The 238,619-nt window shown below is 48.2% G+C and overlaps 5 protein-coding genes, 2 long non-coding RNA genes and 1 pseudogene across 16 annotated transcripts; 4 read left to right on the top strand and 4 right to left on the bottom strand.

The window, feature by feature from the left end:
* The first annotated feature begins 11,783 nt into the window (after positions 1–11,783).
* USP42 (ubiquitin specific peptidase 42) lies at positions 11,784–51,003 on the top strand. Of its 4 annotated transcripts, XM_043915334.1 has the most exons (18): positions 11,784–11,916; positions 15,930–16,179; positions 18,121–18,321; positions 31,558–31,668; positions 33,373–33,475; positions 34,184–34,251; positions 34,932–35,002; positions 35,997–36,079; positions 37,546–37,657; positions 38,375–38,515; positions 38,703–38,803; positions 39,854–40,007; positions 41,720–42,436; positions 42,569–42,663; positions 44,224–45,690; positions 46,949–47,250; positions 49,137–49,184; positions 49,980–51,003. In XM_043915334.1, exons 2-17 carry the CDS (start codon positions 15,939–15,941, stop codon positions 49,142–49,144), a joined length of 3,975 nt encoding a protein of 1,324 aa, XP_043771269.1. In that variant the 5' UTR covers positions 11,784–11,916; positions 15,930–15,938; the 3' UTR covers positions 49,145–49,184; positions 49,980–51,003. The 4 variants fall into 4 exon arrangements, 1 of the variants encoding a protein (XP_043771269.1); XR_006343142.1 differs by having other exon boundaries at positions 46,949–49,184; XR_006343143.1 differs by lacking the exon at positions 11,784–11,916 and adding an exon at positions 12,647–12,802 and having other exon boundaries at positions 46,949–49,184.
* A 187-nt stretch (positions 51,004–51,190) lies between these two features.
* On the bottom strand, positions 51,191–117,915 carry CYTH3 (cytohesin 3). Of its 5 annotated transcripts, XM_043915336.1 has the most exons (14): positions 105,470–105,491; positions 67,530–67,612; positions 65,964–66,028; positions 65,487–65,553; positions 62,296–62,414; positions 60,240–60,320; positions 59,388–59,500; positions 59,146–59,294; positions 58,793–58,904; positions 54,943–55,019; positions 54,768–54,839; positions 54,536–54,690; positions 54,123–54,218; positions 51,191–54,023 (listed from the first exon to the last, which is right to left on the bottom strand). In XM_043915336.1, the coding sequence occupies exons 1-13, from the start codon at positions 105,474–105,476 to the stop codon at positions 54,146–54,148; spliced, it is 1,173 nt and encodes a 390-aa protein (XP_043771271.1). In that variant the 5' UTR covers positions 105,477–105,491; the 3' UTR covers positions 51,191–54,023; positions 54,123–54,145. The 5 variants fall into 5 exon arrangements, with proteins under 5 accessions (XP_043771271.1, XP_043771274.1, XP_043771273.1 ...); XM_043915339.1 differs by lacking the exon at positions 105,470–105,491 and adding an exon at positions 117,478–117,915 and having other exon boundaries at positions 51,191–54,218; XM_043915338.1 differs by lacking the exon at positions 105,470–105,491 and adding an exon at positions 108,583–108,603 and having other exon boundaries at positions 51,191–54,218.
* A 10,225-nt stretch (positions 117,916–128,140) lies between these two features.
* Positions 128,141–129,141, top strand: LOC122702039 (annotated as a pseudogene).
* Positions 129,142–132,060: 2,919 nt separating this feature from the next.
* LOC122701904 lies at positions 132,061–140,970 on the bottom strand. The gene is made up of 5 exons (XR_006343145.1): positions 140,511–140,970; positions 139,947–140,042; positions 139,203–139,310; positions 138,798–138,868; positions 132,061–138,109 (listed from the first exon to the last, which is right to left on the bottom strand). It is a non-coding gene; the product is annotated as an uncharacterized LOC122701904 (long non-coding RNA).
* Positions 140,971–157,513: 16,543 nt separating this feature from the next.
* On the bottom strand, positions 157,514–169,679 carry LOC122701906 (small integral membrane protein 10-like protein 2A). Its single transcript, XM_043915340.1, has 2 exons — positions 169,229–169,679; positions 157,514–159,307 (listed from the first exon to the last, which is right to left on the bottom strand). The coding sequence occupies exons 1-2, from the start codon at positions 169,412–169,414 to the stop codon at positions 159,287–159,289; spliced, it is 207 nt and encodes a 68-aa protein (XP_043771275.1). The 5' UTR covers positions 169,415–169,679; the 3' UTR covers positions 157,514–159,286.
* LOC122701907 lies at positions 162,680–163,635 on the top strand. Its single transcript, XR_006343146.1, has 3 exons — positions 162,680–162,723; positions 163,068–163,249; positions 163,521–163,635. It is a non-coding gene; the product is annotated as an uncharacterized LOC122701907 (long non-coding RNA).
* A 23,153-nt stretch (positions 169,680–192,832) lies between the features above and the next one.
* RAC1 (Rac family small GTPase 1) lies at positions 192,833–211,790 on the top strand. Of its 2 annotated transcripts, XM_043915345.1 has the most exons (7): positions 192,833–193,095; positions 201,753–201,824; positions 203,272–203,332; positions 204,189–204,306; positions 209,073–209,135; positions 209,840–209,999; positions 210,184–211,790. In XM_043915345.1, exons 2-7 carry the CDS (start codon positions 201,794–201,796, stop codon positions 210,312–210,314), a joined length of 564 nt encoding a protein of 187 aa, XP_043771280.1. In that variant the 5' UTR covers positions 192,833–193,095; positions 201,753–201,793; the 3' UTR covers positions 210,315–211,790. The 2 variants fall into 2 exon arrangements, with proteins under 2 accessions (XP_043771280.1, XP_043771279.1); XM_043915344.1 differs by lacking the exon at positions 203,272–203,332 and having other exon boundaries at positions 192,835–193,095.
* A 1,332-nt stretch (positions 211,791–213,122) lies between these two features.
* On the bottom strand, positions 213,123–236,497 carry DAGLB (diacylglycerol lipase beta). Of its 2 annotated transcripts, XM_043915341.1 has the most exons (15): positions 236,301–236,496; positions 234,250–234,401; positions 228,780–228,951; positions 227,409–227,667; positions 226,628–226,750; positions 225,408–225,535; positions 224,122–224,248; positions 223,002–223,085; positions 222,461–222,538; positions 219,657–219,737; positions 219,443–219,570; positions 216,921–216,989; positions 216,764–216,836; positions 215,386–215,627; positions 213,123–215,160 (listed from the first exon to the last, which is right to left on the bottom strand). In XM_043915341.1, exons 1-15 carry the CDS (start codon positions 236,393–236,395, stop codon positions 214,962–214,964), a joined length of 2,010 nt encoding a protein of 669 aa, XP_043771276.1. In that variant the 5' UTR covers positions 236,396–236,496; the 3' UTR covers positions 213,123–214,961. The 2 variants fall into 2 exon arrangements, with proteins under 2 accessions (XP_043771276.1, XP_043771277.1); XM_043915342.1 differs by lacking the exons at positions 225,408–225,535; positions 227,409–227,667 and having other exon boundaries at positions 236,301–236,497.
* Between the last annotated feature and the right edge of the window lie 2,122 nt (positions 236,498–238,619).

Here is a 238,619-nt window from a genome sequence, read left to right on the forward strand (position 1 = left end):
TGACTGACTTAGGTGAAAATATTTTCAGATTCTCCAGCAAGAGTGGATTTGTACTCCTGTGCAATATGATTGCCCACGAGGCCCCCTTTCTGACCACCATTGCCACCTTTTTATGCTAGTGTGCCCCACACTCCATTTATTTGCCTAGTAGATCTTTCACACTTCTGTTTGTTAGCCATTCCCTTGTATTTGTTGGAACCTGTAAAATGCAAATCTAATTATCCTTTCCTCATAGTGTTGCTGAATGTAATAAATAAGTTAACATATAATTCAGACATACAGAAGATGTACTGGGCATATAATACCATGATAACAAGTATTAGTATTATTTTATTATCTCTGATGTATGTATTACCTTATTGCCCTAGAAGCAACTCTTCTAAGAGACTTCATTCTGCCACAGACACTTACAACACCAAGATCAGAGACAGCACCCTAGTGGTAGCAAAACTTCCTTAATCCTCCTTTATTGTAGTAAGCTGGGATATTTTTCAGAAAGAGTTGTGAATTTTCTCCAGCAGCGCTTTAAGACAATCTACACACTGAGATCTCCCTCCTTCTCTTTTACTGCTGCTTTTGCCCACGCTACCCCATCTGCCTAGGAAATCCCATGTCCCTAGCCTTTTCTGGTCTTGCAGTAAATCCATGTATATACAGTTTAATGCTGGGGAATATATGTTCTGACACTTAACTGTGAGATCACAAGCGACATAGTTAACTTCTTCTAATCTGTAAAATGGAAATATTAATTGTACCTACTTCATAGTCCTGTTGTAAATAGTGAATGAGTTAATGTTTTTAAACCATTTAGAAGAGGTTCCTGGGGTCATAGGGACCTCTCAGCTATTAGCTGGTAGCTGGAATTAATGCTACCAGCAAAGGCTCAGGGACTCCCCCGGTGATCCAGTGGCTAAGACTTCACCCTCCAATGCAGGGGGTATGGGTTTGATACCTGGTCAGGGAGCTGAGATCCCACATACCTCAAGGCCAAAAAACCAAAACATAAAAAAAATCGATAATATTGTAACAAATTTAATAATGATTTTTAAAATGATCCACATCAGAAAAAAAAAAAAACTTAAAAAAATAACCTTGCTTAATGCTCATCCTTCCTCTTTGCTCCTAGGAGGCTGATATTCCTCCCAGCTCTGACGGACATCACTCAGGTCAGACACTCTGATCCTGCTGGGAGTGTCGGTTCCTTAGCCTTTGACCATTAGAACCTCCCTAACAGGAAGATTTCTTCTAAAAGTATATAATTTGTCTCTTCAACACTCACTGAGGTGAGTTGGACATTCTTCCTCCTTTCTCCCCATTTCTTCCCCTTGTCCCTCTCCTTCAAGCCTGCAGTGTCCTAAGAATATAAATGTTGGGTACGTATGGTAAAGTTGGTGCAGCCACAGAAGGAAACGAGAACAAGACGAAAGAAAGTTGATTATACTCACAGGTCCCAGAGCAGGGTCACCGCATGCCATGCAGGGGCAAAGGAAAGCATCAGGTTTTAGTTAAGTGGCACAAGACAGGAGTGAGGGGAAAGCCTGAGCCAGACCTTGATTGAGGTTTTAATGGGAGAAGCAAGATACAGCAGAGTGAGCGGTTTAGGATTGGCTTGTTGGAATAATTCTGGAAGACTTTGCCATAGGGGTATCTCAAGGTTTCCCTGGTGGCTCAGACGGTAAAGCATCTGCTTGCAATGCGGGAGACCTGGGTTCAATCCCTGGTTCAGGAAGATCCCCTGGAGAAGGAAATGGCAACCCACTCCAGTACTCTTGCCTGGAAAATCCTGTGGACAGAGGAGCCTGGTGGGCTACATTCCATGGAGTTGCAAAGAGTCTGACTGAGTGACTTCACTATCTCAAGTTGCCTGGTAGCTGGCCCTGGGGTGATTTAGGGGACAGGAAATACTGACTCCTGTGTGAGAGTGAGATAAGGAAGAGGTGAGGTCTTTAAGCTTGGGACGGGTTGGTTTGCATGGGTTAATTGAACTCTTTGCTATCTCTATGAATTGGGTAGCTCTGGGACAGTCTCTCCTGGACAGCAAGCTTTTTAAGAGGTCAAAGCATCATAAAATACAGAAAATAAGAGCACGTGATCCATCAATGCAGATCTGGTTGCTTCTGCCCAGAACGCTGCCCAGCCCAAGCCTCCACTTCAGCCGACTTCCAGTTACTATCCCTCAGGTCTGTAACGAAATGTTGACTCGTTGCATTTGTACATGTCCTAGGACCTCCCACCCTTTGTTAGTTTGTTTGAGCCCCACCATAACAAAGCGCCAAGAGTGGGTGGCTTAAACAACAAATGAGCGTTCTCATAGTTCAGGAGGCTGAACGACCAAGGTCATGGACCACAGGGAAAAAAAACAAAAGATATCCATAATAACCTAAGCTGTTAAAGAATCCGCCTGCAGTATGGGAGACCTGGGTTCGATCCCTGGGTTGGGAAGATCCCCTGGAGAAGGGAATGGTGACCCACTCCAGTATTCTGGCCTGGAGAATTCCATGGACTGTATAGTCTGTCAGGTTACAAAGAGATGGACACAGCTGAGAGACTTTAACTTTCACATCTGGGATCTTAATTGCCTGACCAGGGACTGAACCTGCTCCCCCTGCATTGAAAGTGTGGAGTCTTAACCACTGGACCGCCAAGGGAGTCCCCACACTGCCCCATTTTATAAGGATGACTGTTCCTGGATTACAGTCCAATTCAAGGATCTTACACTAACTAGATTACCTTTACAGAGACCCTATCTCCAAATAAGGTCATATTCTCAGGTGGTGGGAATGAGAACATGAATGTGTTGGAGGAAGGGGGACCCCTTCCAGGGCCCAAAACTGGGCTCTTTTCTAACACTCGGAAATGAATTGTCTGAGGAGACACATCTGCTGACAAAGCAAGAGATTTTATTGGGAAAGAGCGCCTGGGTGGAGAGCAGGGGGGTAAGGGAACCCAGGAGAACTGCTCTGTCTCATGGCTTGCAGTCTCGGTTTTATGGTGATGGGATTAGTTTCCGGGTTGTCCTTAGCCAATCACTCTGACTCAGAGTGCTTCCTGGTGGTGCACGCCTTGTTCAGCCAAGATGGATGCCAGAGAGAAGGATTCTGGGAGGTGGTCGGACAGGTGGTGTCTCCTTTTGACCTTTCCTGAACTCTTCTGGTTGGGGGAGGTTCATTAGTTCCCTGTTCCTTACCAGGACCACCTGTCCTAACACAACTCATGCAAATGGTTACTATGTTGCCTGGCTAGGGTGGGTGGTTTCAATCAGTGTGCTTCCTATAACAAATGTATCTACTGTGTGTTGGGGGGGAACACACTTTAACCTAAAACACTCCCCTCACAGCTTTCTCTTCATCCTACTATGTTAGTGCCTCCCACTGGGCACTTCATAGCACTTTATCCATCTCCCACGCAGGCTACATCCATCTCCCGTGTGTGCTAAGTCACTTCAGTCATGTCCAACTCTTTGCAACCCTATGATCTGTAGCCAGCCAGGCTCCTCTGTCCATAGGACTCTCCAGGCAAGAATACTGGAGTGGGTTGCCATGCCCTCTTCCAAGGGATCTTCCCGACTCAGGGATTGAACCCATGTCTCTTACATCTACCACTAGCAGCATCTGGCAAATGCCTCCATCTCCCATAGCATTTAGCATACCTTCATTCTAGATATTGCATTTTTGAAGCCAATTTCCCTTTCTCCCTCCAAGTCCCCTCCCCATAAAAGCACAGTGAAAACCGCATCAACACAAGCACTGTTTATGTGTCTCTTAGTCATTTTTCTCTGTATGATGTACACCCTATGATGCTCAGTGGGTACTCAATGGAAAATTGATGAATGAATGAAAGTGTGAACTGTTTGGAGGGGAAGGTGGCCCATGTAAATAACTATACTCATAAATTAATGTGTTTGTTGCCTGGAGAACATTTAAATCATTTTTACTAATTTCCAGAAGTAATCCTCTTGGGATGCATGACATTATGCTTGTAACTTAATTAAAAGGATGTATACATTTGCCCTGTAAGCAATTTATTATGTTCCAGAAAGAATCCCCTTGGAATCAATTTCATCACAGTTGCAATCTAATTTGAGATACATGATACTTAATCAATATTGTATTATAACTGCATTCAGCAAGTATCACTCAGTTATGTTTGATCATGTTCTTCATATAAGCACTAAAGTTATTTATTATTATTTGCTATTTTGTTTCCTCTACTGTGATGAAAGTCACTGCTTCAAGCATTTCTTTTTTTTTTTTTTTTTTTTAAAACATTTATTTTTATTCATTTGGCTGCATAGAGTCTTAGTTGTGGCATGTGGGATCTAGTTCCCTGACCAGGGATCGAACCCAGCCCCCCTGTATCAGGAGCGCAGAGTCTTAGCCACTGGACCACCAGGGAATTCCCTGCTTCAAGCATTTCTAAGTTGTTACTGTTAAGACTTAGAGACCAATTGACTTTACATACCTATCTTTTTTAATCAGCCAACCTTTTATATTCTAATTGGGTTTCCATTGATTGTATTGACTCTTCTCTCTCATCTTATTTTTATTCTTGTTTTTGTTTTACATTGGTCCAAAAAAAAAAAAAAAACAAGAACTATATTAATCATCATGGTAATAATACACACTGTGGTTTTGTTCAAACATAAGATGTTGTTAACATATCTTTGTTGACCAGCCAACCAGCTCCACCCTTATTTCATAGTAAACATGTTTTCACAACTATTTCTCCTCCCTCATTTGAAACCTGAGGTCATTACATCACAGTCCTTTTCTCTGTCTTCATCTTCTGACTTTTGTGTCATTCCTTTATGTTCATGGAAGGCTGTAGTCCCCGACTCTGTTTCAGCCATCCTTCTCCTCAGTCAGAATTATTACTCCCAACTTCACCATCTGTATGGATGACAAAGTCACCTTGATATATAGTTTGCACCATTTTTCAAAGAGAAGGGGGGGGAAATGGAATAATAGAAGAACCAAGAGACTGGTGAACTCTCTGAAGAATTCCCTCCTCTGTTCCCCTGATCGTGTTTCCTGTATTTCCCACATGTAACATCACTTCTATATTATGCCCAAACAAAATTGGCATTTAAAAAAGAAACTCTTAAGAGTGACGTCAGCAAAAATGGTAGAGTATGAACCTCAAGGGGCCGACTCTAACACTGAAAATCCTGCCAAAAAACTGTCAGAATCACCCTTATCAAAGCTCCAGAAGACAGTCAAAGGTTTTCAACAACTAAACAAATGCTTAGTGGTGGTCCAGAGACCAAGACTCCAGGTTCCCAATGCAGAGGGGCCAGGTTCTAGTCGTGGCGAGGGGGCCACTCTAGCTGCAGTGCACAGGTTTCTCACTGCAGTGGTTTCTCTTGTTGCTGAGCGTGGGCTGGAGGGCTCCCCGGGCTCTAGATCACAGGCTCAATAGTTGTGACGAGCACCGGATTAGTTGCTCCGAGGCATGTGGGATCTTCCCAGATCAGAGAAAAGCCCATGTAGCCACAGAGACCCAACACAGCCAAAAATAAATAAAATTACTTAAAACAAATACTAGTATGATCATTGGTAAACTCCCCTGAGACTTGAGTCTACTGTCAGCGTTGACTATCATTCTTCTTAAAAAAAAAAAAAAGTAGTTATTATTTATCTTGGCTGCTCCAGGTCTTCATTGGGGCATGCAGGATGTTTAGTTGGAGCATATGAACTCTTCGTTGCGGCATTCAGGAACTAGTTCCCTGACCAGGGATTGAACCCCAGCCCTCTACATTGGGAGCACAGTCTTGGCCACTGGACCACCAAGGAGGTTCCCTGATTGTCATTCTTCAAGTCAGAAAAATGCTGAGCCTGGTGGTAGCCTCTTCCTTTGACATCCTCCACTTTGTTCAGCTGTGAATTGTTTCTTTCAAATGCATATCAAGGTGAATTACACATTCCATCTTCCTTTCCTCGCTTGATTTTCTTTACCATCTCTGTCTTGGCGTCTCTGTGTCCAAGTCTTCAAGTCACCTTGCTTATTGCCACTCAGCCCTCAGGCTTCAATCTCTCTGTACTTTCTGCGGGAAAACTGAAAGTTGCCCAGTCATGTCCGACTCTTTGCAACCCCATGGACTATACAATCCATGGAATTCTCTAGGCCAGAATACTGGAGTGGGTAGCCTGTCCCTTCTCCAGGGGATCTTCCCAACCCAGGAATCAAAGCGAGGTCTCCTGTGTTGCAGGCAGATTCTTTACCAACTGAGCCCCAGGGGTGCCCACTCTGAACTCCGCCTCCCATTTACCCATGCCCTTCCTCCGAGCTGTTATTTTCTCCCACTCTTCTCTTCTGGAAAATTGTCCTTAATTGCTTAGCTGTTTCATATAAACATCCTGAAAGCTACTGAAGGCAGGGACAGTTTGGACTAACTCATCATTTCTCTTTCCCTGACTTCCAAAATAGATACCTTTATCTTTGGTTACTTAGGTGGATATTTGCTGAATGAATGCAATTATCAACTGTCTCAGGAGAAAGGAGCTAGACACAGCTAGGTGTTGAATGTGTGAACCAATGGCTTTATTGCCCAGGTGAACATTCAGAACGTTATAGTGCGTGCCATGGGAGTCCTTTCAGAAGGCACTGCATTTGTACACTTATTTTATTTTTTTGTACATTTATTTTAACCTTTATATTACAGGCACTTTATTAAGTTCTGGAGAAAAATCTCGTTGGATCAATTGTTTGTTTAGTTGCTAAGTTGTGTCCAACTCTTTTGCGACCCCATCGGACTGTAGCCCACCAGGCTCTTCTCTCCATGGGATTTCCCTGGCAAGAATATTGGAGTGGGTTGCCATTTCTTTCTGCAAGGGATCCTCCGACCCAAGGATTGAACCGGAATCTCTTGCATTGGTATGCAGGTTCTTTCCCACTGAGCCCCCAGGGAAGCCCTATTTTTAAAATTTTTACAAACTGAAGTATGTCTCTTCATTTAGATAGTCTTCCTTTGGGTCTTGCATGTTTTTCAAGCTTATTATTTATTCTTTAGTATTTTGTTTGGCTCTTGAGATTTTTTTCTATTTTCCTAATTTGGATATTGCTATATATAGATTTCAGGCTCCCCAGGTGGCACTGGTGATAAAGAACCTGCCTGCCAATGCTGGAGACGAAGAGACGCAGGTTCGATCCCTGGGTCAGGAAGATCCCCTAGAGGAGGGCCACCCCCTCCAGTATTCTCACCTGGAGAATCCCATGGACAGAGGAGCCTGGCGGGCTACAGTCCATTTGGTGCAGAGTCAGACATGACTGAAGCCACTTGGCATGCACACACGCATATATAGATTTCAGTTGACTTTTTTATTGTGGTAAAATATAAGATTTATCATTTTAACCATTTTCAAGTGTATAGTTCAATGGCATTAAGAAAATGCACATGCAATTGACTTTTTAAATAGTCATATTAATCAGTCACTTTTCTGAAAACTCTTCAATGGGTCGTATGTATTTTCTCTTTTTCCCTAAAGAGAAGTATAACATGCTAATGAGAATAAGGTAGTCTCCACTTGAATACAAATATCTTGCTTTGATGGTGGGGAGGGGCAGACTTCCAGAACCATGTTTAATCATTGTTTAGGATAGTATGCATTCTTTTTTAAAAAAATGTCTTAATATTTTTGGCTGTGTTGCGTCTTACAGTTGTGGCGCATGGGCTTAGTTGGCCCGAGGCATGTGGGATGGAACCTGAGTCCTCTGCACTGGAAGTCTGTCTTAACCACTGGACCAGGGAAGTGCCAGTGAGGCCCAATTTTAGTGATGGGTCTAGCAGCCAGGTGGGGCTTTGGGGCAGAGCCTGGAGAGCTCATGGTCCTGTGGGGTGCCTGTCTCCTTCTAGGCTTCCGCATGGTCTTCAGGTTGTGGGGTGGGATGGGAGCGGGGCCTCTCCTACAGGCCCCAGAGCTTCAGACGAGTCTGAGGTTCTACTGCTCTTAGGGTTTCATCCTTAGTCTCGGGGTCCCACCTCTTCCTTATCAGAGCCCTGACTGTGGCGTTGGTGAGTAACCATGACTAAGGAGTTGACCATTTCTAAAGTTCGGCTCCTTTTTAAAAAAATTATTTTTAATTTATTTATGGCTGTGCTGGGTCTTCGTTGCTGTGTGAAGGCTTTCTCTAGCTGCGGTGCCCCAGCTCCTCATTGCAGTGGCTTCTCTTGTCGCAGAGCAGGGCTTTAGAGCGCGGGCCTCAGTAGCTGGGGAACACGGGCGTAGCTGTCCTGCAGCACGTGGAGTCTGCCCGGACCAGGGATCGAACCCATGTCTCCTGTTCTGGCAGGCAGATCCTCAACCACTGGACCACCAGGGAAGTCCCAAAGTTTTAGCTCCTTTTCAGTGAGCCTGAGCTTGGTCCTCAGAACTGTCTGCCCTTCTGGTTTTGCTGCATATTGATAAGAGATTGCCTGGAGGCAGTGGTTTTGCCTCTTTGAAGCATCAGTGGCCACCTAATTTCAGCTTTAAAAAATTTCCCCCACGTCCTCAAACACCAGAGAGATTGAATAAGCCAATGCACCCCCATCTACCACTCCCCCATCCAGCTCCCCCAAGATAATGGTCATCACATAGCTGTCAGCATCATAGCAAGCACCTGAAATCCTATCCTTAGGCTCTGCTTCTTAGGACCATTCCGGGTACCAACTCTCTTAAGCTGGGCCACTGGGAAGCAAGGCTTGAGACAGAATTCCAATGCCTGCGTTACATGGAGAGAGTGTTCTGGGGAGAAAAGGAATGGCAGAAGGAGAGTCAGGAAAAGGAGTTAGGTAAGGATGCAGCCTCAGAGGGAGATGAGCTTGCTTCTGATTTCATTGGCTCCAGAATGTCAACTGCATCATCAGGGCTGGTCACAAGGTCAAGGTCTTTCTGAAGCCACAGGAGGTGAGCTATCGGAGTAGACTGAAAGGGGGAGGTGTGTGGGCTTAACGTGCCCAGGAGACAGCCCCGCATCAGCCAGGAACAGCTGTCAGAACTGGCTAGCTCTGCGTTCGTAGCGGCCGACACACAGAGCAGCTAGGCGCCTCGGCCAGGCAAGGGGATCGAGATGGGGCATTGGCAGTGCCCGCCACAGGCTCCCTCGGTGTCCAGAGGTCCTTGGAAAACCTAGTTGATCCCTTTCGGGCACCATTTGCTCTTTGATCACGTGATCACCTGGACTCGGAGGCAGAGCACTTGGTGTCACTTTCTGTGTGTGCGCTCAGTCATATCCGGCTCTTTGCGACCCCATGGACTGTAGCCCACCAGGCTCCTCTATCCATGGGATTCTCCAGGCAAGAGTACTGGAGTGGGCTGCCATTTCCTACTCTAGGGGATCTTCCTGACACAGGAATTGAACTCAAGTCTCCTGCACTGGCAGGCAGAGATGTTAACCACTGAGCCACCTGGGAAGCCCCTGGTGTCAGTTCACCTCTGGCGTAAAGACAGCGTTGGTCGAGGCAACTAGCTGAGTAATTTGTGTAGGTCCCACAGCTTGTAAGAACGGAGGCAGAGTCAAATTTTCTTCTAGCAGTATTCACTTTGGGTTGAACTCTGGCCTGGAGGAAAATGAGTTTCTGTGGCAAAAGCCAAAGACCCGGCTGTTTGAAGGCAGGGACTTCCTAACATCCTTTGTCAACTTCTGCACTTATGTCATAGGTTTGCTACAGTAAGTGGCCCTGAAATTCTTTAGAGGAAGAGGGCCTCTGTGTTTGTTTTCAAGGCAATGGAGGAAGGAGGAGGTAGGAGAGGGCCATGGGACAACCCCGCCTCTCAAAAAAATTCTGTTCTAGATAGAGAATGCCAAGGGATTGAAAAAAAAAAATCCCTGGGGTGAAAGAGGATAAGATGGTTGGATGGCATCACCGACTCAATAGACATGAGTTTGAGCAAACTCCTGGAGATAGTGAAGGACAGGGAAGCCTGGCATGCTGCAGTCCATGGGGTCACAAAGAGTCAGACACGACTGAACGACTGAACAATTCTACTATATTAAGAGGTTTGTGGCAGGGGCAGTTTGTCAATAGGATGTGAAATGGAAGATGAAAGTCGAACCCAGACTTCTCATGTGGCTTCCAAAGAAAGCATTTCGAAATAATCACAAAGCTCAGGTGACTATTAGGCACTTGACTCCTTAATTCCTTTTCCTTCTGTATTTAATCACCTGAAAGTCATTTGGAAAAGGCAAGCAAATTACTGGCTCCATCCCTATGGCTGTTCTGTTCTTACAAATCTCTTAATAGTGTTGCCAGGACTGTGCAGGTGAAATTTCATAACCATTCTTCATCAGGAAGCAAATTGTGGTGTTAATAATCCCCAAGTAAAGTCGCTCAGTCGTGTCCAACTCTTTGCGACCCCATGAACTGTAGCCCACCAGGCTCCTCCATCCATGGGATTTTCCAGGCAAGAATACTGGAATGGGTTGCCATTTCCTTCTCCAGATCTTCCCGATCAAAATCCAGGTCTCCCGCGTTGCAAGTGGATTCTTTACTGTCTGAGCCACCAGAAAGATCTTTAACCCCCAAAGTGGGTCCTGAATTTTGGAGGCTTGAAATTCACCTTTTCCTTTCTTGTTTCCTCAGACTTCAGTGTTCAGATCCAAATGCACAGCTGATCACTTGAGTGACTTCTTAACAGTAAAATTAGAGCTACTTATAGGGGGAGCAGTAAGATTCTGATGGGGGGGGTGGCTAATGGAAGAAGAGGCATGGAGTGGGATGTTTGTAGACAGTATCGGCTGGGCCCTAAGAGGAAAGGGAACTGGAGGCCTTCCGTGCCAGGAAGAGCAGAGACTTTTATGTGGGTCAAGAAAGTAGCTAAAGGCTCTTAGGAAGGGAGCGACATCTGACCTGTCTTGTTTTAAAAAGAAGATCCTGGCCACAAGTGTGAAGATTGAAAGGGCAGCAGAGTGAGTGGAAGGCAGGCAAGTGACCAGGCTAGGAAGGGACGAGAGCCCCCCTGGGTAGGTTCAGGTGGGAGTGACTTGATGTAGTAGGGTCGGGAGAAGGAGAGACAGAGGAAGCACTCAGGTTAGTGCAGGAGAGGGCCGCGTCCGCTCATCAAAGCAGGGGGCCACAAGGCAAGGAGCAGGCTGGTGGTGGTGGAAGGGAGATGCCACAATCAATTCTGTTCGCTGCTCGGCCTCGCGGTGGAGACATCCAATAAGCGGCTGGATCTGGCCCTCGGGAACAAGAGCCGGTCTACCTGCCCCCAAAGAAGGCGCCCGGCTCGGATCTGAGATGATCCCATGGCGGGATGGGCCGGGCCAGGGTGGTGGTTGGGGGTCTGCCTCATCTGGAGCCCGGGTGGAAAACTCTCCGCTTGCAGGAACACGGCTGGCGAAGTCCGAAGGTCCCCCGCTGGCTCCGGCGTCCTTAAATGCCGGGTTGCTAGGCTGAGGAGAATCTCTCCTGGAGACCTGCCGTTTTAGGGTGGGGGGGAACCCAGGTGTCCCCGCGCGGTCGCGTGCCCCCGGCGCGGGCCAGACCGAGCGCACGCTGGGCAGAGGCGGGGGGCGCTCTCGGGCCTCCTCTCGCGCCCCGCGGCAGCTGGGGAAGGACCTCAGTGCGCCCGCGCCGCCGCCAATCAGCGCGTCGCTCCCGCGGCCGCCCCGGCGCTCCAGTGACGCGCGCGCCAGCCCGCGCCCGCGGCGCTTCGGACGACGGCCCCTCCCGCGCCCGGCCGGCCCGTTAGCTGCGCGCCGCGCCTCTTGTGCGACGGCCCCTGGGCGGCGGCGGCGGCGCGTGCGGGGCGCGGCCTTGGCGCGCCCCCTGGCGGCCCGGCGGGGCGCTGCGGGCGCGGCGCTGACCCGGAGGCGGCGGCGGCGGTGCCCGGATGGAGGCACGTCATTGTCCCCCGCCGGGCGGCTGGGCTGTGTGCGGCGGCGGCGGCGGCGGCGGCGGCCGAGGGGGATGGAGCGAGCGCCGAGCCGGGTCAGGTAAGCTCCCGCCTCCTCCCCGCCCGCCGCCGGCCGGCGTGGGCCCGGCGGATCGCTCGGCTCACCCCGGCTGCCGCCGGCCGGGCCGCCCCTCAGCCGGCGCGGCCCGCCGGGGGGCTGGCGCGGCCCCTCGCCCGCCGGCCCCGCTCCGCAGCGGGCCGGGCCGCCAGGGACCCAGCCGCGCGGGTGGCAGCGCCGCCGCCGCCGGCCGGTCCGGGCCAGGCCCGCCGGGGAGGGGGGCGGCGGCCGCGGCGCCGCGGGAGCCGGGCTGCGCGGGGGAGGCCGGGCTGCCCCCCGGTTGCCATGGACACTGCCCTCCCGGCGCCCCGGCCCGGCCCAGTCCGCCCCCTCGGGCTGTGGGCCGGGTCCGGGGCGGCTGGGCCGGCACCGGTCTGTCCTGGGTGGGCGTGTGCCGGCCGCCGCCCCCCCCCCACCCCGCGTGGCTGCCACCTCCCGCCCCCCGCCCCGGGCGCCCCCCGGGGCCCCGGGCTCGCCTCCCCGCCCCCCAAAGAGACAAACTTTCCCACCGGGTCGGCCCGCCGCGCCAGCGCCGGTCCGCTCCGCCCTCGCGGGGCCGGCCACCTGGCCGGGTCCCCGCCGGGCGTCCCGAGTCGCGCATGCCGGCTGCTGGGCGGAGCGGGCACCCACTCGCCGGGAGAGGAGGGGGCCGGCGTGGCGTCGCGGTCCCCACCCCCCGCACTCCCCAAAAGCGCGTGTGCCGGGGTCCTAGTCTTTTATCTTCGGGGCAGGAAGAGCCAGCTTACCTGGAGAGGGGGTGGCGGGAGAAGGCGATCAGGTGTTTGAGAAGATTTGGCGGAACCCGAAGTTTTTACCGTCTTAGGACTTTAACCTCGCTTTACGACGAATGCAATCGGGATCGCTTTTGGTGAATAGCTCTTTTATGTTCCGGGAGGCCTTAAGGAGGGCTGACTTGTTGATGGGAAAAGCACGTTGTTGGTTGTTTAAAGTAAACAACACTCAAATAACAGGAAAACTGGTTGAGAAACTACTTAGTTAGCACCTGTTTTTCAAAGTGAGCCCCACTGTTTTAGGTTCTTCCACGTGTTAGTGGAGTCTCAAATCTTAACTTGTATATTTGAAACATCATCCTCTTTTGACTATATTTATTCATTCAAAATGGATTGGTGATAATCATCTGTCTCACTTGTTTGTATTTAGAACCAGTTTCACTTTCTTTTCTGTGTCATTGAATTAAGTCTACAGAGTTTGGTTTGTAGAAGTTTAAAGGTAGTCGATGTGTTTACCTACAAGTAATTAAAATCCAGGTTGTGTCTTTTTAAAGCGTATGCGTTTGAAAATGGAAATACAGCCAGAAGGTGGATTACATTATTAATATATTAAAAAGCAGAATATAACAGTTTCTTTTTGCATGTATTGATATGATTACCACAATGTCTGAGGAATGCCATAATGTTTAGAGAGATGTTTATTCTTCTAAAAATGAAAAACATATATTCTAGCCCCTTGTCACCACAAGGGAGAAGAAATACCATAGGAGGGACAGCATTTTAAGACTTTCCAGTAAAACATTGTGCTTAGAGCAAGTTACACTTAAAGGAAACACTTGTGAAGTCACTTTGTCTCATTCCTCCACACACCATCTAACCTTGATTCTTGTACCCAGTTTTTTTCAAACATGCTTTTGTAATTTTTTGTTTATCTGTCATCAGAAGATGTTGAGAAAAGTTTAAACTGTTCATTGAAGTAGTTGCTTAAAAGTCCTGAGATTTATAACAGTAATGTTTAAAAGCTTTACTGAGAGTAAAGAACACGTAACATCTGAATCCTACACAGCGTAGTTTGGCTTCCAGAAAGGTTTCTCCATAGCAGATGGAGTTTAGTTTAATGCCTGATGGTTTCAGGGTAAGAATTCCTTGGCTGAATACACATAATGAAGGAGAATGGACTGTTTTGGTTTTCCCAAGTTATAATGCTATTTGGTTGTCAGTGACTGAGTTGTATGTTTTACTTAATTTTTTTTTTTTAAGAGTTGTCCCCCCCCCCAAAAAAAAAGGCAACTGTAGAAAGTAAAATAGTTTTATTAGGTCGTTAGTGAATGATTGTCCTGAAAGGGATGTTCACCCCAGAAAATTAAGGTTTTTGCTATTTAACGTTATTGTAAATAAGGCTAGGTTAATTTGCTTCTTCCTTTTCTTCCTCCTCTACTCCTTCCTCTCTTGTTTTCTTAGTCTTGCCTCTTGTTTTGTAGTTTCTTTTGAGTGTCAGATGAGGAAAGTGTAATTTTTATTTGGATAATATGGCTCCAGCTTTCTTCCTAAGTAAGGGTCCTGTACTATATTTTACTTAGATTGTCTTAGCACTTCAATTCAGTTTTTCTTTTTGTTAAGATCCAATTAACATCTTTTCTATTTCTACGAAAAATTCCAAAATTTTTTCTTTAAGGTTGTACTTTTAAGGGAGGTGATAATCTTGCTTTCATGTAAAATCACAACAAAATCAAGGCTTAAAAATTTCCCTTGTTGTGAGTAGACAGTGCATCATAACATTTGTTAAGGTGTCATATACATGGGTATTTATTTCACTGTTTTGAGTATTTTTTGAAATAAGTTTTAATCCTACTTCAGAGTCCTTAAGGATTAAATGAGATACTTTATACAAATCAGTCACCCGCAGCCTGGTGCTAAGAGCAGACACTAGTTCCATCCTCTCTTCACAGCTCATTCATCTGTTCAGCACGTGTGGGGAGTTTTCCCTGTGCCAGGTCAGGGCGTACAGACAGGAGTCTGGCAGGCAGGACAGCTCCCCTGGAAACCAACTGGAGGGTGCCCTGGGTGCTGGGGAGCTTCCAGGAGGGGTTCTCAGCCCGCCTTGGGGGAGGGGGCTGTCCAGGCAAGGGTCTAAAGGGAGCCGGGGGAGTGTTCACTGGCTGGAGGTGGAAGGGTGGGAGAGGCCTGGGGGAAGAAGACCGGCCCGTGCCCAGCGGCGAGAGAGCGGGTAGGATGGGGAGAGGGCCGAGCGTGCCTGGGGAGGTTTCTGGGGCTGGCAGGGCGGGTCCAGGTGTTGGGGAGCTGTGAGGGGGCAGGCTCAGCTGGAGGGGCACCTGCTGGACGGTGGCCTGCTTGAGCGTTCCTGGGGTGCTGTGCCCTGGGCCTTGGTGGAGCCCGAAGGAGGCCCGCCGGGAATGTGGGGCCTGGCGCCTGTTCCCGGCGGAGACTAGTTTGGGTTAGGGTTGCCCCGTTTCATAGGCCCGGTTGATTCTGTCCAGTCTCTCACAGGTCCTTAGGAATATTAGGTTAGTGACTAACACATGCCTAGGACGTAGAAAATGCTCAATTAGTGGTGGTCCCAAGATTTTAGAAGGGTTCAGAGAGAAAATTACAGTGAAGTACTTCTATAACGTGTGTTTGTTTTCCAGTTTGATGTCAGAAATGCCTTAACAGGCTTCATTTTAAAAAGTCACGTATACCAAATGAATGAGCCTTTTCAGAAAATGTGTTTCAAGAGTGAGACTTCCTATTTTTTTTCTAAAGTAGTATAGTTCAAACAATGTCATTTTGAACTTGAAGCTTAAAGCTCGGTTTTCTTTTCAGGTAGCTGAGCCTTTTCCCTGGGGAATTACATATGAATTGAAAATTAAGCCAAAGGTATTAGTGCATTTCACATTCCAGGTTTAAGCACAAGAGAGAAAAAGAGATACTTCATGAATGTAGAGAATTGGAAATTGAGGTACTTGATTGTAAATCAAAATATTAGATTTTCAGAGGGCATGAAATAGAATGACACAATCTAATCAAATACTTCACTGAAGATTTTATGGTGAAAAATCATTGGCATGTTCAGATTAGCACAGTGGTAAATATCCCAAGAAAATTATTACAGAGCTAAAAAAAATACTGTTGCTTTTATATTGGAGTGATTTATTGGAAAATTAGCCTAACTGCTTTTAATTATTTTCCAAGATTTAATGGTAGAATAAGTAGATGACTTTTCTTGACCTTATGAAGCAAACATATGCTTTTCGTCTTTTACAGAGTTGAACAATGACCATAGTTGACAAAGCTTCTGAATCTTCAGACCCATCAACCTATCAGAACCAGCCTGGCAGTTCTGAGGCCGTCTCACCTGGAGACATGGATGCAGGTTCTGCCAGCTGGGGTGCTGTGTCTTCGTTAAATGATGTTTCAAATCACACACTTTCTTTAGGACCAGTAGCTGGTGCTGTAGTTTATTCAAGTTCATCTGTACCTGAAAAATCAAAACCATCACCACAAAAGGATCAAGGTATTACTTTTTAAGAGACGGAATCGCTACAGGAAACTCCTGTATAAATGCTGTCCATAAGTTGGTAGTTTCAGAGAGGGGCTTATTTTGCAAGATAAATTATTGCCACCTGAGTGGCCAGCAGAGTTACGTTATTTGACGGGCTTCATTTTCCTCTGCTTCTGCTTCAGGATTAACATACGTATCATAACAGGGTTAGATTATTCTTAGTTACTGTGAATTTCTTTAACTCCTAGTTTTTGAAGGACAAACTTTATTCTGGTGAGAACCGAGATGCACGAGCGTCTCATTAGCGTCATTAACTATCACACCCTGAGTAATCGTCTGCCTCCTAAAGATTTAAAAACTGGTGACTTTTGACAAATGAGCTCTGCCCAACTTTGTTTTCAATTTTTTGTTTGTTTTTGCCCAGTTAAAGTCATCTGTGGTTATAAAGCTCTTTGAAAGATAGCAGATCACGTAAATATTACATTATGTATCCAACCATATGAATGTGGTTACATGTGTTAAAAGTCATCCAGAGAAGTAAGACGTGGATACTTTAGCTAGCGCTCCTAAAACTTGGGGATTTGAAAGCTTTGAAATTGTGAGAAAAGATTGATTCCCACTCAGGACATTGTTCACGTAGGATGGCTTGGCCCTCGGATTGTTTGAGTCCTCTCAGTACATGTGATGCTGTGATGTGGGGTGGGGGGTGCGATTTGCTGAAGGTGTTTGGGGGAGTTTGTCTTACAGAACAGTTTTACGGAGAGGTTTGGAGACCTTTACAGGCAGGACTTTGCCCCAGGACGCCTTCCCGCAGACCCGGCCTCCTCTCGCCTTGCGGGGCTCCTCTCTGCCCCAAGGTGGAGTGGGTGTCACCCCCGGCCCTTTTTTGGGGCGCTTGTCACACGTTTTAAAGACTCACGTCTCTGTTCCTGATTTGGCTCTGCCTTCTTCACAAGCTGAAGCCTGCCTTTTTGCCTACCGAAATGCTCAATATCGCTGTTGCAAGCTGAGAACCATCTAGCGGGCGTCTTAGTCTTTGGTGGCACTGAGGAACTGGCAGACTTGTGAAGAAACACTCTGGCTGCGGATGATTTTGGCCTCTCCTAAATAAGTTGTTTTTGAGCTTCACCTGAGTTTTATTAGCATAGTTGTCAATTAGCCATTTAAGTCTTAAAAATAGATAAATTCTTAGTGAATAGTGTCTTTCTGAGTATGTTATCATGGTGCCTAAAATCCCATCTCCTTACTGGTGAAGCTGGGATGACGTCACTGCCACCCTTCAGAATCGTGAGGACCCGGTCGGCGGAGGGGGCGGCGCGGGCCGGGCGGTCCGCAGCGCCGCGGGGGCCGACCCCGGGTGCTGGTGTTAGCTAAGGAGGCAGGACGACTGTGGCGGAGCCTCAGGTGGCCTCCGGGCAGCCTTGTCTGTCGGCTCCTGGCCACTCGTACCTCCACCCACTAACTCCTCGCCTCACTTCCCAACTGTTTAAAGCAAATCTCGGACTTTCTATTTCATCTGTAAATATTTTAATGTGTCTATCTAAATGATTCTTTTCTGAAAATTAAAATGTTTTCCTATTAAAAATCCAGTCAGTATTCAGATGTCCCCAGTCGTCGTAGAATGGTTTTTAACAGTTGGTCATTGAAACCAACTTCCAAACAAGGTGTACCCTTTGCATTTGGTGAATGTCTCTTTTAAGTTTTTTTAAATCTGTTAAATACTGTCCCCCCTCTCACACACACACTTTTGTCCTTGAAATTTATTTATCAAAAAAAACAAATCATTTAGAATTTCCTGCATTCTGGACTCTTTTCTTTTAAAATGTCCCTTTCTCCCCTGTGTTTCTGGTTAGCTGGTCATAAGAATCTTGGTCAAGTTCAGATGTGATGTGTTGTTATTTATTGAGCTTCAGAAGTGTACAAAGCTTTCGCTTTAACTGTTTATTTTTCTAGCCCTAGGTGATGGCATTGCTCCTCCACAAAAAGTTCTCTTCCCATCTGAGAAGATTTGTCTTAAATGGCAACAGACTCATAGAGTAGGAGCCGGGCTCCAGAATTTGGGCAATACCTGTTTTGCAAACGCAGCACTGCAGTGTTTAACTTACACGCCACCTCTCGCCAACTACATGCTTTCACACGAGCACTCCAAGACATGTAAGTGTCCTGACGCGTGCAGTGTTGTGGTATGCTAACCTACTTTCATTGTTTTCTCTGAAATGAAAGTGAAGAATTAAGTCAAGAATTTGGTCATCACTAAGTTGGTTTCTTTGAGAAACCACGGAGGAAGACTCAAAGGTTTGCATTCAGGTTGCATAAAAAACATTGTGCATGTAATTTAATCTGTGAAATTATTTAAAAGAAACGTGTTTGTTCAGCATTTGGTGTTTCTGAATACACTGCTGACTTCCTACACTTGCTGAAAATCGTGCCATAAATATCTACTGCCAACAGCTGGGGACAAGCAGGGTTGAGTCCTGCCTCTCCTGGCGTCCATCCTGTGTCGAAGGCTTGATTCATTTACAGACTTTAAGCGTGAGAGGAGCCTGTGGTCACAGCTCCTAACCCCTGGAAATTTGTGCCGGACTGTCCCTTTGGTGTGTGAGAGCTCAGTTTCCAACCTAGAGGGCAGGAAATTAGTTAAAACATGTTATGTCTTTAAAAACATGTTATGTCTTTCAAAGAGCATGTTTTACTTTAACTAGGGGAGAGCCAACTCAGTGGTCAACAAGCGAAATTCAGAATTTAGAACGTATCTGTTTTTTGTCGAGGTTTTGAACGTCTACATATAGTAGTATAAATGCCCTTCACCTTTTATAAATGAAAACTCCCTGTTCTTTGATCTACGTGAATGTGTATGTGTATGTTCAGGTGCTAGTCCTTCATTATTAGGGTGAAAAAAAAAAAAAGCCCTTGATTTCTTTCTGAACAGTTCTTTACTTTTTTTTTGGTGGCTTGTGGGATCTTAGTTCTCCCACCCGGGATTGAACCCGGGCTCTCGGGAGTGAAAGTGCTCAGTCCTAACCACTGGAGCATCAGGAAATTCCTGAATAGTCCTCTACTTGATGGAGAATTTAGACACATTCTTTTAAAACTTTTCCCCCCAAAGAGCAAAATTATGGCTGTGTAAAGAATTTGGAAAGTACAGAAAAATTTAAAGTAACCAAAGGAAAATCACTGAGACTGTCAACCAGGGGGTTCAGATTACAGAAAGAAGATTCTCTTTGCCCTCATTTTTTCCTTTTCCAAGTCCATAGTTGGTAATTATGTTAATATCTAATAATTGACATATTAACACAGACAGTTTTCCGATCATTTTTACACTTAATAAAACTGGGGTGTGAGAGTCCAGCCGTGGCACCTGGGCATCGAGAGAGAGGGGTGGAGACAGAGGTGCAGCTGCCTGGGGTTCCAGAGTCAGGTGCCCGTCTGCTACAGGCCGTTGGTAGTTTTCCCTCGTTATCAATAAACAGTAAACTGCGCATACTTAAAATACACAGTTTGATGCATCTTGACGTTTGTGCGCACCCATGAAACCACCACGATGAACTCTTTCATTGCCCCGGAAAGTCTCAGTGTGGCTTTGAAATCAGCCCTTCCAGCCCTTCCTGCCCCGCATCCCTTCCAGACCATGCAGCCACTGATGGGCTTTCTGTTTTACTGCAGATGAGTTTGTGTTTCCTAGAATGCCAACTATGGGGGATTACGCAGTATTTATAATGCCTGGCTTTTTCACTCAGCACAGTTATTTCAGTATCACTCATTCCGTGTTGCTGCTGGATCAGCGGTTACTTTTTATTGCTGACTAGTACTCCATTGTATGGATGGATGTACCACAGTCTGTTTCTCCATTCACCTGTTGACGGACCTGTGGGTTATTTCCCTTTCGAGGCGGTCACAAGTGAAGCTGCTGTGAGGCTTTTGTAAGGACGTGTGTTCATTTCTTGTGGGTAAGCATCTAGGAGAGGAATGGTTTGGTCCTATAATATGGGTACGCTTGACTTTAAGATACTTCCAAACTGGGAAGAGGAGTATGAGATTTTACATTCCCACCAGCTATGAATGAAAGTTTCATTCGCTCCCCATCTTCCCTTATCCTTGGTGTGGTCAGTCTTTCTAATTATAGCAACTCTTAACAGGTGTGTAGACAGTATCTTACCGTGGTTTGAATTTGCATTTCTGTAGTGAATAATGGTGTTGAACATCCCTCCATATCGTTCTTCAGCAGCTGTGTATTTGCTTTGCCCAAGTGCTTGCTCCTATCTTTGGCCTGATTTAAAATTGGGTAATTCTCTTCTTGTTGAGTTTTGAGACTTTTTTTATGTATTCTGGATAGAGTCCTTTATCTAGTACATGATTTGCAAACCTTATTTCTCAACCTGGAGAAAGTAGTCTCTTCACGCTGTCTTTCAAAGAGCATGTTTTATTTACGTCAGTATTTTTCTCTCTTTGTCCGTTGTGCTCTCAGTATTTAACAAATCTTTGCCTAACCAGAGGTCGCAAAGATTTCCTCTATTTTTTTTAAGCAGTCTTTTTTTTTTTTTTAAGCAGTCTTATAGTTTTAGTTTTTATGTTTAGGTCAGTGATCCATTTTGAGTTAATTTTTGTCTGTGGTGTAGAGTTCATGTTTTTCAATATGAATATCCAATTGTTCCAGCATTGTTTATTCAAAAGATAGCCCTTTCTCCACTGAATTGTTTTTGTACCATTGCAAAAATCAATCGATGGTATCCATATGGGTCTGTTTCTGACCTGTTTTGTTACACTGATCCACATCTGTCTTGACTCCATAACACAATGTCTTTTTAGAAAATTATTTCTTTTATTTATTATTTGCCTTTTTGACTGCACTGGGTCTTCATTGCTGCACCGGCTTTCTTTATTTGCCACAGGTGGGAACTGCTCTCTTGTTGGGGTGCTGGGGCTGCTTATGAGGTGGCTTCTTGTTGCAGGACACAGCTCTAGGGCACTGGCTTAGTTGCAGCACAGCCTGATAACAGCAGTGTCTGGTTACTGTGTATTTAAAAGTTTTGAAACTAGGTAACATTTCCAACTTTGCTCTCCTTTTTCAAAGCTGTTTGGGCTGTTCTTGGTCTTCTGCATTTCCAAATTAACTTTGAAATCAGTTTGTCAATTTCTACAAAAAAGCCTCCTGAGAGTTTGCCTAGGATTGTGTTGAATCTGTAAATCAGTTTGAGATGTATGACATCTAAACAGTATTGCCTTCTGACCCACAGGCAAGATGTAAGTCTCCATTTATTTAGGTTTTGTTTGGCTTTTCTTAGTGCTGTTGCATAGTTTTCAGTATACAAGTGTAATGTGCACATTTTAAAATCCGATTTATTGCTAAGTATTTCATATTTTTGAAAGCTATTATAAATGGTAATATATATTTTGACCTTCAAGTTTTGATTGTTTATTGCTAGACTGTAGAAATGCAGTTGACTCTTGTTTATTGATTTCATATCCTACAATTTTGCTAGCTCCTTAATTCTAGTATTTTTTTTTTTAATAGTTACCTGATTGGTTACCCATGTGATTGCTTAGAGGCATGTTTTTCAGTTGCCAGATGTTTGGGGATTTTTCAGAAATTGTCCTGCTACTGATTACTAATTTAATTACATTGTGGTCAGAGAAGATACTTTTATTGTTTGAATCCTTTGAAACTTGAGACTTGTTTTATGCACTAGAATGTGGTTTAGTTTGTTAAATATTCCATGTGTACTTAATAAGGATGTATATTCTGCATTGGTTGGAGTTTCTATAAATGCTGATTATGTTTAGTTAGTTGATAATGTTAAGATAGTCTTTTATGTTCTTACTGCTTTTCTGCCTACTTGTTCTATCAAATTTTGGGAGAGATACATTGAAATAAAATACACTGAATAAAATTCTTTTTTTTTTAAATAAAATTCTTATAAATAGCCTATAGTTCTTATTTTTTAATCCAGTCTTACAGTCTCTACCTTTTATTTTAGAGTGTAAATCATTTATATTTAATGAGAGTATTGATATGATTGGGTTTTTTATTTACCATTTGCTATTTGTCTTCTGTTTGTCCTGTATTCTTTGTTCCCTTTTTCATCTGTTTCTGCCTTCTTTTGGAATGAGTGATTATATGATATTTCCTCTACTTTATTGGCATATCTTCTCAACTTTGTTTTCTCCTTTTAGTGGTTGCTTTAGGGTTTAACATACATCTTTAACTTACCATCTTTAGCTTACATCTTTAGCTTCCTTTAAAATACTGTTCCGGGGGGTGGGGGAAAAAAAATAAAATACTATTCCATTTCTTATGTGTTGTAAGGACTTTATGACAATATACTTTCATGACCTCTCCCTAGGCATTTGTGCTATTGTTGTCATACATTTTATTTTTACTTATTTTGCCACCACGTAATACGTTGTGTTATTTTGCTTTAAATAAAATTGAAAATTTTAAGTGGTTTGTTAAGGTTTCTTTACAAATATTTTCTATTTCTTACTCTTATCATTTCTACTGCTTTTAATTCCTCTGTGTAGATCCAGGTACCATCTGGTATTTTTCTTATGCCTGGAGGAATTCTCTTAACTATTTTTGCTGATTTTTTTTTTCCCTTGGTCTGAAATGTCTTTATTTTGCCTTTTTTGAAGTTAAACTTTTTATTTTGAGGTAGGTTTAGATTTCCGTGCAGTTATAAGAAATCACACAGAGACATCCCGTGTACCCTTACCCAGTTTCCCCGAGTGGTGACTCCGCAGTTCAGTCTTGCAACCAGGATATTGATCCCGAAACAGTCAAGGTATGGAACGTTTCCGTTCCTAAGGAAGTTTCCCTTTAAAGCCAAGCCCACTTCCCTCATGCCCCTACATCCTCCTTAATCCCTGGCGAACCACCCTGGTTTTCAGTTATGTTATTTTGTTATTTCAAGAATGTTGCATCTATTGAATTATATAATAGGGAATTGGCTTCTTCACTTAAGCCTGAGTCTTTGGATGTTTCTTCACTTTGTTGTATATATTAATAATTTGTTCCTTTTTGTTGCTGAGTCGTATTCCATGGTATGGATGAACCACAACGTCTGGGTTGTTTCTAGTTTTGGATATCATGAATAGAGCCGCTGTAAACATTACTGTGTAGCTCCAATACTCTGGCCACCTGATGCAGAGAGCTGACTCATTGGAAAACACCCTGATGCTGGGAAAGATTGAGGGCAGGAGGAGAAGGGGACGACAGAGGATGAGATGGTTGGATGGCATCAGCGACACAATGGACATGGGTTTGGGTGGACTCCGGGAGTTGGTGATGGACAGGGAGGCCTGGCGTGCTGCGGTTCATGGGGCCACAAAGAGTCGGACACGACTGAGCGATTGAACTAAACTGAACTGAGAGCATATGTGTGATCACAAGTCTTTATTTCTCTGGAATAAGTGCCCAGGCTGCCGTTGCTGGGTCATGAGGTAGTTGCGTATTTGGTTTTATAAGAAATTGCCTTAGTTTCTTGGCTGACCATTTTGCATTTCCACCATCAATGTATGAAGAGTTCCAATTGCTCTTCATTGTTGCCAACATTTGATGTTGTCACTATTTTTCATTTTAGCCATGCTTTAATTATGCATATAATGATATCTCAGGTTTTAATTTGGATTTCCCTAATGCCTAAAGGTCTTGAACTTCTCTCCATGTGTTTGTTTATCATCTGTTTACCCTCTTTGGTAAAATGTCTCTATGTCTTCTGTTCATTTTCTATTGTGTTCTTTTGTTTTTGTATTGTTTTGTTCTTTATGTATTAGATATTAGGTCTTTTGGATATATATTTCCAATGTTTTCTGCCAGTTTGAAGCTTGTCTTTTTATCCCCTTACCCTTAGCAGGATCTTTCACAGAACAAGAGTTTTCAATTTTGGTGAAGTTGAGTTTTTCCTTTTATGGATTATGTTTTTGCTGTTGAGTATAAGACCTCTTTGCATAGCCCTTGACCCTAAAGATTTTGTCCAGTTTTTTTTTTTTCTGAAAAGTTTTATAGTTTTATATTTTACGTTTAGATATAGGATCCTTTTTATGTCAGTTTTTATATAGCGTGAAGTTTGTTTTGTTTTTTTGTTTGTACGTTTGTGGTTGTTCAGTTGCTCTAGCACCATTTGTTGAAAAGGCTAGCTTTGCTTTACTGAACAGTTTTCATACTTTTGTAAAAAATCCCTTGGGTATGTTTGTGCGGGTCTGTCTCTGGGTCCCCCTTCTGTTCTGTTAAGATGTGTATCTGACCCTCAGCACGGTCTTTTGTTACTGTGTCTGTGCAGCAAATCTTGATATCAGAGTGATTCCATCCACTTACTCTTTTTCAAAATTGTTTTTCTCTATTCTAGTTCCCTTGTTTGTCTATATAAATTATAGAATAATCTTGTCTGTATTTACAAAGAAATCTTACTGGGATTTTGATAGGAGTTTTGTTAAACCTGTATCTCAGTTTGGGGAGAAGGGACATCTTTACTGTGCTGACATTTCCAGTCTGTGGATGTGGTGTGTCTCTGCATTTCCTTAGATCTCTGTGTTATTTCACCAGTGTTGCATAGTTATCAGCATGTTTTGTTTTGTTAGTTAAACATCTAATTATTTTATTTTTTGAGGAATCAGAGGCATCATTATATTTTTAATTTTGGTGTTAATGAGTTTATTGCTGGTATATAAAAATAACATTTCATTTTTGTATATTGACCTTGCTGACTTCACGTAACAGTTCTGGGCTTTTTTTTTTTTTTTTTTTTGTGGAGTCCTTGTATTTTTCTATCTAGAGAGTCATGCCATATGTAAATAGGGGCATTTTTACTTACTTTTTATTTATCTGTATCCTTTTTTCCCTTTTCTTGCCTTATTTCACTGGCTAGAACTTCTAGCACTATGTTGAATCAGTGATCAGAGGTGACATCCTTGCCTCATTTCTGATCTTAGGGGAAAAGCATTCAGTTTGACATTAGCTGTAGGTTTTTGGTGTATCCTGTTTATCAAGACAGGGAAGTTCTGCTCTGTTTCTTTTTTTCCCCCTGTTTACCAGTTCCTGCTTTTTATCATGAAATAGTGTTGATTTTTGTCAATAGCTTTTTCTATATCAAATTGATATGATCATGTGAATTTCTTCTTTAGCTTATTATGGTGGAATATTCTGGTAGATTTTCCAGTATTGAGTCAGCTTTGTATCTCAGGAATAAACTACATTTGGTCATGATGTTTAATTATTTTTATATTTTGCTGAATTTTTATTAAGGGTTTTTACATCTGTTCATGAGATGTATCGGTCTGTAATCTTTTGTTTTTGTACCACCTTTGTTTGGTTTTGGTATTAGGATAATACTAGCTTTATAAAATGTGTTTGGGATATGTTAACTCCTATTTTTTGGAAGAGATTGTATAGAACATTGATGTAAATTCTTATATAAACATTCAGTGTAGAATCCATCAGTGAAAATATTTTGACCTGGAGATTTCTTTTTTGGGGGGAGTTTTAAACTTGCAATTTAATTTCCTTAGTAGGTATAGGGCTATTCAGATTATTTTCGATGGGTTATGGTAGTCCACTTTTTTGAGGAGTTGGTCCGTTTCTAAGTTGTCAAATTTACATGTGTCAAGTTAATCACAGGATATATTTATGTATGTTCTCTTGTTTTTCCTTTGATGTCTGCAGGGTCTGTGTTGATTTCCTTGTTTTTGTTTCTGATATTGTTACAACTGTGAATCCCCCTTTGGACTCCGCTTTAACTGTGTCTCCAAACTTCTGATATGTTGTCTTCTCAATGTTTATTTTAACCCTTTGAACCACGGGTTGTTCAGGGATGTTACTCAGTTTCCAGGTATTTATAGACTTTCCTGTGTTCTCTCTCTCTCTCACACTGATTTTTAGGAGTTTCCATTCTGTACTTTTTATGATTTCTGTTGTTTTATTTTTTGAGGTTTGTTTGTGGCCCAGGACATAGTCTATCTTGGTGTATGTTCTGTGAGCCCTTGAAACACATGTGTATTCTGTTGTTGGGTGGGGTATTCTATAAATGTTGATGGAATCTCATTAGCTCTTGGTGTTGTTGAGTTCTTCTATATCCTTGCTGGTTTTCTGATTAATTGTTCAATTGTTGACAGAAGGATGTTGAGGTTTCCAGCTCTAATTGTGGATTTCTATATATCCATTTTCAGTCCTGTCAGAGTTTGATTCATGTGTTTGACAGCTCTGTTGTTTGGTACAAACACATTTAGGATTGCTTTGTCTTTCTGATGGATTGATCCTTTATATAACGTCCTTTTCTCTGATAGCTTTCTTTGCTCTAAAGTCTGCTCTGTCTGCTGTTAATATAGCCATTCCTGCTTTCTTTGGGTTAGTGTTTGCATGACATATTTTTCCATCTTTCTTCTTTGAGCCTGTTTGTATCATTACATTTGAAGTGAGTTTCTTACAGGCACAGTAGTTGAATCATGTTTTTAAATCTGCTTTGTTAATTCAGATCTTTTCATTAGTGTATTTATTAATATTTAAGGTAGTCGTTTATACTTGATGACTCAAGTTTACCATTTTGTATTTTGTTTTCTGTTGAGTTATTCAGTTGTCTTATCTCTGCCTACTTGTGGGTTACTTGAGTATTTTAAACTTTTGTTTAAAATTTATTTTTGTGCTTATGTTTTTGAGTGTATCTCTTTATATACTCTTTTTAGAGGTTCCTCTAGGTTTACATTATTTATGTGTAGCTTTTCATGGTTTACTAATGTCATTTTACCAATTCAAGGGAAATGTAGAAACTTTACCTTTTGTCTCCTTTATTCTTCCCTAGTAACCATGTAATTAAATATTTCCTTTACGTACAGTTAGTACCACATTTATAGACAGTGTTATAATTCTTATTTCAACTGTCACATAATTTAGAAAAAAACCCAAGAGAAGGAAAATGTATTTGTCTACATTTTTGATTACCATGTTTTTATTCTTCCTTCTTGATGTTCCAGGGTTGCTTTAAAAAAAAACAAACACAACAACCAAAAACCCAAATCACTTCCTTTTTGTTTAGAGAGCTTCTGACTTAAAGAAGTCACTCTTTAAGTCATTCCTTGAGTCATTCTTTTAGGGTAAGTCTACTGGTGACAGATTCTCCTAGTTTTGCTTCACTTGAAAGTGCCTTAATTCCATCTTATTCCTGAAGGACATTCCCCCTGGGCATAGGACTCTGGGTTTGTCGCCCCTTTCTTCCAGCACTTGACAGTTTTTGTGCTACTTCCTGCCCTCCATGGTTTTTGGTGTGAAATCCGTTTCTGTTCAAGTGTTCTCTCATAGGTAAGGTGGTGTTTTCCCATCACTACTTCCAAGGTGGTTTTCTCTGTCTTTAGTTTTCACAGGTTTGACGTGATGTGTCTTGGTGTCTGTTTCTCTGTTCTTTTTCCTGTCTGGTGTTTGCAGTGAGTTACATCTTTTGCCAAATTTGGGGAAATTTCCGCCTCCGTTTTTTATACGTTGAACCCAGTCTTCTCTCCCCTCTCCTTCTGAGGCTCTGATAACGTGTGTCAGACCTTCTGCCAGAGTCCCACGGGTCCCTAGGCTCTGCTCACCTCTCCTGTCCAGCCTGCTCTTTCTCTGTTGTTTAGAGGACGTAAGTTCTGTTCCTCTGTGTGCATGTTTACGGATTCTTTCCTCGGTCAGTTCCATTCTTCTACTTAGCTCATCCACAGAGCTGCTTACTTCGGTTATTGTGTTTCTCATTTCTAAAATTTCCATTCGGTTCTTTATATCTTTTATTTCTTTGTTGAGTCTTTCTATATTGTTTTACTTGTTTCTAGTATATTCATAACTTCCTTATTCACTTCTCCAGCACTCAGAAATTCTTGGTTCTTAGTCTGACGAGTGATTTTCAGTTGAAACCTGAACATTTTTGTGTTACGCTATAAAATATTGGATCTTACCTGATCTGTGTTTTGACTGACTTTCTCTTGACACCATTCTGGCAAAGGAAGAAATAGGTGGAGATAGAAGTCCAGATTCCACACTCAGCCTCTGTTGACATCCGAGGTGGGGGTTGGGCTCCACGTTCTTGCTGGATGGGAGTGGGGGTTTCCGCTCCCCCCCTAGTCCCCAGGGAGACTGCAGTGGCTTTTTACCACCGGGTGATGGCGAGAGTCCTGATTCTGACACTACCCAGTGGGGAGCTGGACAGACGCTTCTCTCTCTCTCTCTGTTTCTTGAGGTAGAATTCATTACAATACTATGTGTTGTTGTTGTTATTCAGCCACTAAGTTGTGTCCAACTCTTTGCAGCCGCGCGGGCTGCGGCACACCGGACTCCTGTCCTTCACTGTCTCCCGGAGCTTGCTCAGATTCACGTCCTCTGATTTGGTGATGCCATTCAGCCATCTCATCCTCTGTTGTCCCCTTCTCCCACTGCCCTCAGTCTTTCCTAGCGTCAGGGTCTTTGCTAATGAGCCAGCTCTTCGCATCAGGTGGCCAAAGTGGTAGAGCTGCAGCTTCAGTTCAGTCGTTCCGCTGAAGGTTGAGGGTTGCTTTGCTTTAGGATTGGCTGGTTTGATGCCGTCCAAGGGACTCGCAAGAGTCTTCTGCAGCGCCACAGTTGGAAAGCGTCAGTTCTCCACTGCTCAGCCTTCTTTGCCAGGCTCTTTTTTCAGTATAGTGATTCCCAGTTTTTAAAGGTCATGCTCCGTTTATAAGCACATTTCTAAGACACTGGCTCTATTTCCTGTGTTGTACACTATCCTTGTAGCTTATTTTCTATACAATAGTTTGTACTTCTTACTCTCTTCCTGCTGTCACACCCTCCCCTTCTTTCTCCCCGCAGGTAACCGCTAACTTGTTCTCTGTATCGGAGTATGCTACTTTTTTGTTGTGTTCGTTGTACTTTTTTGACTCGACACATCAGTGTTACCTTGACAGCATTTGTCTTTCTGTGTCTGACTTATTTAAATTAGCATAATACGGAGGGATGCTTCTTTACTGCTGGGTTTGGGGGTAGAAGTCCAGGCTCCTCCTCTGATCTTCGCTGACGTTGTGAGGTGGGGGTGTGGCTTGTTATCACTTAGCATGGATGGAAGTTGCCATTCTTTACCCCCCGTTTTTTGACACCATGCCGGAAGCTTTCACTGTGGCTTTGTTCCCTGGTTTTATTGGTGTTTTCAGGTTGGTGGCAGCTGCTGCTCCAAGTCTGAAATACCCAAAGCAGAAAGCAAACCAGAACACTCCCTGCCATGTGGTTCCTTGGGCTCTGAAACTGTTACTGTGTCTCTCTCTAGCCTTCACAGCTCGCTTAGGTCTGTTTCATGCGTGTCAGAGGGCTTGTTGCTGCTGTTGTCCTTAGTGGGAGGGACAGGGAAAAGAAACACTAGTCCATCTGAGGAGTGGAGCCGCTCATCTTTGTTTCTGAAAGATGTTTTCCCGGGGTGTGGAAATCCCGGGCTGACATTTTCCTCTTCACACTTTGGAGTTGTGGCTCTCCTGTCTTCTCTTGGCGTTGTTTCCAACAAGTCTTGTCAGTTTTACCTTTGTTCTTATATACATAATTTATTCCCACCTGCTTTAACTTTTTTATTTTTAATCACTGTTATAAGTAGCCTTCTGTTTGGGTTTTGTTGAAGTTGTTAGATGTGTAAATTTACTCTTTACGTTTGTGTGCTTTTCAGTCATTTTTTAAAAATGTTTATTATAATTGTGCCCAACTCTTTGCGACCCTGTGGACTGTAGCCCACCAGGCTCCTCTGCCCATGGGATTCTTCAGGCAATAGTGGAGTGGGTTGCCATGCCCTCCTCCAGAGGATATCCCCAACCCAAGGATCGAACCCCTGTGTCTTACATTTCCTGCATTGGCAGGACAGGTTCTTTACCACTCGCATCACTTGGGAAGCCCCCAATATTTATAAGCATTAATAAATTAATGTTTATAACAATTATTATAATTATTATATGGTTAACTTTTTTTTATGTTTATTTTTTTTGGTTAACTTCTTTACAGTTCTATTAATTTGGGGGGGTCAGTTTTATGAATTTTAATACGGGTATAGGTTCATGTAGACCACCATCTCAGTCAGAATGCACAACTATTCTGCCACTCTTAAAAAAAAACTTGCTCGTGCTATCCCTTTGAAAACAATCATTTCTTAAAATATTTGTCCCATCTCTTCTCCTTCGGACTCGTTACAAGTACACTGGGGACACCTGGGCCTGCTCCCATAGCTCACTGGTACGCTTTTTTCTTGTTCTTTTGAGAGGTTTTTTTTTAAATTTTTATTTTAGGTTTGTGTTTCATAATAGATAACTTCTGTTGCTAAGTCTTCAAGTTTGCTAATCTTTCCTTCTTTTGTTTCTAATCTGTTATTAACTCTACTTGTGTTTTTCATCTCAGAAATCCTACCTTTCATCTGTAAAGTAGATTTGGTTTTATTTCCTTGTCTCTCCTTAACATGCCTTTGCTTTTTTCTACATCCTTGAGCATAGAAATATATGTATACACACATAAAATGTCTTTTTTAATCATCCTTGTTTTTGAGGACATTTCCAGGTCTATTTCAGTGTCATTTCCAGATCTATTTCTGCTTATCTGCTCCCTATTATTGGTCTTTTTTGCATCTTTGCATGCCTTGTACTCTTCAGTTACAATTTTATGTTGCTGGGTGCCAGATTTTCTTTTTACATCTGTAAATATTTTTTAGCTTTACTCCGGGACACAGTAACATTAACTGGAAATAGTTTGGACCTTTTGAGACTTGAAAAACTTTGTTAGGCAGGACTGAGCCACCTTTAGTTTTAGGTGTTTCTTGAATTCAGTGTAATTGACTTTTGGGGCCACATAATGCTTAATTGTAGAGGCTGATTACTGTAGGATGTTGACCAGCATTTATGGTCTCTATCCACTAGATGCCATTAGCACCACTTAGTATGAGCTGAGGTGGTTTTCCTATTTTTTAAAAGCTGTTAAGAAAATACAACAGAGACCTTTGTATGTGAAAAAGCTAGAACACTTGAGATTTTGAACCCTTGCACAGGAGACATTCCTTTACTGTTTGAGACAAATGGTAGCATAAGAAAAAAAATTCTTATTTCTCCAGTATAGACAATAGTTAAGAGCACAGGCTTCGAAATTAGAAGGGTATGATTTGAGCCCAATTATGTGCCTGCCTCTTAATGACTATTTGGCATTGAGCAAATTTTTAACTCTCTGAGCCTCAGTTTCCTTTCTTGTAAAATAGAGCCAGTATATATTTATCTCTTAGGTTTGTTGGAGAACTAAGTGGAAATGAGTAAAAGTATACAGCTCAATAACAGGACACACAGTCACTGTTACCCTTGTTTCAGGAGTGTGCTTGTGTTACTTATAACACCCCTTGATGTACATATGGTGTCATGTTTTGCTAACTTGGAGGATTGTCATCTGTTATCTTTCAGGTCATGCAGAAGGATTTTGCATGATGTGTACAATGCAAGCACATATCACCCAGGCACTCAGTAATCCTGGGGATGTTATTAAACCGATGTTTGTCATTAATGAGATGCGGCGTAAGTATCCTCTCTAGTAGTTTATATGAATATTTGTTAGCCAGTTGGTCTTAATGATCTGACTGGTAAATGATGAGCTCCTTGGGTATTGCAGCAAACAGTTTATTGTATATAAATATGTCTTTAACGAATAACAGTTTTTTAGCAAACCAGTTACTATGTAAACATTTTGAAACCTAAAGCAAAAGATAACAATATAGTAAAGAAGATGGTATTCAGTTTGATATATAAGCAAATTAAAAATGATAAAACCCTCAAATTTGTTAATGAAATTGATAACTTTTGCAGCATTTTTCCTAGATATTTGGATTTCTATGCTCAGTAATACTAACTCTAAATATTGTCCCAGCGGTTTCTTTAAATAGTTTCAGTTAGCTTTAATTCAATGAATGAGTATTACACTATAATAGTGACAGGAATTATCAAAATAAAGTTAATTATATTCTTAAAGAACATTTTATACTCAGAACTTAGCAGATTTGTGGATAAATTTCACAAGTTTCTATATAATTTTTAATGACTTTAAAATCTCCTCTTGAATTATAATGATTCTGATAGGTTCCATGAAATTTTTTATGCACTTTCTGCATGTTTTTTGCAGTAAGCTTTTGTATTATCTTAATTAACTGAGTTGGAATAAAAAATGCTTACAAATAAAACAAAAACCTGACTCTTAATCTGATATCTAGCTGGGTAATTATAGGGATGGATAATTACACAGTGACAATTTATAATCCTTTTGCCTAAAAAGCTGCTGAAGATAAAGAAGTGTTATCTTGGCCCTTGGTACTATTAACAGGCTGGAGGAGACCATGAAAATTATTTTTTCAACATTGCTGAATCTTAACAAAATTTAGCCAGGGGTGATTTTGTTTGTTGAATTACATGTGTATATTATATATACTGATATGCACATATATACACACGCACACATATATGGCAGACATAATCAATTTTTTTAAACCTAGTTCTTTAAGAGAATGCTATTGGTGTGTATATGTACATACATCTACGGATGTACATATATGGTTAAATATATGGTTATATGGTTAAATAATGAAATTGTTAACATATGGTTAAATGGTTATAGATGTATATGGTTAAATAATGAAATTGTCATTTTTGTAGGTCAGAACTTGTGGAGTGTGCTCAATTTCATATGATTCAAGTTAATATATATCTATATATTCATTCACATAAAATTATATGTATATTTATACTTCTGTATTGTTTTTCATTATCATTTTGGCTTGTGGCTATTTAGTCAATTAGAAATAGGACTGAAATGTTATTGTGCAGTGAAGAATGTATGTTCTCTAGGCTATTGGGATAGAATTAGATAGGTTCACACTTGTCTCTTATATAGATTCTCTTAGGGAATTCTAGCGCCCAAGTTAAGAGGTGTGCACTAACATAACATTTGAGACAAAATTTTGAAACAATAACAGCTAAAGTTGAGTTTATTCAAGAATCATTTTATTGCTAAAGACAGAGTCTCTGGGCTCTCAGAAACTCCAGCCCATGTGGGCTTTTAGTGGTCTGAAGGGCTCATCCTGAGTGTTCTCAGGGGAAACTTATTAATGCTATTTCCTCATAAAATAGTTATCTCACCAGTATACTGTCATAAAATACAACCTCGGGGGGAGTACAGCCTGGGCGTATGATAGGGGATGATAAGGCTTTGTCTTTCATCAAACTCTACAGGTATAGCCAGGCACTTCCGCTTTGGAAACCAAGAAGACGCCCACGAATTCCTTCAGTACACTGTTGATGCTATGCAAAAAGCATGCTTGAACGGCAGCAATAAGTGAGTCCACACAGCATCGGTCACCCCCGCCCCAGCCCGGCTGCCCGCGGGCACTCCGCGCAGAGCTCCCTGTCCGCTGCACCTTTTGACTTTGTGCTGCCTCTTCCTCGAGTGGTTTGCATTATTTTAAAATGGTTGAAGTTTTGAAAGGTGTGCTTCCTATCTCTAGTCTTTGAAATCTGTGTGTGTTCCCTTTGTCACTGGGGTCAGTTACCAATCCCTGCAGTCTCTTCTTTAAAATCTAAACATGGGCTCAGGGGAAGGTTGGAGAAACAGACAAGTCGTCGCCTACTTGCTGTTGCCTTGACACCCCTGCAGGCCTGCATTCCCTTCCCGCCGCCCCCGGCCCTGCGGCCCCCCGGCCCTGCTTCGGCCGGGCGCTCAGCATCTGGTTGGTGCTGGGCTGCAGGGCAGAGTGCTCACACTGGTGTCCCAGTCCTGCTGAGGGCGACTGCCTCTTGCTGCCTGCTTCGGGGCCAGAGTCCTGCCCTGATTTCCGGATCGCTTCTTAATATTGTCCGACCGCTTCTCCTCACCCCAGACGTGTCTTTGATTGGGCAAGGCTGCTCTCTGGCTGTCACCATACTGTGCGGCTCTCTTGCGTGAATTCTCATTCTTTTATGGATGTACATGGTTTTAGCATCAGTTACAGCACCTCTTATTTTTGCAGAATGCTTCTCTCATCTCACTCTTTCATTTTTTTTTTAGATTGGACAGACACACCCAGGCCACCACACTCGTCTGTCAGATATTTGGAGGCTACCTAAGATCTAGAGGTAAACTCTTGGTTTTAAAGGTTGATAATTGTGATCTGGCTTGTGGTGTAAAAGGATGCAAGGGCTCGGAAGGGGTTAAGAAGGGCCCGTGTGTCTCCCTGCGCCCAGACTCCCATCCCTGTCAGCCCCTGGCCCAGCTTGTGGTTGTCCTCCCGGTAGCTTCCTGTGCGTGAACAGCCTGGGTTCTTTTCACACTGGAAACTTTCTGACATTTTCAGCACATATAGGTCTCATACAGCCTTTCACAGTTGCAGTAGTATTCCAATTATTTTAGTTCCCCACCAGTGAATTTTTAGGTTGTTTCTAATTTTTGTTGTTATTACCACTAGCGCTTTATTGAGCATCCTTGTATACACATACCTTTATGTCCATGTAAAAATGTATATACATACGATAATTAGTTAGAATTTCTGTATCAAAGGATATGTGTTTTCAAATTCTGATTTTGCCATATTGTTCTTCCAAGAGGTTATACCAGTTTGCACTCCAGCCAGCAGTGTACATGGACCAAATTAGTGACTCCCACTATGTCATAACATGTTTTGCCTAGTCTTATAGACGAAAAAAGTACCTTATGGTTTTTGTTTTGTAAATGTATGTGTGTGTTCTGTCATTTCAGTAGTTGGTATTGCCATACTGATTATACTTTGCTTATCCTTTGTGTTTTATTTTTATTTCAGTCAAATGTTTAAATTGCAAAGGTGTTTCAGATACTTTTGATCCATATCTCGATATAACTTTGGAGATAAAGGTAAGTTTGGTAGTTGTGGTAGTAGTCAAGTTAAACAAAAGTTAGTCATACTTTATATAACTTTATTTATAGTTCTCTTACAATTTAGACTACACTTGTTAGAGAATATGAATTGAAAACTTTAATATGCTAAGACTTCATTAGAGGAACTTATTGAAACTTTGTATTAGGCATCATAAAAAACTTAAAACATTTAATAATTTTATTACCCGTTGACCTTAATAAACCTGTTGATCTTAATAAAACCAGATTATGATGCCTATATCAGCTGAATTTACGTGGTGGTTATTCTTTAGAAACTGTTTTTTGCTTCTTGCATTCTCTGAACTCTCCCATTTTTTGTTGTCTGTAGCTTTTGTTTTTCTCATCTCAAGTGTGATACATGCTAACGATAAAAATGAGAAACACTGCGGAGACATGTGGGAGCCTGTCCCCAGAATGAACACTTGTTAACAGTTTGATATAAACTATTCCAGAGTGTCTGTTTACTGTTTACACTGACGGGTTTACACCTTCAGTCTTTTGGGCCACTTGCTGTTTTCATTCCATTTTGCTTGGGCCTGCTGTGTGTCATGCTTCAGTCGATTTACATGCCTGTTTCCTTCCTGGTAGATACTTTGATTTTGTTCCTGTTTTATGCTACTGTAAATAATGCTGTAGAGGACAACCTCTATTTTTTTGCTTTGGCCACACTGTGCGGCTTGTGGGATCTTAGTTCCCCGACCAGGGATTGAACCCAGGCCCTTGGCAGTGAAAGCACGGAGTCCTAATCACTGGACCACCAGGGAATCCCCTGCCTTTTTTTTTTTTTTTTAAACTGGGGGTGGGGAGGGCAATAGCTTGGAAGTACATGTGTAAAACTGAACACCATAATGAGAAAGTTTCTTTTTACATAAAATTTGCACTTGGCTTTACACTTTGGGGCCATCTTTCTTGTTTTTGCTGACAAGCGGCAGTGAGTGGTCACGTGCTGTTGGTGCTCTTCTGTCCCCAGGCCGCTCAGAGTGTCAACAAGGCATTGGAGCAGTTTGTAAAGCCGGAACAGCTCGACGGGGAAAACTCATACAAATGCAGCAAGTACGATGGCGGTGCCGGCGGGCGGGGAGCGGGGAGGCTTGGGCTGAAAGGGTTTGGCGGGTCTGCGTGACCAGCAAGGTTCCTGGTAGCTTCCGGGACCGCCTGGGAATACCCTGGCTCTCTGTTCGCCGAGGGCCAGGGCATCTGAGTCTCAGTGTTGACACTCCTTAGACCCAGGGGAGGCGGGTCCTCACTCCTGGGGAGCTGGGTGGAGGCGAGGGGTAAGACCAGCCACACGTTAGTGCCCCTGCGTGTGAAGGTGCTGGCTGGGGTGGGGCGTGTGTGTCAGGCAGCATCTCCAGTGACCCCGGTGTGAAGGGTTGGGGTGGGTGGAGCATCGCTTTCTCCCAGAGCAGTCAAGGATCTCTCTTTTTCATGGTCGTTTCCCAGGATTTGGGGCAGTGCCTGCCAGAATCCTCAAGTTTGAATCATTCTGTAATGTTTCCCCATGAAGTCAAGAGGGCCTATTTTAAGAAAGCCCTGTTTCTTATGGTTTAAGTAGATGTTCATTTTAAGTCAGGTAATATGGGTAAGAGTTGTTACTGAGTAGAGCCAGACCTTGGGGATAACCGTGGGTTTGGTTCCAGACCAGCACAATAAAGTGAATCTTGCAATAAAGCAAGTTGCATGAATTTTTTTGTTTCCCAGTTTATAGAAAAGTTACTTCTACATTATACCATAGTTTTTTTGTTTTTTGTTTTTTTTACATTATACCATAGTTTTTAAGTGCAATAGCATTATCTCTAAGAAACAGTATACAAACCTTAATTTAAAAATACTTGTTTAAAAATGCCAAAATAACTACAAGAGTAACATCAAAGGTCACTGATCATCACAACAGATACAATAATACTGAAAAAGCTTGAAATATTGCAGGAATTACCAAAATGTGGCACAGAGACCTGAAGTGAGCAAATGCTTTTAGAAGGATGGCCCAGTAGACTTGCTCCACGCAAGGTTGCCGCAAACCTTCAACTTGTGAAAAATACAGTATCTTCAAAGGGCAGTAAAATGTGGTGCCTGGGTTCATTTTTTTGGGGAGAAGTCCCCTTTTCCTCCTAAGACCAGAGGGATGTTTCGTTTTAAACTCATGGACGTTTCTAGTCTGTACTTCCTTGCTTTTGTATCTGGGCTTTGTTTTCACAGGGTTCTTCTACCAGCCAGTTTTTCAGTTTGTTTTGAACTGAGACTAACTTACATAAATCTGGTTTCTAAAGTATCAGTGATCTATATAGGACCTGACATTTCAGAGCTGTCCTGTGTTTTTCATTCATGTTAATTTAGGCATCTCCCATACTTCAGATTTTCATATTTTCACTGTTGGATGAAAAGGGTGGTATTTCTCATCCAGTACCCTTCTTTTGGAAACTTAGACTGTTTCAGAGAAATAACAAGGGTAAGATGAAAAAACAACAACCAACCCATATTAATCTTCTTAAACATCTGTTTTTGTTTTTTTTCCCAAGGTGTAAAAAGATGGTTCCAGCTTCAAAGAGATTCACTATACATAGATCTTCTAATGTTCTTACACTTTCTCTGAAACGTTTTGCAAATTTTACTGGTGGAAAAATTGCTAAGGTGGGTAGATAATATTATTAACAACTGTTTATGCTGAGCCTTTCAAGGCTTAACTGTCAGCAGCTACATGGAAGTTTTATTACCTGATTTTCTAAGTTCTTCCAGCACTTGTTAGTGGAATAAAATGTCAAAGAACTGAGCTCAAAGTTTGGTGTGTGTGTTTACAGGGTGTGTGTTTTTGTCTGTATCCTTTAGCTGGCTAGACTTTCTGAAGGTCACAACCTGTGCTTATTACCTGCGTTTGGGCATCCAAGTCAGTGAAGGTGCTGAGTGGGTTCAGGGAACGCTTATGGCATTTCAAGTCCAAAGATTTCCCAGCCACACCTTGCCATTCTTTCACCAGAACTTGTTTTCTTGTTTATTCATTTGTTTTCTGATTGATAGTATACTGACTTTTCCCATTTTCTTCTCACTTTCTGAAATTGAAAGTGGTCAGAAATCCAGTAACACACGGAAGAAATAACCTGCTCCTGAATTGTTAAAAATAAGCGATGACTTCAGGTCCAGACCTGTGATTGTTAACTGTCTGCTTTGATGGGTTTGCGTAAAGGAGATGAAGAATACAGTGGGATTGCACTAAACTCACTTAGAGTCAGGCGTGCTCCGGGTTAGTTCTGTCTTCTGAAACGAGGCTCGTAAGGCTCCATGCTCTGTGAGTCTCCTGCTCTGCCTCCTTCAGAAATGATGTTCCTTTTTTCTCTCCTCATTCTTGTGTAGGATGTGAAATACCCTGAGTATCTTGATATTCGACCGTACATGTCTCAACCAAACGGAGAGCCGATCATTTATGTTTTGTATGCAGTCCTGGTACACACTGGTTTTAATTGCCATGCTGGCCATTACTTCTGCTACATAAAAGTAAGTTGTGTGGATTTTGTTAATAACTCTTTCTACAGTAAACTGTAAGATAACACTGGCATTCTTGGGAGGGAAGGGGGGCTTTTCCAGTTGACGTGTGGTAGCCCCTTTTTCTTACAGGTCTCTGAATTGGGGTTCCCCGCATACCTGATCAAATCTGATATCACTTTTGTTGGTTGTCTCACAGGCTAGCAACGGCCTCTGGTACCAAATGAACGACTCCATCGTGTCTACTAGTGATATCAGATCGGTACTGAGCCAGCAAGCTTACGTCCTCTTTTATATCAGGTATTTTCAGGAAAGCGCATTTCCACCTTTTCTGTTAACTCAGAAAGAGCGCTTCACTTCATCAGCATGCTTAAATTCCATTGTTTGCTTAAACAGCATCTCGACTGTGGGGGGAGTAAGGAAGGTGTATTTGAGAGTGGGCCATGTGTTTACTGTAGCTCCCAGCTCTTTGGCAGGTTAAAGAAACACACAGAAGAAGGGAAGGGAGTAGCCAGAGGGCTTCTGCTGCTGGCAGCAAACCAGGTGGACTGGTGGGCCAGGGAGGCAGTGAGTGGAGGCTCCATAAGGGGACTCCTGAGTACCCAGTGTGGTCACCTCTCAGCCCCTGGGCACCGGCAGCCAGCCACGTCCCCGGCCAGGCCCAGGCCAGCACCCGCCTGCTGCTGCATGTTACTGATTCGATAATTCCTTCTGGAGATGTAGGGCCTTGGAACAATCCAATGAGTGCTCCAAGGTATATCCATTGGTAGTAGCTGGAAATTCAGAACATCCTGAAACTGCCAACGATAGCAGATCACATAAATGGTAGCATGTGCATGTGACGAAATACAATGCAACTGTTAAAAGTTTTTATGTTTTTTAAAATGCAATGAGAAAGTGCTCTATATGTGGAGGAAAAGCAGTTTGAAATTTTACACGCTGATGTTGAGGAGATCAGTCCAGGCTAAAGCCTACAAAATCTGGATGGCAGGTGCCTTGAAGGGGTGAGGGGGGGCACAGTGTCTTTGTTTCTTTCTAACTTTTCAGGACAGCACAGATCTTTCTACAGTGATACGTGTTTAGAATTAGAAAACTGGAAAACAAAAGAAAAATAGCTTTAAAAATTTAAAAAAAAAAAAAACCTTTCAGCTAGAATACACAGATATCAGATCAGAATACACAGTGACCCTCTTTGTCTGCTGACCTGAGCTCCCAGTGCCAGCCTGGGCCGGACTGGGACTCTATGCACTTCCCCAGGTCGCGTCTCCTGTTGACTCAGGGTGGAGTGTACGTGAGCTCTTTGGGGAGGTGTCCCATGTTATCCTGAGTACTGTCACTCTCTGTCCCCAGGTCCCATGATGTGAAAAACGGAGGTGAACTTCCTCATTCCGCCCACAGCCCCGGCCAGTCCTCACCCCGACCGGTCATCAGTCAGCGGGTTGTCAGCAGCAAACAGGCAGCCTCGGGATTCATTGGCCCACAGCTCCCCTCTCACATGATGAAGGTAACCCTCCCGAGCAGAGCGTCCAGCCCTCTGCTTACTGCTGCAGTGGTGGCCCTAACCTCATCCACAGCTGAGTTTCGTGTCCACAAAAATGGATTCAGGCCGTTTATTATACTTTAAACACAGGGGAAATCTGAGGATGAACAGTGTGATCCAGAAGGAAGTCGGGGTGTGAGTGTCTAAACACTGGGAACTTGATCTCCCCCCGGACTCTGTTCACTTCACGGAGTAAATATGAGGGGTTCTCGATTCATGCTGGCCCCCAGGAGAGAGATGCTTGTAGCGGAAGAACACTTCCGTTGCCTCCGTTTAGCCCTTTCAGGGGTGTGACGTTTTCTGCCTGCCATCTGGCTGGGCCCGATCACACCCCTGAGGGCTGCTCAGAGCGAGCAGAGGGCGTGCTCTCTGGTTCCTGTGACACCGGCGTCCTCGGTGGAGGCCTGGCTTTTGCTTGACGTAAATGTTGAGACTGCGGACGTGTTGGAATAGCCTGTACACACCGTGGAATAATCCTGTCACCTGTGCCATAGTGTCGTAACAGCCTTTCAGTCTGACAGGGAGTCACAGCCTCAGTGCTGCAGGGAGCTGGACAGCACTGGACAAGTCCTGTGCTGGGCTTGGCCTGAGGGACGTGGGACACACCAACTGCCCTGAGTGGAGGGGCCGCTGCTGTTGATTTGTCAGGAGGTGTTTTTGTTTAACTATGAAGCCTTCCCTTGTAGCTTAGTCGGTAAAGAATCTGCCTGCAGTGCAGGAGACCTGGGTTCAATCCCTGGGTCGGGAAGATCCCCTGGAGAAAGAAGTGGCAACCCACTCTAGTACCCTTGCCTGGAAAATCTCATGGACAGAGGAGCCTGGTGGGCTGCAGTCCATGGGGTCGCAAAGAGTCGGGCACAACTGAGCGACTAAGACTTCTGGTGTGAAAGTGAAAGTCACTCAGTTGTGTCTGACACTTTGAGACCCCCATGGACTATACAGTCCATGGAATTCTCCAGGCCCAGAATACTGGAGTGGGTAGGCTTTCCCTTCTCCATGGGATCTTCCCAACCCAGGGATCGAACCCAGGTCTCCCACACTTTAAGCAGACGCTTTATCAGCTGAGCCATTATCCAGTGGTAAGTTAGCAACTAGTTCAGATACTTAAGAAAACATTTTGAAGGCCAGAGTTCCTCTATGAGGCAGAATTCACTCGTGACCACCAGTGTGCAGCTTCTGGGTTTTAGCAGCAAAAGCTGGGATGTGGAGTGAAATAACTACTCAAGTCAGAGCGGAGGTCACAGAGGCAGGGATGGCTAAGCGAGCGTGTCCGTCCATGTGACTGTCACCGCATTCCTGGGGCCCTGGGAAGTCCCTGTGGCTGGCCTGCTCCTGCCTGAACTGCCAGGGGCTCCCAGGAAACCACGAAGCAGAACCTGTGTGACTCCATGCCCAAGAGGACCTGCTGCTTTCTGCCAGACTGGAGCAGGAAGAGTTTGGCCTGGGGGTTGTTCTCTGACAAAAGCAGTTGTCCCTGTTTGTCAGAAATTAATTCCCAGAAAACTGGGACCTGTGAAAAGTCTGTGGCGGGCAGGCCCACGTGAGAGGGGGAGGTGTTTCTCATTCCTCATAGAAAGAGAAAAGATGGCCAAAGTGGAAAAGGCCCACCGCCTCAGGTCTCTGAGTCTGTGGCGGTTTCTGGAGCTCTCACCTGGCCGTGGTCTGCTTGTCTCCAGAACCCCCCTCACCTGAACGGGACGGGACCGCTGAAGGAAACGCCGAGCAGCCCCCTGTCAGGTCCCAGCGGAAATTCCAGTGTCAGCAGGACTGGTCCTGTGAACGCCTCCCCGTCTGTTCAGAACTGGTCAGTTAACAGGCCCTCAGTTATTCCAGAACACCCCAAGAAACAGAAAATCACGATCAGTATTCACAACAAGTTACCTGTGCGCCAAGGTCAGTCTCAGTCTAACCTTCACAGCAATTCTTTGGAGCACCCCAACAAGCCCGCCCCCTCTTCTACCATTACCACTTCTTCTGCAATACAGTCTACCTCGAGTGCCCCCACGCCGCCCGCCTCTAGTAAGGTCCCAAAGCAGATGGCCCCGAGGGAGGCCTGCTCCAGGCCCGTGATGAACGGCAGGTCCAGGCTGAGCGCTGGCGTGCTGGTCCCCTACGGCGCCGAGTCCTCCGAGGAGTCTGATGAGGAGGCCAAGGGCCTCGGTCAGGAGAATGGCCTCAGCCTGACCGAGAGCGCGTGCTCCCCTGCTCCAGACGCCGAAGATAGCGAGGCCTCCCTGCACGAGCTCCGAGAGCCCGTGGCTCTAAATGGTGCTACTGGTCCGGACAGCGACCCGGCGGAAAACGGCCTGCCGTCGGACGGGGCCCCTTGCCCAGGCCAGCCCGCGCTGCACTCAGAACACCCCTTTCCCAAGGCAAACGGCCTCGCTGGGAAGGTGAGCGGCTGTAGGGTGGCGGGCAGGCGGGCTTCCCTTCTTCCCTCATGTCCGGCGGGTCGCGTGGCTGGGTTTCAGGAGGGACGGACGTGGCACTCGCAGCTGAAAAACATCCTTCTTTTTTAATCCTAGTTGATGCCTGCTCCTTTGCCACCTCTTCCAGAAGACAAAATCTTAGAGACCTTCAAACTCGGCAGCAAAGCCAAAGGCTTGGCAGAGGAGACGAGGTAAGACGGCTGTCCCAGGGCAACGGGATACGGGACCGGGCTGCGTCCGCTTGCGGAAGGCCTAGGATGAGCCTTCTGGATCTTGAAATGACGTGACTAATCATCTGTAGAACTCGTTGATTTTCCTGGTGGGAAAGTCAAGTACACGGTTTGCAGGGCCTGTTGGCCCGGCGCCCTCCGCCTCTCCGCAGCGCCTCCCTCTGTGCTGGGGCATTGTCAGTACATGTCTGACCAGCCAGCACGCCCCTCAGCGCCCCAACAGGCACCCAAGGGTGTGCAGGGGGGCTGGGCAGGGAGTCCTCCTCTGTCCAGGAGCAAAGGCTTTGCTATGCTCTCTCTAGAGCGCTGAGATTAAATTAATGGTCAGTGTGGTGTAAACACACCTCAGTGTCCTGACCTTGGTGCACATGCCGCGATGGGAGTAAAGGCAGGGCCGTGAGGCGACGGCCGCGGTCACCAGGTGAGCAGCCCGGGAGCCGGCACCTCGCACAGGTCAGGTCACGTCACCGCACGTCAGCGCCATGACGTCCTCCTGGAGGGCAGCTCTCGGCCAAGGTGTGACCGTCTTTAGATGGACACCTGGGGGTCTCCGTGAACCGGCCAGTAACAGAGCTGAGGTGTTCTCCACGTGAACCTTGGGCCGTGCGCGCCTGGCTTGTTCTGCGGAACTGCCTGCCTCAGCCGCTCCCTACTGGTGCTCTGGTCTCCCCCATCACAGGGACAACCCCCAAATGCACCCCATGGCAGAAGGGCCCTTGCGGGGGACGTGCCCTCACCAAGAACCCCAGTCAGGAATGTTCCCAGGCCAGCCTAAGAGGGGGCAGCTGAGCACTCAGGCCCTGGCGCCACGGCCGTCCTCATGTCTCCCCTCATCTGGCTCAGCTTGTCTTCAGGTGGAACGTGCGTGAGCACCATGATAGATGGCCTGTGACGGCCACACCCCAGCCACGCACACCCCAGCTGCACGTGTGACCTTGAGCCTCTATAATGACCTTGCGTGTCTTCTCTCTCCCAGACCAAAAAGGGGGCCCCCTTTAGGGTTTTTCTTGTTTTCTGGCAGCTTTCCTTAACTTGAGGAGTCCGTCAAAAGCATGGCAGAATTTGTTTACTGCAGCAGTGGTTCCTCACAGTTTGTTGGTAATTCAGGGAGCTCTTGGCTCTGTTGGGAGGTAACTACTCTGCCTCTGAGGCTCCAGGAAAATTGGGAGAAAAGGGATCCAGAGAAAAAGTAAGCGCCCTGTCATTATTTGACTTTTTCGATGGTCTGGACTTAGTTACTGAGAAGAATTAGAAAAATATCTTGAAAACCAGAGGCACCTAGAACTGCAGTTATTGCTGAAAAATGAAGTAGGCTTGATAGAAATTTTTACATTTGTGTATAATAAGAAAACTTGAAGTTTCCAAAAATGATAAGCCCAGCTTTAGGTTTCAGCCAGATACAGTAAAGCCATAAAATATTCAGTAAATGAATGAAGTGTTTGTCCGTCCCTGTAGTCCATTGACAACCCAGAGAGAAAACAAGTAAATGACCCCTGTCCTTCTCTCTCTGCGGGACTGCAGGACACCTGGCTCAGAGGAGAGGCCTCTGGAGCATCCGGAGGCAGAGCTGGAGGCCAGCCACTCCCCTCCCGACGACGCCCGGGACAACCTGGAGTCTGTCTCGAGTCTCAGCAGCAAATTCAAGAAGGCTTTGCCGCCCTCGGACCCCAGCATCAAACCTACCAAAGAAGAAGTCTCTGAACGTGTTTTGGCAGAACCCGAGGAGGCCGTGCCGAGTGTCAGCACCTTTTGTAACCCCGACAAGGATGCCCTCGGGGACGATCAGCTTCCAGCACCCTGTGACCCTGGGAACTTAACAGACGATCAGAGCAAACCGTCCCCGGACGTGGCAGGGATGTTACCAGAGCGGCCCCAGGACCCGGTGGCTACGGAAGCCATGGGGAGGCTGAGCCCGGGTCCCTCTGTGCCTTCCGAGGGCGACCGTGAGCCCGAGCCCTTGGGTCACAGCGGTCGGGACAGAGGCTCGGATGCGGAGGGTCCCGCTAAGAGCACAGGGGTGTCTACAGACGAGGTGCCCTCTCCGCAGCTAGACACGATCACAGAAAACCATCCCGAGGGGCCCCCTGAGCGCAGCAGCGGTGAGAGAGGGGAAGACAGTAAGGCTGGGCAGAAGGCCCCGGAGCCGTGTCCGGTCCAGGAGAAGGTCAGCAGCCTCAGAAAGGTCGACCGAGGACATTACCGCAGCCGAAGAGACCGCTCATCCAGCGGCGAGCGTGCACGGGAGAGCCGGAGCAGGACTGAGGTGCAACATCGGCGGAAGCGGCCCCACCGGGAGCACGAGCGGCCGCGGCCCGAGCGGCCCCGACTGGAGCCCTGCGCCCCAGCCCCACAGCCCCCCTGCCTCAGCTCCCTGGCCAGGTCGGGCCACCACCACTCCCGGAGCAGGGGCGCCCCCGACCAGGAGTGGGGCCGCTACCACCACGCTGAGGGCGAGCACACCTGGGCCCGGGAGAAGTACTACCCGGACAGGCTGCGCTGGGAGCGCTGCCGGTACCACCACGACAGGTCCCCCCTGTACCCCAGCCGGGAGCCCCGGGACTGGCGGCCCTTCCACGCTGAGCGAGAGTATGAGCGGGCCGGGCCCTACGGTGGCCGGCCCTACAAGGACCACTACAGAGGCCGCAAGGGCTACGAGCTCACGGCCAAAGAGAGGGACCGGCACCGCTTCAGCAGCCCCCGGGCAGGCATGGCCCATGCGCCCCCTCCACACCCCGCCGCCAAGTACGCCCACGACAGGCTCAGCTTCGGGGCTGAAGACGGCAGCTGCGACCTGGCCGGGCGGTTTCATGAACACAACATTAAGTCACGGAAACGGAGATATGATAGCCTAGAGAATGACAGTCATGTAGAAAAGAAAGCCTGGAGAAGCTTACAGAAGGACCCTTTAGAGGAGCCCAAAGTAAAGAAGCACAAAAAATCAAAGAAAAAGAAGAAATCCAAAGACAAACACCGGGACCGAGACTCCAGGTGAGGGGGCGGCTGCACGTGGGGGGCGGCGCTCGCCCTCTGCACCCAGCCTGGGGACAGGTGAGGGCTGTGTCGTGGGTAGTTTTCATCTTGGTGGGTTTGGGACTTCCCTGTTTTTATCGATTCCTAAAACTTAACTCTATTTTAAGACGTTATCTTATTACGTGGTTTTATAAAACACCTGAAAACCTGGTCTTTCAAGATGTTGCCGTGTTCGGTTGGTACTTTGTAACTCTTGAGTACACGTGCGGCATTCGGGAGGTAAAGCTTGGGATTTTCCGACTTCACAGTGGCGGTGGTGTTTAGTTGCCCAGTCATGTCCGACTCTTTGTGACCCCCATTGACTGCAGTCCTCCAGGCTTTCCTGTCCTTCACCAACTTCCAGAGTTTGCTCAAACTCATGTCCATTGAGTCTGTGATGCCATCCAACCATCTCATCCTCTGTTGCTCCCTTCTCCTTTCCCAGCATCAGGGTCTTTTTCAATGAGTCCGCTCCTCACATCAGGTGGCCAAAGTATTGGAGCTATAGTTTTAGCCTTTCCAATGATTATTCAGGGTTGATTTTCTTTAGGATTGACTGTTAACGTGTTTATTCACAGATGTAGTTATAGTTCTACGTCTGTTAATAATCTCCAACAAATTGTTCAATGAGGTTTCAAACTGAGTTTCCATTTCTCCATTTCACAGTTTGAAATCTCATTGGGAAGTTTGTTCTTGTATTTTTTAAAAGCTAAATTGGTCAGCCGTTTTCTTGAAAATGACTTCTCCATGACAAGAGGACTGAGCACAGATACAGTTACTATACGGTGGTATCTCTTAAGATCGAAACCAAAAAAAAAAAAAAAAAAAGATCGATACCCTGTGAAGAGGTTACCAGAAGCCACAGGTGAAGAGTGGTTACTTGAAGGAAAAAGAAATCAAATCTCCTTGCTTCTGTGTGCCTGAGACACCCAGCAGATACTTTTCCCTTCAGCCACTAGTTTCAGGAAAAGTTGATGGAGTCCTTCCTTTCTCTGGTGTTTTGGCCAGAGCTCCTCTCCCGAAAGTTGAAGGCCACGGTGGGGACAGGTTGAAACTGGTGAGTTTATGACCCTGGACTTAAATTATTACAGTGAAAACTGCATGTTTAATTAGGAAAGAGTCTCACCTGTGTGTGCATAGTGAGTGTCCACAGAAGTGGGTGTGAGTCAGAGGGAGGGCCAGCTCTCCGGGTGGTTTGCTTTCCTAGTGGTCCTACTCCTGGCTTTGTCTTCGGCAGGCATCAGCAGGATTCAGACCTTTCCGTAGCGCACTCTGACGCTGACCTCCACAGACACAAGAAGAAGAAGAAGAAAAAGAAGAGACACTCGAGGAAATCAGAGGACTTTGGGCGAGATTCAGAACCACGCTTGCCCAAGGCAGCCAGCTGTGAGACTGTGGACCATTTCCGGAGAGCCGAGGGCACCTTCCCCCTTGCAGACGGCCTGCCGCTGGAGGGCGCGGCACCTTTCTGTGAGAAAACCAAACACTTCAGGATGGAGAGCCGGGAGGTCAGGTGTCGTCTGTCCGAGTGCGGCCAGGGTAAGGGGGCGCGCTGGGCGTGGCGGCCCGCCCTTGGGAGGAGGCGGTCGCTCGGGGAAGGAGCCTCACAGGGCGGAGCAGCTGTCAGTCTCGCTGAGCCCCGCCCCGCGTCCTCACCCAGCTCCCGGGAGGCCTCCGCGCGGCGCCTCGAGGCTTGTGGGAGCGCTGAGTGAGGTAGAGCCAGGAACCTGTGCGCTGTGTGGCTCTGAGCGTCTGACTGTGGACAGAACTTCTGTTTTTACGCCATGTTTGACAGAGATATTGTTGTGGTACCTCCTTTCTCTCCCGGGTCCTGAACCTCTGCCCGTTGTGAGGAGACGCTGGAAGTCTGTCTGGTGACCGGTGCGCAGGCGTCACGCCTCGGGCCCGGGTCTGGGGCGCCGGCTCCCGGTGGGGGTCTGGGTCATCCCAGGCTGCCGGGCGCAGGGATTCTTGTCTGCCCTGCAGGGCTTGGTCCATTTATAACTTCCTAGCCTCTCCTGCTCTGACCGCTCTGTACGCAGCCCTTCTGGCTTTCTCAGCTGTTCCCCTGACCTTCGACCCTAGGAGGAGTGCCGAGCGTTGGAAGGGGCCGGCCGAGGGCGGGGCGCCACCTTCAGGTGGCCTGCCGGTTAGGAAGGATTTGACATTTTTAAATGGTTGGAAGAGTCCAAAGAAGACTTTCATTTCACATGAAAATTTTGTGAAATTGATGTGTCAGTAAAGCTGCGCTGCAGCCCAGTCCCCGTCCATAGCCCCGCGGAGCTGGCAGAGCCTGGCCTGGGCCTTCCATGGACCAGCTTGCTGACCCCCCACCCCGACACCCGAGGTGCCGGCTTGTGACCCTGCCTGAGCCCCAGAGCCCATAGGTTCTCTACCATGTCCTGGACCCACTGAGGTGTCATGGTGGTTGGGGGAGTACCCCCTCCCATGGCCCACAGTCACGTGATGGTTGGTGGAGGAGGGACAGATGGCCGCCCAGCGCACTGGCGTTTGGGAGCAGCAGAGAACATGAGAGAGGTGGGGTGTCTGGGGAGGGGTGGATGCTGGGCGTGCTTGGAGCGAATGAGGAGACTGTGGGGCCCCTAGGGAAGCTACGTGTTCTCTGTTCTGTTTGTTAAGATGGGAACAATGTGCATTTCCACCTTGGTTTCCACGAACATCTCAGCGTTTGGGGCAGGGGCTTGGTGAGATGAGTCCCTTCTGACCGCGTGGGGTGAAGTGGTCCGGGCAGGTCCTCGGGAATTCTGCGCGTCTGCCTGAATCTTCCCCTTTAGGCTGCAGGTCTAAGGTGAGGACCACAGCTGGAGGCCACCAGCCCACCACGGGCACGGCTCACCCACAGAGCTGGCTCGGGGGCCACTAGGTGGCAGGCGAAGCCCAGTAGTGGACATGTGGTGGCCCACATGCAGGTCTCCAGGGGCTGCAGGCGGGAGACCCTTTCCTGTCCTCAATCTGATGGCATCTGATGATGCTCGGACGCCCATCCTGTCCTGACCTCCTGGGAAGGGCCACCCCCAAAGGCCCAGCACCGCTGTCAGCTTTCAGAGGATGGACCTCTTTGCCTGCCTGTCTCTCCTGGCGCCTTGACCACTCTTTCCTCCAGACTCCTCCTGTTCTCTGGCGCCATCAGGCTCTGGATTTCTTTGGCCCAACGTTGAAATGCTGTTGGGTTTGCTGGGATCAGATTGGGCTCTTCCCACGGGGACATGGCCCTCAGTCACCATGTAAACGCGTCTTTTCAGTGAAACCCTTGGAAGCACAGCTCGTGTAGGACTGATTTCAGGCAACAAACCTAAGTTTCTGAGAACTGCTTCTAAGTTAATGATGTGATACACACAGAGCACAGGCACTAAAATTTTTGCAAAAAAACATCATTAAAATGTTTTCTAACCTTTGCTTTCTAGGTGATTGAAAACTTGGCCTCAAAAAAAAAAAAAAATTCACTGGTTACGGTAAGCTCTTTTCCTCTCTGCATGTTTTTCCTGACCATTTGTGGAGCCGCTGAGGGGCCTGAGGAGGGAGCTTGGGGCTGCAGGGGAGCAGGTGGGGAGTCAGCCCTTGAGGGGGGTGAGGTTCGGCCCCTTAGACACGCCCTCCCTCACTGTAGAACATGAGGGCAGGTCAGAAGCTTAAGTCACTTGAAAGATGGAGAAGCCATTTCTTCACACAGCCCTACCTGAGGGCCTGAGGGAGGGGGCCCTTCCCAAGACCCCTGTCCTTGAGATTTGCCCACCCTGCACTTGTTTCAGACAAGTGCTTGACCTGAATGAGGTTTGGGTGCTTTTTTACAGCAAATCAAAGCCTCGAGCATCATCTCTAGGCCTGGTGCTCAGTGGCCCTGGTGGGGATGGGGTGGGGGGAGTGGTCGCTCTCCAGAGGGACTTTTCGTCCAAATGTGTGACTTCTCCTCAGCAAGGTGAGGTTTGAGTGAACTGTCTACAGAAGACGACCGTGCGGTCAGTTAACACTTAGCAGCATGTCCTCAAGGGGAAGCGCTGAGCCACCTTAAGGAATTCAGACTTTCTTCCTAGGGCGGCGGCTCTGAGTGCCCAGCGGAGGGCGCCCTCCCCACTGGCCTCCCACCTACTGCCCTGGGGGAGGCCAGGGGGCTTTCCCAGAGACCTGGGGCACCTGCAAAGGGGTGGGGGGAGTGAATGGAAAAGCGCCAGCCCACCTGGGGCTCACCAGGCCCTGGGCTCCACTTCCTGCCTCCGGACCACTGACGCCAGCTGCCTCTTGTCTTTCAGATTCACGTGTTCAACAGAAGCCATCCCCAACCCAGCTTAAATTATAAATAGAGAAAATAACTTTGTTCAAATCTGCGTGGTGCTTCTTTAGTAAATACTGTACAGATTTTACCATGGAGGACTTTTTTTTTTAGTTTTTACCTTTTCTTAATTACCCTTATTCCAAACGGATGAACACTTTCTACAACTGCTGACCATTGTAAAATACTGTGTATATATATCACATTGAAAATAACGCCCTGGACTAGAACATCTCAAATGCTGCTTAATCACAGACTCAGGTTGATCACTCGTATTCCATGCAATGCTCCTCCAAGTTAGATATCCGGTGCAAGACCAACCGGGAAACCATGGAATTATTAAAAGTACAAACTGACAGCGTGTATATTTAATTTAAAGACTTATTTAAAGATTCACAAGCTCTCAACTAGACTTTTGAGAGCAGTCTGTTTTCTGTAATGTCTGATACTAGAAACTAATTTGCTTCATATTTTAGTTGTATTCAAGATTTGAAGATGTATTTTATAGACAAGTTCTGTTTTTGAACTTTGTGGAACTATTCCAATCAATTTACCAGTTATGATGAGTATTTACATTATGAATGTATAATCCAAACATTATTTGTAAGGCCTACAGTATGTTTTTATTACATAACACTTTTTTATACAGTGTCTCGTCTTGACTATGATATTGGAGTCTGAGTTGTCAGCTTGGTCCCTTCAAGTTTCTAGTTACAGACAAAATCATACTGTGATTTTATTTTTAATATGGATATGTTATCAAACTGTGATACACTTATAATTCACTGGTCCTGCATCAGGAGATGGAGTGGGGAAAACTGTATTTAATACAGTTTGTATCTGAATAATCTGTATGGTTTATACAGTTTGTGTTGTTCAGAGATGTCTAAAGTTTGATCTTTGTTTTTTTAAAGATTAAAAAAGCACTTGCCCCACTGTAAATATACAGCATGTAAAATTTATATAGTATATAAATGGCAGCAAATTAAACCTTTTGTGTCTTATTTTTTTTTTTTACTGCTGTTTCCGCATTTGCTTGCAGACACTTCTCACAGACTTCTTTCTCTGCATTTACTTTCTTAAAACTTGTAAAGCTCCAGCCACGGGCTCTCGGCCCCACCAGTCAGAGTCAGGCGTGGGCTGCTTCACCCGACAGTCCCCCTATTTTAAAGAACCCAGCTGTAAGCAATCTTATTTTAACAATGTGTTTTTATTTAATGAACACAGTACTTGCCATCTGACAGCCATACACTCTCCAGGTTTACCATTCACTTTACAACAAAATTATCAATAGATAAAGGATATTTCTTCATGCACGTTGTAGGAGTATATACATTGAATAACAAACACTCCAGAAGTCAACATATATGTACATTATTTACATATTAACTATTTACCGTAAATAGAAATGTTTTCTAAGAAAAAATAAAACAAGAAATCACAATGTGTGGTTTCTGGTCTACAACAGACCTAACTTCTCAGCAAAGCACATCTATGTAGATATATGCATTTTAGCTTGAAAAATATGCATTGCTTTATATGCAGCATTAAATGCTGCTTCATCTATAAATAGCTCCTATTTGGACTTCGTTTGGTACCACATTAAACTGCTCAAGGATGTTCTGTGATCCTGAAGACGCCTGCCTGTCTGGGCACAGGGTCACCCACTTAAACCCCACGTGTCAGCGGGGGCGAGTGGGGCTGCGGGAGCCATGCCTCCCACCCAGCGGACCTTCTCTGCCTCCTGCCCTCTCTCTCTGCAGGTAAGTTCTTTGGCCAGAGTAGGGACAAGACGAGTAATTCAAGCACTGAACGCAGACGGGAGGGTAGCAGGGGGGTGAACAGGATCACACTGAAGTCCAGGCAACCAGGCCCGCCGGCCACAGACCTGTCCCCGCACAGCCCTGACCCCGCGGGGCTTCTGGACTAGGCCATCTGAGGGCTTAGTGCGGGGAGGACACCTTAAGCCTGTCAGGTTAATACTGTCACACAAAACCTGGAATTCCATGACTTCACGTAACACTCCTAGAGCAAGGGACAGATCCTGAGCACCATGGCCTTCTGCATCATTCCGGGCAAACAGCCGTCTGGTAAGGCTCCTTCACAAGTGGTCAGAGAAAGATTTTACAGAGGTTTCCTTCTGCTCACTTCTCTCAACCCCACCCTGATGCAAACCCAAAAGACAGACAGTCCTGTATCCCCAGGGTCCTACCTGGATCAGACAAAGGAGAGAGAGATCGGTTGTCCCACGCAAAATACTGATGGAGCCGGCGGCCCAGGCAACCCGGGAGTGGGGCCGGCCCGAGGGGAGGGCGCTGCCGGTCGTCGTCAGCAGTGTTTGGTCGGGTGGTCTAGGCAGCGTCTTTTCACGGAAGACGGGCCGGAGTTGCATATATGCCAGTCAGGCGTTTCAAGAATGCTGACTTGCCTTTCTCAGAACTAGAGGTTTGAATCTGAGGTATCGGTACAGGAGCAGAGCCTAAACACTTGGGAATGAACCGAAAAAGTCAGTTTGATGCCTGGTGGAGAGTCCTGTGCGTGGCCCCCTTTGCAGTCTGGTGTAACTTTAAGCTGCACGAGGCTGAGGGCCCACAGCCATTCAGTCTCAGCCTCAAGGCAACTCCTAGGAAACGTCTTCTCTGTTTTACCTCTCCACGCATAGACTGAGGTGGTTTTTCTTGAACTTGGCCTTTGCACAGGAGAGGTGATGACCTCTCAAATGTGCAAAATGAACAGGGTGGGTGCCTTTGCGGTGGGGCAGGGAAAGTAGGTCCCCCAGGGAAGGGACCCTCCACCGAAACAAGCCCATGTGGGCGAGGGAGTCCGTATAACATGCGGAGGTCCTGGTGGTGGAAATGAAACTTACAATAAAAAGCATGTCACTGGCCCCGCCCTGAATGTCCCACCTGTGCACCCTTGGGCCATCTCTGTGGCGTGATGGACCCAGCTCCTCACTGCATGCTTGAGCACCTCTCATTCAGCCAGCAGCACCTGACAACCACCTGGTCAGGGATCTTCTCCAGTCCGACCACCAGTGCGTGTTTGGGGTTTTAAACTATTTACAGAAAAGCCTATGTGCTATATGCCTTCATCCGCCAGCCTGCTCTTTCCCTTCCTGTAATAGATCAAATCTCTCGAAACATGGAGGAAGATTATCTCCACTTCCTTACATGTCTACACATTACATTAATACATCTGATTGAATCATTATAACCATTCGTTTGGCCAACAGGCCTTAAGTAGTGAAGACAGTGGTCACAGCTGGCCTGAACCATGGGTTTGGTTGGACCACGTGACGCTGCTATTTGTGGGTGTCAGAAATGGGTCAAATGTGAGCAGTTTCATGTGGTTCAACACATACACTGTCCGTCCTGGGATTCAGCAGTTACAGGATAAACACCCCAAACCAAAATTTAATGATTTGTGTCTTTAGAAAAGTTATCTGTGGGGCCATGAAGACTGAGTTGGATGACTCAGAAGACTGGAGCCCTGGGGTCCAGGACCCACTGGACCCCACTGGACCCCTACCCAGTGCGTGTCCTCAAGGACACGGGCGTCTCCGTCCGCCAGGGGGCGCCCTCGGGTTCCCCTTGAGCACGGCCCCCAACTCCCCATTGCTGCATGTGTGTGTATGTAACTTGTTCTCAGTGCACAGTATATACGTGTGTCCAGAAGTTAAATTTATAGCTGCCATTCTAAAAATACTACTGTTAGAAAGTATCTTTCATTATAATTTCAGAATATAAAAAGGCGTATAAAAGCTATAATCCTATATATCTGAGAAAAAAACTCAATAAAAAAGTGGTAGCTTTTCCTTTCCTGTTATGATACAAAACAGCGGCTTCCAGAACGGCCAACACCGCCACTGCCACCAAGGAGCACATGTGGCCTCTTGTCTGCCCCGCGGATATTCAAGGCTGGACCACCAGGCGCAGCTGCTGGCCGGGCCTTCGAGAAGAATGTCCTCGGAGCCGGGAGGGTGGCGGCGGAAAGGGGCGACAAGGCCTCTTGAGATCAGCAGGGGCTGCGGTCCCGGAAGAGACAGGGCAGGCCGTTGGGGTGGTCCAGGGTGTCGCGGGGAGCCCCCCAGTCACTCTGCTGTGGGGTTTCAGTTTCCTTTTACCTGCTGCTCAGACCAGGAAAGCACTATTTCTTATTGGCAATCCTCCTTTTCCTCGTGGCCAACATGTCATAGAAAGGATCCCTGCTGATACTCGCTCTGGGAGAGAGAGGATAAAAAAACTGGATTAGGGGGGGCGCAAAAAAAAAAAAAAAAAAAACTGGATTAGGATGGGGGGGGCAGTCCCTACACACAAGGCCCCATCCCTCAAAAGCGACCCCCCACCCCAGGCCCCGCCCTTCGGGCCCGCCCACAGCCCCAGGCCCCGCCCCTGCCCCCTGGCAGCCCCAGCTCAGGCCTCACTAGCCCGACCCCGCCCCTGACACGCCCACAAACTAGAGCCCGCCCCCTTTGGCCTACCTAGCGCGCAGGCCCCGCCCCGACACGCCCACAGCCCAGGCCCCGCCTCGGCGCACCTGATGGACTTCATCCACTCCTCCTTCTCCTCCGGGCTGGGCGCCGAGATGCGGTACACCACGTGGTTGCCCTCCACTACCCGGCCGTCCGCCTCTGTCTTACAGGCTTTGATGACCTGCCCTTTGTGGCTGGGGTTGTACAGCTCGAAACAGTTCTGGTGGAGACAGACAGGGCTGTCACAGGCGCTGGGGGAGCGGGAGAGAAAGGAGGGCGGCAGGGAAGCCAGCTTACGGGTTTCCGCGGGTCCTCCACCTCCCTGATGCTCAGGTTCTCCAGCGGGATGATTCCCCGGGGCTCCTTATCCTGCGGGACAAGAGTGCTCAGCCAGTCTCCCCCCCACCCACCGAGGGTCCCGCGACCTGGAGGACCGTCCCGCGACCTGGAGGACCCGCAGCCCCGCGCTTACCGTCGTGTATTCAAAGTAATAGAGGCAGTTGTCGGTGAGGATGAACCAGCGCCGCTTCCAGGTCTTCACACGCCCCCCTAAGAGCAGAGGGACCCCGTGAGTCTGGGCAACCCAGGCCCCACACGAGCTACTGTGCTTTTCAGAAATGCCACTGGGGCCGAGCTGGGTTTTAGGCTTCCTCCTTAGTGAAAACGTTTCACGTTCTGCCCCAGATCCTGGCCACGGTGTGCAGCCTGGCCCCCCGTGGCTGCCGGAGCCCGCATGCACCCCCGCCCGCCTGCAGGGCACCCAGATGACCCAAGCGTTTCCCAAGTCTGCTTCCTGCAAGAGTTAGTCGTGATGAATGGTCTTAATTTCCCCACATGGAAATGACAACAGGATGAAGTCAGCGCCGCTGCCGGTCTGTCCAGGACTTAATCCCGTTACGTCAGGGCTGTCATCGCATTACTGAGGACTTGGGGCAGCCCTGGGATGCATCAAAATCGATTATGGCGTTGGCCCAGGGAATTATTAGATTGAATTAATCTCTTAACAAGATCTGGGACACACATGCATATACACACACATACACACACAGCTCATCTGCACCTACTCTCCTTATACTACAGAAAAGAAAATCTTTTACCCTCAAATATTCAGCAGAAACCAACTGGCTTCCATGTCTATTTCTAGTCTCTGCTTCCGACATGAAGAGTAAAAACAAAAGTTGAAAGAGAGAACATGCCCCTGGTGACAGGAGTCTGCAATCCACCGGCAGGAGGCAAGCAGCGGCTGCCCCGCCCCCTGGCTCCCCTGGCGCAGGCAGGTGAGACCCTCATGGCTGAGGGTCACGGACCTGGTCCCTGCTGTGGGGAGCCTGAGGAGCGCAGACGGGGACAGGGGGGGACATGAAGGCTGTCCGGGAATCAAGGCACAAGGGCTGACATTTGGGGAGATCTGCGGGGAGGAGACACATGCGGACACCCAGCCGCAGGGAGAGAGCCCCGCCTGCGGTGTCAGTGCCACTGAGGGGTCCTTGGAGACTGGGACCCTCACCCTTGGGTCACTGATGAGACATCTGTCCTCATGATGGCCACAGGCTGGCTGGGCAGGCAGGGCAGGCATGTGGGGCAGCAGCCTCAGTCATGCTGTGAAGAGGGTCCCCAGGTTCCCCTGCTCCCCTAAATCTCACTTTCCATCCCTGTCAGAAGCATCTGTCCCATCCGCTGTCCTTGGGGGCCCTCAGACCCTGAGGCCCCTTCATGCCTCCAACCCCCAAGGCCTCCATCCCCTCGAGGTGTTGTCCTGAACCGTGGGCAAGTCTCTCTGTTCTCCTGGAAGGCCTCTCAGCTCTTCTGCACCTAGAATCCTGCCCTGCTACACCCAAGTTCAGTGGCACGTCTGGAGGAGCCCAACCCCTGGTCCAGCTCGAGACCAGGTGAGCCTCTTGGGCCGGGGGCAGTGGGCATTGAGACAGAGGTGTGGGGTCAGGTGGACCCCTGAGCCTGGCCCAGCCCCAGGCCCCCCTTTCAGGGTGGCGGCAGTGATACTCGTGGTCTCTGAGCTCCAGCAGGTTTTGCTGCAGGAGACGGAGCAGCCCTGCTCATGCATGTATTTGTGGCTGGGCTTCGGAACAAGGGGATACACACACACACAGACACACACACACCCCTGCAGGAAGCAGCCTGGCTGCTCCTGACTAGTATGGGTAGAAGCAGCCCTTTTCTCTTTGTAAACGCCTGCTGCCTGCATGGTTGTTAGCAGACACAGGCTCTCGTGCATACCACGCAAGCCTCTTCTCCATGCCAGCTCTGCGCCAACCACACTCCTGTCTGTATTAACACAACTGACTCACTCTCAAAACACAGTGACTACATGGTATTTACAGGACCATCATTAAGCACCATCACCAGGCTCTGCTCTGGTGGGGCACCTCTAAGCACCGTCTCCTCTAAGATTAACTTACGACAACAAACCCCCAAGCAAGGTCACGCTGGGACTGCCAGTTCCTAACCTAGCACATGCGTGGCCACAGTTCTGACTTCTCTGCCTGCCTGTGCAGGCCGTTCAGGGACCCAGGAATGTGTGTCCTCACCAAGTACAGGTGTGCACCCAGGCCCAGTCTAACACTCCCTCAGCACCCACCTCCTGGGTCCCTAGGGGACCGACACCCCGGGACCCTTCGTGGGGTCAGAACCACAGGCAGGAATCTGGCGCGCTGACCAGTCGGCCGTGTGCTGGACACCCAGGGGGATGCTAACAGCTCAGAGCAGAGCGGCCCCGGGGGCTGAGGCTCCGGGTTGCAGGTGAGACCTGTGCCATCAACCAGCTCTGTGGCCCTCAGCCTTGGGCCTGAGGACACAGCGGAGGGCACGGTAATGGGGGACAGCAGACCCCAGGCCCCTGGGCACCAACCGGCCCTGTGCCTCATGTTGGGGCTCTCCCCCAACGCTGCAGTCCGGTTATCTGCACGACCAGATGACAGGCTGGAACACAAGCCCTGGTGTCAGACATCTGGTTGTCTTCAGAGCCACCCAGCTGGCACTGGGGGCACCCTGGCTGCCAGGAGGGCCTGTGCTGTCACCATCCTGGGGGGCACCTGCTGGCAACACACAACAGGAAAGGCCCAAGTGCAGCTGCTGCTCTTCTGGGCACCTTCCTTGTGCCCTCCTCCCGGGCCCCCAGGCTGGGTGGGATCTCAAAGCCTGGTGCATCTGGAAGGTCACTCGGGCATTACTCAGGGCCATTGCTACGGTTCTGGCTTTTTAGGCAAAGATCCAGAAGTCTTCCAAACCCTGGCACAGCCAGAGAAAGATCAGAGCTGGATCCCAAATTAGGACAGCCGCCCCGTGCTACACACCCTTACACCGGCCACACTGTCACCAGAGCCATGTTCATCCTCTCTCGGTTAAAGACTCAAACCACCAGCATTCCTGTAGGCCCCAGTGTCCAACACACTGTCTGCAGAGTGCCTGCGTCATCTGCCTCATCTCACAGGCTCTAATGTCACCAGAAGGAGGAATCTCAACCCCCACCAGAATGAAAGCTCCCTACCGATCCCTAAGATGGCCCAGAAAATATAAATGCTCTTCTGCTTATTTGTCAATAGTCAAGAAGTTCTTAACACGTGTCTCCCATCCAAGTACTAACCAGACCTGGCCCTGCTTAGCTTCCGAGGTCAGACGAGAGCACCCGCGTTCTAACACACGCGCCTGGACTCTGCACAGGTGGTGCAAACACGCACCGCCTGGTTAGCGGGATGGGCGGCGGGCGATGCGCTCAGGCCCAAGGACGCGGAGGGGCGAGCTGGTCTCCGCTCGGCATCTCCACGCGCCTCGGTCCCTCACTCCTCGCCCAGCCGCGGAGGGGCGACGCGGCCGCGGCACCTGGCCCTGCGTGGAGGATGAAGTGAGCCCGGCACGTCGGAAGCCACGAGGGCCAGATGGATGGCAGGCAAGTCGGAGCTTCACACGAACCGACAGAGAGAGAGAGGAGAGGGCAGCTGGCAAGGAGCAAGAAGCCGCTGGGTACGTACCTCCTAACGCAGGACAAGCAGGGACAGCCCGTCACAGAACAGAAAGGTGGGAGCCACAGGCAGAAGGAAAACAACAAGAAGGCACATTTAAACCACGCATCAAAAGTCAGCCACACCGAACCAAGAGAGGCGGCCGGCGCCCGGGGGGGCGGCGCTGCCGCGGAGCAGACCCCACTGCGGGCGCGCCTGGCCGCTAGGGGGCGGTGTGCGGGGACCTCGGGGAGCCGCCGCCTCTGGCCGCGCGGGGAGGCGCTCCGGGCACCGCAGGGGCTGCGGCGCGGGCGGGCGCAGGCAGAGGGGCTACGGCGGGGTCCCGCCCCAGGCACCGCTGCTCACCCAGCTTCAGGAGCCAGCCCTCGCGGTCGGGGTTGAAGAACGTGTGCGTCAGGTCGTTGCCGTCGTCCTCGGGGATCTTGAACGGCTCGTTCTTGATGCTCTCGTACAGGTTCTGCGCAGGGAGGGGGCGGTGGGGGCTCAGGCCGAGCGCGACCAGCCACCCCGCGAAGCCCCCAGGGGCGCGCCCGGGGACTCTCTAAAGGCCGTCAACTTGGGCGCAAGGGCAGGGCCTGACGCTCCTGAGCCACAGAGGTGGGGACGGGACGAGGGGGACACGGGGGGCATGGGGGGGCTACCTGGGGGTACACGGGGAGGGCGCACGGGGAGGAGGGGGACACGGCGGGGCGGCTCACCCGCAGCAGCTCCTCGGGGAGGTCCCCGCCCTCGTTGATGCCACGGTTCATGGTGACAAAGCGCTCGGCGGTGGGCTTGTCGCGCACGTTGTGATTGTGGAGGCTGGTGTTGAGCATGATGATGGCGAAGGACAGCACGTAGCATGTGTCTGGGGGGTCAGCGCCGCGGGCCGTCAGCGCCGGCCCAGCCTGGGCAACCCCACACATCATCCACCCACCGTGCTCCCACCGCGCGCACTCACCCGTGGACTGGAAGACGCCGGGGTTGCACAGGCAGTAGCGAGCAGCGAAGGCCTCCATCATGCGGTCGATCTTCTGCGCCTCGCCCGGCAGCCTGAAGCTCCAGAGGAACTGCCTGCAGAGGCGAGAACCCGGGGAGAGGGGTGGTGGGGGCGGGGTGGGCATCTCCAAGACCAGAGGCCCCGTCCAGGCAGCAGAAGCCGCTGACCCCCTGGACACTGAGGCGCCCCTGCTGTCTGCACTCCCCACCCATACGCGGGAGCCCCCGCAGCTGATGGAGAGAACAGGGTCCTCGTGGCCGCACCCCAGACTTGCCAGGCCTGCCCCTCCCCGAGACACAGTTTTCAAAACACGGAATCTAAAACTGGACCCGCCAGAGCGGCCTTCAGCCAAGGCCAGGGGCCGAGCCCACAGCAAGGCAGCGGCCACCGCGGTCCACGGCTGGGGGAGCAGTCACCAGGAGGGGGCGCTGCGGCAGAGGACACGGGAGACCGGCTGAGGGCAGCACCCGACCCCGAGGCTGGGAGCACGGGCCAGGGCGGCCTGCCGGGCACACGCTGGGCCTCCAGGCGGTTAGTGGGCAGAGCCGAATGTGGCGTCGTGGGCCCAGGCCTGGTGGCACTGAGGCTGCACCCAGAAGTGGGAGGGGGGCACCCACAGCTGCCAGAGACCAGGCAGAGAGCGAAGGTGGAGCGACCGGGAGCGGGGCCAGAACCTGGGCCACGAGGAGGCAGGGGAGGCCCGGCCCCCGTTCCTCCCTCTGGCAGCGGACTTACCCGGAGGGTCACCGCCCGGCACTGCCGGGCCACTCGCCCACCCAGCCTCCCTTCACTGCGCAGGGGATGAACGCTCACCTTAAGGCTTGTACGAGGTTGAGATCAGCAAACTCATGGAGTTCCACAAAAGCCTGAAGAACTTTAATGTTAAATTCATCCCTAGAAAAGAAAATGGACTTTACAGCCTCACTGCATGTCATTTCAGTCGTCTTACTAGACATTTCCTAAAGCAAGTGCTCAAGAGATTTTAATGTCATATGACTAAAAGACAAGTTATTTTTCACGGTGCGTTTGTTTTCAGGCTGAGCACAAAGGAGACCCAGTAGGATGTGGCGTTTACGTCACAATCAGTACGAGTCAGGAGAAGACCCCAAATATGAGCCCGACTACCAAGGTTCAGAGTCCCCTGTGCGGAGCGCTAAGGCGCCCACCCAGGTGCGTGGTGCAGAGTCTCAAGCTCAGGGCCACCACGAAGCAGGCGCTAGTCCCGTTCCCGCCTCCCAGGTGGGATTCTGAGGCTCAGAGCCAGGAAACGGCTCCTCCAGGGTCACGAGCCAGAAGGCGAGGTCCTGGGCTCAGAGAGGAAGACGGTTTGGAGGTGATGCCTGCCATTAATAACGAGCTCTTACAAACTAAACCGAGCAGAGTTTAGTAGAGTATCAGTAGAGTTACTCGGTCACATGGTAAGTTCACTATTTGGAAGAACTGCCAATGACTTTCCAAAATGGTTGTACCATTGTTTTTTTTATAGCCACATGAGGGTTCCAATTTCTCCACATCCTCACCAACATTTATGATCTTCTGTAATGACGGCCATTCCTAGTGGATGTCAACGGCTACCTCACCATGGTTTTGAATGCATTTCGCTGATGACTCATGATGTTGAGCATCTCCCCATGTGCTTACTGGCCACTGTGCCTGTGGCCTTGTCACACGCCTGTGTGTTCTGGCTGCACGGGCGCTTTGCTACAGTGCTCGAGGAACAAGCTTAGTTGCCCCATGGCACGTGGGATCTCTGTTCCCCAACGAGGGACTGAACCTGCGTCCCCTGCGCTGGACCGCCAGGAAGTCCCCATCATACACCTATGCATGTATATCCTCTCTGGATGAATGTCTATTCAGACCCTTTGCCCATCTGACGACTCTTTATGACCGAGTTGTAAGAATTCTTTTTATAATATACCGGATACAAGTCCTGATTAGATTTATTTCTGATCTACAAATACTTCCTCCTATCCTGTGGGTTGTCTTCTCCCTCTCTTGATGATGTCCTACGAAGCAACTGATGTTTTGGAATTTAATGATTCTGTTTCTCTCTTTTGCTGTCATATCTAAGAAACCTTTTCCTCATCGAAGGTCACAGAGATTCATCACTAGGTTTTCTTCTTACAGTTTCAGTGCTTGTGTCTAGGTCTTTGGTGAGCGATCCAGTGCCGTTTTTCTGCGTGTGGATTATCCAGCAGTCTCAGCACCATGTGCTTGAGGGACTATCTCCCCCACCCAAACAGACTTGGCACCTCCTTTGATGGTCTATGTGAGGATCTATTTCTGGATTCTCAACTCTGTTCCATGACCTATATGTCTGTTCTTACACCAGCACACCAGACTTTCTTCGTTAGTGGAGCTTTTAGTCTGTTTTCTAATTGGGAAGTGTACGTTTTCCAACTTTGTTCTTCTTTTCCAAGATGGCTATGGCTATTCTGGGTTCCTTGAATTTCTGTATGAATTATGGGATGAGCTTGTCAACTTCTACAAAGAAATTAGCTTGGATTTTTGCTAGGGAGTATGTTAAATTTGTTTATCAAGGTGTAGGCAGTTGCCATTTTTGCAACATTAAGTCTTCCTCATACCCCCAGCTAATGGGGGCAAGACAACCGCTGAGAGAGCCGAGGCTTCTGTGCCAAACATCCCAAGAAGGTCACGATGCTTTCTGGGTTGAGCAGCAGCCTCCTCGGTTCTGCCCCAGTCCCCGGGGTGAGCAGAGTGCCCCAGAGGAGCAGACCCCACCTGGCCCCAGGACTGCCCCCTGGCCACAAGGACACGGGGAGCACAGGCACCCCCGGGGGCCCACGTGACAGACCCTGATGCAAGGGTTGCCCTGGGCAGGCGGGTGGCCCTCTGCCCTTGAACTCACCTCTCACCCAGGTAGTCCCCGATGACGGTCTTATTCAGGCCTTCCCCTTTATACAGGAACTGGGCCACATCCTCCGGGGAGCTCTGCAGCAGGTCGTTCTCTATTAGAAACTGGATTCCCTGGAGAGGAGTGTGAAGGAAGCAGCGCTGAGGAAGGTCCAGAGACCACTGGTTCAGACACAGCCGAACTGACATGAGAGCACGGGGGGGTGCTCCCATCGCCGAAGTCATCTCGGCCGTCACAGCAAAGTGCTTCCAGGCCTCCTGGCGAGCGGCTGGGCTAAGGACACACAGGCTGAGGAGCAAGCCCTCCCAAGTGTCACCAGACATTATTAAGGCAGAAGGAGCCACGACACAGAACCTCCCCAGCTCAGGAAAAGGGCCTGTGCTGCGTGTGAGAGGAGCTTGTCGTACGCGGCTGGCCAACCCAACGCCGGTCCCAAGCACCCCTCCCTATCCTCCCCTCCAACTTGAAATGACCTCGTGAACAGATCAGGTCAAAGAGACGGATGAAGTCTGTGAGAGGGACCCGGGAGAGCTGCTCGTTTTCTGATAAAAGGGGACTCCTGAGCAGCGCGGCTCCTTCCTCCTGCTTCCTGCCGTGAGTGCAGACGTGATGGCAGGAGCCGTGGCAGCCGGCACGTAGGCAAATGGCAGGAAGAGCACAGAACCCGGGGCTGCCACCTGGGCGCCACTCGATGCCTGAGGCCACCTCTGCCGTGAGAAGACAGCCTGTGGTGTGAGCCGTCTTCATGGACGTCCTGCCACCTGTGGCTGAACACACAATCAGTCACCACGCCACTGAGCTCAGGCAGTCAAATGCACACCCACGGGGACCGGCCCACAGTCTCTACGAGTGCCTGCTGGGCCCAAGCTAGCAGTGCTCCGGCTCGCGGGAAGCCCAGCGAGAGCAAAAGTCTACCTCCAACACAGCTTCTGAGCTGCTTTCAAAACACACATCAGAAAGCTTTTAAAGGAAGAGGGAATTCTGCTGTCTATTTGCCCCAGAGGTTGTTTCTACAAATGCAGAGATGGCCTTCCAGCTAAAAGTCTAAAGGCCCAAGGCCAGGGCTCCCTCGCACAATCCATCTGAAAAGTCTATTAATTTTTTAAACCCATGAACGTCCCCAACAGCCTTATTTGGAATTTTTAAAAACTGGCAACAACCCAGCAGTCAATCAGAGAACCATCAAGTACATTCTAGCACATTCACATGATGGAAGACCACAGAACCCGATGGAGTAAACACGGGCACGGATAAAACCCACAGACGTGACACGGGGTAAGAAGACTCAGTATACTGTAATTCCACCTATGTAAACTTTTAAAAAGCCAACACTCAGGTGCCCTGCGTCTTGGTCTGGGTTGTAGTTACACATGTATTTGGCATTTGTTAAAATTCTTCAAGCTGTACATTTAAAATCTGTGCACCATGTTATTCTTCAAAAGAAAAAAAAAAGTTTACTTTAGAAACCCAGTAAGTCTGACAGTCTTAAATTAACTGCCCTATATTTCTGGTGGGAGCTTAAGTGGGTGCAGCCACCTGGGTATCATTTTCAGAGTGTGAAGACACACACCGGGACAGAGTGTTCTGATGAGAGGTGAGCCCTGTCCTCACCCAGATTCCTGGAAAACAACGCTGGAGACGAGGGCGGTGCCCGGGTGAGGGACGGAGGGAGGCAGGGGAGGCTGGGCAGAGGCTGTCTGACCTCAAATCCATGCCACGGGGTCAGAGGCAGGGCCGCCCCTCACGGCCTCACTGGTTCCTCGTCGTGAGGACTCGACGGGCTGTGGGCGAGACTGTAGACTCTGTGCCCCCCACACTGCAGGGAGCTGGGGAGAGGGCCCCCTGAGGTCCCGGACACAGACCGGCGGGAGCTCCCTGGGGCGCAGGTCCCTGTGACCACCATGGCTGTGATACCAGCGAGGGTGGTGCCCAGCGGCCACCCGTCCCAGCCCCCCAGGCAGCCCCCCGCAGCGGCGGCCTCCCTGCTGGGGGTGTTCGTGGCCGGGGGCCCGTGGTGAGGCCGTGGCTGCGAGACTTTACTGTGAGCGCTGGTTTCTTTGCTATTTTTTTTTTGGCTGTGCTGCTGGGTATGATCTTAGTTCCCTGACAGAGATTGAACCCTCGCGCCCCGCCACCACCACCCCCCACCCACAGTGAAAGCATGGAGTCTTAACCACTGGACCACCTGGGAAAAGGCCTTTTTAATCCAGCATCTCGCCCATGGGTTCTGGCTTAGACATGTACTATCCCAATGACTCCGTTTCTGAAGACCAGAGAAGGTCTTAGTGGTGAATGTAAATCACTTTTCCAGAGACTGTGGAAAACGTTATTTCATCCTTGATTCAGTGACGCTGAGGACAAGGTGGCCGTGATCTTCATTTCTTCTTAGAGAGGCTGGTCTCTCCCTGGAAATTTCGTGAGCTTCTCTTTATACACAAGTTTCCTGATATTTCACTTGATACAGCGACGTGTGCAGGTCTTTTAAAACCGTATATCCCACTTGGCATTTGGTGAGCCCTTTCAGTCTGAGGAGCTGATCTTCCTCCAGTTCTGAAATGTTCCAGTAGTTCTCTGGAACCAGAAGGGCGCTGGAGGGACTAAGTGCTTCCTCCACACAGCTCCTGACAGTTACTTCTCAGTAAACCTTAGTCCTCCTTATTGCAGGCGTGATGCGGAGTGCATCGGATTCCTAGGCCCTGACAGCAAGCATCTCAGGCCAAGCAGGGACACCACCCTCAGCTGTCTGTTCTAAGAGAAAACCTGACTCTCTCCACGAACTGGACGGCCTCCCCTGAGCTGCACCTAAACTTAAGGCTTGGTTTTTAAAACTTCCACCTGTTAGATCATCTCCCTCCAGTGCTTGTCACATCTACTCTGTAAACTCAACTTCCAAAGAGAAGGAAAAAAAAAAAACCTCTTGTTACAAATCCCAAATATCAGGTCATCACCAAGTTCACAAAACTGTTCCCCTGACGATCTGGAGTTGACTCACAGCTTGTCAGCAGAGAATCAGGAAGCAGCGGGCAAACTCTCACGGCGGCCTGAGCACCCCGCTAAATGAGCCGCTCCTGCGCCTACGGACGTGCTGTATCTGAAGAAAACTCCCTACGGGAGCCCTCGCGCCGGGACTCACGGCGTGGCTGTCTGTAAATAACCTGCACCCGGGCTCGTGCCTGACCGCTTACCTTTTTGGGATCCATGTTGAACTTCTTCCTTCCCATGGCGATCTGCTTGTTCCTCTGAGTCGTTTTGCTGCGCGTGTGGAACAATGAAGAAGCTATTACTGGACGTCCGCACAGAGCACGGGGAGTCCGGGTCCCCTCCTGACAGGACAGCTCGGGACGGAACGGGCACAGCCCCCCAGCGCCCCTGCCCGAGGGTCCCCCAGTCTCCCGGGTGGGTGCAGCTCAGGGCGGCCACGAGGCTCTTTCCTTTCCCGGTGATGGACTGCCGAGCAGCAGCAGAGCTCCCGGTTAGAGAGCGGGCACGTCGGGGCAGGGTGCTCCTGAGGGGCGTGTGCCGCGTCCTCAGCGCCAAGGCCGGACAGTGAGGGGTGCCGGAGAAGGGCCAGCCCCCCACAGGCGCCCCCCTCCCCACTGCCGTCACCACGCGGCCCGAGCTCGGCCGGACAGCGGGCTGGAGGGGCAGCCACGGCCGCTCACCTCTCCTCCACCGACGTGAGGTTGTCGATCTCCGTCATCACTTCTGCGATTTCATACTTCAGCCTCTGTCGAGACAGACAGCGCGCGCTGTGGGGCTGACAGAGGGGCCTCTGCCTCCCGGAGACCTTTCAGGACCCCAGGTTCGAGCCGCCCTCGGGTGCGTCCGGACAACACAAGTGTGGAGAAACCAAGACTGCTTCTCGACACAGACAGCCTCCCAGTCAGCGCCACCCCAGCTCAGGAGCAAACAAAATGACCGCCTGCCCACCTTCCGTCAGAACGAGAGCAGAGGGGCCCAGCAGGCAGAGTCTAGAGGGCGTGTGTGTAAAACCACAGGGGTAAAAAGAGACACAGCAAAAGGAAGCAACAGACCCAGCCACACGCCCATCTGCCATGGCTGGCACCCAGGTTCTCAGGATGGCCTGGGCCAGACAAACACAGGTCAGTCCCAGGCCCCCAACCACCGCCTCTGGATGATTTCTGTCACCCTGGGTGAGACGAGGCATCATGGACAGAGCCCAGGAGGCAGGAGGTTCTTGCCTGTGGCCTCAGGCAAGCCCAGGCCTCACGGAGGGACGGGTCCTCCCCACTGAGACAACTCTGAGCTCCTGGGTCTTGGCGGCCTCAGCGCAGAAGTGAGGTCGTGAGAACCACACGAGAATCCGTGGGCACTGTGATCATGAATGTCCACATCGGAATGCGAGCCTTAAAACATACTTTCAACCAAAGCACACATTCTGGGTTACCTGACTTTCCCAAGAATGACAGGTAACCACAGAAGAAAAAGTTTTACAAACTGTCTTCTCAACTACAAGGAAATTTTTATCGAGACCCTATGATCTTAGGCGCCAGGACACTCCAGACTCACACTGTGAGCGCCTACAAAGGAGCTGCTGTCTGGACACGGCTCGGTCCCACGGCCAGTGGCCGGGGAGGCGGAGTGGACTTGGGCTCGCCAGTGGTTAGGAGGCTGCTCAAAGAGCAGCCGCACGTCCGATCGGCTTCCCCAGGAAGCCGCTCCTCTGACTCATTCCTACAAATGTCACAGGCGCACCGACCCGGAGACTGTGGCTGACCCCCCTGCACCTCCCGTGGGAGCCCTCCCGTCCTCTGAGCTCACCAGGGTGGAAGCTCAACGCCCGTCTGTGTTTATCTGTCCTACTCCCACCAGCTGGCAGGTGCTGGGTGCGTGGCCAGAACTCGATATAGGTTTAGCCTTTTATTCAAAAGATCCCTGAGTGCCAATAACCTGCTAGGCAGTGTCCTGGGTGCTGGGGACGCTGGTCAACGAGACAGGGGCTCGTCCTACAATTTCCAAGGGCAGTACATGTGACGCCCTCTGTGACGCTGGAGTCAGGCGTCACTTGCTCTAGACTCCAGTCCTGCCTTCTCCTCCACCCCGGTGAGCACCAGTTCTCTTCCACCAGCCAAGGTAAGTCCTACTCCCTGCCTCCCCATGTGGTTCGAATATGCACACACTAAATACCCACTTTTTCACATTTTCATGAAGCTACCCGATTTACAATTTTACCTAAGAGCAAAAACGAAAAGACATTTTTTTTTTACCTCGATGTCATCAATAAGTTCCTTTTTTCTTCGACGGATGTCTAAAAGTTCTTCTCTTTCTTCTAGTGAGAGGTCTTCAGGCACTGAAATTTTAAAAAACCAAATTAAGCAATTAGACAACTCTGGAGAACAATGTGTAGATGTCCACTGAGGTTGGAGATGGGCATACGTGCAAGCTAGCAATTCTGTGCCCAGGTATTTATCCAAAGGAACCAAGGAACCTTCACTTACAGACCACATGTAGCACACTGTAGCAGCACTGTTTTGATAGAAAAACAACCTGCGTCACCACTAATAAGAAAACAAATTGCAGTACAGTTATGAGACATTCCAGAAGGATAGTGTGTGTGTGTGCGCGCGCGTGTGTGTGCGTGTGTGTGTGCGCGCGCTCGTAGCTCAGTCATGTCCAACTCTGCAATCTCACAGACTGTAACCTGCTAGGCTTCTCTGTCCATGGGATTCTCCACGCAAGGATACTGGAGCGGATTGCCATTCCCTTCTCCAGAGGATGTTCCCCACCCAGGGATTGAACCCAGGTCCCCAGCACTGCAGGCAGATTCTTTACCATCTGAGCTACAGGGAAGAAGGATATTAGGAAGCATCAACACAGTGAGTGAAGGCTGGCTGCTGCACGGATTATTTGTTTAATTTTAATTGACAGAGTTCTTCATAATATCCTGGTATTAATGATTAACCCCTGCAGCTCTTTCCATTCTTATGTCTATATTCTCTTTATTTTATGCTATAATTGACTTATTTCATAAAGCTTTTCAGAGAAACAGTCTTTGATTTTAATAATCCTCTACTGTGTGTTTAATTTCTATTTCATTAATTTGTTTAAAACAAACAAAATATTAAGAATCTAAGCAAACAGCAAGAGAACACAGAGAGCTTCGACAAACAAATTAAGATAATGTGATCATGGCACAGGGGTAGACAGCCGGACCAATGAACTTGAAGACAGAAGCCAGAAAGATACACATGGACTTAGAGCAACGTGATTCAGCACAGAGCTGACACTGCAGTCCCGAGAGACAGGCTGGACTCCGACGTATGACGTGTGCCGTGTCAGTTACCTCCGTGTGAGAGAACGAAACTGAACCCTGATGATCGTCACACTTTTAATCCGTTCCAAGTAGAATAAAGGCTTAAATTCACATAATTTCTTATAAAGAATGAATGTATTTATAAATTCAGAGTAGGAAATTGTTTCACACACCCTACACCCTCCTCCCGCCACCAAATAACTTTGAGAGCAGCCATTATTATCCTAATTTTATAATTAGGGAAACAGGCCAAGAGACATCTAATGATCTTCCCTGATAGAGAAAGAATATTTGAAAAAGTAATGGCTAAAATGTTCTGTATTTGATAAAAGACATGAATATACATATCCCAGGTGCTCAAGCTCCAAGCAGGATAAACCCAAAGATCCACAGGTCCCAGAGTATGTTACACATGGGCCCAGCAGCTCAAGAGTATCACCATGGGCATGGTCTTTCCATCCTGGTGTCCAAAGTGTCGGGCTCATCCTAAAGCTGCTGCTAGCGGCTTCCAGCAGCTTCTTATTTATGCATGGGGGGGGGGGTACCCAGATCAAGAGAAAAAATGAGAACCAGCAGAAAATGCTGCTTCCAAAACCAAGACAGGAAAGATGTGCCAATCCTTGAACTTTCCAAGGAATTACTCTTAGCAGCAAGCATCTTAATGTAATTAAGAAGGAAATTTGAAAGTAAACAACCAGTTGGTTGACACTATCCTGTTATGAAAAATTAAATATACCTACAGAGAACAGACAGGGCTCCCAAAAGAAACCTCATAAGGAATAAAAAACCTGTTGTGCTGCTGAGTTCTGTGTAGATAGATGAGAACAAGAGTCTGAAAGGGTGGCGCTCTAGTTCAATCATCAATAGACTTTTTGGTTTAAGAAAACCCACCTCCAGCTTCTCCCCTCCAGCCCTGATGATGAGTAGGGTTGGCTGATTACAGAATGAAGGTACATCCTAAGAGAATCTAAACACAGGGGTGATTCAACTCAAGATCCGGAAGCTTCTAGCCATGATCGTCAGTGGATTTCCTTGACCTTCTCTCAGTAACGCCCATCGTGTCCTAGACCATTAAGGCCCTAACGAGTTAAAGTACTGACCATTTACTTTACAGTTACTCTGACCAGAATTTGCACCTCTAAAACAAAGACAGATTCTGTAAGGTGGAATAATGACATTGTGACTGTTAAAAAAAAGTCCTTATTCACACTGTTGAACGGCGAGCTGTGATGTTATTACATCCGTACTTAGAAATGGTTTAGCCAAAAACTAATTAGGCAAAATGGTAACAACTGGTAAATCTACTGGTTTAATATATGGGTATGCATTATCTATTTTATACTATAAGGGTTTAGAATTTTTCATAAGTTAAAAAAAAAAAAGGTTTCGAGTACAAATGGCACCTTTTCAGGGTGTTTGGCTGAAGTATTAATGAGAAATAATGGGATGTTCCCTGGCACACTTGAAAGAATTAGTAAATAGAATAGAAGCAGGTAATGAAATACTCGGGGCCAGTCTCTTCAAGCCGTCACTGAAACATCTCACTGTCCTGTTATTTCCATCACCACCCGAAATGCACGGTGAATACCAACATTCTGCTGGTAATCAGGGACAGTCTATCAGTATCTCTCAGCGTTCAAAAGAACTTGGCGACCACAGACTCTGCTCATGCACAGGTGACCTCACACGCAAGCGCAATGGGAAAAAAACGGGGAGGTAAGCCACGTACAGAGAAGGTGTTCTTAATTATCACCACCTCTCCCACAACTCAGCAGCCTTCTCGCAGTAAAGGCAAAAATTGGGTTTGGCTTGCTTACCATCCATATTTTGTCACTTTGACTTTGTTAGGTAAGATGAAAGTCTACAGCTGATCTATTTTTTCTCCTAAGAACCTAGTTTGTTTTTTTTCTTTACTGAAAAAGTTATACATGGATACGGTTACACACAGCCACATGCTCTCTGAACACATACAACAGGGCATGCAATGAGACATTTCGTTCCAACCTCAATAAAAGCTCTTTTTTAAAAAAAGCAAGTTAACTGGAACTTGCTGGTAACAATTCTGTGCAATTCACTTCAGCTGAACGCTCCAATCATGATCACAGTCTTCCTGATTTTCCAGCAATAAGGGTCTTGCTCAAGTCTCAACACAGTGACGGGGGAGGCAGAGACACGGGCTTATTCTTCATGTCCCTTCAGGCCTGTTCCATTAGCCATGACCAGCAGGTGTGGTTATTACAAACAAACGTTTTCACGGGGGAAAAGCAATGTGGAAAGGTGGCAAGAAATTCCCCATTTTAGTACAGAGGTGCTGCCAGTGAGGTTTCAGATTAAGCATCAGGGGCAATTTGTGTAATTCAGGCCAGGCCCCCCACCTTTCTTGAGAAGTCACTGCCTTCCCACAAATGGAGGCCCATGGGTGGGAGGGCTGTGTTTCGGGTTCGGGATGTGTGATTTAATTAAAGGACTGAAGTGAGAACTTCTGCTTTCAGCCCAGACGGAGTAACAGGGATAGACTTACCCTCCTGTCGGAAACAACAGCAACAACCGACACAGCTCTCCACCCTGCCAAGTAGCTTTCAACACAAAGGTGAAGCAAAGCCATCCTCAGACATTAAAATCTTGAAGCAACTTATCACCAGTTGACCTGCGCTATGCGGTGGTGGTTCAGTTGCTCAGTCGTGTCCAACTCTTCGTGGCTTCATGGACTGTAGCCCGCCAGGCTCCTCTCCCCACGGGGTTTCCCAGGCAAGGATGCTGGAGCGGGCTGCCACTTCCTCCTCCAGGGACCCTCCCAACAGGGATCGAACCTGCATCTCTTGCACTGCAGGTGATTCTTTACTGCTGAGCCACTAAGAAATGGTTTAAAGTCCTTCCGATGGGATGGGGGTGGGGTGGGGGCTGGACAGATACCAGAAGAAAAGCTGCATCTACATGGAAGAGTGGAAAATACTGTAAATGCTAACTATGGGAGTAAACCTTTCCCCCACATGATATGAATCTCTTAAGAACATTTACAGCTACCGTTTAAGGCAAAAATAACAAAAAAGTGTGCCAGGCTGATAACACACGAGCACAAAGGCTAAAAGGGGAGAAATGCAACTACACTGTTAGGAGCTGCCTACCCTGGATGTGAATGAAGTGGCATGATATTATTTGATAGTAGAGTCTGATAAATTAAAGGTATCTAATATCCAAGAAGATCTACCAATTAAAAACTAAAATAAACCACTAACATAAAGCATGCAAAAATAGCTTATTAGTAAGAGTGGCTCAGTCAGTAAAGAATCTGCCTGCAATGCAGGAGACAACACAGGTTCAACCCCTGGGTGGGGGAGATCCCCTGGAGAAGGGAATGGCAACCACTCCAGTATCCTTGCCTGGGAAATCCCATGGACAGAGGAGCCTGGTGGGCTACAGTCCATGGGGTCGCAAGCATCAGACACGACTTAGTGATTAAACCACCACTTTATGATGTTCAATAAAACCTCAGATCCCATTAAATATAACATCCATTTCAGTGATGTCAAGATTTGGAAAATTTTTGCAAATCAGAATCACTGGAAAAGAGAGATTATCATACATGCTGATCAAAGCATAAGCAGATGGTATCACAAAGTATGTTCTAATTTTCAAATTATATTAATAACCTATTTAGCTAACAGATTCCAATCCACCAAGAAGCTACAATTTGGTTTATTGCTATAGTTATCTAATGACTGCCTAGCAAATCTTACACACACACACACACAACCCTCTATAAGGTTAATCAGCAGCTCTCCTAGGAGATGATCATGCTCCAAAGATGTGAGCTACAGCCAGAAACCCTCACTGTTTTAGCCACTCAACATCAAACTGATAATTTAATAAATTTAACAAATTTGATAATAGGTGATAAAACAGAAATCAAACAAGCGTGTGCAGATGCCTCACAACTGCGTACTTTTGGTACCTAGCCCTAATGGAAACTGATGTCACCTAAACCTTCATTTTACCTTGACTACTAATTAATACCAACTTTTTTGTTATGATACGGTATTTTTCAGAGTTTTGGTCAATGCTGCAGGCACTAAGAATGCTGGCCAAGCGAGGGTTTGGCCTCTGGTCCCGTTAATTCGCTAGAAGAGAACTCTGAGACTCTGTACGGGAGTGTGGTTTAACCCAAGCAAATCACACCTCCCTGGAACACTATGAAAACTGGAGACAGGCAGTTAAAGCAGGAGTGGCCAGCTGCTCTGGCGGTGTGGCTGCATCGGGGGACACTGTGGCCGTCGGCAGCCGGCCCTCCGGGTCTGGTCACCCTAAGGACTGGTTGTCCCTTGTGAGATGACGGAGCAGAGTCTGCGTGGCTAGCGGGGCCAGCGGAACGTCAGCCACATCAGGGGCCAGGCCAGCGGAAGCCACCGTTCTGCTTCTCCATTCATCGACTGATGGATGCTTGGGCTGTTTCTACATTTTGGCTGTTGTCAACAATGCTGCTATGAACGTGAGAGTAAAATTTTCGAAATTTCAATCCACAAACATGGATTTGCTCCATAATCAAATGTCATACTGTACATCACCCCTCTTAGGACATTACGGTACATGTTAACATGTTAGAGAAGCCATGAAATCTGTAACCAGAGAAGCATCAGCAAAACCAACTGTATTAAACTAAGAGGGTTCTTTATTTTATACGTTTTTAAAGTGTATTTATTATTTATTATTATTTGTCTGCGCTGGGTCTTCGTTGCTGTGTGGGGACTTTCTCCAGTTGCAGTTAGCGGCTTCTCATTGCGGTGGCCTCTCTTGTTGGGACTTGCAGGCTCTTGAGTGTGGGCCCAGCAGTTACGGCGCAGGCTTACTCGGCCTGCAGCATGTGGGATCTTCCCGGACCAGGGATGGAACCTGCGTCTCCTGCATTGGCAGGCGGATTCTTAACCACTGGACCACCAGGGACGTCCCTGAGAAGGTTCTTTTTGTTTTGTTTTGTTTCCTGAGAAGATTCTTAACTGACTTGATCGTGGACTCATTTTTCTTTTTTACAAAACAGAACACCTCCATGCTCTGTAGCCTGTTGAGTATAATTAGATATAAACAGGCCTGGGTTTTTCTTCTCTTTAGATTAATTTCTGTTGGAGTATAGCTGCTTTACAATGCTGTCCTAGTCTCTGCTGTGCGGCAGAGTGAATCGCCTACACGTATACACGTATCCCCTCTTTTTCAGATCCCCTTCCCATTTAGGTCACCGCAGAGCCCAGAGTTCCCTGTGCCACTCAGCAGGTTCTCATGAGTTGCGTTCTATATATCGAGGTGCACACACGTCGATCCCAACCTCGAAACTCACCCACCTCCACCTTCCCCACCTTGGTGACCGCAAGTTTGCTTTCTACATCTGTGACTCTGCCTCATCTTTGCAAATAAGTTCATCTCTACCATTTAGATACAAGAGGCTTATTTAAAATGTAAGAATACAAAAATAAATAAATAAATAAAATGTAAGAATACCTAACAATTGAAGGCAGAAGGGTAGGGAGTGACAGACCAAGGGAAAGTTGGTCCTGTGGCGTGAACGCAGGCAAAAGGGACCAAAGATCAAGTCACTGGATACTGACATTGTTCCATTAATCCCCAAATTAACAAGTCTGAAATCTACTCATCTAACACGACAGGTTCAAAACACAGACAGCAGAAACTGACAGGTGCACTTGTAAAAATGGACTCTTCCTCAAGGTGAACGAAAGAGCTATAGATTTGACTAATTAACAAGCTGAACTAATAGGCATCCTCCGCTTCGTCAGTTTTAAGAGGCACATCTTCGCATCTCTGAAATCCAATGTGACACATACAGGTCACTGCCTTCACGTCTGGGAGTGAGCTTCCCACCGCCAGGGGCACTGCTGACGTGCCAGTCCTCAATGGGTCTGCGAAGAACACGATGGAGGAGCCATCTGAGGCAGAAACAGGAGCTGGTTACTGCTTCAGACCGCTCACGGGTACCCTCCGGTGAGATCCACCAAGGCTCAGCATGATAACCTGCAGAACTGGAGAACTCCCGAGACAGAACGGGAGGAGCCACTTAAAAGGGCCATGTCAGCTGTGCCTTGATCAGCAGAGGACAACACCGCTGCGTGAGCTGTGTGTGCCCGCAAACACCTGCTCTGCGTGGAGTGCGGCTCTCATTTTGAATATGTTTTAGGACCACCTCATTCAACTTATTTTGGTTCTATTTTACTCTATGTATGCATGATAGTAAAGGTTATTAGTAAATAACCTAAGCTACTACTAATAAAATAATTATTAGTAAATAATTAGTAAAGGCTATTAAAAAAATCAATGCTTCAAGTTCAAAGAACTCTTTCAATTAGTATAAATTTAAAAAAACCTAAGGGAGAAGAAATCATTAAGTCTGGTTTGACAGTTTTCTCCTTAATGGAACATAAAATGATGATGCACCTTACAATGACTGGAGACAGGTTCAATCAGACCCCGGCACCGCGCAGCTGGGCGGTATGCAGTCTTGCCGGGGGATGTTTGTGCAAATTGACTGTACGCTGTCCATCAACAAAACTCTCCCCAACTCTCACAGGACCAGAGGAGTGGAAACAATGAGCTGGCTCCGCTCCACTGAAAGGTCAAAATTACACCCCTGGACACCCTCACGTTTAGACTGCCAAGGATGAACCAGGCTCTCTGCGCGGGATGCACCACCCAGGAGTCCACAGAGCAAAGAGAGGCAGGGGTCCTCCTGCGTTAAAGGCTTCCCGGCCGGCCAGTGAGGACGCGGAAGCAGAGCGTCTCCGTCTATAGCCCCTCGTGCTCCTCCTCCAGGGGCTGCTAGGAATCGAGGTGGGGCTGCAGCAGAGCTTCCGGATCCAGGCTTACGGGCCCACCCCCGGTGGACCTCAATTAGTGACTCAACTCTGGAAACCTGGCCAGAGCCCAGTCCTCTAGCCATTCCAGGGCAGTGAGCAGCACCCGATTCCCTATGACATTTTCTCTTCTTGCTCCAGACACTCGGCCGGCTTCACACATTTCAGGTGGAACTCACCGCAACAATGCTGCCGTAGAGACCACATTCCCCAAGCACAGAGCAATTGTGTTAGAAATCAGTAAAAAAACAGGGACTAGAAAAACCCATTAAACAGACGGGGAGTTGAGGAACATAATTCTAAATAATTCCTTGCTCAAAGAAGATACCATAAGATAGCATTTTCTCACAATGAGAAAATTCTAAGAAGAGAATGATGATAAAAAAGCTATGTATCAATACTTGTGCGCTCCAGCTAAACCAGTCCTTAGAAACTCACAACCGAAAATGCTTCTTTAAGAATTAAGCTGAAAATGAGGAGAAGGAAATGGCAACCCACTCCAGTATTCTTGCCTGGAAAAGTCCATGGCCAGAGGAGCCTGGCGGGCTGCAGTCCATGGGGTTACATGACTGAGCATGCGTGCAGAGGGTGGAGGGAGATGGGCTGGTAGCAATAATGTGGTAGAACTAAAAAAAAAAAAAAAGAATTAAGCTGAAAATGAAAAGATAAGCATTCACCTTAAAGTAACAGTTTAAAACCCAAAGGAGAAAATAAAACAGAAAAGAAGTTCATTTTAAAAAGGCAGCGAAGTGCAGCCACTCTGGCAAACAGTCCGGCAGTTCCTCAAAAGGCCCGACCCTGAGCCTGCGTGGGATCGAGCAAGTCTCCTCGCAGGTGCTCACCCCGGAGAACGGCACACGTGTCCACACAGACACGGCGCAGGGCTGTTCACAGCACCATCGCTCACAAGAGGGAAGAAGCGGAAACAACCTGAGGTCTGCCCAGTGGTGAGTGGATAAACAAAGTGCGACATACCCACAAAATGGAATATTATGCAGCCCTTAAAAAGAGTGAAGTACTGATACTTAGACATGTTATGCTCAAGGGGAAAGACGCCAGCCACAGAATACCACATACTGTAGAGGTCCATTGATAGGAAATGTCCAGAACAGGCTAAGAACAGACAGAATGAATTGGTGGTGACAGAGAGCAGAGGAGGGGTTCATCTGGGGTGGGGGGAGGTGGTGAATGAAGAGTCAGACAGGAGAGCCTGCTGCGGGACCACACGCCTTCTGCATTAGGATCTGGGTGGCAGACACACAGCGCGTGCTGACACATGGGGAGCAGCCGCACTCTGCGTGCCCTGGACGCTGGGCAGCGCGTTCACCGCCCTGCAGGTCTGCTTCTTCGATAAGTGGCCCCACATAACCCTCAACAGAGAGAAGGAAGAAGTTCCTTGAAAAGACACTGGAAGAGCCTTCGCGCCTGCCGTGCCAACAGAAGCGGACACGCGCCCAGCTGGGGCAGGCTGGCCTGAGGTGCAAACCTGAGTCGGTGGCCTGGCTGCGATGTCTCCAAAGTTAGCCTAGTTCAGAAAATCGAAAATCTATCCTTTATTTTTTAAATTCTTTTTCTAATCTTTTAAAATTGGAATATAACTGCTTTACAGTGCTACATTAGTTTCTGCTGTACAACATGAATCAGCTATTTTATATAATAAAATATATAGAGAGCAGTACATCCCCTCCTCTGGAGCCTCCCTCCCGCCCTTCCATCCCACCCCTCAAAGGTCACCACAGAGTCCACTGATTATTATTTTGTGTCCTGTGAAGAAAGAAAAAGCCCTAAGACTACCTAGTTTAATTTGAAGATGCCCAACTGTAAGACGCATTCCAGTTTTAGAGAGGTTGAAATGTGCATCCTGGAATCAATGACAGCAGAGCTATGAAGAATGCTTCCTTTATAAAGGAACAGGATTTCTCAATTCTAAGTTGCTTTCAGAGCAGATAAAAACCACTGCTAACTGCTCTAGAAGGCAAAACCTTTGAAAATGACGGCTGTGACTCCAAAGGCTCCCTCCCCTCAGGTGTGAGCATCGATCCTGGGGTGGGCCTGTTAAGAATCACTGTTCAACAGAGACGACAGGTCAAATCAGCAAGAAGCTAGGAACGAGAGCAGGCCCTGCGCGCTTTTTAAATACATGGGGCTGTGCTTCACCAAACAAGCCTCGACACTCATATAGCAACGTCCTCTGGATGAACTTGCCAACCCACAATGGGCGCTTTTCCCGGCGGGTGAAGGGCCAATCGCCACCACGGGATGGGAGGACTTCCGCAGCGGCCTGTGTGCCACTGAAGGCAGTGGCGAAGGGCAGTGACCCCCCGGCTCCATCCAGCGAAAGTACACAGACAGCCAAGGACTCAGCCAGCTCTCTGGAAGCCTCATCAATCGCGTCTCATCTGAATCAGCGATCCCAGCCCATTATCTACAGCTGTTCTCACTCAACATGGTCCACAGGCCTTCTCATCAGCAACCCATGAAGGCAGTTGGCTAAAATAGGGTTCCAAGGCCCTAGCCCATGCTTATCAAATCAGAACCTCTAGGTAGGCGGCCAGGGACTCTGAATTTTAATGAACTTCCCAAGTAATTCTGTTGAACATTGCTGAAATGTAGCTATGCACTGCTATGTCCTTAACACAAATCACGAATGCAGTACATGTCTGTATGTATGTCTGTATTTAATACAGACATAGTGGTTAGGAGCCTAGGTCCTGCAGCCAGACTGCCTGTCTCAAAGCTTGTCTCTGCCACTTACTAGCTGCGTGACCTTGAGCAACTTACCTAACCTCTCTGTGCCTCAGTTGCCTCACCTGTGATAGGATAGTCTCCACGTTACTCATTGAAAAGCTAATCAAAATTTAATGCTCTCCTTGAACGTTGCTTGAAATTTCAAGATAAACATTGCATCTTGAAGCAAGAAGCATTTAAAGATTTTGAAAGAGACATTTTAACCTCAATCATGAATAACTAATAATAAACAACGAGACTTTCTATTTCTACCCTGGATAACTGAAAATGCAAACAACTTTCCACATCAAGCCTGCAACTGATTCTTTTTTTTCCCCAGGCAGAAGCTGTGATCAGTGGTGGAGGACAGAGTGGGAACAGCTTCAAAAATACGCATGAATAAAAATCGTGTGAAAACAGTTCGGCAGTTCCTGACAAGGCTAAACACCACCTTACAATATGATCCAGAAATCACACTCCCAGGAATTCACCCAACTGAGCTGAAAAATCCCTGGCCACATGAAAGCTTGCACACAAATGCTTGCAGCTCCTTTATTCAAAACTGCCCCAGGGGTTAGTTCCCCTGGAGATCCAGTGGTTAGGACTCTGCATTTCACTGTGGAGGGCGCAGGTTTGATCCCTGGTCAGGCAACTAGGGTCCCGCAAGCCAAGGGGCATGGCCAAAAAAAACAAAACAACTGCCCCAAACTGGAAGCAACTAAGACATCCTTCAGTAGGTGAACAGATAACTGTGGGACAACAGACAATGGAATGTTACTCCGTGTTAAGAGGAAATGAGGATCCAGCCATGAAAAGACACGGAGGAATCTGAAATGCAAGTTACTAAGTGACAGAAATCAGTCTGAAAGGGCCACACACTGTGGGATTCCAGCCACGTGACCTCTGGGACTACGGAGACAGCCAGAGCATGAACGGTCACCAGGGGCTCAGGGGATGGGTGAATAAGTGAGCACTGGATGTCTGGGGCAGCGAATCTGTTCTGGATGATGCCCTGATGGTGGAGACGTGTCATTATGCATTTGTCGAAACTCCCAGAACTGGACAGCACCAAGAGCGAACCCTACTGAAAACTATAGACTTCAGGTAACAATAATTTATTGGTTCATCAATTGTAACATGATCACACTAAAGTATTAATAGGATGTTATGAACAAGGAAACCTGATATGAAGGGGACAGATGGGAACTCTGTACTATCTGCTCAGTTTTTTATTTTTAATGTAAATCTAAAACTCTTCAAAAAAAATCTATTAATAATGTTTCTAAAAAAAGATCATGACATCCAAAGCTTCCAAATAATATTCTTTAAACAATTTTATGGGAGTCAGCGCTGGCATTTTAATCAGCCCCGACTTCCAACAAGTTCCTCTAAAGATCAGACAGAAGATGAAAGCGGCGCCTCATCAGATTCCAAACGAGATTTTCAACCGTGATGTCAGAAGAACATCACCTAAAATTTAAGATGCCATTTTATTCTTTTCACTTAAATTATTTTCAAAAACTCTGCCTTTGAAAGCTTCATTAAGTTGGGAAGGTAAGAACATGTTTATAACCAGTTTGCTGAAGACAAAGGTGAGTTCTGGCTGAAAATGCATAAAATTTGCATCAAGTAAGCATGTCCCCAAAATAAATCTGCCTATGTGCATCTTCCTCCCAATCCATCTGACTACTTATCTGATGAACACTGACACCACCTTAGACATCGCCTTGACCAGGGGCCCCCACACTTAAGGAAAGCCGCTTTTCTCCTTCTAACTTTACGGATCTCTCAGAAAGAAACGGAGGAGACCAAGCGCTTTCACTGGCAGACTGCTGACTGGTAGCTTCACCACACTTAAACATGCTTAAACAGAAACTTCCCTGGTGGTCCAGGGATTAAGAACCTGCCTCTCAACGCCAGGGACACGGGTTCAACCGCTGGTCTGGGAAGATCCCACATGCCGCAGAGCAACTAAGCCAGTGCTCGGCCAGCAGAGGAGCCATTGCAATGAGAAGCCTGCGCAGCGCAATCAGAGAGGCCACCACTGGCCGCAACTAGAGAAAGCCCTGCACAGCAAGGAAGACCCAGCGCAGCCGAAAATAAATATACATATATTTTAAAGTAAACCACCCAATTGGAAAACGGGCAAAACACAGAAAGAAACATTTCACTGAAGAGGATAAATACCAAATTAGCAGAGGTAAAGCCGATTAAAACAGCACTTAAAACAGGATGCAGGACTCTGGGTCTCTCTTACATGGCTGGTGGGAATATAAATTATTACAGCCCTCTGGAAAAACAGTTTACCGATTTCTTAGAAATGACCCACGCTAAGCATACAACCCAGCAACATCACTCTTGGACATTTATCCCAAAGAAATGAAAACTTATGTTCACACAAAAACCTATACACAAATGTCCACAGCAGTTTTACTTATAACATTTAAAAGTGAGAAACAACCAGTGTCCTACAATAGGTCGGGAGATAAACTTGGTGCATCTACACCATGATACGACTCGGCAATAAATATGAATGAACTAACTGCTAACACATGCAAGTCGGAGGGAACTCAAGAGCATTATGCTGAGTGGCGGAAAAAGGCAACCTCAAAAGGTTACATATTGTATGGTTCCATTTATATGATGCTTTTGTCACAACAATATTATAGAGATGGAAAACACATCAGTCACTGCCTGGGGGTGACTATAAACGGGCAGCAGGAGAAAGATAAAGATCTCTGTGGTTTTGCATCTTGATTGCACTAGTGGTTACATCAATGGACACAAGGATTACGATGACACAGAGCTATACACACATCACACCAATGCCCACGTCCTGATTTTAATACTGTATTAGTTATGTGAGACGTAACCAGTAGGCAGGGATGGGTGAAAAGCCAGTAAGATCTGGCTCTGCAACTTTCTGTGAATTTATAATTAGTTCAAAATTAAATGGCAATACACTCCAATACTCTTGCCTGGAAAATCCCATGGATGGCTACAGTCCATGGGGTCACAAAGAGTCAGACACGACTGAGTGACTTCACTTTCCTTTTCCTTTCTTTCAAAATTAAAAGTTGTTTTTTATTTTTCCCCCCAAGTTACATCACCTAAGAGGGAAAAACAGGTGTTTCTATACCTGTGTGACAGGACAGAAGGAACTCATTATACCCTTGATCTCCAATGACCCGGGTCCCGAGAGCCACCTCAGGGAAAACTGGCAGGGGGTCCGAGAAGAGCCCTTGGCTCTAGAGCAGAAAACCGCAGGCCCCCCGTCAGAACTCATCCCAGTCTCAGAATGGGGTGGGATCGAGTGCTAAGGAAACCCCAGCCAGACTTTCAAGAGCAGAACTGTCAAGGTCATTGAGTAAGCAACAGGGCTCGCTTCTCTTAAACATACTCACTCCATCAGATGGGAACGCGCCCGTGACACAGAAGCCCCGACTCTACTAAGGGAGGCGGGAGCCTGGCTTTCCTCCCCGCCCACCTGGAGGATCGGTACCAAATTAACATCCAGGGAAGCAGCAGTCCAGACAGAAGCTACTTACTACAAGTGCTCTTCACCTGAACTGATTCAGTTACTGTAAGTCCTCATAACAAAGGAATGCTGCACGTTTGGGGGTGATGGTTGATTCTTATCTGACAACACAGCTAATATGACAAAGGAATATTTTATAAAGTAGTACCACACAACACTTCACTTAGCCGGGTTCAAAATATCAATGAATTGCCAACGAATCAGTAATTAACAGGAACTGAACACCTGCTGCAGACTTTACTGACAGGCAAGTCATTTTCTCCATTATCTGAAGCAGGTAAAAGTGAGTAAGAAAATTCACTTCTCCACTTGCATGGAGAGTAGGTACTTATACACAAATTAATTCTCCAAGATTTCAAGGACAATGTGTGTGACTTACAGCAGTCAAATCATCAAAACCTGTGAGTGGGGCAAATACGGTCTTCTGTTACCATGCACAATTCTCACTGATTTCACAACTCTATCCCCCATTCACCCATCTTTTAAATCTTTCTACCTCCGTCAAAGCAAAGACACATGCTCAGGCAGAAAAAGCAAATGAGAAGCAAAAGAAAAGGCAGTTACAACCCCCATATAGAGATAACCACAGTTCGCACTCTAGATTCATCCTTCTAGGATACAGATATACAAGTATACATAGACACAGAAAGAGAAATGGAAACCTTTAAGGATGTTTAATGGGCTGATACTAGCATTACAGACTTTGACGGCACAGGCAACCTGGGATCCAGGCTGCGCTAGGACGTCTTGCTCCATTTTTAGTGCCGCTTACTTTCTTATAATAATTAGCACCTCACTGTATCAGTTCTCCTGGCCACACAAACCAGCACTACACCATTCCACCCTTTTCAAGAAACTTTGTAAAGATACGATAAGCAACAAAAACAAAATTAAATTTCCTACCACAGGACCAAGACATGCATTTCAGGTCAAAACTAAGTTTGGTAAGTCACAATTTATTTTAGTCCTTCTTAGTTTTATTTTAAATCGAAACTCATTCCCCACAGAGAAAGACTGCACTGTACTCATTAAAGGAAAAATAGCAATTCTAACAGAGAAAAGAATGACTAGCTTTCACACATCCACTTAATTTCAAATACTTAAATTTAGCCCAATTTTCAAGCCACAACTCCACTCCCCCATCTAGATTCCAAAAACCGACGTGCGTTACTGTTGCACAATAGGATATCTCTCGCTTTCACAGGGAGTGAGCAGCATCTTCCAGTACATACAAGCCTGTGCCTTTGACTTTCTGCTTTTTTGGCTGCAGTGTGGTTTGTGGGACCTTAGTTCCCACCCAGGGACTGAACCCAGGCTCCCGGCAGAGAGAGTCAGGTCCCAACCAGTGGAGCCCTCGCCTTTGACTTTAATTCCTTTCTTCCTCCAAAATCTTGCTCCCAAAGCCACACCCTCTTTCTCTTTTACCTGTAACCTGTATCCTTCCGATCCAGCGTCTGTGGATCTACTCTCTCCAACCCCGGCCCTCTGAGCAACTGTGGTCCTCCAGCACTGTCACAGAGTCTCTTTTCTCCTCACATAAACTGTTAGAAAGACAATTTAGCCTGCACGTTCTCTCTGGTTCATAAAGACACAGATAATCTGGATATTATTAATAAGCTTATATCAGTAGGTATATACTGAAGTCTGTATGCCTTCACTGAAGCTCTAATAACAACAGTGTGGTACTGGTACAAAAACAAACAGATCAATGGAACAGAATACAGAGCCGAACGACAGAATTGTGTATAAAAAGTATTCAAAACAGTCTCTTCAACCAATGATGCTGGAACAACAAATAATGTGGATGCAAAAGAAAGTTGAATCCCTACCCCACACCATATACACAAGTCAGTTCAAAATGGATCATCGAGCCAAATGTAAGAGCTAAAACCATTGAACTCTTAAAAGAAAACAGGAAGGGGTAAATCTTTATGGCCCCGGATTTGGCAAGGCATTATTTAAATATGATACCAAAAGCACCAGCAACAAAAGAAAGAAGATAAATTGGACTTTATCAAATAAAAACTTTTGTGCATCCAAGGAAATTATCAAGAAAGTGAAAAGCAAACCAACAGAATAATGGAGAAAATATCTGGAAATCATGTATTTAATAAGGGTCTAGCATCCAGAACACATAAAGAACTCTTATAACTCAAAGACAAACAACTCACGAAATACAAAGGACTTGAACAGACATCTCTCCAGAGAAGACATACAAACACCCAAGAAACACATGGAACGATGCTCAACGTCATTAGTCATTAGGAAATGCAAATGAAAACCACAATGAGGTGGTACTTGACACCAAGGAAGTACCTAACAAGGAAGTATTCTAACAAGTGTTGGCAAGGATGTGGACAAATTGGAACCTTCTTTATACATTGCTGGTGGGAATGTAAAATAGTTCAGTCACTACGGAAAACATTTTAAAGGTTTCTCGAAAAGCTGGACACACAATTACTATACGCCCCAGTAACTCCACTAGGAATACACCCAGAAGAACTGAGAACGGGTATTCAAACAAATACTCGCACGTGAATATCCCTGGAGCACCGCTTACAAGAGCTGCAAGGCAGCAACAACCCAGATGCCCAGCTACGAGTGAACAGGTGAACAGGTTGTGATACAGCCACAAAATGGAGTATATTATTCAGCAAAAAAAAAAAAAAACAAAAATCAACAAACAAACAAAAAACCCCACTGCTGATTCCTGCTACGAGATACGCTGAGCAAAAGCAGCCAGCTGCAGAAGACCACACACTGTATGGTTCCACTGATGTTAAATGCTGTGAGGCTTGCAGAAAAACTAAAGGCAGAGAAAATCTGTGCTGAAAATATCTTTTTAAAAAAGAAAAAGGGTAATTCTGTCTCTGAACAAAGAGAACCCCCTTTGTTTTTCCAAGTCCCTGAGATGAGGTCAAAGGGCAGCCCGGGCACAGGGGTGCGTGCTTCCCTCTCCCCTAAATGAGTGAAATGACAGGAGAGGCTTCTGGAAAAGGAAGAATCACCAATAGCCTAGAAATGCAGGAATCACCTCAAAGTGGAAAGCAGACAGGTACAGAATGAAGGAGAAATCAAACTCGAGGAGAAACACGTGCAGTAACACAGCTGCAAAGTCAGTGCTTTAAAGGAGTCCTAAGCCTTGGGTGCGGAGAAGGCAATGGCCCCCCACTCCAGTACTCTTGCCTGGAAAATCCCACGGACGGAGGAGCCTGGTAGGCTGCAGTCCATGGGGTCGCTAAGAGTCGGACACGACTGAGTGACTTCTCTTTCACTTTTCACTTTCATGCATTGGAGAAGGAAATGGCAACTCCAGTGTTCTTGCCTGGAGAATCCCAGGGACAGGGGAGCCTGGTGGGCTTCTGTCTATGGGGCTGCACAGAGTCGGACACGAGTGAAGCGACTTAGCAGCAGCAGCAGCCTTGGGTGAGTGGATGTACAATGTGCAAATAGCTTTTTTAGAAAGCTGAACGGTACAGAAAGGAGCCTAATGAAAAACACATGACTGTCTCAAACAGACGGAAAAACAGCATTTGATAAAATTCAACAGCCTTTCCTGATTAAAAAAAAAAATGCAGTAAACTAAGAATAGAAGATTTCTTAACCTCGGCAAGGGATCTCTGGCAGAAACCCACAACACTCAGCAGACCTGGAAGCGCTCCCGACAAGGACGGGCCAAGACTCAGGCGCGGCCATCACGGACGCTACCTCCGACCCACACGGCTCCGTGGGGCTTCCAGAGGGAAGGAGCACTGACATCAACTAAGTTTCCAATAATTAGCAAATTTGTAGTTCTCCACCCAAACAGGCTGTCAGATTCTTTGTGCGTCTTCCAAGACAACATCATCTCGTAAACTTTACTGCAAATGGTTCTGAGACTGATATTGTGACTCCTCCAGCAGAAAATTCCACCGTGCGTGTGAACAAGTAACCTTACAGGACCCCAGCTGAACCAGGGGATAAAAACTCTAACTTTCTGGAGAACGAGAGCCGCTGACTTGCTTCGGCTCTGTGTCTTTAATCAGGAGAACGTGGGAGGTGGGGCCAATTTAAAAAACCAGACCCTGGCTCAGGCTCATTCTGACTCAGAGTCTCCTATTTAAAAAAAAAAAAAAAATCATTTAACAATGAATGTAAAAATGTGAAACTTTCCCTTATTTTACATCCCCATTTCAGGGCTAAACCAAGGCTCACTGAACAACAGTCTAAGGACCTGTGTCCTTGGTTCTCCATCCCCTTTTACTATCTCACACCACCGCTGATCACCTTCTTTTCAGTTTCAGAGATAAACATTATATAGATCACACACCTTGGCACATTCATAAAACCATGTGCCCCCGGCTTGAAGGGACATTTCCATGTTCATACACATTTGCTTTAAGGAGCGGATTTTTCCATGTCTACGGGACAGAAGAACATATACGTGTCCTCTGGCCGTGCTCTGGTTCAGAAGACTCCGCTCCAAATATGGAGTATTTTGAGGGGAGGAAAGGGGTTGGAAAGAAGTCTTTGTGAACAAAGAATCGAGTTCTCAAGTTGTGTGGGAGGCTGGGACTCGGGGGTCAGGCCACACTGAAAGAGCCAGGCTGCGAGTGGAGAGACTGCCCCAAGATGACCTTAAAAATAAAAAATGAGGGTTGTAAAGCAAGTCGAGGAGGCAAAAGAACTTCTTATCTGCATCCAAGCCATGCTCAACTTTAACATTTTAGCTTCTGGAAGCCCGGGCCCCTCTCCCCCTTGGTCACCCCCTCCCGCAGCCCAGATCCACAGAGGATTCCCTCGTGTTGGAGAACACTGTGTTCAAGGATGTAAAATCCGCCCTTTTTTAATGGGAGATTTCCTTCCACTTTGTCTCATCTTTTCCTCTATTCCTGCAATGGGAGAAAGGCCCTTAACTTTGTCAGACATCTTTATGGGCGATGGCAGCGCCTGAGGCTGGGCTGACCTGGGGAACAGAAGACACGGCCCAGCGCCCGTGGAGACCCTTCGGCTCCCGGCGCCGATGCCAGCAGGCTCAGAGCCGCTGTACACATCCGCCCGCCGCGTCCTCCAAGTAGAGAGAAACAGATGTCCAGCAGCTGTCCAGTGACAGCGCAGACCAGAGAGACGGACGGTAAAAGCAGCCCGAGCCAGAGAGCGAGCGGGGGAATCCGAGGAGGAGACACGCGGCAGGGCGCCGGACGGCCCTGCACTCCCCCGCCACCTCTGCAGCCAAACAAACAGAATCGGCCACACCTGGATTTTAAATATGCTCCCCGCAGATGTTAAAACACTTCTGCTTCTCTTTTTACAGACACGGGGTCTTTTTTACAGAGAAACTACCTCTCAGGGCCACCAGGTGAGCTCATGTTCCTGAGAGGCACCGAGTGGGGTGCGCGGTCGCCAGGGCGGACCCCAGGAACACAGCTGCGGGGGCCACGGCTCTGCACCGCCCTCCCGAGCCGCAGGCAAGTCATCACACCTGGTCAGGCCTCAGTTTCCTCCTCTGTACGATGGGGCCGGTAGCCCCAATCTCAAGGACTGCTGTGAGAAGCCCCCGAAGAGCTCCTACTCCAAACACAAAGTGCCGCGTGCAACACGGGCACGTCACGGACAATTAATAACCGACCACTAGAACCGTCACTGCCGTTACTGCAGTTCTACAGGTTAACTAGTACCATCTTTCACCTAGAAAGACTCACAAGGCATTTCTCCTCCTTCAAGCAGAGCCTCAGGCACCTGAAGCTAAAATACCTGTTCCCCTTCTTCTCAGAAGGAGAGGGGAACTTTTGGGGGGATTTCTGGCTCTACGGAGGGCATCAAATGACTCACGCAAAGGAGACAGAACCGGTCAAAAAGAAATGCTTGGAGCCCAGTCTGCATTCTACTCCACCCGCCACCCGCCAAGGAAGGTTCTGTCTTGGAGGACTGAAATGACAATCTGAAGACTGTTCATCACAGTGCAATTTACATGGCCAAAAAAAACCAAAAACAAAAACCAAACAAACCCAATGTAATCTACGCAATTGCAACAGGAGACAGGCTTGCATTCCAATGACCATACCACGCAGCCAATCCAATGTGGATCTCGCTGACACGGAAGGATGTCTACGATGTAATTAAATGAGAAGAGCTGGGTAGGAAACCATAAGTATATGCAATTGTGTTCATGTTCTAAAAAAATATATACACTCACTCACAGAACAGTCAAGCTATACAAACCAAAATGGTGATAGCAGTAGAATTATAGATGGCTTTCCTTCTCCTCTTTGTAATTTTCTGGAATTTTTGGGGGGGACCTTACACTTTTACAATCAGAAAAAAGAAAATCGATAATGTTCTTGGTATCTGAAAACAAGACACGAGCCTGTGGTGGAGCAGGTCAGGTGTGGCACTCCACGGTTCAGAGGCAGCTGCCCCCACGACCTTCAGTGGGGTTTTGCCTCACTCCCCGGGGTCCCCTCGAGGTCTCTGCCCTCCCATCTGCACCCCCACACCCAGGGCTCCATTCGCTGAACAAATACTACTCAATGCCTGCCCGGAGCAGGGACCTGCTGCAGTAGGGGCCACGCACATGAACAAGACCACAGGGCCTCCGCCCAGCTCACACATTCCGTCCAGTAAGGCAGCACTTCTCCCCTACACACACACACACACATTATTATTATTATCAGAACAGTAACAATAGTTCTACAAGGGAAAAGACAGAACAGCAGAACTTTAGACTAAGGGTTAGAGAGGGCTGGGAGGAGGCCTGTTTGTAACAGAGAACCACTGTGTGCCCCCAAGGCTGAACTGGGAGGGAGGCAGGATAAGGGCCTCAGGAGCTGCCCAAGTCTCTCGGAAGCTGAGCGGGACGGAGCCAGAATGAAGGGCGTTCCGGACGGGGGTCCTGTGGGGCAGGGACTCAGGGCTCTTCAGGAAGCGGTAGCCCTGCTCGGACTTCACGGGACCCGGTGACAGCGTTTCGCAGAGGGGCACCCTCCCACCAGCGGCCTCACCCAGGGGTGCTCGCCGCCGGAGGGCCCCTGCAGCCCAGAAGCTGGGCTTGTTTACGTGCCAGGAGTGGGCCCAGCTCTTGGGTCCTCCCACACAGGAGTCACCCTCGAGCAGTTTACATTTCGAATCGGCAGGCCCAATTATCCATTTACAGTAAGAAAGACGACAGCTCATTGCTTTCATGCTGACTGGTCAGTTCAGAGGTTAACTACGGACCTATCCCAGAGGACATGCAGATACTAGAATTAATGTGATCACCACACCAGTTCCCAGGTGGAGAGCCCATTTATAATGGAAAACCACTGTGTGCTCACTGTCGACCCAGGAAGGGGGCAGTTTAAGGACATCGGGACCTGGCCAGATGCCCCGTCCCTCCACGGGGACTGCTGACGCCCACTGCCCACACCCTCACATTCGAACGGGGTCTCACCGAGCCGGACCCCAGAGGCCAGCAAGCAGCTCTGCCTCTGCACCCAAAGGACACAGCCCTCCTTGCCTGTTTTACCAGGAGGGGATGGACTGACTTCACAGTCTGTGGCCCCAAGACAGGAGCCAGCCTCCCCATTCATGAACGCCTTGAGGACACATCACTGCTGTCCTGAGACGCCCCCAACAAGCCCTCTTCCCAATTCTCCCCTCCCAGATTCTCCCCCGTTTAATCCAACAAGCTGGGGGCTCCGCTCTCCTCCACCACCTGCCTTTACTAAGCCCCTTGTCTCCTGATCTCTGCACACGCTCTGGGTCTCGTGTGCCCCACTTGGCGCAAAGACGCACCTTTCTAATCCCTTCCTTACTTTCTGGCCCTTCCACCAGACCCACTGCCAAGCCCACTCCTGGATAAACTCAACCAGCCTTTAACCCAACCAGAGACAAGCGCATTCTTGCGCTTGTACAAGTACCACAAACCAGGAGGCAAATCAGTTCTCTGACCTTGGGAAACCCACAGCCAGACGCAGGCAGGCCCCCCGAGTCCAGACGCAGGCAGGCCCCCCGAGTCCAGGCTGCAGGGGCGGCCATAAGCCCCCAGGGGTCAAGCGCACTCCGGCCCTGACCACCGGGCCCGGGGCCCCGGGGTCTCCTGCCTCCCACTGGCCGTTTACCCTCCCAGCTGCTGCTCCTGCCCCTGTTAAGCCCAGCAAGGGCGCGGAGCCCTCCTCCTGGCCTGTTGTGAGGGGCCCCTGCCATCAGGGAACCCACGGAGCCTCCGCGAGCTGCCCTTGCCCAGGGCTCCAGCTCACAGAGCGTGCTCCAGAAATTGAGAGACAGCTCGCCAGTGCTGGCGGCAGCCAGGACCCAGCGGGGGCTCTGCGGCGGCCTTCTCCAGCCGCCTTCCTGGAGGAGGCTGCCTTCCGCGCAGGGCTCTCTGGCTCCCTTCTCCAGCCGCCTTTCTGGAGGAGGCGGCCTTCCGCGCGGGGCTCTCCGGCTCCCGCAGGTTCCGTGCCCTCCCCCATGTCTTCCCAACTGTTGCCTCCGGTCACTCAAACCCGCGCGCTCGCAGCCTCTGCCCTCACTCCTGCCACCCCGGATTCTCCTCTCCCCAAGCTCCCCACGCAGGGCTGCTCCCTGCAGCCTCGGGCACCCCCCGCCCCCGCGCCTCCTGACAGCTCAGCGCTGTCACCACGTCACACATCGTCAGCGGGGCGCGGGCTACTCCGGGATACTTAACTGCCTGCCAGACGTCCCGACCAGGACGTCACACAGACACACCACTGTGTCCAAAGCCACCCCGCCACCCCGAAGTCCACGCGTTTGGCTCACTCTGCTTGCCTGATTCAGGTCTTCCCTGGGCAGCGCGCTAGTTATCTCCAACCTGCACCCCAGAGGTCAGCAAGTCCTGCCAACCCCACCTCGGTGTCAAGGGCTGGTTCTGTTTAAGATGGCAAGCCTGTCTCTTCATCTCTAGTCCCAGTGGGTACCCTATTTCAAGACCTCCTCACTGCTCTAAATATAATACACACAGTTATCTTCCTACATCACCCAGCTGGTCAGCGTGCCCACCCTCCCCCCCAACCACGTGTCCCGTCTGCAGAGCTGCCAGCGAGGACAGCTTCGAGAGTCCCCAGACTGGGGGGGACAATTCCCGGACAGGACAGACGCCCACTGCCCTGGGAAAAGGACACAAGTGACTCCTGGGTCCTGACCAAGGCCTGCCTGTCCAGGAACTCAGATGCCACTGGCCCACTCTGCCTCTGGGCCAAGGAACCTCCTGGAGGCAAAGCAGAGAGGTTCTCATCTCTCCTGTTGGAAGTTCTCAGGGAGCCTGACTGCACAGGTCAGCCAGCAGGAGACACCTCAAGCCCCCAAGAGGAGGACACCATGAAAGGGTGACTCGGGCTCAACGCCACGCTGGACGCTCAAGGAGGGGGCTGGATTCAGCACAACGTGTACTGAGGACCAGAAGCACGGGGGCCCAGCGGCCCCGCCACGCCGCTGTGCGCAGGGCGGGCCAGCTGCGTGGACTACACCCGCTCCGGCTCCCGGCCCGGCTGCGGGACGAGCCCAGGGCCCAGCAGGGCCGTCCCGAAGGGGACGCGGGACTTACTCGTGCTCGGGAATGGGAGGGCTGAGCGATCTGTGGGCAGAACAAGGGCGTGCCGTCACCGAAGGTCCTTCCCCCCCGGCCCGGCACAGGAACCAGAGCCTCCCGCGAGCCGAGCAGCACCTCGCCTCTGGTCCTGTGATGGTTCCAGCCTCTCCCCGACCCGGCCCCTAGGCTCAGCGCGCTTCCCTGCCGTCGGGGGCACGTGTCCTCCCGGCAGGAGGACCAGCCGCTCGTTCTCCCAGGCTCAGTCACTGCTCGTTCCACGAGGTCGGCCCTGGTCCCTGTGGCCAGAACCGCTCCCCCTCAAGGCCAGGCACCCCGTGGCGGGGCCCCCGGTGCTTGTCCTGGGCTCCGGGTGCCCCCACCGAGCCCCCCACTCTCCTCCTCACACGTGGTGGTCTCCTACCACATATGAAACCCCACGAAATCTAAGATGCCACACCACAGACGGCAGCGCTCTGTATACACACATCTTCCTTTCGTCTACACAGTCTCCCAAGTCAGCGAACCTACAGGGGCGGCAGGAGTGGGAACCCAGAGAGCAGAAGACACAGCCGCGCGCTGGGTGTGTCTGCTCCACATCTCCACAACGCGGCCCGCACACCCGGCCGGCCGCGACGCTGAGCCACGAGGACGGCAGCGGCCGTGGGCAGTCACCATGGCCTTCCCTCACTGTGACGTTCTGACAGGAGAAGATACATCTCAAACACCTCAGACAGCCTCCCGACCCTGCCAAGCCTCCTCTGCCGACAGTTATCACTCAGACTACACAGCTTGTACCAACCAGAAGAATGAACTATTAACATTTTAGGAACCAGTTGTATTTTAAGTTGTTTTCTTTTTAAAAGAATTGCTTTTTAAGTTCAGGTCCATGAAAATCAGGAAAAAAAACACTGTGAATCTTGAGTATCTATTTTATTGCTTCATCTGTCACCAAAAGCAAGCACCCTCGGGCTGCCGTTCAAGTGCAGTCCCCCCACAGGTAACTGTTGGAACAATTCCCACTGAAGCAACTTCTTTACTTCACTTTTAAAAAGAATAAAAGGGCTGACGGGAAAATACTGAAAGATTAAAGAAACGACTGCTAATGAACAAGATGGAGTTCAACAAAGACTAGGGAGAGTCATGTGCTTATTAAAGAAAACGCAAACCACGATGCAATGTCAACAGCCTACAGTGTGGGTAAGCCTACTGAGCAAGCAAGAGGAAATTCTAAAAGCAAGCCTCTTGTGAAACCGTTGTGCTGGACGCTAGGGTGGGCACAGGTCACTAGACCTACGCCCAGACCCACAGGGTGTCCCACGCCAGAGCGAGCCCCGAGGTGACCTGAGACTCTGCGTGACGCGCCAGGGCGCCGTCTCAGAGGACCACTGGCGGAGGCGCTGTCCGCCGCAGGGGCAGGAGAGGCAGCGGGCACACGGGAAACCTCTGAAATTTCTGCTCAGTTTTGCTGTGAACCTAAAACTGCTCTCAAAATAAAGTCTACTTAAGACGAGTGGAAGAGAAGAGAGCCAGCAGCCCTTCCTGCCTGGGCTCCGCCCGTCACTGCCCACGAGTCGCCACCGTTGTCTCCAGCTCTGTCCCCGTTCCCCACTGCACTCGCTCCCCACGTCTTCAGCTAATGACTTGCAAATGTGATTCCCAGCTCTATTATCTGTCTCCTCAGCTTCAAACCCACGCCGCCTCCTCCTCCTTATGGAGGCCTCGCTAGCATCTCAAAACGCACACTTTCAGAACAGGACTCCGGGCCAATGCAAATGGACAAGAGACTAAAATCACAGGAATAAAATCTGGAGAGCAGATAAAATGATCACTTGCCAAAGAAATAACTGTGGAAGGAGAGAATCTAAGAGAACCAACCAAAACTCAACGTGTCTAGAAAACAGTAATTTGGTAAGCTAGTGAGACACAAAGTTAATACACAGAAAATCAACAGCTTACATAAATCCCAACAATAACTAGTTAGATAATAAAATGGAAACAAATGGGAAAGAACACCTCAATTAGGAGAGCAATAAAACATCGAACATCCAGAAAAAAATTTAATAAATGTGTAAAACTTGTAAGTGGAAGGAAAACTTTAACACATTCTTGCGTGACCTAACGGACTTAAGTGAGAAAACATCATGTTTCTGGATATAAAGATGCAACATCAGAAACACGTCAGACTCTCCAAGGTAATCTATAAATGTAAGGCCATCTCAAAGTGGCAGCTGTTTATTTTCTGCTGTAAACAAGCAAATTGTAAAGACCATAAGGGAAAAAAAAAAAAAAAAACAAGCAAAGAAAAAGGGCCAGGAAAACTCTGAAAAGAAAAACGAAAAGGGGGAAGAAACAACTCTAAACAATATTAAAACACCACAGCTAACGAGGAAGGAAAATTGGGCAGTACTGACATAACAGACAGACCAAGGAAACAGAACAGTTAAGTCTAGAAGGACTCAAATCAGATGGAAACTTAGTTTATGACAAGGCAGCAAGGTAAAGATGAACTTTTTAATAAATGGGGACACAACAGTCCTCTGGGGAAAAAAAAAACCTGTATGTACACATCATACACCAAAAGCAATGCCAAGTAGTTCAAAGACTTAAACGTAGAAAGGGAAACTATAGAATAAAACTCAGATACACTCTTTTATAATCTTGGAATGGGGAAGTCATTTCTAAGTATGACTCAAAATTAAGAAGCCGCAAAAGAAAAAAAAAATATATTTGACTACACTAAAAAATAAGATTTTCTTCATGACAGCAAAACAAGCCAACAAAATGTCATAAGCAGAGTCAAAAGAGAATCAGCAAACCGCAAGACATTTGCAGATCATGGGAATGAATGGCCCAAACACAGACAGACCTTCTAGAAGTTGAAAAGGAAAAGACCAATAACCCAGTGGACAAACAGGCACACAAGGAGAGGAAAGCAAATGAAAACTAAACCAAGATTCCTTTTCTGACCATCGGGCTGTCCAGACCCATAGGCTGGCCAGCATTCTCTGTTGATGAGGCTTCGGGGGCTCCTGAGGTCTCCCACGTGGTTGGTGGGAGTTAAAAATAGCAAACGGGTGTGGAAGTAAGTCTGGTAGCCTCTACCAACCTCTCAGATCCATTTTCCCTTTGGATCCAGAATCCCACTTGTGGAAATTTCTCTCTCAGATCAATTTGCAAAACTTGAGGACCCGTAAGAGGAGGCTGAACTGGGGACCCACGTGGTTCAGGTTCCCTGGGATACTTTAGGTGGCTCTCGGCCATGTCTGCGGATCACGTGGCAGGACACGTGATCGGGGGGCTGACCGACAACTGAGCCCCCTTACCTGATGCAACAGTGGACGGTGGGCGCCAGACAGAGGGGTCTTTACTACAGTCAGGCCTCTCGGTGCCTGAGAGGGTGAGGGCGGTGGAGGAGAACTGAGATGGGAACTGTACCGAGTCAGAAGGCACTCTGGGAAATGGTTCCCATCACTGGATATGTACCTTTTTTTTGGGGGGGGGGAGGCCTTGACGCGAATCTTACACGATTTTAGTTGCCGGACCAGGGACGGAACCCCGGCCCTCAGCAGTGAGAGTGGGGGAGTCCTAACCATGGGACCACTGGGGACATCCCGAGGACACTGCAGATAAAGCAGACTTGATTCTAACACTGAAGTCTAATCAAAATGGAAATGCTATCCTATTAGGAATACACTTGACGATTACCACAAGTCACAAGTCACATTTTTTTCTTCTTTGTTGTTTACTGTGAAGAACATTATTTGTGAGAATTCCAATGCGTACAGGTTTCTACACCTGCGGTCCGCAACGAGCAGGTAAGTCTGTGTTGAACATGCACGTCTGATGCAGCCAGTGAATCACAGTGAATCTGGTGCATTCCGTCCTGATTAAGGCTGGCGGTGTCAGACTCCACAGATAAAACAGCACACAGGCTGCCACCTCAGTGACAAAACAGCCTGAAGAAATACGGTTTCAGGTGACAAAATTCTAAACCCGCTCATCTACACGATTCCACTATGTAACTTAACACTTAACAGAACTTGGCGGTAACGTTTCCATGCATTCCAATTGCATTTGTGCCTGCACTACCTTTAGAATAATTTGGTATGTTTTTCAGAACATTTCATCAATCAAAAGCTCAAATATATGAAGAAGTATTCTGGTAAAATTCAAAACCAGAAACTGAAAGAAAGACTGGAAAAAGCTTCAAAATATCAAAAAAAAATTCTTGTATTACAATGAAAACTTAAAACTTTCAGTGGTCAAAATCTTGAATGAAACCTTCCTAAATTATCAGTAATTTAAATTTTTCATTCAACCATCCTAGAGGGAAAGACTGAATGATCTTTCTATTCCTTTTTTCAGTAATATACAACATTATTGTTATGTGCAGAGGTTATCAATTAGCTAGAGTAGGCAACCAAAAATGTAGGGAAACGTATGAAGTTGTGGCAAGCACAGAAAAGAACTGGGGGATCTGTCTGAGTTTTGACTTGTTTGTGGTTTTCTAAGCTTTCTAAAATTTCTAAGTTATGACTTCTTTCTCACTGTACACAATTTCGCTTTGATACTCAATTCTGTGATATTTTTCTTGAAGGGGGTGTTCCAAATGACGGACTTCATGTCCCACAAAAGCCGGCTCCTCCCCAGCTGGCCAAGGACGTCCGGGCTGGGCAGGTCACTGGGCTCTCTCCACTTCTCCGCCTGGTCCTCGCCACCCTTGGAAGGTGCACCTCTGGGGAACTGCGTCTAGAGGGAGCCGATGCCACACCAGAGCTGCCTCACCACCTCCGATCACACCGCCCCTCTTCCCCAATCCTTTCTGCCTCCAAGACCTTCCCAAAGATCTGTCCAAAAACATCTCAAAATAGCACGGGGATGAGTCACGGAGGATCTAAACTTCTAAACAAATACATTCCACAGAATGGATAATCTCCCACTAACCCCTACCCCCCAAAAGGCATTTACTTCTTAAAGATTTTCCCATATGTGGGCAGAAGAAAAGCAGGTAATTCTCCTCTAAATAAATTTAAAAAGCCAATAGCAAAAACAAAACTAGGCTGGGAATTCCTTGGCAGTCCAGTGGTTAAGACTGTACCCTCATTTCAGGGTGCACAGGTTTGATCCCCCGTCAGGGAACTAAGATCCCACACGACCTGACCCTATCCCATGAATTAAATTTACCTGTAATTTTCTCCCTCCAGTGATGTGGAATGTACATATCCTACTTCAAATATTCTAGAGGTTACTTGAAGTTATTTTTTTTTAAATCACACTAACTATATTTTTCCATTTTTCAAGATAAAAAATGAAACAGTAAGAGGAAAAGGCAGGACGTTTACTTTGTCACCAACCTCCCTGACCCCCCCATCACCTACTTCTTGGCTTGTTAGAGCAGCTTCAATCCACCTTTATTATTGCTGCCATTATTACTGAATTACTGTGGGTTTTTTTTTTTTATTATTACATTATCTTCTCTTGCAAGACTTACGACAATTGAATTTTGATTTGTAACCAAATCTATAATTACATAGACTTAAATTTATGTTTACATGATTTCAATTCCACCTCTATTTTATATCACAACTTTCTCCTTCCTAAGTTATTCTAAGTAATCTTTTAGTGGATTGGAATATATCTTTGAAAAAGTCCCCCCTCCCTCCAAGAAAAATTCACAGGTGGTCTATCAGGAAGATATTCGGTGCAGGTAGCAGGAGGAAAAAAAAAAAAAAAGCTCCTTAAAGAATAAGGAAATGTGCTGGCCCTTCTAATTCTTAAGTGCAAAGGCAGGGTCAGCTCCAGCAGAAGGCAGGGTGCCAGGCCTGACTTCTGTACCTTCACAGAACATGTTTGTTGCCTTCACAAATGAACAGCAATTAGTGTAATTATTTAATTCTTGGTTACAATCTTTCAGCCACAAAACTCTTACCCTCCCCTCTACTATCTTCTGGCAATGCTACAGTAAAGCCTAAAGTCATCCTGATTCTTCCTTGTTAAGTAATCCCCCCGCCCCCCTTCTGACTGGCTGTACTGTATTTTATCTTTGAGATCTAAAACCTTCACAAGCACAGTTGCTCTTTCCACTAATTTCATCTTAGCAGAATGAGCCCTTTCAATTCACAGAAGCAGCTGTTGTTTTTTCAGCTCAAAGATACATTTTCCATTGTATCTCTGATTACTGTTTCTATTCTGCTGGTTTGGGTGGTTTCCTCAGGAATAACTTATTTAGATCAGAGCACTGATTAACTTGCTACATTGGAATGATGTTCTTCCTGCAAATGCATTTAGTATCATTAAGGTTTCTTCCTCTCAGCTCATTCATTTCACTTTATCTGCCTTATCTCTCCTTTCAATCACGTTATTTCAGAGTCTTCCTTGAATTTTATTAAATTGAATTTTTTTTTAAAAAGCACAAAGCAGATTCAACCTGAAGTTGACTCACAGTTTCTATAATTAGTCTTCCTCAAAAATTACACTTTTCCTCTGCCTCAAAAAGTCCATCCCTCTTGCTTACTTTATCCTGGCAACACGTTGCTTCTTTTGCTTTTTATCATGGAACAAGGATATTCAGGTGCTATTTGCCCTCAAGACGACGGCTGGCACTGCTTAGGAAGCTGAGTTTGGGGGGCTTGTTTTTCTTCCCTTCCAGATCTCAGTCTGTGAGCTGAAGGGCCGATGCACATCAAGCTGCATCACGCATTCGCCAGTGGTCCAGCTTCTCCCTGAATCCATCGTGTTGCTTTTGTGACCTAGTTTCTGTACCTCACTCTCCATCTGGCGCGGCTTCTGCTCCAGAGAGTCGGGGTGCTCCCACTGCACCAAGGAGGCGGTGTGGGGCCGGAGGACCCCCGCTAGTCTTGAGCGCGGCAGCTGCCTGTGTCCTCCGGCCTCCAGCTGCTCCGAACACCGAGGCTGCGCGGGACCCCCAACCCTGCGCCCGCAGCCCCGCAGCCTCTCTCCCCCGTTCCTGCGATCGGCAGAGCCGAGGGCACGTCCTCCTACACTTCTAACCCTGCACCGAGCCCTCGGGCAGCAGTCAGGAGTCAGCCCCTGGGATCTCTTCACCCTGATTTCAACTCTCACCGTTCGGTTCTTCACCTACTTTCTTTCTCCTCCATCACTTCCATCAGAAGCTAGTGACCTGAGCGGGGAGGGGAGGCCGGAAGTCAAACACCAGTGCTTAAGTCCCACCTTCCGTCAAGTTTCCAGTGATCCTCTTCTCAAGGGTTCTAGCTTCTGAATCCTTCTCCTTTGGGAGGCAGTGACCCTCTCCATAAAGATTTTGTGTTGCATTTTCTCTTTCACGCTGTTAAGTCTCCCCATCCGTCTGGACATGTTCACAATAAGACGCAGCGGTGCGGCTTCCTCCAGCACTGGGTCAGGCGCCTTCCCTCCTCGACTTGCATCCTGAACGGGAAGGCTCACCGTGTTCAGTCCCGCAGGCTTCACGTTGGGGTGAAAAGCCCCCGTCACACAGCGGGGGAAACAGCTGCAGCTGAGTGCTGGTATCCACTCCGGGACCCCCGGTTCTCCCCCAGAGAACTCCATCTCCACGAAGAAATATTCGCCTGATGGCAAAGTGCTATCACCTGCCTGCCTCAAAAGAAGAAGGGAGAGGTGGGAATTCCCTGGTGGTCCAGCGGTGAGGCACTCCAACTGCTGTGGGCCCGGCTTTGATCCCTGGTCGAGATAAGAGAGGGAGCACCCCAGGGGGACGGCCTGAGTCCTCGACCACAACCATGTCCACACTCGCTCCGCTCAGGGGCTGCCCGAGGGCCCTTCTGCTCACTCTCAACCTGCATCCGGTTTTCATCTTCTTGTTGAAAGGTTCCAACTTCTTATCTCTTTCAAAGGTCTGCAGAAAACTCTCCTCCGGTAAAAGGTCCCTTTCCCAGTCTCTGCTGCTCTGAGTCTCCTATGGCCTCCTTTCTGACTGTCTGCTGGGACCTCAGGGTGAACTGGTGAACTGGTGTCTGCTGGGACCTCAGGGTGAACTGGTGAACTGGTGTCTGCTGGGACCTCAGGGTGAACTGGTGAACTGGTGTCTGCTGGGATCTCAGGGTGAACTGGTGAACTGGTGTCTGCTGGGACCTCAGGGTGAACTGGTGAACTGGTGTTTGCTGGGATCCCAGGTGGTGCTAGTGGTAAAGAACCTGCCTGCCAATGTGGGAGACTCAAGAGATGTGGGTTCAATCCTTGAGTTGGGGAGATACTGTGGAGAAGAGCATGGCAACCCACTCCAGTACTCTTGCCTGGAGAATCCCAGGGATGGGGGAGCCTGGTGGGCCACGGTCCAGAGGGTGGCAAAGAGTCGGACACAATTGAAGTGAGTTAACACGCATGCAGGATGAACAGAGGACGAAGTCTGGTCTCAGGTGTCCGCCGCTGGGACTGCACTTGCAAAGTCTCACTGGATCCCCACTGGGAGATTCTCTGTGCTTCCGTTAACACATTTCAGTACAGCTCACTGGGAAAGCCAGCCTCTTGTACCCGTATGTTGGTTTCCAGTGTAAAGATCTTCTACAGATGATGTGGTTCCGCTCTGAAGCAACCATGCAGAGCATTACAAACACTCTAAACCAAGGCATGACGACAGCAAGGCTTCAGCGTCGTCCTTCTTCAAATAAAAATGTCGAAAGTAAACTTCAGCTTTCTCAATGGGAAGAAAACACATGCCAACTTAAAAACCTTCAAGGCAGCACACAAACCACGCTCCAACCACGTGACAGAGGTGAGTAAAATCTCTCCAGCCAATCCAGGCCCCCTGCACTCCCAGGCAGAGCGCAGGCGTTCCAGGCTGAATCATTCAGGGTGTGGATGAGCTCGGAGAATGGAATCATGCTACAACGCCGAAGGACTTGCTCAGAGAAGGGAACATAGATGGGCCATGTCCATGAAACGTCCAGAACAGGCAAATCCACGGCGACAGAAGGCAGAAGAGTGGGGATGAGTAGGGAGACTTGTGCTAACAGAGATGGAGCTCTCTTTCAGGTGATGAAAATGTTCTAAAATTACGTGATGGCTGCATAACTTTGTGAATACTAAAAACCACAGAATTGTATAACTCTAAAAGGGTGACTCTTCAGACACAGAAAACAAAGTTGTTACCAAAGAGGGGGAGTGGGCGAGAGGGATAAATTCGGAGCTTGGGATTAGCTGATACAAACCAGCATCTGTAAAATAAACAACAAAGTCCTACTGTATAGTATGAGAGCTATATTCAATGTCCTGTGCTAAACCATACTGGAAAAGGACATGAACAAGAACGCATATTAATGTATTTACAACTGAATCGCACTGCTGTATGCCGGAGACACAACACTGGTCATCAACTATCCTTCAATTTTTTAAAAAAGGAAAAAAGTCAGGACACTTTAAAAAAATAAAGTTTGAAAAACTTTTAAAACCTAGACAGAATGAAAATAAAAAATAAATTTTTTTAAAAGGGTGACAAAATAGTATGTAAATGACGGCTCAGTTTCTAAAAAAAAAGGGAAAAAAGAAGAGGAGGTTTTGTAACACCTTCATCAGACCTGTCGCGTCAGGAGAAGAGGGTCTCTGGTGCTCCACAGAGCAGCAGACCTGAGACACCACCAGGCTGTTCTTTTGTTTAGTCGCTGAGTCGGGCCCGACTCTTTGCGACCCCGTGGACTATCGCCCGCCAGGCTCCTCTGTCCACGGGATTCTCCAGGCAAGAATACTGGCGTGGGCTGCCATTTCCTTCTTCAGGGGATCTTCCCGATTCAGGGACCGAACCTGCATCTCTTATGTCTCCTGCACTGGCAGGCGGGTTCTTTACCACTAAGCCACCTGAAGTTTAAAAAAAAAAAGCAAAAACTATGACTAAAACTGGGACAGGACGGAGGTAGAGGAGACTGGGGGAAGTCTCTTGAAGGGTCATAAACCGCCCCCCCTCAGCTCCTCTCAGTGGGAGGCAGAATATAGTAACTTGTGAGGACCCAGGAGACTGAACTGTCCAGCGTAAGATAGGTGAGGATTCTTCAAACAGCGGTCCTGCGGGCACAGACACAGCAGGGTCTCGGGGACAGAGCGGACTGCTCTTCCATTTGTTGAGCTGCACTCATTTCTTCATCCACTCAAGTGTCACGGGTTTATTTTCCTCACAAAGTTTACACAGCCTTAAGACACTCGACGATATTTCTAGGCTAAATAATAAACATATTTACTACTGATGCCCTGAACCTCAGAAACGTAGAGAGATCATCTAAAAACAGAGTGCAGAGTTTCAAGGAAACCTGCCCAGGAAGTCCAGTCCAGAACCCACAGCTTGGACGATCACCATGGAACCGCAGGACTTCTTCACAGGCCCTGCTGGTCTCGAATTGCCCCCTGACAAGAAGTCTGCTACAACTAGAAGAAACCTGAGAACCTCCTTAACATTAAAAAAAAAAAAAGAAACAAAATGTTCAAGATGCACAAGCATGTGAAAATCACTAGTCTTATGATTACTACATTGATCACAAAAACTATTAGTTGGAAACCCATAATCCATTTTCCACTACCAAGTGAGGTTACGTGCCTCCTGCTTTTAAGGTAGTGGTGGCTCATATCATAAAGAATCCGCCTGCGATGCAGGAGACCTGGGTTCGATCCCTGGGTTGGGAAGTTCCCCTGGAGAAGGAAATGGCTGCCCACTCCAGTATTCTTGCCTGGAGAATCCCATGGACAGAGGAGCCTGGTGGGCTACAGCTCATGGGGTTGCAAGAGAGTCGGACACGACTGAGCGACTAACACTTGTAAGACAGAGCTGATCAGAGACGAGGGCTTTTATGGGAATTATATGGAAGCGGACAGGCAAATCTGAAATCTAACTTCACTGAACTGCTGATTCTATACTAACTTGCTCTCTGGCAAATGAGTTAAGTATGAGTTCTACGGAACAGATCTAAGGAAAGAGAACACCGCTCTTTCCCCACACTGCTGCCCCCTCCGTGGGAGCATGAACAGCACTTTGAGGGGTCCCTGCCCCGCTGAAAACACGTCGGCCTCGTGCATACGCTCTGGTGACACGGCTGTTCACCTAACGTGACTAAAAGGGAGAAACCGAGACGCCTGCCCGACTTCTCGCAAACAGAAGGAACACTTCAGGGTGGGTCTGGCAGGGAGACTCCGGGAACCAGTCACTGCTTCTCCAATACTTCTGTAGAGTGCCACTTTTTTTTTTTCCCACCCTGCCCTTTCATTTATTGAATTTTCATACAATGAGTGTGCTATGATCATCACCGGATACACTAACAACAACAGAAAAAGCTACAGCTGGATCCTGTATTAGTCTCAGCTGCAGCTCAAGTCTACAAACATTTAAAGCCAATAGGAAGGCGCAGAGGGAAGCAGAGAGGAAGAAAAAGACTTGTTCCTGAGAGCTGGAAGGTCTGCTCTGCCTCCAAGGTTCTGGCAGCAAAGACATCTCTTCTGTGTTATGTAAATAGTTTGTCTTACTAAGTTTTCCAATTCTAAAGCTCGTTTCTTTGTGAAACCAGGGCCAAATATTAAAACAAAATCCTCAGTATGTTAAGCCAGATAACTAATCACCTCCATATGGGGGTGGGCTAACCAACCACTGTGTGCGCTGGTTCCAAGTGCGCCCACGCGCACACTCCGCTGACATCTGAGCCGGTTAGTAACTCCTTTTGGTTACCAATCTGATCCACACTTACCAAAGAACAAGAAAAATGAAGGTGGCTTTGACCTTGAATCCAGCAGATGACTTTAACATATAGTTCTTTAAATGACATTAAAGAAACCAAAGCATTCCTCTCTCCTGTTTATATATATGTCATCTAGACTACAGGATACAAACAATGGTATCAGGCAAACAGCCTGAACTCTCTTAAAAAGTCATTGTAGGGAAAAAAAAAAGGTTTTTTTCTTTTTAAAGACAGAGGAGACAGAACTAAATACAAAGTGTAAACCCTGATGGGAATCTAGATAGGTGAGAAAAATAGTTATAAAAGGCACTGTGGAAAAAAAATTTTAAAAATTAAAAAAAAAAGGCACTGTGGGAACAAACTGGGGAAAGCAGAAATTGAATGACATGTGAAAGTACAGTATGGGCGTACCGCTGGTTCCCTTAAGGACAGCAATGGTTGTGGTTAAGTAGGAGACTGTCCTCGGGAGATGAACGCTGTTTAGTATTCAGGGACAGAGTGTCATGTTATACATAACTTACTTTCAAATGGGTTAGCCAAAAAAAAAGTAGTATTAACAGTGTTGAGAGATAAGGCAAATGTGGCAAAATGCTAGCAATGAGGTTAACAATACATGGATATTGACAACACTATTTCAACTTTTTTGTAGACTCGAAGATTTTCAAAATACCAACTTGAGAGAGAAAAGAAACAATAATCAATCTGCCAATCACCGGTTATTCCTAGGCCCAAACCCACAGGATCCTCCCCTCTGCTCTGCTGTGAATGTAAGTGGGGGCAAAGGGGCTGGCCTCTCTGATGACTAATGGCTTTAAATGCCTACTGATTGGGATTTTTGATAAGTTTTTCAGGACATATTTTCACATGGGCTTTTTCATGTCCATTTTACATATCAGAAGACTGAGCCTTAAGGAGATTACGTCATCGACACAAAGCCTCAAGGCTGGAGGTACCCACGGCTGCAGATATTTGCTTAAAAATATGTCAACAGCAAATAACCGGTTCAAATGTTTAAACAAACCTCCCTACTAGATTCAGATTCTCAGAACAAACCACTGACGCCATGGTTGACTATCTTCTGCCTTAAACTGGGGAAACTGTCAGAAACATCTTTCAGTGGCTGACCTGATGGGGCAAACGGGCAAACCCTGAACTCTTACTGCCCAGATTTCACAAGGGAGAAGGGGGCTCTCCAAACCCCCGGGACTGAGGTTATCAGTGCAGGAGACGGTGCGTGGCTCATCCCAACACAGCCAGCCAGGAGGAAGCGAGGCAAGGACAAGAAAGGCCACCCGCCACAGCGCTGAGTCACCCCACAGCCCCCCGATTCCAATAAACGGATAAAAACAGTGGTCTCTGGATGGATGAAGGGTGAGGGGGTGAAGGGGCATTAGGAAACAAGAGCTTCAAGAAAACATGCAGAAACAGCCTCAAAATGAAGGGCTTATATTAAAAGACTCCCCTCTCCAGCACTTGGGGAAGGTGATCGGGTTAGCTTTTGCCACCGGAGCTTGGTCTTTCATCTCTAACTAGTGAGCACTGGGCGGGCCCTGGCTGTCAACTTACAGCTCTTTTAATTAAGGAAATGGTTCTCCGGTCAAATCTGTTCCTGAAATTCCCAGTCACCAATCTGTTTGATTGCTAAAACCAAGATAAAACCGCCCAGGCCAAGCTCATGGGATTAGAGAAGCTTCTAGGCGTTCCCTCTCCGAAGGGAGACAGCTGGGGCCAGCGACCACCCACCGGGGGGCAGCGGGCCGGGGCTCACCCCTGACTCGGGGCTCCTGGGCAGGCCTGCTGCAGGTCTCCGGGGGCTGGAAGGACTACGTGAAGCAGATTTTCCTCTCAAGGGTGCAATGCTTCTTACCCTACCCCCAAATTTTCACAAACCCCTGGAGAAGAGAATGGCCACCCACTCCAGTATTCTTGCCTGGAGAACTCCATGGACAGAGGAGCCTGAGAGTCGGACACGACTGAGCGACTAATAGGCACGCACACATTTTCACCAACAGAAAAGGGAGAAGGAGCCAGACACTTCTGAAAACCTTTCTCAGCTTCACACACAGGCGAGTCTGCTCTGTGCAGAAAATGTGACACAGGCCTCAGATGCCCCTCCGGGGGACGGGGCGGGAGGGAGGCCCCCGAAGGTCCCAGAGGCTGAAACCCGAAAGCCAAGAGTCTCACACTGACAGCGGCACAGCCCCCGGGGAAGCAACTTGGCTTATGTTCTTTCCAGATTAAAAAAAATAATAATCATCATGTTCTGCACGTCCGGCCAAATAACCGGGCATCTAGGAGGCAGAACCACCACAGGGGCTGCCAGACGGGCGTGGGACCTGCACGCGCTCCCGCGGGCTGCCCCGCCGGCAGGAACGTTCTCGCGAGCAAGAACCCAAGCCCCTCCGGACCAGCCTGACCCGAGGAAGGAGGGAAGAAGGCACGTGACTTTTTGTCGACAACATCATGGTAACCGTCTGACTGGCACAGAGCTTAACCGCGATTTTCAATGAAAAGGCTAAAGCTCTGCAAACGTGCGTCTTGGGGGAACCCACGGAGACACTGCGTGATTCCTGGGGAAACGCAACATTTCGGAAGAACACTCACCCGACATTAATATTCCTGTTGCATGGGCGATGAAAGGCATCATTTTATTCTCAAGACAGTCCTCGCCCTCTGAGTGCATCACACACTGCATCAAAGTCTGTGGCCACTTGTCCTCCCACACTCGGGAAATACGGCCTCATCGTGTGAACAGGCCAAACACTGAAAAGTCACTGAAATCCTCCCGTTTTCCCATACTCTAACACACACAGAAATGAACTCATCTGCCTGTCTCAATTCAAAAAAATTTTAATCTAATTACTGCAACTTGGAAAAGGACATTCTTGATCGCTTTATTTCCTCTCCGAAGAGCTCAAAGGAAGTCCTGTCTTCTAACAGAATATTAAATGGCCAATGCCTGCCGCTTCTGACTGCTGCGATTTTTTTTTTAAATCCTTCTGTGTTAAAATAAATGTAGTCATAAGGATGTGCCAAATGAAACGGTTAATGAATTTACGAGCATGTGAAAATACATTTTGTTTTATTCAATGTAGGAGAAAGTGTTCATCTCAGAAAGAAAGTATAACCTAGCCTAGTTCTTAAAGGGATAAATATATACACCCAGCGGACACGCGTGGGAGAGAGATGAGGTTTCCTCCAGGCCGTCAGTGGCCAAGACGAGATCCTTACTCTGATAAAGAAGAGAATGAAACCCGCCTGCTGCTCCAGCCAGCAGCAGGCGACCCCACGGCCCCTGGCTCCAGCCACCTCTCCGTAGCCCCAAAACAAGATAGGTATTTATGGCCCCACGAGACAGGACACATGGAGACGGGAGGGGAGAGGGCCCTGCCGGGTAGATGGGACCCAGCAACTCCACCCGGCAGACCATCCTCAGCGTGGGGGCCTGGAACTGGACAGGTTTGAGGGGCACCATGAATACACGCTGGCCGCCACCCGGGCCGACAAAGGCTGCGGTAAGAGCAGGAACTGTTTCTTCCTGAGTATTCCTCCAAGAAGGAAAACACTCTCCCAAGAAGTCCTCCTGCAAACTGCCTCTCGCAGCTCATGCTGAACTTGGCTTCTATATCCTTCCTTCAATCAATAAGGAAAATGGGATTACCTTTACTGGTTTAGATGGCTTAAGCAAATCAGGGTTGTTAAGCAAGGAAGAAAGGGAGGATTTATTTGGGATATGGAGCAAAATGGGCTGATACAGACTCCAACTCAGCCCTACAGACGGCCAGCCTGCACGCAGTGGGCAGCAGAGAAATGACCCGGTTGACCTGCCCTTCTCCTGCTGCCCTAAAATGTCTAGGTCCTGTTTTCCGGTTTAAAATCAAGGGTTGTTATTTAAAAGTTACATGTTATAGAAAGCAAAAATTTTTTAAATACTTTCAAAAGTCTATGCAGCCACCCTAGCACTAAATCAACTAGAGAAATAGCTAAATAGTGACTGCTTTAATGAAGCCTCATATTATCAAATTGTGGTTTTAAAGAACTTCCAGAATGTAAAATAAATGCAACCCAGATGTTCTCTAAAAAAAAGAAAAAAGAAAACAAGATTGTTTTTACTTCATAGCAACCAAATAGGTCAACCCATTTCCTCCTTCAGAGAATTCTCAGAGGACCACAAACTCCACTTGAAGAGCATGTGTTTCATATGCATCTGTCCAGAGAAAAAGGAAACTTTGCCGTCCAAGATAAACGGAGGATATTATATGTTCCCATGAAAGTGAATTTGAAAACTGCAGTAAGACTGTGTCTACATGTTGCCAAACATCTGGATGAAAACCGGGAAAAAAAAAATCGTTATTACCCAGATATTGAGAAATACTTTCCAATTATCATTAAAATGCCCAATTTTATAGCAAACTGCCATGTTTTACAGCAAACTGCCATTTTTATTAATTACAGGAATAAGTTGCTCAAAAGAAAAGTACAATAATTTTTAAAAATTGCCTTGCTATGAGTTTAAGATAGGAATTTATTTCTCCCTATTTGAACAGTGATCCTGGTGACATTAAGTCAGTGAAAAGAGTAAATTTGCTCTACCAAAGTAAATCACAAAATATTCTTAGCCAACTGAATTGACTCAGGTGAGTCTTTTCTAGTATTTACAGAAAACTGAAAGATATTTACCCAAAATAAACACTTGCTGAATTGTTTCCAGTCACATTACAAAATATGACAGGCTCTCACGTCAGTTCTATCATGTCAACTGGGAGACTGACATTAGCTGTAAAAAGCTGACAAGCTTGAGTAACTTCAAAATCAGGATGGAGGGACTTCCCTGGCGGCCCAGTGGTTAGGACTCCACGCTTCCACCTCAAGGGGTGCGAGTTCAATCCCCGGTCAGGCAACTAGGATCCCATGGGCCACATGGCCAAGACAGACAAAAAAAAAAAAATCAGGCTGGAGAATCATGTATTTTTCTACTCTCATTTAAATGATTTACTGTTTCCCCACAAGTCTGAAATATTTAATATGCTTCATGCAGCTTTTGGGATACTATGGTAAAACCTATTTTTTCATTTCATTTCACTTCAGAAGTTTTAACAATCCTCTATTACAAACCGATGAACCTGCTTCTTGAAGGATGTGCCAATAACTTTAAGAAAACAATTTCTCTCTCCCAAAGTTATTTATAATAAGAGTGGGAGTGTGCAAACAGCGCTGTTACCCTAACTCGCCTGATGGATCACTTCTGGTCCTCCACCCGCAGGATTTACTTCAGAAGTGCTTGCCTTTCTCATCCTAAGCTCCCCGCCGCTAGCTTTCCCTCGTTCTCACACAGCAAACTTCTAGGAAGGGCCACGGCCCAGGCCACTCCTCCCAAGGTACAATCTCTCCCGTTCACTTTTAGCCCTCTCTGGTCTAAGGTCATCAAACCCTGTAGACACGTGCTCACTCTCAGCTCAGCCCGCCTCTCGTTCAGACCTGGGTTCCCCTGGTGGCTCAGACGGTAAATCGTCTGCCCGAGATGCGGGAGAATGGAGCTCGATCCCTGGGTCGGGAAGATCCCCGGGAGAAAGAAACGGCAACCCACTCCAGTACTCTTGCCTGGAAAACTCCATGGACAGAGGAGCCCGGTAGATGACAGCCCACGGGGTCGCAAAGAGTCGGACAAATGACTGGGCAACTTCCCTGCACTTCATTCAGCACAGCCGACCACTCACTTCCTCTTCTTCAAGTGCTCCTCCTGCAATTCCACACAGCCTTCAAGATTTTCTGGACTTCGCTGGCTACTCTTTCTTGGTCTCCGTTATTGAGTTGTCTGCAGTCCTGGGATTTTCCCCCTCTCTCAACTCTCTCTCCAAGTGATCTCACTCATCCATTCCCATGAGTTAAAATGAGTTTAAATCTTCCTAGCAGACTACACAGCTAATCATCTTCCTACCATCTCTACCAGGTCATCTCACAAACAGGTCTGATTCTAAACACCAAAACTGAACTCCTGAGACTCTGTTTCCAGTAAAAGCTGACCAGTTTGTTGCAGACAACCCTTCTGCCAAAAAACAACTTAAAAAGCTGAGCACGTTGTAAGAACTAACTGTCTGAAGGTATCAGAGAGCTGCCTAACGCAGTGAGGACCTAGGAGGCCAGGATCCCAGAGAGAAGGTGCAGAGGTGAGCCCAATCATCTGAGCCAGTTTCCTCCTTGAGACACTTGCCAATTCAGGCAGAGAGTGAAAGGCCAAGAAGCTAGGCAGAGACAAGCAGTTGAGAATCTGAGGTCAGCAGAATCTCCAGCAGTCTGATGGGGCTGGGAGACCAAATTAGAACTCAGGGGCTGCCAAGCAGAAGAGGCGCTGGTAAACACCCCGAGCTTGCAGCTGGAAGCACTGAAGAACCATAGCCTAGGAGAGGGTAGGCCACAGGGGGATCGACCCTCACGGTCCTAAGGTGGGATTTCCCTATCCTAACTGCCTGCCAGAAGCCTCTCTCGAGGAAGAGAATCTCAAACTACCCCTACCATTTTTCATCCCCACCATCCAGAATTTAATTAAAGCTTAACAGGCAATCTAGAATCAAGACCACAGGCTGAAAACCAAGGGTGAAACAGACAACAGAATAAATCCACAGGATGCCCAAATGTTTATCAGACACCTATAACTGATTAATACAGAAAGTCACTGACAAGATGAAAATTTTTCATAGAAAATCGGTATCTAAAAAAAAAAAATCAAGAACACTGAAAAGGGCAATGACTGAAATTAAGAACGTAACAGACGGATTCAAAAACAGATTAGACAGAGCCAAAGAAAGGATTAATGCACTGGAACTTAGGTCAGGAGAAAATTATGCAGAGTGGAGCAAGGAGAGATCAAAAGGATGAAGAACAGGAAACACGCCGAAGAGATACAAGGACATGATGAAGCGGTAATCAGTGTCCCAGAGGAGAAGAGACAGGACATGCAGCCGAAATAACACACGTGGAGACAGACGCTAAGACGTCTCCAAATCTAACTGAAGAGTAAGTCGTTTCACTGTCCTGCCAAAAGAACCACCACCGGCTCCAACGAGGACAAATTCAAAGAAAACCACCTCTGGACACTGCGCAATCACCGGACAGAACTAGGAACCAAGGGCAGAGAGAAAAATCTTAAAAAGCAGCCCAAGGGGAGGGGAAAGACACACCACCGTCAACAGAACAAGCCTGATACAGCGACTTCTCAGCACACGCGATGGAAGGCAGAAAGCAATGACTCGACCCTCAAAGCTTGGCAAGGGATTAACCAGCTAACCCACAGCTGCACACCCAGAGAAACTGTCCTTCACAAGTGAGAGCAGAACAATGACACCTTGGGCCAAAAAAAAAAAAAAAAGAAACAGATGAACCCTCCAAACAGTCTTCTCTCAAGACTTGCCCTTCTCTTGAAGCCGCGCACCACCTTCGGTCACAGGAGCCAGAAACCGAGGCGTCACCTTCGGCTTCTGCAGTTCCTTCTCCTTTAACCTCCAAGCTGTCAGTACATCATTCTGATGCTCCAAAATACATCTAGCAAAGCCATGCAGATTAAAACAACACATTCTCTTCCCCAGGAGACAGCAAGACCTTTAAAAAGTCTCACAAATGGCAAGGGTTGATTAGAATACTGATAATACGCCTAGTGAGAAAGGAACCTGCCAACATCTGGGGAAACAGAAAGCATACCTATAACCCACAACTGCGATTCTAGAGATACTTGCGAGAAACTTTCACACCTTTGTAAACGGAGATGAGCCCCCCCTTAGTGCTGTTTGTAACAATGTAAAACCAAGGGGAGAGTCCAAGGAAGGATGAGAGAAATAACACATAAACAGGGTCTCTATGGAACAGCGTGGATAACCTCTAACTTGAGCTGCAGAACACTACATGCAGCACAATGTCATTTTTAACAGTTTTTAAACCCCATGCATTGCTCGTGGGCACACACACATACATGTTCAAGCATGAGAACCATGCCAGGGAGCCCACATCACACTCATCACGGGTGCCTCGAGGGAGCACGAAAGGCGGCAGGAGCCAGAACTGCTCGACAAAAGCAAGTTCCGCTCACTCAGTTTATGAACAAATATTTACTGACGGCCGGTTACACACAGCGGCCCTGGTCTTAGACACACAGTGAGCAGACCACAGTCCTGCTTTCACAGAACTCACATTCTGAGAAAGAAGACACAAACTATGACCCGGACAGCAGCAGGTGAGGAGCGATAAAAGCCAAGCAGAAAAAAGGCAGCTGGGAACGGGGACAGCGAGATGCTGCTTACCACAGGCTGGTCGAGGAAGACCTGTGCGGGAAAGAGACCCGTGAACAGAAGCCGGAAGGAAGGAAGCCAGGGCGTGCCCAGCCATCCAAGGGGAGACGGCCGTGGGAAGAGCAGGGGCTGGGAGTGCTCGGCAGGTTCACGGAACAGCAAGGAGACCGGCGGGGACACAAGTGAGGGGATGCATCCACGGTGGAGAGAGGGCAAGGACGGGCCGAGATAAGAGTGGTCTCTATGTTTTAAAAGGGTTATCAGCACTTCCCAGGTGACTCAGTGGTAAAGAATCGCTGGCCAGGCAGACATGCAGGTTCGATCCCTGGGTCGGAAAGACCCCCTGGAGAAGGGAACGGCCAATCCGCTCTGCTATTCCTGCCTGGGAAATCCCACGGACAGAGGAACCTGGTGGGCTACAGTCTATGGCATCACAGAGAGTCAGACACGACAACCACCACCAGGGCTGCCACGGAGAGCTCGCGAGAGCCCGTGTGTGGTGCACACAGCTGAAGACGCCTACTGTCGGGCCTCTTGGAGGAAAAGCGTGCAGCCCCCCACCGAGGGCTCGGGGACCCCAGACCGCAGGTCCTGGATGCAGGCAGCAAAGGGCTCTGGGTGAACCGAGGTCAGCACGGACGTGGAGAGGAGCGACACGACCTCTGGCTGCCAGACGCCAAGGACAGCATCGGGGAGGGGGAAGGACTAAGGGAGGACTAAGGCAGCAGAAGGGGAGGCCGGCATTGAGACCCCGCCCGAGCCACGACGCTGCCGGGCGCAGAGGTGAGACACGCACCTGAAATCAGGTGACAGAACACAGAACAGCTACTGATGAATCCTGGGTAACACGCGCGCTTCACTGCCTTCTGTACTCTGCCTGCACTTCTGCCGCTCAATCCGCCTTGCCCTGGGGCCCGGCCCTGGTCCTCCCGCCCCTCCTCCCCTCGGGCACAGGGCAGGAGGGCAAGGCCTCTGGAGCCAGCAAGCCAGGGGTCGAGGCCCGGCTCCACCACCTACTGGCTGTGGAGCCTGAACCGGGTTACCTGGCTTCCTCGGGCCCCCAGGGTTTCCCTTTTCACCCATAAACGGTGCTGACGTTAAGTCCCTACCAGGTTTATTGCGCAAAGTAAATAGGTTAAGATCCGTAAGGCAGGCGGGACAGAACCAACCACAGAGGCCATTCTGTAAACATTAGCTACAATTATTTAAACATAAATCAAATGTCATTTCCCAGGTTGAAACCCTTCCTCTTCATTGGCTTCATGCACCTCGAATAAAATGTGAATTCCTTACCTACTCAAACTGCCGGACACACCCCAGTTCCCTCTCTGCTCAGGCCACACAGAGCAGCTTTGGGTCCTCTGCTGGCCAGGCCCCGGACTCCTTCAGGCCACCCCTGAAGGAGCTTTCTCTCCTCGAGGCCACCTGCCCCCGCCCCACCCACCCCACCGACCCGCTCCAGCCCCCAACCTCTCGCCCGTCCTCCACTCCCCTTCACACATCAGCATAATCTGCAAGGACTTGATACATCTGTTTACATTTTTTCATCAGTCTCCCATCTAAACAAAAGTCCCAGGAATGCAGGAAATTCAGCTGCTTTATTCACCATATTCACCCTTTCACACAGGGCATTTGGCAGGGACAATATCGATGTCTGCAGAATAACTGTTCTAGAAAGAGAGGACTCTGAAAGCTCCCATCGAGCCACTTTTTAAGCATTCAAAAGAAAGCGGTTAATTTCTTATGCACAGGCTGAAAAAATACGTAATGTATCCCACAACTTTCTACATACCATCCTGACATTTTAAATATATAAAAACTCTCCAAAATATCGAAGCACTATCTGCTACCCCTGAAACCAACGTAACATTGTAAGTCAACTATGTTTCAACTTCAAAATTTCTCTCAACAAGGGTGTTTCCTTACCAGTGTGCTATTTTTCTGGGAAACTGGTTTCCAGTTTGGGAAACAATGGAGATGGACAAGCTTTTTTTTGAACCACAAACACTAAAAAGGCACAGAGAGAGGTTTCGGTCTCCCAGCCTCCGTCTGCCTCCCCACCAGGTAACCACTGTTCTCAGTTCCTTGTTGAGCCTTCCTGAGAATTTTCATGCAAGCACTTCCTTTTTGCCCCCTTTCTGAAAACGGAAATGGTAACAAACAATGCACATTCGCTTACACTTTGCTTTTCTAACTTAGTAAAACATTTGGAAGTCTCTGCCCATCAGTTTCTAACGAGTCTCCTCATTCCTTTCTACAAGCTTACATCTTCACTCGCCATCTGGGTATATAACCTGCAACACAAACTCAGGTTATTCCCCATCTTTTGCTATTACAAACCACACAGTGAATAGTCCTGTATCTCACACAGGTAAAAATATATGTTAAATTCCTGAACCAGTATTGCTGCCTCAAAGGATATGTGTATGTGTGCATGCTCAGTGGCTCAGTCGTGTCTGACTCTTTGCGACCCCATGGACTGTAGCGCTCCAGGCTCCTCTGGTCCATGGGATTCTCCAGGCAAAAATACTGGAGTGGGTTGCCATTTCCTCCTCCAGGGGATCTTCCCGACCCAGGGATCAACACTGCATCTCCTGCATCGGCAGGCAGATTTTTCACCACAGTGCCAAACTGCTGCATCTCTTTTGGGCCCACCCACAGAAAACCTCTAAGGAGCTGAAGGAGAGGGAATTTAAAACAGGGGGTTGGTTACATGTGTGATAGAAAAGTCAAGGATCATACAGGAAATAGTGAGATGATGCAGAGATTAGCAAGAGGAACAAGCGGCCACCATCTCTACACTGGAGGGTCAGAGGAAGGATGGCTTTCCAGAACTCAGGGCCTCGGTCAACAGGCAGGAGCTGGAGCCAAAAGCAGACCAACCGCTACACACGCGGCCAGAGGCGGAAGGAGAGGGCGGATGGTAACCTGGAGCCTCCCTGAGCTCCTGCCATCCAGTCACCCACTGGCGCCTCCCACTGGCCAAACCGCCCCGAGGAGGTGAGGAGGTGAGCCCGGGGCGGGCGCAGGGCAAGCGATGGATCCACACCCACCAAACTCTGGCGGGCGCTGCCCCCTTGAGAGCGGTAACTGATGGATACTCTGGCCCACAAATGGTTTCAGGTGTGGGGGTTATCGCTCGTCTGACAGGCGGAATCCGGGATCTCAACCTGGTCTTAATTTATGTGTTTTATTGAGGGAGGTGGAGCAGCTGCTCACGTAAAGCACAGATTTCACTCGCATGTACACGGGCTGCGGCTCGGGGGTGGGCGTGGGGGGCTGGAAGAGGGAGAGGGCAGCCCAGGAGAGCTATTCACTTCATCTGCCACAGATGGTCCATGCAGGAAGTTCAATCAGACGGGCTCCCAAACTGAGCCTTAGGACGGTGGCAACAAGCCAGACAGCTTCCAAATACAGACACGTCTCCAGAACTGTTTGAGAAGAACTGAGAGGAGCCAGGGCCCCCAAAGGAGTCAAAAATACCTGAACTGCACTCAACTACGGTTTCAAGCAACAATGTGGTTACAAGTACCGACTGTGCGCTTGTCTCCAGCACCCCCAACCTGTTCCTCCTCAGAACGGCCTTCCAGCCATTCCCACCACCATCCTCTCTCCTTACCCTGCATTTAAAGAACAAGAAACGCCCTGGAGAAAAACTCCAATGATCAAGCAAGCAGGAGTCTCCTGTGAAGTCTCCTAACCTGACCAACATATTAGCAAAGAAGATATTTTAAATTATTTTGCCTCTGGCATGACTACTGTTTGAATAGATTATTTACCCTCTCTTGTAAACAAGCTGAAACTGACTTCCCCATATACAGTTCAAAGTTCTGTACTACAGTCTTAAAAATATGCCCCAAAAAAGTTACATTTTGCAAATGACTGGCACACGAAATTATTCTCTTCCAAAGAGCTGAACTTCAGTTTTAAAAACAAGAATTTTAAAGTGAAGCGATTTTTTTTAGAAATCTAAATGGTGATAAAAACTAGCGAACTGTAGTATGTTAACTTCAAAACCCCCATCAATACAGTTAAATATAAGCACACCAAATTTATATAATAATCACTGTATAATGACTCTTCTTTCAAAACTCTTAAGATTTCCACTGACTCAAAATATTCATTCTAAGAATGTCGAACATATTTTAAAGTGCCTTTCATAAAGCAAGGAAGAAAGATTTTATAAACTGTATCAATACCTGTTAATGTTATAGGGACATTTAGCAGATAATAAGTATCTGTTCACTGTTGACTGTTCCAGTGAAGTGAATCAAATGACACATACATTAAAAACAATCATATCCCTTTTCCCACTGCAGGGTAAATTTCTAATAAGTTTTTTCCCCAAATTTGAAAGCAATATATACCATTCCATAAATTTGGAGAACAAAATCAGGGAAAATAAAACATCTGTGTATCCATTTTTACATTGTTTAAACCATAATATATAAAACTGCTTATTTTTTACACTTGTGAAATACTTCATCCAAAAATGTCCCATAATTTACTTCACCAATCTATTAGGCACTGCAATTTCCAATTCTGTATTATGAATAGTGTTAATGCAGGCCTCCTGTGTGAGCTATTTTTCTGACATCTCAAGACTGGATCCCCAGAAAGAGCTATGTTAGTAGCCCAAAGTCTTGAGACTTTTGAGATGTAATACTATCCTTTGCTCTAGTCCTCAAGATCTATACTGGCTTCCGTTTTTATAAACATGTATACCTGCTTTGACCTTCAAGTTTTCTTCATTTCTTGATTCACAGAATCCCAAACACCTTCGAATGAAATCGCCAAGCCAGCGTGCTCCCTGGACACGAATGTCAAACGTTTAAGTATTATAGTGGCTCAGTCCTCATTTTCTAAGGAGGAGCTGCTTGTCTGCCCGGACCGTTACCCCAGCTGTGACAGGCAGGAAGCAGGGCGTCCAGGGAGAATCCATCACTTGGACGCTTTAGACAGCAGTCTGGCTGGAGGAGGGTGCGCACCTGGGCTCCTTTTTCCCACAGAACTTTCCATCATAAACAAAGCCGCTGGGTGCCACGGCGCTACCCCTAGCTTCAACTAGGAGAAGTGAACTCCGCAAATGCCAGGGATCGGGCCAACTTCCCACCCTCCCAGCCCCACCGGCTCACTGCCAGGCAAACATCTCCCCCTGGAGCATCACTTAAATTCTAGAAAGCACCTTGATTAACTACTTCATCCCGAAGCGTTCAATACTGCTGATTCTTACAGGCAGCTGCTACAGCAGCCTGTAATTAAGGTTTTTTTTTTTTTTTCTTTTCCCCAAACGCTCCCTTATTACAAGAGATTCTGATGATTCCGTCTGTCAGCATTTAGGAGATGTTTAGCAAAAACACATACAGAGAGATCCTTAACTTCCAGTGTTCCTGTAAAAAAACAGGGATATTAACCCTTTGCGTCCAAGCCAACGACTCACTCCATCCACCGACATTATGCAGACGCCTTATTCGGTTTGAAAGGCGTAATTCGCAGCATGACACGACAGTAATCTGTATTCCACTAAATAATTTACAGCCAACGCGAATCTTCCAGCAAGAGGTGACTGAGCGTCTGACTGGCAGCCCGGTTCTCTGGTCCCACCTGCGGGCGGGCAGCAGCTCCCGCCTCCGACCCTCGTCTTCTCTGACTTTTTACTTATTATTTTCGGCGGACTCCGTCACGTTCCCTTACTTTCTAACACGCGTGTGCCCTCGCTGCCCCCTCCTCACTTAAACGACCCCCGTGACCACTTGGGACCTAAAGCTAAGAAAACTGTCACGATGCTCAACCCTCTCTCCGCGGCCGCCCTTCCTGGACCCAGGGGATCCCCAATTCCAAACTTTGCCCTCCCGGTTTCCCGGGGTCCCCCCCTCGCAATCCGCACTACCTGGGGAAGACGCCAGGAGGGTGGTCAGCGGCGGTTGGGCTCCGGAGGGCGTGGACGCCCTTGGCGACAGGAGGCGGGGAAGGTCGCCCCCAAGGTCCCCCGCCCCGGGGAAAGCGACCCCCGAGTCCCGGCCCGAGCCTCCTGGCGACCCCGGCCGTTCCAGACGCTCGCCCAGACCCCGCGACGACCCCGCCGGCCCCCACCTCGGGCGCCCCCTGGACCCCCGCCTCGGGCTCCGGGGCCCGGCGCGCCGCGGGGCCTCGGCGGTCGCCAGCCGGCAGCGCTGTTGCCCAGACGCGGTCTCCTCGGGCGGACCCGAACCCCCAACCCCCCGAGCTGGGACCGGCCGTCCCCGCTCCCAGTCGGTCCGGCGCGTCCGCGACGCCCCCCCCCCACCCCGGCCCCAGGCCGCCGGGCGGCCCGGCCACACCTCCGACACTCACCGCCGCCGCCCTCGCCGCCGCCGCCGTCTTCGTCCATCTTGAGGCCGCTGCCGCAGCCGGCGAGCCCGGGGCCGGCGGGCGAGGGGCCGCGGGTGCGGAGCGCGCGGGCGGCCGGGCGGCTCCAGCAGCGCGCGGGCCGGGTCGCGGCCCGGGCCTCCTCCCGCGGGGCGGGGCGCTCGGCGCGCGGCGCCGCCGTCACGTGGCGCGCAGGCCCCGCCCCGGGCGCGGTGGGCGGGGACCCACCGGTCCCCCTCGGGAGCGCGCGCGGCCCCGCCCGGAGCCCCCAGTGCGTCTGAGGTGGGACCCTCGCAGGCAGTGGGGACCGGGCGCGGACGCCCCGCCCAGCCCGCTTTCCAGCAGCCTCTGGACCGACGTGGGGTCCGGAGCACAAAACCCGGCGGCGAGAGGCTGGGGGCGGTGGGGGTCCTCCTCGCACGTGCGCTCAGCGAAAAAGCTGGAGAAACGTATTTAAAAGTCAAGCCTTCCCCCTTCGTCCGGAAGCATTTCAGAGTCATTCCAGCTTTTCATCCCTTGCTGGGCTGTCATGGAGGCTCTCCTTTCCTGGCGATGAGTGCGCTCTGACATTCATAAAGTGTAAAGCTCGTGGGTGAACGTTATCTGAAGGCTGGAACCGAATCCCCAGCCGGCACACCTGGGGCCCACCCTCAGAGAGGTCGGCCAGACGCAGACGCTCCTGCGCTTTCGCGCCAGCTGCCCTGGGCAAGCTGCCAGCTGCCCTGGATTTACGATTCAGAAGGAGCTCTGAATTCAATTTCCCGTGGGCACAGCCAGGGTCCTCGGCACAGGCCTCCTGGGCAGCAGACCTCCGCTGGCCCATGCTCCGGACCTCCCTTCCCATTCCACATCTTGCTTCCAGTAAGTTCTCTGCCTCCCCCCCCCCCCCCCCGCCCCGCCGCCCCCAGCCATTGAATGTGACCCCTCCCAAGCTTTTCTCTTCAATTTGCTTGGACTAAATTGCATTAAGGAAAAGGAAACATTGTAATGGACGAGATAATTCATCTCTAATACAGTTTACCAGCAACTGTTTTATATCTACGGATGGCCCATTGAGTTGAAGGAACTTTCTGCTGTCATTTATCAAAATGGGCCGTTTTCACTTTCTTTGTTCGAGGTTGTGGGATGATTCCAAAGAATTCAATCTCCTAATAATCTCAAGAGTTATACAACCAGCATTTGGGTGCTGCTCAAGGCTCCCCACATACTTCTGGGTGCAGATAAGATGTGTGGCAGCTTACGTGACAAGGGCACGGCAGAAAAAGGGTCTGGGCATCAGGTCTCAGCCCTCAGATTTGGCTTCCTGATCTTGTTCCTGTAGCCTTGGTTATCTTGGAGATAACAGCGTTATGTAGTTACTGAGAAAGAATGACAGTATGCTTTGAACTTGATAATGTGACGCGTGGAGCTTTGAACTCATGATATTATCAATTTTAAACACTTTTCAATGTCAGTTCTGAATTCTTTAGGTGTCTTAGAGTGTGATCTGTAGATGCTTCTCCCAAGTTTGAGTCTGAAAATTGCTTCTCCAATCGCCACCTAAGCTCATGTCCATCAGAATCAACCATAGCCCAGTTATTTGTAAGCAGAGAGTTAGATCCATATTATCCCCACAGCTTAGCCAGGGCCTCCATTTCCACAAAGCCTGCAAAAACTGTTAGGAGAATAAAGGCTTGAGGTATACACCTTTATTTCTGCACTTGCATGGGGTAATTGGAAGACTTAAAAACCTGCAGTATGCAAAGGAATGAATATCTAATTGAAAAATTAGAATTTTTTTTTTTTTTTACAAAAAGGAGCTGCTTTCCAGTGTCTCTTAAATCCCACCAAGATGTGCTGTGCTATACTCAGTCACTAAGTCGTGTCTGACTCTTTGTCGGACTGTTTGTGCACTATGGACTGTAGCCTGCTAGGCTCCGTTGTCCATAGGATTCTCCAGGCAAGAATACTGGAGTGGCTTGCCATTTCCTCCCCCAGGGGATCTTGCTGACCCAGGGATCTAACCCGATTCTCCTGTGTCTCCTGCATTGCAGGTGGATTTTTTACCACTGAGCCACCGGGGAAGCCCCTCCCACCAAGGTAATAGGCTTTTTAATCTGTTCACATGCAGGTTGCTCCTACAAAGGAATATTAAGTATCCTAGTTATCCACTGAGATGGGCACTCACTTTTATGCCCATCTATGTTCCTTCGATGTTGAAAGCTTTATAAGTCAACCTGTAAGGAAAACAATTCATGTAGCAGACACCACTCTAAGATAGCAAGTGTTAAACCCAAAACCTTGTTGCAATCTCATTCCATAAGACAATACATATTTAGGGACTTGCTTTGTTTCAAGCACTGCCCAGCTGCTGGGAATACGATGATGAAAAGGATAGATTCCTTTCGTGCCTTCAAGGACCTTCTGTCCTAGGAGGAATGTAGCCATTAAGCAAATAATTACTCAAATAATTATTTAATTGAAAATTTGATATCCTACTCTGTTTATGGCATTGTCAACTCAATGGTCATGAATCTGAACAAACTCCGGGAGAGAGTGAGGGACAAGGAAGCCTGGCATGCTGCAGTCCATGGGGTCGCAAAGAGTGGGACACGACTGAGCGATTAAACAACAACCCTATTTGTAGACTTTCTCCTACTGTTTTCCTGTCTACTGGCTTTGCAGCCTTGAAACTCCTTCAGACCAAGACTGTAGTCTGTATTTATTATGCCTCTGTGATCCACTGCAGCACCTGGCTGTATCAGAGAAGAGGAGAAAGCAACAGTATTTGCTTGAATTGGACCTATCTGGTTTTGCTGCTGGACGACCAAGGCAATCAGAAGTGGGAGACATCTTGAAAACATGTTGAAACCCATTTATCAGCCCTTTGACCATTACAGAAAGAGCTTAAGAAATCAAAAAAATGTGCACACATTCCGGAAAGGTCAGAGGACTTCTCCTTTGTACATTCATCTCAGTCCTCCAAGAGAAAGTCTATGCAGTTGGACAGAAGGGTCCTCGCGCAGCACTGAGGTCACAATAGCCCAAACTGTGCCAAGGCCAGTTTCTTCACCCTCAGCCAGAAAGAGGCAGCCCACGCCGCCTGCACAAAGCAGTTCCCGTGTCCTCTGATAACCAGTTAGGAGGTGCAGAGACAGCAGTGACCGTCAGCAGATGGAAACGTCAGCTAATCCCTTACATCTGCTCAGGGGTCTGGTCCAGCCTGGGGAAGGCGCACACAGTGGCCCGCTCACTGCCAGATCACAGTCACGAAAGGAAAACAGTGCTTTCGGAAATCTAATTTCATCTAGTAAAGAAAATGTCTCGTTGGAGTGGAGATGACTTTGTGCAGACTGGCGTTCTCCACTCTGCCCAGGTGAACAACAGGGGTCCAAGTGTCAAGTCACATCCTCATTAAATTTTCAAAGGCCCAGACATCACATCCTTCACAGAGTCCATCTCCCTTTCCAGTCATTCAGGGCAGTCAACCTTGGTCGTGTTCTCTTCCTCCTTGGAGTCCACACAACTGACTTGAGTTCCGTGGCCTCACGTTACCAAGGGCAGCTTAATTCCTTTCAGACTGATTAGTCACTTGCATTTTTGCAAGAACAAAGGCGGGTCAGATTTCTCAGTAATGGTAAACTTGGGGGGAAAAAAATAACTTGGCCACCATTTTGAGCTATTTCTTTGGAAGAAAGACATTTCACATACCCACTCGAGGCAACGTGGATATTGAGTTCTCAAACACAAAATCTTCTCTTGTAATAAAAAGCTGTCTTATTTTTATCTTGCTCCTCATTTTTATAGGACGTCCCTGACCTACTAAAAACCAAAACAAAAAAAAAACTTTTTTCTAATTTTAAAAGGTCCCCTTCAGAAGTTGGTCAGAGTCTGCTGTGTGCAGCTTAAACTCATCAGGAAAACCCATCCCCAGGTGCAGAGTGGACTGTCGGACAGGCAACTAAAAAGGAAAAAAACGTGAAAATGACAAACATCAGGCCACAGGACCTCTGTGATCCCTGTCCTCTGAATAGAAACCACTCTTAGCCAGCAGTCTAGTGGCAGAACAACACCCCTGTGACCCAGAGAGCCTCACTGTGCCCGAGCAGGTGTGAGTCTGCAGTTTGACTTGTCGGATGGCGAAAGCCAGCCACGAGTTCCCGTCTTTCACTGACTCTGCCCGGTAAGGTCATCAGGTCTCAGCCATGAGGCATCACAGCACGTCACCTGTGCTAAGTGGACATTTCAGGCTCTAAAGTCAGACGGAAAAAAAATAAATAAATAAATAAAGTCAGACGGAGCAGGCACTTTGAGTTCTTGGCTGTGTGACCTTGGGCAAGTGACTTCAGTTCTCCTAGCTCCCTAGTTTCTGCGGCTGGAATGGAACCAACAGTGACTCTGCCCCATGCAGCTACTCTGGGACCTGGAGCTAGATGCTATCACACCCCGAGAGCGCATGGCACACAGTAAGCGCTCAATCGATGCTCATCCTTGTCGCGCACAGAAAGCCTCTGCTGCCTCTTCCACAAGCCCGCCAGGATGTAGGTGACAGGACTGGGAGGCAAGGGGGGGGTCTCAGTAAGGGCTCTCTGCCTTCACTGCCCCCTTCTAGCTGCTCTGCTTCCAGGTCTGTCCGGGAACACAGCTTGCCGTGCTCCACGCCCTCTGCTTGTGGATCATCCCACACGTGATACCTCCTCAGTCGTATAAAGAACTGGGGTGACTTCCCTGGAGGTCGACTTAAGACTCTGCACTCCCGCTGCAAGGGACACTGATCCCTCGTCTGCACGTGCCACGCAGCGCAGCTGCCCCTCCAAGTCTACAAAAAGCCTATAGCTACCATCGTACTTATTTTTGAAAGACTGACAGATTTTCCCCTGAGATTGGGAACAGAGCCAGGATTTCACTCTCAACACCGCCGCTCCTCATAGTCCTAGAAGTTCGAGCCGGAAAGAACTTGCAAGAAATGCAAGAAAAGGCACACAAATGACAAAAGAAAACACAAAAGTGCTCCTAGTTACAGATGACGTGCTTGTCTACACAGAAAATTCCAAGGGATCCACTTAAAAAGGCTCCTGGGACTTAGATGTGAATTCAGTAAGGTCACAGGATGCAACAGCCACATATAAACACTAACTGTATTTCTGTATACTAGCACCCAACACGTGCAAGTTCCCTCAGAGCGCTGCCCCCAGAGAACCCCTGGTACCTCTAATTGCTCCCCGAAGGCCCCAGCTGCTCGGCGGTTACCTGGGGCCGGGTGCTGTTGCCTGGGGCATGAAGGAGCGACAGAAGTTTAACCTAAAAAACAAAACGAACAAAAAGAAAACCGATGAAATGATGTTGACTTAAAAGGAGGTGGTCTGGCTTCGAATCTGTGTTTCTGTGTGCCAGGTTTGCGAGTTTGGAATTTTGGGGATCCTTGCTGCCATTTATAGTTTTTGTTCATGTACCGAGCTGAATCGTGTCTCCCCTCCCAAAATTCACATCCACCCAGGACCTCAGAATATGACCGTATTTGGAAGTAGAGTCTGTGCAGATGTAGTCAGTTAAGGGGAAGCCATACCGGATTAGGGTGGGCCGTAAATCCAGGGACTGGTGTCCTTACACAAGGAGATGATGCATGTGGGGGAGGTGGCCATGTGACGGAGGTGAAGCCTGAGGGAAGCAGCTTGCATCTAAGAAACACCAGGGACTGCTGCGGACCACCCACGGCCAGGAGCGGGGCTCCGGTCAGCCCTGCTGACACCTTGACTTCAGACATCTGGCCTCCAGGACTGGAAGAGAATTCATTTCTGTTTGTTTAAAAACTTTTTTAAAAACTTTTGGTCGAATGAGTAGCATGCTGGATCTTATTTCTCCGACCAGGGATTGAACCCACACCCCGTGCATTGGAAGCGGGAAGCCTTAACCACCAAGGAAGTCCCACATTTCTGTTGATTTTAAGCACCCAATTGGTGATCGTTTGTCACTAGGAAACAAACACGGTCTGATTCTGCCTTTCTGACAATCTAGAATAAGTAGCATCTTGCTAAAGATGCCTTAGGGGGTGGGGGAATGGCGGGGTGGGGGTCCCTGGCCAATCTCCTCACCAGGAGAGTGGATCCCAGATCCTATTTGGGAATTAAAGAAGTATCTTCTATGCCAGAAAAAACGGGGCACACCCTTAAGCACGCAGCATTTTTCTGTGTGCAAAGGAAGAGTTGGAAATGCGGCAAACAAAAAAATCACATTCTTGCTCAGCCACATGAATGCACTGCCCGGGGCGCGTTCGCCCGGCGCCTGCTTGCTCAGCAGAAGGCCGAGAGGGTCAGCTGGCTGGGAGCTTAGTCACGGCCTTTGGAACCCTCCTCCACAGCTTCCAAGTTCAAAGGAGAGGAGGAGCAAGGCTCCTGGAGCATCCCAAAGAGACACCCTACAGATACAGGTGAGTCAGGCTGTGACGGTGTCCTCATTTCTTCAAAGGTTTTCAAGTTCTCTCGCCTTCTCCTGAGTGGAGGCAAGTTCCTGCTAGGGCTCTGCCCTGGTCTTCACCTTTCCACCTCCTTTGAATTCTCTAGACTTCCCTGGTGGTTCAGATGGTAAAGAATCTGCCTGCAACGCAGGAGACCCAGGTTCAATCCCTGGGTCGCAAACATCCCCTGGAGAAGAGAACAGCAACTCACTCCAGTGTTCTTGTCTAGAGAATCCCGTGGACAGAGGAGCCCAGTGGGCTACATCCACGGGGTAGTAAAGAGTCAGACGGGACAGAGCAACTATCACTTTCACTTTCAGGACTAGAACAGGCAATGGCGGTGCGCGGCTTTCCCCCGAAGCTCCACTGACAACAGCACAGTCAGTCTCTGCAACATCCCCAACATCATCCCATGTTCATCATGGAATAAGTACACTATTCTGATAACGATTTCTAAGCACCTGCTGCGTGCCAGCCTCTGCACGAAGTCCCCTCCTAGCTGCCCTCCAGAGAGGTATTGTTAAGCCCCTCCAGAGGCCAGGAGGCTGAGTCCCAGTGACATCAACTAAAATTGTGGGATGGGACTCCCCTGGTAGTCCAGTGGTTAAGACTGGGCTTCCGCTGCAGGGAGCAGGTGTTCCATCCCTGGTCAGGGAACTAACATCCTGCATGCCATGAGGTGCGTCCAATAAAAAAGGAAAGAAAAAAAAAAGTATAAACAAACTCTGTGCCTGACACCACCCAAGTAGAAAGTGGAGGCCCTGCCAATCATCTTGCCTCCACTGCCCCGACTCTTTTAAGACACTGTCCAGCCTCTGAAACACAGAAGAAAGCAAACATTCCAGTTACCCCTGGAATAGCACACGTCCAGGGAGGTCCAGCCTGCTGCCTGGACATGACTGATGTCCTCATCTGCACCCTTCCTTCTTTTCCCACCTTCTGTCACATCTTTAAAGTTCCTACCACGTGGCATGGACATCCATCAAGAGGCCCAGCTTCACATGTAGGGCTGAACGTTCAAATGACTGGCCAGAGGGTTCGGGTCGGGGAGTAAGTACTCAGGGGGTACGAGGGCTCCTTTGGGGGGAGGCACGTATTTTGGAACTAGATGGAGGGGGCGGTGGCACGACATTGTGAAGATGCTGAATGGTGTGCTTTAAAATGGCCAGTGTGGGGACTTCCCTGGCGGTCCAGTGGTTAGGACTCCAAGCTTCCAGTGAAGCGGGGTGCAGGGGTCGATCCCTGGTCGGGGAACTAAGATCCCACATGTTTCAAGGTCAATCTAGAGGACTGGGAGGGAGGCGCAGGACGGAGGGGGTGTGTGTACACGCATCGCTGATTCTCGTCCTTATGTAGCAGAAACTAACACGACACTGTAAACAATTATACTTCAATTAAATAAATAAATGATCCGGCTCTAAAAATAAGTAGGACAATTAATTAGTTTAATTAAATGATTTATTTTTAGGTAATAAATAAGGACCTATCATGTAGCACAGGGACCTCTACTCAATACTCTGTTACAACCTATATGGGGAAAGAAGCTGAAAAAGAGTAGCTATATGTAAGTACATACACATATATGTGTGTGTGTATATATATATATATATATGTATAACCTAGACAGCTTATTAAAAAGCAGAGATACTACTTTGCCAACAAAGGTCTAGTCAAAGCTATGGTTTTTCCAGTGGTCATGTGTGGATGTGAGAGTTGGACTATAAAGAAAGCTGAGTGCCGAAGAATGGATGCTTTTGAACTGTGGTGTTGGAGAAGACTCTTGAGAGTCCCTTGGACTGCAAGGAGATTAAAGCAGTCAATCCTAAAGGAAATCAGTCCTAAATATTTATTGGAGGGACTGATGCTGAAGCTGAAACTCCAATACTTTGGCCACCTGATGAGAAGAACTGATTCATTGGAAAAGACCCTGATGGTGGGAAAGGTTGAAGGCAGGAGAAGGGGACGACAGAGGATGAGATGGTTGGATGGCATCACCAACTCAATGGACATGAGTTTGAGCAAGCTCCAGGAGTTAGTGAAGGACAGGGAGGCCTGGCATGCTGCGGTCCATGGGGTTGCAGAGTCGGGCACGACTGAGCAACTGCACTGAACTGATATGTACATATATAACTAACCACTTTGCTATAGACCTGAAACTAACACAACGTTGTAAATCCACTACACTCAAATATAAAATAAAAATTTAAATATATAGGGGCTTCCCAGGTGGCTCAGTGGTGACGGATCCACCTGCCAACGCAGGAGACTCGGGCTCGACCCCTGGGTCAGGAAGATCCCCTGGAGGAAGAAATGGAAACCCACTCCAGTATTCTTGCCTTGGAAACCCCATGGAATGGAGGAGCCTGGGGGCTACAGTCCGTGGGGTTGCAGAAAGTCAGGCACGACTTAGCAACTAAACACATACACACACACACACACACATGAAAAGAAAATGGTTGATTTTATGTGTGGTGAGTTTTGCCTTAATATAATAAATTAAAAGGGTTTGGGAAACGAAGATGAAGCAGCTCCTTGGCTGATGACTCTATGTGGTCACATCCTAAAAGCCCATCACGCTTGTTTGCTGGGTCCACAATCAGGCAGCAGCTGACTCCCCAGGACAGCCCTGGTGTTGGCGGGTCGTCCGGTGACCCGCACCGGGGCACAGTTCGCTGGCACTGTCCTCCCCTCCCATGTCGGCGTCCCCAGGTGTCACATGCTGTGGTCACACTCCACTTGAAGTAGGACAGGATATCCAGGGACTTGAAAGTAGGGTTAGCCGAGAGGTGACTCGAGGAGATGGATTCTCCAACACCTGCCCCTTCAAGGCCGTGAGCTCCCCTCCGCTGGCGCTTCTAGAAAACCGATGACAGACAGAACTACCTGCCCATGTCGCTGGGCACCCTCCCCAGGGAGCATGATGAGGCGGCTGCCTAATTGCTGGGTGTCCTCTGACGGCTGTGACCTTCTGAGACATGTCACCCGGCAGGTTCTCCAAGAGAGGCTGCAGGAGGCCCTGGCAGGACCGACCTGGCCAGAGGTGAGGAAGGGCAGCTGCCAACCTTCCTGATGGGGAGAGGAAGGAACTGACAGCAAAGGGGCAGGCGCACCAGCCCGGCAGGGGGGCCCGGGGAGATCCCGGCCCACGCACGGGCACCGCAGCCCGATGCACGACAGCTGCAGGTGGAGCAGGAAGCCGGTGAGGACGGACCGCAGCGCTCAGGGCGCTCTGCTCCGTGCTCCGTGCGACCTCAGTGGGCAGGAAATCCAAGGAAGAGGGGACATGTATACATGGGCATCCCAGGTGCCACTAGCGGTAAAGAACCCACCCGCCCATGCAGGAGAACCCACCATGCCCGTCGGAGACTCGGGTTCGATCCCTGGGGCAGGAAGAGCCTCTGGAGGAGGGCATGGCAACCCACTCCAGTATTCTTGCCTGGAGAATCCCAGGGACAGAGGAGCCTGGTGGGCTATATAGTCCATGGGGTCGCAAAGAGCCGGACACGACTGAAGCGACTTAGCAGGTACACGTATGTGTACATACAGGCGATTCACTTTGGTGTGCAGCCGAAACTAACACAACGTTGTAAAGCAACTGCACTCCAGTGAAAACTAATTTAAAAATAAATAAATAAGCTTTTAAGACTTCCCTGGTCTCTAGTGGTCAAGGCTCCACGCTGCCAGCTCAGGGGGCACAGGTTCCACCCCTGGTCGGGGAACTAACATGCCACATGCTGTGAGGCACGGCCAAAAATAAAGTGAAATAAATGAATAAACTTCCTAAAATAAATGATCAAATGGTAATTTAAAAAAAACACAACAATGGCTAAGGGTGGAAACATCCCAAGTATCCATCAGCCATCAATGGACGGTGAGTAAACAATGAGACATTGCTCAGTCGTGTAAAGCAATGACACAATGTGGATGGACCCCGAAAACATGACATCCTGCGAAAGAAGCCAGCCGCAAAAGACCGAATGCTGCAGGAGTCCGTGTACATGAAATATCTCGAGTAAGTCAATACATAGACACAGAAAGTCAGGAGGAGGTTGCCGGGAGTGGGGGCACGGTGGATGAGGAGTGCCTGCTTCCTGGGTGTGAGTTTCCCTTCAAGGGTGATGAAAGTGTGTGGGGGCGGGTTAGAGGCGGTGGTCGCACAACATCACAAATGTGCTAAATGCTTCTGAACTTGCACTTTAAAATGGTTCGTTGGGCACTGTATTTGGGACTTCACGTTGGGATGAAAAAGGCCTGGGATGGGTGGAGACGTGCCCGCTCCGCTGGTGCGCACATTTTCGGGCAGCTCAGGCTCTGTCTGCACTTTGGTGCCTCCCTCGCCCATTCCTGCTCCAGTTCACGTGTTTGGCCACGACCATAGCCAAATACTCCTACGTGAAGTCCACTAAACTCGTGCCCAAGGGAACCAAGGCCAAGAGTGAGAAGAAAAAGAGCAAAGAGAAGAGAAAAAGAGGAGCAGATGAAGAAACTCAGCTTGATATTGTTGGAATATGGTGGATAGTAACAAACTTTGGTGAGATTTCAGGAACCTTAGCAACTGAAATGGATAAAAGAACCTACATACATGCACTTGACAATGGACTGTTTACACTGGGAGCTTCACATAAAGAGGCTGATGAGGGCCCTAGTCCTCCAGAGCAGTTTACAGCTGTCAAATTGTCTGATTCCAGAATTGCCCTGAAATCCGGCTATGGAAAAAACTTAGGTATAAATTCAGACGGACTTGTTGGGCGTGCAGATGCAGTTGGACCTAGAGAGCAGTGAGAACCCATCTTACAAGATGGGAAAATGGCTTTACTGGCCTCCAATAGCTGTTTTATTAGATGCAATGAAGCAGGTGATAAAAAAGCAAAAAGTAAAACAGCAGGAGAAGAAGAAATGATAAAGATCAAATCCTGTGCCGAAAGAGAAACCAAGAAAAAAGATGATATTCCAGAAGAAGACAAACGAAATGTCAAACAGTGTGAAATCAATTATGTAAAAAAAAATTCCAGAGCTTCCAGGACCACAAGCTTAATATAAGTATAGAAGACAGTAAAATTCTGAAAAAGGCCCGGAAAGAAGGATTCTTACACGAAACGCTTTTGGACGGGAGAGCCAAGTTGAAAGCTGATAGATACTGCAAGTGACCAGGATTTTTGTTTCTGTCTCCTCCTTTTGTTTTTCTCTGAATAATAAGATCAGTGTTTTTACAGAAATTTTTTTTAAAAAGTTGTTTTTTTTTAAAGTTGTATACAGTTTTGTGGGGAAATCTACACAACATACAATGTACCAGGTTAGCCATCGCGAAGTCTCTGGTTCAGGGGAAGGAAGTATGTTCACGTTGTCACGCAACCACCACCACCACCATCATCCACCTCCAGAACTTTGTCATCTCCCCAAACCGAAACTCTGTCCTAGTCAAACACTAGTTCCCCAGCCCCCTCCCTGGAAGGAAGGGGAGGAAGGAAGAAAAAAAACAAAGAAGCCCACCAACCCATCCAGATCCCTTTCCCAGTGACTGTTTTAGCCACGGACTGGATCTGGGTCAAGGTGACCACGCCCCTGCGGAATCCACCCTTCACCCTCCACCGTCATCCCCAGGGATGCGACTCAGTAGGCAACAAGTCAAAACAAAAACGCGCGCAGGACAGCTGCAGCCTCGGCGGGCCTGTGAGATGCCGGTGGGAGAAAGTGCTGTCCTGGGTCCCAGACAACAGCTGCACGAACAACTCTCAAGTTGAAGTGCAGGAGAGAGGCGCCTGGGCTGCGGTTTCCTCTCTAAGTGTTCCAGAGCGGCCGGCTCACTCCTGCTAATGGAACGGGCTGCATCCGCTTCCTGGATTTCGTGAACGGGGCAAAGACCCAGGAGAGAAGGCGCCCGCGCCCTCGCCAATCGCACCCGGTGCGTTTGTGTGCTGAGCGTAACTTGGGGTTAATTATTGATGACGCGGCTCCAAATGAAGTGTTGGCGAGAGACCCGCTGCCTCTTCTAATTGCCAGGTTTCTGAGAAGAAGCTTCAGCCTGGAGGGATTTCATGATTAGAGTGAAAGGAAATAGGAAAAAGCAAAGTGTGCTTTGGCCTGGTCCGAAAGAACAGAGCACGGAGAATTAAAAGGGAAAATTAATTATTAAAAACCAGAATGTGAAAAAAAAAAAAAAAACCAGAATGTGAAAAGAGACGGGGGATGGCGGAGGAAAGATGGTTTCTACCCGGCCCTCACCTGAGTCTCCCACAACCAGAAACCAGGGCGAGCTGCCCACTGATCTGGGCGCTGGACGTGGAGCAGACTGGTAGTTGATCCTGAAGATGAAACAGCATGAGGTTGCCTTCTGTCGGGAAATCCCAGAGCCTGGGGTCTAAGGTAGAGAGGCCTTCCCATGAAATCAGATTGAACTTTGGTTTTCCAAAAACAGCACATGGGACACCTCTTAATTTCTAGTGCATCATCTAACCTTAAACAATGCTTTTCTATTGAAGTATAGTTGATTCACAACGTTGCGTTGATTTCTGCCGTAGAGCAAATTAATTCAGTTATACAGATACATGCATTCTTTTTTCAAATATTCTTTCCCATTATGGTTTATCATAGGAGATGGAATGGTTCCTTGTGCTATCCAGTAGGACTGTTGTTTATCCATTCTGTGGACAATCGCTTACTTCTGCTAGCCCCAGCCTTGCATCAGTCCCCCAACCCCTCCCCCTCGACAACCACACGTCCCCTCTCTGTGTCTCTGAGGCTTTCTGTTTTGTAGGCAGGTTCATTCCTGTTATATTTTAGATTCCGCATATGAGTGATATCATATGTTACTTGTCTTTCTCTTTCTGATTTACTTCCCTTAGTATGAGCATCTTCAGCTACATCCATGTGGCTACAAGTGGCACTATGTCGTTCTTTTTATGGCTGAGTAGTATTCTGCTGCATACACATCCCATATCTTCTTTGTCCGTTCATCTGTCAGGGTCGTTTAGACTGTTTCCATGTCTTGACTATTGTGAATAGTGCTGCTATGAACAGAGGGGTGCAGTATCTTTTTGAATTAGAGTTTTGTCCAGACATATGCCCAGGAGTGGGATTGCTGGATCATATGATAATTCTATCTTTAGTTTTCTGAGTACTGTTTTCCATAGTGGCTGCACCAACTTACATGCCCACCAACAGTGTAGGAGGGTTCCCTTTTCTCCGCATCCTCTCTAGCATTTGTTAGTTGTAGAGTTTTTAATGATAGTCATTCTGATCGGTATGAGGTGGTACCTTATTATAGTTTTAGTTTAAATCTCTCTGGTAATTAGCGATGTTGAGCATCTTTTCCTGTGTCTATTGGCCATCTGTATTTCTTCTTTAGACTTCTTTAGTCTATAGAGGTATTCTCATCTAACATCTTTGTAGCTACTTCTTACTTGGACAATGAGTACCCAGCCCTTGGATTGTCCACACCCCACAAGATCAGGAAAGCAGACAAATATAGAAGAAAGGAAAGTGAAAGTGAAAGTTGCTCAGTTGAGTCCAACTCTTTGCGACCCCATGCACTATACAGTCCACGGAATTCTCCAGGCCAGAATACTGGTGTGTAGCCTTTTCCTTCTCCAGGGGATCTTCCCAACTCAGGGATAGAATCCAGGTCTCCCACATTGCAGGTGGATTCTTTTTTTTTTTTTTGCAGGTGGATTCTTGACCAGCTGAACCACAAGGGAAGCCCAGAAGAAAGGAACCACCTTCCAAACAATTCCATTTTGCTACTTAGAGAAAATTTGGTAGGGGAAGAAATGACGATGATAGTAGCTAAAATGCACTTGAACGTTACCTGTTTACTTACGCATCATCCTTTTCCCCGGCCATCACTGACAACCAAGAGATGACTTGTTTACCAGTCTAAACCCCAGGTACCCTTCCCTGGAAGCAAGAAGCGGTGTATCAGGATGCAGTGAGAAGTCCCGTGGCAAAGACACAAGTTGTAGCTCAGTTGCTGGAGGATTTTTTCGTCTGCATCCCACCAGGCAGGTCTGAGTGCCTGTGACCTTGGAGGCACATTTTACTTCTTCACCTTTCCCTCCACACACCTCAGCAAGAACTATCCTTTGAGGTGTGGAACTTAATAATAGGCACACCTAATTATAGACACTGTGTTCGCCTGTCCTGGAGGATTGAAAACAAGGTGTCTCCTGAACCTGCCTGCCAATGCAGGAGATGCAGGAGACTCGGGTTCGATTCCTGAGTTGGGGAGATTCCCTGGAGAAGGAAATGGCAACCCACTCCAGTATTCTTGCCTGGAAAATTCCATGAACAGAGGAGCCTGGCGGGCTACTGTCCATGGGGTTGCAAAGAGTCAGACATGACCTGAGCATACATGCATGATACACACAGGTGGTGATGGGTGCACAATGCTGTGAATATACTTAATACCACTGAACTGTACATTTAAGAATGGTTCAAGTGATGGATTTTGTTCTGTGTATTTTTACCACAATAAAAAAAATGGGATAAAAAATTATTGTATGTGATATGATCCCAACCACATAAGAAAGCTACATGTAAAATATTATGAACCAAATAGACCAAAATAGTAACATTGGTTGCCTTTTGATAAGAGATAGATGACTTTCATTTTCTTGTCTCTATTTTTCTGTATTTTCTATATACTCTATTATGCGGGTGTTTATTGTCATATTCAGGAAAAGATAAACTTGAATTTTTAGATGCAGCCTAAGGGAACAAAGGAAGAATTGGAATTTCTAACGTAGTTTTCTCCACAATTTGCTCGCAAACATAGCAACCTACCCTCTGCCTTCTTCTCAGAGATGAGAAATTTTTCTATAAAACAACTTTAAAACCCAGTATTTCAGAAGAAAAAAATATTGGAAATAAAGTCCACATGTGTTTAAGTGTCTTTATTTGTCTTGATTTCGCTTAACCTGTTCTTTTTCCCTTGGATTCCCCATGAACTTAGAAGACACAGCCATAATGCAGCTAAGATTTTGCCTTTGCTAGTAAGTTAGTTTATGAATGTTATAAATATAACTGATTTGTAAGGGAGAAAGCACATTCTTGGCAAAAACCAAATGTCTCTTAAGATGGGCTTAATTAAAACAAAATACTCTTTAAATAGAATACCTCATCAGAATGCATGAAAATTTGAGAAGTTGAACATGACAAAGTAGGCTTAAAGACATAAGATCATTTAAAGCAAAACATTCTTCTTTGTAAGAGTCCCAAAATATGTCTAAGGGTGCACGAAAAGTCAAGACTGCAGAACAAAGACTCTGTGTTTGAAATTTTAATGTGCACATTAAAAAAAGCCAAGAAATACGACCGTAATCTGGGTGAGATTAGACAAAACCAGGAAGGTGATAAAATAGCAGAAGGAAGTGCCTTTCAACAGAAGAATTTTAGGCTTTATGCATGAGACCTTAGCTCTAAAAATGATAGTGGCAAGCAGCCATAGTCAAGGAAAAACTTCATGGTTAAAAGACAAAGGGCATTTTAAAAAGTTATTTCCATTTTCCTCCTCTGAAAAGGCTTTTTTCATTTGTTTGGTTGACTATGAAATTTTATTAAATTTCCCAAATGGTCTTGGCCACGTACCGTGTAAGTAACCAGCAACAACGCTCTCCTGATTTGAATTTCTGAAACAGCTACGATTTGAAGGTACACCTAAGTGCAGCCTCATACTCCAAAGGGTCAGTGAAAAACAGCCTCTGAAGATCAATGGCCCTTACAATGGATTTGCCAAAAAGCAAGCATCCCGTTTTAAGCTCAAAGTTCTATCTGTTTCGTTTGCCGACACTTAAAAGGTGAATGTTGGGGAGATGCTGGTTGGTTGGGTTCCACGGGGCAAATGTTTATTTGTCAATAGGGACCTTTGAATGCCTAGATCTGCTCACCTGGCCTCATGAGCCCAGTGTCCCCGGCCAAATCCTTGTTTTCATTGTTGACCCACCTAAGAGTGCTGTATGGCTGAAAAGCACGCAGGACTGGGACTTCCCTGGGGTCCAGAATCCGCCTTGCAATGCCGGGAACTGCGGTTTGATCCCTGGTCGGGGAACTAAGATCCCACATGCCGCAGGGCGACGAAGCCTGCCTGCCCCAACTACTGAGCCCAAGCACTGCAACTAGAGCGTCTATGCATTGCAGTGAGAAGACCCCACACGACACGGTGAAGACCCCACGTACCTCAGCTAAGGCTTGACACAGCCAGAGAAAGAAAGTGCATTTCCATTGCAGGGGCTGTGAGTTCAGTCCCTGGTCGGAGAACTAAAATCTGACCAGCTATGTGGTGCACTCGAAAAAAAAAAAGCACATAATTTTTCCATTTCCAATTAAATGACTAACTCAAGAATATACCATTTTTTACCTTTCTATCTGGAATTCTCAGGGCCTGGAGGGTTTGAAGGTGATTTTTTTCATGGATGGGTGGACTCAGAATACTTACATGTTTCCCAAGTAAAGAACCTACTTTCTGTTTCTAAAAATACCATATGCTCTGAGCTCCATCACATTTTTTTTTTTTTCCGCAGGCAGGATCAAGAGTGGGCTGGGATAAAGTGAGGTAAAGTACCTCCTGATTGTGAGTTACATTTCCCCATACCGTGAGTCTTTTAATGGAGTGATTAATCGCCCCAGACTTTGATGAGAGGTGCCTGGGAGTCATTACTTGGGTAAGGATTGGGAAAGGGGATTGGGTCACATTTGCGTTTCGGAAGGATGTGTGTGGGAGGAGGGAGGTTTGGAGGGTTAAGATGGGAGGCAGAAAAACAAGTTTGGAATTTGGTGCATGTCAAAGACAAAGGCCTAGTGGTAAAGAACCCAACTGCCAATGTAGGAGAGGTAAGAGATGCGGATCCGATCCCAGGGTAGGGAAGATCCCCTGGAGGAGTGCACGGCAACCCACTCCAGTATTCTTGCCTGGAGAATCCCCTGAACAGAGGAGCCTGGCGGACTACAGTCCGTAGCGCAGAGTCAGAAGTGACTGAAGCAACTTAGTGGCGGCAGCAGCAGCAAAGATGAAGGCGCAAGCTCGGATGGTGGAAGTGGAGATGGACAGGGAGGAGTGGCCAGATTCAGGTACAAAAGGAGACAGAGGGACTTCCCTGGTGGTGCTGTGGTTAAGAATCCACCTGGCAATGCAGGGGACGCGGGTTCGATCCCTGCCCGGGGAACTAAGATTCCACATGCCACAGAGCAACTAGGCCTGCACACTGTGGGGCCCGGGGACTCCAGGGCCCGTGAGCCACAACTAGACAGGCCGTGTGCGGATCCACACGAGGATCCCGCGTGCCGCAACTAAGACTCGATGCAGCCACATAAATAAAGGGCCCAGGTGGTTCAGTCCCTGGTCAGGGAACAAAGATCCCACAAGTCACACAGTGTGGCCGCACCCCCCCCCAAAAAAAAAGTTATGCTGATGGAGGACCCAACAGGAATGCAAACTGTCACTGCAGAGCCACCAGTCTGATCAAAACTCTGTCATCTGAAAGTATCATGCTCAGTGAAAGAAGCCAGACATGAGAGACCGTTACATAGTTTCATTTATCTGTGAAATGTTGGCAGATGCACAGAGGTAGAAAACAGGCTGTGCAGAGGAGGGAATAAGCTTGGGGTTTCCTCCTGGCCCAATGAAAATGTCTGGAACTAGACAGTAGTGACGGTTGCCCAGTATTCCGAATGTGTTAAGTGGCCACTAATGGTAAATTTCATGTCATGTCTTATGACCAAAAAAAAAAAAAGATCACCTCATTTCCATACAGGGAAAAAGGGATAAATTGGACCTCATTAAAACTAAAGAGATTTGCTCTACAGAGGACTCTGATAAGGGGAAAGAAAAGACACATCACAGACTGGGAGAGATTGTTTGCAAATCACACAGCCAACAAAGGACTCGTATTGAGAATACATAAGGAATTTTCAAAACTCAGCCCTAAAAAAAAAACTCAGCCGTAAAAAAGAACAAACGGGCCACTCGGATCCAGTGGCAAAAGCGTGGAGGAGAAATGCCTTTCCATGGCTCTCTTTAACGAGAAGTCTGTGCGATTATCTGACTGATGTCTGTGTCCCCTGTTAGAGACCAGAAATCAGGGACTTGGCCTGGTTTTGCTCAACATGTCTGTGTGGCCCAGGGCCCAGCGCATAGTAAAAGCAGAATAAATATGAATGAACGGGCAGACACCTGGTAAGTGCCAGCCAAATGGACCTAGAACCTTTAACTTTAACCTTTAACCTTTAACTCTCCAGATGGCTGGAGAGCCTCTGAACACAGCCCCCCAGCAACAGCAATGGGCAAAGAGGAGTGCATTCATTCATCCATTCATTCAGTAAGTACCTACTGCGTACCATGCTCTGGGTTAAGCGCATGACATACATCCATGATCGAAACAGACAACAATTCCCGCACTTGTGGGACATAACTTTACACTAAATGAAAAGACAAGGCATTGTTCACAACAGCTGAAAAACGGACGCAACCCTTGTCCACAGACGGATGAATGGGTAAACAGAATGCATCCACCCACACAACAGAATGCTCTTCAGCTTTAGAAAGAAAGGAGATTCTGGCACCGGCGACAACGCGGGTTAACCTTGAGGACGTGATGCTGAGCGAAATAAAGCAGACACGAAAGGACAGATACTGTGGGATCCCACTTCTGTAAAGTCCCTGGAGGACACATTCATAGGACAGAAAGTAGAAGAGTGGGCGCCAGGGGCCGGGGAAGGGGCGGTGAACGGGGAGTGAGTGTTTAACGGGAGCAGAGCTACGGTTGGGGAAGATGAAATGAGTTCTGGAGATGAGGGCGGTGATGGGTGCCTAACTGTGAGTGTCCTTAATGCCCCTGAACTGGATGCTTAAAACCGGTTAAAATGGTAAAATTTTATATTAGGTGTATTTTACCATAACTTAAAACATCCTGATAATAGGATCTGTGGAGAAACGAAATTTGTGAATAGAGATCACCATTTGAAGGGGAGCAGTCAGAGTCCTGTTCATCCTTCAACTGATAAGAAGATTTAGCTGCTCTGGAGAGATAGAATGATGTTACCAATGATTGAGGGGGAAGAATATTAGTGCAAAGAAGGTCACGTAAGGGACTTCCCTGGCGGTCCAGTGGTTAGGACTCTGCTCTCACTGCCGGGACTGGGGGGCAGAGGTGGGGGGGGCAGGGGTTTGACCCCTGACCGGGGGGATTAAGATCCCAAAGGCCGCAAAGCGGGGCCAAATAAAAGGAAACAAAGAGATCACTTAATGTATCTCCTTCTGTTATCGAAAATAGAGGGAGGTGAAGTTTCTGAATACAGTATTCAAAGAGCCTTAGGGTCTTCCTGACCATCCGAGGGTTAGGACTGGTGCTCTCCCTGCAGAGGGCACAAATTCGATCCCTGGTCAGAAAACTAACATCCTGCATGCTGTGCAGGGACTCATTAAAAAATTAGGGCATTAAAAAAAAAAATAGCTAAAAAAAAAAAAAAAGCTACACCTTACACTACTGAAACATTTTTCTCCAAGCCTTTCTGTTGGCAATAAGTATAAACTGGAAGATTGTACCACTGACTCATCTTGGTAAACATACTATACTTAAAGTATTGAATCTGTTTTTTTTAAGGAACAAAGACTTGGAGGGGGAGAGGAAGTGGGGGCCACCATGGGGGGCGGGTGGGGGGAGTAGCTCAGAGAAGGAGGCTCTGAGGAGGGACACAGAGGGTGCGGAGGCTGGGGTCAGCCAGGAGGCGGGGAGGAGGTCAGGAGAGAACAGGACGCTGGTGACATGGAGCCACGGAGGCACTGCTGGGACTTCGAGAAGTGAAAGTGTTAGTCGCTCAATCGTGTCCGACTCTTTGCAACCCCATGGACTATGGCCCGCCAGGCCCCTCTGTCCATAGGGATTCTCCAGGCAAGAATACTGGAGTGGGTTGCCATTCCCCTCTCCAGGGGATGGGGATGGAACCCGGGTCTCCGGCATTACAGGCAGATTCTTTACCGTCTGAGCCACCAGGGAAGCCCTGGGACTTCGACTGTTCATCTAAATCAGACGGAGAGGAAGACGCTTTGTGCAAAACGTCAGATCAATTTTCACAAGGCAGCCAAGAAAAGAATCCAAAGCTGTGTTCCCAGGGCTGGCTGTAGCTTGACGCCCAGGCCTGCGTCTTCCTGCTGCTTAATCCACACCAGAGTCAGAGGCTTCTAGAAAAAAAACACTGGGGGAGAGGAGGGTCACAGGCTCTTAAGGAAACTTGAGAAAAACTTAACAGACCATCAGTCCACATGCCTAACACCTCAGTTTCAAGCACGAGCTCAGTTAAACCTGGGTGTTGTCTTGGCTGCTAAGGGACTGAACAGCCGTGTGCTTCAGGATGATAAATCTCCAACGTAAATGAAACAAAATACAATGGGAACTTTCCTGGCTTTCAAGTGAATGCTTTCATTGTAGTTTTGAAGTTTCACATGTACAACTGAATTATTATGCAGATGTTAAAAAACAGGAGGTAGGTCTCTACCAGCCGTGAGAAAACATGTCTAGGATACCTTATGAAATGGAAAAAAAGAAAAGCAATGTAACGCAGTTTGCATTCATCTCATTTTGGCTTAAAAAAAAAAGTATTTACATGAATAGGTTTATAGTACATACAAAAGGGGAAAAAAATCCTCTGATATCAGTTCATATGGTTACATCTGTGCTAGAATATCAGAGAACTTTCACATTCTGTATTATATATTTCAGAAGTGCTAGAATTTTAAAAATAATGAGCATGCATGACCTCTGTGATCAGAAAAGAAAATAAAGATGTTTTCAATGGAATATCTAGAATACATAAATGTCTATCAAAATTCAGCAGTAAAAAACACTCTATGCAGAAAAATAAACAAGAAATCTAGGGAAATTACCTGGCGGTCCAGGACTCGGCACTTTTACTTCTGTGATTCAATCCCTAGTCAGGCAATGAAGATCCACAAGCCTTGGGGTATGGCCAAAAAAAAAAAGGAAAAAGAAATCTAATTTTAAAATGGGCAAAAAAATACACAGATATTTCAACGAAAAGTGTAGAGATGGCAAGCACATGAAAAGATGTTCAACATCATTAGTCACTGAGGAAATGCAAATGAAGACCACAATGAAATATCACTATGTATGTGTCAGAATGGCTAAAATTAAAAATAGTGACAATACCAAATGCTGGTGATGATGTGGAGAAACCAGATCACACATCCATGGCTGGTGGGAATGTGAAACGATATAGCCACTTTGGGAAACAGTCTGGTGGTTTCTTACAAAACTAAATATGTTCTTACCATATGACCCAGCAATTGCGCTCCTGGGCATTTATCCCAGCAAAATGGAAATCTATGTTCATACACAACCTGTGCACGAATGTTCACAGCGGCTCTACTTGTAATAACCTGAAGTGGAAACAACGAAAGTGTCCGAGGACAGGTGAATGGTTACACAAGCTGTGATGTATCTGTACCATGGAACAGTGTTAAAGAATAAAGGATGAATACAATGCCACAACTGAGAATTATGCCGAGTTAAAAAAAGCCAATATTGCGAAGTTACCTACTGTATGATTCTGTCATAGCGACAGAAAACAGATTAGGACTAGTGGTTGCCCACCCCCGGCGGGGCAGGAAGAAGAGTAAGGACGGCAGAAAGAGATATCTTATCATGCAGATCCCTTGTGCTAATGGAACAATTCTGTGTCTTAACCGTGACGGTGTTTACACGAATCGACACGTGTGATAAAATTGCATACAGGCACATACACACACACAGAGGCACACACACAAGTAAAACTAGTGAAATCTAAACTGGTTCTGTAGATTGTATCAATGCTAGTTTCCCGGTTATTATAGCTCATGTCTATTTTCTACATGTATGTTACTATCTGTATAGAAAAATATATTACTATAGTCATGCAAGATGTCACCATTGGACAAAACTGTTTGAGGGTATAGAGCACCTTCCTGTACATTTTGAAAACTTCCTGTGAAATCTAGAATTATTACTTGTTCAAAGTTTAAAAAAAAAACACTCACATGGGGGGACTTCCCAGGTAGTCCAGTGGTTAAAGCGCCATGTTCCCAATGCCAAGGGGCTTGGATTTGATCCCTGGTCAGGGGACTAGATCCCACCTGTCACAGGTAAGAGTTCGCATACAACAAATAAGACCCAGCGCAGCCAAATAAATAAATATTTTTAAAAAAATCTCATATGGGAAAAAAAAAATCTCATATGGGAAAAAAAAAATCTCATATGGGGACAGATAATAAAATTTGTCTGGATTAACAAAACCTACTTCCATCAAAAATTTTAAAATATTTCTCCCATTTTCATTTAAGCTATATTTTATGGGGATGAATTCTTTGGAGCTTTATTGAACTATTTTAAACATATCTTTCAACTTGTGTCCAAAAAAAAGTTCCCCATCCTTCGATCTGATGGGTTTTTATTGGATGACTCTGGACATCTGTATTTATCACCATTTCAGAAAGTACAGTCTATAAACCACCTGGGATGAATGAAAACACGCAGATTCCAGGGCCTCCCCAATTCTTCTAAATCGAGCTCTCTTGGGATAGGATCTGGCCGTCCACACTTACTGTTTCCAGTGATTCTTTTTTCTTGGACATGCTGTGCAGCATCGGGATCTTAGTTCTCCAACCAGGAACTGAACCTGTGCCCGCTGCATGGGGAGAGAGGAGTCTTAACCAGTGGACCACCCAGGGGAGCCTTAATGGACTTTCTTTAACTTGAATTTGGGGGGATGGGCTTCTGGGCCAAGTTTATGCTCTTAATCGTTGATGCAGGTGAGGTTTCTAGTTTTTAAAAAGGAAGAAAGAAAGAGAAACAAAGAAATCTTGGTTCTAGAAAGGCATTCACTGCTCATAGACGTCCATAGCAATTCTCATTTTTTCTTCTTTGCTTTTTAGCCCAGCGAGCATCCCTGAACAGAAGCAGCGCCCGTCTTTCCCGGACTCAAGCGATTTAACAAGCAGCTATTTTGGCTAATCTTTCAGATTAGTCTTCTTAACTGCCAGAAAAACGGCGCCTTAAAAAGGAAATGTTTCTGCCTAAGAACTTATACCCAGTTGAAAATAGTCACGATCATTTAAAAAAATAATGCTGTGTAAGTATCCACACGACTTACCTCAAACACTGGTCCTAGCCAGCTAAAAATAACCTCTAAACAAATAACAAAACCTGGACGAGGCCCCGTGGAAGAAGCAGAGCCAACAGATTCTTCAGAAGTGAGGCTGGAGGACTGACCAGCTCTCAGCTTAGTCTGATCTGGTGCGAAGATCAAAGGCTGATGAGGGACGCTAAAGAACAAAAGCAGAGATAAACAAGCGGGCCTCAGCTAGCTCCAAAGCTCCTGCCCAGCAAGGGAGCGCATCCATGAAATGAAAAGTGTTAAGTCACTCAGTCGTGCTCGACTCTTTGCGACCCCCTGGACTGTAGCCCACCAGGCTGCTCTGTCCATGGGGTTCTCCAGGCAAGAATACTGGAGTGGGTTGTCACGCCCTCTTCCAGGGGCTCTTCCTAACCCAGAGATCGAACCCAGGTCTCCTGCACTGCAGGCAGATTCTTTACCATCTGAGCCACCAGGGAAATGAAATGAAAAAGCAACCTCCAAAATGGAAGAAATACTTGCAATCAGCCACTTGGTAAGGGCTTAACATCCAAAAGATACAAAGGACTCTCACAACTCAATAGAGTGGAAAAAAAGAAAATCTGATTTTAATACTGTGCATGAGAACTGAATATACATTTTTCCAAGGAAGACATGCAAATGACCCCCAAATACATAAAGAAGCTCGGCATCACTCGGCATCAGGGAAATGCAAATCAAAACCACAATGAGCTATCACCACACCTCTGTTAGGACGGTGATGATCAGAAAGGCGGAAGATAACAAGCGCTGGTGAGGACGTGGAGAAAAGGGAACCTTTGTGCGATGTTAGTGGAAATGTAAATCGGTGCAGCCGCTAGGAAAAACAGCTTGGAGATTCCTCAAGAATTAAAAATAGAGCTGCCAAACGATCCAGCAATCCCACTTCTGGGTATAGAGCCAAAGGACATTTAAAAAAGGATATTGGCACCACCATGTTCATAGCAGCATTATTCACCATGGCCAAGATAGAGAAACCGCCTAGGTGTCCATCCACAGATGAATGGCTTCAGAAGATGTGGTGCATAAAGAACGGGATGTTATTCAGCTGAGAGAGGGAAGGAACATGGATGGATCTTGGGGCTTCCCAGGGCTCAGTGGTAAAGAATCCGTCGGCCAGGGCGGGAGACACGGGTTCAATCCCTGGGTCGGGAAAATTCCCCTGGAGAAGGAAATGGCAACCCACTCCGGTATTCTTGCCTGGGAAATCCCATGGACAGAGGCGCCTGGTGAGCTACAGTCTGTGGGGTCACAAGAGAGTCGGATACAGTTGAGTGATTGAGCACACACAGATGGACCTTGAGGGCACGATGTTAAGTGAAAAGCCAGACAGAGAAAGACAAAGACAAACATGATATCACTTATATGTGGAATCTAAAAAAAAAGTCAGACTCATAGAGATAGAAAGTAGAAGTGGTTGCCGGGGGTTGGGGGATGGGGAAAATGGGGAACCTCCCAGTGGGTCTCTATAGTGACCAGGTGGGGGGTGACAGTTTGGGGCCTTTTGCGACACACCCTCTAGGAAGCAGGGAACAATCCTTGCGGGCACTCTTTCCTCTGAGAGGCAGAGGGCTCAGAAGGGGGGGCCCCAGGTCTGCAGACCTACACGTGATAGGTGTCCGCCTCATATCGGATTGCTACGGCTGAAGACCAGAGACTGGGCGGTTTAAACAATGGACATCTATTTCTCACGGATATGGAGGCTGGAAGTCTAAGGTCAAGAAGACTTGTCTTTTGGTGAGGGCCCTCTTCCCGGCTCTTAGACGGCCAGCTTACAGATGGTCACCTTCTTGCTGTGTCCTCCCAAGTCAGAGAGAGAGAGAGAGGTGGGGGACGGGGTGAACTCCAGTTCCTTCCCCTTTAAAAAAAACTTTTTTATTTGGCTGTGCAAGCCTTAGTTGTGGCACGAGGGATGTGGGATCTTTACTTGCGGCATGTGGGATCTAGTTCCCTGACCAGGGATCACACTCGGGTCCCTGCACTGGGGACATGGTATCTTAGCCACAGGACCATCAGGGGAGTCCCTCTTCCTCCTCTTATAAAGACACTAATCCTATTGTGGGGGTTGTACCTTCATGACCTCATCTAAACCTAATTACCTCCCAAAGGAACCACCTCCAAATGCCACCCTGGGGGTTGGGCTTCAACACATGAATTTGGGGGACACACAGTTCCGTCTGTAACAGATGGTTAAGGTCCGTGGCTAGGGAACCGCAGGGTGGGGAGGGTTTGGAGGCAACTGGAATAAAAAAGTAAGAGACAGACAGGGACAGATAGAGACAAAGAGAGAAATAGAGACGGAGGCTGGGAGAGCAGTCGAGACAGGCAGAGAGGGCTCCAGGTAAGAATGGACGCCTGGAGCCACGCACCACCTGATTGAGCTACATCGCTCAAGATCCCAGAAACTGCTATTTCTCCATTCAAAACAGATTTTTTTTTAAGCTTTTATTGTGGTAAAATAGGTAACATGACGTTTACCACCTGTAAGCGTCCAGTTCAGGGGTTTTAAGTCCATTCACCTTGTTGCACAACCATCCACATGGTCATCTGCAGAACTCAGTCATCGACCCTAACTGAAACTCCACCTGCATTAAACAATAACTCCCCACTCCCCTCACCCCACCCCCGTTTTCTCTTCCTCGCCAGCTTGCATCCTCCTTTCCCCCCACAGTAAACACAGCAACATCTTCAACACAACAAAGCACTCCTGTTTGGGGGGGTGGTGACTGGGGAGTGGGGCAACTGTCTGATCTGATGGGGATCCAATGGGGAATCTCGAGCAATCAGAGTCAGAAGTAGGAAAAAAAAAAAGTGCCAGGCTGCGACCACCTGGCGGTCTGGGTGCCCCCGAGGGCCAGATGGTCTGCGGGGACCCGGGAACTTCAGGGAAAACACGGAGGCTGCAGCCCACTGGGAAGACGAGAGAGAGCGAGGGCTGATGAGGCCCCATCCCCACCGTCAGAGACACTATCATCCTCACTCCAAGAGCTCCCAGTAATTTTCTGTCCAATTTGGTAGCAATACACCCACTTAATAGCAAATCCAATTACTGTGGCTTCCCCCCATTTGTCATCTTAAGTGGGGTTTTGCTTCCATTAGGACTTATAACAAATTACTTCAAGCAGCGGAGCAAAACCTGACTCTCATCTCTTGTTCCCTGTTTGTTTTCACAGTTTGTTTTAAACAACTGAGTGGCGGCGATAACGGTCTTGGGTTTCCCAGGTGGCACTAGTGGTAAAGAACCTGCCTGCCGATACAGGACACATAAGAGACGCAGGTTCCACCCCTGGATTGGGAAGGTCCCCTGGAGGAGGGCATGGCCACCCACTCCAGTATTTTCACCTGGAGAATCCCATGGACAGAGCAGCCTGGCGGGCTATGGTCCATGGGGTCACAAAGAGTTGGGCACCACTGAATCAACAGCGGGCACACACAAGAAGGGTCTTTCTTGGGCAAATAGCTGAGGGAGGGAGGGCAAGGCTGCTGCTGGTGTTCGGGGCGGTGGCGGGAACTGGCCCTCGGATGACGCAGTGAGCTCGGGGGCTGCTGGGAGAGAGGGGTGCAGGCCAGGGCGCGGGCGGGACAGGCTGTCAGCCTCTCTGCTTTCATAGCGCAGAGGCATCAGAGGGCTGGATTCATCCGAGACCGGGGAACTTTGGATCTCATGGGTTGGAAGGACAGGGGCTTAGGGGTGCTCCAGTCTCTGCCCAGGACAGGGAGGCGACATCCTGCTCCATCAGCCCAGAAATGGCATTTCAAACAAGTCGTCTGTTGCAAACTGCAGCTCCTGGCACAGGCCTGGCCAGCTTCCCGCAGGGGCTCAGCACGCCTCCGTGAACCAGTTAGCTGGGCTGAGCGGAGGCTCCTGTGTTAGAAGCGCCGGTCCCTATCCAGGGCACTGGCCGGGGAGTGAGCAGGGGTCTGAGAGCCACTTTCGGGATGCCCCCCAGCCCCAGGGAGATTCCTCAGCACTCACAGGCAATCTGGTCTGAGAGTCACTTTTCTCCCCAACCCAGGGATGGACAGAACTCCTGTCTTGCTCATCCTTAGAACCTGAGGTGCAGCTGTGAGGCGCTGAAGACCTTGGTTTCTTACTGCCAATCCCGGAAAACCAATATCCCTTTATCACACAGCTCGAGCCTTGGCCTGCCTGCTCTGGTCTGTTGCACCAAGTTCTCCATCACCCATTGGGTCAAGGAGCCAAACTCTGCCGTCTGCGCTAATCGCTGGAGGCTCTGAGCGCGTTCAGAGATGCCCTCACCGCTTTTATGAGTCCCACCAAGCCCAGGACAGAGTTCAGGCAGATGGAGGGCGTGATGACTCATACTTAACCACATTTGTTCATGACATCTAAACATTCAGGATCACCCGGATCCAGGCCATCTATTTTGCTGTGTAATTTCGAAGAGACGTCGTGTTTTCGGACTGAAGAAAGCAGGCTTAGAGTAAGTGCCCCAAAACATTCAATGGTGAAACAGAAGAGGAATATCCCTCCCAGCCCACCTCCTGGGGACCCGGCGGGCCTGGCAGGGAAGCATTCACTTCCTGCCTATGATCGAGAGATGCATTATGTCACACGGGGGAGAACTCCCAAATCCTATTTTTAGAGGTGATGAGGGGGAGGCCGAGTCCAGCCTGGAGCTGGAAGGAGCCCAAGGTCTAGGGGGCAACGGCTTCCGAGACCCGCCTCCATGCCTCACGCTGTCCTCTCTCACGTTCCGAGGCCCCACGTGGCTCTGCAGGGGGTCGGCGCAGGATGTTCCCAGGAATCGTCTGGATCCAGTGAACTCGAGCACCGAGGTCACGCTTTCGACACCAGCCTGCCCTGTAGCACGCGCCCCTCTCCTACAGACCCAGGCTGGGTGACGGCCTACTAGAAGATGACATGTTTCCAGAGGTGCAAGATTGAAAGAGACTTCAAGACCCATGGCCACTGGACAATAAAACACCTAGAATTCAGCACAGAAAGCTCGGGGGGTAGGCCCTTCATTCTAAAATACAGTTTTACTCTGATTTGAAAAGATTCATGCACCCCAATGTTCACAGAAGCACTATTGACAATAACCAAGACATGCAAGCTGCCTAACCAGATGAATGGATCAAGAAGGTGTGGTATATACACAATGGAATATTATTCAGCCATGAGAAAGAAGGAAATAATGCCATTTGAAGCAACACGGATGGACCTAGAGATTATTACACTAGGTGAAGTCAGACAGAGAAAGACAAATATCATGATTCATGGCTTACATGTGGAAAATAAAAAAAAAATGATACAAATGAATTTATTTACAAGATAGAAATAGACTCATAGACATAGAAAACAAATGCACGGTTACCAAAGGGGAAAGGCAGGAAGGGATATAGTAGAAGCCTGGGATTCACAGATGAAAACTATTGTATACAACATAGATACATAACAAGATCCTATCGTATAGCACAGGGACCTGTATTCAATATCCTGTAATAAATAATAATAGAAAAGAATATGAAAAAGAATATATATTATATATAGAGAGATAAATATAATAGATATATATATATAGAGAGAGAGATAGCTTAGTCACTTCAGTCATATCTGAATCCTTGCGACCCTCTGCACTATTGCCCACCAGGTTCCTCTGTCCATGGGATTTTCCAAGCAAGAATACTGAAGTGGGTTCCATGCCCTCCTCCAGGGGTTCTTCCCGACCCAGGGATCGAACCCAAGTCTCTTACATCTCCTGCACTGGCAGATAGTTCTTTACCACTAGCGCCATCTGGGAAATGCCATCTGAGCAAACCCACATCTGCCTGCATCCCCTTCATTGCAAGCAGATTCTTTACCCACCAAGCCACCTGGGAAGCCGCCTGATACAGTAACACATAAATATATATATATATATATAACTTAATCAATGCTATACACCGGAAACCAACACAACACTGGAAATCAACTCTACTTCAATTTGGAAACAAAAATTATTAAAAAAAAAAAACAACTAAAAAAAAACCACAACAACACAGGGAGCCAGGCCTGGAGCTCCGTGATGACCTAGAGGGGTGGTGTGGGGGAGGGGAAGGAGGTTCAAGGGGGAGGGGATATAAGTATAATCATGGTCAATTCGTGCTGTTGTATGGCAAAAACCAACCGAATATTGTAAAGCAATTTTCCTTCAATTAAAAAATAAATTTGCTTTTAAAATTAAAAAATAAAATATTCAAAATCATAGAAAATAAAGACAAAGAGGTAATGCCAGTCTCTGTCCCAGAAGGCCTTACAGGCATGGTGCTTGTCCAACTTCCATGTGCTTCATTCAGAGAGAATGAGGACAGTCTTGTTGTGAAGGTCAACTGTGGGTCAGCTTGACTGGGCCCAGGGACGCCCGCCCAGCGAGCCGGTGAGACATGATTTCTGGGTGTATCTCTGAGGGTGTTTCTGGAAGGGATTAGCATTTGAATCAGTAGACTGAGTAAAGATGGGCTGAAACTGGGCTGGCATCACCCAATCCACTGAGGGTCCGGACAGGAAAAGAAAAGGTCAGAGGAAGGCTCTTCTGTCCCCTTCTTGAGCTGAAACATCCATCGTGTCCTGCCCTTCGACATCAGAGCTTCAACTTCTGGTCCAAGAGTGTTAAGCCACCCACTGTCCCAGTTCTCCAGCTCATGGATGGCACGTTGTTGGTATTCTGTCGCTAAGTTGTGTCTGATTTGTTGGGACCTTATGGACAGCAGCACACCAGGCCTCCCTGTCCATCACTAACTCCAGGAGCTTGCTCAAACTCATGTCCACTGAGTCGGTGATGCCATCCAACCATCTCATCCTCTGTCATCCCCTTCTCCTCCTGCCTTCAATCTTTCCCAGCATCAGGGTCTTTCCCAATGAGTCAGCTCTTCATATCAGGTGGCCAAAGTATTGAAGCTTTATGGATGGCATATCATATAACACATCTCAGCCTCCATCATTTTTCTGGGGAGGTATTTTTAAATTTATTTATTGGCTGTCCCAGGTCTTAGTTGAGGCACACAGCCTCTTCAATCTCAGTTGCAGCATGTAGGATCTTTTAGTTACAGCATGTGGGATCTAGTTCCCTGACCAGGGATCGAATCGGGGACCCCTGCATTGGGAGTGCAGTGTCTTAGCCACTGGACCACCAGGGAAGTTCCTCAGCCTCCATAATCGCGTGAGCCAATTCCCATAATAAATCTCTTCTGTATCCATGAATAGCCTACTGGTTCTGTTTTCTTTGGAGAACCCTGACTGATACACTCGTGAATAAGATTAAAAGGCAAAGCCTAAGACAATCCCCTTCTGTAGAGCAAACACTTACAGGAAACCATGTGCAAACTCGTGATCTTTTTTCCCCCACTTCAGGAGAATGGGGTTTTTGTCTTACATAGATGGGTGTTAAAAGTAAAAAAAAAAAAAATCACACACCATATCATAGTAAAGATCTTGAAGAAGCAGAATTGTCACATGTCTGTCTGTAACAGACTGTCCAGCAGAACTTTCTGTGACGGTGGAAATGGTCTTTCTCTGCACTGCCCGAAGCAGTGGCCATGAGTCCCTCTAGCCGTCAAGCCCTTGAAAGGTGGCTATCATGAGTGAGAAGTGAATTTTAGATTTTATATAATTTCAGTTAAAATTTAAGAATATTTCCTAATTTTCCTTGTTATGCCTTCTTAGATACGCCCATCATTTAAAAGTGGACATTTAATTTCCAAATACATGGGTTTTTAAAGTATCTTTGATATTAATTTCTCACTTTGATATTAATTTCTCATTTAAATGCCTTCTTCTCTGCAATCACCCTCTGTGTTTTTTCAGTCTTGTAACTTTGAGGCTTTCAATGGCTAAGTCAAAGATCTCTCTTGGTAAACGTCACATTGCACTTGAAAATATGTGCATTATTTCCAAATATATTGTGATATTAATTTCTATCATAATTCCATAGTGATGAGAGAACACAGTCTGCATGATTTCAATACCTTTCGATTATGAAATGTTTGCACCTTGTTTTATGTCCTTGGATATGTTCCAGTGTCCCCAAGTTTAAAGTCTATGGGGAGCTGAGTAGCATTTGTATCCCACTGCTGCGTGAAAATTGTATAAATCTTCATTATGTTGAATTGGTTCATGATGCTTTTCAGGTCTGCTGTGCCCTTTCCACTTTCTATTTTAATTAATTTTTTATTGAAGGATAATTGCTTTTCAGAATGTTGGTGTTTTCTGTCAAACCTCACCATGAATCAGCCACAGGTACACACATGTCCCCTCCCTTCCGAACCGCCCTCCCGTCCCCCTGCCCGCCCCTAGGTTGGTACAGGGCCCCTGTTTGACTTCCTCAGCCACGCAGCAAGTTCCTGCTGGCTATTTTACAGATGGTGATGTAAGTTTCCATGTCACTCTTTCCTACATCTCACCCTCTCCTCCCCTCTCCCCATGTCCACAAGTCTGTTCTCTATTTCTCCATTGCTGCCCTGTAAATAAGCTCTTCAGTACCATTTTTCTAGATTCCATATATGTGCGTTAGAATACAGTATTTTTCTTTCTCTTTCTGACTTACTTCATTCTGTATAATAGGTTCCAGGTTCATCCACCACCTTAGAGCTGACTCAAAGGTGTTCCTTTTAATGGCAGAGTAATATTCCACTGTGTGTATGCACCACAGCTTCTTTATCCATTCATCTCTCGATGGACATCTAGGCTGCTTCCATGTTCTAGCTATTGTAAATAGTGCTGCAGTGAACAATGGGATACACGTGTCTATTTCAACTTTGGTTTCTTCAGGGTACATGCCTAGGAGTGGGATTGCCGGATCATATGGTGGTTTTATTCCAAGTTTTTTAAGGAATCTCCATACTGTCTTCCATAGTGGCTGTATCAATTTACATTCCCACCAACATTGCAAGAGCGTTCCCTTTTCTCCACACCCTCTCCAGCATTTATTGTTTGTAGACTTTTTGATAATGGCCATTCTGACCGGTGTGAGGTGGTATCTCATTGTAGTTTTGATTTGCATTTCTCTAATAATGAGCGATGTTGAGCATCTTTTCATGTGTTTGTTAGCCATCTGTATAGAATATACTTTTCTATATATTCATTCTATTATTTTTTGAGAGTTTGCTATTAAAATTTCAACCGAAAATCTTAATTTGTCTACTTAAGAATTAATTGTAATATACAGTGGAACTATATGTAATCTTGTTCTGTAGTTTCCAGGTCTCCTGTAAATGTACTATCATACTTTCATAATTTAAAAAATTAAATACATTTGAGAAAAATCTTAAGTAATCACTTGTAGTAGCTTCTACCCTATTGGATATAATGTCCATACCTTATATTCATTCAAGATCTTTTTTTTTTTTTCCTTTAATCTTGGCGCTCATGTGCCTTGTAGCTGTGGGATCTTCCCAGAGGAGAAATCGAACCTATGTCCCCTGCATTGGCAGGCAGGTTCTTAACCACTGGACCACCAGGGAAGTCGGTAACTGTTTAAATCATGTGTCTGCCAGTCACTAGCTAGGCCGTCTGGCCTCCACGTCCTTGGTACTGAAATGAGAACCATCGTTCTGAAGACTGAGTGACTGTTTTGGCCAGCTGCCCCTTCATGCTGCAGAGCTGGGAGGTCCACAAAAGGATGTTCTCAGGAGTTTGAACATTATTGTTAGTTTCTCTTTTAATAAAACATCCTCATTCTAAAACACCTTAAGAGAACTGTAAACATGGGGACGAACCATGTGCATAAATACATGAGCTTCATACCATAAAGACATGAGTTTTGCAAGAAATTCAGGCCAGATTTTGGAATCTTGCAAAATCTCTGAGGAGCTTTGAATATTACGTGTCTGAATCGGGCAGGAGAGAGGGAACAATATCCGAGCAATTTTTCCCCAAGAGACCCGAACGGAAATATCTCACAAAGAGGAAGCCTGGAGTTTATTCAAACAAACTGCTTTTATTTTAATAAGTCCTAAGTGGTACTCAGAACGTTTCCAAGAATTAAATCACTGGTACGCTATTTATATATATCTATTATCACAATTTATCATGTTAAAAAATTCCAGTAGGTCTTTTACCAAAATGCACCAGAAGGAGCAATCATTCATTGACATTATAGAATAATAGCAGCTCCCAATATTTTAACAGATTCTGACGTTTTAAAAGGATTTCACGATGAGCCGCCAAAGAAATCTAAAGCTGTGATTTCTGTAGTGAAGAAATGACTCGTATGGGGAGGCAAGCTTCCCTTCAAGGGTCTCCAAGAAGCTCTCACACGTGGACAGGGCTCAGGACTGTGGGTCCAAGCTAGACCTTGACCCTTCTAAAGGGACCTGTCAGGGCTCAGCTGCTCTGGGCAGAAGAGAACACGCTGACAAAACCACCATTCTTGTTGATACGGGGTGAAAATGTGGTTTCATACTGAAAGTCGCTCTCCCAAAGAAAAACAAAACCACCAAAATTCATTTTCTAACACGTGGACCTTCTGGTTTCAGAGCACCAGCTGTGGGTGTTGACTTAGTTTCAGTCTTATCACCGTCACTGAGCTTAACAAACCACAATGAACTGAACCTATGCCTGTGTTTTCACGTTCATTTTTGCGTAAGAATTTGGATAAACAAAATAACTGGGAAGAAGGAAAAAAAAACAAGAAAAAAACAAGACCTTCCCTGAAACAACACTCCCCAAGTGAACACGTGGCTCCCTCTTGTGGCAACAATGGACCTCACAGGCCCACTGCGGGCTGGCTTTCCACCCCGCTCATTCATTCCCTTTGAATTAGCCAGCAGCTACACTGAAATTACCCTGAATTACTAAGATTACTAAAAACAGAGAGTCTGGGGAGCGGTGCCCCACCCCCTGGGGCTGATTTCAGTTGTTCAGAGGGAGACAGAATGTTCTGTTGGAATTTGCCCAGAGTGAAAAAGGCCACTTGATAGTTACTTGAGGGAATTCCCTGGTGGTCCAGTGGTTAAAAATCCACCTTCCATGCCAGGAATGTGGGTTAGATCCCTGGTCAGGGAACTAAGACCCCACATGCCCTGGAGCAACTAAGCCTGCGTGCTGCCCCCAATGCAGCCAAATAAGTAAAACAGAGATTTTAAAGTAATAATTTTTTTTTAATATAATAAAAATCTCGATCTTACACAGTGGAATAGGAAATGTGACCAGTAACTGAACGATGAACCCTGCCTGCCACTCACCTGGACGCAGGGACCAGAATCTGCCTCAGTCTTCTCTCCCCAAGGCACCACGGGGCTGGAAAATGAGTGTTTCCCTTACCGCTGCAACCTGAAGTTCTGAGTGAATTCAGACATATGTATGTTTGGACTTGCCCCATAGAGAACAAAGTAGCTGCATGGAAACTCAGCCAGTTCCCCTCTTTGCTCAGATCACCCTCATAAAGGAGGTTTTTCGGAACAGGCACGAGTCCTTATCAGGTCATAGAAGGCTGATGGGACTGACAAGAAACAGCGCCATGTCCTAGCGATATCCCCTTAGCCGTTCTACAAAGAACTAGACTTTAAATATATTTATCTATATATTTGCTTGCAACGGGTCTTAGTTGCAGTATGGGGAATGTAGTTCCCTGACCAGGGATCGAACCCGGGGCCCCTGCATTGGGAATTCGGAGTCGCAGCCTCTGGACCACCAGGGAACCCAGAGCTAGACTCTGTGATGCATCTGAGAACTCAGTTGAAAACAGGCAGCGATGCAACTGTGATGGTTAATTTCGCATCACTTTGACTGGGTAAAGTGATGCCCAGATAGCCGGTAAAACATGCATTCTAGGTGTGGGAGCGTATTTCCAGAAGAGATTATTAGCAATTGAATCTGCAGGTTGAGTCAAGATCACCCTCCTCAGGGAGAAGGGAATGGCAACCCGCTCCAGTATTCTTGCCTGGGAAACCCCGTGGACAGAGGAACCTGGCGGGCTACAGTCCACGGGCTTGCAAAAGAGTTGGACACGACTGACTTAGTGACTACACAGCAAGGGTAGCAGGAGAGACCCCTTTGCCTAGAAAAGCTTTTTGTATTGTTTGTTTTGTCTGGAGTTCCAGGTTAAAACTGGGAAAAACAGAACAACGGATGTTGGAGTCTTCAGATTAGAAAAACTTTGCAGATATTCAGATTACCTCCTTTGGACAAGAAGTCCTTATAGTGTTTTCTTGTGTACTCTAAGGCGTTTGCCAACAAAGGTCTGTCTAGTCAAAACTATGATTTTTCCAGTTGTCATGTACAGATGTGAGAGTTGGACTATAAAGAAAGCTGAGCCCCGAAGAATTGATGCTTTTGAACCATGGTGTTGGAGAAGACTCTTGAGAGTCTCTTGGACTGCAATGAGATCCAACCAGTCAATCCTAAAGGAAATCAGTCCTGAGTATTAATTGGAGGGACTGATGCTGAAGCTGAAACTCCAATACTTTGACCACCTGATGTGAAGAACTGACTCATTGGAAAAGACCCTGATGCTGGGAAAGATTGAATTTGGGAGGAGAAGGGGATGAAAGAGAATGAGATGATTGGATGGCATCAGCAACTCAACGGACATGAGTTTGAGTAAGCTCTGGGAGTTGGTGATGGACAGGGAAGCCTGGAATGCTGCAGTCCACGGGGTCGCAAAGAGTTGGACACGACTGAGAGACGACTGACTGATGAGGCGTTTCATATTCCCAAGGTTGTTACAGTCTATGTGCTTTCGCTATCGCAAGACTCAAAATTAAAGGTGAAATTGATCTTCATTTTCTTTTACTCTTATTAGAGCCTCCGATAAGATGCTAAATAAAACTCAGGACTCTTAATATGAAAAAAAAAAATCACCCTCATCAATGCAGGTGGCCATCATCCAAAACACTAGAAGTTACTATAACAAAAATGAGAAAGGGCGATTTTGCTCTGCTGCCTGTGGACAGGGACGCCCTTGGTTCTCAGACCTTGGGACTTGGATTGGATGATGTCTGGCTTCCCCGAGTCTCTTGTCCGCAGGTGGCAGACAGCGGGGCTTCTCGGCTTCCATGATCCCATGAGCCAATTCCTGTGATAAATCTCCTCGTATCTGTACCTGTAGATTCTATTGTTTCTCTGGAGAATGACTAATACAGCAATTTAAGGCAAAGGAGCACAGAGGGACTCCCCTGGTGGTCCAGTGGTTAAGACCTTGCCTTCCAATGCAGGGGGTGTGGGTTTGATCCCTGGTTAGGGCATTAAGATCCCACAAGCCTCCTGGCCAAAAAACAAAACCATTTAAAAAAAAAAAAAAATCCAGGAGCAATACTGTAACAAATCAATAAAGACTTCAAAAAAAAGTCACTCTTGGGAAAAAAAAATAAGGAGCACAGAGACTGGATGCTTTCTCCAAATCACCTTGGACAAACAGCAGTGGCAAGTGCTTGTAATCTTAAACACACAAGACCAGCATTAAAGGAAGGAAAACAGAGCCTACTTCCAATTCTGAAGCAAATTACCTGTTTCTGATAGAAACAATGCTCTGTAGGTAAATGGGGAAGGAAAAACAAGTTAAGTCCACTTCCTGAAAAAAAAAAACAACTAAACACATTCAAGTTAACTGCAGAATTATACTGACAAGGCACAGCTCCCTGTAAAAATCCCTTGTGTTACACACCCAAGCAAGCTAAAAAATGAACTGTAAGGAAGCCACTCAAAACGCAGGCAAAGCAGAACCGCCACGCCTGCTCCCTCAACAACTGCTGTTTACCAGAAGCCACCAGTCCTCCGAGATGCCTTCCACTCAATGGCACATGTTCATTTCAGGAAAAAGGAAACTAACCCTATGAAGACGACCTTTAGGAAGCAGTCAGGCCCTTGGCAAACAAGTTTTCTAATCACATTTCAGTCAAGTAGATACACAGCTCTGTGAAGTTTGCAGAATGTGAAGTACAAATGAAACGTGAACAGATGCTTTGTTTAAACTGGTCCAGTGCATCCAAGTTTCCATAAAATTGGGGGAAAAAAAAAAAAGAGGTAACATTCTGGAAGCAGAAGCAACCATCCTGACATCTTACTGAGGCCTCTAGCTTCAAATGGCTACATTGAACGTATGGAGGATGAGTTGGCTGGGCTGTTTCCAAGCTTCCAGCACTGGCTGGTGCTGGAGAGCCAGTTCCAGCTCTGAGTTCATATGGATGGTTTAGGAGATCCCTTCCTTCTACTTCTTCTCCTTGGAAAGCTTAAGAAGAATTTTAAAATTATCTACAGGGAAGTGCAAAGTGAATCTTAAAACACACTTTTTTTTGGCCATACCGAGCCACTTGTGGGATCTTAGGTCCCTGCTGTTGTTGTTTGTATCCAACTCTTGGCGACCCCGTGGACCACAGCACGCCAGGCCGCCCTGTCCACCACCACCTCCCGGAGCTCGCTCAAACTCATGTCCATTGAGTCGGTGATGCCATCCAACCATCTCAGCCTCTGTCGTCCCCTTCTCCTCCCGCCTTCAATCTTTCCCAGATTCAGGGTCTTTTCTAAGGAGTCTGCTCTTCACATCAGGTGGCCAAAGATTAGAGCTTCAGCATCAGTCCCTCCAATGAATATTCAGGACTTACTTCCTTCAGGATTGACTGGTTTGATCTCCTTGCTGCCCAAGGGACTCTCAAGCGTCTTCTCTAACACCACAGTTCAAAAGCATCAATTCTTCCGCATTCAGCCTTCCTTATGGGCCCACTCTCACATTCATATGTGACTACTGGAAAAACCATAGCTTTGACCATATGCACTTTTTTTTTTTTTTACTATATGCACCTTTGTCGGCAAAGTAATGTCTCTGATTTTTAATAAACTGTTTAGATTTGTTATAGCTTTTCTTCCAAGGACCGTCTTTCAATTCTAATTAAATTTTAATTAGTTCCCTGACCAGGGATCAAACACGGGCCCCCTGCAGTGGAAACTCAAGAGTCTTATCCACTGGACCACCAGGGAAGTCTCCACATTTCTTATTCTGTGTGAAATTACAGGGAATGGCCTCGAATACACACACAAAGCTCCAAAATACATGTGTTGCTTCCTAGCTATAAAATCAAGTCATGTAAGAATAATCGATGTAAACACAAGCTTCTTAATTTTTTATTCTCTACAGGCTGGCAACTTCATAATCACTTCAAGATCTCAACATCCATTCCATGCGAAAAAGACTTCATGATTTCCAAATGTGAATAACCAAGTCCACGATTTTGCACTATACCCTGTTTCTAAATTTAAAGTGACTATGCTGTTTAGTCCTTAAGAACAGAATCCATTAAGGCAAAAAAGAAGAACATGCATATAGGCATCAGAACTTTAAAAACAGGCTTGCCTTGGTTTTCACTGCCAAAATGATACACTTAAAATATTTCAAATGAGCGATCCTTTTATAATTCAATCATGGAAACAATTTATTCAAGAGTATCTTATTTCTCTAATTGCTTCGGAAATAGAACTGTTTATAGATGGCCATCTTTCACAGTCCTGAAACTTCATAGGTTTCATACGCTACGTTTATCATCACCTCTCTACCCCAGAACTTTCCACAGGAGAGGCCACCTCTGGACAGACCTGGAGACAGCAGAACACCAAAAGGAACAATGTCAGCAGTGGATGTGTACTAAAAAATAATGTAAGGAAAAAGTTACTGTGAGCTCTTCCACAGAGCTTTTATAAAAAGCTTATTCTCACCTTATTCTGACCTAACTATATGAAAACACTTCAAGTTAATTTGTGTGTGCTAAGTCGCTTCAGTCGTGTCCAGCTCTTTGCGACCTCATGGACCACAGCCTGCCGGGCTCCTCTGTCCCTGGCATTCTCTAGGCAAGAATACTGGAATGGGTTGCCATGCCCTCTTCAAGGGGTTCTTCCCAATCCAGGGGTCAAACCCACATCACTTACGTCTGCTGCCTTGCGGGATGGATTCTTTACCACTAGCGCCACAAGTTAATTTAGTTAATGCTAAATAGGGAATTCTGAATTTGTTCTTTGCAACTGTTTGAAAATTCACATACTTGGGGTTTACAAAAGAAAGACAGCTGATGTGTCATGGAAACTTCCATCTCAAAGTAGAGTTTAAAACAACAACAAAAAGTGGGGGTGGGGAGGGACCAGGGACAGGGAGAGGGTGTTGACGGGGAAGCCGGTCCCATTCTCACACACCGCAATGTGCCATCTCGTCTCCCCGCCCATCCACGACCCTGAGGTGGGTAGTCCACTGGCCAGGGCCTTCTTGGGGCAGTCGGGTCGGTGTCCTTTGAGACTGGCTGCAGACCACTGTTTCACGAGGGTGAGCACCCCACTCCACAAGGATCATAAGACATTATTTCTTTCTATCTGGAGAGTTGAGTTCCAGAGTAATTTTACATTTTGCTTTTCATTCTCTGCTTCCAATCTTCTAAATCAGTGAAAAACTTTTCACAAACAGACTGAAGTATGAGGAAGGCAGCATTAATAATAAAGACGAAGGGAACCAAGACTACACACGTAAAATAAGACATTTATTATGCTAAAGAACAGGTTTTATTTTTCATTTCCCCAGAACACTAACATAGCACACGGCAGAGTAATTTAGCACACAATATAAACTGATATATGCAGTCAATAATTCCGAAAATGGGGACGTCTTACTCTGGGACTCCTTAGAAACTTCTGCTCTTCAGTGCCTGTTATCGAAGTCATCAACACACGGCAAAAGGAGTTATCTCAGAAAAAATTAGTGTAGGAGATCTCTCAACTCCTAGAAACTGGAGACCTTCTATAAGGGGAAATACTTGCTTTTTTTTTCTCTAGACTGAGCTCCAGTGGAGCTCATTTTTTATTGTGGGTAACACTGCCAGGGTTCCTAGTTTGAGGAAGGGTTATCTAAAGGTAATGTTAATATTGCAACTTTCACCGTAGGGCCTGCATGTCAAGTGTAAGGAAAGGGATGTGAGAAAAGACATCAGCTTTTTGCTCAAATTATTCTACAAAACACAGAAATAACAACAGCTTACCATCAACTTGGCCTGGCTCAGACCAAGCCCAGCAGGGTTGACTTTTACAAGTATCTACTCTCGTCAGATGGTCAGAGAACAGGCTGGAGAGATAGTGCCTGGGACGGCAGCCCTGCTGGATGGGTGCTGAAGGTAAACTTAAAACTTGCTGTTACATCTTTGATTCTAGTCTGATAGGTGTATAAGGTAATATCAATAACCTCCTTGGCACGGCTTCCCAATCCTTAATGTCTCTCAAGCACGGAGATTTCCTTCCGTATCAGCCAGCTTTCTGTGGGTTTAAGTCCCACTGACTTTAAGTCTGTCTGGTCACACGAATCAAAGCAGAGGTTCACTGCCGCGCCGTGTGTGCCCAGAGTTAACGCAAAAGAAAGCATTCGAGGAGAGCGCTTAGTCTCGCTATTTTTATTGTTCTGCCTGTACCTTAACCTTGGCACAGCAGATTTGCTCATTCAAAAGCTTGTGGAGCCAGTGACGCCACTGTTATCTGCAGATCATCTGAGGTGCTTTCTTCCCATGAAAGCATTTTCTTGTATTCTACTCTTGGCTCTGAATGGTCAGGGAAAACACTTTTCATCTCATCATTCAAGAATATTAGGGGATGTGCGTGCAGCAGGATGGCTCGCAGGCAAGAGGGTGCCAACGCAGAGTCCAGCTTCTCTAGGAAAGCACGGGGCCGATCATCCTCAGAATCCCCCTTTGTGGACCCTCTCTGCCGGCCCAGCAGTCTGGACCCCCAGGGCTCTCCGCCGTGGCTCCGTCCTCTGTGGCCGCCAGTGGGCATGGGCGCTGCCCATGGCCAGTCCATCCCCGGAGCCTCCCCAGCGCCTCGGGCCGGCCCCGCACACCGCGCCCCTGCAGGAGCCGAGGACAGACCCGCAGCGTCGCTCTGCGCGGCAGCTGAGGCTGAACTTCTTTGTACTGGTTCTTGCCACCGTGGAAGTACTTCGAGGCCACCGCAAAGCAAGGGGCTGGCCCCACGCAGGTCAAGCTCTGTTTCCAGTGACGACTCCCCGTTTCGTGGATCTCCCCGGGCAGCGACCGCAGGTCTCCTCACCCGGGAAGCGCCATCTGCGGGCCGAGGGCTCCCCTCCTGCCTTCTCTCACTCCACAGTTCTCTGCACAAGGCTCTGTCCGAGGCGGCACCCGCTCCCTGCTCCTCCGCGACGTGGGTGCAGAAAGGCCTGCGTCCGTCCCTCATGCTGTGTCTCTGACACCCTGAGCCCCAGGACACGCCTGTCAGTCCGCGGAAGGCCTTCAGTGGATCTCAATATGAACCTGGAAAAGACCAACAAATTACAGGGTAATAATGAAGACGGGGTCTCCAGAGAGTCCACACACACCAGGTATTTCCCAGCAAATATGAAGGTCTCTTTGACAGTCTCCAGTACCAAGGATTCCCACACTGTGATAGAAAACAGGATGTCAACCTACCAATTAGAAATCACAACAAAAAGAACAGAACTTGATTAATGCAGTATTTCCTAAAAATACTTAAATATGTACTGAGGCTCTGCACTTTTCATGGTAATGCAGTTATTTGCACAGGTTCAATAAAAAGTGGCTGCCTTTAACGAAGATAAACTAGATGACTCAATCAGGCAACCAAGGCCTTACCCAGAGTGTCCTATTTGAGAATGATACTCAGTGACTCAGGCATGACAAGCCACTTTTAAGGAATCATGGGCAACTTTACTTATGTTGTTGTTGAGTTGCTAAGTCATGTCTGACTCTTGGGGACCCCATGGACTATATATAGCCCACCAGGCTCCTCTGTCCATGTATCTTCCCCACCCAGGGACTGAACCCACATCTCCTGTGTTAGCAGGCAGATTCTTTATGACTGAGCCCCCGGGGACCCTCACGTCTCCTCGGGGCATACTCTGTACAGGGATGAGTATTATTCTATATAACACTGACACAAATGCATTTGAGCAGCATAAAACTATATGCAAACATAACGTGCAATTATCTTTTTATATTTTGAATATTTATTTGGCTGCGCTGGATCTTTAGTTGTAGTGTGTGAGACCTAGCTCCCTTACCTGGGATGGAACCTGCGCCCCTCCCGCTAGGAGTGTGGAGTCCTCGCCACTAGACCATCAGGGATGTCCCCAGATTTTTTTTTTAATTGATATATAACTGACATAAAGTATGTTAGTTTCAAGCATACAACCTAGTATTTCAATGTTTGTATATCTCACTACAAGAAGTTACAAAGCACAGCCAACACTCACAGTTCACCAAGGCAAACCTAACTTCTCTTAAATTAACTCTCCAAAGCACGTTATTTTAAACCTTACATTTAATTTTACTGATCTGAAATGTACTAAAAATGACTGTTTTCCTGAAATGGAAGCATTCCTAAATATATTTTAATACATATTAGAACAGTTTTTTTTTTAATTAAGAAAAATAGGTCACTTAATATGGGCCAACTCTCAGGAAAACTGGCTTCTACCTACTTTTATTATGTCCTTATAGGAGAACTTAGTACAGCTCGGAAAGATGAAGTGTTGTCACAACTGTTACAATGTTTTAAACAAGACACCCTAACGTAATCACACCTTCGATAATGACAAACTGATCATGTACGCAACCCTGAATATTCAATGGAAGGACTGATGCTGAAGCTGAAGCTTCAATACTTTGGCGAGTCGGACACGACTTACTGACTGAATGATAACAAGTAACGAGAGAATAACTGCTTACTAAAGACCTAGCTCTTCAGTAAATTCAGTAATAAACTATGTATTCAATACTCTTTACAAAGGCTTCAGTAGGTCAGTTAAACATTTTTGGCTCTTGTCCTCAACCAGACGATTTTTGGTATTAGATGGTTACACACATTACTTATATTTTGAGAGCCAGAAATAACTTCCAAGTCATCTCTAAACAGAGTCATCTGTGCAGTATTTTTTGTGGTTTGCTCTCACTGTGCTGTGTATGCGTTGGTACACTGTATCTTGCCAAATAAAGCAGGTACCATTACACAATGAACCGTCCTCCGCCCAGCTATCATCTCCCCCTCTCAACCCCCAGACCTACAAAATAATAAGCAGCATAAATTATGGCAAACGGACATATCCACAAAAACTGAGGCCCCGTCCCCCTAAATGAGGGAAGTCTATTTTGAAATTCTAGACAGTGTGATTCAGGACTTTCCTAGTGGTTCAGGGGTTAAGAATCTGCCTGCCAATGCAGGGGACACAGGTTTGATTCCTGGTCTGGAAGTTCCCACGTGGAGCAGGGCAACCAGGTCCATGTGCCACAGTGAAGACCCAGCGCAGTCAAAAATAATTTTTTTTTTCAAAAATAAATTAAAAATAAACAAATAAAGTTTTAAAAATAAATAAAAACACAGTATGGTGCAAGAAAAATAAAGTGCAGGGCTGGGAGTAAATTCCTGATCCTACTCCTGACCTCCCTCACCAGTGCCTGCCCCCTGCGCGCCCCCCAAAACAGACAACAGTTGAATTCGGAACCACAGCGGCCAGCAGGAGCGAGGTGTGGAGGGAAACAGGCTGTCTGTCGGGCTCACGACCTCGGGGCAGACAGGAGCAACCTGGGCCACAAGGATCCCCGCCAGGGAGGCGGCGGCCCTGCTGGGCGACAGCAGGCCTGACCCGACTCGGCAGCTGCGCCCCCTGGTGCGGTCACCTTACCCTCCCCAACCTGCGCTATTAATGGCCTCAGGGACATGATGGTCTGGATACCATTGCTCTGGAAACTAAAAATACCCCCGCCTCTGTGCCACTGAAAGCCAGCCGGCAAGGCTATTCCCAAAGGGGGGTGGGGTGGGGTGGGCAGGGGACACAGCTGAATGCACGGCGGCGGCTCGGCTGGACGACCACCGGCGGGGAGGGGGTCCTGCCTGGGGACAGCTCACGCACCACACTCCAAGGCCACCTGGCTTCACGGCTGGGTTTTAATTGAAGTACAGCGGACTTACAATATTATGCATAGCACAGCGACTCACTATTTTACCAGATGATACTCTAATCAAAGTTACTATAGGAGGTGGCTGTGCAACACATTCTGTGGCTTACCTGTTTTGTACATGGTAGTCTGAACCTGCTAATCCTATAGCCCTAATTTACCCTCCCCACTTCAGTACCCACTGGCCTTGTCTCTGCTTTGCACAAACATTCGCTTGTGTTGTTTTCCGGTTCCACCTCGGAGTGACGCTGCCCACTCCCAGCTCTCCGAGGCGGCGTCGGCAGACCTGCCCACCGCTGAGCTCACCGTGAAAGCATCTGAGACAAACTGCTCTGCTGGCCACACCGCTTAGAGGACGAGCAAGAGGAAGGGCCGGGTCACCTCTGCGCCGCCCTCGAGCACCAGCGCAGGGAGTCGGCCCCAAGGACCCAGGCCCTGCTGTGAACCACGCAGGGTCCACGCCATACCTGCCCGCTAGGCGGCTCTGGGGCCGCCACCCAGAGGCACCAGGGTGTGCTCACCCGGCCGGGCGAGAGGGGGCACCTGCTGTCCTGCGTGAGCCGAGAAACAGCTGCTATGAGCATCTCTACCAGCGAGAGCATCAGGGGAAGGACTCCCCTGGTGGTCCAGTGACTAAGACTCCATGCTCCAAATTCAGGGGACCCGGGTTCGATCCTGAGTCAGGGAACTAGATCCCGCCTGCCGCAACTAAGAGTTTGCATGCCACAACTAAGACCTGGGGCAGTCAAAATTAGGTAATTTTTTTTTTTTTTGAGTTAATTTTTTAAAAAAGAGTGTCAGAGGGAACCAGTGACAAAACACAACAGAGGGAGTCTGTCAAACAGAGGACAGAGAAGTGACTCCTGGACGACCAAAGTGGCCCAAGCGTGGACCAGCACGTCGCAGTGGGGGACAGATGCGGAGGTCCAGGCGGGAGCGGCCAGGGGCTGGGAGCCGTCAGAGGCCCCGGCACTGCCCGAGGAGGCACCCAGGACGCTGACCTCCGAGGAGGGCGAGCTGGCATGACTGTAAAGATAACTTACTAATGACTATAACCTTTCCTTTGGGAATTCCACACCTGCGGTATTTTCTGCTACAGATTCAATCAGCCAGTGTTCACAGAGCCCAAGCTACGCCAGTGCTGTTCTGAGCACAGGCATGGGGACGGTGCACCAAGTGGACAAAACAGGATCTGTCTTCCAGAAGCTTGCTTTCCAGTGAACGTAGGGACAAGGACAAAACCGTCACATGCACAAGCTTCCTTGCGGCAGGTAGAGACAGGTCAGTATGGATCAATACCGTACACCACACACCAGGATAAACTCCAACATTCTACATGTAAAAGTAAGACGTGATGTATTAGTACCAGAATAAATTACAAGTGAATTCCTTGTATCTTTACAGTTGGGAGGGCCTTTCTAACTAGGATAAAACCCGAAAGTCAGAAATGACTGTTAAATCTGACTACATAAAACATCAGTATGGCAAAAACACACTATAAGCAAAATCAAAAACATAGTAACTGGAAAATTTTTTCAATTCTTATCAACAGACAATTCTTATCTGACAAAGCTTCAAGAAACCCACCAACAACCCACCAGAAAAACGGGCCAACAACAGGTACAGCGCACACAGAGAGATGCAGACGAGCACTTCTCTCCCACCACCCCGTCCTTTCAGGCAGGCAAGCCTGTTGGCTCAAATGCCAAGATATGCCCACGATGCAACCTCCTCCAGGGCCTCCCCGGCATCGCCGTGATGAATCACGGACACGCCTCTCTCCCACTCATCTAAGGGTCTCCCTGCTCCCCTGCCACTCTCACAGGAAATAAGAATGATTTTTTTGAATTGGTTGAACACAAAGTTACCACATGACCCAGCAATTCCAACCCTAGGCATATAACCAAGAGAAATGAAAACATATGTCCAGGACTTCTCCGGTGGTCCAGTGGCTGGAGTCTGCTTGCCAATGGACTGGGGGGAACATGGGTTCGACCCCCTGGTTCTGGAATATTCCACGTGCCTCGAAGCAACTAGGCCTGTGCCCCACAACTTTGGAGCACGAAAGCCCTGGAGCCCATGCTCGGCAACGGGAGAAGCCACTGCAAAGAGAAGCCTCGGCACCGCAACCAGGGAGGAGCCCTCGCAGCAGCGGAGACCCAGCGCAGCCAAAAAAAGGACAGGCTCTTAAGAAACTGTGGTGGCAACTTAACACTGCCACTACAACCAAGGGCACAATCACTCGTCTGGCACTTCTTTTAAACCTGCAGCAAAATACGCATAAAGGCTACCAGCCATCACCACCACATGGCTCTGGAACGTTTTCATCCAAATGAGAAGTGTCTTTGTTCAACAACTCCCGTTCCCCTTCTCCAGCCCCTGGCCACCACCTTCTATGTTCTGTCTATGTGATGACGTCCCTTAAGTCCATCCAAGTTGTAGCAGGCGTGAGACCCTCATTCCTTTTCAAAGCTGAGAAAGATCCCACTGAAGGTTCACACGTTCTGTTTGTCCTCTCACGTGCGGACAGACACGGGAATCACCAACAGTGCTGCTGGGACACCGGAGCACCAGGGCCTGCGTCCGTCTTCAGACTCTGCGGGGTACGCCCCCCAGTGAAACCACTGAACCGTACAGTGATTCTGTACTCAGCTTTTTGAGGACCTGCTGAACTGCTTCCCAAGACCACTTGACCTGCCTCCTGAGAAATCTGTATGCAAGTCAAGAAGCAACAGTTAGAACTGGACATGGAACAACAGACTGGTTCCAAATGGGGAAAGGAGTACATCAAGGCTGTATATTGTCACCCTGCTTATTTAACTCATATGCAGAGTATATCATGAGAAACGCTGGGCTGGATGAAGCACAAGCTGGAATCAAGATTGCCGGGAGAAATATCAATAACCTCAGATATGCAGATGATACCACCTTTATGGCAGAAAGTAAAGAGGAACTAAAGAGCCTCTTGATGAAAGTGAAAAAGGGAGTCAAAAAGTTGGCTTAAAACTCAACATTCAGAAAACTAAAATCATGGCATCCAGTCTCATCACTTCATGGGAAATAGAAGGGGAAACAATGGAAAAGGTGAGAGACTTTATTTTGGGGGCTCCAAAATCACTGCAGATGGTGACTGTAGCCATGAAGTTAAAAGACGCTTACTCCTTGGAAGAAAAGCTATGATCAACCTAGACAGCATATTAAAAAGCAGAGACATTACTTTACCAAAAAGGCCCATCTAGTTAAACCTATGGTTTTTCCTGTAGTCATGTATGGATGTGAGAGTTGGACTATAAAGAAACCTGAGTGCTGAAGAATTGATGCTTTTGAACTGTGGTGTTGGAGAAGACTCTTGAGAGTCGCTTGGACTGCAAGGAGATCCAACCAGTCCATCCTAAAGGAAATTAGTCCTGAATATTCATTGGAAGGACTGATGCTGAAGCTCCAATACTTTGGCCACCTGATGCGAAGAGCTGACTCGTCTGAAAAGACCCTGATGCTGGGAAAGATTGAGGGCAGGAGGAGAAGGGGACGACAGAGGATGAGATGGCTGGATGGCATCACTGACTCAACGGACATGAGTTTGAGTAGGATCTAGGAATTGGTGATGGACAGGGAGGCCTGGTGTGCTGCAGTCTGTAGGGTCAGAAAGAGTCAGACACGACTAAGTGACTGAATGAATTGAAACTGCTTCCGACAACAACCGCACCACCTTCCATTCCTCCCGGCAGTGCACAGGGGTCTAACTTCTCCACATCCTCGCTGTCCCCTCCCCTGATAACAGCCAGTCTTAGTGTGGCTTTGACTTGCAGTTTCCCAATTTTTCTCCCCCAGCACTGGGTTTTATCGCCTCCCTGGCAGAAGAGAGGCCTCCTGGGAGCAGGGCCAGGTCAGGCGAAGGCTGGGCATGGGAAGCTTCTCAGCTTGTGTAGCTGGGCTCGGATTTGGAGCTGGAGCAGTGAGTAGAGGCTTCCGGGGACTAAGGCTGGCCTGGGGTCCCCAGGTCCAGGCAAGGAGATTCTGCCTGTGAGAGACGAGCAGTCACTCACCCTCCAGGCCCACAAGTGTCCCTGGGACAGGACGGGGGCAGACGGGGGGAGATGGAAGGAGCCGTGACTCTCAGGGAGAGAAGGTGGCCCGGATGGGTCTGTCAGGGCCTGGAAGCAGGGCGACGCCATGTCCGCACCCTGCAGGGCTGGGATGGGAAGGGGAGCCTGGCCACCAGGGCCCCGCCTCCGGGTGTCCCACGGGGCCACAAGGTTGAAGTCACAGGCTGGGGCTCGGGGCTCAGAGGTCACTGTAACCATGCCTCAGGTCCTCACCATGGCCGGTGGCCTGGCTGCCCACAAACACGTTCCAACTGCCCACCTTTTCCTGGGCTTACTTGCCACTAGTGTATCTTCTTTGGAGAAATGTCTATCAAGCCCTCTGCCCATGTTTGAATTGGGCTGTTGTTGCTGAGCTGTAAGAGCTCTTCACGTGTTTTGAACACTAATCCTTGTCAGATATCCAGTTTGCAAATACAGGCGACCCTTGAACAAGGCAGGGGCTGGGCTGTCGACAGTCCACAATCGGAAATCCTCACAGTTCTCAGGCAGCCCTCCCCCAAAGTACCTAGTGACCGCCTTGTCTGCGCCTCCCCACCCCAACTCACACCCGAAATGGCAAAATAAGCCCCGCGCTCCACAGCCAGAGTGTTCAGCTTCCACGGTTCTCTAAAGCTGCGCTGCCTGTGGACCGGGCGTCACGTGCGGCAAGCGTCCCCGGCTCTCCGTTCTGCCGGCACCACGCGTCCCAGAGCCAACCCCCCACCTCCACAGTGCGCTCACCCTCAATCATGACAGTGCAAACTCCTCGTTAGGAAATCTGTATCTCAGCAACCTTTCCAGAGCTTCCCCTACTGGCCTACGAACAACTGGGAGATCTGGAAACCCTCATCAACGTAACAGGAATGGAGTCCTTCACGCCTTATTGATGTGATCCCAAAAGACCCTTCTGAAAGGAGAACCCAGGAGTGGAAGCGTCTTGGCATTCTAAGAGCCAGGGAGGAGTGCTCGAGGTGGCCAGAACAGCAAGTGCAAACGCCCAGGGGCAGGAAGAGGCTTGGTGCCTGCAGAGAGGAGACACGCAAGCAAGCAAGAGCAAGACACGCAGAGAGCAAGCAAGAACGAGCCAGGGAGAGGTCAGAAAGGTGGACGGGAGTCAAATCTACAGGACAGAAACAGGTGAACTGCATTCCACGCGCAGTGGCAAGCAGTTTGGGATTCTTTTTTTTCTTGTAAGGAATGACACAATCTGATTTATATTTTTAAAAAGACGTCTCCAAGGGCCCTGGGGAGAACAGATGGAGGCACCTTGGCAGCTTGGACTAGAGGGTGGTCAAAAGTAACTAAGTGGACATAATCAGAAAGGTGAGTTTTTTATGGTACACAACTGGCTATTTTCAACATTATGTTGATTTTCTCTTACTTGTGACTTTACATGCTAAGTGTGTGCTAAGTCACTTCAGTCGTGTCCAACTCTTTGTGACCCTATGTTTTGTGGCCCTCCAGGCAAGCATACTGGAGGGGGTTGCCATTTCCTCCTCCAAAGGACCTTCCCGACCCAGGGACAGAACCCTCATTTCTTAATGTCTCCTGCGTTGGCAGGCAGGTTCTTTACCATTTAGTGCCACCTGGGAAGCTTGCAAATTATACAAGTAACTCCGGAACAAAAGTTTCCAAAGTGGAGCTTGACGGTCAGATATAGCCTCCTGACACATTCTGCTTTGCCCACAAAGGTTATCTTTTGTTACGTTGATATTTAAAAATTAGGATTTCCACTTTCTCTTGGAAATGGCTGCCTCTGGCACACAGCAGTTGGCTGGTGACTACAGGCTGGAGCACAGGCTTTCTGGCTTATTTCTATTCCCACTCCAGCACCTTCTTTGCTCATTGATGCAATCTACCTGAGTTTCTGACTCCTTTGGCACCACTTAAGGATGCCACAAGCCCCTGTTCACACAAAAGAATCTCAATTTGGACCCTGAAATAGAGAGGCCGGTTCATCCCAACTAACCTTAACTCAGTTTTGGTCAATAGGTGGTTTTATGTCACCAGTGAGAGGCTTTGAGACAATTCTATTCTGATACCACCTGCCAATGCAACAGACATAGAGACTTTCAGTCCCTGCGTAGGGAAGATTCCCTGGAGGAGGGTAAGGCAACCCACTCCAGTATTCTTGCCCGGAGAACCCCATGCACAGAGGAGCCTGGTGGGCTACAGTCCATGAGGTCCCAAAGAGTCAGACACGACTGAAGTGACTTAGCACACAGGCACAGTCAAACCACAGGGGAAAAAAGAGAACTCCTGCCCCGCCCATGTCAATACTGCATAGTCCTGTTCAGGTTTCCCCTAAGTACTGTCAGACCGTCAGCTCTTGGAGAACAGGGACCTGTCCATCACAGAGCCCTAGGCTGCACACAGCAGACCCTCCCCCATGTGTAAACGGAACCCAAGAGATGCTCAGCACTTGGCCATCTATGACACATTCAGGAACAAATAATTCTCAATTTGACGGTTTTCCACTCCGCCAGAAAAAGGCATCTGGAATTTGAGGGAGGTAGAAACGTCAATCCTTGATAGCAAAGATGATCTCCAGGGTGCTGGGTGTGTGTGGGTGTGTGTACTACTTCACATCTAACTGTTTCAGGCCTCTGAACCTTTGCCTCTCCACGTCTTTACACCTCGTTTTTCCTCATCACCACCCCCACTCCTTTCACCACCATCACCCTCTACCCCGGGCCAGGATAATAAACATGATACCTCCATCAGAATATCGATTAACATTAATTAATTTACCTTAAGTTTGGATCGCTTTCACAGCATAAAGTTTGGGAACTAGAAAAGTCAACCGTAAACGCACTCCCCGCCCCCGCACCCCCAATCAGTCATTTTCACAATTTCCTCTTCAGGGCCAGGGCCTTTAGAGCCCGTGAGCCCGCTGTAGGACCTTACTCGAGGCCTGCCGCTCCACGCCCCCACCCCACCCCGCCTCTTCTGCGAAAACAGAGTCAACAATGACCTCTGCGGGGATTTTCTCCCGCGTGGCTGCGGGAGAAAGGCACGGTGCTGAGCCATACACTCGGCATCCAGCCTGGCAGCTCCCGGCGGCATCTTCACGGCCTGGGCGAGGGTGGACCGGGCGGCGCGGGGCGGACCGGCACTCGGGGACGATCGGGGGGCCGGGGGGAGACAGGGGGTCGGGCGGGCGTGCCTCACCTACCTGCAGACGGACGTTGAGCATCATGGAAGCCACGATGTAGAGGTAGGGGAAGTTGATGCGCAAGCGCCAGGCCAGGTCGAAGAAGATGAGCAGCGTGCGGGTCAGCCCCTTGCAGAAGACCCCATAAGAGCGGGCGGCGGCCGAGCGCGAGAGCCGGACAGCCAGGCCCGACAGAGCCGCCGCCATATAGACCGGCGCCCGCCGCCGCCGCCGCCCGCCCGCCCGCAGCGCACCGACCGGCCGCTGGACCCGGGCCGCCGGGCGCGCCGAAGCCCGGCCGCCCGCCCTCTCGGCGCCGCGACGCCCCCGAACCTCCGCCCCGGCCGCTGGCCCGCGCTGAGGGAGCGAAGGAGGCGGCGGCGAGGCGGGCGGGCGGGCGGGCGGGCTGGCCGCGGGGAGGGGAGTCGGCGCGTCACTCTGTCGGGAAGCGCCTCAGCGAGCCGGCGCCGGGTCCCAGCCCGGCTGCGCGACCTGACGTCACAATGCCGGCGCCGAGCCGGCGTCAATGGCCCCGCCCCCAGGCCCCGCCCCGGCCCCGCCCCCGTTCACCTTGCCCCAGGTGAGAAGCGCATGCGTGGGCTAGGTGGCGCGAAGAGGCCGGCTGAAGCGCTGTGTTCTTCCGCCCCCTAGTGGTAATCCAGAAAATAAAAACACAGGGAGGTGTTGAGCCGTGGGTTTAGGGTGAATGGGCTTAGCGCTGCCGAACTTTCAAGTTATTAAAATAGTAGTTTTGTTTTATGCTTGTCTTACCGCAGTGAAAAAAAGAAACAGAATGGCTTCTTGGGGCCAACAGGGAGAACGTACTCCTTAGGTAAATTACGGTGTCAATTCATATATTGATAGTTTAATCTTTTAATAATCATATTAGTTACGAAGCCTCTAATGTAAAAGGGTTGCCCTGGTGGCTCAGACGGTGAAGTATCTGCCTGCAGCGCAGGAGACCCGGGTTGGATCCCTGCGTCCGAAAGATCCCCTGGAGGAGGGCATGGCAACCCTCTCCAGTATTCTTGCCTGGAGAATTTCACAGACCGAGGAGCGTGGCGGGCTACAGTCCATGGGGTCGTAAAGAGTCGTTCTGAGGTTTTGAGGGGATTTTTTTTGACAGTGAGTTTTTACATTCCCACTTAAGCATATCAGTTCAGTTCGGTCGCTCAGTCGTGTCCGACTCTTTGCGACCCCATGAATTGCAGCATGCCAGGCCTCCCTGTCCGTCACCAACTCCCGGAGTTTACTCAAACTCATGCCCATCGAGTCGGTGATGCCATCCAGCCATCTCATCCTCTGTCGTCCCCTTCTCCTCCTGCCCCCTATCCCTCCCAGCATATAGGTTTCTATTAAACATTTGTAGGGCTTTGAAGGTAAATACCTTCTCATATCAGACAATATTTCATGTCATTACTTATGCCCACCCAAGAGAAAGTCTGGAAATTTGGTATAGGTGGGAAAAACTGTTTAATTGGTTAAATGAAAGGCAAGTCTTAAGTCCTTTAAGAAAGCCACAGTAGAAAATGACAGTGTAAGAATGGATTTAAATGTATTTTAATTTAAAGCTCCTTTGCCCCAGAATAGATTTGTAGTAATCATTTTTAAAAAATCATTTAAAGGAACTCCCCTGAGGTCGGGCGGCACGCGGGCCGGGGTCCCATGCTTCCACTGCAAGAGACACAAGGCCTGTCCCTGGTCAGGGAACTGAGATCCTGCATGCAGAGCCACACATCCAAAAAAAAAAAAAAAAGAAATTCTGTACTCTGAAATGAATCTATATTCAAAATATTTTTTAAACCTGAATTTTTTTCATCTGTAATTCAAAGGGGAAAATTATAAACTACATAAGACGTGTCTAGTAGTGTCATTTTAACTATTCTTTAGCATTATCATTTTTCTTTATGTGTCTACTGTTTTAAAAAGAATTGTACTTTTTGATGTTCCATTATACTATTTTCACTACCCATTATGTTTTGGGCCAAGAAATAGATATTTGAAGGATTTTAGCTTTTGACTAGCTATATTATTTTGAAAACAATGTTTTCTCAAAGGATTTGCATAAACCTTTCATTTCCCTTATTTTTGCAGCATAGCGTTTTGCCGCATTTGTCATTGACTTTAAAAAGCTCACTTCCCTTTTTTTTGTGAGCAGTGTTTTTCTTTCGGTGCACAGTGGGTGCTGTCTTTGAAGATGACAGAACACATATTGCTGAATTATGGTTGTTTTTCAAAACATCGTCTCCCAGAAGCAAAATTAACACTTCTTTATACAGTGTTTTAGGAAAACTAAATTTTAAAGGCTAGGGTCTTTCATGGAAAATTTGCCAAAGACTCAAAACCAATCCAACAATGTGAAAAGAGGGTTGGAGATCAGCTAAATTTATTTCTGGGCCTGTAAAGATTTTCTGGGGTGGAGAATTGGCAATCCTGTTTATTAAAACTATGTTGAAGGACCAGATGGGCTTGGGGGCTGTGAGAGATATATATATCTCCTCCCTGGTTACTCATTCTTTGTCTCTAAATGCCATTGAGGCAATGAGGCGTTTTAAACAAGCTATTTGGTTGCCATAAACAATGGCAAACAAAATTATCATAAAGCTTAACCGAGCAAGGTAAGAAGCTTGTTGTAATTAGACAGAAGGAGAGGTCAAAGAGAAGACACCAGGAGCATTAATGAGATTTAAGGTTTGCTCTATATCGTTAACTAGTTCTGTGCTACAAAGCAGGTTGGTAAATTAGTTTAGCCTCATGACAACATTTTAACTCAAGTCTGAATTTTCTGGCATCTCTGGGAAAGACATCCTGCTAATTATAATTTGAGACACAAACAGACAGAACTAATTATAAGTCAGTGTGAAAAGTATTTTCATAGAAGTACAAAGGATTGTGAGAGGAAGGAGGAGAAAAGAGGAGGCAAAGAGAACAGTTTTATGAACAACCCTGATTGCTGATCAATAGGATCCAGGTGATTTGCCCATCATCTTCCTTCCTGCTTTCTGAGCAGCATCTCTGGCGAGGGAACTAGGAAAGCGTTTCTTTGTTTTCTCAGCATGAGCCAGCCAGAAAAGCGCACAGAAGCCAGGTTTCAGGCTCAGCAACATCTCAATGCCCCATGACCTGGTTCTGCGAAATGAGTATAAGGACATTCACCCTAGAGCATATTTGTGAGAAATATCAGTAAACAACTGTCAGGGGTGCAGAGCACCTAGCACATCCCAGGCAGATAGTGCTAAGTCACTTTAGTCGTGTCCGACTCTGCAACCCTATGGAGATATGGACTGTAGCCAGCCAGGCTCCTCTTGTCCACGGGATTCTCCAGGCAAGAATACTGGAATGGGTTGCCATGCCCTCCTCCTCCAGGGGATATTCCCGACCCAGGGATCAAACCTGCATCTTTCAGGTCTCCTGCATTGGCAGGGAGGATCTTTACCACTAGCACCATCTGGGAAGCAGAGAGCGAGCACTCAGAAGTAATAGCTATTTTCATGCTCAGAGCCCTGGAGTGCTTAGAATGCAAGTTTAGTGGGTCCATTAATAATCATTGCAATTAATAATGTTTAATGCTGGGGACTTCCCTGGTGGTCCAATGGTTAAGAATCCATCTGGCGGTGCAGGGAACAAAGGTTCAACCCCTGGTCAGGGAAATAAGACCCACATGCCAAGGAGCAATGAAGACCCTGCCCCACGACTACTGAGCCCATGGTGCAGAGCCCGTGGGCCACAGCTGGAGTCTGGGTACCACACAAAGGGTCCCGCGAGACTCCTGTGTGCCTCAGCTAAGACCCAGTGCAGCCTAATGAATCAATATTTCTTTAAAGTCAATTATATAAAAGAGGTGGCAGTACAGAAAATTTGATGATAGGAATTATTATTTTTAAGGTGCTAAATGAAATTCTGGTTGCTTGTAAAAAGAGTGTATCCCTTAGAAATACCCTTGAAATATTTACAGATGTAGTAATGTATGGTACAAGGAATTTGCTTTCCAGTAATGAGTAGAGATGACCCAAACTGACCCATAAATTGATAACTCTATAAGTGGATGATGCATATATGAAGATACCCTCTACTATTCTGTCTGCTTTTGCATACATGTGAAATTTTTGTAATTAAAAACACAGGGTGAAAAAAAAAAAGAAAAAGAAAAGAAAAATAAAAACACAGGGTGGGGGCGTGGAATTCCCTGGCGGTCCAGTGGTTAGGTGTCTTTTCTTTCACTGCTGAAGGCCCGGGTTCAGTCCCTGGTTGGGGAACTAAGATCTCACAAGCCATGAGGCCCGGCCAAAATTTTTTTTTTTTAATTAAAAAAAAAAAAAAGTTTTTAAACCTATTTTTGAGATAGAGAAAATTGGTCATGAATTAGGTATTTCTGAAATTCAAGAACTATTGTTAGTTCTTGAATGTTGGGTGTGCTGATGTAATTAAAGCTATTTTATTGAGTTTTTAATCTTAGAGATTCGTATGAACAAAATTATAGGATGAAGGGAATCTGCACTGTTGACAGTGGGAAGATGGAAAAAACAAGACTAGCCTTATATTCATAGTGATTGAAGCATACTGTAAATTACAGATTAATTTCTAGGAATTGATATGATGATCGTCTAGTCTCATTTCAAAAAATATTTTGACCAAAATGTGTCCCTGTGATGCCTTTTGTGTGTGTGTGTGATGCCTTTTTTAAAAAATTTGATTTATTGAAGTATGGTTGATTTACGATGTTGTGCTAATTTCTTCTGTAGAGCAAAGTGATTCAGTTAAATAATGTGTATGTTCTTTTTTTATATTTCTCTTCCATATGGTTTATCACAGGATATTGACTGTAGTTCCCTGTGCTATACATAGGACCTTGTTGTTTATGGAGCCTACAGATAATAGTTTGCTTATGATGCTTTTTTAAAGGCCTACTGCTTGAAGGCAAAAAAAAACAAAAAGACCAAATAGCCTATGACTGTTTCTCTCTGATCATTTAGTGCTCTCCCGGTCTCCTATTGTGAATGTGTGCTCCTGGGCTGTCCCCAGCTCCGCAGGGTGACATGGAAGTGGTCACAGTCATTCTACAAAACCCTGCCTGCTCTTTTTTTTTAATTGGAAGTTAATTACTTTTCAATAGTGTGGTGGTTTTTGCCACACATTGCTGTGAATCAGCCACGGGTGCACACGTGTCCCCCCATCCTGAACCCCCCTCCCACCCCCCTCCCCACCCCATCCCTCTGGGTTGTCCCGGAGCACCGGCTCTGAGTGTCCTGCTTCATGCATCAAACTTGCGCTCAGTCCTCTGTTTCAGCGCTATTCTCCCAAATCGTCCCATCCTCGGCTTCTCCCAGAGTCCAAAAGTCTGTTCTTTACATCTGTGTCTCTTTTGCTGTCTTGCATATAGGATCATTTTTACCATCTTCCTACATTTCATATATAGGCGTTAATACACTGTATTGCTGTTTCTCTTTTTGACTTTTTTCACTCTGTATAATAGGCTCTAGTTTCATCCATCTCATTAGAACCAACTCAGATGTGTTCTTTTTTATAGCTGAGTAAGGTTCCATTGCGTATACGTGCCACAACCTCCTTATCCATTCGTCTGCCGATGGCCATTTAGGTTGCTCCCGTGTCCTAGCTATTGTAAAGAGTGCTGCCGTGAACACTGAGGTACATGTGTCTCTTTCAATTCTGGTTTCCTCGGTGTGTCTGCCCAAAAGAGGGATTTCCAGCCTCTTAAGGAATCTCCACACTGTTCTCCACAGTGGCTGTACTAGTTTGCATTCCCACCAACAGTGTAAGAGGGTTCCCTTTTCTCTATACCCTCTCCAGCATTTATTGTTTGTAGACTTTTTGATGGCAGTCATTCTGAACGTACAAAACCCTGCCTGCTCTTTATTGTTCTTTGAAGCCTTTAAGTGTAGGAGTTATTAATCACCCAGCAATAGATGACTGATACATCAGGGATAAAGGTTTAGGGACGTCCCTTGCAGCCCAGTGATTAGGACTCCATACTTCCAGTGCAGGGGGCATGCGTTTGATCTCTGGTTGGGCAACTAAGATCCTGCATGCCAAGTGGCCAAAAAAAGTGGGGAGAAGTAGGTAAAAGTTTCCCCCAAGATGCTAGAATTCCTTTGTGAGCTGGACTACCAAGAACTCAGACCTCTTAGGAGTGAAGTTTTGAACAAATTAACTTTGATGCTGGCCAAAGACAGGGGGATTTCAGCAAGGGTAGCGAAAAGGGAAGTGATAAATGTCAGCTCCAGGCTTCTGACTGTAGAATGGGGACGGTAGACAGTGCCTACCTGCATTTCCTGGCATTCTGTGTCATTTCAGTGTTATTTTTGAATGTTTTCATCTCTTTCCTCTTCCTTTTCCGCATTATTAGTGGCTCAGACAGTAAAGAATCTGCCTACAATGTGGGCGGCGACCCGGGTTCGATCCCTGAATCAGGAAGATCCCCTGGCGAAGGGAACGGCAACCCACTCCAGTATTCTTGCCTGGAGAATCCCATGGACACGGCTACAGTCCATGGGGTCACGAGTCGGACACAACTGAACAACTAACATACACATGCATAAGGTGAGTAGGTGCCAGTTAGACTTCTCTTTGGTCCACAGGTTACAAAGCATTGAGGTGGGATTGAAGAAAGAGGACACTCCCCAGAGGCGCTGGACTTGGACCTCTTGCAGCACTTGGACCTGAGAACACGGAGCGTGTTCTTGTGTTGGGTGCGACATGATGGTGGCGCCATTGTGATGGGTGGGAACATCATGATGGGTGGGAAAATATTAAATATAAGTGAAAAGATGTATGCATGTGAGTACTGGGCAGCCAGATGGTGCATGGTGGATGTGGCAGGACCTGGGCATTATCCTGGAGCCAGGCTTTTCTTCCTTGGAGGCAAAAGAATTTTTAGCAGGGATGACATTTCCCAGCATGCACTGCAGCTTGATGTGGTCACGTGACGAAAATCCGGCCAGTGGAATGTAAGAAGTGTGATGTTTTCCCAGGATCCGGGGGGTACACACTAGGCTCCCTCTCCACTCTGTTTCTTCATCCTTAGAACTTAGACGTGCTGGCTAGAGCTCTAGATTGATACCCAAGGAAGGAGCTGGGCCCTGAGACTTCACAGATAAGAGGAAGGTGCCAGCCTGAACTATTTACCTCTGGGTTTTGACACACAGGAGAAATCAACTTTGATCTCCTTTAAGCCATTGTCACTGGAGGTCTGTCATTGGCACTGAACCTTCTCCGAGCGAATCCAGTAGATGCCTTTGGGTTTTGCCAGGCCAGCCACAGCTTCCTGTTCTTTTACGGGGTGTGTGTGGGGGGAGACTTCCTCTCCCTCATTCCTTGGGGTTCTGGTGGGCTGTGAGTCACTGGGCTCCTCCCTTTTCCCCAACAGGCAGGCAGGCAACCAGACCAGAATCCGCCTCCCTTCGCCAGGAAGGGCAACCTGGGAGGAGCAGGACAAGGTCCTCGGGCATGTGGGAATAAGTCATTGTGATGTCTGCCTCCCGGAGAAGATCCTTGAGGGCCCCAGGGTGGCCTGCCTGAATCATGTCCTTTCTGCGTCCCAGTTGCTCATCTCTTCCTGTCACTCTCTGAGCTCCCCTGGTATTTTTCCCTTTTTTCTTTTCCTTAATCCAGAGCAGCTTTCGGTTGCTTACAGCCCAAGAGCCACAGCTGCCGCCGTTTTCTGCACGCTCTTCACTTCTCATTCTTTCATCTCAGATTGTCTGTCTCTGGAATCCCTAAGGCTCTGTAGTCACCATAGATCCATAACAAGTAGCTCTCTGGGACTGCCCTGGCGGTCCAGTGGCTAGGACTCCGAGCTCCTGATGCAGAGGCCCTGAGTTCCATCCCTGGTCAGGGAACTAGATCCCCCGTGCCGCAACTAAGAGATTGCGTGCTACAACTAAACAAATAAATTATGATACAAATAAACTTATTTACCAAACAGAAATAGACTCACAGACATAGAAAGCAAACTTCTGGTTACCAAAGGGAAAAGAAGCTAAGGAAGGGATAAATCAGGAGTTTGGGATTAGCAGATAGAACTACTATATAAAAAACAGATAAATAATACAGTCCTACTGTATGGCACGGAATTATATTCAATAGCTTGTAATAAATAACAATAAAAAACAATATGAAAAATAATATATATGTATATTCTTTATTAATCCTTATGAATCACTTTGCCGTATACCAGGAACTAACACAATATTGTAAATCGACTGTGTGTGTGTGTGTGTGTGTGTGTGTGTGTGTGCTAAGTCGCTTCAGTCGTGTCCAACTCTCTGCCACTCTACAGACTGTAGCCCTCCAGGCTCCTCTGTCCATGGGATTCTCCAGGCAAGAATACTGGAGTGGGTTGCCATGTCCTCCTCCAGGGCGTCTTCCCGACCCGGGGATGGAACCCTCATCTCTTATGTCTCCTGCGCTGGCAGGCAGGTTCTTTACCACTAGGGCCACCTGGGAGACCCTAAATCAACTGTACTTAATTTAAAAAATAATAAGAGAGTCAAACTCATGAAAGCAGGGAATAGAATGATGGCTGCCAGGGGATAGGGCAAGAGGGAAATTGGGAGGTATTAGTCAAAGGGTGCAAAGTTTCAGATATACAAAATGAACAAGTCCTAGAGGGCGACATACATAGCCTAGTGCCTGGAATTAACAGTACTGTATTGTACGTGTAAAAACTTGCCAAGAGTGCAGGTCTTATGTTAAGTGTCCTTTTAACAAATAAGAATAATAAGTAAAGGGGGCAGGGGATTTTCCTAGTGGCCCAGTGATTAAGACTCCGCCTTTCTACCACAAGAGGTGTGGGTTCAATCCTAGTCCGGGAACTAAGATCACACATGCCTCTCGATGCAGACAAAAAAAAGTAAGAGAGGCAGGGGGAATTTTGGAGATCGTGGATATGTTTAGCGCATAGATGGTGGCGATAGTTTGGTCGGTGTACATTTGTGTTCAGGCTCATGAGTCACATACACTAAATATGTTTAGCCTTTCATAAAGCAATCATACTTCAATAAAATGGTTCAATAAAAATTACTTCACAGAAAATGTAAAAAAGGACTGGAGAAGGGAATGGCAAGCCACTCCAGTACTCTTACCCGGAAAAATCCCATGGACAGAGGAGCCTGGCTGGCTACAGTCCATGGAGTTGCAAAGAGTCGGACACGACTGAGCAGCTAACACTTTCACTTTTGTGGCAATCATACTTCAACAAAATGGTTAAAATATTTTAAAAGAGGGACTTCTCTGGTGATCCACTGGCTAAAACTCTGAGCTTCCATTGCAGAGGGCACGGATTCGATCCCTGGTTGGGGAACTGAGATCCTATGTGCCACATGCCGCCTGGAACAACTGAGAAAGATAAATAAATAAAATAAAAATAACTAAATAATTAATTGAATAGGGTGAGCTCTCTGGTGGAGGGAGGCACAGAGCCTCCATGCCCTGTCCTCGTGGACCCTAGACTCTCCACCCTCCCAGCCTGGAAGTCTGTTCCCTATCCCAGAGCTCCTCCCACCTCGTCCTTTCAGGTTTTTATCAACAGGCAGAGCTGATTAAACCATATCTCCAATCCCCATCTTATCTCTGGAAGGCTGGGGGTGGTGCTGAAGATTCTAACCCTCTAATCACAGTGTTAGGTTTTTCTGGAGTTCAGTCCCCACCGAGAAGCTGTCTGGGGGCCCAGGCCTGAGCCACCTCATTAGCACAAAGTCAGACACGGTGGAAAAGGTCCCCTTATGAGTGACCAAAGACACTCCGATCCCTCAGTGAATTCCAAAGGTGTTAGGAGCTGGGGACAGCGACCACCTCCACTTTGCATTACACCTCACTTCCTCATGCATGAAACCACAGCTGATGCCGGCCATCAGGTGGACCCTCAGCTGGGGCTGTCTTTCTGAGCACCTGGGGCCTTTTCCCACAGCCTGGGGCTTCCTCGCAGTGTGGCAACTGGGTTCCAAAAGCAAGCTTGCAGGAGATCCCAGGCTGACCCACTTCTCAGGGGGAGGGACTATGGGTCTCGTTTATCAGTGGGACTGCGTCACTATCACTCTGTAGGAAGGGCCTGCGGGATAGATCGTTGGTGGCCAGCTTGGAAAATATTATCTGCCACAACCATGGAAACCCAACTGACACCTGTCCTTTTAGTTTTTAATTGTTCTATTTTTTTAAAGCCTTGACACGTGGCAAATGGGAAACCAGGCATGGAACCTGCACCCCTTCATTGGAAGCATGGAGTTTTAACCCCTGGATCTCCAGGGTAGTCCCAACACTTGTCCTATTTTTTTTTTTAATTTTTAAAAACAATTAATTGTGTCTGTTTTTGGCTGTGCTGGGTCTTCCTTGCTGCATAGCTTCTCTCTAGTTGCGGTGTGCAGGCATTTCATTGCGGTGGCTTCTCTCGTTGCGGAGCACAGGCTCCAGGGTGTGGTGGCTTCAGGAGTTGCAGCTCCTGGGCTCGAGAGCGCAGACTCAGTAATGGTGGTGCATGGGCTTAGACGTCCTGGGGCGTGTAGGATCTTCCTCTATCAGGGATCAAACACGTGTCTCCTGTATGGGCAGGCAAATTCTTTACCAGTGAGCCACTAGGGTGTTGGTATTCTGGAAGCTCCTTGAGGGCAGGAACCATATCTTTAAAAAGTTGGCTTATAACTCAACATTCAGAAAACTAAGATCATGGCATCCAGTCCCATCACTTCATGGCAAATAGATGGGGAAACAATGGAAACAGTGACAGACTTTATTTTCTTAGGCTCCAAAATCACTGCAGATGGTGACTGCAGCCATGAAATTAAATGAGGCTTGCTCCTTGGAAGAAAAGCTATGACAAACCTATCTTTAAAAATTTATAATAAAAGAATAAATACATAAAGTAGCTTTGTGTAGAGACTAGGACAGCAGGCCCAGGCATCAAAGGACTTTGGTTCACAGTACCATTTGCCAGAGGTCTAATCCTGCATGTAAGTTAAATAAGCAGGGTGACAATATACAGCCTTGACATACTCATTTCCCAATTTGGAACCAGTCTGTTGTTCCACATCCGGTTCTAACTGTTGCTTCTTGATCTGCATACAGATTTCGCAGGAGGCCGGTAAGGTGGTCTGGTATTCCCAACTCTTTAAGAATTTTCCAGTTTGTTGTGATCCACACAGTCAAAGGCTTTGACGCAGTCAATGAAGCAGATGTTTTTCTGGAATTCTCTGGCTTTTTCTATGATCCAATGGATGTTGGCAATTTGATCTCTGTTTCCTCTGCCTTTTATAAATCCAGTTTGAACATCTGGAAATTCTTGGTTCATGTGCTATTGAAGCCTAGCTTGGGAATTTTGAGCATTACTTTGCTAGCGTGTGAGATGAGTGCAGTTGTGCAGTAGTTTGAACACTGTTTGACATTGCCCTTCTTTGGAATTGGAATGAAAACTGACCTTTTCCAGTCCTGTGGCCACTGCTGAGTTTTCCAAATTTGCTGGCATATTGGGTGCAGCACTTTCACAGCATCATCTTTTAGGATTTGAAATAGCTCAACTGGAATTTCATCATGTCCACTAGCTTTGTTCATAGTGGTGCTTCCTAAAGCCCACTTCTTTGAACTGCAGGTTGTCTGGCTCTAGGTGAGTGATCACACCATCATGGTTGTCTGGGTTATAAAGATCGTTTTTGTGTAGTTCTTCTGTGTATTCTTGCCACCTCCTCTTAACATCTTCTGCTTCTGTTAGGTCCCTACCGTTTCTGTCCTTTATTGTGCTCATCTTTGCATGAAATGTTCCCTTGGTGTATTATATTTTCTTGAGATCTCTAGTCTTTTCTATCTATTTTTTCCTCTATTTCTTTGCATTGATCACTGAGGAATGCTTTCTTATCTCTCCTTGCTATTCTGTGGAACTCTGCATTCAAATGGGTATATCTTTCCTTTTCTCCTTTGCCTTTTGCTTCTCTTCTTTTCACAGCTATTTGTAAGGCCTCCTCAGACAACCATTTTGCCTTTTTGCATTTCTTCTTCTTGGGGATGGTTTTGATCACTGCCTCCTGTACAATGTCATGAGCCTCTGTCCATAGTTCTTCAGGCACTCTGTCTATCAGATCTAATCCCTTGAATCTGTCATTTCCACTATACAATCATAAGGGATTTGACTTAGGTCATACCAGAATGGTCTAGTGGTTTTCCCTACTTTCTTCAATTTACGTCTGAGTTTTGCAATAAGGAGTTCATGATCTGAGCCTCAGTCAGCTCCCGGTCTTGTTTTTGCTGACTGTATAGAGCTTTTCCTTCTTCAGCTGCAAAGAATATAATCAGTTTGATTTCGGTATTGACCATCTGGTGATGTCCATGTGTAGAGTCGTCTCTTGTGTTGTTGGAAGAGGGTGTTTGCTATCACCAGTGTGTTTTCTTGACACAACTCTGTTAGCCTTAGCCTTGCTTCATTTTGTAATCCAAGGCCAAACTTGCCAGTTATTCCAGGTATCTCTTGACTTCCTATTTTTGCATTCCAGTCCCCTATGATGAAAGGGACATCTTTGCTTGGTGTCAATTCTAGAAGGTCTTGCAGGTCTTCACAGAACCATTCAGCTTTAGCTTCTTTGACATTAGTGGTTGGAGCATAGACTTAGATTACCATGATGGTGAGTGGTTTGCCTTGGAAACAGCAGAGATCATTCTGTTGTTTTTAAGATTGCACCCAAGTACTGCATTTTGGACTGTTTGTTGACTGTGAGGGCTATTCCATTTCTTCTAAGGGATTCTTGCTCACAGTAGTAGATATAAATGGTCATCTGTAGTAGTAGATACAATGGTCATAATAGTTTTTCTTATTATTAACTATCAATTTTTATTATTCACTGTGATAATAACATGGGAATCCCTGATGGCTCAGTGATAAGCAATCTGCCTGCAATGCAGGAGACTTGGGTTCAATCCCTGGGTGGGGAAGACCCCCTGGAGAAGGAAATGGCAACCCACTCCAGTATCGTTGCCTGGAGAATCCCATGGACAGAGGAGCCTATTGGGCTATATAGTTCGTGGGGGGGGGGGTCACAAAGAATTGGACTAAGCGACTAAATTACCAAATTACTAAATTACTAAGCGACGACTTAGCGACTAAATTACCACCATGATAATAATACGTATCCCTCCATACCCCTTAGAGGAGGAAATGGCAACCCACTCCAGTGTTCTTGCCTGGAGAATCCCATGGACAGAGGAGCCTGGCGGGGCTACAATCCATGGGGTCACACAGAGTCAGACATGACCCAGCAGGCACTCCAGGCGGTTATCCCCATTGGATGAGTGACAGGTGTATCTGCCCATCTCCATACTCGTAACAGTCAATGTGATGGTTAATTTTATTAGTATGTGTAATCAACTTGACTAGGCCATAAGGTGCCTAGGTATTTGGCTAAACATTATTCTGGGTGTGTCTGTGAGGATGTTCTGGGTGAGATTAACATTTGAATGAGTAGATTGAGCAAAGCAGAATCCACTGGAGCAGAGAAGGTGTGGCAAGGGAGAATTTGCTGACTGTTCAAGCCGAGACATTGGCCTCCTGCACCCCGACTGCAACTTACGCCACCTTCGCTCCTGGTCCTTGGGCCTTTGGACTTGAACTAGAACTACCAGGTCTCCTGGGTTTCCAGCTGACGGCAGATCTGGGCACTTCTGAGCCTCCATAGTTGCACAAGTCAAGTTCTCATAATAAATCTCAGCCTCCTTCTCTCTCCCTCTCTGTCTCTCCATATTTCTCCTATTGATTCTCTTTCTCTGAAGAAGCCTAAGACAATAAATATGTCTGCATTTTTATTCATAGCATCTACTGATATATTGGAAATTATATATAAAAACAAACGCAAGAGGGACTCCCTTGACAATCCAGGGATTACGACTTCCCCTTCCAACGCAGTGGGTGCAGGTCCCATCCTTGGTCAGGGAGATAAGATCCCACATGCCCCTCAGCCAAAAAAACAAAACAGAAACAATATTGTAACGAATTCCATAAAGATTTTTTACATGATCATAAAGAATCTGCCTACAATGTGGGAGACCCAGGTTCAGTCTCCCGGTCAGGAAGATCCCCTGGAGAAGGGAATGGCTACCCATTCCAGTATTCTTGCCTGGAGAATTCCATGGATGGAGGAGCCTGGCAGACTACAGTTCATGACTAGTCAGCCTTGTTAGGGTGAAGTCCAATTTATGGTGATAACTTGTTCAGTTCAGTTCAATTCAGTCGCTCAGTCATGTCCGAATCTTTGTGACCCCATGATCTGCACCACACCAGGCTTCTCTGTCCATCACCAACTCCCACAGCTTGCTCAAACCCATGTAGGGACCAGATATTTCCATCAGAACTGACTGATACGTGCCAAGCGAGCTTCTAGTGCCTCAATCAGGGAGAGAGACAGTGAGATCCAATTCTTCTCACATCCATCGCCTTCTCCACTTGGACCACTTGCAGCATCTCAAGGATCATTTCCAACGTTATTTTGTTTTAGTTCCGGAGCTTCTGAGGCAGGCCATTCTCCACCACCTCGCTTTTCCTTTGCTGCTGAAACCGGAGGATGGAGTTTTCTCTCTTCCAATCCTGCAGGAGGGTCAGATTGAGGCCAGTACATGAAAATCCCGTGCTGTCGTGGGAGAAGCTGTGAATGCACCGATTAGGGTTCTTTTGGAAGGAAATAGGAGGGGAGACGTGTTCTTTTTATTCACCAGTTTGTTGTAGGAGGGTATGAGAAGGGGATAGAGGTGAACATCCAGACGGAAGAGATGTGTAGGGCAAAGGTGCAAGGTGCGTGGGAAGGGGCATGGAGCTTCCGAGTCCCCTCTGGGTGCACCGCCCTCCCTCCCAGCACCTCCATGCACTCACCAACCTCTCACAGCTTCTTATAAATCTCACCACACCTTACCATGGCCCGGCAATTCCACTCTCAGGTACTTACCCATGATATGTGAAAATGCACGTCTCAAAAGACTTTTACAAGATGTTCTTAGCAGCTTTGGGACTTCCCTGGCAGTCTACTGGTTAAGATTCTGTGCTGCCAATGCAGGGGGTGAGGTTTTGATCTCTGGTTGGGGACCTAAGATCCCACACGCTGTGTGTGTTAATGTTAGCTGCTCAGTCACGTCCAGCTCTTTGTGAGTCTATGGACTGCAGCCCACCGGGCTCCTCTGTCCATGGGATTTCTCAGGCAAGAATACTGGAGTGGGTGGCCAAGCCCTTCTCCAGAGATCTTCCCAACCCAGGGATTGAACCCTGGTCTCCTATATTGCAGGCGGATTCTTTACCACCTGAGCCACCAGGGAACTGGGCTTGTGCAGCCAAGGAGATTAAAAATAAATAAAGGAACACATTTCTGATGTACACAGCAGCATGAATGAATTTCAAAAGCTGGTGCTGAGGGGAAGAATTCAAATGCAAAAGAGTACATACAGTACGATTCCTTTTAGATGAGTTTTTTTAGAGCAGGCCAAAAGATCTCATTTCCCCTGCAAAAAAAAGATCTTAGTAGAGGTTGCCTTGGGGATTTGGGGCATTGATGGACTGGGTTGAGGCATAAAGAGATTGCCTGGGGTGATGGGACTCTTTTATACATGGAAGTAAACAAGATTTGTGAATTTAATTGTATGTAATTTTTGCTTAAAGAAAAGCAAACTATTGAGGATTTCCCTGAAGGACCAGTGGTTAAGACTCCATGATTTCAATGCAGGGGTCCCGTGTTTAATCCCCGGTCAAGAAAATAAGATTCCGTGCCATGGGGCATGGCCCCTCTCAAAAAACAAAACCAAAAAAAAAAAAAAAAAAAAAACAAAGAAACTATAAACAAATGTAATTAATGATACACATGCTGAATTCCTTAAGGTGAAATTTCTGTGACTTCTTTTGAAATGCCTAACATTAGATGAGTTGTTGAATAGATAAATGACCAGATAGGTGATAAAACAAGTGTAATAAAATGCTATCTGTAGAATTTAGTCAGATACATAGGTGTTCATTGTCTATTCCTTTCAACTTTTCCCTGTGTTTGAAAATTTTTACAATAAAATATGGGAGGAAAAAAGAGAAAAACAGAAGTATGGGCAGGAGTGCCCTTCTCCGGATCAAGAAGGAGGTACTTCTGTATTGTTTCATTGTTACTTACCAGTATCACACCCTCACCCTGTCAGCAGAGTTGAGCTGGTCAACACAAGCACTGTTTGTCTTTTCCTGTTCCCAGCTGTTCACCCCTCGGGGAAGTGGCCAGGAATAGGGCTGTGTGCGGCTTCCAGCCACCAAGTTTCCTTGCTTCAAAGTGGGCTGATCATACTCAGCCATAAAAAGGAACAAAACTGGGTCATTCGTAGAGAGGTGGATGGACCTAGACTCTGTCATACAGAGTGGAGAAAGTCAGAAAGAGAAAAACAAACATTGTATATTAATGTGTATATGTGAATCTAGAAAAATGGTATAGAGGGACCCTATCTGCAAATCAGAGGCAGAGACACAGACACAGAGAACAAAGGAATAAATGTATGGATACGAAGGGGGGAAGGAGAGTGGTGGGATGAAGTGGGAGATTGGGATTGACCTATATGCTTTATTGATACTCTGTATAAAATAGCTTCCCTGGTGGCTCAGTGGTAAAGAATCTGCCTGTAGTGCAAGATACCTGGGTTCGATCCCTGGGTCAGGAAAATCCGCTGAAGAAGGGAATGGCAACCTGCTCCAGTATTCTTGCCTGGAGAATTCCATGGATAGAGGAGCCTGGTGGGCTACAGTCCATGGGGTTGCAAAGAGTTTAACGACTCAAAGATCAACACTTGACTTTATAAAATGGATAACTAATGAGAGCCTACTATAGCACAGGGACTCTCCTCAATGTTCTGTGGTAACCTGAACGGGAAGGAAATCCAAAAAAAGAGGAGATACATGTACCCGTAAAGCTGATTCTCTGCCAGACAGCAGACGCTTACACGGCATGGTAAGGCAACTATGGTGGTTCAGTTGCTGAGTCGTGTCCGACTCTTTGCAACCCCTCGGACTGAAGCCCACCAGACTCCTCTGTCCGTGAGATTTTTCCAGGCAAGAATACTGGAGGGGGTTGACATTTCCTTCTCCAGGGGGATCTTCCCCACCCAGGGATTTGAACCTGGGGCTCCTGCATTGCACCAGGGAAGGTGCAGCAACTATACTGTGATAAAAATTAATTAAAAAAACAAACAAAAGAACCATCCCGAAGTGGGCTAAGCATACAAAAGTCACTACACTCAGGAGTTAGGGGAGGTTGGGGAAGGGGTGAGGGGAGGGAGGTGAGAGGGGCGGGGGGCGGGGGCGGGGCGGGCCTCCCCTCTGCTGGGTCAGACCTCCCATTTCAGCCTTTCTCAGCTCCTTTTGCTGTATTTCCTCTACTGAAAGAACACACGTGCCAGTAACTTGCTGGGCTATGAAAAGTGGGAGAGAAAACTTTTTTTGAGAACTTACTTATCTGAACATATTCCTATTTTACCCGCCCACCGGATCGATAGTTTGGCAATGAGCAGACTGTTTGGTGGAAAATCATTTCCTTCAGAATCTTGAAGGCGTGGCTCCGACAGTGTAACTGTTGGGAAACCTGAAGTGTTGTATTTCCTGTTTCCACTGGACTTGCGTTTTTCTCTCTGGAAGCTTCTGGGACCTTATCTGTGCCCATTGTTCTGAAGTTTCTCAACAGCGTGCTCTGGGGTGGGGTGATGTTCATTTCCCTGGGCTGGCGCTTGCCCTCTGTAAAATTCCTGTCCCTCAGATCTGGGAAATTTCCTTCAGGTTTTTTTTTTTCATGGAGGTTTTCCTTCTTTGCCTTTTCTCTGTTCTTTCTTTTCTATTTTAGGATATTACTAGCGTGACTGGACCGCTGGGCTGGTTCTCTAATATTCTCACCATTTCCTGCTTTCTCTCTCATGTGTTTCGGGCCTTCTGAGAGATTCACCTCAGCTTGCTGTTCTAACCTTTGCTGTTTATTTTTTTTTTCTGCTAGTTTGCTTTTAATTTCTGAGAGGTTTTGTTTTAATCATCTGAACATTCCTTTTTCTTTATTTTATTATTATTATTTTGGCCATGCCGTGAAGCTTGTGGGGATGTTAGTTCTCCTACCAGGGAGGGATTGAACCCCGTGCCCTTGAAAGTGAAAAAGCTCAGAACCACAAATTCCCTAACCATTAGGGAATTCACTGAACATTCCTTTTTTTTTTTTTTTTCTTTAAAGCATTCCCTTCTTATTCATGGATAAATTGTATTCTCTTAAGATGTTGATAATTTTTTTTTTTTTAAGTTTCCTTCTCCCTGGTCTGTTTTTGCTTTCTCCAAATTTACTTTAAAAAAAAAATTAGTTTTTTTGTTGAAGGATAATTGCTTTACAGAATTTTGTTGTTTTCTGTCAAACCTCACTGTGAATCAGCCACAGGTATACATATATCCCCTCACTTTCGAACCTCCCTCCCATCATCTCCCTCCCCATTCCACTCCTCTAGGTTGATGCAGAGCCCCTGTTTGAGTTTCCTGAGGCATACAGCAAATTCCCATTGGCTTTCTATTTTACATATGTCGTATTTACTGATTTTTATTATTTTCATTCCTACCTTCTGTTGACTAAAAAAGATGTACAACTTGAAAGTTGTTTTATTTGCTTATTTATTTAGTTGTTTTATTTATTTACTTAAGTTTTATTTGGGGCAACATGAGGACTGCAGCCCAGGAGGCAGCAGCTCAGATAGCTCTGAGAGACTGCTCCAAAGCGGCAGTGGTGGAAAGTCAATATATAAGGTTTTGGTGAAGGGGGAGTTCAATACCATGAAGCACTCAATTTACAAAAGGTTTTTTGTTGGTCATGAGGATCCGATGTCACCATGGATTTAGTGCTTCTCTAGATACAAGGAGATGCAAGGATTGAGATCATAAAATCTGTTCCTAAAAACATCCAACTATCTAAAGACCTGTCCCACCAGAGTCCCTGGAGCACAGAGGGCCTCACTGCACTCTGAGCTCCCTCAGGGGTGTTGAGGGTCACCAGCTATAGCAGCAGGGGGTTCAATCTCAGTAGAGGCAGATGGCAAACGCCTTGTTGTTCAGTCATTGGCAAAGCTCTTGGTAAGTGCCAATTTTTGTAGTTGACACTTCCATTCGGGAAGTTCCATAGTTGTCTGTTGCTTATAGAGTTGCGAAGCTAGGAGTTTAGTGCGAAGCTCTCCAAGAGTGCGGGGCTTCCTGGAGACCCTCTCCCATGTTGACGCCTATTTGGTTTTTCCTCCCAGGCTGGACGGGTTCCTCCACCCTCCTACTCTGAAATAACCTGCCAGCAGGAGCTGTAAAGAAAGGGGTTAGGGGACTTCCCTGGTAGTCAGGTGGTTAAAACTCAGTGCTCCCAACGCAGAGGGCACAGGTTCAATCCCTGGTCAGGGAACTAAGATCCCACATGCCAAAATAAATAAATAAATAAATAAATAAATAAATAAAATAAAATCACTACCTTTGAAAAGAAATTAGAATTTAATAAAAAAAAAAAAAAAAAAGAAAGGGGTTAGGAGGGCCAGGATTTAGCCTTGGCTACTAAATCCTTTAGGGCTTGTGTTTTCCAGGCATTATGCCTGGAGTTACTCCCCTCCCCAATGCCCCCTGGTTTATGCTCTCTAGAGAGGGACTTCCAGTCCTTTGCCAAGGAAGGCAGCCACCCAGCCTGGTGCACAATCAGAAGCCATTTAGAGTGGCCAGCCTGCTTCACTGCTCTCATTCCCACATCCCCAGCCCCAGAGGTGCCTGGGGCCACCAGTTCTCCCAAGCCTTTGTTTTCTGCTCTGTAGATTAGCTTTTCCTGCTGCTGCTCTAGGTGGAAAACCAGTCCGTCCTCTCCTTCCAGATTACATTATCTCTTGTCTTCCCCATACTTTCTGTTCTAGAATTACATGTTTGTTTGTTTTTAAATCCCTTTTCTAAAATTCTAGTGGGATTTTCGGTAGAAGGGACATTAGATACTTGCAACTAATCATGTTCAACCTTCATGTGCCTATTAAACATCTTCCCCAAGGGAAGGTAGGTTCCCTGATGGCAGGGATTCATTCCACTCATTTCACACTTTCAACATCTGGACAGTGACCCATGCCAGAATAAATGACGGACTTTGAATGAAGGACCTAAGTCGGTATATGACTGCATACATAACAGGCACCTGAGAAATAACGATGTCACACATTCAGAAACACACATGTTTTAGTATATGCTTAATTTTTTAAAAAAGTATAGTTGATTTACAATGTTGTGTTAGTTTCATGTGTATGGCAAAGTGATTCTGATATATAAATATATAAAAATATATATTTACATATATGTCTTTTTTTTCAGATTCCGTTTTCTTTTTTTGTCTTTTGGCCACATCTTACAGCATGCAGGATCTTACTTCTCAAACCAGGGATTCAACCCGCATCCCCTGCAGTGAAAGTACGGAGTCTTAACCACTGGACCACCACAGCAGGCCCATATTTCTTTTATTTAACTTCAACTTTTTGGGACCATTGGTTGCCATGTGTAACACTGCAAATGGATACTCAAGGCCATAGTTGGAGAAGTTTTAAACTGGTTTAAACTAACTCAGTTTTCATTTAAAGCTGATTTTTCATGTGTGGCTTGTACATTAATTTCATTATTTTATATATATCGGTATTTTATAGTCACGGTCAAACCTGTCATGTACAATGGACTTTCACTTTATCAGTCTAAAATAATTATCTCAACGTGGTTGTGGCACATGTTTGCTTAAAAACTCATGTCTAAAAAAAAAAAACAAACAAAAAAACTCATGTCTTATCGGAATAAAGTCTATGCTCTGCCTGTAATCCAGCCCACAATTACTTCCAGGATTCTCAATCTGGAGCAGCATAGATGCCCTGTGTTAGGACTGGAGATGGCCCCGAGCCTCTGACTTCCTGGGTTTCATTCTTTCAGTAGAAAACTCTTCTTATCCCATCAAGACCTATTCTATCCAGACCCATCTTTTAACTCTCATCTCTCTGAGGAATGTCTTTTTGTTAGCATGACAGCGTGACTATGTTTTTTTTTGCCTTCTGATAAGCACCATACCTGTACCTTACTTCTGTAACCAAGCTATCCCAGAAGAGACCCCCATCCATGCCCTCTACCTGCGTTTTATCTGTACAGAAACTTTAAAGAATAATTTTTAAAAAAAGGATAAATTTAATCAGAGAAGTGAGAAAATGCAGAAAGAAAACAGTCAAGTAAGACAAAATGATAGTTCATCTATTAAACAAAGCCAAGGACCTTTGGCTCTTTCTCAAGGACTATAGATAACATTCTGAGCCATGTCCTTTGATCTGTTTTGCAGATACTGAAATCCCCACCAGATGGAAGAAGTTAAGTACATGCTGCCCACAAGCACGCAGACCCCAGACCAGTTGGAACCAGAAGGTTGCTGATGCTGCTTCTCCATGACGTCACCACCAACCAATCAGAAGAATGTCCACGAGCTGGTCTCGCCCTGCTCTTTGAACGCTGTGACTCCTCACTACCCGCTCCGGGGTGGCTCCCTTTGCCTTGCAAAGCAGTAAAAGTTACACTTTCCCACTTCACCTAAAACTGTCACCGTGTTTCTATGCGGCACTGGTGAACAGAGGCCAGGTTTCGGCCACACTCCGAACCCTGAGCACAAAGGGCCTGAAATCCTGTCAAATGTTTCTCTGGTTCATTTCTTATCGGTCCATTATGCAACAACAGCACTGAAATGTTTATTCAGTTCAATTATTCACCTGAGGCTCCACCCTTTCACTTGCTCCCAGTCTAAAGATAAGAAGGTAATTACACTTAGTTGTTGAAGTTTGTCATAGATTCCCTGGATATTTCTATCAGTAAAGGGGCCACAGTCAACTCAACTGTCCTGGAAACCTCAACTCCTCTTCAAGAGGGAGCTTAATGAACAAAGAAGAGACGCCCTTTGCTTGGGGAACATGTTTATTTTGAAATAATACAAAACAAAAATGCTTTTAAAAAACCTTATATTGAAAAGGTCTGATGTCAGAAAAATTGTTCTAATACTGAACAACAGAATGAATTATAGTAAGAGAAGGCCTACAAGATGAACACATCCTTGGAAATAACTCCCTTGGACGATCCATTATCAAAGAGGGTAAGAGAAGTGTGAACTGGTTATCACCTTGCAAGAGGACAAGGCAGCAACATATATCAAAGCTTTAAAAAACATTCACCTGGGTCTTCCCTAGTGGGAAGACTCTGTACTCCCAATGCAGGGGGCTGGGTTTGATCCCTGGTAGGGGAAGTGGATCCCACAAGCCGCAACTAAGACTCTGCAAGCCGCAACTTAGACTCAGCCCAACCAAATAAATAAATAAATAAATTTAAAATATTAAAAAAAATTCACCTCTATTAGCCCAGTAATTCCATTTTTTGGGGAATGCAGTCTAAAGAAACAAAGCCATAGAAAGTCTTGTACAAACACGTTCATTCCACCATTCATTATCAAATAAGGACAACTGGGCTGTCCCATAGCAGACAAATTGGTTAAATTAAGGCACAGGAAGGCAGAGGATTCTATGAGAAGGAAACAACAACCTACTCCAGTATTCTTGCCTGCGAAATCCCATGGACAGAGGAGCCTGGTGGACTACTATCCATGGGGTGGAAAAAGTCAGGCATGATTTAGGGACTGAAGCAAACAGCCACAGGCACATATGCATAAAGGAATGAAAAGCAAGCAGCCATGAAAAATGTTCTAACAATGATTCACTATGACTTCCCAATTTTGCTTAAAACATGTTCCTTGCCTATATATAGATGTAATTAGGAAGAAATATACCAAAATATTCTCACTTTAACAGTGTGCTAACAGGTCATTATCTCCAGAACTTGGTGCAAAGCAGTAGTAAATAGTAAACGCTCAAGGCATGAAAAGTAATTATTAGAAAATGTACATGCAAGGGAGGAAAGTTCAACATATTTTTGGCTTAATGAATATTAGTTATCTTTGACTAATGGAATGGTGTATGGTCTTCTTTATATTACTAGATTCCAAATTTTCTAGGACCTTGTCATCACCTAAGTTACAGGGATCACATAATAAACGGATTTGATTCCCTGATGGCTCAGGTAATAAAGAATCTGCCTGCAATGCAGGAGCCCTGGGTTCAATCCTTGGGTCGGGAAGATCCCCTGGAAAAAGGAATGGCTGCCCACTCCAGTATTCTTGCCTGGAGAATTCCACGGACAGAGGAGCCTGGCGGGCTACTATCCATGGAGTCGCAAACAATCAGACACTACTAAGCGACTAACACTTTCACCGCCCCTCAGACGGCCTCCCACAAGAGATGGTCGGAGGCTGGAGGAACCGGCTTCTGGAAGACAGGGTCCTCCTGGTAGAACCTGGGCAGGTGGCGCGGGGCGGGGTCAGGACCGTAACCCGAGCGCACAAAGATGGCGGCAGGCCCACCCCACCCCCGAGCCCCGCGGCCGGCGGCCGGAGCCGAGCATTGCCGAGCGTTGCCGAACGCTCCCGAGCGTCCCCCGAAGCCCAGAGGAGTCCGGGAGCCGCGCGGGCGGGAGCGGCCCCGCCCCGGAGCCTGGGAGCGGCGGCGCCGGCGCGGGGGAGGGGAGGCCGGATGTGAGTGGAGCGGCCATTTCCTGTTTCTCTGCAGTTTTCCCCAGCTTTGGGTGGTGGCTGCTGCTGGGCTCCGGCGTTCCGTCGGCGGAGGGCGAGGCGGCGTGGACAGCGGCCCCGGCACCCCGCGCCTTGCCGCCCGCAGCCGCGCGCCCGCCCGCCCGCCTCTCCCCGAGCTCGCCGCCTTTCTCCTTAGCGCCCGGCCGCCGCCGCCGCCGCGGCCCAGCGAGCGGCCCAGATGCAGGCCATCAAGTGTGTGGTGGTGGGAGACGGGTGAGTGCGCGCGCCGGGCCCGGGGTCGAGTGCCGGGTGCTGGGGCCGGGCGGCGGGCGGGCGCCGCGGGCTCGCTTGGGGCCCGGCCGGGCCTCTCCCGGGCCAGGGGCGCGGGGCGGGGGGCGCGAGCCGCCACCCTCCTCAGGACCGGGCGGCGCGGGCCTGGTTCCGGCTCTTTTTTTTTTTTTTTGGTGGGGGAGGGAGGGAATCGGCGATCGGCGGCGGGAGGGAAAGTGAACTCCACCCTCCCGTTTTCTCCCGGGCCCGCTGACCGCCCGGCAGAACTCGCCCGGCGCCGCCACCCACCCTCATTTGCCTGAAGATTGGGTGGGTTCAGGGAGTTGCCTTTCTTTAAAAAAAAAAAGAAAAAATAGAATCCTCTCTTGGTTTTCCCATTAACCTCTCGAGCTGCATTGAGACCTTCCGTGGGTCCCGGCGGTCTCTGGTCGGTCGTATTGGAGGAGTCTTTGCACGCACGGGCTGGTGTGGGGACCCTCAACTGATTTACTGGGGGTGCCTTGCTCTGGTACTTAGACACTTTTCTGAATTTTTAAAAAGTGACTGTTGGCTATTAAGGTGGAGAAACTTTTAGGATTTCTAGCTGCGAGGAGCTGGGTGTGATTAAGACTGTTCCTTTCTCTGAACGTGATGGGATCATTAAAAAAAAAAAAGAAAAATTGGTCTCTGCTTCATGCATTAGGTATGGGATGTCGCAGAACAGGCTCCCTGAGCCGGGCTGCCCTGTGACTCAAGGCATTTCTTTTCATTACTGTCTTTGGTGGATCCAGGCCCTCGAGGAAGACAAGACTTGTCTTATGCAGTTTTTTTTTCTCCCCTTGAAACAAGAATCTCAGTGTGATCGGAGCAAAATTGTGCGTCTCCTCATTGCTAGAGTAGAGCGTTAACAGGGAGGCTGCTAGAGTTAATACCAGTTGCAACAAAGTCAGAATACAACTGGCACCTATTTGGAGTCTTGTAAAGTTGAGGGGAGAGTTGTGGACAATGTTCCTCAAACTTGTCATTAGGGTCGATGGTGCTTTTATGCCTCTGGAGGAATTTAGGAGATCTCGGTTTCTTAAGATCGTTGTAAATTAGACATTTGAATTTGTTTCTGTATCTAATTCAGATCCTTGGACACAATCGGACAACTGATTTTTTTTTTTTTTAAAAGATGCCCTCTGTATGGTTTGTCAGGCTCACAAATGTGAAAGATTATTAACACTTCATGCTTCTGTCGAGATAATCAGAAATTGTAAGTTTCTACTTAGAAATATGTATGGTGCTTGTTCTTTTTTTAACCCATTGAAAGAAAGCTTTAATTTTGTGGGGGTGGGGGTGGGGAGGATGTTCAGTTAATTGGTTTAAGGGTGAAATCACTAAATTCATTTAAATGAAGTTTTGATCCTTCTGCTCCTGAAGTATAACATATGTCATTGCCTCAGGAACATTGTAAATGATCTGGATTTCCTTTAAAAGTTAAAAAATGCAGGATCAGTAATTCATGCCAGTTTTTTAAAAAGTCAAATCGCTGATAATCCATTATCTAATCCTAGAATATAATCTTATTTTAAAGAGTTAAAAATACAAGCACGGGATATAGTCAGTTTACTCAATCATAGGTACAGATTGTGGACCTCTGCTGTTTGCATCAGCGTGTTTATCTGGTCTAATACTTGTTGAATGCCTCCTGTGGGATCAAATCCCCACCTCACCACTTGGGGGGAAACCCTGAGCAGATCACACCCAAGACAGGTGCCTCGAGGGGAATCGTTTGGATTCAACCAGGTGCTGGAGGTGCCCGGCCCCTCCCGAGTGCTTAGTGAGTGCCCGATGTCAGTGTTTCTTGATTATCATTGCTGTTTTTATTACCCTGAGGTACTGCTATGCTCTGTGAAGAGTGTTAGGCATAAAACACAGTGGCCTTGAGTTTTCCGTCAGTTTTTGAAAAGAATTATTTTTGTTTGTGCTGGGTCTTCTGTTGCAGTGAGGGCTTTTCTCTAGTTTTGGGGGAATTACTCTCCAGTTGGGGTGCTCGGGTTCGAGTAGTGGCTTCTCGAGAACGCAGGCTCAGTAGTTGTGGCTTAGTTACTGCGCAGCATGTGGGATCTTCCTAGACCAGGGATCGAACCGTGTCCTCTGCACTGGCAGGCGGATTCTTTACCTCTGAGCTGCCAGGGAAACCCCCTCTGTCAGTTTTTTAATACTGTGTTTGAACATTGATGTTGACATTAGAAGTGAAATGCACCTTTATGAAAAAAACCTTGAGCTGTGTTGTCATTACTTTAAATTAGGGGTGAACATAGGGCGAATATTGCTTCAGTGAGCAATCTAGATAATACTTTTTCCACCAAAAATATTTTTCTTTCTGCTTTTGTCTGAATAAAATATATTCCTTGCAGGAATATTTTGTTAAAAAAACTGTCAAAGCTGTAAAGTGCAGGTCTAAATTTTGTGAGGGGAAGAAGTTGCTTAATGTTGTGGAATTTCAGGCAATTGGGGCAGTTTAAACAGGGAAGGCAAACTCGTTGAGGTTCCACAAATTGCAAGCTTCCTTATTTTAAAAATATTCTTGGGAATTATGGTTAAAGGCTATGTTCTAACTGTATTATAATTAGCACCAATTAACCTATATTCTTCTAATGGATTATTTTCTATACAGCAATCCAGTTGGTATTGAGTATAAAATGTGAGATAAGTTTTGATACTTTTTAATTCTGTTAATTCTTCTGTGAAGCCTGATTCTGTCCTTCTGAACACAGGTTTTGTGACTCTAATTTGGGGGACCTCTGTCCCCCAATTTTCTCTCAGCTTTACTTGGGTGAGACAGCATCTCATATTCAAATATCTATGAACTTTTAATTGTGTTTTTTTTTTTGACTGCTTGATTTGGGGCTGGAGGTGAGTGACTTAACCCCTCCCCCCATTTTATTCCAGATGCTAGAGGTCTCTGCAGCCCAGTGTCTAATTTAGACATTGCTGTCCAGGAATTTTTTTAGTTGAGCTTGATAAATGCCTTCCATGATGTCATCTTGATAGGAATGTACACTGCTGGTTCCTGCCCACTTCGTTGAACAAGCAGCCATGGCATGATCCAGGAGTTTGTTTCAGCTCTTCGTGAATTGGCTTTGTGTGTTTTTATCCCAAACTTATGTTTAGTATTTGATCTTTTTTTTTTTTTTAGTATTTGATCTTGGTTGGTACAATTATATTGTATTATCATTTTTTTAAAAAAAATTTCAGATGATAATTAATGCCAGCTAAATGTTTGGGGTTAGGTTCAGTGGAGGAGTGTCAGGAGCCCGTTTTGAGAAACCTTAAAGCTACCATTTACACTCTTGTCTTTTGCATTAGTCAGCTGATGTCTGTACTCTGTCACCTCTGCATCACCAGGAAGCTCTAACTTAAAATTGTAGTCTTCCTACAAAGGGGGTGTTTCACCAGGAATCCTGCTCCCAGGGCAGTTAGCACATATCACCAGATGGAACTTTTTCCTCCAACTTCTTAATATGAAAAATGTCAAACATGGAAAAGTTGAAAGAATAATGAGTTGAACACTCACATACAAAAAAAAACACACTCACATACCTACCACTTAGACTCTGTAATCAACAGTGTGCTCTATTTGCTGTATCTCATGGGAAGTTGTTCCCATTTGGGGGCAATAGTTTAAGAGGATTTGATAACAGAAGTTGATTTTGGAAGGAGAATGGGGGTAATACGCAGATATAAATTCCTGATTTTGAACTCTGCATCTTTAGCTGACACGTGTAATACGCTACCCCAGGGTTAGGCTAGATGGTTCTAGGACATTGTTTAGTAATGGCTGCTTCAGATTCAAACTCTGTCAGAGGTGGCGTCTTCAGCCTTGAGTGCTCTAGTAACTTCAGTGTTCAGCATCTGAACTTTTGGGAGTCTCCCACGGTGATAACAACTGGCTTTCTGTTAGTTGGTTGGGATGTCTCCTGTTGGTGGCAGGACATCAGGGGCATTGCAGCTAGGGTTTTGCATTTTGGTAGCACTAAATTGCTCTATTAATTCATACAATTTTTAAGCTTACTCTCTGGGTAATTATACATTTAGGATTAGTGTTAAGAGTCCCCAAATCCCATTTCTCAGCATAAATCGAGGACTTTGATTCAGGGTCTTTCGTTAATGCAATAAGTATTAATATATTATATATTTGATACTTACAGGTCACGTTCCATCCTGTTCTGTTAATTTGTTCTTAAGATCCTAGGTATTCTTAGGGATCGGGGGATTGGAAGGTGGTGAAAAGGAACAAACTTCCTGTTATAAATAAGTGCTAGGGATGAAATGTAGCAAATAATTAACACTGCTGTACTTAATAGATGAAAGTTCTTGAGAGAATAAATCCTAAGAGTTTCCATCAAAAGGAAAAAATTTTCTATTTCTTTTATGCTGGCTCATTAAGAGATGATGGATGTTCCCTAAACCTACTGTGGTAATCATTTCCTGATTAAACACCTTAAACTTACATGGTGCTGTGTGTCAATTACACCTCAGTAAAACTGGGGGAAAAGAGCTAGATACTTCAGGCAGCAATACAGGCTCCTTATTTAGGTTTACAGTAGTCATTGGAGAAATCTGGTTTTTCTGTCCTACTGAGAGAACAGTGGGTTTTTTGTTTTTTTTTTTAATGCAATGCAGAATCTTCTTGTTTTTCAGTTTCCTGGATTTTTTTTTTTTTTGGGGGGGGGGGGCGCTGTTCCAGGCAGCATGTGGGGATCTTAGTTCCCGGATCAGGGATGGAACTTGTGCCACCTGGCAGTGGAAGCCAAGTCCTAACCACTGGACTGCCAGGGATAGTCCATCCTTATTTTAATGGGAGGAAATTGCCAGTGTTTCCGGATTTATTGATTTCACGTGCTTATATGTGCTCAGTTCCTGTTAGATTAAAATGTTGTGGTGATTTGCTGTTACTTAGAACCTGGAAATAAGTATGTTCTATCTACCTTGTCAACTTTCTAACCAGTAAAAGAGCTAGTAGCAGTTGTGATTGTTTATCACAAATAAGTAAAATACTCCTTAAATTTCAGAAGCGTGCTTATGTGAATGTTCTCCCAGTAGACTCATGCCCCCTTTCTAGAGTTACAGCATTTTTCAAAGATAAAAAAGAAAAAGAGGGGGAGAAAAAAGATTAAAAACTGAGTGAACTGAGCAGTTACATGTATAAAATTGGAAATTCCAAAGTAAATAGTATCTTCAAGAAATTCCGCAGCAGCATCAAGTGAAAGGCTAACCAGACGCCGTTTCCATTCTTCCTGTGGGAGAAGCGTGACTTTGTCTAGAGCCGCTGTTGACTGTGGCCTGGAGCTTGTAGCATTTATTTGTGGAGTGTGTTTGGAAGGAATGAACAAACACTAATGGGAGGTAAATAACCCTTTTCTTTCTCTTTTTCTCTGTTTTTAAAATTAAGTAAACATTTAAATCAAAAGTTGGACATGTACTTATTTAAAAGTCAGAACTTTATACTTTACTAATTTTCTTAGAGAACGCATGTCTATATCTAACGGATGATTGGTGATAAAATTTCCAATCACTATCAGGTGATACCAGTACCTTTCGAAAGATGAAGCCTCAGCTGAAGATCCAGTTTCAGGAAAGGAGATTTTGGCATATTTAAAACAGTTGGTGTTTGTAGTAATGGCTTTGTTCCTCATACATAGGAGAGCCTTAGGAGGGATCTAGAAGTGAAACTGTGATGCTTTTAACGCCACATTTAAAACCTTCAGAGCTGCTTCCCTGTGACATTAGGAGGTGATGACTATTAACATTTTTACACAACAGCACTTGCAGTTCTGAAAAGATAATCAGTCTTCACAGCCTTACAGTGCGCTCTCTTCCTCAGCTACCACTGCAGCCCTGGCCGAGCCGTGTTTATCCTGCCTCCTGTCCCAGTAGCTGTCTGAACAGCCCGCTCCTCCGTACCCTGAAACCCCCGCCGTGGTCCAGGCCACAGCATCAGTTCCTGGAACAGCGCGGCAGCTGCTTCCTTCTTTCTGCCCCCAGTCTCAGCCTCTTCAGTCCTCTTCCCACACTGCCCAGAGAGGCTGCTTCTGAAAATGCAAATCTAATGATTTCTTGGCAACTAAAAATCTTCTGTCACTTCCCAAGTAGGATCAAGTTCCAGGTCTTGAGAAGAAATGACAACCTCCTCAGACTTCCCTTTGCTACTTCCCCCTTCTTTCTTCATCCTGCAGTTTTGCTGGCCTTCTTGCAGTTCTGGGCCTCCCTACATGCTGTTGCTTTTATCTAGAATGTTCCTCCCTTCCGTGTCCCACTCAGTGATGTTGCAGCCTCCTCTGCCCCCAAGACAAGGCTAGATCCCTGTGTTGTACATTTCCAGAACATCTTTAACAACACTCATCACACCTGAAATGTTATGTAATGGACACGTGTCTCATTTTTTAGCTTACTAAAACTGCATAAGTTCCATGAGATCCTGCTCATGACAGTATCTTTAGCACCTAGTATACTTGCTGGCATACCATGCAGTTTGTTGGTGTAGACTGAAATTGATCAGTGCTCACAATAGTTTTGGGATGAAGTTGGTAGTTTTGCATCCATGTTACAGTTGAGAAAACCAAGGCATAAGGAAGTTGAAACTTAAAAAACTCAGCCAGTAAGTGGTAGAGTTGCCTGTGGATCACACATCCGGGCAGTGACTTTGAATCTCAGACTCCTACTCATTCAGGTTCTTTTTTTATTTTTTTAATGTTCTAAGCTTTTAACAAAATGTATGGCTAGTGACTCATTTCTGTTTAGAAAGCCTTTAGGAGTTGGACGGCAGCCCCTGATGAGGTCATGTTTGACTGTGAGGTCTTTGGGGTGGGGAGTTCCAGCTTTTGTTAAGCCTTAATAATGTCATGAGTGAAGCAAGTATTGGCAGGACCGCCTGGGCCTGTAATCTGCCCTTGTTGAGAGGTTTTTGCCTTAAGCTAAGAGTGTAAGGAAAATAGAAAGGCACTTAACTTCTTTATGGTTGTCCTAACTGATAGTTGGTCGAGATTGAACAGCAGTCTTAGGACTCCTGCGCTCCAGTGTATCATGTGACCTTGGTGAGCCACAGAGGGCAGGGAGCTGGGCCTGTGAGGAGCACTTGTTTGGGGAGTGAGGCCCGGGACTCAGAAGCCCCCAGAGCCACCGTGGGAGTGGTGTGCCATTTGGAGGCTGTGTCGGCTAGGTGTCTGCATTGGCTCAGTGGTAAAGAATCCGCCTGCAGTGCGGGAGCCGACGGGTTTGATCCCTGGGTCTGGAAGATCCTCTGGAGAAGGCAGTGGCACCCCACTCCAGTGTTCTTGCCTGGAGAATCCCATGGATCGAGAAGCCTGGTGGGCTACAGTCCATGGGGTCGCAAGAGTCAGACACGACTGAGCAACTTGGCGTGCACGCACCTGTTGGCTAATCGTGCAGTGATCAACTTAATGTTTAGGTGATTTTGTTGTTCAGTTGCTAAGTTGTGTCCTACTCTTTTGCAACCCCATGGACTGTAGCCTGCCAGGCTCCTGTCCGTGGGATTTCCCAGGCAAGGATACTGGAGTGGGTTGCCATTCCCTCCTTCAGAAAGCCTCCCCGACCGGGTGATACCCCGCTCAAGTGGTTGGGAGCCTTTCCTCACTGCCCTGGTGCCCTGTACCGGCTTGCAGTTATGTGTGGGAGGCCCTCCTGTGTTCCTACGTTTTTCTTGCTAGTTCTCTTCACAGCTGTTTGGGAGATTTACTCCACTGTCCCTGAGCTGTTCTTTAATCTGTCTGGAACATAGTGTGTTAACTGCTTGCTCCAAAAGTTTATGGTGAGATTTGAGGGTGGGGGTGGGGAGGAGGCACAGGAAGGCAGATGAATTGGCCGGCCGGCCGGCAGTGTTGTGTGGTTTGGGTGACTAAGCGCTCTCTTTAGAGACCTGGCCTCTCGGATGGCCGGAGGGAAGGCTTGAGGGAGGCGGCAGGGTTTGAGCCGCCCCTCGAGGCAGCAGACTTTGCAACAGGGGACTTTTGAGAGGAGAGCTGTGTCTGCCTGTTAGTATTCATCGGAATAACTTGAGGGTAGATTTGCAGATTCTTGATGAAAGCCTTCTAGAGGTGTTCGCAGAGGAGACTTGTTTATTTTTTATTTTTTCATTTTATTTATTTTTTTATTTTATCGATTTATTTGGCTGCACCAGGTCTTTGTTTCAGCACGCAGGATCGTTAGTTGTGTCATGTGAACTCGCAGCTGCAGCGTCTGGGATCTAGTTCTCTGACCAGGGATCGAACCCAGGCCCTCTGCAGTGGCAGCACTGAGTCTTAGCCACTGGACCACCAGGGAAATCCCACGACTTCCCGTTTAAAAGTACCCTCTTCTTGAACCTTGTGCTTACCAGCAACTGTTTTCTCAACAACCAGTGCAAACACCTAGAACTGAAACAGTGTGAAGCCTCCGGACTCTGCCTTTCTGAGTAATTCTAGTTTGTTTGCTTTAAATTTCAGGATAAAAATAGTATTAAATAAAAGGTCATAGAAACTGTTTTCTTTAACACTTTAATATTTGATGTATACTTCCTGAATTTTCTGTAAGTTATTTTCACTGAATAATGAGAGCCAGGATTGCACTTAGGTTGACTACGGAACTTACACCATTTTTTTTTCTTGTCTCTATAGAGCTGTGGGTAAGACTTGCCTCCTGATCAGTTACACTACCAATGCATTTCCTGGAGAATACATCCCCACTGTGTAAGTATCCTGAGTTAACCCGGGTTAACTTGTCAGTGATGTGTGGGTTTTTTTGGATTCCATTGACCTTTGTTCTGCTCTGCCTTTCTAAATCCTTAAGTGAAGAGAGGTGGTTAATTTTCCTCTCAGTCACTGAGGTCTAATTATAAGTTATGTGGACTTGTAAAAAAAGAACTTTATCTTTTTTTAATATAGTTTCTGCATGATGAGAAAGCACACAGCTTTCCTAATTGATTTTCAGATATTTAGGAAATGAAAGTTAAACCAACTTTGAAGTTCAGAGACTGGATAGTCTTAAGAGTTTCAGATAAGTGGCTTTCTGTGTAAAGGGTCAAGGAACTGGCACAAAAAGGTCCATTATGTTTTAATTGGCCTTTTCTGGCGAGCAATCCAACGGTTACATGTCATTGTTGACTTTTTGGGCTTTGGAATTGAAACCAGGGTGTGTGTGGCTGTGTGTGGGGTATGGCTGTATATGGGGGTGTGGCTGTGGGGGTGTGGCTGTGTGGTGGGTGTAGGCTGAGGGGACGGATGGGCACATCAGCTGCTGAGCTGCTGGGTCCCTTTTTGGCAGCAGACTGGGCAGGGGGGAGCGATGGACAAGGGCCTCTCTGCTGGTGGTTACCAGGGAGCTTCCGAGGCTCCGCCCTGGGCGGGATCCTCACCGCCCATCCACTCGGTCCCCACGCTGCTCACCTCCTGGAGCCCTGCACTCACACCCGAGCGTCCTGTGTGTGTGTGGGTGTAAGTGGAATCACACTGTCCAGGATTTGTGGTGGGGACTTCCCTCATCTCTGTGTGTAAGTAGAGCTGTTGATGACTCGGAGGTCCCATGGTGGGCCTGACTCTGCTCACTTGCAAACAGTGCAGTGCAGACATCATTGCACACGTCTTTGTGCACACGTGATAGATTGTTGGAGGAGCTATGGCAAATCAGAAGAAATGGGATGTTTTAAGTTTCAATAGATGCTACACGGTTGCTATTCCCAATGCTGTCACTTTGAGCAGTGGTGACGGAAACAGCCCTTTGCTACCTATTGTGGTGAACACGGGCTGAAAACGGTGACCGCGGCATTTGCATTTCTGGTCACCGGTGAGGTTGAAACCTTGTGAGCGTTTCCTGTCCCTGCCGCAGTCTTCTGTGAACTGCCTGTCAAAATCCCTTGCTTATTTCCCACTGGAAATTCTCTGTCCTGGTGGAACTTCTGTGTGTGAAAAATACTTACCCCTCTGTCTCTCACTTGTCTTTGAACTCATGATATCCTCTGCCTTTTTATGTAAATATGCCATTCTCCCTCTTCCTGAGTTTAGTGTCTTACTAAAAAATATTCCCTAGTCCCCCCCCCCCCCCCCCCCAGGGTTTTTAGCACTCTAGCTTTTATCTTTCATTCACTCGGAGTTTATTTTTTGGTATGGCATGAGGCAAGCACCTGATTCTCTTTTGCAGATTCTTATACCATTTTTGTACCAATGATTGAAGAATCTTTCCCCTTCTCACTGAAGCAAAGGTACAGCATATGAGACCTTTTCTGTATGAAAGCTGGTTTGGTCATGAACTTGTATAAATCACACTGCAACCTACTCAGACCGTGACTCTGCTGTCACAGCGTAGTAAGATCCTAAGCTTTGGTCTTAAGCGTGTGAAAATCAGTCCTGGGACTTGCCTTTAAAGGCTGGTGTGTTGCGTTCTGCCCGGCACCTGCCCCGGTCTCCCTTGAGTGCCGGGTGTCAGTGAAGCACTCCACAGCACTCAGCGTGATTTTTTCACGTCCTCCTCCTCTCTCCCTGTCAGCTGGTCAGCTTTCTGGGCTTCCTCCTCTTATTAGGCAACTCATTTGTGTAGCCGCCTCAGATTAAACACACGTGTGAACTCACTTTGCAAACATTACCCAGTAGCTTCTCGGATCTGATTTGCTCTGTGTCACCCTGCACACAGGTCCTAGGGTGGATTACCGAGGCTCAGCTGGGGACCAGCCTCCACCCAGGGGCGGGGGTGCAGGGGGTGTTCTGGAAACACGGCCCTGCCGCCCTGCTGGGCGCCCCTAGCTGGGGGCGACTCAGGTGTGCGCGGAAAACCCAGCCCGTGGGGCTTGGAAGGGGGACTCGTATACCTGCCTGTCTTCCTGGGGAGAGACCTCACTGTCCTCTTCATCATGGGCAGGCAGGGTTCTGAAGCCGCCAGAGACCTGTTCTGGTTAAATTCAGTGGCTCGTGCATGTGTCTCCGTGGTGCCCGCACACCCCAGCTCCCCCGTCCCTCCACTGGGCGCCTGCCGGCGGGGCTGGCTGGCCCGCCCGCCGCGCTCAGCCCCAGGGGTGCCTGGCTCCTCGGCCGGAGGTTAACCGTTTTCCCTCTGTTCCACAGCTTTGACAACTACTCTGCCAATGTCATGGTGGATGGAAAACCCGTGAATCTGGGCTTGTGGGACACAGCCGGACAAGAAGATTATGACCGATTACGCCCCCTGTCCTACCCGCAGACAGTAAGGAGCCTGACTGATTTTAGAGTGCCCTTTACACGTCCTGACGGTTTCATCAATTCTTGCCACCTCTCGATTTGCCTATATTGCTGTCTTTTGGGTATGCCGAGTAATAACAAATAACATTGAATTACTTCAGTAGTGAGTATCTGCCTAGATGCAAACCAGGAGTTTGTCTGCTTGTTTTTCCGTTTTGCGCATCCTCAGTATTGACCCTGGTGCTGTTCATTTACGTTCTTCCGTGTAGTTTAAGCACAGCCATGCGAAATAGGTGCAGTTTTGTTTTGGCAAAACTGCTTTAAGAACAGTTAGTTTCCTGGCTAGTTTGCTTTCTGACTGTTCTGTGCTGCAGACGCAAATTAAGCAGCGAAGACGAGGCTTCTTTAGATCAAGTTAGTAACTAATCCAGTCGATTTAATACTGTTTTTCTATTAGATATATTTTTGCAGCTTTAGAACCTAAATCTTCTTAAGGAGGTGGAAGTTTCAGTTTTATAATGTGTCTGCTGTGTCCAGTCCGACAGCCGTTAGCTTGGGCTTGCCTCCACATCAGCCAACCAGCGGCCTCTATACCGGCTACTTACAGTTAGGCCAGTGGTCCGAAGCCACTTTTCTCTAAATAAGCAGTTGTCTTACTTGTGCTATTTCCTTCTTGTCACTCGTCTCTCCTTTATGTTAAAAGTGTTTAAGACAGCTTTGTGACTAACTGGCCGGGGCAGTTTGCACAGAGGCCGTTGAGCGAATTCCTGGGTTTCAGATCCCGCCCTCCGCTGTGTGACGGGGCAGGTGTCTTCACCTTAAATCTTGCACTGCTCCTTCTCAGGCTGGGGTGAGGTTGTTTAGGTGGAGCTCTTAGGACAGTCCCGGGTGTGTGTCTGCCATTGGGTTCCTCCCTGTGTTTGTGCTGGTGTAGCTGGGGGCTCCCTCGGGTCCAAGGTGCCTTCAGATGAGGGAAGCTGCAGGACGCAGTCTTTGGGGGGCTCAGGGTCAGGGAGACGTCCCTCAGAGGGCCGGCCTCCGCCCCGAGACTGATTTAATTATCCCTTGTTCTGAGGGGTGAGTGTGAGTGAAAAGAATGAATTCATTCTAGTCTGCCCAAAGCTTGTTTTTTTGTGTTTGAAATATGGCTATTTCCAAGCAGAAGTCATTGTCTTTTCCGTTTGTTTTTCTGCTAGAGGAGTTGTCAAGGACAGTTTCTTCAAGCTGTAGGTTTTTGCTGATTGTCCTTTATCTGAGTTCCGGGAACAGTGGTCAGCAAAGATCAAAACCATAAACTGGGAGGCTTGAATTGGCTGGCTTTTCAGGTAATCTGTGGGTAAAAGTGAACTGTGATTATCTGTTAAAAATCAGCCAATTAAAAAAAAAAATCAGCCAATAATCACCAAAAAGTTTGAATTCTTCAGTATGTTTAGGGAAGTACTCTATACCAAGTGGCTCCTTGCTGAGTCCAGATTTCAGTGGGATTTGCATTGAGTGGTAGTGTAGGCTTCTTGGCTGGTTTAGTTGCTAAACTAAACTCTTGCGACCTGCTAAACTAGACTCTTGCGACCGCATGGACTACATAGCCTGCCAGGCTCCTCCATCCATGGAGTGGTTGCCATTTCCTTCTCCAGGGGTAGAGTAGGATCCTCAATCAACTGGATCTGTCTGGAAGGTGGCAGGTCACTTCTGAGAAAGGAGAACTGCCTCCTGTGACTCAGGAGGCCCAGGGCCGGGTGTGGCCTGTTTCTCGGAGGCAGTCACTCGCAGTGAGTCCAAGGTGATCTGGCAAGATTCCCAGTCTGTGCTGAGCGCACTAGATCCGTGACCGATGGAATCAAGCTGCAGTGAGTGGGGCCTGAAATCCAAGCCGGTGTTGTCCTCCTGGGGCCGGGACTCAGACCTCTCACCTCCGCCTGGGGAGGGCGGTGGACCACTTCTTTCAATGCCTGCACCACAGCGTGTGACCCGCCTGCCTAGGAGCCTGGGGGCGAGCCCCCAGCTGGTTGTTACAGCCCGGCCTGCCTGACTCCTGAGGATGAGCGGGTTGTGTTGGTTACTGAGGGGGAGCCGCTGAGTGCTGAGATACTGGGGCCTGAAAGGTCTCCTTCCTTTGGGCTGGTGTCCTCCCAGGGGGAGCTGGCCCTGGAAGTGGCAGCTGGCACTGGATTTCGTCTCGGCAAAGAGAAACCCCTGAACTTGGTACTAAATGGCACCCGGTCTCTGGTGTGGCTGTCCGTTCTGTAGGCCTGTCTCTGGCTTATCCTCGACTCTGCCATGACCCACTCGGAAGGGCCAGCGGGACACTTGAGCCTTAGTTGTCTGATGCGCTGGGCTTTCCTCCAGCTGTGTTTGGGTTGCAGGCAGAAAAAGGAAGGGGGAAGGAGCAGGCGGATGGCGGCGTGTTAACTAATGTAGGACGGAAAGAGTCTCTCTCCCGCATCAGAAAGATGTTCTGAAGAGTGGGAAAGGGTAGGGCAGATGTGGCAGAGGGTGTTTTGACGCCAAGTGTTCGGGGCCGACCCCGTGAGTCTCCACGTCATTGCAAAGCTTTGGCATCACGTCCAGGCCTTGCGAGGACCCGGATTCAGAAGGAGCCTGTAGAGTAAATCAGGGTAGTGAGAGAAACTGACCTTTGCTCTAGATTGTAAATCGGAGAAGCCTAGGGGAGATGAAATTACAATAGTTGTCTCAGCTGCCTTTCTCTTGATTCGAGAATTCCAGATTCTTTGTTGCTGGAGAGCAAGTCTTTCCGTTTTTTTTTTTGTTTTTTTTTTAAGAAAAAGTCTTTCCGTTTTTATGGGAACAGAGGAGCGGGTTGAAAGCATGGTGATAAACACTGGCTGCGTGGTCACTTCCGGGCAGGCCCCCACGTGCTCGGGACCTCAGCGCTGTTCTTTCAGGAGAGCAGGTCCCTGGGTTCGAGCCGCACCCTGTGAGGTTGCATCCCTCAGACCCGGCCACCTTTTGGAATAGTGTCCTGGCCGGAGGCCTGCTGTACAGATGGGCGCTTCTCCTGCTGGTTTCAGCTGGGCTTGTGTCTGAGACCTTGGCCTGGGAGCTTCGAGGGTGTGCGGTCGCTGGTGGGCGCCCTTGTTGAGGGGAGGATGCCCCTTTCACACTGAGCAGAAGCTGTGGGCTTGGTGGGCACCGTGCCAGTTCTGTTGGGAAGGAGCCTGTCTGTGCCCCCCACCAGGATTTCCTGCCCTGGGTCTCCACGTCTCTGACCTTCCCGAGCACCTCCTTGTGCCCCGTGGGCCAGGGCGACGGAACAGTTCAGTGGCGCCTGGCGTCACGGGTGCGCTGCATGTGCTTTGGGTCCCTTGGGAGGGTCGAGACAGGATTCAGATGAAGGCTAGGTAACGGGTTATATTGGCTTTCTTCTCGCCTTTTACTAAACTCAAACAAAGTTCTCATGCATTACTAGGTTGGAGAAACGTATGGTAAGGAAATACCTTCCAGGGGCAAAGACAAGCCGATTGCCGTATGTAAAACTCTCGCTCGACCTCAGTTTCAAGCCTTCCTGTTGTCTGGGCCCCCTTAGTTTCCCTAGGATTCCCTGGTGAGCCTCCCACTGCCTGAGCGCTTTGTATCGATCTACTCACGGCGGGGGTCTGCGGGCCAGCCCACCTTCTGGCTGCGCCTCCTGCCCCTCCCGAGGGCCAGGCGGGGTGTCGTGCAGGCCCCCCGCGGCTCACGCAGCCGCAGCGCTTGGCGGGGGCGGGACTCTCCCCTCGGTGGGCGCTCCTTCCTTCCTCCCGCTTCAGTGTCCGGTGCGGGGCTTGAGGGGCGCAGCTGCCTGCTGGGGAGCTCACCCGTCCCTGCTTGGGGTGTCGTGATCAGCCCGGGTGTCGGTGATTCTCGGACACGCTCGTGCATGCGCTCGCCTTTCAGTGTCGATGATGAGAGGCTGTGGTGGGATGTTCTTCCTTCCCTTTCAGGTGCAAGAGATCAACTGGATGGAAAGGAGGTGTTAGCATGGGGACTGTGTCCATTCACCATGTAGCATAGTTTTCCAGGGAAAAGTTTCATAAACCGAGCATCTTAGAAACTCTTAGGCATTTAGGCAGACACTTAAATTTCACTTTTTGGGGAGCCATGCCATGCAACATGTGGGATCTTCGTTCCCTGACCGGGGATCAGACCTGTGCCCCCTCCAGTGGGCGTGTGGAGTGCCAGGACCGTCCAAGTTCCGGCCTTTCCGTGATTCCCTGCCGGTCCTCCAGAGGGGAACCTCTTGGTGCTGGGCTCGGACGGCAGTTCTGTAAGAAGCAGTTTAACTAGAACCCTGTGACCTTGTGAAAATGTACTTAACATTCTGATAGGGAGCTTAGTGAAAAGCGTACCATTTGTAGATAATTTTTTTTTTAATAGAAATATTGGCATAGGACCCTGACTCTTGACCTTGTCCCTGTGTAGTAACTGAGCATCATGTTAATTCCGGTTGGAGTGGGAAGGGTGGGAAAGAGGCCTCCGGGAGTCTGAACTGGATGTCGCTCTGATCTGGTTGGATCCAGTCCGATCCAGTCTACATCTGAATTGGATGTAGCCTGAGTAACTCTGAGCGTGTTCTGTCCCCCACTCCCCTTCTCCTTGGTGACAGGCGCTTCACGCGCTGTTCTGGCCTGGGGGGCCTGGCTGCACTGAGGGTGCCGGGGGCAGGCCCACGCCACGGCCGCTGTGTGCCGCGCGTGCCCTGGGCTTGCAGTTTGCCCCCAGCCGCACGTAGAAACGAAGCGCCTTCCTCCCTGTTGACTCTTCTCAAAACCTCCTTGTGTTTTCTTTTTATAGGATGTATTCTTAATTTGCTTTTCTCTTGTGAGTCCTGCATCATTTGAAAATGTTCGTGCAAAGGTAAGTGGGATTTTTTAGGAAAATATTGTTACATAATGTCAGTCTTGGGAAGAAATATTAAAAAATAAAATACCATTTACTGATAGAAACGTTCAGTTACTTAATTCTACTGCTTAGGCAGGTTTTGATATAGGTAATAGGTTTTTTAGGTGTCCGCCTTGAGCACGCAGCGTGCTGAAGACTCGGGGTCTGACTGAGAAGCGCTGTGTTCCTTGTGACAGTAATGAAGCGCTTTGGTGTAATAAAAACGAGGACCACACTTCATGCTCGGCCATGTTTCATGAACTGAGGAAGTCCGGGGTGGGGGTGTGAGGCCCTTCAGCTGGGCCCAGGGCCCTGTCTGGTGGGGGTCACAGTGGCAGAGCTGAGGCCTGGAGGGGGATAATTCTGTGCTCATCCTTTGAATGCGGTGGGTGGTGGTGTTTGCGATGACTTAGGAACTCCGCGGGTTTTACCGCAAACCAGGTGGCCGGGGGCGGTCCTCTCCCCTCTCGCGCTGAGAAGTAGAGCTGTCCGGGGGGTCGTGGGTCCTGAGTCTCAGGCTGCTCGTCCCGCGACAGCCAGGCGGTGGTCCTGGAGGGGGTGAGCCGGTGGAGGGGCTGCGGTGACCCAGGGGTGGTGGGCACGGGTGGGCCCCCACGCGGGTAGCTCAGACGAGGGGTGCCTAAAGGAGAGTGGTGACTCGGCTCCGTCTCCGCGCCTAGTGGTACCCTGAAGTGCGACACCACTGTCCCAACACACCCATCATCCTGGTGGGGACGAAACTTGACCTGAGGGACGATAAAGACACGATTGAGAAGCTGAAGGAGAAGAAGCTGACGCCCATCACCTACCCGCAGGGCTTGGCCATGGCCAAGGAGATCGGTATGAGACCCCCATCATCACGCGTGCGTTCCCATTTTCATTTTCGGGGTGGAGGCTGGAGTCCCACCTGGGGAAGACCCACCTGCCTTCGGGGGCCGACCCCGCCAAGCGGGGCCCTCCGTGCTCCGGCCAGGGTGGGGGAGCCACCGCGTCCCGATCAGAGGGTGAGGCTGTGTTCCCACAGGTGCCGTCAAATACCTGGAGTGCTCGGCGCTCACGCAGCGAGGCCTCAAGACAGTGTTTGATGAAGCGATCCGGGCGGTTCTCTGCCCGCCCCCCGTCAAGAAGAGGAAGAGAAAGTGCCTGCTCTTGTGAACGTCTGCCCCCCACCGTCCGCCCCCAGGACCCTTTGTATGCTTTGCTCAAACGTGGAGCCTTCGCACTCAATGCCAAGTTTTTGTTACAGATTAGTTTTTCCATAAAACCGTTTTGAACCAATCAGTAATTTCTAGGTTTTGTTTGTTTAAAGTGTAAGAGTTCAAACTTTCACATTCTATTAAAGTTCAGCCCTAAAATGACAAGCTTCCTTAAAGCCTTATTTTTCAAAGCCCCTATTCTTGCTCAGAGTTGCCAAAACACTTTGTGAACTAAGTTGCATTGTTGGGCTGAGAACACTGAGCGCTGAGCTGTGGAGAGACCTTTGTCTGCAAGAGACTAGCTTTGGAGGCAGGAGGTGCAGACCCTCGCTGACGAGTTTCAGGCGGGAAGAGCGCGCACAGCCTCCTTCCTGAAACGCTGCACCTGACGAGTCACGATGTCGCAGCCCACGCTCCCTACCTGACACTGTACTGTACGTCAGCGCACGGGCCTAACAGCTCACTCTTTGGATCAGTCTTTTTGATTTTGTAGTGAGATTTTTTAAAACGAGTTAGTGTTTTAGCTCTTGTGAGATTCTGAACAGAACTCAGTGCTCCCTGCAATGAAGTGTTCTGTCCGTGGGTGCCCTGGGGTGGAGTGTGTGGGACGCTTGTCATCAAAGGATGGAGACAGTATTTTGACAAAATGTGGAGATTAATTTACACTACATTGTACACATAATCATTAAAACTGTTAAAAGCACCACGGGTAGAGGTTTTAAAAGGTTAATTTCTGTCAAATGCGGTAGATAAAGAAAGGTCGGTATTATCAGTGAGTGTTTTCTTCAGCTTTTCCTTTTCCTAAACCTGCCCACCCCTTCTGAAATTGGGCATTTAATCCATCTTGACCTGGTCATCCTCATAGTTGCTAACTTAGTGTTTTTCTTATAGAGCCCATTCTTAATGAGCAATATGCCTCCTTGTATTATAAAATCTTTCTGAATATGCATTAGAAAATTTTTTTGTAGCTTAGTAAAAGTGCACTCCTGTTTTCATGTTGCTTTACTCAAAGCTAATAAGTGCTTTCCTTAGTTTTCTAGTAAACTAGGTGTAAAAATCATGTGTTGCAGCTTTATGGTTTTTGAGATACTTCAGATATTCCTAAACTGTAAGCCTCAGCGTCACTGGCCAGATGACCGACGCCGCACCGTGACTAACGACTGACCCCTCCTGCCTCACCGCGTGCAGACGCTTCTGTCCTTGCCCTAACTGTGCTCCCTGGGGTCTGTGAGGTTCCGTCAGCCCCGTGCTTGTGCTAACCAAGTTCTGTACAACGTACCCACTGGCAAGAATACGAGCTTGGACCTTTCAACCACTAGAACAAAATTTTTTAAATTGACAGTTGCAGAATTGTGGAGTGTTTTTACATTGATCTTTTGCTAACGCGATTAGCAGTATGTTTTGCATGTATGACTTAATAAATCCTTGAATCATATGATCGGTAATACTGGAGTTCTTGAGAGCGTGGGGAACCACCGTCTGGATCTGCCTGCCTCACTGTAAAATCCTGGGTTGTTGGAGACAGTTGTGTTTTCATGCTGGGGGACAGGGAGTGGTCCCTCCATGGGGAGAAGATGGAGGAGCCAGTAGACAAGGGGTGTTGAGGGATGTTTGGTTTCGGAGCTGGTGAAGGCCGGCGAGACTCAGGTGATATCCACACGGGGATGCGTGTGGCAGCGTCTCAGGCCAGAGCTCTGGGCTGAAGGTGCTGGTGGTGAAGCGGGCTGGCAGCTGGGTAAGGTGGAGGCTGACAGACTGTCAGATCCTTCCTGGAGTCTGAACTTTGATTGATGGTTATCAACAGTGCATGTTAGAAGCAATTTTCTTTATTCTTTTTTTAATCAAAGATAGATAATGTAGTTTAAGGACCACATCTAAAGGTTTGCTACAAAACAGTAGTCTTTCCTTTTCACACCCTCCCCAGAGGGGTGTATTTTGAGTTCTTTTAAGTAATTCTTGGTACTTCAGACTCCACAGTATGTCTAAAACATATGCTTTTCTCTCTTACTTACTAGGTCACTAGTTTATCATAAAAGGATGTAACTCGGGAACAACCAGAGGGAACAGGCCTTAGCGGGCAGGTATGGGGAAGGGCTGGGCTCGTGGCTCTCCCACCTCCACAGGTCCTCCGACGGGAAGCGCTCCAGAGCCGGCCCCGTGGGGTTTCCCCGAGGCTTCAGTTCACTCGCTGGCCACTGGTGACGGCCGGCGCCTCCCCTCCCCTCCCCTCCCCAGGGCTCAGGTTAAAGCGCGCGCTCTTCCTGTTGCCTGTGTGTCTGGTTCTCGCCGTCACCGTGACACTCCCACCCTCAGGACACCTCTCCTGCTCCTTCCGTACAGGCCTGCTGGCGTCTGCGCAGCCCCGGCCACAGCCACGCTCACCCGGGCAGTAACAGGACCTGCCCTTCTTGCAGTTGTGGTTTCTTTCAGGATAGTAATTTACCTTGTTTTCTGTGTACTTGATAATTTAACATTGATCTCTCCATCTGTTATCTGGATCTTTCAAGACATTTCATCAGTTTTCATTTCCCTAGAGGCACGGAGCCCTCTGACCACCACTTCTCTTTAATATTCATCTTATATTTTCTGGATCTTGACTAAGGAGTCAAGTTTCTAATTAACTTTCTCATCTTGATGGATTTTCTAGAAACTTCTTGAGGAATATGTGGGTTGTCTATTTTTGAGCCCTTGTATCTTTGAAAATAACTTCACTGTACCCGGATACTTTTTGGTTGAGTCTAAAATTCCAGGATGAAAGTAACACCTCTTTGGGTTTTTTAAAAAATCATTTATTTGGCTGTGCTGGGTCTTAGTTGTAGAATGCAGGATATTTTCATTGCCGCGTGGAACTCTTCCTTGTGGCCTGTGTGAACTAGTTCCGTCACCAGGGATTGAACCTGGGCCCCCTGCCCTGGGAGCACTAGGGAAGTTTTAAAGGTAGGCCCTCCCCCACCCGCCCCACCCCGTCGTCTCTGCCTCCGCTCTGCAGGGGGAGGCGCCATGTGTCTCCGGGTCTCGCGGGGTCTGCCCGCGTCCTCGCGTCCTGGGTGGGCCTTTATCTCCGACCCTGTGCTGAGGGGGCTCCCTGTCTGGAAGCTCATCTCCCCTCACTTCATGTTTGTCCGGTCCAGGAGGTTTTTTTCGCTTTCCGGATTGTGGATCAGTTCTGTGGTTGCAGCACTTTTTCTGTTCCCAGGCTGTAGCTAGGAGGGTTTGAAGCTTCTCCCAGGCTTGTTTCTCTCGGGCCTTTGTCCCTCAAGAGGCTGGGCGATCCGTGGCGCGAGCTTGGACACGGAAAGCCGAAGGCGGACCTGACACCTAGCGCGCAGGGGGTCAGGCCAGGGCAGTGTGGCTCAAGCAGCCCAGGGTCGCCTACCTTCCTGCCGCTAGGAGTGTACAGGGATTACATTTAGAAATGAAATTTATGTGGCATTTTACTCCAAGTTTTTTACATGAGCTTTCACGTGTTTTCAAAAGCCAGAGTGGTATGCCCCTGACAGCTGCCAGGCCTGAGGGGTGCGGGCGTCCCCGGAGGTCAGAAGGTTCTGGGAGCCGAGTGGGAGGGGCTGAGGAACACGTGCTGCGCTGATCCCAGTGCCCCCTCCTCAGCTGTCCCTCTGGCCAGCCCCACCATCCGCTTCACCCCAGGCAGAGGTGTCCGGGGCGTCTCTGCAGACCAGGTTTGTCTTTCCCACCTCACCAGGAGTCCCGTCCCCTCCGGCCGTCTCCTTGCCCCTGTCCTTCTGTCCCCTCTCACTGTGGGTTTATGCTTTCTGAAGAAGTCCGCTTACTGTCACTTCATGGGGTTTGCGTCGGGGGTGGGGTGCAGTCGGATGCCCGGGCCGTGTGGAGCTCCAAGAAAACTGAAGGCTTCATTCGTGGTGTTTACAGTGGACAGAAAAACACATTCAAAATGTGACTGGTAAAACTACCCAGTAAACCAGACGTTCCCGGAACTGTCCCCAGGAGCGTTCAGGGCTGTGCAGGCACTCATGATGTGTACCTGCTTCGCTTTTACGCTGAGTCGCTGGCCGACCTCCACGAGCCAGAGTATCCCCCCAAGAACTCGAGGATGACAGAATAAGCAGAGGGTGTGACCAGGGCCTCCTGGAGGGCAGAAGACTGCTCGCCTCGCCCTCTGGATTCATCTGGTTCAGAGCTCAGGGCCGAGCCTCATTCAGTGCCACTGAGGACAGAACCTCGAGCTGCGCCCTTGAAACGGAAACAGTCTGTGCAGCGGGTAAAGTCCAGTTTGCAGAGTACACCACGCCCTGTGTGCTGATTCAGGCTGATCTACGCGGTCCTAAGGGAGGACCCAGTCTCCGAAACGGGGGCCCGAGGGGCAGGCGCTTACAGACCCATTAGGGTCTTAAACCCGATTCCCAGAAGCGGCAGGCCTGTGGGCAAGGGGATCCTGCATCCCTCTGCACACCTGCCCATCACCTCGGCGCTCTCCTCGCTCCTGAGTCTGCAAATACTGCGAGCAAAAGTACTTCTCAAGTTAGTCACATAGGAGACCCTCGACCTCTGGTAGACGGGAATCCGCCTACTGGCCTCGCGGAACCCCGGCGGGGTCCACGGTCCGAGCAGCTCCCGGTCGCCCTGGTCATGCCAGGTCCACGCTGGAGCCTCCGCGGGCCGGGCAGGAAACGCAGGCGGCCCTGTCGGACACCACGTGGTCCAGGACTCTCATCAGGATGTCTGGCATGTGGTCTGTGAGCATCTTGGGGCCGATGAGTATTTTGCTGAATTCTGACTCGTGGGACCACCTCACGGTGTACCGAGCAGCAGGGTAGCAGGAGCACCTGGAGGAGACAGCCCGTGGGCCCCGCCTCCCCGTCACCCCGTGAGCCCCGCCTCCTGCGCCACCCCGTGGGCCCCGCCTCCCCGTCACCCCGTGGGCCCCGCCTCCCCGTCACCCCGTGGGCCCCGCCTCCCCGTCACCCCGTGGGCCCCGCCTCCCGCACCACCCCACGGGCCGCCTCTTGCCGCTGGCACGTGACCACCGCGGGGCCGGGCTGCCCACTCACCTCCCTGAGGCGCCTTCTTCCTCCAGGTGGATGATCCTGCCGGGAGGGTAGAGCGGCGGGTACCTGGTGGGGGACTCGAGCGGGGACTCGCTGGAGAAGCTGTAGGCCGGGGACCCGTGCGCCAGCAGGCTGTGCTCCCCCAGGAGGGGCTGCGTCAGGTCGCCCCCGTCCAGCTCGGTGGGAAGGTCCTCGGGGCTCCCTCCGAACAGCTCGTACCAGCACCCGCGCAGCAGGATCTTGTACTGCGGGGAGACCGGGGGGGGGGCGGCCCGCGTGACTCCAGAGACCCCCGGGGACTCGGGAGCTGGCGTCTGGGGGTGGTGACCCCACAGCCACGATGCCCGGCGCTCTTGTTTCTCAGTGTGGGTCTCAGCAGTGTGAAGGCCAGGGCCCAAACTCCAGGGTCTCTGGGGCAGTGATGCCATCACACTTGAATCAACGTTTAAAAACCAAAATCAAGCAGATTTGAGGGGAAAATGACCCTTATTCTTTTTAGGCAAGTCCGTAAACCAGTTTTTCCCTTAAAAACATCAGATGCTAATTTTTTTCTTTTTTAGTTTGCAGGAAGTGTAAGTGGTAATGAGAAAGCTTATTTTTAAGTTTAAAATTTTCTGATTAGCAACACCAACCAAGTCACAAAATGAAGATGTTAAAAAGTAAAAATCATCTCTAATCCCATCATCTAAATAAAACCACAGTTTGGTATATTTTTTTTGGTCACAGCTATGTATACTTCTTCCCCCACCCCTGCTTGAATCATATTCTGAGAGTCATTTTTAATCCTGCTCTTTAACAAAAAAAGCTCTTCAGTACATCATAGGTGGTCTTCTCTACTGGTAAACCTAAGTGTACTTGTGGCCTGAGCTAAGCAGCTCCAAATCTTTGGAGTCGTGGTCAGACCAGATCAGCAGAGCTGTCTGCACGCTGGCAGGGGACAGGGCCGCCCAGCCTTGACTGGTGTGGACAGCAGGAGTGCCCGGCCTGCAGCTCAGGGTGGGCACTGTCAGCCTTAACCCTAACCTCAGGATTAACCTCAGAGCTTAGGGAGGACAGCCCACAGCGCAGCAGGACCAGTGCCTCTTACTCTGGCAGCCTTATTTTCTGAGCTTTGGGACGAAAGGCATCAGAATGCTGTTGGTCAGGAGAGGACTAAAGATGACAAAAGAGCAAATGACTCAGCCAAACAGGGATGGTTCTATTGAAGCACTTAATCTGTGCTTGCTTAGCCATCTGCCTTTTGGGCGTCCCTGTGGTCCGTGAGGGGAATGGAGGAGTTTCTAGCAGCATCAAGAGCCCTGGGCTGCAAGGCTCTGAATGAGAAGCATCCTCCGGGGGCCCCGGACAGCCGGGTGGGGAGGCCCCAGGTCCCCTGAGTTACCTTGGGCTTGTTGCAGTGGGCGATCACTCGCAGGATCCTCCTCTTCAGATCTTCCAAGTTGGTCACACTCAACCTGTTGAGCAGAAGGCCAGACTCAGGCTCGGCACTTGGCCTTCCCCGCCAGCCTGAACCCAGCTGGGGTGGCCCACACGCTCACCTGGGAATCACGTCCTTGCCCAGGACAAGGGACACGATGAAGGTCTTGGAGTATTCATAAAGGGATTTGCTGAAAGAGAAAAAAAAGCTGCTTCAGGAAGGAGGCTTCCAAGAAAAAGTGAGTTAACCGGCAAGCCAGGGAGAGATCAGTGTCCCCAGAACTCAGCTCTGTTCTCCATCCTCTAAAGGAGGAGAGAAATGAGACTGCAGTTAGAGCAACTTGCTGAGAAAGTCCTAGGTGTCAACACTGGGCAGATAAATAAGGTCCTTAACCCAGTGTGGTGTCGTCAACAGTCAGAGGAAGCTGGGGAAGGGTGGACGCGGACGCCTCCTATGGGCAGGAGTGGCGCTGCGTGTCAGCACCAGGGAAGGACAGGCTCTTAGTGAAACCGTGCTGAGATAATGCGCTTGCTGTGAGGGGAAGAAATGAAACTGAAGCATACTATGCACAAAACCACCAAATTAAACAGATCACAGACCTAAATGTGAAAGGCCAGAGTAAAAGACTTTTAAAAGATATGACAGGAGACTAGCGCTGCATCCTTAGGACAGAGATTTCTTAAATAAGAGAGACCCAGAAATCGTAAGAGAATGACAAATCAGTGTTAAAATTAAGAACTGGTAAGCCGAAGACTTAAAGTAAAAAGCCATCAAAGAGGGAGAGTGCATGTATAACACATGCTTGCAACTGATGAACAGCTGGGTGTGCTGAATAGGTCCACAGTGCAAAAATAAGATACAGAGAAACGGACGAAAGGAACTTCATGAGAGTGGAGATGATAAATATACGGACAGATGCAGCTTCATCGTGGAAATGTGAATTAAACAATGCAACACCACTGCCCACCCATCAGGCGGGGAAAAAGTTTACATCTGACCCTGCGAAGTGTTGGTGAGAATGTGGAGCGCGGTGCACCCTGATGAGGGTGTGAACAGGAGCAGCCACTACCCAGAGCCGGCACGGCCCAGTGTCCGTCAGCAGCAGAACAGACGGATGGTTTGTGATACACGATGAAATGTAATGAGCATTTACACAACAACATTTTACAGGCATCAAATATGTGAAAAAAAAAGGAGAAGTAACAAAAAGTAGAATTCCATTGTTCTAAATTTCAAAATCATGCAAATCCAAACTATATTATGTAGAGACATGGATACAGGTGCTAAAGCTGTTTTTTAAAGCAAGGGAAAGGACTTCCCTGGTGGTCCAGGGGCTGAGACTCCACGCTTCCAACACAAGGGGCCCAGGTTCAATCCCTGGTCCGCGAACTAGATCCCACATGCCACAGCTAGGGCTCAGTGCGGTCAGATTAAAAAAAAAAAAAACAACATGGAATAACAAGCACTGCCCAGAATGTGGAGAAAAGGGTATGCATGATGCTGGTGAGCATATAAGCTGGTGCAGCCACTATGGAAAACAGTATGGAGGTTTCTCAAAAAATGACCCGGCAGTTCTACGTCAAGGTATTTATCCAAAGAAAACAAAGACACTTGAAAGATACCCGCACCCCCACATTCACTGTAGCATTGTTTATAGTAGCTGAGACACGGAAACAATGGAATTATCCACTAATGGATGAATGCATAAAACAGGTGTGTGCGTGTGCATAAGGGGTGTGTGTGTGTGCGTGTGTAAAATGGAATACTACTCAGCCATAAAAAACAATGAAATCCTTCATGTCGATGTACGGCAGAAACCAACGCAACACTGTAGATCAGTTATCCTTCAATTAAAAATTAACAAAAGCAAAAAATTTCTGCTTTTGTTCACATCAATAGGCCTGTTACTGTAAGCAACTTTAGTGTGTATTTATAACCAGTAATGCTTATAATAAACATGTTCTACTTTGTCTTAACCTAAAAAATAAGAACAAAATCTTGCCACTTGTGGACACTGTGTTTGGACCTTGACAGTATGCTCAGTGAAATGAGTCAGAGAGAGGAAGACAAATACTTATGGGCTCACTTAGATGTGGAAACTGGAAACACAAACCAAGCTCCCAGAAAGGAGGCTGCTGGTTGTCAGAGGCCGAGAGGCACGGCAGAGGAGGGAGCTGAGAGGTGGGTGAAATAAAAGGTGCAAACTGCTGGTTATAAAGTAACCAAGTCCCTGGGAGGTAACCACAGCCCCTACAGTTAACAATACTATCCTGCATGTCTGAAAGCTGCTAAGAAAGTAAACCTTCAGTTCCCATCATAGGGAAGAAAAGGTTCTGTAACTATTTACGACGACAGATGCTAACTAGACTTACTGTGATCAGCTCACAATACATACAAACATCGAATCCTGTTGCACACCCGTAACTAATACTGTGTGTGCCAGTTCCAGCTCAATTTAAAAAATGGGTCTCAGCATAGCATCACCCAGGAGATGAAAGCCGTGGTCCGAGACCCATGAAAGGCTGGCCCGTCTTTTTTCAACCAACGATGCTTTGACACAAACTTCTCCTGAGGATGAGAAACTGTAACTCAGTTGCAGATCAAGTACCAGTGTACCGCTTGTAAGTGAAGGAAAACGAGTACCTGAGCAGCCCCCTGGGCGGGGAGAAGGCGTAGCACCTGACCTGCGGGTACGGGCGCTTGAGCATGAGGGCCAGCAGCGCCGCGGCGCCCGCGCCCAGGCTGTGCCCGACGATGACCAGCCGGTACTCCTGGGGGCGAGAGCAGAGTGGGTGACGGCCGAGGGAGCAGGCGGCTGACGGCAGAGGAGGCAAAAACACAAGAACTAGAATCTCACCGGTGCGATGCTGAACGCTTGGCTCAGAATCCCGTCGTTGACGAGTCGGCAGTAGACGTATCTGGCGGCCTGAGAAATGCCCTGCAGGTGCAGACACAGGGAGCTGTTGGTTGTCGGGCGCGGCAGGACTACACGGGCCCCCCTCTGTGACTCTGTCCTCCTGGACAGGACGGCCACCCTGGGACCAGCGGCCTCATTGACTGCCCACTGCTGCGTTCCCGGCAGCTGGTGTGGAGCCCGGCGCAAAGCAGGGGCTCAAGGGGTATTTCCATCAACCAAGAGGAGACCTCAGGAACAGCTTTCCGTGTCGGTGGATGTCTCTATGGCTTTTCCCGGAGCCGCACACAGTTTGCTGTATGGACATCCCACAATTTACTTTCGTCTAGTTCCCAGGGTTGGTCAGGTTTAGATTATAAACGACTGATCTTTTAAGATGATGTTAAAACAAAATTCTGAAATCACAGACAGTGACGAAGCAGCCACCGTTCCGGCAAAAGCCACACTGAAACCATCAGAAGGGAGTTCTAGGAAGGTCAGTCTTTCATTTCCAAAAATAAACCACAACTTCCTAACAAAAACAGCTGTCCACGAAACAGACTTCTTGAAAACTGAGTAGTTCCAATTGAGGAGGGACAACCTTGTAAACCAGAATAGTTTTCGGGACACTTCCTACATGACAGCACAGGACAGGCCTGTCCTCCAGCCCCGGCAGCCTGACCCCCGCCAGGATGAAGCGGGGGAGATTCCACCTGAGATGGGACTCTTCTGCTGGGCCTCAAGCTACTGCACAGTCCCGAGCCCGTGACTCTATAGCCCTGTGAGCACAACACAGACTCCAGCATCACCTGTGAGAAGCCAGGAGGCCTGGGCCACCGGCCAGATCTCCCTTTACTCCCCCGCCTACCACGCGGTGCTATCGACTTCCCCCGGCTAGGCACCCACCAGCTGTCTGTCCCGGGTAGCCAGAGTCATGTGGCATCTGGACCACAACTTGGCTGGCGGCAGGTCTCCCTGGCACAGGCGTTACGGGTGACACGCCAAGAAGGTGTTCTGCCACAAAGCCTGGACAGTGTCAGAGCCAGAACTCTTGCCCAGGCCAAGAGCCGGGAACAGGTCTCACCCTCAGCCCCTGAGCAGCTGTCCTCCCAGCTGGAGGGCAGGAGCTGTCGCTGGATGAAAAGGTGGAGGCGGCGGCCTCGGCTGAGAGCCAGTCAGGCCTGCAGCATTGCAGCACGAAACCTGGGTCTGCGGCTCAAACTCTTGTAAGAACAGAGCCAAGACACCAAGCCCGCCAGCCTCTGAGGGTGGCTAGCTAGTTGATAGGTCTCTATAATAAATCTTACAATTTCTTATTTTCCTTCACGCACATCTAGTAATAATTAAACTGGACTTTCCTGTGAAATTCAGGGCCAAAGAGACAACTAAGGGTTAAAGGAAAAGGATTCACATTCCCAGGATTGGCAAGCTCCTAACTGGTGGCAGAACGAAATCCAAAAGCCTCCTCCGCCCTGGATCTTCCCTGGAGTGTCCGGGCACACACACAAAAAGAAACCCCAAAACAACAGTAAGAACAACAACAGAAAACCCTGGAAGGAAAAAAGCTGCCCAGACAGGACACTGGGGTTCAACTACCAGTAGCCGCACTCTGGCAATAACATATACTTTGATAAAAATTACGCATTCTATTTAAAAAATGACTACTACAGGAGCAATGCATTTTGGTTAAAAATCACCATGAATGTAGAGAACAGCACAGGCCCAGCGCCCTCCACCCCGATTCCTCAGGGGTGACCGTTAGGGAACATTCCGGACGTCCCTCCATCTGCAGCCTCGTCAGTCATCAGGAAAAAGCAAAGCGAAACCGCGGTGACACCACCTCACCCCTGACGAGGGCGGCTCCGTCAGAAAAGTCTCGGTGAGGACGTGGGGAAATGGGAGCCACGTGGTTTGCTGGCGGGGATGTGACATGGTGCAGCTGTGCTGGACAACAGCGTGGGGGTTCCTCCAAACCTTCCACGGAGAAACAGCAGGAGACCCAGCCACCCGGCTTCCGGGTAGATCCCCGAACTGCGGGCAGGGACTCAGGCCGTTATCTGCACACGTGTTCACAGCCGTGCTCCTCACGGCAGCCAGAGGGAACTCTGACACGCCACCGCCTGAGTGAAGCTTGAGGACTCTATGCTCAGTGCAGTAAGACGGTCACGGGACAGATATGACTCCACTTACGTGAAGAACATAAAGCAAGCAAATTCGCAGACAGTAAAATGGGGGTTCCCAGGGGCTGGCGGCTCCCACGGCCCCACCCCGCCTCCCCCCCATAGAGCACTGTCACAGTGAAACAAGAACTTGGTATTGTGACATCGCAAACTGTGGAAGGACCTGCAGGACGTGCTGAGTGTGAGGGGGTCTTCCTCTCAGGAGGGGCTGGGGGTCCTGCCTCTCAGAAGGGGCTGCAGGGGGTCTTCCTCTCAGGAGGGGCTGTGGGGGGGTCTGCCTGCACTGACGCTTTCTTCACCGTGAGAAAGGCCTGCCTTAGTTACGGGAAGAGAAGCACTGAGATGCCCACCCTGACACTTGTTCCAGTAAGTGTGTGGCTGCTGGCAAGTTACTCAGTCGCTGTGAACCTGCTTCTTTCTCTTAAAAATCAAAAGGAACACCCCAGGGCTTCGGGGGGGGTCGTGCCGGACGGCACTGGGCATCAGCAGCCTTCGCCACACAGAAGCGTTCAGAGAGACCTGGAGGGGAAGCTGCCCCGACCCCTGGGAGCCCTGATGGAATGTTCCGGACCTCACGCCCCGACTCACCTTGTGTGCCCAGCAGTCCTGCACCTCACACTCCAGGTTGAGGGGCTCGCTTTCCGCGGACAGGTCCGTGAGGATGTCCTGAAACAGCGTGCGGGGAGAGGCCGTTGGCGCGGTGAGACGGGGGCAAGGGCCAGGACGCGCCTGAGGGACCCACGGGCGGTCGAGCCTGGACACTGGAGGGGGGACACGGTCGGGCCTGCGGGCGCCCAGAGAGGGGTGACTTTCGACTGCATGACTTCACTTACGATTCTTTCCAGCTTTGGGTGCAGAAAAAAGGGGAGGGTCACCCGGGGTAGGGGCCTGGGGAGTCAAGCGGGCACTGCCCTGGGAGCTGCGGGTCCCGCCTGCCGGTGTTAACTCTCCAGCCCTTCTCGGTGAGAAGGAAAAGGCTTCATCTGCTCTTCCAGAGGGCCCACCTCACACCCTGGGCCCGCCTCCCTGGGGCGGGTGCTGTCACGGAGGCCTCCCATCTGATCCCGGGAAGCTGGGTCTCCCGGCTCTGGGCCCTGAGCACCCCCTCGCTCCGCAGCGGGCCCCGTACCTGCAGAGACATGGTCCCTCTGACGGCCACCACCACCGACTCCTTCCTGTGGTCCAGGGCCACCAAGAAAGGGAGCTCATACACCTGGGCGCGAGAGGACGGGGGTCAGCACAGGCGCCCTCGTCCGCCCGGCACCCGGTCCTCCGCTGGTGCGGGGGCCGGGGGACACCCGCGGGCGGTCGGCGCTGCGGACACCAGGGGACAGTGCCTGTGCCTGGGGGGCGGGCGTGCGTCGCAGCCAGCGCAACCTCACCTCCCCGGATCCCCCCGAGAGGGACTCTACATGTTGGCGGTGTGGGGGCGTCTTAAAAGAGCCCCCAGAGCATACATGAGCCTTCTGCGGAAAACTGCCTTCTTTAAGCCCATCGGCTCTGTCACCGGTGATCACGGAGCGGCGGTCATCACTGGGGGCTCCAGGCACCCGCACCAAGCTGAACCAAGCCTCACAGGGGACGTGAGAACACACCCCCGGGCGCTCATCTCAGTAGCGTGGTATGAGATGCTCCCACACCCCAGGTGAGTCTCCAGTGCAGGCGTGTGGGAGCCCACAGGCTCAAGCGCAGTACACGGGGCCCCCCAAACTGGGCGCTGCAATTGTGGGGGCTCCTCCTGAGCCGGGCTCCCGCAGCATGGCTGCGGCCTGGGCTCCAGAGATGGGAGAGCTCTCCAGGAGATTCTCCTGAACGGCAGGCATGAGCCGCTGTGCTCCCCGAGGTTCTGGGCTCCCTGTGCTGCTGCGGACCACCCAGGGGGCCGCGAGGCTGCACAGGACAGCCCTGGCACCAGGCAGACCGGGCCGCTATGGGTTCACCAACCTGCCCGGCGACTCTGAGACCCTCCCGAGTGGGAGGCCCGCGGTCTGGCATGAACTGCACGGAGCCAGACCCAGAGCCATGAGTGACTAGCCCCCGGCACCTGTGTGGGGCTCCTGCCAAGTGCAGCTCACAGTTCTTCAGCAGAACCTGTCTGCCCCATCTCACGCTGACCCTGGGTGGGCGTTGCAGGTGCCCGGGAACCCACCGAAGCAGCACACAGGATTTGGGGGTGAGCGTGTGTCCATGTCTCCGCACATTTTCCCAGGGGACTCGTGTGTGACCTCCCCCAGAACCTCCCACTCTACCTTGTCGTGGAAGCTGACGTGGATGAAGTCCCGGTGCTGCAGCCCCGTCGTCTGCAGGATGGAGCTGAAGTGGCAGTTGAGCTGATCGCCTCCGACCAGGTCATAGTCGGTGGTCCTGCGTCTGCAGCTGGAATGGGGCAGAGGTGTCGCAGGTGCGCCCGGGAGACCCAGCCTGCCTGCCCACCCCCCGGCAAACGCGAGGATTCCGCGGACAGTATTCACGCGCCGTCTGGCTAACCTCTAATGGCTTTTTGAAGACACTTATTCATTTATTTGGCTGCAGTGGGCCTTAGCTGTGTCGTGAGGGATCTTTCGCTGGGGCATAGCGACTCTCTAGTTGTGGTGCCAGGGCCTGGTTGCTCCACAGCACGAGGGATCTAGTTCCCTGACCACGGATTGAACTTGCATCCCATGCATTGCAAGGCAGATTCTCAACCCCTGGACCAGCAGGGAAGTCCCTCTGATGGCCTTCAAGTGATACTTCTTGTGTATGCTTCTTAGTAGAGTCTGGAATCACAGTAATACTTCCCGTGTTCAAAAAATAAACCAACAAGGATGGGAAGAGACCCTAACCTCACCAAGAATGGACAGTCCGGCATCATTGCCTGATACGAGGTACTGAGAAGGATACATGCTCCACATGGAGCATTCCTGCCAAAAAAGTGTAACCTGAACCATTCGTGAAGAAACCACGAGACAAAGGCAGAGTGAGCACCGTCTTACGATACACGAGACTGTCCTTTTCAGAACGTCAGTATCATGAAAGATACAAAAAAATGCCTGAGGAGCTGTTCCAAACTGGAGGAGACTAAGGAGGCATGACAACTAAGTGCAACACACGATCTTGGATCGAAAGAAAATGTGGTACAGAGGGTGTTACTGGGACAATTAGAAAAACTGCAATAGCTGATGATAAATTTCCTGAATTTTACACTTGTCCTGTACTTTATGTCAGAGAGACCTTGATCTTAAGAAACACAAGCTGAAGTAATGGGGGGCGGGGCATGAGGTCCAGAACTCAGTCTCTGATGGTTTTTCCTGGGGGGGAGGTGGGGGCGCGTATATTTATGGAGAGACAGTCACAGCGCCCGGGACAAGAGTGAGCTGCAACTGGTGGCTCCAGATATAGGATGAGGGAGTCATCAGTACTGCGTGTGCAGTTCTGAAATATTTCAAAACAGGAAGAAGCTTCTAGAAAAGGGGAATGTGGTTATCTTTAGAAAATAAAGTCTGGACACCGCAGCAAGCGACTTCGGCAGGGAGGATGGAGGTCTCAGACGACCTACCAGTCCCCGCCGACCCGGCAGAGCCCCGTGAAGGGGTTCCTGTAGATGTAGAGGGGCCACCCGTAGGCGGCGGCTGCGAACTGCATGTAGTGGTGGCAGTTCTCCAACTCTGCATCCAGATCGGCCTCCTGTGGGGCAGAAGAACAGCTTCCTGTTAGGGGAACCCGTTACAGAGAGGATCAACACACTGTCGTCTTTCGGTTCTCATCTTATGTCGGAGCGGAGCTGGTTTACACTGTTGTGTTCGTTTCAGGCGTACGGCAAAGTGATTCAGTTACACAGGCACACGTGCCTCCTCTTTCTCAGGTTCCTTCCCCACACGGGATGTTACAGGACATTGAGGAGCGCTCCCTGTGCTACACGGTAGGTCTTGCTGACCATCTATTTGATCTCTGGTAGAACGTGCTATGATCTTAAACCTGAACTCAAATTCTTGACTCTTCCCTTTCTTTCTTCAGGGAATAGACCTCTTGGAGGACTTCTACTGAAAAAACTGATCCTTGAATATGAACAGACAGAACCCCCTCATTTTTTTGGCTGTGCTATGTGGTGTGTGGGATTCTAGTTCCCTGACTAGGGTCGAACCCGCGGCCCCTGCAGTGGGAGCAGAGGGTTTTAACTGCTGGACCGCCAGGGGAAGTCCAGACCCCTCACTTAGAAGAATGCACAAGTTAGCAGCAGAAATCCCTAGTGACTTTGCAACGCTGGTGAAATAAGCCCGTGACTTCCTGCTGGATGCACGTCCAGACACCACGTGTAGCAACAGGGGCTGCTGGGAACCAGGGGCTTGAATGAGCAGCTGAGACAGACAAATGATCCTTGGGCAATTTTCTCTTTCAAAAGCATACAAATCTCCGGCAGGAAAGCAACCATCAAACAAAGCTGAACTGCTCTCCAGGCTCAGAGAAAAGAGTGCATGCACTCTGGGAGAACCTGGTCCCATCCCAGAAGGAAGTTTTGATGTGCAGACAAGAGCCAATTTCCTAAAAGAGAATGTTTGGGGGGAAAAGAAACAAATAACAGGTGGTAAACTGGCCGGGAGTCGGCTCCCCCACCTGAAGGCCAGGGGATGCGGAGGGGCCTCCCCACTGGCGCCAAACCACAACTGGCAAATCGACACATCAAGATGCCAATCAACTGTTCCTGAAACTTTTTTTTTTTTAATTTACAAATAGGCTTAAATGTCAAAAGGGTACAACCCAACAGAAACGCGGGCTTACCTGGAAGGACCCAGGGGAGTGGGTAACGACCTCGGTGGGCTCCGAGGAGCTCCGGGCGTGGTCCTGCTGCTGATGGAGGAGGGCAAGGCCGGCCGCGATGTCGCTGGGCACCAGGTCCGTGTCCTGGATGGGGAACCACTGCAGCTCACCACCCGCCCAGCAGCAACGGCCACGAGTCCCCGAGAGCCCAGCTTACGCAGCTCGCGTGCACACACACACACAGTCACAAGTGAACAGGTGTTTTTGAAACTACGTCCCTTTTAGGATGCCTGCATGTGAACCTCATGTTTCTTACTCTCCTGCCCTCAGACGAAACCACTCGAGAACATAATCATATTATTGATTCCTACTCAGATTTCACTTAAGTGACAGCTATTTTTAACCTACGATACATGCCCATAAAGCGGGCAAATGTGCCCTGTTTGTAGTAACATACGATGCTAGTCCCATTTAACCCTGGCTGCTCGAGATGCTGAGGTCTTGCTGAGAGGGTCCACGGCAAAGGCTGACGAGTCTGGGCCCACACTCGCCGGGCAGGGCCAGCCTAAAAAGACCCCAGACTGGGAAGGCCCAGAGTCAGTCTGCAGAGCCTGATTTGAGCCTCTCCTCCAGGTGGTGACAGGGAGCCCCCCACCTGCCCCCCTTCACCCCCAGAGGACTCGCCCTCGGGAGCTACGTTCTGTCGACAGGGAGACGGGCTTGGGACGCGCAGAACTCATCTGCCCCAAAGAAGCGTTCACATAACAGGAGTAGGAGACCAGAGCAGACCCCGGTGGCTTACTGAAAAGTAGGTTGAGAAAAGTTCTGCCGTACTCGAAAAGGCGACGCGAGTGTGGTCGTCCCGGCCGACGCAGCAGCACAGCAGCCTGACTCGCGTCTCCCACACGCCGGTCGCCGCCGTCCTGAGGCCGCTCAGCAGCTGGCTGGACTCATGGCCGTCCAGGGGCTGGGGGCCCAGGGGGGTGCCCGGGGCCGCCTTGCCCCCCAGCGGGTCGAAGACGATGAGGATGGTGAGCACGGTGGAGGCGATGATGAGCCAGCTGCAGGGCGGTGGGGAGGCGGGCTGAGACCCGGATCCTGCAGCTCCTCAGCCACACGGGGCCGGGGCGCCCTCCCGGGGGGGCACCTCCTGTCTTGGGGAAGTGGGGACTCCAACTACCGAGGAAGATGGGGAGCTGGCTGGGGCAGGCAACTTGGTTCCTCGAGAAAGTTCCTTATGAGCCCACAGCCAACCAAGGCCTGGTGAAGAATGGAGCCCCCAGAGCCACAAAAGGAAAAGGGGGCTGCGTGGTGGACAGAGCCACGGCCGGGCCCAGAAGCCCCTGCCCTTGACCCTTGACTGAGGTTTGCCCCCCCAGGGCCCTGGGGCTCCACTCGGCAAAACCAGAGGGAGCTCCCTGCGCTCGGGCCACGCTCCAACGGCTTTCATCCACACACTGCACCCAGTCACTCCAATTGTGTCCAACTCTTTGGGACCCCAAGGATGGCAGCCCACCAGGCTCCTCTGTCCGTGGGATTCTCCAGGCAAGCATACTGGAGTGGGTTGCCATTTCCTCCTCCAGGGGATCTTCCCGACCCAGGGATCGAACCGGTGTCTCCCGAGTCTCCTACATAGGCAGGCAGATTCTTTACCACTAGCGCCACCTGGGAAGCCCTTTCATCCATACATTTCAACACTTGCAGGCTGCCCAGATGCACAGGGCGCTGTGGGTGCCCGAGAGTGTGTGCTCGGAAGGAAGGTGGCCCGGGAAGGGCCGCCGTGGCCTCAGCTGCAGGACTCGGGAATGCGGCGGGAGCCCGCAGGGCAGGACTAGCTCATCCGTACGACGTTTAGCTGGAAAAGGCAAATGCCTTACGCCAGCGGATCCTGCTCTGCCGCAGGTCCGCACACCCCGCTCTTCTCGTCCCACTTGTAGTTTTTGCCCTGCTTTGGTCTTCGGGCTTCTTCCCTCTTGTGAGGGGCCAGAGGGCATGTAGAAAAACAGGAGCTGGTAAGGAAGGGAACTAAAGCCGGAGGTGCGTGCTGGGCCATGAACTGTTCCTCACACGCGTCTAACTACTTCAGGAAGCCTGCACGCCAGTGGGCCACCTGCAGGGACCCCACCTGGAGAGCACCTCAGACGAGAGCCCGCAGGAGGAGACGGGACCTCACCTGACCACGACGGTCGCGATGATGCCGTTGCCCACAGTCCGGTCACACTGAACGCCGTCCGCGATCCAGGCGGCCCCCAGGGACGCCCAGACCATCTCTGGCAGGAAGAGCGCCAGGCGCACGTAGAGCAGCTTGGACATGGACTTCCGCGGTCCCGGATTACAGATGGTCCCTGCAACAGAGCACAGCCACACTGGACGCTGGCCTCCGCCGGGATGAGGCGGCTCCTTTCAGCAGAAACACGGCGGCCGCAGCACAGATCTGGGCTGGCTGCTCCCCCGCCAGTGGCGTTTCTACCTGTAACCGGGAACCACTGCCCGTCTCTCAGAGTGAGAGGCAAAGTGAGGGATGGGAGGAGGCGTGACAAAAGCCTCAGAATTATTTCTTAGGCTCATCGGGGCTTAAAAACACTTCTGGGGGGACTTCCCTGGTGTCCAGTGGTTAAGAATCCTCCTTCCAATACCAGGGACACGGGTTCGATCCCTGGTCAGGGAACTAAGATCCCACATGCCCAAGAGCAAGTAAGCCCACACACCGCAAGAAAAGAGCCTGCTTTCAGCAACCAAGACCCAACGCAGCCAAAAATAAATATATATATAAAAAAAAATTCATTTCTGGGTTTTCTAACTACACTGACCATAAAATCGTTATCCACATCGGGATATTTCTGAGAACAAAAGGAGGCTCTATTAATAATTAGGTCAGGACAGCTGACGTAAAACAGAGCTGTCACAGGCAAGCAGGGGCAAGCGGTCAGCCAGGTTCTCATGGCCGGGAAAATCGGGGACCACCCGTCACACCGCCCTCCCGAAGCGCCTCCACCCTCAGGACGACTGGGATGCAGTCGCCGCCCCACTTCACAGATGAGGAGGCTGAGGCCCACAGGGCTCAGCAAGCACTTTCTCGACCCAGGTCTGCACGACCCAGGTGCTCTGCCTCACCAGTGCCCCGTGGGCATCACTCTTGGGAAGCCAGCAAGTGTGACCTGGAGACCACTTGCAGACGCCCACCACCGAGACACAACATTTAAAACTGCGTTTGTAAGACAAACCCAAGGATCATTAATTCTTGATGTAAAACATCAACTCTCCCCCTTCAGAAGTTGTGATAAACACCAATTTTCAACACCAAAACCACCACATGATTCAAACAAAAGCAGTAACTGAAAAAAAAAAAAAACCCTAAGATCTGAAAAATAATTTGATAAGAAAACAGCTTTTAAATTCCCAAAGCTACCTTCCACTAGGATGAATTACTGAGGGCCACATTTTAGAACATCAGACACGATCAGGCCCCACGGAGGGCACAGAGTCAGGAAGTCCTAGGATAACCGACACGGCTGCCTCTCTCCCTGAGGGGCAATGTGTGCAGGTCTGCCGAAATCCGCCCCATCTCTGGAGAGAATTATCATGCAACAACAGCCAACCGCCAGAGAGAAACGGGAAGGAGGATCTGCTCACAGCCCGCCCCGGAGGCTGAGGGTCCTGAGGAAGGGGCTGCTCGAGGACTCCAGCCCCTGGCACCGCCTGAGTGGGCGGAGATGGAGGCGAGGAAGCAGGAGATGCGAGTTCCCGCGAAGGGTCCAGAAAAGACAGGAGGCGCCAAAAAAGCCTTTTTTATGTGCATGCTTGCCTAGGAAAACATCTCGCTTTTAGGTCAACCTTTATTTTCCCCTCGGGGCAGTCAGCCACTGGCTGGACCTGGTGCTGCAGTGAGCATCACGAAGCCAATGCCCAGAATGGATGGTGTGACCGCGTCCCCGAACGCGATGGCCTCAATGTAGTCTTGGGCGGTAACCCCGCTGCTCCTCCCAAGGCAGGGCCACGGACACGCGAGCTGCAGAGGGCAGGCCTGGGTCACAGAGTCTGGGCACTCAGCACCTCAGCCTCGGCAGTGTCTCCCACCGCCTGGGAGGAGCTGGGGACAGAGGGCAAGGAGAGCAAGACTTCCTCGAACCCAAGCCAGACGCGGCCAAGGGCAGACCTCGGCCTTCAGGGCCTTCTGACAAAACGTATTGGTGAGGGTGGTGGTTGTTTAGTCGCTAAGTCACGTCCAACTTTTTTGCGACCCAATGGACTATAGCTGCCAGGCTCCTCTGTCTGTGGGATTCTCCAGGCAAGGATACTGGAGTGGGTTGTCATTTCCTTCGCCAGCAGATCTTCCCGACCCAGGTACTGAACCTGCGGCTCCTGCAATGGCAGCTGGATTCCTTATCACTGAGCTGCCTGGGAAGCTCATGAGGGTGGATCTTCCCTAATTAAACATCCCACATGGTTGAAACAAGAGGGTTTCATCAGGGAGCTTTTCACATCAAAACTAGAAACCTTATAGTTTCTACTAAGGTAATGAGCTGAAATTACACCCCTGTGTTGCTAAGAGAAACTCTGACTTCATCCAGATGGCTCATCTAACTGAAAGCCTTCCATCATCATCTCTGTTGGTGGGATGTTATCTGACTTTAGTCATCCCATTTGCCTTTTCTTCCCCTTAACTTTATGGTATATTCTTTACTGAAATTTATGTAATATTGAAGATAGAGCACACAATGTTATTTATTGGCAATTAAACTAACATGTTTTTATAAAATCCCGTCTTTGGTTCAGCTGTGGTATCTTTATCTACAAGCATCAGAAACTCGAACTCAGACTGGTTTAAAAACCAGCAGGACCTGTCCTGACTCAGAGGACTGGAAACGCAGGGCAGGGCTGGCATGGGCGCCCGGCCGCGCCCTCCTGGCCCCGAGGGGAGACGGCGGCTCATTCCTGCAGCATCTTCCCAAGGACCATAACACACTGCTTCTAGATCTTTACCAGGCGAGCAGGGGTGGACCTCCTAGAACTTCCCAGGGAACTCCCCGAATTCCACTGGCCTGAACCAGGTCACACGTCCAGTCCTGAACCAACCACCGAGCCCCGAGGATCACTCCAGCGTGGGGCAGAGGGCGGGTATCAGACACTGTGAGGAGGCGGGGGTGATCCTGAATAAAACTGGTTCTGTTTGGAGGAGGCTGCCAGCTGGAAAAGCGATCCACCTGTGACACCCCACACCCAGCAGATGCTTGCCGAGCCCTGATGGGTGAGCTGGGCCCGGTTTGGCATCGTGCGGGTGTCTTCGCGGAGGAGGCCAGGGCACATGGTCATCCATCCCTCATGCGGTGTGAATGTGCCCTGACCAGCAAAGATATCTGAAGGAAAACGTTTAAGGGGAAGAAAAAAAAAAAGCATATCCTTAACCCACTGCAGGGCTTCCCTTGTGGCTCAGCTGGTAAAGAAAGAATTCGCCTGCAATGCGGGAGACCTGGGTTCGATCCCTGGGTTAGGAAGATCCCCTGGAGGAGAGAAAGGCCACCCACTCCAGTATTCTGGCCTGGAGAATCCCATGGACTGTACAGTCCACGGGGTCACAGAGTCGGACAGAACTGAGAAGCCTTCACTTGCACTAAGCCACCATTACAGTCAGAAACCCGGCGCACTAAACAGACTGATGCGGACAGACAGGATGACACAACCTGCATGTTTCATCTTTCAGAAAATCCCACCTCACTCAGAACCTCCAAGCAGGGAAGCCACATCGCACACATCCCAGCTCCCTCCTTTCCTTCAGCATCAGCACTGGTGCCAATCCGGACTCGGGGTCTGACTCGGAAGGCAGGACTGGGACTGCCTTCAATCCAGACCCCACGCGTCCATGTTCTCAGAGGTAAATGAAAATACACAGAGCTGTCTAGTCTACGCGTTACTGCGGGACACGCCACGCGCCGTGCTTCTGGCTCATCTGGACCCTAAGGTCTTGTTCTCATGAAACACTCTGCCGCTAACGTTTCTCTCTGTATCTCCCACCGTCTCCTAAGTTTCAGTCTATGGTTCGAAAACGTCGAGACCTAGATCCCGTCACTGGGGGTATCGGCTGCTCCCTCCCAGTTCTATCACCACCATCTATGCCTGTCGGCACTCCTCAGGCAGTGAACACACCCAGAAGCACGCTGGATGGTAGCCTGCCAGGCAGCCCTGCCTCTGACTGATGAGCTCTTATTTACTGATGCATTTCTTTAGCAGCCAGCAGAGTGCTCAGCTCATCCCGCAAACCACAGTAAGCGACAGGGAGGCTTTCCAACGTTTTCAGGCATTCTCAGCTGACTGTCTGCAGAAAACGGTAACAGATAGAAGAAGTTATTAAGAGATCTAACTTTTGGGACTTCCCTGGTGGCCCAGGGGTAAAGAATTCACAGGCCAGTGCAGGAGGCACAGGTTCTACCCCGGGTCTGGGAAGACCCCGCATGCCACAGAGCAGCAAACCCACACCCCAGGACCACTGGGCCTGAGGTCTAGGGCCCAGGAACTGCAATGGCTGAGTCCACCTGCTGCAACTACTGAAGCCCGAGAGCCCTAGGGCCCGGCGAGAGAAGCCCCCGCGATGAGCAGCCCGCGCAGCTACAGAGTTGCGGCGACACGAGAAAAGCCCTCACAGCAGCAAAGACCCTGCAAAGCCACAAAAAATAAACTATCACACACAAAAAAGAGCAGAGATGTAACTCCTACAGCTCATTAATAAAAGGACAAAGAACCCAATTTAAAATTGGGCAAAGGATCTGAACAGACGCTTCTCCAAAAATGATATGCAAATGGCTACCGAGAATATGAAAAGAGGCTCGATATCATTAGTCATCAAGGAAAAGGAACTCCAAACCACAGCGAGGTACCACTTCACATCCACTAGGACGGCTGTCCTCAAATGTTCAGATAATAAGTGTTGAGGAAGATGTGGAGAAACGAAGCCTCAGGAAGTGCTGGTGGGAAAGAAAAACGGTGCAGCTGCTTGGAAAACAGGCTGGCAGCTCCTCAGAAAGTTAGAGTTACCATATGATCTAGCAGTACCACCCTTAGGTACACATCCAAGAGAAATAAAACATAATGGGTATGTCAAGACGAGATATGACTGTTCAAAGCAGCATTATTTGTAATAACCAAATGTCCACCAGCTGACGAATGGTTAGGTAAAATGCGGTATATCCGTTCCACGCAGTATCGTTCAGCCATGAAAAGGAGTGAAGTGGACTTTCTGGCGGCCCAGTGGCTAGGACTCCGTGCTCCCACTGCAGGGGGCTCCGGGTTCCATCCCTGGTCAGGGAACTAGATCCCACATGGGACAACTAAGGATCTTAGAGTGCCACAACTAAGACCCAGCACAGCCAAATTAAACAAATATCTTAAAAAAGAAAGTGAAAGTCACTCAGTCGTTGCCAACTCTTTGCGACTCCATGGACTGTACAGTCCCTGGAATTCTCCAGGCTAGAATACTGGAGTGGGTAGCCTTTCCCTTCTCCAGGGGATCTTCCCAACCCGGGCATGGAACCCAGGTCCTCCCATATTGCAGGCGGATTCTTTACCAGCTGAGCCACCGGGGAAGGCTCTGCTCTAAAAAAAAAAACAAAGAAAAAAAAAGGTATCCGATAGAAAAGCCTCACCCTTACCTTTCATGCTGACACACACGATGGCCGACACGGTGCCTATGATAACCGCCAGGAGGACAAGGAGCACGATCAGGTAGCTGCTGAGCAGGCAGCCCCCCGGGCAGTCCAGCTTCCCTCTGTGCATGAGATACAGCATCAGGATGCCGACCCACCTGTCGAGACACGGGCAGGCTCAGACACGGAACCCAGGGAGCCGCTTCACACAACACGGCAGAGGAAAGTAAAAGCAGTTAGTATTTTCCCAAACAAGGTCAGGTTCACTTTGGAATCTTACTTGGTCAAGAATCTGCCTGCAATGCAGGAGACCGGGGTTCAATTTCTGGGTGCCAAAGATTCCCTGGAGAAGGAAATGGCAACCCACTCCAGTATTCTTGCCTGGAGAACCCCATGGACAGAGAGGAGCCTGGCAGCTACAGTCCATGGGGTCACAAAAGCCAGACACAACTGAGAGACTAAACCACCGCCAATAAAAGATTTACTAAATCAACTAAAGAGCACAGCTCTTTTTCCTTTTTTTAAATGAATTTCATACTTTGCTGATGGCATTGTTTTTATTCTATGCCTGCTGTAATACATTTATTATTTATTTGGCCTTGCCAAAAAATTCTGGCATGCAGGATCTTTGCTCCCCAACCAGGGACTGAACCTGTGACCCTACAAGGGAAGCTTGGAGCCTTAACAGCTGGCTTACCAGCGAAGTCCCTGTAACACAGTTAAAGCCATAAGCAAGCAATTTCAATGCAAACTCCTGGGAAAAAGCCCCCACTGCGAAGCTGAGCTAAAACAACAAAGTATATGCTTGTTCAGTTGTCAGCAGAATTTTCACTTCTGTGTATTAACATGAAATTGACAAAAACACATCCTAACCTGCTGTGTGTAATACAAAAACAAGGGGCTGGGAAACAAGCTACGGAAAGATGCTCCGTGGTGACCAGATCACCTTGAAAGGACCAGGACTGTGGACTCCTGGGTGTATTTTGCAATTCAGTTTAGAACAATGAAAGACAGCACCACACAACGCAAGATGACAGTGACTCACCACTGGAGTTATTTCAGAATCAGGAAGGGAGCATCACTGGGCAAATAACCCAGTTTTAAGGGGTTCAAAGCCAGAAGGGGAACTGGACTAGATAACTGTGTGCTTTTGTCAGTTTTGTAACACTATGACTTCTTGTCCAGAAACAAAACAGGAAATGATCTTGGTAAGATGGCTCTGGAAACTACAAAAGGACTAAGAAGCAGCTCATAATATTTCACGTTCTTACGTTTCTTTCCTCTAAACAATCGAAATACTTTTTTTTTTTTTAAACGTATCAGATAGTTGTTTTTTTTTTTTTTTTTGCTGCGCTGGGTCTTCCTTGCTGGGCGTGGGTTTTCTCTAGTTGCAGCCAGCACGGGCTTCTCACTGCCATGGCTTCTTGAAGGCGGAGCACGGGGCTCTAGGGCGTACAGCCTTTAGTAGCTGCAGCTTGTGAGTTCAGGAGTTGTGGTGCCTGGGCTTAGTTGCTCCGGGCATGTGCGATCTGCCACGACCAGGGACTGACCCGGTGTCCCCTGCATTACTCTTTGCTCAGACCCTTTGGGGACAGACTTCAGGCGCCCGATTCCACAGACTGGAGAGTAAGTGCCAGTCTCCCGCGGTCCTGGGATTCAGCCGCACTCAGCTCAGGAACCGCGCACGAAGGGTACTGTTGCCAACCTCGCGTCCTGCAAACACGGGATGCCGTGCGTCTCCGTGCAGAGCGCTGAAGAGCTGCAGGCGGCAGCGCCTGGCTCAGGGGGAGAAGATCCCGCGGCCTCCGCCTCGGCGGCCAGCGCGCCCCGGTGGCTCCAGGCGGGGCGCCCGAGCCCCACAGCCCCGGCGTCCGGGCGGCGGGCCCGCCCCGTGACCCTGGGCACGGCCCGCCCGCCTGTAAACGGGGACAGCGGAGGCACCCACGTCCCCGGGCGGCGGAGGGGGCTAGGGACGCGAGCGCGGGGCAGACGACACCCTCCTCGCCCGCGGCCGGCCCGGGCCCGCTCCCTCCCGCGCCCCGGCCGCGCGCCCTCACCACAGCACTCGCACCAACAGCTCGAAGACCCCCGGGAAAACCAAGTCGTCGCTGGCGATGGCCCAGCGCCGGCCGAACAGCACCATCCCCGGCATGGCGGACGGAGGACCCGCGGCCCGCGGCGCCCGCAGCCGCCCGGAGCCCGGCGCCCGGCGCCCTCTCGTCTCCGCCGCCGCCCCGAGACTCCGCGCAGGCGCACGCGGGGGCCGGGCCCGGCGCACGCGCACTGAGCCCCGCGCCGTCGCCGCTGGGCCTCTGCGCCTGCGCAGATGCGCGGCCCGGGACGCAGGTGCGCCTCATAGGCTCTTTGCGCGTGTTAGGTCCCTCCTGTTGTTTTCTTTTCGTAAGCTGTAAGCACGCCGCCAGCCCCGAGGGCTTGTCAGCCCAGAGACACCCAGCAGTTAGCGGCGGATCTGGGGCTCAGCTCATATACAGGTCTGTGTGGGCTGCAAGGCTGTGACGAAGTTGCCCGCCCCCCGCAAGGGCTGCTGCTGCTGCTGCTACTAAGTGGCTTCAGTCGTGTCCGACTCTCTGCGACCCCATAGATGGCAGCCCACCAGGCTCCTCCGTCCCTGGGATTCTCCAGGCAAGAATACTGGAGTGGGTTGCCATTTCCTTCTCCAACGCATGCATGCATGCTTAGTCACTTCAGTCGTGTCCGACTCTATGCGACCCTATGGACAACAGCCCACCAGGCTCCTCTGTCCACAGGATTCTCTAGGCAAGAATACTGGAATGGGTTGCCATTTCCTTCTCCACCCCGCAAGGGCAGGGGTTAGGAGTTCCGCGTTAGTACCCTCCCTGGTTCAGAGCCTGAAGCCATTTGGCCGCTTGGTGCTGCCGGGGAGTGGGGAGTGTCCTGATCTGCCTTCCTTCCTTTCTCCGTCCGAGCTGGTCGTAGGTTCTGACCACTTCTCGGCCCCTCCGCTCCCCTCCACCCCGGTCCGAGCCCCCTTCATCACGTACCTGATCAGGTCTCCCCACTGCTTTCCCCAACTCTGCCCTGTTTCCCCTCTTCCTCTTCGGTGCATTGCCCTTACAGCAGCTGGAGTGACCTTGATGAACTGTCAGACCAGGCCCATCAGCTTAGAATTTTGCAGGCCTACACTTTGTGCATCCAACCAGTCCATCCTAAAGGAAATCCGTTCTGCATATTCATTGGAAGGACTGATGCTGAAGCTGAAACTCCAGTACTCTGGCCACCTGATGCAAAGAACTGACTCATTGGAAAAGACCCTGATGCTGGCTGGGGAAGATTGAAGGCGGGAGAAGGGGACGACAGAGGATGAGTTGGTTGGATGCCATCACCGAGTCGATGGACATGAGTTGAGTAATCTCCCGGAGTTGGTGATGGACTAGGAGGCCTGGCGTGCTGCAGTCTATGGGTTGCAAAGAGTCGATACGACTGAGCGACTGAACACTTTGTGCATAAAATGGACTCCAACCTCTTGCAGAGTCTTTTCCCTGGGAGTCACACATTGCAGGTTTGCAAATGCATGGTTGTCTCCCTGAGTTAGGGTTACTTTCTCCCTTCCTCACTCACCTTGCCTGCTGCGTTTTTCCCCCCCTGAAATATACCAAGCTTATTCTCGCCCCTGGGTTTTTACCATCTGTTTCCTCTGCCAGGGGCAGCTCCTCCTTCAGGCATTTCCCTGTCACTATTTCACTCCATTCGGGCCTCAACTCTAACATGGCCTCTAGAGCTTTTCCTGAAAATGAAGTCAAGTAGATAGTGTATGCCTGAAGACTCACTTTTTAAGTGCCCAATGCCAAACTAGGTCAGAAATCTGCAGTATTATGTTCTAGTAGTATAAAAAAATGACAATCCTTGTCATTGTTTGAAAGGACTAGTGCTATATTACAGGTTTCCCAGATGGCTGTTGTAAAGAATCTGCCTGCCAATTCAGGAGAGGTGGGATCGATCCCTGAATTGGGACGATCCCTTGAAGGGAATAGCTACCCACTCCAGTATTCTTGCCTGGGAAATCCCACGGACAGAGGACCCTGGCACACTACAGTTCATAAAGTCGCAGAGTCTGATGTGTCTGAGCACGAACTCGGTGACAGTCTTGCAGTAGAAGTGCTATATTATGCTGCAAGTTACTTTTAGGTTGAAAGGATAAAAGAGGGAGCTGTTTCAGAACTGGAGGAGACTCTACCCCCACCTCAGCACCTGCACAAGACTCTTAAGACCACAAACTTCAAAAACTAACCCAGATCAGGTTTGGGGGGCCTGAGGGGCCGGCACGGTGATTACTGAGCAAAGTGCACGGTCCTTGGAATCTACCTTTGGCCACTAGAGGGCGAAGCACATAGCAG

The sequence above is a fragment of the Cervus elaphus genome, chromosome 10 (assembly GCF_910594005.1).
Source record: "Cervus elaphus chromosome 10, mCerEla1.1, whole genome shotgun sequence".
Lineage (NCBI taxonomy): Eukaryota > Metazoa > Chordata > Mammalia > Artiodactyla > Cervidae > Cervus > Cervus elaphus.

Coding starts and splice junctions, on each gene's coding strand:
- RAC1 (XM_043915344.1), top strand. CDS start 193,061: ATGCAGGCCATCAAGTGTGTGGTGGTGGGAGACGG. Junction 193,096..201,752: donor TGTGTGGTGGTGGGAGACGG/GTGAGTGCGCGC, acceptor TTGTCTCTATAG/AGCTGTGGGTAAGACTTGCC. Junction 210,000..210,183: donor GGCCATGGCCAAGGAGATCG/GTATGAGACCCC, acceptor GTGTTCCCACAG/GTGCCGTCAAATACCTGGAG.
- LOC122701906 (XM_043915340.1), bottom strand. CDS start 169,414: ATGGCGGCGGCTCTGTCGGGCCTGGCTGTCCGGCTCTCGCGCTCGGCC. Junction 159,308..169,228: donor TGCTCAACGTCCGTCTGCAG/GTAGGTGAGGCA, acceptor GGTCTTTTCCAG/GTTCATATTGAGATCCACTG.
- CYTH3 (XM_043915339.1), bottom strand. CDS start 117,514: ATGGACGAAGACGGCGGCGGCGGCGAGGGCGGCGGCG. Junction 67,613..117,477: donor CGGCGGCGAGGGCGGCGGCG/GTGAGTGTCGGA, acceptor TTAAAATTTCAG/TGCCTGAAGACCTCTCACTA. Junction 65,554..65,963: donor CTCACGTCGGTGGAGGAGAG/GTGAGCGGCCGT, acceptor CCACACGCGCAG/CAAAACGACTCAGAGGAACA.
- USP42 (XM_043915334.1), top strand. CDS start 15,939: ATGACCATAGTTGACAAAGCTTCTGAATCTTCAGACCCATCAACCTAT. Junction 33,476..34,183: donor TGCTTGAACGGCAGCAATAA/GTGAGTCCACAC, acceptor TTTTTTTTTTAG/ATTGGACAGACACACCCAGG. Junction 42,664..44,223: donor GGCTTGGCAGAGGAGACGAG/GTAAGACGGCTG, acceptor GCGGGACTGCAG/GACACCTGGCTCAGAGGAGA.
- DAGLB (XM_043915341.1), bottom strand. CDS start 236,395: ATGCCGGGGATGGTGCTGTTCGGCCGGCGCTGGGCCATCGCCAGCGAC. Junction 234,402..236,300: donor CTGTTGGTGCGAGTGCTGTG/GTGAGGGCGCGC, acceptor GTGTCTCGACAG/GTGGGTCGGCATCCTGATGC. Junction 216,990..219,442: donor CCGCCCAGGGGGCTGCTCAG/GTACTCGTTTTC, acceptor TTTCTCTTTCAG/CAAATCCCTTTATGAATACT.